This window comes from Etheostoma spectabile, chromosome 7, assembly GCF_008692095.1.
Source record: "Etheostoma spectabile isolate EspeVRDwgs_2016 chromosome 7, UIUC_Espe_1.0, whole genome shotgun sequence".
NCBI lineage: Eukaryota > Metazoa > Chordata > Actinopteri > Perciformes > Percidae > Etheostoma > Etheostoma spectabile.
Window position 1 is genome coordinate 29,690,078 of NC_045739.1, and position 263,256 is coordinate 29,953,333.

Here is a 263,256-nt window from a genome sequence, read left to right on the forward strand (position 1 = left end):
AAGAAGAAGAGTCACTGTCCGACAGACCTTTTGTGAAAAATAAAACATGATAATTGTGTAGGCGGAGCTAAATGAGGGGTCTGGTGTTTTTTTTTACTTGTAACTGAAATACTGCTTCAGACATTGGAAAAGCTTTAGTTTGTAGAACTAACCACTCTGCTGCTGCGCCTCACTTCCCCTTCACATATTATACTTTACAAAACATTGCACATGTAGAGAATATGCGTACATATTGCAATTATCTGTTCAGAAAACGTGTTTTTTTATTGCTTTCTCTTATAGTCAGTAGCTTAGCAACAGAGCATGAGTCAAAGTTCCTATAAGGTAATTTTTCTTTCTCTTGGTATTTAAATAAATTAGTAGGCATGCTACGGTTGCTGTTTCCACATATAATAGTACAATGCACCTGAATAGTTTGCCATATTTACTTCTGTATGGGTGTGTGCTATGGAGGCTGTACACTGTCAGAACTGCATCTTGTTTGATCTAAATAGCTGGGGTGGAGATGCCTAATAGCACCACAATAATGAGCTCGTAATTGTCAGTTTTCTATCCCTCCATTTCTCCTTTGCTTATCCTTTTTAAATTTCTTTCTCCCATGCTGTGCATGTTTCACCTTGTAAATAATGGGGATGGTGTAATTGTTGTCCTGCCGTCCTTGTTATTAGTAACCTCTTAGACTTCAAGGTGCCACATTATGGAAGCTTATGACTATAATGAGACATGTTCTGCCTCATGTTCTTGTAATGTGCATAATGTCCTCCTCTACGCAGGCACCGCCCCTTACCCCTCTGTAAGAATGCAGAGACAATGTCCTGTTGTTTAAAACGTGTAAAGGTTAGGACCGGATTCTCCTGACATTGTCCAGAGTTCATATGAGAAAATGGCTTGTGAGATCTACTGGACAAGACAATGCTACGATAGAGTGCTCTATTTTGGACTCTCCAGTGTGCTAAGGTCATCACTTAAACTGACCAAAAGCCGTATTGTTTTAGTCAGTTCAAGTGTCAAAGTTAACCAAATTTTAATTTGACGCGAAAAACAATTGTTTTACTTTGCCTCCCTAAGCAAATGTACTGGTTGTGGGAATCCTATTGAGATTAGTTGATTTTGTCCTTTTTAATTCTGGTGTGACTTGGTCTTTAGGAAGATTGAGTTGAAGGTGGAGCTCCATCTATTTTGAGATACTGGTGAGGCAGGCCAGGATCCACTTTGAGACGGGGGGGGTGGGGGTCATCCGTTGGGAACGTAGAGCTAGGTAGCAATGGTATCAAAAACCATGTGAGCAGATAATAGTACAAATATAAGGTGTGTATATTAAAAAGAGAAGGGTCTATGTATTGATCCTTGAGGTACCCCTTGTTAGACATGGGGCAATAATAGCTATAGAACCTGTAACTTTGGTGGTAGAGTTATTTTATTACATGCAGAGCTTATCATAGCATCAACAATTATAAAGACAATACAGAAACTTTCAACAGCCTCAAACAGTCAACAATCATTTATAAAAGCACACAAGTTGAAAGATACTGCACTATACAACTGACCCAGTACATAAAAAATACAATTTATAACAATAACAGCTGCACTTACCACTGCAATTACAGCACAAAATATTACCATATGACATCTACTGTAGTTGTCATTTCAGAGAGCAAAATACTGCACTACTGGCTTCAATGTGGCAATTCAGTCATTAAACATCACATAAACACCTGTGTTCATGCAGAAGAATTTATGCAACTCAGCCTGAGTGAAGGGAAATTAATAAATACCTGAGTAAAGCAACACTGTGATGGAATAAGAGAGAAAAATAAATACAGAAAGATGCCTTTAAAAGACCACACAGATTCAAGTCACAAAATAAAGAAAGGAAGAAGGGTACCTGCTGTATATTTAAGAGAAATAACCAATCCGTACCCGCAGTGATTAAACTGCAGCGAATACTACATTTTCTGCCAACTTTAAACCTTGGTGAGGCACTTGTGGTAAATGAGCTGTGAGCATGACAGAACTACTGTAGCAGGGCTCCTTCCTCTCTGAATCCCGGCGCAGCATACCCATAGTCCTCAGGAGTGGAATGCACCAGCTGTCAATAGATCCATTACTGAGTTGTTTGCACTGTCCCTCCTAAGTTGCGTTCAACAAGCTATTTCAAAACTAATGATTTACTAAATCGGGCAAGACCATTGAAACGTCGGAATGTCTCAAGTCTAGGGCTATTAGGCAATTTTGGCAATTTCTACGTTGATCACGTGACGCACACTGACACAAAAAGCATCGATCCCATGCACAATGAATGGAAAAAAAGAGCGTCCGGAAAACCCGGGTCAATTTTTTGAATTATTAGAACTTGTTGCAGTCTAGAAGAGTATGAAATATTTGATCATATTCATGTGTGCGAACAAATATCCAAAAGTCATAAGGCCCGGCCAGCAGAAGTCTCTGACATCTCATGTTACTATTAGTTGAGATCAAAATGAAGGCTGAGTTTGAAAAGGGGTGGGGTCTGTACATAGATGCCAGAAGTAGGGGGGTATAAATTAGGGAAGGGGCCATTGCCACCCCAACCCAACCCAACCCAACTCAATACTAACCCTAACCCAGTTACAAGGTGTTGTAACTGATCTTTACTAGTGCTGTCAGTTAAATGCATTATTAACAAGGGGGTAAGAGGGCGTAGCGTAGCTCCCAGGGCGCCATTTTAATGCTACAAAGCCATCACCCGCCGTTAGCATCCTATTGACTGCCATTCAGTTTGGCGCCACTTTGATAGCGAATAACTTTACATCTGAAGCGTTTCAGGACTCTATTTGTCCATTGTTCATTTCTGAAGAAACGCAACAATGTATAAAAGACTCCATTACCTTGTAGCTCACGTTATGGCTCTGTAGCAGACGTTTTTGTAAAACTAGGCTAACGATTGTGTCATAACCGTGACTTGCTGCCGCATAGTTGACAAAGCACCGTTATGTGTAAGCACGCAGAAAATTTCGACTTCCATTAGATGTTTAGGTTTGATTACTAATGTTAACTAGCATGTTAGTTAGCAGTAATTAGCCGGTGCCTATGTTAATGTTAACTAGCATTTTAGTTAGAAGTAATTAGCCTGTGCTTATGTTAATGTAAACTAGCATGTTTGTTAGCAATAATTAGCCTGTGCTTATGTCATCTCCTAACATATGCCTACGCTCTCCGTCTCTGCTGATCGGGAATGATTGAGATTTCTCTTGCACAGCTACCAGAAGACTTAAAACTTTCAGACAGGTTGCCCACGTCACATCTTTGTTGTCAAGCTCAGTTGGAGGCTGCGCAGTAACGCTCAGCCATCACCAGAAAAGAGCTTCTAATAGACTTCACTGGTCTCCGTCCACTTCTTTAACTGTCTATGGTTATAAACGGCCTTAACAAAAATCAATTATAACAGCGTCAATTTTTGTATCGTAAAAATAAAGTTTTTTTTGGGCCTAGCAAACTTAAAAGTGGTAGCTATTTTCACATGTTGTTACAACAACTAGTAACGTTAGAAAAACTACAACACCCACCGGATCTAGCTAGACCGGTAACAAAACAACAGGCACGTCGCACATACGCCGTTTGGGCTTGCGAGCTGGCCAAAGAGTAGTAACAGTAGGTTTTGAGTGAATGGCGCGCGCTACACGCTAAAATTGACTCCAATAAGATTCTGGATGGAAAGTTTCCTTTTAAAAGTTGCCAAATGTTCCATTGATGAGACCAAAATGATCTGTGTTACGATCTTTGGTCGTTGTGAACTGAGTGATCATCGCAGCACGGCCAGTCTGAAACCCCCCCCGTCTGAAATACCAATTGATGGCCAAGTACACAGCTGATGCCAGTTCACTTTTTCATGTTGATAAGAGCATTAAAATGAGAAAAAATAATGGGACAAAAAGAAAACAAGAGACATTTAGAATAGATAAAAATGTGCGATTAATTGCGAGTTTTGTGGTCCAACCTCATTTAAATTTGTGAGACGCAAATATCCATTTACATAGTAAACCCTTAGCTCATAACAAGGCTACTTTTATTTAAACCATCTGTTTGGTGCTACTGACTCCAGGTCTGCGTTAATATTTTTGAATCAAACAACAAATGCATGATCAAAACCTCTACTCTAAGACAGGTTTACTCAGATAAGTCAAACAATATAAACTGTATCATTAAATAATAAACAGCAAATAGCATGCTAGTGGGATACACTATCATAGATTCCCACCAAAGCTACATCTTTTATAAACAAATCTTAACACATATTTAAGTTTTCTTTAGATTTTTGCATATTTTTCTGTGTCTGCTTTAATGAAACCGCAGAAATGGCAAATATTAAGAACACTGTAATGGTAACAGGCATTAGAAAAGACACAGATCACTAACAAGTACCCAGATCAACAATAAAATCAATACAGAAAATGCTGTAAAGATGTAAAACAAGTGTGTCAATCTGTGGAATTGTTTTTTCTTACAATTGTTTTGCAGCATTCTCCCCATAACATCAATATGATGACAATAAGTGCATTTCTCAGATGTTGATGGTCAGTGGCCTAGCATGCTATTAATTTAACATTGACGTTCATGGCCATGAAACTCAAATCTGTGTCTAGATCCCACGGATCACGGATCCAGCTCCAGTATATAGGTAATAGCTTGCACCTGTGACATGTTTGGAGGAACAGCACACAAACAGAAGAAAATACACATTGTAGACTTCAGAGGACGAACTGCTTAACATAGAATAGTACAGCTCCGGGTAGCATAGTATCATATGGAATAGAGTACTTTCAGTGGTCTGTATTTTCAGCCTTGGATCAGCAGGCCTCAGACACTGTTAGGGTTGTAACAGAGCATGTTCAGTTGCAGGTTCTCATCCCAGTGTCTGATGATGATGAAGAGCTGGTTGGCAGCCGACTTGATGGAGGCTAAGTCTCGGCCTTCTGGGATTTCCTGCGCACTCAACCACATGCTGGCTTTGGCGGCTACCAGTTCCCACTCTATGAAATGACTGGCGGAGCTGTGCTCCAGCCAGGCAAGAGCCACCGCTGTGGCCCACACCATGCTCTCTGGATCCAGCATCCTCTTTAGCACACCGCTGGGCGATGATGTGTCTAAACCGCCTGACCCTGAGCCCCGTCCACCGTCCACCTGGGAGAGTTGGGAGAGCGGGGGCTCAGCACCGGTGGAAGGACTGCCTAATGAGGAAGGCCTTGCATCCGTCCAGGAACTCCTGGCCATATGAAAAGGGCTGTTGATGCCTACGGCGTGCTGATATGGTTCTGGTTCACCCAGGGATTTGTGTCCGTCATCGGCAGTCTCAGCACGGCGGCTGCTGGTGTGAGACAGGTTGCTGCGGTGGCTGCTGAAAGGGGACGTCCACTTGAGCTTGTCCATGGGCACGCTAATGACATCACACAGAGCTGTGTCCAGGGGAAATGCACCACTAGCCAACTGCAACAACACCTGTGCAGAAGGAAATAGTTAACAGCGTAACATAAATTAAGCTTATGTTATTTAATTTATTTTCCCACCTTTAATCAGCAGTAGGGTGGTACTTGTAAAGAAGGGAGGGTGCAGTTAAAAAAAAAATTTAATAGTGTAGTGCCCAATCAAGAAGTGCCTGGAATGGGCCGACTGCTTGGCACCATTATACCCTGAAATAGCTTTGGACACCAAAGAACTTAATATCCAACTATTCTACTCGCTTACGTTGCACTTGTACTTTAGAGGAAAATATTGTACTACGACCTGACAGAAACGTTATTGGTTACGTTGCAGATTCAGATTTTCACTCAAAGAATATCACAATTAAAATGTGGAGAAATCAAAGACATTTGCCCATAGAAATCAAATGGAGAATCCATGAAAAATTAAGACACATTTGCATACACACGCACACTCTAACACAGAGGTTTCTCGATTCATAGTCGGATGACAAACACAAAATAAGACGTGCGCTTGGACCTCAACTGATTGGAGTGCTTGCTGTTGTGAACTGCTCTGCATCTTGTTGCAACAGTCTGTGGTTCATTACTTCCTGCTCAAATCTGCAGCTGAGCGTGAGGTGCCTCGCAATAGGATACCTCAAAGGTCGTCGTTAAATGAAGGGGAAATCATTTTCTGGAGGGGGGCAGGCATTCTGATCATTTTTTGAAAGTGGTTTTCTTTCCTTTGAATTTGAAAAGTGATGAATAATACATGAACAAGGTGGTATGCACTGCACAATTAGAGCCTCCTTCCAGTGTGGTCTTACTCTAAACAGTAAGTAAGCCTAGACTTTAGGCCTCGCTAAGCAAATTACTGAGGATTGTTCCATGACTCGCAATTTATTTTGCTAGGCAGAAAAAGACCATGTTCAGGAGAACCGCATTTGAGTTTTGATTTACACCAAACTGCCAAATTGTTGCATGTTTTTCAGTTCACTTGACTAAGATTATACAACTCCTTCCTTAATCAGTCAATTATAGATCAAATTAATAGTGAAATTGTGATATCCAAACTACAATTCTAGATTCAGCGTGCTCACATGCCGCACACTTTATCAAATCAGCTTAGCACTGCTACTGCTTATTGTTCCATGCATTAACTGTCACACACTGCGACACATTCGTCTCTTCCGACACATCTACAGTCGGTTTGAATCAGTGCATTCACGTGTCATGGATCTGCGGCTCACCAGAGGAATGTAGTCTTTGTTCTCGTTGTCACTCTCTCCAATTGAATCCCCGGACTTGCTGTGAGATCGACACATGAATCCTTTAGCAGCCCGGGTCAGGAGACGAGTCCTGCTGAGGGCCAACCTTACAGAGATATTAGACATTAGATTGAGTCTTTTGCTTGTATATGGATAGGGGAGGCAATTGTCTATTTCCAGTATTCTGTAAATTTCCGATATAGACCGAGTATTTGCTAATTGTTTGATGGATTGGCATGACATCTGCGCATGCTTTCATGGTCTCCAGAGGATGAATCCTAATGACTTTGGTGAACATCTGACTTTTCCTTTAGCAGTATCGTCAATCAGATGTGATTGTCGGATGGTCAAATAGCTTCAGCACCCGATAAGGATGTTAAAAAAGAGAGCAGTTATATATGTACAGTATATGGCACCCCATGTCTGTGCATGCAATGGTACCAGATCTACAGCTCATTTATGTAGCCAGCCAATCTCCAATAACCCACCTGGCAGAAAAAAGGCTCTCCACCGATTTCTGGGATTGGTCGGAGGTCACAGATGGACTCCTTTGAGCGACTTGGAGACAGAGAGGCAGAGTTAGACAATGGGAGGAGAGAGAGAAAGCAGTAGTGGCATTTTCTGCCTCTTGTCTGTTTAGTTCTCAACATGAGTCTCACATAATAAAGAGATAAAACCCCCACTGAGATGCAACGGAGACAGCAGAGGACACATATTCCTGCTGTCTCTCCTCCACAGTTCTTCTTGTGCGAGTGTGTTTGTGCCTTCAGTGTGTGCTCGTTGGTTTGTTTGTCCAGACGGTGCTCGTCGATACAAGCCCCGGAATCACTTACAAGAATTGGGACTAAAATGTCAATCATCTCATGTTTCACATTTTGAACTACGCCACAGTTCGGCCCAGAAAAACACAAGAGACTGGCGGACGGTTTATGTCAAAGATCTCTGTGGAGGAAAACGGATGAGATGCTGCAAATTTCACTGACCGCTTGATGTGTTGCACGTACCCTCTGTGAAGCTACATCTCTCCCAGCCGGCGGAGGAGGGGGTGCTGCAGGGAGAGACACCATCCTCTCCATCTTAGACAATGATCAACAAAAAGGGAAATTAACTCTCAGCTGCCCTGTACTTAGTTTAATTCCTTTAACAAAAGCATGGCTTTTTTTTTCTCAAACCAGATGTTTTAAAAAAAGACCAGGCAGCATTACCAGGCAACACTAAAGCAACTCATTTGCATCGGTGCCCCCCCCCCCCCCCCCGTGCATGTCTTTCCTTGGCAGGTGCTCCAGCAGTGTGCTAGTCTTAGCGCCTGCTGTTGCCATGCCACCACTGAAAGCCAGTTTAACATTTTCTGTCCTTTTGCGGACGTTTTAGTAAGTATTTTTGATGTAAAGCGGCACAAAGCTTTCTCGAATGCTCAACGACTCCCAGTTACCGGTGCTGCCGATGCAAGACTGCAACCTTTCCAATTCCAATAAAGATAGATTTAAATAAATTTAAGAAAAATCAATCTTGAAAGATCTCATACCACCTTCACCTTCTATCTAGTGTATATTCACCATTGTATTTGCAATAAAAGATGCCTTTTATGAATGAATGCATGACTTGTGAGCTTTGAGTCCGTCCTGCCACCCTTTGCTGCGTGTCCCCCCCTCCCCCGTCTATCCACTATCACTCTCTAAGGAAGTAAAAAGCCCCAAAAAACATTATCTTTAAAAGAAAATGTATAAATAAATTGTGAGCCTACTGTTGGGTAGCAGGACATCTTCAGCTTCCTCTGACACGCCTCCAGACTGAGAGCGACCCAGTCCGATGGAGTAGCCTCGGCTCTTCCTGCTCCCTGAACGAGACCTGGAATGGGAGCCCCTCTTCAGACCTTCACCTGAAAACCAAATTCAATTGTTCAGTCTCTTTTTTTGAGTAGGCAGGCATATGTAGTACTTTGAAAGTGAGTCCGGGTTGATATAATCATGGATCTAGGCTGGCTTTAGACTGTACCACAATCACAGAGTGGTCTCAGTATGTGGACACAGGTGAGTGTGGAAAAGCCAATAGCTCTAAGTAACAATGCCAATTCAGTAATGCTGTTGGGAGAGACACAGGTTGCAACATTGACAGTTAAAGGAATAGTTATATTTTGGATAATGTGCCTATTTAGCTTTCTTGGCTGGGAGCAGTGAATTGAAGTCTCCACTGTTTTCCTAGCAACCTCAAAATGACGACAATGTCGCTGATGTTGGTTTCCTTCCTTCTAACCACTGGTGGATTTTTGAGGACTATGGTTACCTGGTCCTCAGGTCTCTGCAGGGTAAATCCAGACAGCTAGCTAGACTATCTGTCCAATCTGAGGACTTTGGTTACCTGGTCCTCAGGTCTCTGCAGGGTGAATCCAGACAGCTAGCTAGACTATCTGTCCAATCTGAGGACTATGGTTACCTGGTCCTCAGGTCTCTGCAGGGTAAATCCAGACAGCTAGCTAGACTATCTGTCCAATCTGAGGACTATGGTTACCTGGTCCTCAGATCTCTGCAGAGTAAATCCAGACAGCTAGCTAGACTATCGGTCCAATCGGAGTTTCCTGTTCCACGACTAAAAAAGAAAAAAAAACTACTTCCGAACGTACACATGTTCCACCAAAACAAGTTCCTTCCCGAGACTATTAGTGGCGCCCATGGCGATTGTGATTGGTTTAAAGAAATGCCAATAAACCAGAGCATGTTTTCATCCCGTCCCAGAATGCTGTGTGGTCTAGCCAGACCCTCCTCCACAGCTGCGCAGCCTGTGGAGGAGGGTCTGGCAAAGCAAGACTAGAGAATTTCAACACATTCAAAACTTCAAAGTAATTAATTTGAAGAAATAAAATCACTTAAAATTATATAAAACATAGGAAAGCATCAGCTTTTGAATTCTGTTAAGATTTGATTATTCAAATTCTTGTCAATCTTAATTGTTTAAACATTCCATGTGTTAAATTGAAAGTGCATACGAACTAATGCAATGTTGGATCTACTAGAATAACAAAGTAAACTAAAATAGAAAAGTAATATTGCACATGATATTAACCCTCGTGTTGTCCTCCCGCCTACTGTACAATTTTTTGTTTTCCTCGGTCCAAATTAAAAAGGCTTTTTTCCGTATTTTTTTTCCCCATTTCCCAATGTTTTTGTCACTTTTCTGCTCTTTTTTTGACATTTTTATGTTCCCCCCCCCCAAAGTTTTTTAAGCTTTTCCATCATTTTTGTCACCATTTTTTTTCAAATGCTATAAAATTTAATACAACATCCAAAAGTATTAAACTGATCATTTATAATTTACCAATTGCTTTTAAAGAGCGTCGTACGGAACCATCCGCGTTATTTTTTGGGGACAATTTGGTTGATAGAAACCCAGATTTCTAATATAGAAACGTTAAGAAAATGGGTCAAATTTGACCCGAAGACAGCAGGAAGGTTAAGAAAGTAATATTGCAGTATAAGTGAGATTTAAAGGGCCGGGTAGGCGCATTGTTTGTTACCATTGTACCGAGCCAGGCTAGCTGTGCACCTCTGTTTCTAGTCTTCATGCTAAGCTAAGCTAATGTAACTTTCTGCTCTCTAACTTTTGGCAAGCGAATAAGCCCATTTCCAAAAATGTCCTTTAATGAGAAAGAATACTTCATTATTTATTCATACCTCACATGCTTTATAACTTCTAAACTACTTAACTGAAAGAAGGTGTTCTGTTTGAGATGAACCTTCTGTTTAAACACGTGGAGAGGACTGAACGGTGGGTGGTGTGAAGACTTCATCACATTAATTATGACTTACTGCTGTTTATGTATTCGATGCACGTCTGCAAATACTCATTAGTGTCCAGGTCGATGGGAACCAGCGCTGTGTGTTTGCTCAGTATGTTGCAGGCCTTGCTGGTGTGAATAGCGTAGACCTGGTACTTTCGGCCAGAGCCTGCCAATTATAATAAGCATACAAGGATTATGTAGTATATCACAGGAGAACATAACATACAAAACTCATACATTAATCATATATTAAATGCAGCTGAAAGGAATAGTTTGACATGCTTTTTTAAATGTGCTTATTTGCTTTATTGTCAAGATTTAGATGAGTAGACACCACTCTCATATCTGTCTGTTAAATATATAGCTACAGCCAGGGGAAAACAGGCTAGCCTGGCTTGGTCCAAAGCAGTGTTGCCAACACTTTTTCACTAGATTCAACGACTTTTTCAGACCCCCTTAGCGAATTGTTTTCAAAAAAAAGCAACTAGCGACACGATTTTCTGTATAAGAGAGTCACCAATAGGCCACCACAGTCCCTTCTCTCTGTCTCTCCTGTCTGATACGTGACTGAGGAGCAGCAGCGAGTCTGTGGGCGCGTCATGTTGTACTGCAGATGGGGGCCGTGCAGGAGGAACAGTACAAATTATATTGCTTCTAATTTTCTGTCTGTGTGATCATTTTGCAATTAAAACACAGCCCAACTCACAGCCCAGCTGTCGTCTGTAACTTGTGTTTTTGGTGATTTTTGTCAGATGATGGTTATAAAAACAGGATCTCATCAGCTGGGAAACACCCGGGAAGTTACTACTGCTGGACTGGGGGTGGAAATGGGACATAGCACTCAGGGCCCAGACTTTAGAGGTGGGCCCAAAAAAATGCTAGAATAGATAGCTGTGAATATGGCGGAGGGTAGTCTTAATTGGCCATTTTTCATGTAGAAGCAAACGCACATAGGAGCGCACATAGGACGTGATGATATATTGAATTATAATAATTAGTACATGGCATCATCAAGCGACATTTAGTCACTTTTCGAGCGGGCTCCAGCTACTTTCCATCAAAAGTGCTTGGCGACACTGGTCCAAAGGTACAAATATCAACCTACTCCGTCTCTTTCTTTAATCCGGCTGATTTCCCATCTCATTTTATTTATTATCTATGTTTTATACCAAGAAAGCAAATAAGCATATTTCCTAAAATGTTGGATCTCTAAAAGGTCAACACCTATGTGAAATTAGATAAGAGAGTTAAGATGCATATATTTCAAATTTGAAATAGTCACAAGACCAATTCCTGATCTGTTTTATCTATTTTTATATCTACTGTATTGATCTATTTCTATATCTACTGTATCTATCTATTGTATATCTATCTCTATACCTATATCTACTGTATCTATATCTCTATATCTACAGTATCTATCTATTTCTATATCTACTGTATCTATCTTTATATCTGCTGTATCTACTGTATCTATCTCTCTCTATATCTGCTGTATCTACTGTATCTATCTATTTCTATATCTACTGTATCTATCTATTGTATATCTATCTCTATACCTATATCTACTGTATCTATCTATATATCTACTGTATCTATCTATATATCTATATCTACAGTATCTATCTATTTCTATATATACTGTATCTATCTATCTCTATATCTGCTGTATCTACTGTATCTATCTCTCTCTATATCTACTGTATCTATCTATTGTATAGCTATCTCTATACCTATATCTACTGTATCTATCTATATCTCTATATCTACAGTATCTATCTATTTCTATATCTACTGTATCTATCTATTTCTATATCTACTGTAGCTATCTATCTCTATATCTACTGTAACTACTGTATCTATCTATCTATTTCTATATCTACTGTATCTATCTAATTCTATATCTACTTTATCGTATCTATCTATTTCTATATCTATATCTACTGTATCTATCTATTTCTATATCTACTCTATCCATTTCTATATCTATCTCTATATCTATCTATCTCTATATCTATACAGTATATCTCTATATCCATCCATCCATCATATCTTCGAATCTTTCCGATAAATGTTAAAATCCCCAAAGAGCTCACCGTGCTCAATGTCACCCTCCTTATCCGCCATGTGCTCAAAGTCTCCTATGATGGAGTGTCCAGCCATGTGGTGGAAGGTCTCGTTCCACAGCTCCTCGTGAACCTTCTCCTCCCGCTCCCGGCCGTTCAGGAAGGGCTCGATATCGAAGACGACCTCCCACCTCGCCGGTTTCCCGCCCAGCAGTCCGGACACCACGGCCTTGCAGTCGCCTTTCAGCCGGCTGGCTGCACCCAGATCTGAAGTCTGGCTCTCCTGAGGGGTTTCTGCTTGACATAACTGATGTCCATAGCCATCTGAAATATCACAGGTTGGATTCCTGAATGTGCAATTTCCGTTTGAGACTCAACTTGTATTCAAATCCATCTGAAGTTTGTCACCAGCTGCTACTGCTCATTTGAGACTGGATTTGTGTTGGATTAACTCGTCACATATGTTTTCCAAAGCTCTCTGTGTTCAGCCAGCTTTAATGGATTTCAAATAACTGCTTTCGGAAATGCTCCCTCTTTTGTCCCTGATTAATTTTCTGTTTTGATCCCAAATTTAGAAAATAATTTCCTGTCCGGGTCACTTCTGTTCTTGACCATCTGTCATCACTTCTCCTCTTGGATTTGGGATGGATGTTGATGTTGTAATTTCATTAAATGTAAGACACTTGTCACATTAGACTGAGTTCTTGGCTTGAATTTAAAGGGCAGGTAATCATATTTCAAAATCAAACTTTGGGATTAGGATTTCTACCACGTTTAAGGAATAGTTCAATATTTTTGGGAAATATGCTAAATTGATTGAAACCACTCTCGTGTGTACATTCATTTTTACTAGACATACAGTATGTAAGAGTGGTCTAATTCCCAAAAACATTAAAAGTATTTAAAGGGACAATCATAATGTCTGTGTAGTTTCAGTCATAGCCCATTGCTACTAACATTTATGACAACTTTAAAATGTTTAATTGCTTTAAAGACGGGGTTGGTTACTATTTCCAATATAGTTTTTTTTTTTTTTATATCATGTTTGAAATGGTCTGTACACCCTGACAGCAATGCATAACTTCAGGGCTCTGATAAAGCAGCAGAAAAGATCCGTCACCTGTATCTGCTGAACTTCTGTAAAAACGCCCACCAATCACTGTCTCGCGGCCCACTTGGAAAGAACCAATGAAATGCCTCCTGGCCCCACTGCATGTACTTGACCCCCCTCCCGTGTACGGGAGTACAATGTTGAGATCTGAAATGTGGGTTTCTTTTTAACTAAATTACTATTAATAAAGGATGGATTCCATGCAACGCTCTTTGCAAATACAATTAATCACTTGGAAACTACTAGAACTGTTGGGTCCTTGTAAATTCGGGAGTGTGGTCTAGACCTGCTCTATCTGTAAAGTGTCTCGAGATAACTCTTGTTATGAATTGATACTGTAAATAAAATTGAATTGAATTGAAACTTGCATTGAATTTCGGGTGAAAATTGAAATGGTTTCAAATCAACATCCTGACCAAACTCATCCACTCAACATACCTCTTATCTTAACTGTTAAATAATTTCTGCTTCATTAGCTCAAATATTAGGTATAATTCTACACAAATGAGGGTTATTGACCATGGATTCCAAAAAGTAGTGTGAAACTAGTGGTAGTGAGGTGGTGGTAGTGAAATGAAAAAAGATGTAACGCGTTGAAAATGTCAAATGTAAAAAAAAAAAGGGTAAAGAAAAGAATAAGTGTTAATCTTTTTGACCCGGGAGGATTAAACATTCAGTATGATAATATTAGCTATTTGCTTTCCGGTGAATGAGACGTGAAGACAAATGTTGCTCCTGTCTCCACTCTGCTCTGAAACAGCAATACAGCTGTGCTTGTGCACATCTGTGTGTGGGCAGAGCCCCGAGGGCCCCAAGGAGATGCTACTTTCAGATCTCGCTTGCTTTTCAACATAACCAACTCTGTCTTTAAGATGTTATGACTGGTAACATTTGGTTTTATTTAATACATTATCTTGCATTAATTAAACGGACAGCTTGTGTCCTCACCTGTGTCTCCGACGCTGCCAACAGAAGGGCTGTCAGTGGACGATCTGGATCCATCTTCCCCAGTGGAGTTGTCCTGGGGCTGGGAATGGAAAGGAAGCCCTGAGTCGGCTTCTTGCTGTAGGGGGGGCTCCTGCTGAGGTAGGGACCTGGGACAGCTGGCAGGACGTCCTCTCGAAGACGAGGCACACAGGCTTGCCAGTTGTGGCTGAACACAAACATTTTTAATTACTCTGCAATCTAAGTTTAAGTCCAAGTAATTGTAATTCTGGCAGTGGTAGAAGAAGTATTCTGTTCCTTGACTTAAGTAAAAGTACTAATACCACATTGTACAAATACTCTATTACAAGTAAAAGTCCTGCATTGAAAATGTTAATTAAAGGTGCTCTAAGCCATGTTACATGGGTGATGTTACTTCTTGTTGACGTTCAAACAAAACGAGACTAGCTTGCCCCCTTCCTCCTCCTCATCCCGTCCCCTCCCCCTCCCTTCTGTGCTTCCACGTACTAACCCCCCACCCCCAAATCCTTCTTGTAGGTTATTGGCTGGAACACTGTGTGTGTATGCTTTGGGGTGCAGGTGGGCACAGTTTGGTTTTGTTGGCGTTTCTGGGCGTCACACACAGTGTTCCAGTCTGTAGACCCTGGGCTGTCTACAGAGACCGCGTTTTTTACAGTGTGTTCAGGGGACAGGCAGCTAGCAGATAGTGAGGAGATGTTTCTACAGTGTGTTCAGGGGACAGGCAGCTAGTAGATAGTGAGGAGATGTTTTTTACAGTGTGTTCAGGGGACAGGCAGCTAGCAGATAGTGAGGAGATGTTTTTTACAGTGTGTTCAGGGGACAGGCAGCTAGCAGATAGTGAGGAGATGTTTTTAACAGTGTGTTCAGGAGACAGGCAGCTAGCAGGTAGTGAGGAGATGTCTTTTACAGTGTGTGTTCTGGGGACAGGCAGCTAGCAGATAGTGAGGAGATGTGTGCTGCATGTGACAACAAATGTTCTACCCACTGTGACATCGCTTAGAGTACCTTTAAGTAGAATGTAAGTATCATCAGAAAAATGTACATAAAGTATTAACAGTAGAAGTACTAAATGCAGAAAAAACCTTTTAGAAATGAAATGATCCAAACAGTTCTGTCCATCAACTATATGTTTAATGGTCAAATAATTTCAGCTGGACTTGTGGGTCGTTATATTGTTAGATATATTTATTTATAATAAAACATTGTATAACTACATGTACTTTGTGTGAAAAATCCTAATCTGTAAAGTAAGCAGTAAAAAAAGCTGTCAGATGAATATAGTGGAGTAAAAAGTCCAATATTTCTCTCTGAAATGTAGCGGAGTAGAAGTAGAAAGTGGCAAGAAGTAAAGTACAAATACCTCAACATTTGTATTTAAGTACAGTTCTTAAGTAAATGTACTTAGTCACATTCCACCACTGAATTTTTGTCATTCCAGTGTGTGTATTCAAGTGTATTTCATTGTACTTTTAAGTAACGAGTGACTTACAGACTGATACTTGTACATACTTGTATGTATTCAATAGGAATATCACATAATCATTAAAAATGGTGCAAACAGGTGGAGACTTGTGATGCATTGTTTGATTAATCTCATGCTACTCATATAGTTCAAATATGGCTGCAACAAACAATTATTTTTTATTTTTGCGTCACGTGGGATCATTTTTATCCCATTAGGTTCATAAATTGTCAGAAAATAGTTTTTTGTAGGAAAAACTCATCTCAGTTTCCAAAATCCCAACATGGCGTAATCAATGTCTCTCATGTTGTGTGACCAAGAGACCAAAGCTCAAATATGCTCAAATATATTTAATTTCTTTATCCCATATGTTTTCTGCAGTTTAATAAAATCATTCAAAAGAATGATAAAAGTTAAAAGTGTGGCTGAGGGACACACAAACTTGTGATCATGTTTAGTGAATTTTTATATATCGTAAGACGTAAAACAGAGTTACTGCATTTTTAAAAATGTGGGTCAGTGCAATATAGGGTGGTGTTATATGGGTCAGTGCAATATAGGGTGGTGTTATATGGGTCAGTGCAATATAGGGTGGTGTTATATGGGTCAGTGCAATATAGGGTGGTGTTATATGGGTCAGTGCAATATAGGGTGGTGTTATATGGGTCAGTGCAATATCAGGTTAGACAGGGCATGTGCAAAATTGTGGTTTGTGTAATATAGTCGATGTTGTGTTTTTGTTTTTTGTTTTTTTTGTCTCTATATGTCCTTTGTTCTCATTCTTCTTGTTACTGTCTGTTCTGATGTGATCACTGTTCCTGTCCTTGTTTCTCTGTATTTAGCCTGTGTATAGTGTATTTGTATGCATTTATTATTTTACTGCCAGGGGGTCTGCAGATGGAAATTAGCCTAAGGCTACAATCTGGCATATTTACATTTGTGAAAATGTTCATTAATATGTATTGTCCCCTTTTAAGAAATAAATAAAAAAAATAAAAAAATAAAAATGAATGCAACCGCAAGACTGGCAATCCTGTTTTAAGTGTTTAACCCTCTTGCACAGGTTAAATTAATGATAATTTGGCTATACACGAACATAAATAGAAAGTTACTATATTAACACATAATCATTACACATAATTTAATCATGGCATGAGTGTAGTGAATAATCTGATTTACAAAGAGAAGATCTCTTCACAGCCCAGTGAACTCTGTTTAGTTCTACTGAGCTGCTCCCTGAGCAATACTCCAAACTAATCACCATTCATAAATGTTGCCCCTCATTACTGAACAGAGCACATTAGTCTGTTCGTCATTATGCTCAAGTCCCGATCAGGGTCAGATGGTTGTTTCACTTATCAACACAGTCTGAATACAAATATTGTTCCTTTTCCATATAATCACAATATGACTGTGTCATGATACAAAATGGGCTTCTCCTACCTTTATTATAACTGATTTATGATATTAATGATCATTAAAGAAAGGTTAGTTTGAGATCTGTGAGCTACTAAATTACTGAATATAAAAAGTACTGACCTACTTTACAACCCAAACCAGTCTTAAAAGCAATCATGTGACTGATAGATTTGACAGTCTGGGACCCCACCTGGTAGTCGCTCCTCCACTGGGCCTCGTGCTCAGGGCTCATCTGGCCTACCAGCTCCTGGACTTTGGCTCTCCTCAGTGGATTCTTAGTCACCACAGAGCTGGGATCACTTGGAGTGTAGACCTTTTTTGCCGGGTTGTAGTCAGAGATCTGGTTGGTGCTGTATGCGCGCCTCCTTGGAGACGTCGTGCTATCAAACCCTGATGTTTTGTTCAAAAATAGAAATAGTCCAAAACAGTTCAAAATAGCAAATCTGGACATACATGACATGCATAAAGTAGTTTTGGCTAGTCTGAATTGTGTGAGGGTTAACTCAAGATTGCTGACAAAGATGCCCATCTTTTCGTTTGGTCAGTGCTTTGCTGAATGGGGAAAATCCTCTCCCAAAGAGATTCATTTTTACATTTCCAAAAGCAACATTTTGATTGGAATAAATTGTTAATTGTCATGTCTAATGACGTCCACAGCTATGCTGAGCGTGTTTCTGTTGCCTAAAACCTGTGTTTCCTCAACCCTATGTCCAAACTCTAACCCTAATCCTAACCAATAAAAACAAGGTCACATATTCAAAACATAAAATATGACAGTTGGTGGGGCCGGTGTATGTGTGCTGAGGTAACATAGGACCTAATTTGATGGGGGGAATTTCATAGGGCTTAGGGGACATAGGGCTGAGGTAACATAGGGTTGAGGGGACATAGGGTTGAGGGGACATAGGGCTGAGGTAATATGGGGCTGAGGGGACATAGGGCTGAGGTAACATAGGGCTGAGGAGACATAGAGATGACCCCCAGCCATGCTGTGATGAGCTAAATGCTAACTTGAGCATGGTAACATGCTCACATTGACAATGCTAACATGTTAATATTTAGCAGGCCATTTTTTTCCATGTACACCATATTAGTTTAGCAATGTAGCATGCTAACTTTTACAAATAAGATAAGATAAGATAAGAAAAAACAGTATTTGTCCCACAGTGGGGAAATTGCGGTTTGCAACAGCAAAGATAAGAGCAAGATAGGTAAGTGTACAGAGAGAAATAAGTGTACAAAATAGAGAAAACTGCATTATACAATACATTACACATGGATTATTAAATTGCACAATTGCCCAAATGAAAAATTATGCACAGATGTAATGATAATGGCACATGGGATACAGGCTATATTGCACAGAGTGAACAGTGTTAGTTGTACAGTCTGACGGCCGTTGGAAGGAAAGATCTGCGGTATCTCTCCTTCACACAGCGGGGGTGGAGACGCCTGTCACTGAATAAGCACAGCTGGGGCAGATGGGAATGTCATTAGTTTCGCTAATATCTGGTCATGACCCAAACCATTGGACACATTTAAATTAGGATCCGATAAATCCAAATCTAATCTTACCTGTGAATCCTACCCCACCCGAGCAAAGAGACTCCTATCCCAGAATTTACAGTATGTGTGGGGTTGATAGACCTTACTCCACATCGCTGTGGAGACAGGTCTGGCAATGTGAGACTCAAAAAGACATGATCAGTCTTCAGTAATGTTGACTGAGACTGGCAGACAAGACACCTGTAATGAGCGATAGGATGCATGTGCTGTAGGTTCTTACCCATGGTGTCTTGCTCTGTGGTGGCAGGGTTGTCTTTCATAGAGTCCTGGTAGGAATCATACAGAGGTGCTTCCCTGTAGAACCCCTGACTGTCATTACTCGTCTTAACCAGGTCCTCCTCTTGAGAGTGGTAAAACACGGAGCTGGCTGACTCAATGGAGCGCATCATGCTGTATCGCCGCCTCTTGTCCTGTTGAGATTTTAAATAGGTGACGCATCCACTTCACAAGGTTTGATTAAAAAGCTTCTTCACCGTTAGCCCTGTTCAATCACACCACACAGGGATTTAAATGAAACAATTACAGGATTTATCAAACAGAGCCTTAACCCTCATGTTGTCCTCGGGTCAAATTGACCCGTTTTCCTATATCAGTGTTCTTTTTAATTACCCAAAATAACATGAGTGATCCCACACAACGCTCTTTGGCAAGTACAAATCTCTACTTTCATTCATTTTGGGGTGTCTCTTTAAATTTTATAGCATTTGGACAAAAAAAATTGAAGTGGTTTGGAAATAGTATTGAGTTAAAGTTGACATATTCCAGTCTGGGATTATCCATCAACATCCATTCCTTTAATTTTAGTTTAAATAATTCTTAATTTCTGCTTTTCTAACTCAAACATTAGGTATAATTTCCTATATATTTTTTTTAAATAACTGTAAAACTAAAGTTAACATGTCAAAAAAAGTGACAAACATTGAAAGAAGTGTTGAAAAAAGGGCCAAAAACATAAGTAAAAGTTGAAAAACATTGATTAAAAAGCATCAACCCCAAAAAACAAATCTACAACACATGAAGTCATCTTGCATACCGTCTTTTTCCTTCTCTTAGCTGATGTCTTGCACTTACAGATTTGGGGTTGGCATGGTAGCGGGTGGTGTCGCAGACCACACTGTAGCCAATCAGATTGTCCCCCGGAAACAGGAAGGTGTTGCCCACAGGGGACAGCAGCACTTCTTTGGTCTCAGGAAAGAGCCATTCGATGGAAATGTCACTGAGGACCGGAGACATGGTTTTCTTCAGGGACTTTATCATCTGTGGAGTAACAACAGGGCCGACTTAAATACACTTTCAGATACAAACCACAGGTTCTTCGTGACCAGTGCAGGAAGCGAATGGCGTCACTGAGATATCCAAATACAAATAATTGGTATCAGTGGCAGACCCTCGGCGCTTAGAAACCACAGCATGATGTCTCTCCAGAGGGCCTCAGAATAGCTGGCTGTCTTTAGGAGTGAAACACAAATCTGGAAATGAGTACCTTGGGCTGCAGCCTTTCTCCGTCAACCAGGAACTCTGCCGTTCCTTTGGAAACGGTCGCCAGTCCCCGCACCAGCCTCCTGCAAGCGCTCTGTCCTATGCCGAACGTAAAGCATCTGCACAAACACATTAAACACTGCAGCTCCATGGACAGATCGAGGGATACATGCACGATAACAGGTGTCTTCTCAGGATGCGCACACATTTCACAGGGGTTTACAGAGATGCTGTGCCGATAGAAACAATCTAATTTGTCAAACACCAGATCTGGAGCAAAGATAAAGATGAGCCAAACAGGAAATTATCTTTTTATGAAAGTTGAGACATGCCCGCTGCCCCTCAGAGTTCTCTGGGGAGTTTGGCTGACGCTCTATTTCACCACTTTTAAACTGAGGGATGAGCTGGGGGATTTCATTGCACCAGCCAGGTCCCTTTTTCATTTGACATCAAAGAAAGTGCAGATCAAAACGGAAATGTCACCTTCTAGCTAAAAACCTCACATGGATTTTTGGGACAGAGATTGATTGTCTTTTGGTCTCGTCTCTGACTGACTGCGCTGATTTGGAAGCATAGTGTGATAATGACCTAGGAAGTGTTCAATGAATTGGCCAAGCTCTTTGTACCTAATGCAATCGTCTGGGAGCAGTCCTCCGTTAAAAGAGGAAAGACAAAAGTCAATTATTTCCAGAGTGACTCAGTAGGGGGATTCACAGTGTGGGACTTAGATGCAGGCTGCAAAAGGAAATTATTTCCCAGTGTATTGCAGATCTATTGTGCCACCGGCGCTCACTCTCAGTTGACAGGTGGTGCTTGTATCCTTCAGGGAGCTTCGGTCTGGTCTTCGGGCTCCTTGGTCGCCACTAACGGTGCCTGGATTTCATTGGGGGGTTAGGATGGTTCTCTACTCCTATAAGCAAACTACTAGTATAACGATGGAGTTTAATCTCCAAAGACTTTGTACATTTAAGCCCTGGATGGGATTTCCTGTTAAATGTCAGCTGTGCCTTTGCTACAGTCTTTTTATAATGGGCAAAACAAAAGATGTTGACACAACATGCAGTCGCTTCTCTGCCAGTGCTGTAACATTCATGTCATGGGGTATGTACTGTGCTGTCTGCCCAGTGATACTTTAACCATAACAACTTTGGCAACACAGGTTTTTATTAGACTAATTATTGAGCTGTTTCCTTCATTCTTACATTCAATATATAGTTCAGTTATGAGCCTTAAAGCTATGGTGCGCCGTTTCTGTCTCCCCCATGAGGAATTCTAAGTAATGACAACAACATTGTTGTTGCATCTGCATGACGCAAGCCTTTCCGTGATCCTGCAACACCCCCACCCCTCCTCCATGCAGTTGCAAGTAGCCAAGGAGGACAAGGAGGATTAAAAAAAACATCATCTTCAGAAGAGGTCATTATCTTTACTCGAGTTTCTGCGTGTGAATATCGCCGGTCTACACCATTTTGTAAAACATACTGAGAAATAAAAATGCACCATTATTAATATAAAATAGTTGCGCACAATAGCGTTAACGGTGATACTTGCCTGATGTAACGTGCGTGGCTGCGGACCAGCTCGATTACTTTGCCTGTGTTGCTGACGGCCCCGTCAGTGAGCAAGAAGAGCAGGCGGGGGTGTCCGGTGAACTTCGGCTGCCTCAGGATCCACTTGAGCGGTGCTAGGATGTTGGTCCCCCCCATGTCGGCTCTGATCTTCCTAACATACTCACAGGCCAGGGCTAGTGCTTCCTGAGACGAAGCGGAGATAAAGATAAGTTGCAGTATCTCACGATTGGTTCAGAGTTGTTACACGTACACTAATTTTTTACTGAATTGCAGGGATGTATTACAGAACGGCTTTACCTCCTCGTACTTCTGGCTGGTTGGGAAGAGGGATTTGAATGTGGAGCCAAAGCTGATGATGTTAAAAAGGCAGCCTGGAACGAGGCTCTTGAGAATCACCACCATGGCATCCTGAGAGAGAGAGAGAGAGACCGAGGTCAGATTTACTTGATGTCCAGATAGTAGAACAGAACAAAAATCTTAAAGAAAACAAAAGGCAACACTCTTCTGCTCATTAGGTGCCTCATAGCGCGGCTGAGGCTCAGGTGGTAGAGCTGTCACCTGCCAATCAGAAGGTCAGTGGTTCAATCCCTGGCCCCGCAGCGCCATTCCAAATGTTCTTGGGCAAGACACTGAACCCTGAGTTGCCCCCGATGCTGCCCTATCAGTGTTTGTAAGTGTGTACCTGAGCAGGTGGCACCTTGTGTGGCAGCCTTGGCCACATTGATGAATGTGTGTGGATGGTTGCTGTACTGTGTAAAAGCGCTTTGAGTAATCTGTGGTTATTAATTGCAATTTTATCGAAATCAAAAAATGGACTAGTGCTATACCCAAATATATTGGGGGCGCAATATTTGTTAAAGGCAAATTATGTGTCAAACTATTCTGAATTAAGTATTGTGGTGCTGCAGAGACGTTCCAGCTAGTCTATATCCACCGGATGTCTTTAATTTTGGCCGGATGTCCGTCACTATCCGCTTCCTTTGTGTTGGCGTTCTGACCTCTGGCTGATTTCTGAGGACTATGGTTACCTGGTCCTCAGATCTCTGCAGGGTAAACCCAAACAGCTAGCTAGACTATCTGTCCAATCAGAGTTTTCTGTTAACAACTAAAACTACTTTGGAATGTAAACATGTTCCACCAAAACAAGTTCCTTCCTGAGACTATTTTACAGCGGCAATTGTAAATAAACCAGAGCATGTTTTTCTCCCATCCCAGAATGCTGTGTGGACTAGCCAGACCCTCATTCACTGTGCTGTGGAGGAAGATCTGGCAATGCGGGACTATGCCCCAGTCTACAAATTGTATCCTACAGGCTAAAGGAAAAGTCTTTGTTCGGTACAGATCCTCGCAAAAATTACTCTATTATCATTTAGATTTTCAATGAAAATGAAAATGATCTAAAAATGGTAATTTCCTCCAATGTCGTGAATAATATCGCACTATATATATATATATATATTCCTCATATTGTGCAGCACTAGAGTTAAGTCAAGAAATGTGCCATATAAATCCATTCAATGTGCTGTTGAACATTTTCACTGCAATACGCCAACTTCGGCTGATTGGTTGAATGAAAGCGCGGTGCTCTACACAGCTTCCAAAGCTGCACAGCTTCCAAAGCTGCACAGCTTCCAATGCTGCACAGCTTCCAATGCTGCACAGCACATTTTCTCAAGTACAGGGAGTGAGTGGAGAGTGGCATCCTGCAGTGTCATTTAACCCATCGCTGCTCTTTCTAGAACCCCACTTATCTCAACTGTCACTCAGGTGGAGAGCACAGCGATCACCGGACAACCCACAGCTAAGTAATTGTTCAGGTGTAGGGCTGCACAATTAATCAAAATTGTATCGAAATTGCAATATGGACTAGTGCAATATCCAAATTGCAGGAGAGCGCAATATTTGTTAATGGCAAAATATTAGGGCTCTAACGATACATTAAACTTTTCATTTTTGACCCATGATTCGATACAAACCTCAATGTTTTGGTTTTTTTTTTGGGGGGGGGGGGTTCGTAATACAACATTTTTTTTGCCACATGGCATCGTTTTGTCATTGATTACATCCCAGTTTGCAACAGTTCCCTTATTGATGAAAGTAAGAATAATGATACAAAAATGATTATTCCCTCCAATATCGAGAATCATATTGCAATCGCAATATCAGTCAAAAAAATCACAATTAGATATTTTCCTCATATCATGCCGCCCTATTCAGGTGCACAGAAAAATATGTAATCAATATGTAATGTTCAAGTTGTTAGAGATATTTTTAAAAGGTATAAGATTAGATGAGATTTATTTTCCACTCGTGGGATTTCTTTTTTAGCATCACAGACATGCTACACTTAAGCCGTCATCTACCATGGTTTAGAATAAGAATAACTAAAAAATAACTTCCAAAATAACTGGGCCAAACCACTGCAAACCATTAAAGTGCAAAAATTATAACACCTATTAAATATAGGTGTTATATAGGTGTATTAAATATAGGTGTATTAAATATAAATAAAAAACAAAACAGCAGCAGTCACTAATATCAAATAAAACAGCCTTTTTGATGAGTAAGATGACAGAGGATGGAATAAAAAAGCTCTTAAAGATGTTTGTCATCGCTGAGGGGAATTCTTAAAAGATCATTAAATCACTGGCCTTAAGCCCAGGCTCTGTAGTATCAGACACATTCGATAAAAGCCTCACAGTCTGAGTCACAAATGAACACCATTTAGTATCCCAGCATAGGGCAGGGTCACTACGTGCACAAGCAACCAAATAGTACATAACACATATAATCTAAAAAAAAATATCAGCCTTGAACAAGCTCTGTAGGTGTTGAAAAAAACGTCTTCGAATTCTAATAAGTCCTCCGAGACTTGCTGTCTAAAACCTGGGAGACATCTGGTGAATGACCTATTTGATCGATATCCTCGTGAACACGCCCTTTACACAGCTAGCTCACCACATAAAATCTCCAAAGACTATTCTAGAAAAAGCCATTATACTGCCTCTAATTACATGTCACATTTACTATGTTGTGAGGCGTTTCTTTTCCTTTGCATATCATTATTTTGTTGTTTTTGGTGTCAACTGTGACATATTTCAACAAGGAAAAAAAAACATGACGTGGGATATATACTACAGTTTATATGTAAAGCAGCATGTGCCTTAATGTATGTTTGCATTTGCATCTATGCAAGAAATTAAACACTGCACACCACACAGAGATTCAAGATACCATCACACGGCGGCCAATTGAAAATATGTCATACAAACAGGTTTTCCAGATTGGATGTTTGTACATTTGAAAATATGGGAGGTAGTTTAATTTTCTGGAGGGCTCCTGGGAGAGACGTGTATGATGTTTCATCCACGTTCAGCGTGGTTGGTGCCGTGCAATATGACGCAAACGTGGCCTGGGCGCCCTCCAAGATTTTTTTTTAAATGCGGATGCGGGTGCATAGACTGCGTTGCAATGACTGGCTACAGGAGAGAAGAAGCCCGTTCTTTGAGCTGCCCTGACCGCAATCAGCTTGGAAGACTAGGCGGTGCACAGCGAGCATGCGTGGCGAACACAAGAAGCATGAAACAGCTTTTATGGTCCTCTATATGCTTATGGAGCTATGTAAACACACGTTTTTTTGATTTATAGTTTGTTGTCTATTTTGTTATAATTGGTCGTAAATATTATAGTAAATGTGAAACTGTCAAAAATCTTTTTGGATTTAGTTCTGGGTGGATCGTAATCTATATCGGCTGTGGCTCAGTGGTACAGCGGTTGCCTGCCAATCGGAAGGTTGGTGGTTCGATCCCTTGCCTTGCAGTCCCATGTCGAAGTGTCCTTGGGCCAGACACTGAACCCCGAGTTGCTGTGCATCGGAGTGTGAATGTGTGTGAGTGTTTATCTGAGGCACCTTGTACGACAGCCTCGGCCACAGTGTATGAATGTGGGTGAATGTGGGTGAATGGTGAATGTTTCCTGGAGATGTAAAAGTGTGTTGGCGTTCTAACCTCTGGTGGATTTCTGAGGACTATGGTTACCTGGTGCTCAGATCTCTGCAGAATCCAGACAGCTAGCTAGACTATCTGTCCAATCAGACTTAAAATACACACCATCCATCATCTCATCCGGTATCAGGTCGCAGGGTGAGCAGCAGGGGGCCTCAAACTTCCCTTTCCAGAGCCACATTAACCAGCTCTGACTGGGGGATCCCGAGGCGTTCCCAGGCCAGGTTGGAGATATAATCCCTCCACCTAGTCCTGGGTCTTCCCCGACGCCTCCCCACAGCTGGACGTGCCTGGACCACCTCCCTAGGGAGGCGCCCAGGGGGCATCCTTACCAGACGCCCGAAAGGGCACAAGAACATACACATGTTCCACCAAAACAAGTTCCTTATTTAGGCTATTTAGCAGCGGCACCGTGGCTCCGTCCGGCGCTGTTTGCAGCCTAAAATGATTATGATTGGTTTAAAAAAAAAAAAGCCAATAAACCAGAGCCTATTTTTCTCCCACCCCAGAATGCTGCGTGGACTAGCCAGACCCTCCTCTGCGGTGCAGAAGAAGGTCTGACAATGCAAGACTAGGGTGGGTGGTGATGACAAAAGGGGGGGGGGTTAATTGGATGTTTTGTGTATTGCGTTAAAGTTATTCATAAAAAATAAACCCATACCTTCACACGGTTGATGTTGACACCGCTCATGCTGCCACTGCGGTCGATCATGAAGATGAACTCGCCGTGAACCTTCCTCAGGTCGGCGCTGATGGACTTGAGGTCCGGGCAGAAGTTCAACATGACCACGGGGTTGTGGAGGATGTCCTTGTGGAGTCGCCTGTGAATGACATCTACCTGTGAAGACAGAGGAATAGAAATCTAAAACTGAGATCTTCAGCAGGGGGGTCTTCAGAGTCACTGCGCCAAATAATTGTTTAACACTTTTTTGAAAGTTCCCCACCCCAAAATTAAAACACGTCTGAAAATATGTAGTATACGATTCCAACAATATTAGCAAAACTGGCCTATTTGTAAGTAACTACATCAACAATGATACACTTTCTGGCCTACAGGAAAGGTATCCACTATGGTTGTCATCCACAGACACTTCTGGCTTCATTGTACCTTCCACATGTGTGTTTGACATTATAACATAATGATATATGAATATGTAAAAGGGAATGTGTAACGGCCATAGGCCACCCAGCACATTATTGTAGGCCTAGTCTATTTTCACGACGTTCCGCTTCCGGGATTGATCCGTTGCCGGATTTCACTCATTTAGGCCAAATATCCGTTGCCTTGGGCTTCCTTTGTGTTGGCGCTCTAACCTGCGGCTGACTTCTGAGGACTATGGTTACCTGGTCCTCAGATCTCTGCAGGGTAAATCCAGACAGCTAGCTAGACTATCTGTCCAATCTGAGGACTATGGTTACCTGGTCCTCAGATCTCTTCAGGGTAAATCCAGACAGCTAGCTAGACTATCTGTCCAATCTGAGGACTATGGTTACCTGGTCCTCAGATCTCTGCAGGATAAATCCAGACAGCTAGCTAGACTATCTGTCCAATCTGAGGACTATGGTTACCTGGTCCTCAGATCTCTGCAGGGTAAGTCCAGACAGCTAGCTAGACTATCTGTCCAATCTGAGGACTATGGTTACCTGGTCCTCAGATCTCTGCAGGGTAAGTCCAGACAGCTAGCTAGACTATCTGTCCAATCTGAGTTTTCTAATTCAACCTCTGAACATACATGTTCCACCAAAACAAGTTCCTTTGTGAGGCCATTTTGCAGCGGCACCGTGGCTCCGTCCGGCGCTTATCGCCGCCATAGATGATTGTGATTGGTTTAAAGAAATGCCAATAAACCAGAGCACATTCTTTTTCCCGTTCCACAATGTTGTGGGGACTAGCCAGACCCTCCTTTGCAATGCTGTGGAGGAAGGTCTGGCAATGCGAGACTAATAAGCTCAGTTTATTGTGCAACTCAATTTCATACACTATAAATGTGTGTAGTACATTTATAGTACTATAGTATTATACTTTCTGGTAAGGGGTCTTTGGCGTAAAAGACGTTGACGACCCCTGATCTGAAGCATACATTTAACCCTCCTGTTGTCCTCAGGTCAAATTTGACCCCTTTAAAAAATGTCCATATCTGAAATATGGGTTTCTTTTTAACCCAAATTACCACAAAAATAGGATTGGATTCCATACAACGTTCTTTGCAAATACATTTGATCACTTTCATTCCTGACTAAACTCATCTGTACGTTCCTCTGATCTTAACTATTTGTCAAAATAATTCATAATTTCAGCTTTTTTAACTCAAATACTAGGTATAAGTCTATATAAAAGAGGGCAATTGACCATGAATTACAACAAATAGTTTAAAACTAGTAAGGTGGGGTTAGTGAAAAGTAAAAATAAGTCTGAAAAAGGGACGGAAATGTCAAATCTTTGTCAGTTTTTGACCCAGGAGGACAACATAAGGGTTAAATGGGCGGTTGGACCCCAAGAGATAAGTGGACTTTCAGGCTTGATTATAACACTTAAGGAAAACAAAAAATAGATTTGATCTGGTTGATAAGCAGAGCACATCAATTATTGTGGCTGTGCAGGAAAACTCCAGGTCGACTGTGGCGAGCCTTTGGAGTGTTTCCATAGAAACACATTTTTTATGGCTTTTCCTCTTTAGCTCCCCTGGTCTCTTAACAGCCTCACCATAGAAGAGAGGAGAATGGGCATGAAGCAGGTTGAAAAATAATAATTCTGAACTGATATAAACATGTATTTGCAGTGTTGGAATGTACAATTACACCTACTGAGGTACTTAACATAAGTATTTTCATTTTATGCTACTATATACATCTACTCCACTACATCTCAGAGGTAAATTAGCTCGGTTATGGGGAAAAAATCCTACTCACACATAATAATTTTGGTCAATTTTGAAGTCACGGTTTCACACGTTTAATCATTGACTTTTGGAAAGATGTTGCGTTTACTGAACTTAAAAAAACTGTGAAAACACCTTGAACTGTCAAATTTCCCCTAACGCTTTTCCTGTTATACAGGTGCTGGTCATATAATTAGAATTTCATGAAAAGGTTGATTAATTGCAGTAATTCCATTCAAAAAGTGAAATTTTCATGTTATATTCATTCCTCATACAGTGATATATTGCAAATGTTAATTTCTTTTAATTGTGATGATCATAACTGACAACTAATGAAACCCCCAAATTCAGTATCTCCGAAAATTAGAATTTTCCTTAAGACCAACACAAAAATTTTTTTTTAGAAATGTTGGCCAACTGAAAAGTATGAACATTAAAAAAGTGGCTCAGTGGTAGAGCGGTTGCCTGCCAATCGGAAGGTTGGTGGTTCGATCCCTGCAGTCCCATGTCGAAGTGGGAAGACACATGCGCATCGGAGTGTGAATGTGTGTGAGTGTTTATCTGATGAGCAGGTGGCACCTTGTACGGCAGCCTCGGCCACAGTGTGAATTGTGAATGTATCCTGTATGATGTAAAAGCGCATTGAGTAGTCGTTAAGACTAGAAATGTGGTATATAAATACAGCACATTTACACCAGAAGATGACATGGCATCCCAAACCATCACTGACTGTGAAAACTTTACAATGGACAATGGACTTCGTGGATTCTGTGCCTCTCTTCCTCCAGACTCTGGAACCATGGGCAAAGGAAATCAGAGAACATAACTTTGGACCACTCAGCAGCAGTCCAGTCCTTTTTGTCTTTAGCCCAGGCAAGACACAAGGAATGCAACAGCTGAAACCCATGTCTTGCATACGTCTGTACGTGGTGGTTCTTGAAGCACCGACTCCAGTCCACTCTTTGTGAATCTTCCCCACATTTTGGAATGGGTTTTGTTTCCCAATCCGGTTATCCCTATTGCTTGTACACTTTTTTTCTACCACATCTTTTCCTTCCCTTTGCCTCTCTATTAATGTGCTTGGACACAGAGCTCTGTGAACAGCCAGCCTCTTTAGCAATGACCTTTTGTTTCTTGCCTTCCTTGTGCAAGGTGTCAATGGTCGTCCTTTGGCCAGCTGTCAAGTCAGCAGTCTTCCCCCTGATTGTGCAGCCTACAGAACCAGACCGAGAGACCATTCAAAGGCCTTTGCAGCTGTTTTGAATTAATTAGCTGATTAGAGTGTGGAACTAGGTGTCTTCAATATTGAACCTTGTCACAATATTCAAAGTTTTTGAGATACTGAATTTGTTTTTGTTTTATTAGTTGTCAGTTATAATCATCCCAATTAAAAGAAATTAACATTTGAAATAAATCGCTCTGTGTGTGGTGAATGAATATAATATGCAAATTTCAATTTTTGAACGGAATTGCTGATTTAAATCAACTTTTTTTATGACGTTCTCATTATATGACAATAATTCCCCTTCAGAACACAATACAAAAAAAGCAGTTGACTTGCAAAATGTACCATGCAAAATAATCATTTCCCTCAATAACATTGTTTGTGTGGCCGTTAGGAGCTAATATTTCAAAATGGCAATTAAAATTAGATTAATTGCACAGCCCTGAGATAAATATTATACTTGTTCCGTTGCTTCACTTTAGATAATTTACAAATAACAGTCTTTCTTGTCAAGTGAAAACCACGTAACTCCAAAATTTGGTGACTTTATATGGAAAGTTTCTGATAATCTAGAGTATGAAGTGTTTCAAATTGTCGTAGTTCAAATGAGCACGACATTTAACATTAGTAGAAATGCAACACACACAATATTGCAGCAGTAATACTGATCCAAAAACATAATTTATAATAGTGAAACACTGACAGGGAAGTTTGTCTGCAGATTTTTACTCGATACTTTACATTTTACTGACAATACTTTTACTTGTAGAAAAGTATTTTCCCAGTGGGGTGTTAGTACTTTTACCTAAGTAAAGGATCTCTGAATGATATATCATTTCATCGCTGCAGCTTCACAAATATAATATCTGTGGCAGTACATTGTGCTGCTGTGAAGTCCTTACCACTCCCCTGGTGGTATAATCAGTTCAGGTACATGGTGCGGATGTTGTTGACACACTCACTTTTCTCTCGTTGCTGGAGTCCTTCTTGGTGGCCTTGATGAAATCGCTGCGGCCGTGAAGATACTCATCATACTCGTCCTGCGTCATGTCTCCGTTCTCAATCAGCACATGTGGCAGATGAGGCTCTAAAGGGACACAGTTGGCCAGGACAAAGACATTACATTCAAATATTATAAAGCAGATAGACATATTGATGTGAGACTGAAGAGGTGGTCGCCTATAAAAATGCTGTGCTGGGTCTCTAGACAACAAAATCAGCTATTATGGTTGAGAGAATACTGCAGATTTTCTTAAAAAGTCTTAAAAATCATAGATTTCAATTTTCGCATTAAAATTGCCTTCATGAAAAGGCTCTGTCCATTATCTGCTGCTTCTCCAGGTACAGGTCCATTTTTATGATTAATTCATGATATTACTGGGAATTGTTATATACTGCTGGACAGATATGGGATATACATGTCAATGAATGAATACATTTGGTGAATAGCTTTAGGCCTTATCATCCGGTTTTCATTAATATATCTTTCTTACCTTGGCTATGATATTGTCTATGTGGTATTGAATGTGTCTTACAATGTCTCAACTTGCAGAAAGCATGTCATTTATATGACAGAGTCTGTGTTTCTGGACCATTAATCAACCAAGATTATGATTAAAAAAAAGGAAAAAAAATGCTCCTCATTGAGGGTTTTGTTTTAAATATTAGGAGGCCTACAACACTGCCTGTAATGCAGTTCAGTTCCTCACTCTCTTTGCTCAAGCTTAGCATCCATGTTGTGATTGAAACTGCAGCAGCAGCTGGAGCTGAATTAAATTGCCTTGCAGTGACAGCAGGTCTGTTTGTGAACAAAACCTTCATAAGAGGACTATTGGATCAGCACGGCCGGGGCTCTTCCGGGCCTCTCCTGAGAGAAGGAGACGAGAGAGATCGGGGGGGGGAAAAAAAATAAAAAATAACCTGACACTGCACACCCACACAAGGCAGTCTGACTCCGCTGGCATGTCAGACAACAGGAGGACCACAAAGTGGGCAGGTGAATCACCTCGCACATTATCTGATTATAAAACTGTAAAAAAAAAAAAAGCTTGAGAAAAGGCTGGAATAAAGACTTGGGAGTATTGCCCTTGAGAGCAGAGACTAATTAATGACACTGTTGTGCTGTAAGTGAAGCTGTGAACCCACCGCTGGGGTAGATGAGGATTTGGACAGGACAGTCATACGTGTACTTGTCAGCCAGGGTGATGACGACGCTTGTGGCAGAGCGAGCCAGAGGGTCTGCATCGGCTCGGATAGCGTGAGACGGGCTCTCTACACCTACACAGAGAAACAGACACACAGCAGATGGAATAACCAGTGGCTCCCCCCCATCCCCACACCACCCCCAGTAATAACAGTAATAACAAACCAGCAGGTCCCATTGAAACTACCATCCCATTTATAAGTGCAAGACACTTCCAAAAGATTTGAAAAGCAAGATTACTTATGCACTGATGCCTTCAAGTGCTGTTGCAATTTGAGCAAACACAAATAATAAAATACCAGCCACTGCTGTATGAGTTATAATATGATTGGTTTGGGATTTGGTTTAGCTCAAACCATCAAGTTGTCAAGGTTTAAAGAATTTCTTTTTTGCTGCAAGGTTGATGAGAAGATGGATACCACTCTCATTTCTGAAATATTGATATTCTGAAGGAACTCACGTACAAGCAAGAAAGCAAATTAGCGTCTAGGACCCTAAGGGGGGTCCTCCAAGTTAATGCAGGGGGGCCACCAAAATGTTTAATAATTTTTAAAGAGAAAAAAATGTTGTAATATGTCTAAAAATATACATAAACATAAAGCCAACATCTTAAGCAAAAAGAAAATTGGCCTATTTGTGATTTTTATTTTATTTTACTTGAATAACATTGACAACAGGGTACTGGCCTGTAGGTAAGGTAGCCTTCCACAGATACATTTTAGGCATAAGGATTCATACATGTATTTTTAACATTAAAACATGATGCATAAATACATATTATTATTCCAATAGCTTAGTAAAAACGATAAGTCTTATTGTTGGCCCAGTTTAATGTAACTCAATTTCATATAATATGTAGTGTGTATGTGTGTGTGTGTGTGTGGGGGGGGGGGGGGGGGGTGTACCCTGCTCCGTCTCTCTGTCAGCTAAGTGGTCCTTGGTATTCAAACCACTGAAGACCCCTGCTTGAACATGTTTAGCGTTGCCCAATTATGTTCCCAATTGACATCTATATAAGAAGAGCATTCAGCACTGTGTGACATAAACACACACACTAACTGCGAACACACAAAAGGCTTCTTTTTTTTTTACGCCTTATCCCTACAGGATGTCACAATTACAGCTTCTTACTGGAGACATGAGAGCTTTCAAGAAACACTGAAATGCATTGCTTGATTACAGAATAGCTTGAGCGATCACACCTGATGTACCATTAAACCAAGTGGCAAAAACATTAATTCTAGATACAGCAGCTCATGGGTGTAATCACGCTTGACAAGTGGATTTTCCCAAAGAGAATACAGCTATCAAATATATTGGGTAATTGTCTAACCTGCGAGGAGATAGGGAGCCCGTATCTCCAGCTGGAAGTTAAACTCGTAGTCCATGGAGTTGATGGTCTCTTCCTCCAGCAGTGAAGACAACCACAGCTGGGGGGAGTTGGGAGTTTGATCGTGCGGACTTGAGGCACAACTATGCCTGTCCCGCCTAAAAGTAGCAAAGCATAAATGACTTCAAATGGAGCTACCCTAAATAAACATATAAAATGTTAGTATAGTCAGTTTCCATCCATACAAACCTAAAGTTCCAGTCCAATCTTAAGTAACATGTAACATTACCAAGACACTTGTATGTTGTTTTTATGAGGTTTTCCTTACGTTCTGGAGAAGTTTGGGGATAGTCCCTGCTCCTCGTTGATGGTCCTCTGTACCCGAGGAGTGCACACCGGTGGGGACGAGACCCTGATGCCGCCGTTGGGCAAGGTGGAGAGCTCAGCGGAGGTACTGACCAGAATATGGACCGTCTCCATAGGAGGGATGAGCCCCAGGTTAACCACTAACACTGTCCTCTCCAAATCCTCATCAATCAATATGTGTCCTGTAACAGCAGACTAGATTAGGGACCAACCATATTTCAAACAGTATATATATACATTAGCACGATTTCTATGACTCGCAAGGTGCCAAAGCTTATGCAAAGCTGTCCAGAAACTAAGTTATCTTTTATGCCCAAAACATATACACTGATATATACTACCTAAAAGGACACTGGGACATTTCATACAGTGCTATATTTAGTACTTAACCATTTCATTTCGTTACAGTGCAATATTTATTTATTATTAATACTTAACCACTTAATCTCATTACTGTGTAATATTTAATACTCAGGACTTTTGATCAACCAACATTTTTCCGTAATGTGTATACAAAACTATTTTATATATGTATATAGATGCTCTCAGGACTGTGCACCAGCCCACCCCCCCCTCTTTTTTTTCTGCACTACCTATATTTTTATATTTTATATTTTTGTATTTCGTGTTGACACTATGAAAGGGGTTGCTTCAATCTCGTTGCACAGGTACTACACTTGTGTATAATGACAATAAAGGCATTGTAGTCTATTCTACATTTTAATATTCAGATATAGAGAGCGATACAGGCTTCTTTGTTTAGGTGAAGTACCACAATATTATGTTATTATAATATCTTCACTTGTATCTATCTAAACCTAACCCATAATTCTGTCCATACATACTACCCATCTTACAGAAGACTTAAAGGTGAATTCTGGTTGATTTCAACATGTAGTTCTGTAGTTTGTAAATTTGGAGGTCTGTCAGTAGAGAGAAAAACTAACCAATCGGTGCTGCCTACACCGTGTTATCTTCCTGCTAGCGTTAGCACCCAACAGGCTTAAACAGGGCAAGTTTTAAATGTGTTTTTAGCCTCTAAATATGTTCAATATGTCCATCAAAGTGCCTATCCATGTGCAGTTATTCCTTCAGAGTGAACACAGTGAATCTGACTGCTGGTGATGTGACAGAAAGGCATACAAGTTGTGTTAATTCAGCTGTGTTAAGTTCCTGTGTTGAGAAGCAGTCAGAGAGCTTAGGGACCGTCTACAAACTACAACACAGAAAAGAGATCAAACTAAAATATGTAGGCTACCAATTTAATGATTAAATAACTTACCTCAATTATAACTTGTGTCCGGCTAGCTGTACTAAAGCACTTACTTTTAAAAAATATGCATATGCCTATTTTTGAAAATATGTATGTATCTCTTTTATTTGTTGCAGTTTGTAGACGGTCCCTAAGCACTACAACTGCCTCTCAACACAGGATCTAAACTATTAGCAGAACTTTCATGTATTTCTGTCACATCTCCAGCAGTCAGATTCACTGTGTTCACTCTAAATGAATCACTTCACATGGGGGGGGGCACTTTTAATGACATTTTGAACATCTTTAGAGGATAAAAACACATTTAAAACTTGCCCTGTTTGGGCCTGTTGGGTGCTAACTCTAGCAGGACAATAACACGATGTAGACAGCACCGATTGGTTAGTTTTTCTCTCTACTGACAGACCTCCACATTTAGAAACAACAGAGCTATGTCTTGGAATTGACCGTAATTCTCCTTTAAAGAAGTACTAACACCTACTTAGCATGCACTTCGATAAAGTTTGGGGACTTTGTAAGAGACAGATTTACTCTGTCCTGAGGGAAATATCTGGCTCTTTAGCTGCTAATTGCTCAACTATGTGGGCTGTATGTCATTTAACGGGTTTAGATGACTTTTTGGCTTTGAAAACAGCTGCCTGCTGCTGCTGGAAACAAGGTTTCACAAACAGTAATTTGATCAATTGCTAACATAACAATATTGATTAGAGCAGCTTTAATCTTACCGCTGCCACTCTGAAGGGCTCCGTTGGATGTGCTGCAGCAATCCTGATAACAGTCGTCAAGTTTTGCCTTGTCTTTGATTTGAAGTGTTATAATCTGACTGGATATCATAGACTCAAACCCCACAACAATAGTATTTTCCTCCAGTGGATAAATGAAGATCCCTAAAAGGAAGTTAGATTGATAAAAAAAAATTAAGGGCATGAACTAGAGGCAGCAAACAAGCAACTACACATCTTCAGTCAATACTTTTACAACAGTGTTTCAGAGCATAAGGTTGGTTGAAAGTGGCTAGCGTTCCTAATCTAGATGAAATAAACAACCCAATCTTCTGTTGGGTACATACTCACCCTCAATTGCATGGTCCTCAATATTTTCATAGGTCATAGAGGCTGTCATGGCCAGAGTATAACCCCTGACACAGGAAGTGATGTCAGAGACACTAAGGGGCAGAGCAGTCCGGTTCTCCTTGTTAATGAGTCCTGGCATGGTGCTGCTTTTAGGATTCTGGTTTGTTGCCACATGTCAGAAAAAAGACAAAATATCAGATAATCAAAAAAAAGCTGTCACAATGAAATAAATAACCATATGAATGAATTGTGGTATGATTTAAACAACAATTGAAGAAAGTATTTGAAACGCAACTCATTATTATGGCATGTTATTTCTTTATTTACTTACAAAGTTTTATTTAATATTTGTTACACAATCATTTCTCCACCCAACCTAATCCCAATGACATTCCCTACTACTTAATGTAGCCATTAGCTCATCTTAGTTAGAGAAACGACCATGTCAAAAGCAATTCTGAACCAACAGCTGTAGATACAGACAGACACTGATAGAAACTAACATCTTGTTTTATTTATTTAGCCTAAAAAAGCTGGTAATGTCATATCTGGTGACCGTGTGGCACCGAGGTAGAGCGGGTCATCCCTCCAACCACAAGATTAGCGGCATGTCATAGTGTCCTTGGGGGGGGGGGATAGTGGCCTAGTCAGTAGGGGGTTGGGTTGGGAACCGGAGGGTTGCAGGTTTAGGTTCACATACAGTACGGACTAAAGTATGGTGGTGGACTGGTTCACTTCCTGGGCACTGCCAAAGTGCTCTTGAGCAAGGCACCAAACCCCCAACTGCTCGGGGCGCCTTTCCATGTGCACACCCCCCCCCCCCCTCACTCTGACATCTCTCCATTTAGTGTAATTTAGTATAGGTACTGAGAATGTGTGTGTGTAGTTAAGGCCTATGTGTATTGTGTGTAAAATATTGTGGGATTAATAAAATATACATTATTATTATACATTATTATTGACACCGAAACCCAAGTTGCTCCCCCCACACGGTGTTATGTGGCTGTCCAATGGGTTAAATGGGTTAAATGCAGAGACTGAATTATACTATGTTGTACAGCACGGTTACAATTGGAAGTTTCTAGATAAGATTGGAGAGGACTTGTACCTTGCTGCTAACCAGCTAGGCTGTGAACTTGTGAGCTTATTCTGCGGGGAAGTATATATACATAGCCTGTGAGTCAGACTTCAGAGTTGTGTGTTTCTCTGAGGAACATCTTTAGAAACCGAACAAAGATGAGGTAACTCTGAATTAACTAGCTAATTTCAACTAGCTAGCTACAAACCCTGCATAGCTAGTTAGCCAGCTAGCTAGGATGCATACGCTGATCACATCAGTCCAATTCTGAAGTCTTTACACTGGCTTCCTGTGCCCCAAAGAATAGATTTCAAAATTCTTCTGCTGGTTTATAAATCGCTAAATGATTTATGGCCAAATTACCTGTTAGTTCTGCTATATTATGAACCGCAGAGGCCTCTAAGGTCATCAGGGACAGGTCTCCTCGCCATCCCCAGAACCAGAACAGAAAAGGGGGACGCGGCGTTCAGTTTCTATTCTACATATATCTGGAACAAATTCCCGATTTTCAATCTGGTTTTGATTAACCCTGATTAACCATGAACTTGTCCTTCCAGGTCAAAATTGAAAATGAATATTTTTTTGTTCTTTTCTGATGTTTTTGTTGCTTTTTCTGATTTATTTGTCACTTTTTCCATGCTATTGGCGTTTTTTTTAAAAACCTGAGCCGGTTTAATAATAGATTTCACACTTATTCTTGGAATTCATGGTCAACAAACCTCATTTACATCAAATTATACACAAGTTTTTAGTTAAAAAGGCAAAAATTATGAATTATTTTGACTAATAGTTAAGATCAGAGGATGTTGAGTGAATCACAGATATCTAGGTGTATGTCAAAGTTTACTCCGGATACTGTTTTGAAACCCTCAAAAAAAAGAATTAAAATGCTATAAGATTAAAGAAAACACCCCAAAAATTCAATGAAAGTAATCATTAATGTTACCTGAAGAACGTATGGAATCATACATGTTATTAATGGGCAATGTGGTTGAAAGAAATCCATATTTCTGATATAAAACACTTTGAAACAGGTCAATTTGACCTAAGGACAACACAAGGGTTAATTGTTTTAAACCTTGTATCACTTTTATTTATTGTTCTTAATTTTGTATTAATATGTACAACATTTTTTTTTAATTGAATTTAGACTCAAACAAGTACACCATACCGACTACAAAATCGGCATGTGACAATCAAGAAAAAAAAAGTACACTTTTTTTATTTAATTTTTAATAATTATGTGTTTGATGTTTTATGTAAAGCACTTTGAATTGCACTGCTGCAGAAAAGGGCGATACAAATAAAATTGCCTTGCCTTGCCTGGCATGTGCAGCCTCATTGAGCTAAATAATCAAAAGCGTGATATTTGGAGTCCGCATTTTTTAAGCAGCGGCTAGATAGTTGATTCAGAATAAGTTTGGCATTGTTGTTGCCCTAACTAAACCGTTAACTGCGCTAACTTGCTAAATGGTACAAGGATATTTTGACTTTTAATCATTTCTTAAATGATTTCACAAATGAGGGTTTCCTTTGCAGATTTTACACAGTTTCATCATGCAATGCTTTATTCTATAATTATGCATTTATTTCATATTTGGGGGCTCAATTGCAGAAAGACTTTCTTTTTTACCATGCTTGTTACTAAGCATTAAACACACAGCAGGGTCTCATTACTGCTGCTTTTCTCACCGAGATCTGTTTCCTGCCCAGGGACTACACACGTAAATCAGCATATAGCTATTGTCCTTATTGCATAAATAAATGACATACAGACTATTAAACTAGATGAAAGCAGATGTCAATTCATTTCAGCAGGTTTTATTGATATTCCAACCCTTATTAATCTCTAAGGGCATGATGCACTTAGTACTTGGAACATTTGAGATAAAGGCCAGAGCACTAAAAAAAATGCAGGGTGATATCATCATTGCAACACATCTGCAATGTAACAGAGGGGAAAAAAACAGTGTCATGTGAGGTGAAAAAAGAAACTTCAGATACATGAAGGAATATTTTAGGAGGAATGAAGAGCCACTAATTATGTAAGTCATACAATGCAATTGTGTGTTGCTTCAGGGCTGTGTCTCATTGTTAATGTCGTCTCCGCCACCGGCAATCTTCTGCTGTCAAGGGTCGGCATGCTGCATGAGCAGAGCCACGGCTTGATAGGAAGTGTTATGACGAAAGCAATTTCCATAGAGACAGCTCAGCTTGCTCGCTCGTTTAGCTGCAGACTGACCAGTAATATGCCTTTATTTATGATGCTGCGACTGGTTGCTATAAAAACACCACACAAAACACAAAAAATCCCATTCACTTTGAACATTCAAATAGGTTTGACTAATCTCCACAGGTACAACTTTTACACTCCGTGGCTAAACAAGAGCTCCTTCAAAGTCAATGAAAAATTCAATCAGCCTTTCTAAAAGTCAATCCCACTTTTTAGGCACCGCACGGTTATTTATGGCTAGGAAAAGATCATGCAGATGATATTACAGACTGGGTGTCTGTCTCAACAGTGCCATCATGTGTCCAGTCAACCACAGATTGAGACATCCCTTTGTCCCTCTATGTAAACAGTCTCCTCGTACAGGTGGATAAAAGTAAGACTTAATTCAGGTCTGCAAACTATCCCAATTCTGTCCTGTTGAAAGATGATAACAGAAGTGCTGAGATACAGCAATCCATAAATGTGAAATTAAAGATATAGTGCAGAAAAAAATGTGACTTGAAGTCACATTCTGAATAAGTTAACATTATGTGTTTAAAGGAAAGCTACATATCCCTGAGCTGCATGACAGGTGGTTTTCCGAGGCATCTCTTTCTTTACGGTCTTTGAGTTCATAGTAATTATTGTTAAAAGTAGCAGTCCCAGGATGATGTTTCCCTGGATGACTCAGTCACATGAATCACCCTGCCTCCCTCCTGGGTTTAAAAGACCACCAAACCATCAACTCTCAACATTTCCTATCAGCGTTGCCACACTCCTCTGCACTCATTAGTGTCAAAACAGAGAGCAGATGCCGTGGTAACCACCTGTTGACACACAGTGTCTTTTACATATATATGTCTGCACTGTAAATCAAGATCAAAAGTAGCAGTTTTACCCATCAGACATGGTTGACCTTTTTTCCTCATTTCAGACACAGGAATGTGTAATATATGCATCATCAGAGGGACACACTGCGGCATTAAAATGCATCAGGTATGATCACAGCATCAGCCTTATTGTCTTACCTTTCATTTGGTTCAACTGGGTATGCAGTGGGGATCTCTCTCTGTCAGAAGTCCACTTATCATGAAAGATATCCTCCTCCTCCCCGACCTCTATCAGCTCCCCTTTTTTGTTCTCTCTCTCTCTCTCTGTGGCGTAGAGAGAATAGGAGCGCTGCCACAGGTGGCAGAAACTACAGATGCAGTGGCTACAGTGTTAGTTGGACGTACAATGCCAAGGAAAGGTAGGCAGGAGCTGCAGCAACAGCAGTTCAATCAAGCTCAGCAACATGTGGTTGCAAAAACTGTTTCATTTAATCTCCATCCCTCCCTCCTCTTCCCTGTGGATGCTGGAGTTGATAGGCTTTGACAGAGAGAGAGAGAGAGACAGAGAAGGAAGGGGGAGGGGTGTGGGGTGGGGGGGGGGCGGCTGCTGAGACAGCGGGTCCAGTTCTTCCAATAAACATCCCCCTTCCAATCAGATGCGCATTCAAAGCATCAGCAGCACCCACTCACTCCAGCAACCCTCCCTGACACCGATGACAGGAACCATTCGGGTCTCCTTTATATTAGCCATGGGATCCCGGTGTATACATGTACTCTAACACCAGAGTGGACAGAAAAGGCTCAGAGGGACAGGGGTACGTGGCTCCCTCGAATCACCCGTGATCTCTCTCTCTCTGCCTTTCTCCGGTGTGACGGGAAAAACTCCTGATGGAGCTGCTTGGCTGTCTCTATGTTTCTGTGATCACTTGGTTTGATCCATGTGTTTTCTTTCGAGGTTACCATGACAATTAATATGTGTAATATCTGTCATGATTTTGGTAGCTGTGGAAATATACTGTAGATTGTGTGTGTGTGTGTGTGTGTGTGTGTGTGTGTGTGTGTGTGTGTGTGTGTGTGTGTGTGTGTGTGTGTGCAGGTTGGCTCAGCATCCGCCTCCAAATTGAATTAACTCGCAGCCAATAAAACCAGGTCTGCACACTACACGTCTATCTGTTTCTGGACCTCACAAACATGGTGTCACACACACACACACACACACACACACACACACACACACACACACACACACCACACACACACACACCACGGCTCATTACTTTCTCTCTCTCTCTCACAACAACCAAATAGTAGGATTAAAGGCCATACATTCCACTTAAATGTGCAGGTTATTGTATTGATAATAAATGGTGACATAAGAGACTTTGAGCTAGAGGCTGCGGTTTCATTATAGCTTATTTTTGTGATTATTTTTTCTATCATTTGTTAAAAATTCGTGACCAAGTGCCCGAAAACATTCTTAAAGCTCAAGGTGATGTAAGGAAATTGCTTGAGATGGCCCAGTTAGGCTGGTCCAATTCCCTCGCCATCAAACACAAAACAAAATTTGCATGAATAACAAATCAGGCCAGCAAGATAATAGGCTCCCCCCCCCCCCCCCCCCCCCCCCCCAAACCCCCCTAACAGGAAAACCACTATAATGACACAGGATCTCACCTTCACCAATCCTTTCAGTTACAAGGTCCCATTTGCAAAGAATAACATGTACAAAATCCTCCATTTCCACTTTCATAAGCACACTGAATATATATATGGCATCCAACAGGTCCACTCAGGCTTCTTCTTGCTTGATTTTTGCATTTTATATGTCTGAACTGTCAATGTTTGTGATATGTATCTTTATGTTCATGCACTGTATGTATCTAATGTAATTTGAGCCTGCCCTGTCAATCACTTTTTTTCTCATCTTATCTTATCTTAAATAAATTGATCGATTGCAGACAAAGAAAACAAGCAAATCCTCGTATTGGAGAAGCTGGAACCAGCGTATGTTATTGAATCACCCATCAGTCCGCTAATTGTCTCAGCTCTATGGTGAACGGTGAGTCCCATCCAACATGAGGCAATCAGGCACGTTCTCAATTAATGTGGTGAACAGCAAGTTCTGATGAACGTTTAATGTGTTTCAATCTTTTAATTCTCTTCCAATGTCAAGCACTGAGTCCATCAGCTGTGTAGCGGAGCTGAAACAATACGTCAATTGACAGAACATGTATCTGCAAGTTATTTTTCAAGCAAAAATGCCAAAAAACAAGCAATTTCAAGATGTCACCTGGGATTTTGTGATGGATATTTTAAAGACCAAACAATTAATCAACAAACAGACAAAACATCCAACATCAATAAAAATGCCTTTTGCCTTTAACCCTCCTATGTGGGAAATAATAATAATCCATAATCAAAAAAAATAACAGGCAGAATAATGGATAATGACAATAATCATTGGTTGTAGCCCTACTGTGAAAAATGCTGTGATAACCAAAATAAATATGTATAGACTTTTATAGACAAAAGGCCAACAAATCAACTTTAATATGAACTTGCAAACACTCTAACTCATACAGATCAATATAGAATCAAGTATACAAGTGGGAGTGAAATAAGGAAACTAAACATGAAAAAGAAATCAGATTTAAGATTCATTAAGATTTAGGGCATACAAAGCGAGTTTAAAATAGAAAAATAAAATAAATAAAAAACATATTATGAGCATGTAGTGTTTTTATAAAGATTAGAATGGTCAATTACCTCATCATGTTGTTGCTGTTGCATGTAGCTGTAATGGGTGTGTCAGCAGGTTCACTCAAACAGGATGGGAATACTACGGTGCCTTCACGTACACCTCATAAACTTTGTAAATATAATAACTCATGCATTTAGGTGTTTCTTTTTCGTTCTTAAAACAAATAAACATAGGCCTTTTGTTTTTCAGTTGAATAAAGAAGATCATGATAAAAATTCTGTACAGCTTATATCATTAGATTTTTTTAAATAGTCATTAAAGGGTAAACCAGTTGTGAATAGGGTGTTTCTTTACATTTCACCTCAAGCCATGCAACAATATTAATCTTAACATTAGCTGGCGTTAAAGTAACTAGTAGCGTGCTATTTCTCTGCAATTAGTCACTTTGATTGGTTGCTTCTAGACACAGGTCTTACTAATTGCGATATTTCCGATGCGTTTGAAGGCAGCATCAGTGGTGTGGTCCAGCGGGTCGCGGTTGGTCCAGGTCAGGAACAGCGGCACGTCGTCACTTCACTTTGACGCACATCATTCACGCTGACATCAAACTTTTGATAAAAAAAAATTGTTGTTTCTTTCGAATGAAACGCATAATTAATGTTTTAAAATGTCCGAAGACTCGTGGGCGGTTGCTGTCGATTTTCAAGAAGCCACAAATCCATCCACACAGGTAAGTTTAAAACCAAACATCTCCAAAATGTCCTATCAGACGCGAGCTAACTAAGCTAACTTGCTCGTCGTTCGTTAGCAAGTTAGCCAAATATGCTACTTATCTGCTCTAGTCACGCAGTTTTTAGAGCTAATAATGCATTTTCTCTCGACAGTTTGACTTCTCAAAGAAAGTTGAGCGAGTGCTTGGCCCTCGTGACATAAGAAGAGACATAAATGGTAACTGCTTTTTGTTATTAGAAACCTTTTAACCATTGTGTTGTCTAGAAATTTGACATTTTTGTCCCTTTTCAGACTCTTTTTTTTTTTTTTTTTTTTTTAAGTTTTCACTACCACCACCTAACTACCACTAGTTTTACACTACTTTTTGGAATTCATGGTCAATAGCCCTCATTTTTATAGAATTATACCTTCTATTTGAGTTAAAAAAGCAGAAATTATGAATTATTTTGACTAAGAGTTAAGCTCAGAAGAGTGAAAGTGATCAGTTGTATTTGCAAAGAGCGTTGAAAGAAATCCAATCCATTTTTTGTGGTAATTTGGGTTAAAAAGAAACCCATATTTCAGATATAGACATTTATTAAAGGGGTCAAATTTGACCTGAGGACAACAGGAGGGTTAACTAACGTTACCTAATAATTTGACCGTGTCATGTTAGTTGTGGTGGGTGACGTTGTGTTGGTGTTTCCACCTGTGCAGGTAACATATTGCCAGAGAAGACTGAAAATGGAGGTTCGAAAAGAGACGCGGAGAAAGTGGACCTGGCTGAACAGTCCCTGTTAAATAAGATGATCCGGCGCTTTCTGGTGCGGAACAGAAACCAGGTGGAGGTCCTGCAGCGGGACCCCACCTCTCCCCTTTACTCCGTCAAGACATTCGAAGAGCTGAGACTGTGAGTGGCCGCGGCATTGGCTTTAAAACACATGTAAGTTGTTGTGTTTTGGTTCCTCACACACTTTTGCTTCTTTGGCTTGATGATCAATAGGAAACCTGAGCTGCTGCAGGGTGTGTACCACCTGGGGTTCAACAGACCCTCCAGGATCCAGGAGAACGCCTTGCCCATGATGTTGGCACAGCCGTGAGTTCATCTTCATTTGGGAAATGAATTGTCAAAATTGTTGACAATGTGTGGCCAGGCTGGCTCAGTGGTAGAGCAAACACACACACACACACACACACACACACACACACACACACACACACACACACACACACACACACACACACACACACACACACTCACTAAGAGATTTATGCCTTGACGTAGAGGTCCAGGGTTTGAATCCGACTTGTGACGATTTCCTGCACTCTCTCCCCTTTCTCATGTAGCTGTCTTATAAAATAAAAGCGAAAAAGCCCAGAAAATAATCTTTAGAAAAAAATTGTTGACAATGCTTTTGGCAATTAACAAGTTTCTCAAGGAAAAATAGCAAATATTTGCTGGTTTGATTAAATGAGGAACTTAACAACATGACCTTGGATTCTAGGAAATTATTTGTCAGCCATTTTTATAATCAAGCAATTGTTAAAGTTGTTTTAACAAAGAAAAATACTGAATATTTTCTTATTCAAGCCTCTAAAATGTGAGGATTTGATAATGCTTATTTTTTTTTATTATTTTTTTTTAACACATTGAACTATTTTCATTTGTTAGATCCATGGTTTTGCCACTCTGGCAAACTGATTGTAAACTAGATTTGGAACTATAAAGTTGACAATAACAATAATGACAACATGGAAAAAATAATTGGCCATGAAGTAAATGTACTAGGGCTATAATTAAGCCAATTATATAATTTTTTTAATTGCTTGGTATGTAATAAATTACAAAACTGTGAAAAATGGCCATGAAAATATTCTTAGGTCTGAGGTGACATCCATAGACGTCTATAGTTTTCTGCATAATTAATGACCTAAAATGCTCATATTATGATTTTTGGCTTTATTCTTTCCTTTATTGTGTTACATAACTTTTGTGTGCATGTTATAGGGTTACAAAGTGAAAAAGCCCAAAGTCCTGACTGGCTAGTAGTCCTTACCTAGGTACTGTCAGGCCCTCATACTCTGCTTCTGACTGGCTAGTAGTCCTTACCTAGGTACTGTCAGGACCCTCATACTCTGCTCCTGACTGGCTAGTATTCCTTACCTAGGTACTGTCAGGGCCCTCATACTCTGCTCCTGACTGGCTAGTAGTCCTTACCTAGGTACTGTCAGGACCCTCATACTCTGCTTCTGACTAGCTAGTAGTCCTTACCTAGGTACTGTCAGGACCCTCATACTCTGCTTCTGACTGGCTAGTAGTCCTTACCTAGGTACTGTCAGGGCCCTCATACTCTGCTTCTGACTGGCTAGTAGTCCTTACCTAGCTACTGTCAGGGCACGCCCTCATACTCTGCTTCTGACTGGCTAGTAGTCCTTACCTAGGTACTGTCAGGGCACGCCCTCATACTCTGCTTCTGACTGGCTAGTAGTCCTTACCTACCTGCTACTGCACATGTGCAACCCCAACAAAGATGGAACAGAAGTGAGAGGCCTCACTCTGTAGCTAAAACAGAGAGCTCAACACACAGGGTGAAAAGAGGAGCTGCAGCAATGTGCTGTACAACAAAAATATGGTGTTCTTTGAAAATGTAACCATGTCAACCTATTCTGGTACAACATCTTAATACAATTACGAACCTGAAAATGAACAGAATATGAGCCCTTGTTGAAATATTTGGACTGCAACGCTTGTTCTTGCAGTAGTTACATGAAGGTTGTTGTCCTGTTTGTCAGTGGTTTACTCCCTTGTTTGTCTGTGTGTGTCTTTTCTCTGGTTGCAGACCTCAGAATCTGATCGCCCAGTCCCAGTCTGGCACGGGTAAAACCGCTGCTTTTTCTCTTGCCATGCTCAGCCATGTAAACCCGGACAACAAGTGGACCCAAGTAAGCATAAAATGTAATCTGCTGAGCAAGTTTCCACATTCTGCCGTTGACGCTGATATGCACTCACCATTTAAAAACTGTTTGCTTCTTTCAGTGCCTTTGCATCGCACCAACATATGAGCTCGCTCTGCAGATCGGCCAAGTAATCGAGCAGATGGGGGCATGCTGCCCTGATGTGAAACTGGCTTACGGCATTCGGGGCAACAGACGTAAGAACGCGACCCGAATTGTTTTGACATCTGATATAAATGGCGGCAAAATGGTATTTCAAGTTATTAGAGAGCCAGTGTTGGTTGTGTCACGACATGAAATTCTGCATTCCGTTCAGCGGAGCGAGGCGTCAAGTTGCAGGAGCAGATTGTCATTGGAACACCAGGCACAGTCCTCGACTGGTGCACCAAGTACAAGCTCATTGACCCCAAGAAGATTACCATGTTTGTGCTCGACGAGGCTGATGTGATGATCGCCACGCAAGGCCATCGGGACCAGAGCATTCGGATCCACAGGTGGGTTCCTCTCAGAGGCACCGGCCCACTTTAACACCTGTCTTTGTCGTGTCCAAAGGCCTAACAGTTATTACCCAATTATGTTACGTAATCATTATTTCTAATGTTCTAAGGGGTATGACTATTGATGGTAATGAGCATGGTTTACTTCATAGCCTGTGTTATTACATTATCTGACTCACATAAATAATATAACCAAGAGATGTATCTTGGGATTTATTCAAAACGTTATTTGTTTAACCCTTGTTGTCATTCGTCAAAATTGAACAAAAATTAAACTTTTGTTGGCGCTTTCTATTGATGTTTTTAACTTTTCCTTACGTTTTTCTCAAGACTTTTGACGCTTTTTTCATTGTTTGTCACTTTTTTTATGTTTAACCCTTCATAACACTAACTTATTAACTTTAGTTTTACGGTTATTTTTGGAATTTATGGTCAATAAACCTCATTTTTAGGAAATTATGCCTAATGTTTGAGTTAGTAAAGCAGAAATTAGGAATTATTGAGACTAAAATTAAAGGAATGGCTGTTGATGGATAATCACAGACTGGAATATGTCAACTTTTACTCAATACTATTTCAAAAACACTTCAATTCTTTTACTATAAAATTGAATAAGACACCCAAAATTTATGAAAGTAGAGATTTGTACTTGCCAAAGAGTGTTGTGTGGAATCAATCATGTTATTTTGGGTGATTACAATTGGGTAATTAAAAGAACAATGATAAAGGAAAACAGGTAAATTTGACCCGAGGACAACATGAGGGTTAAAAAAAGTAATGCATAACTATTTTTAAATTTGAGACAATTATATTGTTAATTGCAATTATTTCTGAGATAAAATGTGGAATTGTTTCAGCTCTGCATGCAAAAAGCATCTCTTGTGGCATTGTATCCCTCTTTCCTTCGTACCGACACAGACAGCTGACCAGGGACTGCCAGATGCTCCTTTTCTCTGCAACCTTTGAGGACTCCGTGTGGAGGTTTGCAGAGCAGGTGGTTCCCGATCCCAACATCATCAGGCTGAAGCGGGAAGAGGAGACACTGGACACAATCAAGCAGTTCTATGTGCTCTGTAGGGAGAAGGAGGACAAGTTCACAGCACTCTGTAATCTTTATGGGAGCCTTACCATTGCACAGGCCATGATCTTTTGCCATGTAAGTCAGAAAAAACTTCCCCTTCACGGTTTGACCCCATTTACACCTGGTGATGTGTGATCTGTGTTTGGATACATGATCTGGATCATGACATCCGAGCTGCAGGCCACCCCATCACACATGGTATTGTTGATTGTTCTTGTTATCCCCATTCTGCTTGCATTGTGATCTCATCTCAATATGCAAGTTCGTTAGGCAGGGCTGGAGGACTTGTTATGTCCCACATGGAGGCAAGCAGTGCTGCCGTTTGGGCTCTTCTTCTTTTTCCTGTAGAGAGTACTGTAAGTGTTTCAAAAATCATGTTTTGTGAGGCAAGACTTGCTAGCTACTGCTCCTACTCGTAGCTTTTGTTGGGCAGCTTAAGCTGGTACGAAGGGGCAGAATTAGATAGTTCGTTAGCAATGTTCCTATCCACTTCTGTATGGTCTTGTGGTTCATGCTTTTTCATATCTAGAGATAATTTTTCTAAATATACCTGCTGTTATTAGGGGTGTTTTTTCCTCCAACGCAATTACCTATAACTATGAGTAATGTATTATTCACTCCTCCATCTATTTACAGTACAGTTAAACGCACCTGCAGAACAGCCGCCCCATACCAAACACCCGCAACGTCTACATGTCATACTCACATTAGCGTGTCATTGTTCAGCGTCTGTGAGAAACATCCGATTTCACAGTCGAGGTAATAAAAAATGTACGTCCTGGTCACTCTTCAGTTACGGTACGGATCGCATTTCCACCTGGCTCAGGTCTGACCACAATGCAAACACAACCATCTCTAATGCAGTGACACTCTTCATTCATGTTTTTTTTCTTCTTTAAGATAGGATATACAGATTGCATGTTCATGCCAGTTGTAAATGGGGTCTTGAATTTTGATAAATTGACAGATGAGATCTTTTTGTCAGAACATTCTGCATAAGCGGTATCATGTGGATGCGCCAGCAGTGTTGTTGTCGTCTTTACTTAGATTTCCTTATGGGGGAGACAGAACATACTCACTATAGCTTTAAAGATGTTTTTTCCAATTCCAGGAAAATGTCCCCAAACTTGACAGGATGTAGAATGAGCAGTTGAGTTTAGCAGATTGTTTTTCTTCAGACTCGCAAGATGGCTGCTTGGCTGACCGCGAACCTGACCAACGAGGGCCACCAGGTGGCATTGCTGAGCGGGGAGTTGACCGTGGAGCAGAGGGCCGCCGTCATCGATCGCTTCAGGAACGGCAAGGAGAAGGTCCTGGTGACCACAAACGTGTGCTCCAGGGGTGAGGGGGAGATTTCAAATGAAAACGTCTTCATGGTGGTAGGGCAGTGTGTCTATATTTCCTACCCATCCGTGGTCCTGCTTATTACAGGTATCGATGTGGAACAAGTGTCTCTCGTGGTCAACTTTGACCTCCCTGTGGACATGGAAGGGAACGCCGACAACGAGACCTACCTGCACCGGATTGGCCGCACGGGACGCTTTGGCAAAAGAGGATTTGCCGTCAACATGGTTGACAGCAAACACAGCATGGGTGTCATCAACCAAATTGAGATGCATTTCAGTATGTTCCCATTTCTTTCAGTTTGATCATGTTAAAACATAAGGATTAGTTAACATAAGGATCCAAACAGGACTTTATCTCTCCGTCTTTCTCCCACAGACCGGAGAATCACGAAACTTGACACGAGCAATCTCGAAGAAATGGAAAGCCTGATCAGCTGAATGCTTCGCTACGACCACACACTGACGCCGTTAGTCGTGTTACCTCGTGTTTGACCTGAGTTCTTTCCAGGGTTTATTGTTTACAGAAGAAAGATGCATACTAATATTGACTTTGAAAACTTATTAACTATGCAGACTTATTTCATGGCAGTCATTTTTGCCAAAGTTCTTTAATTTGATGTCTGACTTTGATGCCTGAAGTCACCTTAAGCCTTTAAGCTGTCTCCCAGAGACTATCAACCAACCACGAGCTGTTAAAACGGCATTTAAGAAGAGTGGTGTTAATATTTGTTGGATTATCTGAAGTGAATTATTACTGTGGCATTGGTGGGATATTAGAACGTGTCTCATCTATAGATCAAGGTTGAGTTCAGATAAAATATCCTTTTGAGTGACTTGAAGCATTTTAAGGATTAAATGCCTATTTCAGCCGTAGGTGTAGAGCTGTTGCTCATTTTTGTGTGTTTAGAAAAATAAATATATTGTTGCATATTAAACCTGTTGAGTTACTTGCAGTTGGAATGCATGGCAGCTTCATCAAGCAAAACCATTCATATTTCTTAAAGAATGAACCAGTTGCTCAGAACCTTTTATTAAACATACGACAATGGAGATATATTTCTTCAGGGAACATGCAATATGTTCAAAAGCCCAAGAAAAAATCCAGGTTTGCTGCACTTTAGTGTCTGATTTTTCAATTTTTCCAGAGGAGTTGTGGAGTTTGATTAGTCATATTGTGGTACTTTCAGTCTTAAACCGCTCTGAGATACATTTTTGGCTCCATCAGTAGGCTTTGTTCATTATTATATTCTCATCTGTTCCTACTGCAACGCATCAAATTGTCTGTTCAGTGTGCATTAAACACCATTTATTAATGGTTTTACAGACTTGTATGTATTTTGTCACTAGTGCAGGGACGCACTAGTGACAAAATACATACAAGTCTGTATAACCAGTCCCAGGATTTAAGTAGAACTTTAATATTTGTGTTTACATGCTTTTGAAAGCAAGGCTTTTGAAAAGTCAAGATTAATTAACCACATAGTAGCCAATTCTGTGTTTCTGTGCCTCTGCATCCTAATGATAGACTTTATTTGGCATATGAGAACATCAACCAAAAAGAAAAGCTGTGGAAAATGGCAACAAATAAAGAATTTAGTACGAAATGCCAGATAAATTAATCAAGATAAAAATGAGCTGCTGTGTTGAATGAAGTCCAGTTTAACTGAAACAGAACTCGTGGTTACATACAGCCACACAGGATCCATTTTAGTGAGCATTCGGTGTAATAGTGCAGCAAAACGTGGTCCTGATTGGCCTTAATGTGCTGTAGTCAATAAAGATTACAATAAATAAACTTAAAAATTCCTATCCAGACATGTTTTATGTCAAAAAAGATAGTCCACTTTGACTAATAATTTGAATCTGATGTGTTTTTTCCCCACAAAAAAGTCAAATCATTCACATTGAATGCATCTTATGGAGCCCCCAAAAGTCTGAAAGATGCTTTTATCATGTTCAACTCCATACTGCTCCACAGGTGTTTGCATGAACATGTGTAGATGGTGTAAGGTGAGCACAGAGAACCTCTGAAAACAGCCTCCCACCCTTCTGCACAGTGGACCTCAAACAAAAAGCGAAACCCATTTTTTTTGAGGAGGAGGGATGTGAAGCTGCACCACGATACCGGTCTTCAACTGCAAAAAATTCAGTGAAGCTCACTCATGCCCCCCCACGCTGCCATTCTGAGAGATGCACAGCACCGATCTGTTCGGGACGCCACACTGAGCCAGGGTCATGTCCATGTCTGTGAAGGTCCTGCGTGGTAAATCCATGGTCTCGATGGAGGCCTCTCCATACTGGGCTCCGCACAGGACCTCTGCCCTGGTTCTCACCATCAGAAGAGTGTCCGTGGGCTCAAAGTGCTCCTGAAACCTCCTGCCGCATGGTGCTCGGACAGCTAGGAGCAACCTGCCAGCTTCTTTGGTAATGACTGATCCTGGATCAGGGGGCTTGGCCCTCTTATCCACCTCAGAGCTGCTGCTCTGGGTCACATCCTTCACTGTGGGGGGGTCTGACTGCCTTAGCTGATGGATCACATGGTCAGACAGACTGAGCTTGGAGATTTTTTTGTCCAGCCCAGTCCTGGGACTCACGTCTGACTGCCTCCCCGCTATGGATGGAAGAACCTTGTACTTGTTTAAGGACTGTGGTGGGGCAGGGGGGGCGTGTTGCAACGTCTGCAGAACCTCATCCTGGCTCAGCTGGCTGGACTGGGAGCGGAGGGTCCTGTCTGGTCTGCTGGACACGGGACAATCTGGAGACCCCGGTGGTCTCGGGAGGCTGCCGGGGACCCCTGAATACAGAGCCGCTCTGCTTCGCCCTTTGGAGGACTTCGGCCTGGTTAAATGCATCGAGGACGACCAGCTGGCGGTGAGTCCCGGTTGTTTCTCTTGGCTTCAGTTCTTTCCAAAAAAAGAGTCGAAGAAACGCATGCCCCGTTGTCTCAGGAGAACGGCTGCGTCCTAGTCAAGTTAAATTATCAGTTGAAAAACGTTGAAATCCCGTTTGGGTGCTATCCGTCCAGTTTCAGCAGGAAGTCCCTCTCTTTAAGCGTCAGCGAGGTTGTCATGACAGTATAGTTGCCGGGACGACGACTTGAGTTAGGGGGCGGGGCGACCCCTGGTGTTGGATGTGCGCAACCGCAGCTGGGTTCACCTTCCAGTTCTGGGGTATGGAAGCAAATAAGAGACAAAAGTAACTTTTGTCTCTTATTTGCTTCCATACCCCAGAAGAAGAGGGTGAACCCAGCTGCAGTTGCGCACTTCCAAAATAAAATATTTCAATATTAAGTACTTAATAATTAATTATTTTATTTTGAAAAAAATCTGAATTGATTTGTTCTGAATTCACCTCTTTGAAATTTAAATATGAACATTTTTGATTTCCATTTTAAAAACCTGAAGTTCCAAAAAAAAAATGTCAATGGTCACAAATTCAGATACAAAAAAAAAATCGATTTACAGAATTTCAGTTAAAATAGATTCAGGTTGATCAAATTTGATTGCTCAAACTCAGATTGAAAATATTTAAATATTCACCCAGTAACCCAGTCACATGACAGACAGGCCGTGCTCTGATTGGCCAGACGTCGGTTTGATTCTTCTCCCATCCTGGGGATGTTATTGTGTTAATATTCAACTTGAATTGTTCGATCCAAATTTTGTTGTAACTTGAAATTTGAGATCTGAATTTGAGCAATCCAATTTGATCAACCTTAATCTATTTTAAATCTTTTTTTTTTTCTGTATCTGAATTTGTGACCATTGAAAAACACATATCGATTTTCAGGTTTTTAAAATGGAAATCAAGAACCTTCAGATTTAAATTTCAAAGAGGTGAATTCAGAACAAATAAATTCATGAAACACGTTTTTCAAAATAAAATCCTCGGGTCTCTAAATTAACCCTCGTGTTGTCTTCCCATTGACCACATCTTTGTGTTTTTCCGGGTTGAAATTTCAACATTTTGCTGTTCTTTAACGTTTAGGTGAGTTTTTGTAGTATTTTTCAACATTTGTCACTTTTTTCAACGATCTTTTGTCACAGTTCTGATATAGAAAGTTTTTGTGAACGGGTCAAATGTGACCCGGGGACAACAGGAGGGTTAAAGAGTGGTCTAGACCTACTCTGTCTGTAGATAACGTCTGCTCTGAATTGACACTATAAATAAAATGTGACTTTTCTTACATTCATGAATTGCTTATAATTGATCATGATTTTGAACTGAAGTCCACCACAAAACATTACACATTAGCTCTGTTTAAGACCCCAGCCGGTGAAAGCAGAACTGGAAGAACATACATCTATTAAAGTAGACATACCATTGGCTAATAATACTCCTTTCAAATTAAAAGTCCCGGGTTCAAAATGTGATATTGTTAAAATTTCAGAAGTAGCCGATTATCATCAGAATGTGCTTAAACTATCAAAAAGAAAAAAGTTCTCATTATGCTGAATGGCTCCTCGCAGTTTTATATTAGAATATACTATAATTATAATATAGAATATTATATAATTCTGATTTCATGACTAACAAATGGGCCTACATGAGAGCAATTATTGGTGGTTCAACAATCTTCTTTTTTAAATACTTGGTATACTGGGTTAATTAATTGTTTAGTACTGCTTCATATGTATGTGTTTTATGTAAAAAGAACAATATTTCACTCTGAGTTGTAGTGGATTAGAAGCATAAAGAAGCATAACATGGAAATACACAAGTAACGTATGTGTAAATATTGTATATACAGTACTTAGGTACTGGTTATATTCCACCACTGTACTACTGAATAGATAAAGAAAATGCAAATGTAATAAGGAACTAGCATCATATTATATCAAAAGTACAAGTACTCATTTTGCAAAATGGACAATTTCAGAATAATGTATGTTATTGGATTATGATTATTGATGCATCAGTTAATATTGCAGCTCGTACTTTTATAGACTTTATTAATTAAGTTATGACCACTACACCGTATACTACACCATGAGGATATAAAATATGACACAATCAAAGTTTACCTACAGTATTTCACTATAGACAATATTCATAATCATCAACCAAGTCAAAAAGAATCTTTAAGCCACACTTTTTATAAATTCAGTTTGATTTATGCAGCTCAGTACATTCTTGTAAAACAGTACACCAAGAGAATATTAAGAATATTAGCATATGTAGTCATTTATACAATGAATAATACAACTGTACTGAGATCATATACAGAGATGTAAACAACTCCACTCTTAAAAACCTGTTTCATAAGTAACCAAATCTTTTCTAAAGTAAGGAAAAGCAAATAGTTTGGATTTTATTTTAATTTAAGTATCCACATTGTTCCACCCCCATCTGTCTCATAATGTTAGTTTTGATTTGAATCTTTCAGATGAATGTCGGCATGTGGCTGCTGCTGGTCTTCTATCTATATTTTCTGTATGTTTTTTACAAGTCTATAGTAATTTATGCAATATCTGGTGTCATCCAATATCAGATAATCTAGTATTAGATACACCTGTCAATATTTGAGTGCAATATGATATGAGAACATCAAAAACTTGACCCAATGGCCCTATTGTTGCACTATTATTTCATACAGGCATTTCTCTAGAGCATAACATCATGATTGGTATCAGTTCTAATTGTTTTCATGATCAATTTTCTTATCCAAATCTGTCAAAAAAACAAAAAATATTCTATTTATTATGACGTAAGACCAAGAAGAGCAGCACATTCTAGAACCTGAAACCATCAAATATTTAGTGTTTCTGCTTGAGATAATTTCTTGAATGATTGTCAAAATAGTTTCAGATTCATTTCATTTTGCTTTTTAGTAAATAAATAATTCATACAGCTACTGATGGAGCAAAGACTTCTGGGCCCAACTGTTCCCCTTCATCTACTTAAATTATAATCGAATACATCTTGAGAAAGTTGAATTTAATCAAAGTCCATTATACACACATATATAATAATTAACAGCACTTATATATATATATATATATCATATTTAATCGTGTGAAGTGGCATATGATTGCAGTTTTGTCTCTCTATGGTAGGTCGAGCAGGTTTTGTTGAGCGTAGAGTTCCTCTGTGATCTGGTACACCTCAGAGATGAGAGGCACAGCTTCCCCTAGCATGGCCACCACCCGCTCGGGGGGGCCCACATTCATCACCTCTAAGAAAGCAGGGCGCCCTGGGAGCACGCAGAAGGCCATGCCGGCAGCTTTGCGCACCACCCAAGGGTGGTGCTGGGAAAGAGACTCATTGTAGGCCTCGGAGCACATGACGGACGTCTTGCTGTCCTCGCCGCTGGTGCGCAGGCGCTCCAGGAAGAGCTCCAGCCACCTCAGTGCCCGGTGAAGCCTCAGCAAGGTCCGGCAGCCTGACTCTGGGTGACTGCCTCTCTTGGTCAGGTCCACCAGGTCGTTGTCCAGCTCGTATTTGACCATTGACTGGACGGTGACATACTGAGAGCCGTTCTCCCCGTGCAGGAGAGTGACCAGGATGTTGATCTTGTTGACAGCATCCTTGGAAATGAAGCCAAACACACTGCCCAAGCAGTTCAGGAACCTGTTAAAGGGAGCAACAAAAGAGCTCGTTAACACCTCAATGGGGTAGCAGTAGCTTAGTCAGTAGGGGGTTGGGAACCGGAAGGTCGCCGGTTCAATCCCAGTACGGAGCAAAGTATGGTGGTGGTATGCTAGCTAGCCTTTCCATGAGCAGCCAGCCCACTCTGACATCTCTCTATTAATACATGTATTGTTACTGAGCATGTGTTTGTTATTCAGGCCTGTGTGTAATAACAACAGAGTGTAAATTGTACCTTCCCCTTGCGGGACTAATAAAGTCTACATTATTATTAATGGCACTTTCTAGACTGTTACAGCCGAGTGTAGCATGAGCACAGTATACTTACTTTACAAGACCACGCCACCCAGCGACGTAGTGTTCAAGATAGATGTCTTTTTTCTCCGACAAGCACAACTTGAAAGTATCGAGCACCTCCTGTAAGCAGAATTTCTGGTCTTCTTGAGGACCAGCCATGGTTTCTATGCGGAAATGCTATCGGCAAAAGCAACAAATGAACGTGTAAATGTGGCTAACGGCTACCAACAAACAAGAGCTGGTACCAAATGTAAGAAATACGGTGTACACTAAAAGACTGAACACATTACCTGCGAGAAAAATGTAACAAAGATGCAAAATTGCTCTACATGTCAGTGGAACGACAGGTCATTCCTGTTCTGATCCGCCTCTACTGCGCAGACTCGAGCCGGGAAAAACACGGAAATTGGTGCCTTGGCCTCCACATTAAAAGCACGCAAGAATGGAGCATGATCAGACTGTATATATTGACGGTCGATGATGGAAATTAACCCCCACAAGTCATTACACCCGTTCATTTTGAGCTGCGTTACTTCATTACTTTGCTTGGTTACTTTTTTAACCAAGTTATGTCTATTTAATTTGTACATTTTATATGATTTGCTTGTTTTAAAAATGCCACAGTCGAAAATTATGCCGTAGTCTGTATTGTCTTATTTGATATTGTCCTGCAAATTCTAAAGCTTAATTCATGTGGGAGTTGTTTTTTGTTCCAGATATGTGGTCAAACAAACAACAACAAAGCACATTACCCTTAAGAAAGTCTTGTGACATGGATTGCAAAAATGGGTTTTATTTTGAATGCGCCGCCCGGAAGTGTTGATGTTTTACTGTGTAACTTGACACTGGTAAAAGAAACCTCGGAATTTGAAAGGACCCACATGTATACAAGTTAGACAATACACATTTCTTTGTAAACTAGGTGTTATTCATCGGAAACTAACCAACCTCCTGGATTAACTAGGTGTAATTCATCTACCTTCAAAAACAGGCTGATAAAACATGCCTGAAATAAAAGTAACACCACTGGGTGAGTAACGCTACAGCAGCTAGCTAGCTAGCTAGCATCTGCTACGCTAGTTCCGTCAACAATACATGTGTATAACGTTGCCGTTATCTATTCGCTAAGTGTTTGGCTCTCTTTGAGTAGCACGACCCTGTTTATTTTCTGTCATGGTGGTCAATACCAGCTTCTAAGCGTCCCTTTATTGTCAGCAGCCGTTGTTAGCTTGAGAAGCTAACGAAAGGGTCTTAGATGGTGCATTTACTGTGCGTTTGTTTTTAGAGTTGTCTCTTAACTTAACCGTTCTCTCTCCAAGGTGCTGGACAGGACGTCGGCCGCAGCTGCATCCTCGTCTCTATTGGAGGCAAAAACATAATGCTTGACTGCGGGATGCACATGGGATACAATGATGATGTAAGTAAACAAGCTTATTTTTCAAATAAGAAAAATAACTGTGTAAGATAACAGTGTGACACAGCACAGCTGTCCAAACATTCCCATATAATATAAGGGGAACAAACCCCAAAAGACCTAGCATATACCAAACCTAATGGAATGCATAGAACTGAAGGAAGACACAAAATAACAACGTTAAAACTTATTTTCATCACAGCCCCAAATCATAATACTGACAAAGATGGCTGTGTCTGAGCTGCATTACAGACTTACATGAAAGTTGTGGCATGCTGATTAAATTATAATAGACTATTTTATACTTTCACCCATCTTTCCTCTTTCCATTTTCTTTAATACAAAGTTGACACTTGCAGTTTCATCACCAGGTGGTTGCTGTAATACAGGGTTGTTGTTGGTCTGGCTAAGTAATGCCATCACTTTGAAATTGCATCTAAAGATTACGATTGGTTGGACAAAACAAGACGTTCAAAGCTATTTCACAATTTTATGACTTTTTATTGACTATTAGACAAAAGACAATTAATCAGGAAATGTCATATCGTGGGTTTCATATGTTTTGGAGCCCTTGTGAAGAAGATTACTGACGGTATAATCCCAATTGAGTGCAAGTCTGTGTTGTCATTGCAGAGGCGTTTCCCAGACTTTTCATATATAACCCAGAACGGGCGTCTGACAGAGTTTCTGGACTGTGTGATCATCAGGTTGGTTGTCCTATAATACTCTTAGCATTTAATAGATAAAACAATCCAGTGCTTTTTGTACATAGTTACCTGTTCATTTCTCAGCCATTTCCACCTGGACCACTGTGGCGCTCTGCCCTTCATGAGTGAGATGGTGGGCTACGATGGACCCATCTACATGACCCATCCCACAAAGGCAATCTGTCCCATTTTGCTGGAGGACTTTCGGAAGATCACCGTCGACAAAAAGGGAGAAACCAACTTCTTCACCTCGCAGATGATCAAGGACTGTATGAAGAAAGTGGTGCCTTTGAACCTCCACCAAACTGTCCAGGTGCAGTGCTCAGATAATTTTTGATGCTATCCATTTATTAATCATTTCTGCACCAGCTGCTCGTCTCTTTTGATGGCATATCGGGCTGTTTCTGTTGTGCTGCTGGCAGGTGGATGACGAGCTGGAGATCAAGGCATACTACGCAGGCCATGTCCTGGGAGCTGCCATGGTGCAGATCAAAGTGGGATCAGAGTCTGTAGTCTACACGGTGAGTGTAAACAAGTCTGCACTGTATCACAGTCAGTGAATTTGATGGCTAAGGTCTCAGAATATTGTCTTTTCCTTTTTTTTAGGGAGACTATAACATGACACCAGACAGGCATTTAGGGTAAGTGGCCTTTACTTAATGTATTCCCTATATGCTAGAGGTTATGTCTACACACTGCAGTCTCCTCATCTTCGTGTTTGTATATTTGCAGCGCTGCATGGATCGATAAGTGCCGTCCAGACATTCTCATCTCAGAGTCTACATATGCCACCACCATCCGTGACTCGAAGAGATGCAGAGAGAGGGACTTTTTAAAGAAAGTACACGAAAGTATAGAAAGAGGGGGAAAGGTAAGTTTTAGAGTCTGTGGAATTCTGTATATTGGGGTGTATTTTTTGCCCTTTTTTTATAGTGCGTAATGGAAAGAAAATGGAAGATTTTAAAAAATTGTGTTTTCTTATTGTCTTTTTAGGTTCTGATTCCCGTTTTTGCCCTCGGAAGAGCACAAGAGCTCTGCATCCTATTGGAAACATTTTGGTAGGTTTGTTCTTCCATTTTATTAATAAAAACCCCGGAGGCAAAATTCACATAAGCTTTCTTATATTTTCTTAAAGGTCCCATGACATGGTGCTCTTTGGATGCTTTTATATAGACCTTAGTGGTCCCCTAATACTGTATCTGAAGTCTCTTTTATATAGACCTTAGTGGTCCCCTAATACTGTATCTGAAGTCTCTTTTATATAGACCTTAGTGGTCCCCTAAAACTGTATCTGAAGTCTCTTTTATATAGACCTTAGTGGTCCCCTAATACTGTATCTGAAGTCTCTTTTATATAGACCTTAGTGGTCCCCTAATACTGTATCTGAAGTCTCTTTTATATAGACCTTAGTGGTCCCCTAATACTGTATCTGAAGTCTCTTTATATAGACCTTAGTGGTCCCCTAACACTGTATCTGAGTCTCTTTTATATAGACCTTAGTGGTCCCCTAATACTGTATCTGAAGTCTCTTTTATATAGACCTTAGTGGTCCCCTAATACTGTATCTGAAGTCTCTTTTATATAGACCTTAGTGGTCCCCTGATACTGTATCTGAAGTCTCTTTATATAGACCTTAGTGGTCCCCTGATACTGTATCTGAAGTCTCTTTATATAGACCTTAGTGGTCCCCTGAAATGTATCTGAAGTCTCTTTATATAGACCTTAGTGGTCCCTTAATACTGTATCTGAAGTCTCTTTCCGTTTTAAAGCCATGCTGTCTCTCTCTCATAGGGGGGGGGAATTCTCTGGGCGGGCAAAGCAGAGAAAGGGGAGGTAGCCTTGCTCCTTATGACATCACAAGGGGAATATTCCATATCAGCCCATCTGAGCTTTCATTTTCTCAAAGGCAGAGCAGGGTACCCAGGGCTCTGTTTACACCTAATCACCATTTCCAGCCACTCGGGGGTAAAAGGCAGGCTGGGGGGGGGGGGGGGGGGGCATATTAATGTAAAAAAAAAAAAGACTTCATGAAGTGACGTTTCCATTCGATGGGACCTTTTAAAAATCTTTATAGGTTTGTGAATGTTATCACATCTCTGTCAAAACTAGAAATAAGAGAGCAAAGATGGTGGAGAAAGTGAGGTGTGGAGATAACCGTTGTTCCCTGGCTGATTGATATCAGATAAAGGCAATTTTTGTGGCTCATAATTGTTGGTGATTCAAATTATATAGCAGGGCCTGTCAGTATGGACTAATTACACATAATTACTATACACACATGTCACACGGTGACTGGAATAAAAAGAAATAGCAGCTCCCTCAATTAGCTGTATTACTTTTATTTATTAGGCTTAATGGGGGATTAATGGTGGTATATGAATGTTTTCATATTAACTGGCGGCTCATTGACACTCCAATTAACTCCTTTCCCCAACCAGGGAGAGAATGAACCTAAAAGCCCCCATCTACTTCTCCACTGGGCTGACGGAGAAAGCCAATCATTATTACAAGCTTTTCATAACGTGGACCAACCAGAAGATTCGAAAAACCTTTGTGCAAAGAAACATGTTTGAATTTAAGCACATCAAGGCCTTCGACCGCTCCTACGCCGATAATCCTGGCCCCATGGTGAGTTTGTTTCTATGGAACTTTCTTTGAAATTGTACAAGTAGAGCTGGGAGATAGTGAGTGGCCCTTGACTGACTTTGACCTTTCTTCAACTGACGTTTTATGTCACTGAAACTAGAGACGGTGCGATACGGATACAGTTGTGCTCATAAGTTTACATACCCATGCTTAAGTTGACTAAAAAGAAGAATAAAAAAAATCATCTTTTGGAAATTGATCTTAATGCCTTAATTTAAAAAAAAGAGGAAAATTCCAACCTTTTAAGGACACCAATTTTCTTTGTGAATGAACAATGTATTGTAAATAAATAACTGTTCTTCCTTAAAATGCATGGTTTTATTTCAGTTAGCCTAATAGCTGGTTGGATTTGCATTGAGAGGTGATATCATGCAAAGCTGCCCATGCCAATCTCTATATATAATGAAGGGTATGTGATGATGTGTGGGGGGGGGCTATTTTAATTCCAAAGGCCAAGGGAACTTTATCAGGATGCATAGTATCTTGATCCATTTATTAACTGGCCTTTAATTATAAAAATATGCCTGCCTCTATGGGAATTTAACATAGGGGGGTGGATACTTAGGCCCCCTGTATTTTAAGGAAGAACATTTATTTATTTACAAAACATTATTCATTCACAAAGAAAATTGGTGTCCTTAAAAGGTTGGATTTTTCCTTTTTTCTTTTAAATTAAGGCATTAAGATCAATTTCCAAAAGATGATTTTTTTTATTCCTCTTTTTAGTCAACTTAAGCATGGGTATGTAAAACTTATGAGAGTATATTCTTGACCAAATACCCCAATGTCAATAAATATTGGTGCTTTCACAGAATATTTACACATTGAGATTTTTGATAAATAATCACCAATAATGTGGATACAATGACTAAGTGGGTAAAGGCAAATAATAAAACCGCTAGTAAGTCTGAAGAAGGCATCACTATACTGTACTAATGCATTTGAAACCAGGAAAACACCAAACTTGTGTCATATCACGAGATCAAGCCTCATATATCGATGTTGACATCATATCTAAATATTTCCCAGCCTTACTAGTATTTCATTTAGGATGCACATTCAAATGGAAATGCACTACAACAATATGTCCACTTTCAGGTGGTGTTTGCAACCCCAGGTATGCTGCATGCGGGTCAGTCTTTGCAGATCTTCAAGAAATGGGCTGGCAATGAGAAGAACATGGTGAGTCTCCTAAGGAAATAAAATGAAAGCTGTTTTTTTTTTTATAAAAATAACTACACTTAACAAACAACTGGTTGTGCTTATTTTTAGGTTATCATGCCTGGGTATTGTGTACAAGGAACAATCGGTCACAAGATCCTGAATGGGCAGAGGAAACTAGAGATGGAAGGGAGATCAACCGTAAGAGTTTTTCATTTACCCTTCCTCTGTGTCAGTTGTGACATCATACTGGATTTAATGGCTTGAGTTTTTGTTGTTGTTGTTGAGCTCTGCAGATAAAGTCACTTCATCATGTTATCCCTCATTTCTCTCATCTTCCTTGTGACTTTGGTCTGCTAATGCAACAGTGCATAAAAAATAGTTCAATATTTTGGGAAATTCCCTTTTTAGCAATCTTGGAGGGATTTATATCATAAATGCGGACATCAAAGACCAAGATGCTTAGTTTAGCATAAAGGCTATAGCACGGGGAAACAATAGCGGCCTACCAGCGACTCTAAAGTTAACTTACTAACACGGTTATGTGTGGGTTTATTTCATATCCATAACTCTCTATAACACCACAACATGTCACCTTTGCACTTTTATGTACAAATTGAACAAACAACTCATAACATGCTAATGAGAGAGCTTTAGACAGAGCCAATTTAGCTGTTTCCCTCTACTTACAGTCTTTATGCTAAGCTAAGCTAAGCTAACCATCTCCTGGCATTAGCTTCATATCTAATGAAACGGATATTAGAGTGATAATGATCTTCTCTTCTAACTCTAACCAAGAATTGTGATCCATGTGAAACACAACTTGGGCTGCACAATTAATCGCAATTATATCGAAATCGCAATATGATTTAGTGCGATTTCCAAATCGCAGGGGGGCACAAGTTAAATATATGTCAAACCCTATTAAAATAAAGTATCGTGGTGCTGCAGAGACATCACGGCCTACAAATCTAACCCTACGGACTAAAGAAAGAATCTTTGTTGGGTATAGATCCTTGCAAAAATTCAATATCATGAATCATATCACAATATCAGTCAAAATGATCACAATTAGATATTTTCCGGATATCCTGCAGCCCTAAACACAACACTGGCATAGTGATTTACTTCCAGTTTCTGTGGTTCCTACAGTTGGATGTGAAGCTCCAGGTGGAGTACATGTCCTTCAGTGCCCATGCCGATGCTAAGGGCATCATGCAGCTCATCCGCATGGCGGAGCCTCGCAACATGCTGCTGGTGCACGGCGAGGCGGTCAAAATGGAGTTCCTCAAGGGCAAGATTGAGCAGGAGTTCAGTAAGTGCATGGTCCAGCCACATCAAGCATGTTAGGCCCGTTATAGGGTGAACGTGTGCACGCTCACAGTAGGAGGGGGGGAGCCATTGTCAGTCCTGTGATTGTTGTTTTGAAATGGCAGGCATAGACTGCCACATGCCCGCCAACGGAGAGACCGCGACGGTGACGACAAACCCTAGCGTGCCCGTGGATATCTCACTCAACCTGCTCAAGAGGGAGATGGCTCTCGGAGGTATGCGTGTGTGTGTTGTAATAATTGCGGAGGTCGTCTGTGATCTTAACACTGTGCAAATCTGCCGCGTCTGTAATTTGTCCAATACCATATTTCACCAAACAGAGGCTGTGTGATACGCATTGAACAGACGTGGGGGGTTATTTCTAAATCCCTTGAGGTCCCCTGGTAAAGCTAATCCAGTATGACTAGAGATATTGGTTGTAGGCGGTAACAATGGTTTACAGTAGGTACTGTACAGGGCGGCCTACGCAGTTTCAGAATTCTGCTTGTTGCTGACATTGGATTAAAAGTGTTTTTTCAGCGTGGTTTAGACTAGTCGCTTTGTCCAATGCCACCTAAATGTCATGACCTGAATAGTGTCATAATGATAAATGTCATGAATGAGCGATGATTCTAGAATAATCAACAAGAGTCTTAAATCAGAGAAAGTGAGTAGCGCTGTGTATTAGGACAGTACAACAATGGTTACCCATACTCCTCCTTGGCTTTTTGTTATACTTAAGTTATCAAACATCACATTTTTTCATATTTTTTAATTGTATTATTATTGTTATTACAGTATTTTCAGACTTTGGTACAATTTCTGTGTCAGATGGGTGCAGGCATAGGTATAAAGTTGGTGTCTGGACAATTATCACAAAAACACCTCCAATTTTTATATATATAAAAAAAAAAATCAGTTGATTTGTTATATCCAGCAAATATGTTTTAAAGTGCTCATATTGTGGTTTTTGTCTTTACCCCTTTCCTTTATAGTGTTATATATCTTTTTCTGTATGTTATAGGGTTACAAAGTGAAAAAGTACCCCCCCCCCCCCCAAAAGAGACTTACCATAGTCCAGCCTTTACTTCAGACACAAACATAATGCTCACCTAGCTGCTAGCATGGCACGCCCTCATACTCTGCTTCTGACTGGCTAGTAGTCCTTACCTAGGTGCTGTCAGGACCCTCATACTCTGCTTCTGACTGGCTAGTAGTCCTTACCTAGGTACTGTCAGGGCCCTCATACTCTGCTTCTGACTGGCTAGTAGTCCTTACCTAGGTACTGTCAGGGCCCTCATACTCTGCTTCTGACTGGCTAGTAGTCCTTACCTAGGTACTGTCAGGGCCCTCATACTCTGCTTCTGACTGGCTAGTAGTCCTTACCTAGGTACTGTCAGGGCCCTCATACTCTGCTTCTGACTGGCTAGTAGTCCTTACCTAGGTACTGTCAGGGCACGCCTTCATACTCTTCTTCTTACTGGCTAGCAGTACTTACTGCGCATGTGCAAATAGAAGTGAGAGGTCTCACTCTGTACTAAAACAGAGAGCTCAACACAGGGTGAAAAAAGGAGCTGGAGCAATGGGCAGTAATCAACCTAGTCTGGTACAACCTCTAAATACAAACCTGAACCTGTAAATAAGCATAATATGAGCCCTTTAAATTCTACAATATTAGAAAAGTTTAAAGTATAATACTAACCTCTTCAATCTGCCGTTTAAATGACTGTAGTACAGAAGGTTGCCAGATCGGGTCGTCAGGTCAGGCATCCCCTGTTCCAAAGTTTATCATAATTGCCCTCTGAACCTTAAAACTATGTGTTATATACTGTAACTGGTATAGAAAAATCCTCACTCATACCCAAATCTACGCCTATATTTGTATATGATTATTTACTTGTTACTGTACTTGTTAATGTTGTTTACTTGTATTTATTCATTTATAAACCATTCTTGTGTTGAAGGCCCACTTCCTGATCCCAAAAAACCTCGCACCATGCATGGAACCCTGATCATGAAAGAAAACGTAAGTTGACACAGTGCAGGAGGAAGCCTTTCAAACATGCTTTTGTGACCTTTACGTGGAATCGCCCGCAGTCCAGTGACATTTGCTCGGTCACCGCGATCGACGGATGACGCCGTAACCCCTGCTTGTCTCTCCCTGAGCACAGAGTCTGAAGCTGGTGTCGTCGGAGCAGGCCCTGAAGGAGCTGGGCCTCAACGAGCATCAGTTGCGCTTCACCTGCCGCGTGCAGCTCCAGGACCCACACAGCGACCCCGACACACTTAACAGAATCTACACACACCTCAAGAGGTGAGGGGGGCTCTGCAGGAAGAGCAGGGTCACTGACCTTCTGCATCTACCTACTAATCTGCATCCACCTAAATCACCCACTTTCTCTATCTTCCCCCTGTTAACCCCATCACCCTTTTTGTCTTCTTTACAGGGTCTGGTGTCTATTTTCTTTGTAATTATTGTACTATATTTGGGATATACTTTAGGATACACAGTATGTGTCATTTCAGTTTTCTGAGACTTATGATTTTGCAGCTTATTTCCTTAATTCCTTGTTACATGTGCTGCGAGAGATGATTAACCTATGTATCCTATTTCTGTTGCATGATTTAACCCTTTTATGGTATTCCGGTCCAATTGACCCATTTCAAATTTTTACAAGAAGGAAAATGGTACAAGTTAAATTTCTTCTACCTGAAAATCAACGGCCTTACTTTATTTAGTGTAATAAACATGTATTCCTGACTCAGTTCAGTTTAACTCGAAAATTAAAATGATTCCAGATATGACCACTTGTGTTTTTTTCCATAGTGGATTTTAAACATGAATTATAACCTTATGGCAAAAAAACAAATCACACTTCCATTTTTAATTGTGTTCCAGTAGAGACCGATTCCATTACCTAAACATATTGTATATGTTATCTCAATTGTTTGAAATTGAGATAAAGGCAATATTTGTTAATAGATTATGAAGTAAAGTTTTATTTCAGAATTGTTTTTATAATCCAAAATAAGTCCCGGGTCAATCTGACCCGAGAAGCCAATACAAGGGTTAATTTCCGTTGCATTTTTAACATTTAAGATCTGTTTTTTTTTATTTATTTTTTGTGCATTTCTTTGCTTCAGCGTGTTAAAAGGTTACACCATCCAGCACCTCCCCGATGGCACAGTCATGGTGGAGTCCATCGTCATCAAAGTCTCCTCCTCCGCTGAAGACCCCAACACCAAGGTCCTGCTGCTTTCATGGAGTTATCAGGTAAAAACTGTTTTATTTTTACAATGGCATCAAAATGCTTTTTTTGAAATACCTTGCACATCACTGCTGTTTTGAGAGCAGTTCAGGTCTTCCAGCATGGCGGCATCAAATGAAAACACAATGACACCATTAAACAGTCCCACAGGTTTCTGTGGCAGGTGATAAATGTCTGGTTTTGACACCCTCTTATCTTTGATTTTTTTTTAAGTAGTAAAAGGCAGATTTTGAATTAAGGTCGGTAATGGTCGCTGTGTTTGCTGAGACTGGGCTCAGTGGTACAGCGGTTGCCTGCCAATTGAAAGGTTGGTGGTTCGATCCCTGGCCCTGCTGGCCCATGTTGAAGTTTCCTTTGGCAAGACACTGAACACCAAGTTTCCCCCGATGCCGCCCCATCGAAGTGTAAATGTGTGTGTGAGTGTGTATCTGATGAGCAGGTGGCACCTTGTACGGCAGCCTCGGCCACAGTGTATGGATGTGTGTGAATGGTGTGTAGTGTACACCTTTGAGTAGTCGTTAAGACTAGAAAAGCTCTATATAAGAACAGACCATTTACATTTATCTTTGCATTTTTTTAAGTAATAAAAGGCAGATTTTGAATAAAGGTCGGTAATGGTCGCTTTGTTCATGCATAATGTGTCTAAAGGGGTAGCAAAGAGAGGTTGAATAAAAAGTGGCCTTGATCTAAAAAACAGAACTTTAAAAAATAAATAAAAAAATAAACTATTTGTTGACTGTTCTGGAGACATACTCTCCTAAGTAGAAAAAAGTAGTTCCCATCATGCAGATATCCCACCCGTGATTCCAGTCTTTCTAATAAGAGTTTTTGTTCTGCAGTATTGAAGGCAGCACTGAGATCTAGAAGCACAAGAATCCTTTATGCTGAGAAAACTCTGACGGATTAAAACAGCTCAAAAAGGCCAAAAGCAGTAAGCCAATTGTAGAGTTGATCACCAACAAGCACCAAGGTATTTATTTGTCTCCGCAGTATCCGCTTTTGGCCCCTTTAAGCCTGTAAACAGAGGCTTCGATGAAGAGAAGGGAGAGCATTAAAACCTTTAATTTCACACAGTCTACGGTTAAAAGTCACAGAAGGAAGCAGTAGGGTTTGTAATGCATTCGGCTCATAAAATTAAATGAGAATTGAAGTCATAAAAAAAAAAAAAAAAATCCAAATTATTTACAAATGAAATTAAATGCAGGCCTAGTCTCCACTGTCCAGCCAACCTGAGGATTTATCGTGATGCAATACTAGCTATTGTCTTAGATTTTAGATATGATAATATGATGAAGTGTGGTCTCTTTGTAATGGTCTTAACTTAACAGACTGTTGTAACTTCACCCACTTATTCATTATAGCCACATTATTGATGATTATTTATCACAAATATCAAATAATGTAAATATAGTGGGAAAGCACCAATAGTCAGCCCTAATATTCTCACAATATCCGTATCAAGGTATTTGGTTAAAAAATATTGGGATATTTGATTTTTTTCCCATATCACCCCCAGTGTACACACCTTCTTTGTGTTTTTTGTCTTGCATTTTTTTTTCTTCCAATTTGCACATCAATACAACTCTTACAACCCTTACGACAACAAAAGGAACCCACACTGTTATGAGCTATGAACAATTATTTTCTGTAGCCTCTGAGTAAGTTACGTTGATGTTTATGTTAAGACATCTTATATTTAACTTACTTTTTTTACACATACTTGACACTTTAATTGATAAGAATGCCTGTCTGTTGTCTGGATATGTTGACGTAAATACAGGCTCCACTATACACTGTACACTATGCTATATGATATCTTTTTGGATCTGGCACACTTGGTTCCTCTTTTATGATTGAAACCATTCCCAGGCTATTTCCTGTCTGATGTCCTTTTCGCTACAGCACGTTTGGTTTGTTTGAAATCCAGTTTAAAGTGCACCGCAAAGGGGATATGAGTCATACAATCTCATGTCCTCAGGGGACTTTCTATCAGCCAAAGCAAGTGAAAAGCCTGGTGTGAGCGGACAGTTTGAGAGTTGGGGCTTTGGAGGTAAGACTTAAGTGAAAGTAGAAGGTGGGGAAACCTGCCCGTTGAACTTCAGGCACTGCGCAATGGAAGGAGAGCGGTTTCTGTGGCTTCATGTGCTCTGTGCAAAGCACACAGTGCAAGACAATAAAAGACATGATGTGTTTTTCTGCTTCTTTTTTGGATCTTTAATCTTCTCAAAACGGCGGCTTAGAGATTCAATTGATAGTTAATTTCCTGCTTTTTGACGGTGTATGTTAGATTATCAGGTGCATGTGTTGGAGATATAATCAGGTACTCGATAGGAACTTAAGTAATCATTTTTTTTGTCTTTTTTTTTTTTTATTGCAGATACCAAGTCAATAAAAACCACAGCTCATGAAATTCTGTGTAGATTTTTTTATTTCTATTGTGAATCTGAAAACACTTAATAGATTAAATAGAAAAGAAATTGACAGAAAATTCCTTGGCAACTATTTTGATAATCAATGAAGGATTCAAAGGTATATTTTTTTATCACGTATGTACAATTTAAAAAGTGCAGTTAAAAAACTGTAAGGATTAGTAAAAAGAAAAAGGGTGAAAAAGTATAAAGTCATTTTTTTGTTTAGGGTTAGCTTCAGCTAACGTTTATTGGTTAAATGTAATCTTCTGCTTTTCTGTCTGTTATGTAATTATAATCTCAATACCTTCGGGCGTTTGGACTGTTGGTCAGCAAAAAACACAAAATTATATCAATTTTTTCTTTTCATTAATATTTAAAGTTGCACTATGAGTTCCTGCATGGTCACTGTCGACGTTCCAAACTCGATTTGAGACAAAAATGAAATTGCACTGAAACCATGCAGGAACTCATACTGCATCTTTTAAGAAAGAATACTTTGAAGTGAAACACATACTTTGACATATGCAAAAAAGGAGGGGTCGCAAGTAACATATATAGTAACACTATAATATGCAAACACATATTATACATTTACAGGTAGTACTGAATATTGCTTTAAGTCAGTCCTCTGCGATTCCTCTATGCACTGATTCCAGATTTCGCGGTATCAGTGTGATGTTGTTAGCAGGTGTTAAAGTGTAAATATGGTGCTTTGTCTTTTCCTACAATGCTTTAACTTTGACTTTCTGTTGTGGTTTTCTTTCTCAGGACGAGGACCTGGGCAGCTTCCTTTCAACTCTGCTGAAAAAGGGGCTCCCATCTGGACTCTGCTAAAAAAAAAATATCTTTGGTTCCAAAACGACGAACATTTGAAGGAAAATTCCCACTAAAAAGAATGTCACTCCTTTGAGGCTTAACACCATCTCACCTGTATACTTTACCACAACATTAAGGCCTGATGTTGCAGACTCTCTCATGGACTCATTTATAGACTGAACTGCAAAAATAAGATCCTCAAATTCGGTCCCTTTTATTTTGATGTACAAAGCCAATTCGAATAAACACTTTTGTAGAAAAGTCTCATTTTTGCAATAGTGGTGTTACCATTAACAATGAAGCGTTTGAAGAGATTTAATTACAGTATGCATGTGCTGTTACCCTTCAGCTCACTGCAATGGTATAAACACCCCTCCTCCTCCTCCTCCTCGCAACTCTTCTGCACAGCCATGTCATCTTTAACCGCTTCCATTTGCAGTGGCTGGTGGTGACGTAGTAAAGCACGGGGTCCAGGCATGTGTTGAGGATGACGAGCGCCATGGTGACGCGCCTGGCGTTGTGGATGGCGTTGACGGAGGAGCAGCTCTGGATGACCTCCATGCGTCGGAGGAGGTGCAGCAGGTACACCACGTGGTTGGGCAGGAAGCACAGCAGCGTTATGGCCAGGATGGTGTAAATCACCCTCACGGCTTTTTGAGCTGTTTTAGTCCTTATCGTGGAAATGCGGCGTGCGGCCAGCGGGTAACACACCAGGATGATCACGGAGGGCAGCAGGGAGCCGACGGTCAGGCACAGCCCGCTGTACACCACCAAGCGCGAGCTCCACTCTTTCTGGGCGAAGTTCTCAAAGCAGCTGTGGCTTCCCGATTCGTCTACAAGTGTTTCCAGGGGGCCCATGAGGACAAAGATCAGCATGGCCACTAAAACTACACACCAGAGCACCGCGACCACAACCAGAGAGCACCAGGGGCTCCGCATCCTCAGATAGGTGTGAGGGTGTACGGTGGCCATGTAGCGATCCACACAGATACAAGTCATGAAACAGATGCTCATGTAGATGTTGGCGAAGAACAGCAGTCCGGTGACGCGGCAGGCGGCGTCCCCAAACACCCAGTTGTTCCTGTGGAGGTGGTAGTGGATCTTAAAGGGCAGAGTGCAGAGGATGACGATGTCTGCCAGAGCCAGATTGCTGATGTACACGCTGAAGCTCGTGCGGGGATTACACCTGAAGGTGAAGACGAAGAAGGCAGCCAGATTTCCTGGTAGACCTACGACTAAAGCTAAGATGTAGACCGCTGGGAACAAGTAGTACTGGTACTCTGCCGAAGGCATACTGCAGTTGCCGTCTGTCGCGTTCATCTTTGCAGATTTAGGGTTTTGTCAAATGAAATTGAGACGGCGTGGGTTGATTCTCCCCAACGCTGCCTGCTGCATCTGTAGCAACACAAACAAGTTTCCATTCAGTTTCCCCCCCCTTCTTTTACTTTCCACTCTGCCTTCGAAAACAAGTCATTCTTTTATTCTGCTTTTTTTAGCTTTTAACAAATGGGTTTGATTCCAGAAGCTGACTATACGATTCTGTATTCTGAAGAAACAAAAGGCAAAAGCAGATATTTTTATACATGGTACATTACACATTTACTTACACATTTAATTCCTACTTTATATTATTCTATAAAGATGAAGTGCAACAGACAAGGCAGGAACACTTTGACCACATAAAATACCAACAAAGTTACATTTACAGTTGCATTCCTGAGACAAATGTGGGTTATTAGTGGAAGGGTTTAGAGGACAATATTTTGCCCTAATCAGTTGATCGATGTTTAAAGACAGTTTTAGCAATTACAACTTTTCTCAAAAATGATTTAGATTTGTAAAATATGAACACAAACTAAACCTTAACTTTATACAGTTTGAATAAAACAAGACCCATTTAAGAAAGAAAAACACCTACCAAGTTGTTTAGGGACTCTTTAGTTGGATGTCCAGGTGAAAACACACAAGATAACAAATCTTGTAGCTTCACTTTATACGAGCAGCTCCTCTCAGAATACAGCGTGCATATACAATGCGGCTCTTTGCTCAGGCGTCTTAATTTCCTGTTTCAGTGAACTGTAGGTGTGGAGTTGGTTAGAAAACCATAGCATGACACTAGACTAGGCGGTCTGTTTTTATTACCCGCCCACTGCAGTATATTGAGATATATGAGTAGGAGAATCTCCCCTATATTTCTGCCAGGCTGCATGAGTGTATTTATAATTTACATAGTTTTATATTCACACTAAATGCACATAGAGGTAAAACTTGCACACATCCTCTTTTCTATTAGGCCTTAAAGGTTAACAAGTTTCGAAGTCATGCAGCACTAAATAGATAGATTGATTTCAGGGTTTCGGTGATGTGAATAATAAAGATATAAATCACAAGTCTTAACATAAGCATGTTAATATGGCTATATTTTGGGGTTAATAATGAACTAAATTAACTCTTTCTCATTGAAATAGTGGACATTGTGGGCATTGTGGACAGTATTGATTGCTTGCATGGCCTCAGGTTTGCTGTATGGTCCTTTAAAAATGGACTGTGCACCACAGTGTCAGCTGAAATATATACAGTAGACCTTAAAACTAGATTATGAAACATGGACCCTCCTCAAGATCAGACAATAAAAGTGGTTGAAGAAGTACTCAGATCTTTTACATAAACGTACTTCAGTGTAGAAACACTAAAACATATATAAAAGTTTTGTATAAATTAAAAGTACAAAGGTATTCACTTCAAAATGAACTTAAAGTTTCAAAAGTAAAAGTACTTATTATGCGAAATGGCCTATTTAAAAAAAATGTATTAAACGTTTGATTAAAATGAGTGATGCATTAATGTATACATCACTTTAATGTTGCTGATGGTAAATATGGGACTACTTTTATTAACTTTATATATAGCTCGGAAGCTTGTGAATTTAACCCCAGGGATCCATAAAGTCTAATCTAGAATGACATTTTGTATTATTACTGTGAATTAATCTGCAAAATAACGAATTTTGTCAAATAAATGGTATTGTATAATAATGGGTAATAAAGCAGGACCTAATTATGTCAGTTCATATTATGATTTAGTAGCAGGCCACATATTCCTAAATATTAACCAATTAATGAATTCATCCCCAGTGAAACTTTCTATTGCCCACTTTCACTGGTTGGCAATGTAGCATTGGTAATATTAGTAACATTTTAGCAACTCCGTTTAAAAGTTCAGCCTTTAAATTGTGTTTATGAAATTATGACTCATTACATTTTATGGTTAAGTCACTGTTACCGCTTTTATTTTGAAAGAATATGACCGGATGTTTTTTGTGTAGCGCGGAACATGAAATGTGCTAACAGTCAGCTATTTGAATGGGGATTACGACTATACCATGTTATATTTCCTGAACATAATATAATACAGTGTATGAATATATTGACATTATTCTCTGAAAAGGCTCCACTACACTATAGTGCTATCTAGCTACCTTTACGGATAAGCTAACGTTAGTTAGTTTGCTAGCTAGCTTAGCTAACTTGAACAATGTAACTGCAGTTAAAGTTAGCTAAGTCAGCTATCTAGCTAGCTTCTTGTGCTAACTAGCTAGCTAGCACAAGAAACCGACTAAAAGTCGAGTCATGTTTAGATTTTATTTTTGTCACAAAAGCCGTTAAGTCGTATGTAAATAGACGCTTTATTGTCCAATGCTATTTAAAATATGGACAAGTCTACCGTGTTGAACACAGCAGGTGGAGAGGGTGCAGATACGTGTTTTATCTGTCTGAGCCTCTTTGAAAAGCAAGCAGTGGCCTCTGTGGACAGCTGCCAGCATGTCTTCTGCCTTGAATGTATTCTGCAGTGGTCCCAGGTAAGATACACTTCACATGTTCCCTGTGTAGCAAATAATATGTCATGTCTTAACCACATGTATTGTAATTTTATCAGAATAATATCATATTCTGCCAATACGGTGTGACAAACCCACTTATGCTATGCCAGAAATGTGCAAGGTATCATGTAGCATAGTGTAAAGTGTAGAGTGGAGCCTATATTTTCATCAATATCACGAGACAAGGTTATATGTTGACATAAGTGTCATCTTTCCACCTTATTAAACATTGTAAACTTATCAATTAAAGTGTCAAGTGTGTGTAAAAAAAAAAAAGTAAGTTAAAAATAAGATGACGAACATAAACCATAAACATAAACATGTCAAGATCACTTATTCAGAGGCTACAGAAAATCATTGTTTATAGCTTATAACAGTGTGGGTTCATTTTTTTGTCATAAGGGTTGTATTGATTTGCAAATGTAATTCAACCAGAATAATTAAGGAAGGATTTAGAGAATCTTGCTTTATGTAGAATATGTATAATGTTTTTTAAGAGTTTAAAGACAGTAGTTGATGCAGTCACATGAACAAATATATTTATATAAAGTATATCACAAGTAACTAAGATTTGCTCCTTTTCTCTGTTTATTATTGCACATGAAATATATTTGGGTTTTGGACTGTTGATGTTGTTGACACAACAAGTAGTTAAAAAAATGTCACTTTGGGTTTTTTTGTCGTCAAGATGAAAATAATCAATATAGGAGCCCTACATGAGAAGCATGAGCCTCCTATATTATACAATACCTCGCCTTTTCTTTTCTATATACAGAATGTGAATTAATATGTAAAGCCCCATTATGTCTAAGCTGAGCTGCATAACCATCTAGGGACATATTTCTGTTGTTGAAATTGAAACATTTCGTTGCTCCGTCTTGAATCTCAGACAGCCAACACCTGCCCAGTGGACCGGAGCCGTTTTGCTTTCATCTACCACAGATGGTGTCCTGGAGGGGACATTCAAAAGAAGGTGATTTGAAGGAAGGAATCCAATTATTTGGGAAAGCATGGAAATATGCGGGCAGTGTTTGGGGGCTGAACTGTTTGTGGTGCTGCTGCAGATCAAAGTGAGGATGAAGAAAAAGGAGGATGATGATGATGAAGTGGAGGGGAGCAATGCTGTCATCTGTGAGGAATGTGGACGCAGCGACCGCAGGCACCGGCTGCTAGTGTGCATCCACTGTGATTCAGGGTAAGCCAGTGCTGGAGCATTTTACACAGTTTGATCTTAAATATTCAGTACCGAGCACCTGGATAGCTCACCTGGTAGAGCAAGCGGGCCCTAGGTACAGAGGCTCAGTGCCCTCCGCAGCGGCTGCAGGTTCAATTCCGACCTGCGGCCCTTTGCCGCATGTCGTACGTACTCTCTCTCCCCCTTCAAGTCTAAGTTGTCCTATCAAATAAAGCCAAAAAATGCAATTTAGTCATTGCAGTAGCATTATATATTGAGTACAATAGCAAGTTGCACTTACTTTGAGCATTCTTCCACTGACATTTGATATCACTGAAACCAGAGCTCGGCCATATGGAGAAAATCAAATATGACGATAGTTTTATCCAAATATCTCAATATTGATATTGTAGGGTAACAAAATATTTACAAAAAGAAAGAAATAATCATCAGTCATCTGCGTTCAATGACACTAATGTGGCTAAAGGCAAATAATAGAACAGCTAGAACAGTCTGGTAAGTTCAGAAAATGACATCACTTTACTGGAATAGAGCCTTTAAAACCAAAAAAAAGCCATATCACAATGTTATAATATCCAAAATCTAAGACAATATCTAGTCTCATATCACGATATCAATATAATATAATATCAATATATTGCCCAGATCTAACTTAAACATCTACAAGCTCTGTTGGAGCTACGGGGAATACATGTTAAAGGTACCTAATCCCAGAACTGTGATTTTCCTTATTGTTTCTAGGTGTCATGTGGAGTGCTTGACACCATCATTAAACACAGGCCCTGACGGTGGCTGGATGTGTGCTGAGTGTGCGCTCAGTCCTCAGCATACAGGTAATTAAAACCCGTCACCTAAAATACACGTTATCCTCATGTTACTATTTTTCACGATGATTTATTATGGGAATTGTAGCTTCTTCCTTCTTTAAAGGACCAGAATGGTGTTTATGCATATCCAATACAAATTAATACAAATTACAGCCAACCAGTTTCAAGCAATTATAGTACCTGATGGATGTGTCTTTTCTGTCTTCCTGATATCCAATATTCACAATAATGGTCCAGAGTTCTCTGTAAGTCAACGGTAACATTGTGACACATCCCCGTACAGACACCTCCGTGGTGGAGGGGGAGATCAGTGATGGAGAATTAACAGACCTCCTAGCTGAAGCAAACGAAACTGGATCTACCGGCGGTCGCCTTCGGCCCTCCACCGCAAATCGTCCCAGCGGCTCCCGCGAACGACGACACAGCCAGAGGATCCAGAGCAGGGCCAGCAGCAATCCTCATCCTCGCCCCCAAACCTCATGGGTCAGTTTAACGTTACAATTCATTTGTATTTATAGTATCAATTCATAACAAGAGTTATCTCAAGACACTGTACAGATAGAGTAGGTCTAGACCACACTCTGTAATTTACAAGGACTTAACAGTTCTAGTAATTCCCCTAAGAGCAACAGTGCGACAGTGGTAAGGAAAAACCTTTTAGGGAGAAAGCTGGGCCAGACCCAGGCTCTTGGTAGGGGGTCTCTGACAGGCCGGTTGGGGGTGTGATGAATAGTGGCAATAACAGTCGCAGTAAAATATACTGGAACACTGACTAGAAATAATAGTTTGGACACAGATATACAGTAGCATAGATACACCATCATCTGACAGCATAAGGTGAAAATGCAGAAGTATATGGGGGGCGGCTGTGGTTCAGTGGTAGAGCGGTTGCCTGCCAATCGGAAGGTTGGTGGTTCGATCCCTGCCCCTGCAGTCATTGTCGAAGTGTCCTTGGGCAAGACACTGAACCCCGAGTTGCCCCCGGTGCTGCGCATCGGAGTGTGAGTGTGTATGAATGTATATCTGATGAGCAGGTGGCACCTTGTACGGCAGCCCCGGCCACAGTGTATGAATGTGTGTGAATGGTGAATGTATCCTGTAAAAGCGCTTTGAGCAGTTGTTAAGACTGGAAAAGCGCTATATAAATGCAGCACATTTACAATTACATTTACATTTACAGAAGTCCCCACTCTAGATATGATGTAACTTGTTGTTGAAGCGTGATTTTATGCTTCTAAGGAGGCTCCATGCAGAGCTTTACCCATAGTCGACCAGGTACCAGGACCAGGTAACCATAGTCCTCAGATTGGACAGATAGTCTAGCTAGCGGTCTAGATTTACCCTGCAGAGATCTGAGGACCAGGTAACCATAGTCCTCAGATTGGACAGATAGTCTAGCTAGCTGTCTGGATTTACCCTGCAGAGACCTGAGGACCAGGTAACCATAGTCCTCAGATTGGACAGATAGTCTAGCTAGCTGTCTGGATTTACCCTGCAGAGACCTGAGGACCAGGTAACCATAGTCCTCAGATTGGACAGATAGTCTAGCTAGCTGTCTGGATTCACCCTGCAGAGATCTGAGGACCAGGTAACCATAGTCCTCAGAAATCAGCCAGAGTTTAAAATGCCAACACAAAGGAAGCCCATTGCAACTGATATCCGGTCGGAATGAGTGTAAACCAAAGAAATTTCCGTCGACAAAGGAGCAATCCCAGAAGTGGAACATCAAGGATATAGACTATATTGAGAGAAATGAAGTGTCTCCCCTGTTCTTTCTGACCACGGTGGGAAATCTGCAACAGGAAAAGTTAACCCCCTCCTTGATTTCATGTTGTTTATGGAGAAGGAGAACCAGGAAATGAGTCGGGGGGAAATGCAGCCCTAGCAAGCCATAGTCGAGTGACATGCGTCACCTCGACGACGTGTAGTTACATTTTTCAAGTGGAGAACGTCATGTTACAGCCTAGGGTCCGACCTGGGGTCCGGCCTAGGGTCCGGGCTGCTGTCCGACCTAGGGTCCGGCCTAGGGTCCAAGTCTCCACTTACATATGTTCGCCACCACAGACTAGATTTTAACGCAGAAGCATAAATCATTTTAAAGGTTGTGCATTTCAGGTGACAAGATGTGTACTTATCAATATTAGAGTTTATGTACAAACGGTACAAGAAGTACAGCGTGTCTCTAAATCAAACAGTTAAGGCCCAACCATATGACTGAAACATCCAAATATTTCACATATTGCCGGTAAGATTGCATATGACAAAAACAAAGTCATTTAACAACATCTAAAGTTGTTCTAAAAGTAATTCTCAACCCTCAGAGACTCTTCTAACCATCTAGATGACGGAATAATCTCTTAGCTGCATGAAAAAAAAGAAAGAATTTTGACCAGTTACTTAAGTTGCGACTTTATTGACGATCCAGGTCGGCAGAAATGATAAAAATATGAACCCACTGTTAATTTAAATTAATAGAAAGTAACACTGATACAGACAAATATTACTTATAATAAAACCTGTTCATTATACACATAGTGCCAGGGCATGCCATCTCTGGCTACCATCTCAGCCATCTACCATCTTCTTATCGTGCAGCACATGCTTACAAGAGTCTTTGGGGATTCTGAAAGTACCTCCAGAACAGCAGTACAAGCTTTTTTTTTTTTTTTTAAAAAGCTCTCAGAAAAACAGATGCTCACTTAAAACAGCAACCAATGAATCCACCTAGTTTTCTTCATTTAGATCAACCCTTAGGATTACTTCAGATTTATTGATCTAAATATTCTGTAAATCAACCAAGGTCAATCAAATCACAGTAAGTCAAATTCATAATTTAGAACATAGAGACTAAGCTGTGAGAAAATATTGGATAGTATGGGAGGTATTTGAATCCTCTTATCATTAAGATGTGTGAAACACAGAAACCTTAAACATGAAACAATGCAAGTATATCTTTTACCTTCCCGATGCTTGTTATTCCTCCAGTATGCCGCTAACATGTTCAAGCAAAGGGCAACGGAATATTCGGTTTCATTACTTTTACACACTGTGTGCAAGACAAACCTGTTACTGAACGGGCCCCGCTGTGGCATTTAACCACATTTTCTACACATGCACTGTTAGCACCTTTCCTCAGATCAGCTTACTGTCTGAAACTTCTCGGCCCTCCTTGGTTCAACTGTGTGGGTAACAGCTGCTCCTGCATGTATAGACACTGGTTAGTTGGGACTTACAGATTGAAATTACCTGGCCATCATTGCTTGCATTATCTTCTTCCATGCTCTAGTTTCTTTCTTTTAAGCTGCTAGAGTGCCGGCTTCAGCTGGCTTCTATTCCTCTTCCGTTGGCTAGGCGCCGGTGAACACTGTTGGAGCTAAATCCTGCTCCATCTCAGGGTTCATTCAATTAGTATCAAAATCAGTATTAGTATCATTTTATTACATAGGATATCCTAGAGACAAATACAGAGTCAACCTAACACGGCTCTCCCCCAAATTTGTCTGACTCTCTGCTCCTGGACCCCCTGGTCTCCCATTCACAAAGGGTGGGGTCTCCCGGCCACAGTGGTGTGTGTGTGTGTGTGTGTGCGTGCCTATTCGTTATCTTTCAATTGGAATGTGACTGTGGGTTTATGACCCTCAGAGCAGTAAAAGATCAGTGGGGGTGAAAGAGACTGAAACCAGACACAGGCAGCATCCCTATCAATCAAGTCCGCCTCCAACACATCTAGGAGAGCCGGATCACAACAAAATGTAACAGAACATCCCATATTACAAAACAGAATTATTGCAAAACATCCCAATGCAACAAACAAGAAACAACAAACTATACACCCACAACAACAAACTCAATGCACGACCAACATGTCCTCATCTATGCCGAAACAACGCTCCTACCTTTGCAGCTCGAAGGCATAAATGCAAATCACACACAATGTCCAAGCACATATAACACCCCAAATCCCAACAACACTTAGCAGAGACGGAGTACTCACTCAAGGACATCTGTTCGTGTGTTTTTCCTCTCATTAACAAAGACTTGAACTAATCTTTGTTGCTCAAGCACTTCCGCGGAGTCCACAAAAGGAAAGAAATGTCAAGATTAAAAGTGTAGTCCTTAAAAAGTCATAAATTTGCTAACATTTCTTCAAAAATTTGTGACAGGTCTTAATTTTCCTACGTCTACCTTGATGCTCATTGAAATGCTCCCGCAGCGCTTTGGAATGTCTAACTTTTCCACAGTGTTGTAGTTCTTTCTTTTGCTACTCCAATACAATTTGCTGTATTACGACTACAAATGTGACCAACTTAAATTGCAGCCAATCAGCTTTCGTTGTTATGGCGCCGGTCTGTTTCAGATTGTGCCACAGCCATAAAAAGATTGGATCCTACAGCTATGGGGAAGTGCAAGTTTAGCGGTACTTCGCTTAAATAACTGTATTCGGGGATTGGTTAAAGCCAGTTGCTTGCAGTGCATTTGAAGCCTAATCCTTTTGATGTTGTGAGGTAGGTCTGACATTTTATCCATAATGGTCTATAAAAGTTCTTAAAAAGTCTTAAATTTGACTTGGTGAAACCTGCAGAAACCTTTTCAGTGAATAAGTTTCCCTATATTTCCTTTCATAGGGAATTGTTATTCCCTATAACAATAAGAATAGGGATACGATGGTAAGAGGCAACTATTGTGTAATATTGAAATTAAGAGCTTTTATTGTATGTTCAACAAAACCTTTTCGTATGAACGAAAACATTTTGTTGAACATACAATAAAAGTTCCTTTTAAAATACATAATTCACATGATGTTGTGAATTTGGATATGTATTATCCATGGGAAGTTAATACATTTAAGGAATACAAAGACAAATGCAGTTGATTACAAAAATTCACACATTCACATGAATATACTAATAAATAAGACATCCAACCACATCATTAGGTGTTGCTTTGCATGTTTTGCTTCTGATGAAGAGACAACCTTTCATAACATTGGTGTTAATCTCCATAAATTAGAGATCTTCAACAGGGGGTCCGGGACCCCTAGGGGGTCCTCCCAAGTTACTGCAGGGGGGCCACTAAATTATTGTTGATTTTTTTTCCCTTTCTTAACATGATATCATGACGGTTGAGTTTATCCCGGGTGAACGTCCCGTGTTTTACCCATCCACCCCCCCCGACCTTCCTCCCTATGCAGATTTTCACCCTTTCATACTACTCGCTACGGTGTAAATTCACACACAACTGCAAGTTAATGTGAGTCAATGGAGCCAAACAGCGTTAATAAACACACTAAAAAGCCAGTATGCGTCTTGATAACACGCCAAAAATGACATATGAATTGCTGTGTCATACATACGCCATTTCATGAGATCAGTCTGTTATTAGCAAAAAGGAAATCAGCGTATTCGTGAAAAAATATTGGCTATATTACCTTAGTGGCCCATAGGTAAGGTAGCCATCTATACATAAATTTCATCTGTGTGCCACAACAATTATTATTTTAATAGCTTAGTATTCTATGCACCACAAAGGTGTGTACACTTTAGGCCGCCCTACATGTTATTGTAGGCCCAGTTTGAAATGCAACTTAATTTAATGCAAAGCATCTAGTAGTGGTTCCCTGATCCATCTCTCTCAGTTAAGGGGTCCTTGGCTAGTAAAATGTCGAAGACCCCTGCCGTAAATGATCAGTTTTTTTTGTTCTTGGTTCTCAGCATGTGCCTAAATACCTGTTAGGGGCATCAACGCCTGCAGTCACAACAGCGCTACATCCCAGTGAGACCAGCAGTGCGTCAGTCGGTGAGTTATCAGCCGTCAGTTCACTTCCCCCGTAGCTTCATGAGTCTGAAGATGATTTCATTAAACGTGATCTGTTTTTGTGTTTTTTTTTCCCCAGCATTAAAGAGGAGAAAAAGAAGGAAGCGTGCAACTTGAGCTCCTGAAGCTTCCGACGATGACCGCACGGGGGCAGCATTGTGTTAGCAGTCGGGTGATGAGTTCCAGCCACAAACATTGTGCCAAGGCACCTTTTGCTGTTGCTTTATATATTTTATTCTTTTACCATGATATTTTTGTTTTCCTTTGAAATAATAAGGCTGGCATTATTCTATAGTTTTCTTACTGTCAATAAATCCCATGAATAGACCAAACACAACAAAGCCCATTCCTACTAAAAACATACATTTTACAAAAGAATAGCTGTAATTTGTTGTAAATAAATACACAAACAGGAGTAAAAAGTGCTTTCTTTGGGATTATTTTGTCAGCAAGATTTATCCTCTGGGGAACATGAATGTTTCATAGCAACCCTTCAAATAGTCGTGAAGATCGTTCCGTCTGGACCAATGTGGACTGACCGACGTTCTGACAACAACGGAAAGTACATGATTATGTATCTGTTGTCTGAATCTTAGTAACCTTTTAAAATCATAGTTACTTTGGTACAGGTAGCATGGTGCGGGGTGGACATGGACAGTTAGACCCCGGCCAAAAGAAGTATGCGAGACAACAGGGGTGTCTGAGACTCCTCTGTTCGTCCGCGGGATTTCCTCGTCCCGCCTCCCTCAGTAGCACTGAGCCATCGCCTAGCAACACCAACCTCGGCCTCGTTTCTCAGGATCTCGTCCAGCCGCACCCGAGAGAGACGCTCTCAGGTCTGTTGTCATCTGATCATCTGATATTAAAGCCATCCTTTTTATGTTCAAAATCAATCATCATGTTGGATGAGACGCCTTGAATCAGAACTAGTCTGGGAGAGATTCAAGAAAGAAGATACCAAAATAGCCCCCTTGCTATTACAGTTAAGTTATTATAGCTTGTGTGTGTGTTGTGATTCAGTGGGCGGGTACTTAACAAGCCTGCAGCTCATCTTGCCCTACTTTTCCCCTCAAAACAACGTCCACAGAAAAACAAATGTTCACCTTCATCGACGAGACCCGTTTGCTGAGCAGGATCGTCGGAATGAACAAAAAAAACACAAGCGGAGACACTGGAAGGCGCGTCACACCAAGTGGACACAAGGAAGCACTCACAGTTTATCTTCCTTCAGCCAACCACCTTAGATCCTAAGAGAGCAGTTACTTGCATTATTAATAATCCCTACCGTCCACACTTTTTTGGGAAATATGCTTATTCTCACCACTCTAATGTCCGTTAAATATGAAGCTACAGCCAGAAGAGACTGTTAGCTTAGCTTAGCATAAAGACTAAGAAACAGCTAGATAAAAATAAAATCCGCACACCCCCACCTCTCACTAAATATGTTGCGTGTTTGTAAAAATGACAGTGTCTGGTTTTCCCGGTGCTTACCTATGAACAGAGCCAGGCTGTTTCCGCCTACATCCAGTCTTTATGCTAAGCTAGGCTAATAGAGGCCGGCAGGGATGATGTATTTTTGTATGCCAACCCGGAAGTTACCATCGTCCAGGTTCCCTTGACAAAAACACAATAAGATTTTGGATTATTGCCAAAAAAACAAGATCTGTGCCAAAAAAAAGGTGAAAAGTATGATTTATTATACACAGTTTTTTTTTATGACCACTACTTGACACTACTTATGATGTTTAAAGCGTAAATGCAATCCCGTAAAAAGCTAATGTTAGGCTAAAAATGGACTAGACCACAGTCACATGACTTCAACGTCAAGCTTCCAACTTGAAATTAGGTTGTGCACGCTCAAAAGTTTTCATCTTAGCGTGACCCGGTCCAGCTAGGAACATCTACAGGTTTGTAAAATTTGAGTTAAACTAGTTTACAAGAAGACTAGCATGTACACAACAAAGCTGTAAAGACGGACTCATGAGTAGACGACTTTCTGTGTTTGGCGTGAAGATCCAAATCATTTATTTTTCTGAAGATCTCAGCTGTTTTGCTACATCCTCCATGACCCTGCTTCCCATTCAATAAACTCTGCCATCCTCCCACCTGGTGGCAGCGATCGGATGGCCTTTCGGCATCTGAATATTTGATATAATTCTAGCTGACGCAGTGAAACCGACTTCCTGAGAAGTCCTTTCCTTTTGTTTCTGTTCCAGCTTTGACCCTCACCCTATCCACTCTTAATGGGATCCTGTCCCAGCTTCCCTCACAGGAATCATTGACAGGAACAGCATACTGCAGAGTGGATAAGGAGGCGGGCCAGCGCTGACGGCCTTTGGGCTGTAAAGCCTGCGACTCCTTAAGCAATTAGGCTTACCCCAACATGATTAACACACAAAGGAGCTAAGGTCAAAACTTCGAATGCCTCCTTGCTCCAGAGAGAGCCCGTTCAGCAGCGTGTTCTTCAAGATGAACATGCTAAGTGACCCGATAAGGTGCTAATGAGTGGCCCTAAATGTATTTTCTTCACGCGAAACTTTAAAAGGAATATGTGATGTCACAAATGAGGGTGGTATCGAGTTTGTCATCTCTCAGGAAGAAAGGTGTTTGGGAGTATTTCCCAAAAAATGTTGAACTAGTCCTTTAATTCCCTGAAGAAGTCTTTCTTTGGTTTTTCTATTGTAGACCTTTCAGGGGGTTTAATGGGTTCTGCATTCATGTAACATCTTTTACGTATTAGAGAACCATGAAAACATGTAGCAGAATTAAAAGCGCGGGGCCCCTCCACCTCAAGTTATTTAGCTGATGTAGTGGAACTGATGCTGGAAGGCGGAACGCTCCCAGGAGTGATGCTTAGAGCGGCAGAGGCAGGGAGGCACTTCGGCTAAGACATTAGCTATGTGGGCTAATGTGCATCGGTGGGGCTGCTAAATAAGTCAGCAGAGATGTTAGCATGACGGCAAACAGCTTCTGGCAATTGGGGGGGGGGGTTCAGTCTCAGAAAGGTCATTGTGTCAATGGCTTTTGGATGTGACCCAGTATGCAGAGCATCATTTATTAAAATGAGTATGATGATCACAACATGCAGTATCCCTTAGTTCAGTCGTCAACATATTTGCCCGGGACACAAGGTATGTCTACTTGTGATCCCTTATCACAGGTTCCTCTGTTTCCAGTCTTTGTGCTAAGCTAAGCTAAGCTAAGCTAAGCTCAGCAAAGCAAACCAGCTGCTGATACAGAAATAACAGTGGTTTCAGTCGTCTCATTCCAACTGTAGAGAAGTCTGCCGAGCTCTTTCAGAAGTACAAACAGTATGGGCGCCTGGGTAGCTCACCTTGTGAAAATTATCTTTAAAGTATAAACAGTACCACACAATTACTACAATACTAGAACAATGCCTGTACGTCTGTATATACTGCCATCTACTATGTATACTCAGCACACACACATATTGGCACTAGTGTGAGCGCAGCAGTCCTATTTCAAGATTAAAATGTGTTTAAAAAAAGATTAAGGAATGCATTTATAAGGAAGTTGTCGCTAAAAAGACATGCATGCCTAATACAGAAGATTCATCTGTACATGCCTCGTTGGTTGGGGCTTGTCGAGCCTCGCACCTGCAGTCAGAGGGGATATCGTTACAAGCTGTGTGCTCAGCAGTGCGCCTCTTAGCGCTCTGCAGCAGACCAAAGACGGGAGCAAAAGTAGGTCACCCTCCCAGAGACCCACACGTCTCTCCCTGTGATTCCACGCTGCAGCCGTGCTAGCGTCGGCCAAGAGAGGGCCTCTGATGGGAGCTCCCTTCCTCTCTGCACAGGGGCAGAAGAGTCTCGCCCCTGCTCCCTCCCCACAGGAAACAAAAGCGGCAAGAGATGAACAGTCCCCTACTGATATGATAGCTCTGCTGTAAATCATCTCGCTGTCTAGCACCCAATTCATTTCATCATGTGACTCAGACTCTGCCCCAAAAACCCCAATCCTAAAGGAATAGAACAACATTTTGGAAAATACACTTATGTGCTTTCTTGCTGGAATTTCATTGAGTAAGTTGATACCACACTATCAAATCTGTATATCTGCAGGGTTGCTTAGCTTAGCTTAGCATAAAGACCGGAAATGGGCGAACATACTTTACTGTATTTATGGTATAGTGTTGTACTGTAAAGTGTATGTATTGTATTTATGCTGTAGTTTTTATGGGTGTTACGGTGGGTATGAGCACTGTAATTCCCATTTTTATGGAGGAAATAAACTTGATTTGACTTGAACAGCTTGCCTAAAAGTATCAAAATCGGTAAGGCAAAAATTATTTTTTTGTTAGACATAAAGATGTACTTTAGTCATTGAATCACATTGCAGCAGTGTTTATTAAGAAGCCTATATTGTTAATAGGATATAGGACATACATTATGTAAAAGTTTGAGAACTCAGGCTAAGAAATGTAACAAGGTTTTAGTGCGGAAGCCAAAACTGTTGCATCCATCCCCCGGGCCCCCCTAATGTGCACCATGTCCACCTTCTTAGTTAAGTGTTAGCATGCTAACATTTGCGAATTTGCAAAAAAAAAAAAAAAAAAAAAAAAGTCCAGCTGGCTGATGGGAATGTCAGTTTGCAAGTATGCCTATATAGCAATAAGTCAAAGTACTGGATTGTTAAAGCCCGGATCGGAAGGAACAATGGCCCTCTATGGAAACCTGCTCGGTGACATCCCAAGCAGGCGCTCTTTCTCCAAGCTTTCCCATTTCCTGTGAATTAATAATAGCCTTGCTGGGGAAATGGATGCACTTAAGATGTCTTCATTCAACAGCTGCACGGGAGAGAAGATCGATAGAGCAACCCTAGGATGTGTTTAAAGTTTTAAGAAACCGAGCAATTAGTTTTAAAGTCCGGTTTCGACAGTCAATGGTTTTCACAGCTTGCGCAGCAGTAAAACATGACGATGTGAAATGAAAACATGCTGTATCAGAGGTGTGAAAAAGAAGAGAGGGATGCACGTGACCGTTGGGAGCGGGCATCAAGATATCGCGGGTGTCACTAGAGAGAGTACAATAGTCATTTTCAATGATTTGTTTATGAATGCACCAACCACCTAGATAATAAATCCTTTTCTAATTCTGATGGTGGTTATTATCACAGTAAATTGTATCATGGGGGGGGGGGGCAGTAGCCTAGTCAGTTGAGTTGAGTACGGACCAAAGCATGGTGGTGGACTGGTAGCTGGAGAGGTGCCAGTTCACCACCTGGCCACTGCCAAGGTGCTCTTGAGCAAGGCACCGAACCCCCAACTGCTTGGGGCACCATTCCAAGGGCAGCCCCCCCTCCCCCTCCCCTGACATCTCTCCATTAGTGCATGTATAGTTACTGAGCATGTGTGTGTAGTTCAGGCCTGTGTGTAATGTGTGTAATACCAACAGAGTCCATTGTAATTTCCCCTTGCAGGATTAATAAAGTATGCATTATTATTATTATTATTATTATTATTTTAAATGAAGAGGCAAAATAATTCATTTTTCATTGTTTTCTATTGAAACATTGTATTTTAAGTCACTACATGTAAAATATGTAGGCACACACCGAAAATGCAAGGACCATAAGAATAGTGATGGTGATTATTATTATTATTATTATTATTATTATTATTATTGTTATTATCATCACAGCAAACCAACATATTTTTGCTGTTTCAATAGAAAACAATAAAAAGTGACTTTATCTCAAGAGGACATTTCTTCCATGTACCTAGGCTAAATGGCATTATTCCACATGTTGTATTCATTCAAATGAGATGGAACGTGACGTCAGCGTGCTACTCATTCCTCATGCGGCGATTGCGCTCGTGTTGCCTTCAAGTCCTATCGGACATGTCAAAGTTGTCACCAGTTGTGTGCAGCTGTTAAATGACGGGATTTGCTTTGACTGGTGGAATGTATCCAAATACATTTACGCTTATTTAAGTAGTGTGCTGAAATCCAATCTTGGCTTACTTGTACTTTACTTGAAAATATTAATTTTATGATACTTCATACTACATTATGTCAGTGAAATATCCTTTTTACTCCACTACACTTATTTGACATTGGCCCACTCATGAGGTTAACAATTTACATACAAAACATGAAACAATTTTGTCTAATTAGCCTAACCTGAATCAGCTACAACATTAAAATGCTGCTTGTAATAATAATATATTGTAGGGAATATTATAACACTGACTGGGTCTGTTCTGCATACTGTGTAGACCTACTTTTACTTCTGATACTTAAAGTACATTTCGCTGTTAACAGTACATATGTAGCCTACAATTTGGAATGTAAGACCACCTTTAGAGACTGTAGGTTTGACTTACTGTTGACAATGCATTTCATTTTATATTCTCATGATAGGTTTTTTAAAATATTAATCCGCAGAGAAACTAGTAACTACAGCTGTTCATAGTGGTAACATTTATTTGCGTACTGTACAATTTTGAAGTTGGCCTACTTGTACTTTAATAAAGTATTTTAATTTTTTGCTACTTGTTACTTCTACTCCACTATATTTATTATCTTAGGTTACTATTCATATTAATAATAGAAAATAGGATCAACAAAGAAGATAGAACAAGCTGCCCAACAGTTTATAAAAAAATCAAAACCAGCCCCATCCTTTCCAGCTGCAACAATAAAGCAATGTACACATTAATGTATAAATAATTATAATCCAATCACATAACATATTAGTGTGAATATTTTCCATTATGTGCTTATGTACACTGGCTTATACATTTGTCCTTTTATGTTAGTAAAACTTTGAATGGTTGAAAGTATTTACACACATAGATTTTGTATTAATGTGTACACATTTGTATATAATTTTTAATAATAATGTGTTTGATGTTTTATGCAAAGCACTTTGAATTGCACTGCTGCCGAAAAGTGCTATACAAATATAATTGCCTTGCCTTACACTGATAATGCTATATTTACTTACAGTACAATATCTGAGTACGTCTACCACCACCACGTTACTCTGAAATGTAGTGTAAAATGTGTAATACTATAAAACTACCTCAAACTGAACTTTTAGAATATTTGTTACTTTTTACCACTTAAATAAGCTCATAAATCATATTACAGCAGGTTGCAAATCGTACATCGGACTTGGCCTCTTTTAATCTGAGTTTAGCAGGAACACGTGAACGCAGCACAGGCTCCAGTACTGAGTGAGGCAGCTCCGGAGCATCAGAGCGGGACTGAGTGAGGGACTGAACCGCTGCAGGAGCGCGAGACGCCGGAAAGGAACGGGTCGCTGTATCGGATAACTCCACATCTCTCTCACCCTTTACCGTTACTCTTCACCCAGCCAGGACATGAACTGTGTATTCTAACCCGGGTTAAACGTCGCTCTCTCCCGCCCAAGATGACGGTGGACTTTGAAGAATGTATTAAAGATTCACCCCGCTTTAGGTAAGAACACAACTCACTCACAATGGCTCGTTCGCTCGTTGGAACTGTTGAACGCCACACTTTTCACACCAGACTGATTGTCCGCTAGGCTATGTATTGGGGGGGGGGGTATTCACATTACTTGTCCCTGAATGCTGTGCGACCCTTTCCCTGCGTCTTCTCTGTGCTGTTGCATGTTGGACTTCCCAGTCTCAATGAGCCGATAAACGGTGTCTGGACTACAATTCCAGTTTTGGAACATCAGTGCGATGTGGGAGTCATTTCCATAGACTGTATAACGGTCTGTGGTCCTTTCACAGCCTCCATGCCAGTCATTTGTTACAGTAGGCATGGCGATGAGCGACGCAGCCATATGAGTTGTCACATGGGCTGGGTAGGACATCAATGTCCTATCTGTTGGTCGGATTGTTTCATTGCTTTCCCTCTGGTGCTGCCATCTTTTTTTTTTTAATTTTTTAAATTTTCATTTATCAGCATCCATTTGACAATTAAGATGGTGTCCAGGAGAGGACTGTAGCCTAACCCCAAAACCCATAGTCCTAATCTAGAGTAAATAAAGGGAAATAATGGATGTTTACTGTACCAGTTTCCTTTATGAATGATCTCCTGGAGCTGCAACTCTTAATTTAACTCTTTCGTCAGTTCATTGTCTGGTCTATAAATGTCATTAAAAGTGAAACATATACATATACAACATATACAAGGGGATGTATTCAAAAATCAGCAACTCCCCGATATTTAGAATCTGGAATTTATGATTATTTGGGATTTTGTGCTTTGAAACATGGATATGTCAACCCCATACAGTGGCTTGCATGAGTTTACACTCCTATACTAAAGTTGATTAAAATGAGGAATAAAAAATCATCTTTTGGAAATTGATCTTAATGCCGTAATTCAAAAAAATTTGGAAAATCCAACCTTTTAAGGACACCAATTTTCTTTGTGAATGAATAATGTATTGTAAATAAATAAATAAATATTCTTCCTTAAAATACAGGGGGCCTAAGTATACACCCCCTTTGTTAAAATACAGGGGGCCTAAGTATACACCCCCTATGTTAAAATACAGGGGGCCTAAGTATACACCCCCTATGTTAAATTCCCATAGAGGCAGGTACATTTTTATTAATAAAGGCCAGTTATTACATGGATCAGGATAATATGCATCCTGATAAAGTTCCCTTGGCCTTTAGAATTGAAATCCCCCCCCCCCCCCCCCCCCCCCCCACACACACACACATCATCACATACCCTTCACCATACCTTCACCATACCATACCCTTTTGCCCAATTAAGGCATTATTTCCAAAAGATGTTTTTTTATTCCTCTTTTTAATCAACTTTAGGATGGGGGTGTAAACTTATTTTAGCCACTGTAGGTGAAACAGTGTCACTCATGATTGGATCAGAGGAAACGGAAGGTTTCCCCACACAGCCGGCACCAAAGCCCCTGACCTGACCGCCGTGCACCAAAGGTTACATAAATAAAGCAGGAATTTCCTACACCCACATCTAAAGCTGGTCCTCTGGTCCCAGTGAGGCAAGAGCCTGTCACAGGGGGGGGGTTCTATACTCGCAGTAAAACTAAGTTAAAGTACCAATACAACAATGTAAAGATACTCCATTACAAGTTTAAGACCTGCATTCACCTAAATCAGAGGGCTGAAAAACACTCAGCGTGTTCCATTTATAACACATAACTTTATTTAAATATATCAAAAAGCTGGGAAAACCACTTTAAAGTGCGGGTCTCACAGTATCTAAAAATATGTCTGTAGGTCATACATTTATTAATGTTTTCAGTCATTTCCATTGGCATACGAACGGTTCACTTTCAATGAGGAAGACACAAAAGAGACTTACAATCACTTCAAATGTATTATCGGCTGGCTCTGTGTGTGTAAATAGTTTGTTTTTGACTGATTATTGCTAAAGATTTGGACATTTTTATAGTTGGCTGTGGATTTTTTATTGTATTATGGGTTCCTGGCAGCTTTATACTTTGTGAAATTGACAAAATGTCAATATCAAGTCATAACTACAGCTGCGTTTGGGCTGAAAAGAAAGGACGCCATGTAGGCCTGCATGATTAATCGTTATAAAATCGCAATCTCTTGATACGCCGATAAGCAATGTACTATAGGTGTCAAAAAAATCCATGTTGTCGTAAACCTTACACTTTTTGACAAAAAAAATCATGATATCAAAAATCTGGATTCATATTCTTCCCCAAATCGTGCTGGCCTAAACCATGTGGGGGTAAGGACAGGTCAAAAGGTTTTAAACAAAGACTAAATGCATGACTTAGTAATTTCCCATTTTATTGGGATCCATAAATATCTATCTATCTATCTATGGTAAGTCAGTGAAAATTAAGGAAAATGAAGCAGGACTCCAGTGGAAGTCTGAGACTGATATATTATTAAATATACATTATTAGATTGTTAAATCTGATAGTGATCATTTGTTAGCATTGTGTGTACAAAAATACATGTGAGGGTGTGGTAGAAATAAAAATAAAAACACAACCAATACGTGAATGTAGACGCACAAAATCCAATCACATTTTAAGTGTTAGTGTGCAAAAAATTCATAAAGATATAATAAAAATAAAATACCTGTAGAGTTCACAGTTAAAACAGTTAGGTAGTTAATAGAGCCTGATTTGTTTAGGATTTTTGAGGCCGATACCGATATGAATATTTGGTTGTTTTAACCCTTGTGTTGTCTTCCCCTCAGCCATGTTAAAAATTAGTTGTTTTTTTCAACACTATTATTATTATTATTATATTAACTAACTTTTTCAAAGTTGTGGGTGCTTTTTCTGATGTTTTTTCCAAAGTTATTTGATATTTCCGACGTTGACATGTTCAGCGCTTATTTCAAAGGCTCAGTTTTTGGGGATGAAAAAAAAACTTTAAAAAAAATCAGATATTCCGATACATCGGCCGACATTTATTAAATAAAAAAAATCAAAAAAATCCAGAAAGGCGTTCCAAAACATAAACAGATTTCCCTAACATGAGTTATTTCTAGTTATTTATGAGTTCTCACTAAAATAATATGGCAATAATTTGTTTTATTGTCACAACAGAACAGAGGAACATCAAAATATATTAAAGTTCTGATAACAAAAAAAAAAAATACAAACTTAAGATATGAAACTTTAAGTCCTTTGAATAAAAATCCATTAACAAAAAAAAATAATTTGCGTGTTGCCAACAGCGACGTTGTAGAGCGTTGTTGACCGTTGATCAGAATCATTTATTTGTCATTATAAATGATTCTGATGAATGAATATTTAACAAAAAAAAAAATTAAATGCCGATACCAATGGATCGGCTCTAATATCTAATATCGGGCTCTAGCAGTTAAGGGTCACAAGATAAATTTGAGGGGTCATGAGATGATTAGTCGTGCTTTAAGCGCGCTGGCGACCCACACAGCATTGTGGGATAGGATGAGAACATGCTCTGGTTTACTGGCATTTCTTTAAACCAATCACAATCGTCTTGGGCGGGGCTAAGCACCGGACGGAGCCACTGTTCCGCTGCAAAATAGTCTCGGGAAGGAACTTGTTTTGGTGGAACGTGTGTACATATAAAAGTAGTTTTAGTCGTCAACAGAAAACTCAGATTGGACAGATAGTCCAGCTAGCTGTCTGGATTTACCCTGCAGAGACCTGAGGACCAGGTAACCAGAGTCCTCAGATTGGACAGATAGTCTAGCTAGCTGTCTGGATTTACCCTGCAGAGACCTGAGGACCAGGTAACCAGAGTCCTCCGATTGGACAGATAGTCTAGCTAGCTGTCTGGATTTACCCTGCAGAGACCTGAGGACCAGGTAACCATAGTCCTCAGATTGGACAGATAGTCTAGCTAGCTGTCTGGATTTACCCTGCAGAGACCTGAGGACCAGGTAACCATAGTCCTCAGAAATTAGCCGCAGGTTAGAGCGCCAACACAAAGAAAGCCCAGGGCAACGAATATCCGGCCATAATGCATAAGATCCGGCTGCAACGCAGCAATCCTGAAAGTGGAACGTTCGGCTTGTCCTATCTTTTGTCGGGCATTTCCTTCGCTAGTTCCTGATGAATGAATTCAGAAAGTCTCTCGTCTCCGTGTCCGTCTACTTCCATCTGTCTTTGTTGACGCCCGCCATGTGTACCGACGGAGAGGAAATACTGGGGGAAATGAACTACAACTTCTTCTTCGTTTTGTGGCAGGTTGCAACCATAAAATGACTTAATCGCAAGTCATTATTTATTCAGCAAATAACATTTCCATCAGCGTTTATCACATAAGAGGAAACCAGATGAGACCGAATGTTTGTCCTTTGAGTCGATAGTCATGAAATTCCATCGAATTTTACAGTTTCCTTAAGGCATTTTTCTTTCAATATTACATAATTTGGATAAAAACATGTGGATGGAAACATAGCTATAGTTTATTTTTTTCTCTCCATGAATGGGTCGATAAATCTCTTATCTGACTGCAGCGGTGCATGTGGATCCTCCTCCTCATATCTATTGCACAGATCTTTCTCCCTGGGTTTTCTAAGTATTGTTATAACGTTGGTGAGTAAGTTACTCAAGTACTGTACTTGAGTACAAACGTTGCGGTACTTGTACTTGAGTCCTGTCTTTTCATGCCACCTTCTACTTCTCTTCCGCTATATTTCAGAGAGAAATATTCTACTTTTTACTCCACTACAATCACCAGGAAGCTTTAGCTTGTAGTTACTTTACAAATGAACTGTTTTGCACACAAAACAGTAGTTGTTAAAATATGATGTTTTATCATAAAATGAACTACCCAACAATTTGACAGCCTACAAGTCCAGCTGAGATGATTAGACCATTAAACACTTATATGTCTTTTCCACCACGGCTAACCAGGTGCTGGTTCTGGTTCTGGTGCTAATGCCAGTTCGGTGCTGGTTCTACTCGCCAATTATCTAAGAACCAGCTCGATTTTCCACGGCCTGAGAGCCAGAGCAGGGCTACGTCACAACGTGACTGCAAGTACCTCAGTTGTCATAGCAACGCGCCATGACAATCAACAATAATGGAGGACTACATACCGATACTTTTGCTTCTTGCTTTACAAATTCCCACTGGAATTCAAAGACGGGCCTTGACAGCTCTCCGTGACCGCTGTGGACAGAAGATGCGTTCAAGAAGAAACGGAATTATCTCGCATGATTTAACGTTTATTATAATCTTTTGCTGGCTTGCAATGGCAACATCAGTAGCGTCAAGCGCAACACTGTTAGGGTGTACAGACGTCCCGGTTTGAGCGGGACCCGCTCCCAGCACCTGACGTAACCGGTTCTTATCTCTAGACCAGCGCTACGTTGGTGCTGAGTTGGAACCGGTTTTCTTGGCCCAGAGCCAGGTTTATTTGTGTGGAAAAGCAAAGAACCGGTTCAATATTTGGCACTGAACCCGAACCAGCACCAGAACCGCCTTGGTGGAAAAGACATATGAGTTGATTGACAGTTTGGATCGTGTCCAGTTTCTAAAATGTGAGGATTTTTCTGCATTGAGTACTTTTACTTTTAATGCTTTAAGTTTTTCATTTTCACGAGGTCACTTGCATACTTTTACTCATGTAACATTTCCAATGCAGGGCCTTTGTATTTTTTTACAGTGTGGTATTAGTTAATTACTTAAGTAAAGGGTTTGAATACTTCTCCCACCACCCTTGAGGGGTGGCAGTAGCTCAGGGAGTCTGTAGGGAGGGTCGCCGGTTCAAGTCCCCATGTGGACCAAAGTACAGAGTTTGGATAGGTGGCTGGAGAGATGCCGCTTCACCTCCCACTTGAGCAAGGCACCATTCAGGTTCAGGTCACTGGTCCTGAGCATGTGTGTGTATTTCAGACCTATGTGTAGTGATTCTAACAAGTGTAAATTGTAAATTCTCCACAGGGGATCAATAAATAAGATTGCTTTATATCTCATGCTCCATGTTCAGGTAATGTGAATCACTTTTAAGAGTCTTTGAATCTGCTGCCCAGGATGTTTCAGTGACTAGAAGAGACACTAAAAGTGACAAAGTAAACGCGTGTTCTTGCAGCCCCTGAAACCTGGAACTGTGTTTTTCAGAGAGCATTCCAATAGTTTCCTTATTGGAGCTAAAAGCAGCACGGAGCTGCGTTATGTAACAACTCTGGAGGTGGATGGCTGGAGGGAAGAAGCAGGGAAATCAAGGCGTTTCACTGGGAGGATTGGCATGACTCTGCTTCCCACGCATGCAAAATCACACAGGACATCACTTCCTGCATGATTTTGCAATATCTCATATTATATAATATCTACATTAATTTCAAATTCATGTTGCTTTATTGGCATGACAAAGAAATCCATCTGTATTGCCAAAGCATGAGAACAAACATACATATAATGAGTAAATCCATCTGATATAATAATACAAGTAAACAGGATACTTATGATATAATTGTAGATACCAAACAAATTATGTACATATCCCTCAAAGGGTACTTTGAAAATAATAATATATAAAATTCTCTATTTATTTAGCCTTGTATTGTGGCAGGAGAAGACATATTTAGCTGCTTTTATCTTCCCCTAATAAAAAAGGAAGCTGTTTGTCCTCAGTCCTGAAGCCTGGTATATGTTTTTCAAATTTTTGGAAATATTTTGTTTTTTAAGTCTTCATATTTGGGACATATACATAAGAAATATAATTCTGTTTTGATATCGTGGTGGCAATGTGCACACTCTCTTGGTTTCCACACTTTTAAATGGCGACCTCTTTCAATTTCCAGCTCATGGTCACGGACTCTGTATTTTGATTTTTTTTGTTTTATTGATTTAATATCTACATCATCTCTCACATGCCGACCTTCTCTACTTTTACGCTCAAGCGTGAATTATTCAGCAATAACAGTATTCTGACCAAAAACAGAAATGAGGTTATTCTGTCTCCCCTCCCAACAACATGATGAATAATGGGCCCCGAGGTCTCTTGAACCAACTGGATGTGTTCTGTGTTTAGTCTCGCTGGATACTTGGCCTCGCCCAGATGTGAGCTTGCAGCCGGCGACGCTCCACATCTGTTTTTGAGAACGTCTCTGTGATTGGTACGCGGCCGCAGGAACTTGCGGTGTTTGTGTTTGCTCCGGCACAACAGTAGCGACACGCGACGTTTGAGCTGTTTTCTCCCCACCGACATGTTAATTTGGGGTCGCAGCAGCGTAGTGCTGGAGGAGAAATATGAGGCTTAGCAACATGTATCTTCTGTCATAGTTCATATTAGGGCTGCTTGGTTATGGAAAGGAATCATAATCACAATTATTGTGGTCATTCATGAAATAACTATTATTTACATTGTACATTTTTGGACAGATGTGACATTGGAGTGGCAGTATCTCAGTAGGGGGGGGTTGCTGGTTCAAGTCCCCATGTGACATTGGAGTGGCAGTAGCTCAGTAGGGGGGGGTTGCTGGTTCAAGTCCCCATGTGACATTGGGGTGGCAGTAGCTCAGTAGGGAGTTGGGTTTGAAACCAGAGGGTTGCTGGTTCAAGTCCCCATATGGACCAAAGTATGGTGGTGCCAGTTTACCTCCCGGGCACTGCCAAGGTGCTCTTGAGCAAGGCACTGAACCCCCACATGCTCGGGGAGCCTTTCCATGGGCAGCCCCCCCCCCCCCCCCCCCACTCTGACATCCCCTTATTTAGTGCATGTATAGGTACTGAGCATGTGTGTGTAATTCAGGCCTGTGTGTAATAACCGAGTGAAAACATTGTAATTTCCCCTTGCGGGATTAATAATTAATACATTATTATTAACATGTGACGCAGTTCAACACTACTACTTTTTTTTTAGGATTATTTTTTGCCATTTTCGGCCTTTATTTGTGCAGGAAGACATGAAAGGGGACCGTGAGTGGGAACGACATGCGGCAAAGGGGCGCAGGTCGGAGTCGAACCTGCGCCCGCTGCATCGGGGATCACACCTCCTATGTATGGGCGCGTGCTCTACAAGGTGATCTACACAGGTGCCCCCCCCCGGGTTGAGCTTTGTGACGTCCCCTTCAAAATAAGAGTTCACTTGCAAAACGTAATGTGAAAAATAATAATTTTTCTCAATTACATTGTTTTTGAAATCAAAATTCGATTAATTGCACCGCCCTAGAATGTTTTGTAATTACGTCCAAAACCACCATGAATGCCTCGAGTATTTCTGTGGAACTAGAGCTGGGCAATACATCAATATTATATCGATATTGTGATACGAGACTAGATATTGTCTTAGATTTTGGAAATCGTAATATGGTGATATGACATATAAGTGTTGTCATTTCCGTGTTTTAAAGGCTGCATTACAGTAAAGTGATGTCATTTTCTGAACCTACCAGACTGTTGGAGCTGTTCTATTATTTGCCTTTACCCCACTTAGGCATTACATCCACATAACAGATGGTTATTTATCTTAAGTGTGAAGATATTTTGTCAAAGCAACAGTTGTCAACACTACAACTTCGCCACAATATTGATATCGAGGTATTTGGTCAAGAATCGCGCGATATCGGATTTTCTCTAAATATTGGCCAGCCGTACTTGAGCCAACATTTCCTTAACGCCCTTTTTGCTGTTTGGCGGGCTTTGGTAGGCGTCCTCCTTGCTGCTCCGTTCATGTGTCGGAACAGAATACAACTATTGTCCAGAGATCTCCTCGGTTCCGCTGAGAGACTCTTTTCTCTGTGTATGAATGGCCCCGGGGGCAGACAGCCCAGATGATCCTCCCTCCCTTTCCATGTAAACAGCTGGGTGGGGGGGGGGGGGGGGGGTGTTTCATGGTGATGCCGTTTGTCATCGAGTCACGGAGCAGAGAGCCCTGACACAGACTGGAATCCAAGGCCAGTGACCTGTGGCGCTAACTGCCCCAGCGTCTCCCGCGTCTCCCGCGTCGTGAGAGAAGACTGGATGGATGGATTTGTGACACAAAGTCATATGACAGGGCGGCGGCGGGGGGGGGGGGGGGGGGGGGGGGGGGGGGGTGGTGTCAAATTCCCAGAGATGCCTGGTATGCAGAACATCTGTCTCGCTTTGTAAGAGATGAATTAACTATGCATATGTTTTCTTTTTCTTCTTTTGAGAACTACGCATATTTAGTGGGGGTTTAAGTAAAAGCAAGAAAAGAAATGAAGTTCTGCAGTCGTTAAATACTGTGTGCACAGCAAAAACACATGCAGAGTGAAACGTTGGAGTTGGGTGATATGGCTGAAAACACTACCACATTATGAGAATAAGGGTTTTGGATTATATTAGATTCAACTTTTTTGATTAACTTTATTGCATGAAGACAACAAAAGGCAGTTTTTCTGATATTGATGCAGTAGAATATAGTTATATAATTCATGCAACATCATGTGCATGGAACTAGGGCTGCGCGATATGAGGAAAATATCGAATTGTGATTATTTTTGACTGATATTGCGATATGATTCAGGATATTTAAGGAAATGATGAAGTTTGTATCATTATTCTCATTTTTAATATTAAATCTTAAAAAGTGGAAATTATGCAGAGGGCCCTTTGCTGCACGTCATCACCCTCTTTATAGCCCTCACTTCTTCAGCTGCCCTGTCATTAAAAGCCTAAATTGCCCCCAAAATAATCTTGAAATAAAAAAAAAAAATGTCAGCAATATTCCAAGCAAAAGATGTCAAACATTACCTGGCTCCAGCTTCTGAAATTGAAAAGATTTTCTGCTTTTTAATATCATTGTTTACTAAATATCTATAGGTTTTGGATTGTTGATTGGGAAAAAATGAATAATCTTTGAAATTTTGATATTAAATATAAAAAAAGTTTTTTCCATTATATAGACAAAACGGATAATGGAGTAGTCAAGAAAATAATCTGCATAGTAATCGATTTTGAAATGAGTCGTTAGACTCAATACCACGTTATTGATGATTCCACTCAACGCCCATTGATTATAACTCTATAGTTGCAACTAAAGATTTTTTTAAAATTATTATTATCGATAGAACTGCTGGTTGGATTCTTGATTAACCGTTTGGTCTATAAAATGTGAAAAAAATAGTAAAAAATGGCCATCACAATTTCCAAAAAACAAAACCAAGGTCACGTCTTCAAATTTGTTGTCCAACCGACCTTTATACCCCAAAATATTCCGTTTCATTATATAGGACACATAAATGCATCTTGACCCATATGGTCTTTGATACTTTTCTTGAAATGAACCCTTTAACGATGAACTGATTGTCAGAAGAGTTGCAGAGTAGTGTTCTGTGGCTCAGTGGTAGAGCAGAAGGTCGGTGGTTCGATCCCTGGCCCTCCATGCCGAAGTGTCCTTCGGCAAGACACTGAACCATCGTCTGCTTATCGGGGAGCGGCTCCAGCAGGGGACCCCAAACTTCCCTTTTCCCGATCCCGAGGCGTTCCCAGGCCAGGTTGGAGATATAATCCCTGCACCTGGTCCTGGGTCTTCCCCGGGGCCCCCTCCCAGTGTGTGAGTGTTTATCTGATGAGCATGTGTGTGTGGATGCTTCCTGTACTATGTACAGCAAAAGTGCTTTGAGTAGTCGTTAAGACTAGGAAATTGCCCTATACAAACGATCCACTTACATTTAAAAGCTCCGACATTGACCTCGTAATCAATAATGTAAAGAACAGATTTATGTAAAAGACTATGCTTTTGATATTGTTCATAATCTTTCTCTTGGTCCAACTGCTTTTGCGTTGCCCCCTTTGCATACTGTGCATTGTTGAGCGAACTGGAAAGTATGTAAATCCCTCTGCCTCTGGATTCTTTTTCCTATTTCCATGTTTCCTTCTGGGTTTTCACAGGAATCCACAGCTCATTATGGCTCATGAATTAATATTTAAATACATGTTTATGAAAGGAACTCGTTACGTAGGAGGGCCCTGACTTTATGTTGGAGTCTTTTAAAGAACTCAAATTAAATTCAGAATGGTACCAAGAGCATCCGAACTGACCCCTCCGATGCTCGGAGTCGTGTAGAATGCCAAGCCTCTGGTTCATCTTGGTTCCTCTGTGACTTGTGGGAGGTTGGAGGATGTTTCCTGTGTTTCTGGGGAGATCTGCATCTCCAGCTGCACGGAGCTGCGAGGGATTTTCTACGCACTGCGAGCCGATTCCTTGTTGCTTCTGCTCTATTTCAGACTGACCTCCTTCCATCTTGAATCTGTGTCAGTGGCCCTTCTGCTCAGCCAAGAGGGTTCCTCCCAACAACACTGTGACTTTGGCCAGTTAAGGGTGGAGTTGGGGGGGGGGGGGGGGGGGTGATATCCAGCTGTTCTCATCCATCTCCTCATGCAGCTGAAATCTTAATCATTCATAGACAAGCGTTCTGTTGCATATCTAGGGTACTTACTTATAAATCCTGTGTCCGGTTTGGCTTTAACTTAATGACCTCTGCTTGTGAATTCCCGCATTAGAAGCATTGAACTCTAATACCCCCCCACACACCCTTGTGAGTTCATTCTGCTATTTTAATTTTTTCTCCCACACACTTCATTTAATGAGCGAGGACAGCTCAGTGGCGCTGGCCCGTGGCATTTCCACCATCTTGTCAAGAGCATCAGTGAGCTTTATGCCCTGGAGCCATGGATGTGTTATAAGACCTTATAAAAGCCCCCTTCATTCCTATGAGAGTAGCTCAGGAGCAAATGAAGTCTTCATGGAGCTGCTTCCTCACTGTGCGGCCCATAGAGCAGGCGCACTAGAAACCTCAGCCGGCTCCGCTAACTTCAATGGGGGTTAAATTATTGAATCATGCGGTTCTTCTAGAATTTCCAAATATTATCGAACCAAATGGATCCGATAACATCGGATAACAAGTGAAATTAGTCAATCCCTCAAGTGAAATGAGGGGCTGTGACTAGAGCCCAACCAATATATTGGCGGGCTGATATTATCTGCCAATATTATCGATATTAGGCATTTACCGATCTATCGGTATCGTCATTTATAATGGCCAATCATATTCATTCATTAGAGTCATTTATAATGTCAAATAAAGGATTCTGATAAATAAATATTTAAATATAAAAAACGGACTGTCAACCATGTTATGAGCGTTGGTGTTGCATAGTCTGTCCACCAGAGGACGTTCTACTGCGTCCCCGTTAGTGATGGCGTTGCATAGTCTGTCCACCAGAGGACGTTCTACTGCGTCCCCGTTAGTGATGGCGTTGCATAGTCTGTCCACCAGAGGACACTCTACAACGTCCCTGTTAGTGATGGTGTTGCATAGTCTGTCCACCAGAGGACACTCTACAACGTCCCTGTTAGTGATGGTGTTGCATAGTTTGTCCACCAGAGGACGCTCTACAACGTCCCTGTTAGTGATGGTGTTGCATAGTCTGTCCACCAGAGGACGCTCTACAACGTCCCTGTTAGTGATGGTGTTGCATAGTCTGTCCACCAGAGGACGCTCTACAGCGTCCCTGTTAGTGATGGCGTTGCATAGTCTGTCCACCAGAGGACGCTCTACAACGTCCCTGTTAGTGATGGTGTTGCATAGTCTGTCCACCAAAGGACGCTCTACAACGTCCCTGTTAGTGATGGCGTTGCAAAGTCTGTCCACCAGAGGACGCTCTACAACGTCCCTGTTAGTGATGGTGTTGCATAGTCTGTCCACCAGAGGACGCTCTACAACGTCCCTGTTAGTGATGGCGTTGCAAACTCTGTCCACCAGAGGACGCTCTACAACGTCCCTGTTAGTGATGGCGTTGCATACTCTGTCCAGCAGAGGACGCTCTACAACGTCCTGTTAGTGATGGCGTTGTATAGTCTGTCCACCGGAGGACGCTCTACAACGTCCCTGTTAGTGATGGCGTTGCATATTCTGTCCACCAGAGGACGCTCTACAACGTCCCTGTTGGTGATGGTGTTGCATAGTCTGTCCACCAGAGGACGCTCTACAACGTCCCTGTTAGTGATGGCGTTGCAAAGTCTGTCCACCAGAGGACGCTCTACAACGTCCCTGTTAGTGATGGTGTTGCATAGTCTGTCCACCAGAGGACGCTCTACAACGTCCCTGTTAGTGATGGCGTTGCAAAGTCTGTCCACCAGAGGACGCTCTACAACGTCCCTGTTAGTGATGGTGTTGCAAAGTCTGTCCACCAGAGGACGCTCTACAACGTCCCTGTTAGTGTTGGCGTTGCATAGTCTGTCCACCAGAGGACGCTCTACAACGTCCCTGTTAGTGTTGGCGTTGCATAGTCTGTCCACCAGAGGACGCTCTACAACGTCCCTGTTAGTGATGGTGTTTCATAGTCTGTCCACCAAAGGACGCTCTACAAAGTGATGTGTTTTTGTGCAAAGGACTTTAAGTTTCATATCTTAAGTTTGTATTTGTATACTGTACATTTTATGTATCAGAACTTTAATATATTTTGATGTTCCTCTGTTCTGTTGTGGCAATAAAACAAATTAGTATCATATTATTTTAGTGAGAACTCCTAAATAACTTCAAATAACTCATGTTAGGGAAATCTGTTTACGTTTTATAATGCGTTTTTGGAATTCTTTTTAAACATATATCAGCCTTTATCTGTCGTTGTGACGCCCCAAAAAATGCATCCTGTGATTTACAGACGTCTCTTTCAGCATGTAAATCCATGGGGCATCGCGTGATGTTACATTTCCACCGTTATGTCAGCTATAAAGCCTGGTGCACATCCCTGGGGGCCCACTCAGGTAATGAAAGTGACAGGGATTACGGCAGCGGTGTGTAGTGTGATGGCCGTGCCTCTTTAATCAGGGATTGGCCCACATTCGCCGGCTCCATCTCTTCATACGGAAAGGTGTCACACCTGGAGGATTAACGCCCACTTCGGTGTCATCCTGATTTGAAGGACTGCAAACAGATCTGATGATACACAGGGCAATACCATTACTTCATCCCAGCGTTGTCACAGATATAAAGACAGCTTTTGCATTTGCAGCGCAGGGAGGTGGATTGAGATGGCGTGCCACAGGGTTTGGGCGTTATCTGTCTAATCTATATGTCTTTTGTATAAACAAAGCAGTTCTTGTAGGATTTGAGCTGTAAATTTGGACCCTACAGTCTATCAAGATCACCATGCAAGGTTAATATTATTACATAGATTTTCTCCTGCTCTTGTCAGTGCCTGCAGAGTTGTGTCTTGGGTCCAGGTGTTTAAGGGTCCAGGTGGCTAGTCCATAAGACATGTTGTCCCACCACAGAACATCCACACAAAAAAGCCAGCCGTCATAGAGAGGATGGAGATGCAATATTGTTAAAATTTGAGGATAAAGGTGCACATTTTCAGACAGTTTCTGCTAGAAGAAATGAATAGTGTTACACTCGTTTGTTCACATGAAAAGTGACAGAAATTGGTGTGTGTAGGATGAAAAGAGAGATAGGGAGGTAGGTTGTAGACATGGCGAAACACATGAGGCCATTTTTTTATACACTAAGGTATTATTCTTCTACATCCAGGAATTGATGATTTGTGTAAATGCAGATTAATCCCTGCCGAAATGCTTTGAGATGCAGAGATGATGTCATCCCTGAGTCTTTTGTACCGAAGAAGGGGTGGGGGGTGGGGGGGGTCGCCACATGAGCCCTCTCGTTTCATTTAAATGAACAGCAAGCCGTTTCACACACTGCTCACACAAAGAGCCACGGAAAGCAGGGCGCTGCACGCTGAACGCCGCTAATCGGCTTCTGTCGGACATCCTGAGCGCCGACAAAGACCTCGACCGGTCCTCCAAGAGTGGGAACACTTTATCAAGTGCGATGAAATCTAATAGCCAGGGCTCCGTTCCTCTCGTCTACTCTTTCTAATCAGCCATCCGGTGTTGCGCACGCTGTGGCCGAGACATTGAATCAGCACTATGGCAACATCCTGAGCCCTAAATGACGGATGAGTTGTAGCCAATATGCTTTAGTCAGTATTCCTATCACACAAACCATGGTGAATGAGACCAGCAATGACTAATGCGAGGCAGGGGAGTTCGAAAACAAGCCGGGCCAGTGAGTGAGTGAGTGCAGTATCACACACACACACTGGAACACACTGAGCAGATTTTTAACGCTGATAATCTAAGCCTTTTGGTCTTACTTCACAGTGCGGGTGAACAAAATCGCTCACAACTCGGCGTTTGTTTTCCCGAGCAGATTGGATTATGGTAATGGCGACCGGACATCTGATCTCAATTCTGCATGGTGGGAGATATCAGATGTCTCATACTATTTGGAGGAGAAAAATCCACTTTCCCTTGGCTTCATATAAGTGAAGGGCTCCAATTTGCCCCAGAGTCAGGCCTGATTCTGTGTTTTGTCAAGGCAGAAACATCTAGAAACATGAGGTAAAAGGAATCCTCACATTTTGATTAGGATCATCTGGGCACCTTTTACCCTTTCTGGCCCTAAACAGAGGGATTTAAGCCTCAGCTGCAATGTGACTGCGAGCTGGGCTGCCGTAATGTGAAATGGGTTATGATTCTGAGTTAATAGAAATACTCCACTTATGTTTCCTGGTGGATTATCCATACGGGACAGTGGAGGTGTAAGTACTGCGTGGAGGGCTGTCCTAATATGGCAGGACAGCAGTGCAGATCTCTTCCTCTTTACTCTAGTGAATGTGTTGCTTTCAAATCCGCTAATTGGCTCTCTGGTGGAGAGTGAGATGAGAAGATTGATCCAGATCCACAGAGTCTTCTTCTATTTTGTGTCATATTTTTTTTGTGTCATATTTTTTATTCCAAAGGCCAAGGGAACTTTATCAGGATGTATAGTATCCTGATCCATGAAATAACTGTCCTTTAATAATAAAAACCTGCCTGCCTCTATGGGAATTTAACATGGGGGGGGGGGGGTGTATACTTATGCCCCTGTATTTTAACATAGGGGGGGTGTATACTTATGCCCCTGTATTTTAACATAGGGGGGTGTATACTTATGCCCCCTGTATTTTAACATAGGGGGGTGTATACTTATGCCCCCTGTATTTTAACATAGGGGGGTGTATACTTATGCCCCTGTATTTAACATGGGGGGTGTATACTTATGCCCCCTGTATTTTAACATAGGGGGGTGTATACTTATGCCCCCTGTATTTTAACATAGGGGGGGTGTATACTTATGCCCCCTGTATTTTAACATAGGGGGGTGTATACTTATGCCGCCTGTATTTTAAGGAAGAACATTTATTTATTTACAATACATTATTCATTCACAAAGAAAATTGGTGTCCTTAAAAGGTTGGAATTTCCGAATTTTTTTAATTAAGATCAAATTCCAAAAGATGGTTTTTATTCCTCTTTTTAATCAACTTTATTATGGGGGTGTAAACTTATTCCAGGCACTTCATTAGACTTCATTAGATGCAAAGTTCTTTATGCATCGGCTCCATATAAGTACAGATAAACAACTGCAGAGGTCCTCAACATTCGTGATAGGACACTAATTTGAAAACATACAATTTCCTCAGCTCGTAGTGTCTGTAACTCGTGGCCCATCGCTCAGCTCTCTCCAGACATGCGAGGGGAAGTGTCCTCTGAGCGAGACGGCGGCTGGGCGGGTCTCTTTGGTCGCAGCTGTGCGTCATCCGTCAGCAGACTCACACAGACGGCAGGGACCTGCACTCCGTCTCACCACTGCACTCTTGCTAGATGAGATAACGCATTCTGTGCTCCACGGGAGAAATAGAAGAAGAAACCCAAAAAGTTACGACCAACAGATTTAACTGTTTGGTGTCACGTCTCTGAAACGTCCCCCCCTGATGACCAGGCTGGATCTCGAGTGTTGAAAGCGGCCGGGTAGTTTCCAGGTGTATCAACATTGGCCCACGCTACAAGTTTATTACCCCATGGGTCAGGAAAGAGGCTAAAAGTGGCAGTTTCAACCATACATGTGCGTGTTTGTCGTCACTTGGGGAATATAAAAACGACTGCGCGCCCAACACACATACTGGACGTGAAGAGGAGATAAAGGGAGAAATCACTGGGCTCTGTCTCGGCTCCGTTTTCAAATGCTGAATCACACGTGTACACGCATCTGCTTTTGATTTGTTCCGTCCCTTCTCACTCCCTGCCTCATACTCTCCCCTTTTTCTTCCCCTTTTCCGTCCTCCCTGCCTTCCTCTGTGTGCGGGGGCAGACTTCTGGTCGCGGCTGGGCCAGAACCGGGTCCAGGGACAGGCCAGGAAATGCGTCAGTCCGCTCAAATATTGAAAGCAGGTTCAGAGGAAAGGGCAAAACCCCCGGGGAGGTTCGCTGACTCGCCCCGTTATCACACCCAGACCTCAGTCCCCCTTAAACAACTAATAAAAATCAAATGATGGCTCACTTCACTTACTTAGGTATTTCTTTATTCTACCAATTAAAAAAAAAAAAAATCTTTCCAGGTTTTAAATTAGTGGAGGAAATGGAAGGATTTTCAGGTTTTCTGTCTTGTATGCATGCAAATTGAGTACTTCTGGTTAGGCCTGCACCATTTGGGGAAAAATATGAGTCATGATTTTTTAGCTTTGAATTAATATCACGATTCTCCGCCATGATTAATTTTCACAAAGTGTGATGTTGATTGCACACCTGAACCATGAGAAAACATGAAAGCCAGGAGAAAACTAGGAGTAGCTTTTGCGATGCAGTCGGCTCGTAAAATAAAATAAGAATCAAAGTCATAAAAAAAATATATATTGAAATGATTTAACAATTAAATAGTGAACGGGAGGAATCGTGCGGGTCTACTTCTGGTTGGAGCCACATCAAATAGTCAAAGAACCATAAGCTGATCTTCAGAAATATTTATAGCCAGCCATCATATCATATGACGACATTTCAACATATCAAAGCATTTGATGGTTCTGCTAAATGAATATTTGGGGTTTTGGACTGTTGACTAATCCACTCTCCAATCATATCCTGATTTTTATAACTACAGCTTCGGGCGATGCAAGCTGGGGGGGGGGGGGGGGGGTGTACGCACAGTAAGCGTGATCCGTCCGCATGCAGTATTGACAGAAATGAATATTAATTAACCTGTTATTTCTAACAGTTCATAATAAAAAAAAAAAAATACTTTAAGAGTCTGGTACAGCCTGACTCTCCTATTTAAGTCTGCTTGTTCCGTTGGCGTTTGATAAATAACTCTTAAAGGGATTCAGAGAGGATTTAAATTGCAATTTTTATTCTCAGTTTTTACCATTTGAGTGCTGGGGAATATCCTTTGGAGCTTACTAAATCCTCTTTGGGGGGGGGGGGGTATACCCTCTAGTATCACAATTGTGATTTTGATCAATTACCTTGGTGTGGATATTGAGTTTATTATTGGTGCCTTCACAAATACATAATAAATACATACATAAATACATAATGAATGCAAATAAATAATAAGAGAACAGCTAGAGCAGCCTGGTAAGAGTTCAGAAAAGTATATATATATATATATATATATATATATATATGTATATGTATCTATATATGTGTGTATATGAATTTATGTATGTGTGTGTATATATATGGACAGTATATGTGTAAATATGTATATGTGTATGAATGTATGGACAGTATATACATGTATGTATATGTGTATATATGTATGTATAAACAGTATGTATGTATATATGTGTATATATGTATATATACATATTTATATGTATACATATATTTGTATATAGTTTCATACATATACTGTTCTATATAGTTTCATATATAGATATGGATATACTATTGATATATTGCCCACCCCTAGACAGAATGTCACCTTTAGAGTGATGCTTTCACTGTCTGCAGACTCCTGGATTGTGGGACTCAAACTCGTGAGTTCTACTTTATTTATTTAACAAGAATTTGAAATAGAGTTGAAACGATTAGTCGACTAATCAGTTAGTCAATCGCTAACAAAAATGCCAGCTGTTACTAAGTTATTTACCCAATTTTAAAGACAAAACCTTCTAAACAGTTATCAACAGATTCACCGATAATGAAAATAATGGTTATTTACAGCTTCGATGTGGATCACATTCTTCCGTCATTTTCTCTGTTTCCTAAACACATCATATGATTTCTCATTGTTTTCTCACAGCTGTTAGGGGTGATGGGTTTTCTTGTGCCTCTCCCCGGGGAGTTTTGGGCGAACGGACCAATGAGCCGTGACCTGACTTCATTTCTTTCACACAAAACTGCAAAAATCTGCTTTTTTCTCTTCTCACTCTTGAGTCTGGTAGAACTCCTGGAGCTGGAGTTCTCCAGAGAGTCATCTTTCAGTGCCATGTTTCAGCTATCCCATGTTTCACTTCTGCACTCCCTGCCATTGGTTTGTGCACAAAATGTCACAGAATGGCTTTTTAAAGGTCCCAATCCCAGGTTGGGCAACAAAAATAGAACATCGAATGCCTTTATTGTCATTATACACAACGAGATTTTAAGCAACCCCTTCACAGTGTCGACACAAAATATAAAAATATAAAATATAAAGTATAGGTAGTGCAGAAAAAAGAGAGGGGGGGGACCTGGTCCACAGTCCTGAGAGCAACTATATACATACACATTGTGCAAAAAATATAGTTTGGTGTATCAAAAACGTATAGCTTTTGGGTCTCTGTTTTCCCAGTATCCTTCCTTGCTGATAGTCTGGGTCCGGTTAGCTCTCTGCTTGTTGACACAGGAGTCACGAGTCATGAACATTCAAGTCCATGACCTGATGGGAAGGGGTCGCAGGTCAACGGAGGAGGGTCAGAGACCAGAGGAAACACCTGGGGGGGGGGGGAAAGCCAGAAGGAAGTGACACCTCTTCCGTTGTTATCTTCCAGTCAGCTGAAACTGACCCGCCGACGCACACGTGACGTATGAACAAGCCCCAGCTCCACATGCTAATCCAAACCATGACTCGGCTGTTTGGGCTCTGCTGTCTCCCAAGTTAAGCTTTTGGAGTCTTCGTGTTCCGAGTGAAAGGGATATATCGGCGTTATTCATGTGGACGCTGTTCATGTGAGCAACCGTCTCTCAGGCTTTCAGACAGGAAAGAGCTGGATGCTTCACACGTCTGGTATGCCTTTCTAGTGCGAGCCAAGCTGCATGTTTAGCCCACAAAAATGCCGGGAAGACTCCCAGCTCAGCCCCACCGCATCACGCCTGTGTAGGGATTTTCACAGAGGGAATTCAGCTATTTTGCCAAAATGTCAGGGTGTTACAATGTTACACTCTATTCTATTGGCCGGTTTTAACCCTGGCAGCCTGGTATGCTGCCCAGAAAAAGGCCGCGAGGAGCTTCACGTCTGTAGGCTTTATTGTCTTCCTCCCTTCAATGGAACGTTGTCCAGGCCGGTTCTCACAGCCCAGGCCTCTTCTGAATCCTCTGTGCGTGTTTGTGTGTGTGTGTTCTCTCTTTTACGTCCCGAATGTCTTCATTGACATTTTTGTGCGTTGCCGTCATCTCGGACCACCCTGAGTTAATATAAACCTGCGCCGCTAGCCGAGACCTCTCACATCCCGACCTTCCTCCAGCCTTTTCTCCCGTTTGTCCCCACCGATCAGCAGCGTCCCTGTCCCCACCCAGCTCCGACAATGCTTGTTGTGACGTTGAACACATCCTCTCGCATCCTATGTAATAACAAACACACGAGTTGAGACCGTCCACTCAAGTCTGTTTCCCTTGTGATGGTGCACAGGAAGCTCTCGCAGACCACTCTCATTCAGTTCTGAGCGGAGGAGGGGTGTAAACGCTACCATTGTCGTGGTGAAAGGGTTAATCTATGTCACATTTCCTCGACATGACCGTCTTTGTTGGCTCCCTGTCTGAAGTGCTATTTCCCCATGGGCTATGGTGGCCTAATTGCGCAAGGTCCAGACCTCAGTCTAAGGTCCAGACCTCAGTCTAAGGTCCAGACCTCAGTCTAAGGTCTAGACCTCAGGTCCAGATTGGGTCAAAGTTCAATCCAAAAACAAGAAATGATCTGCAACTTGTAGAAGACTTTCACAAGGAGTATAGGATAGTTGAACTAGTTTTTTTTATTGAATTTGTTAGCGTAAGCAAAGTTGCTATATCAATTCAATTCAATTGTATTTATAGTATCAATTCATAACAAGAGTTATCTTGAGACACTTTACAGAAAGACTAAGTCTAGACCACTCTATAATTTACAGATACAACAGGGCTAGACCACTCTATAATGTACAGATAGAGCAGGTCTAGACCCCTCCTTAATGTACAGATAGAGCAGGTCTAGACCCCTCTATAATGTACAGAATAGAGCCCGGTCTAGACCCCCCTATAATTTACAGATAGAGCAGGTCTAGACCCCTCTGTAATGTACAGATAGGGGCAGTCTAGACCCCCCTATAATGTACAGATAGAGCAGGTCTAGACCCCTCCTTAATGTACAGATAGAGCAGGTCTAGACCCCTCTATAATGTACAGATAGAGCAGGTCTAGACCCCTCTATAATGTACAGATAGAGCAGGTCTAGACCCCTCTATAATGTACAGATAGAGCAGGTCTAGACCCCTCTATAATTTACAGATAGAGCAGGTCTAGACCCCTCTATAATTTACAGATAGAGCAGGTCTAGACCACTCTATAATTTACAGATAGAGTAGGTCTAGACCAGATAGAGCAGGTCTAGACCACCAAAAAAAGAAATAATGTGGCCCGGGGTGTTTCAGTGGGTAGAGCAGGCGCACATGTACTTCGAGGCTTATGCCTCGACGCAGAGGTCCAGGGTTCGAGTCCGACCTGTGACGATATCCTGCATGTCTCTCCCCTTTCTCACCTAGCTGTCCTGTCCATGAAAGCCCAAAAAATAATCTGAAAAGAAATAATAATTTGAATCTGACATTTGGCCTAGGTACAGCCTGTTGCATCGCGCCAGCGGTGGTTTTGGTTCGCACGGAGGATTTCTCCATTAAAAGAAGGGAGAGTGAAAGCAGGATCGTTGTTTCTTCCTGTGTTGTTCATGGGATTTCCAGAATGACTTCACCGCCAACAACGCAACGTTGCACAGGACCCAGTTGGCAGCGTTCCCATTCATTGTCTCTTTTTTTTTTCTATTTCTTTCCCCTCCGCCGCATTCCAGTTCAGCTTCCAAGAACTGTGCCGGCAGCAGGGAGTTCAGGAGGCCAAATCCACTGTAAATACTGGACATGTACAGCATGTATAGAAGGGTCCGTCCAGATAGTCGCAGCTCTTTGACTGGACCGTGTCCTCACTAAGTGATCTCTATAATCCCCTATATCTGGGGGTGTATTAGTAGCTAATAGAGCTCTAACCACAAAGCTCCCCCCCCCCCGAGGCTTTTAGAAAGATGAATGGTTGTGTGGAAACCTGCTAAAGTAACAAAGCACATCTTTTTTTTCAATGTATATACAGTTTAAGCAGAGTTTTTACAGTCGGCTGTCCAACGCCAGGCTGTTTGACTTCTTGACAGACATGAGACGTCCGTCAAAGTGTCCATGGTGAAAGTTAGAGCCCTGCGAGAACACATTTTCTCTTTTAAGGTGATTAAAAGTCTGACTGGATCTACCAGTGACCTTGTTACTCTCTACAGAGGTTTCATTTAAGAATGATTCTCATTATTTAACCCTTGTGTTGTCTTCCCGTCGACCAGGAAACGTGTTTTTCTGGGTCAAAATTGAAAATACAAGTTTTTTTTTCTACATTTTGGTCTTCTTTTTTTGACACGTTTCTCGCTTTTCCTGATGTTTTTGTCACTTTTCTCTACGTTTTTGGCGCTTTTTCCGACGTTTTTGTCACTTTTTTCCAATTTTTTGTCGCTATTTCTAAAAAACAAATGTGCACTTTTTGACGTTTTTGTCAGCGAACTAAAAAAGTCCACAGATATGTCTGATGTCTTCATATTGATCACTATAGCCTTCATACACAGATGTGTCTGATGTCTCCATATTGATCACTATATCCTTCATACACAGATATGTCTGATGTCTTCATATTGATCATAATACCCTTCATACACAGATATGTCTGATGTCTTCATATTGATCACTATACCCTTCATACACAGATGTGTCTGATGTCTCCATATTGATCATAATACCCTTCATACACAGATGTGTCTGATGTCTCTATATTGATCATAATATCCTTCATACACAGATTATATTGATCGTAATACCCTTCATACACAGATATGTCTGATGTCTTCATATTGATCACTATAGCCTTCATACACAGATGTGTCTGATGTCTTCATATTGATCATAATACCCTTCATACACAGATGTGTCTGATGTCTCCATATTGATCATAATACCCTTCATACACAGATGTGTCTGATGTCTCTATATTGATCATAACATCCTTCATACACAGATTATATTGATCGTAATACCCTTCATACACAGATGTGTCTGATGTCTCCATATTGATCATAATACCCTTCATACACAGATGTGTCTGATGTCTCCATATTGATCATAATACCCTTCATACACAGATGTGTCTGATGTCTCTATATTGATCATAACATCCTTCATACACAGATTATATTGATCGTAATACCCTTCATACACAGATGTGTCTGATGTCTTCATATTGAACATAATACCCTTCATACACAGATGTGTCTGATGTCTCCATATTGATCATAATACCCTTCAGACACAGATGTGTCTGATGTCTCCATATTGATCATAATACCCTTCATACACAGATGTGTCTGATGTCTCCATATTGATCATAATACCCTTCATACACAGATGTGTCTGATGTCTTCATATTGATCATAATACCCTTCATACAGTTAACAGACAAGTTGTGTGAGGGAGATGTTGCTTTTAGACCCTCTCTGAGTCTTTCATACGACTGTCCTCGGTTATTGACATCTGTCCAGCTGCCTGACTACACGATGAAAGGCGATACTGTGCAGAAGACGTCTGCTGACCAGTCAAGGCTTTGAAATATTAGTGGAAAGGCTGACACAGGAAAAGCGAACTCTCGCAGATCCAACTCGGACGTAGCGGGAGGAACGCTCTCCGCCACAGCACGGCTTTATAATTGTGGAGCTCGAGCATGTGCACGCAGAAAGAATCCTAATAACTCTGACATGTACCCTGAAATCAATCTGTCTGAGCAGAAGCTAAAATTAGATAATCCAGATGTTTTGCTATTTGTCTGCTGCACAGATCCCGCAACCAGACGAGTTATAAATGGAAACAACGTTATGTTCATTATTTTAGACATGAAAAGACCTCAGAGGACAACTGCAGTGAGAAGACAGCAGCAGCTTTTGTCCCTCTTGCATATTTTGTGCTTGAAAGAGCCCTTTATCATCGAGTCTTATCTTTTTACCCGTGTTCTTTAGTTGATTAATTCCATTGATATATATTAGATTAGTTTGTTATGACTCATGCATTCATGTTAAAGCAGGATTTTACTGTTGTTCTTTCAGGTGGAGCTTATTTTTAACCTTTTTTTTAATTTTTTTTTTAGAAAACTGCAACTAATCCGCTGATTGTCTTCTTGTTTAGGTTGCAAAAATTCCCAAAGTGACACCCTTCCCAATGCACATTTTTTCCCGACCAACAGTACAAAAATGAACATTATTTCAAATACATTATAATTAAAAAAAAAAAAAAGACCAAAAGGAAAGGTGCTACCATGAAATGTTATTGCGTTAAAAATGACTTCAAAGAGTTGCCTTTTGTTCGTTTCAGCGAAAGCTGGGCAATATATACACACTATATCGATATCGTGATATGAGACTAGATATCGTCTTAGATTTTGGATATGGTAATATGGTAATATGGCATAAGTGTTGTCTTTTCCTGGTTTTAAAGGCTGCATTACAGTAAAGTGACGTACTTTTTGGATCTTACCAGACTGTTGTAGCTGTTCTATTATTATCCTTTATTACCCACTTAGTCATTATATCCACATTACAGATGGTTATTAATCAAAAATCTCATTGTGTAAACATTTTCTGAATGCACCAATAGTCAACACTACAATATCGTTGTGGTATCGATATCGAGGTATTTGGTCAAGAAATATAATGATATTTGATTTTTCTCCACATCGCCCAGCCCTAGTTTCAGCTTGACTGAGTAGAATATGATGATATTTAATAAGCTCTCTGTATGTTTTGGGTGCAAAAGTCTTTTTCCTCTGAAATAGAGGTGAAATAGAAGGAAAAATACACCAGGAAAGTACAAGTAACTCAAATGTGTACTCAAGTGCAGTACAGCTAGAACCGTCTGCACGATGTTTTGGGGGATCTGTTAGCGCAGACTGCTCTGAATTTGAAAAGGCGGGGTGTAAAAAAAAAAAAAGGGCGGGAAAGGCCACTTCAGCTGTTGCTGTTGATCAGCGTCTCTCTCTCTCTCTCTCTCTCCTCTCTCTCTCTCTCTCTCTCTCTCTCTCTCTCTCAGGGTGAGACATGCTCCGTTTTTCTCTTCTGGCAGGCAAAGGCGTGCGATCAGAAGGTGTGGGTGTGTGTGGGGGGGGGGGGCTGAGGGGCAGCTGCTCGCCCCCCAGGGGTCGGGTCACTCTTACAGGGTATCTGCGGGGTCAGGGGTCAAAGGTCAGGGGTCAGGGGTCAGGCTTTGGCAGCCAGTATCTTCTAGATGCTTTTGTCCCGATTCAAATCTATCAAAATAAACGGGAGCCGCCAATTCAATTAGTATAGTGATCTTCATTTATTGTGATTGAATCATACACTTCCTGAGACATTATATCATGAGACATTTTTAAAAACGAATTGTTTTCTAAGAAGAACGCACGTCATCGACATTTGTATGTATTTGTATTTGTATTTCAGCAACAGGGCAATTCAACGTGCTTCACATAAAACAATTAAAATACATTGATACAAGTTACAGTGCAGTATAAGGAATGAAACATTAAAGAACAGTTAAAAATAATAAATATGAGATTTTATGGTGCTAGTATGGGACAATCCTTGCCGCTCTCACATAGTTTTCAGAGGCTAGTAAAGGCATATTCTTCTCTTTTTCAGGCTACTCTAAAAAGGAATCCTGACGTTATTCCAGCTTCATTCCAAGTCTGGTGGGGACATCACCTATCCAGTGTGTCTCTCACATAATTTCAGAGCATTCTGATGTACGGTTTTAAAATCAAGGCCTTAAAACCAAGGCTATATTGACACTTTTTCAGGCTAGTAAAGGCAAATTCTTCTCTTTTTCAGGCTACTCTAAATAGGAATCCTGACGTTATTCCAGCTTCATTCCAAGTCTGGAGGAGACATCACCTATCCAGTGTGTCTCTCACATAGTTTCAGAGCATTCTGATGTACGGCTTTAAAATGAAGGCCTTAAAACCACGGCTACATTAACACTTTTTCAGGCTAGTAAAGGCATATTCTTCTCTTTTATATGATGAAATTTAATAAGCTCTCTGTTCTCAGAACGGGCCACTCTCACCGGTCTTACCTTTTAATTTCTCTTTATATGCTTATATAGATGAGAAAATCATAACATGGATTTCCTCCGCTGACCGCAGTACCTTTATGGGAATTATGGTAAAAAGATAGGACCCCCCCCCCCCCCCCCCCCCCGTTTATAGTCTTTCTGCTAAGCTAAGCTAACCAGCTGCTTTCTGTGCTATCAATCTACTCGTCTAACTTTCAGCAAGAAAGCATATATGTGAATTCCCCCAAAATATCAAACTGTTGCTTGAGCATAGTTTTGATTGTAAATTGTGAAATGAAAAGTTGAAATGAAGACCAATTTTCGTTTTCAGCTGTTCTTGTTCACTTTACGTGTGAAGATGGGATTCATCTGCTCCGATTACAAAAGGGAACGTTATCCCCAGCTCAGGGAATGCCTGGCTGAAACCGGTGGACAGAACAAATGTCTCTCGCCAAGGGCGTGTTGTTCCATGTCCAACAGGACAGTTCACAGCCATGAGAAGACTGGATTTCACGTCAACCTGACTCTTTTTGTCTTTCTAAAGGCAACACAATACGTGATCAACTGTTTAAAAAGACACAAGTGTCCATGTCTTCCTTTATCTTCATGCAGTCAGTCCTTTTTTAAAGGGGCATTTCACCCATTTTACACCTTAAGATCACGAGGAGGAGTACCAAGCATGTGGAGACAGTTGTATAACGCCTTCTGAGGCTTTAGTCTGGCAATTGGAGTCTATTGGAGTCTGAAAATGCAATTGAGTTGCATTATGGGAAACGTAGGATCCAGTCAACTTTGGGTTTATATTGGGAACTAAAAGTCAGGATATTTTGGTCTCCGCTGCATCAGTTTTGGCCATTCATATCTGTCTGTTGACTCTTAGTCAGTCATAAATCAAGCAATCTGATTGGTTCATAGCCAAAATAAAGTAACCACACACAATGGCTATAATTCCTTTGCGCAACAAGTATCACTCCGCTTCTAAGAAAAGACTTTAGAAAAACTAACTGAAACCCTGGTTAAGGCAACATTTTTCATTGTTTGCCAATGTATCAGATCAACTTTGTCCCATTTATTAAATATGGGATATTATAAAATCATATGGACCCCTTTTGATATGATTGAGTTTTTTTATTTAACCACAGCTACATAAAATCAGTCAGAAAAACCAGCCATAAAATGTATTTTCTCCGTTTTTATTGTTGTTTTTCTTGACTTTTTAATTACTCTCGGTTTTCCTGGTCAGTTGGAACGTCTCTGTTGAAGATTTAAGTGTTATTTCAAAGCAGATAATTATGGGGGATTCAGTGAACATTTGTAATTTCTGGCATAGTAATGGTCATATATAAAGATATTTAACACTGGAATTAATCAGCCTTTGGTGTTAGTGTTCATAAACACACGATACACACAAATATGTTTTGCTTCTGTGTGTGGTTTCGGGGGGGGTTGTGTGTTTTTGTGTAGCTTTCTGGGGAGACACGTCAAAGATCTCGGTCTGCTCTTTCCTGTCAGGATTTGTGTGCTGTGGTCTGTGGCGTGCAGAGAAGCACCGCACAGCCAATCCATGAGCATGTAGGAGGGAGGGTTGGCACGGGTGTGGCCGGGGCCGGGGGGGGGGGGGCAGACAGGCAAAAGTTCACCATGCACAGCAGCAGACTCTAAGGTGAGCGCTCAACCTGCCGCCAGACTAGATATCTCCTCCAGACAGGAAAAACATCGGGGCTGTTGATTTTGGAGAGGTTGAGTCCAAGTTGGGGGGGGGGGGGGGATATGTATCATCAGCAGTGGTGGAATGCATCTAAGTACATTTACTCCAGTACTGTACAAACTTGAGGTACTTTTCTTTTTCCATGCCACTTTCTAATTCTACTCCGCTACATTGCAGACAGAAATACTGTATTTTTTTACCCCACTACATTCATCTGACAGCTTTAGTTACTAGTTACTTTACACATTAGGATTTTTGCACACAATACACGTGCCGTTTATGAAATACAAGGTTTTATTATAAATGATAGTAATCAATAGTAACAGGCCCACACGTCCAGCTGAAGTGATTACACCATTAAACACTGATCGCTGAGTACATTTTCCTAATGATACTGGCATACTTTTACTCAAGTAACATTCTCAACGCAGTACTTTTACTTGTAACTGAGTATTTTTACTGTGTTGTATTTGTACTTTTAATTAACCCTTGTGTTGTCTTCCTGCCAAAATTGAAAAAACAACAATTTTGTTGATGCTTTTTATCAACAACTTTTTCTTACGTTTGTGACCCTTTTTTCAACTTTTTTATGCTTTTTTCCAATGTTTGTCACTTTTTTTGACGTTTTCAACACTACGTAACACCAACTTATTAACTTTGGGTTCACAGTTATTTTTGGAATTTATGGTCAATAAAGCTCATTTATAGGAAATTATACCTAATGTTTGAGTTAGAAAAGCAGAAATTAGGAATTATTTCGACTAAAATTAAAGGAATGGATGTTGATGATAATAACAGACTGGAATATGTCAACTTTTACTCAACACTATTTCAAAACTACTTTTTCAAATGCTATAAAATTGAATAAGACGCCCCAAAATTACCCATTAAAATCACCCCAAAGAGCGTTGTGTGGAATCAATCATGTTATATTGGGCAGTTAAAAAAAACATGGATATAGGAAAACATGATTGTTATGTAAAGGATCGGAATACTTCTTCCACCACTGATCGTCACTCAGACTCCTTTTACCTTTGTCAGTCTCCTCACATATTTTTCCGGCCCGTTCTTTCCAGTCCAGACAACTCACTGGGTGAGTTTCTACCCACAAGCCATCTCTCTGATGAACAGCTGACTTCTGACCCACAGTGTCAGGTTCAGTTCTGGTCCATAACCCAGTACCACTGTCTCTACAGCACCTGGTCACTGGTTCCACTATTATTCCACTTATTTAGTATTATTCATCATTCTCCTTCTCATATCTCACTTAGTATTTACTATTTACTATTTACTCATCATTCCCATTCTGACATCTCTCTCTTATTTGTTATTCATTCATCATTCTCATTTTCTATTTCAGAACTGTCCATACTGTTCGTACTGTTCATATTGTAATATAATAACATAATACTATTTATCCCAGTACGCTTGCACTATGCTTTCGTCGAACTCTTTGTTCACTCGTGCCTCCTATGTTGTTTCTGTTTAGAGTATGTATACATTGTGTGTATATATTAGTGTGTGTATTTTTGTTTTGGTTGTTTTGTGTGTAAGCACAGTGTGAGCAACGACGCTCCAAAGAAAAAATCCTCGTATGTGTCCTCATACCTGGCAAAATAAAGCTGATTCTGATTCCGATGAGAGATGAGAGATGTTGGGATGTTCCAGTGAGCTCAGCTGGGCTCCTGTTTCTGACTATCCCATCCCAGTTCAGGCCAGGCAGCCTAAAGTCTATTTTTCCGCAACTTCAGCCTCATGCTTTCAGGTTTGGTGGCCTGACACCTTGTTGAGTCTGCCTTCATAAAAAGAATCCATGTACCGCACAGACTTGGCTGCCTATAGGCATGATGGGTACACTTGGCTCACCTGGTATGACAGCTGCAGTGTCACACGGTCTCCGTCTGAGAGGATGAGGAAACGATGAGAGATCATGATCCTGCAAACCCAGCGATGAAGGTGGCCTGTCTCACAAAACGAGATAAACTCTGGCTTTCTTTGGGCTAAATGGCATCAATTCTGGGTTTTCCTTCTTCTTCTTTTTTTTAGCTCTGGGCATCTTCATGTAAAAAAAATCAACAGAACCATGTCTGGTGGACATACAGTAATATGATATTTATTGAAACTGTAATACAGAGAAATGGGGGTTTGATTGCAGCAAGAAGAATGGACTTACTGCAAAGTGCTCACACAAATAGACCAAGAAGCTATAAAATATAAGGAATAAAATCCAAATATTAAATGTAAGGGTCTACATAATTGTCTACATCATATCATTTTTTACATGTCCAGAGGTATTCAAGTCAGTTCAAGTACATTTTATTATGGCTCACTATTACAAATCTGCCTCAGAGAGATTTCAAATCTGTACTGAGAGGAGAGAGAGAGAGAGAGAGAGAGAGAGAGAGAGAGAGAGAGAGAGAGAGAGTAGACAGTGATATGTCTTTTGTTGTCTTATAATGAACACACTTATTAAAATGCGATGCACTTTCAAAAATCTAAATTAACACGAGAACGACGAGATTCCTACAGCCAGAGCAGAAAAATGAGCTAATGCCTGATGAGGTCTACCTGACCGAAATGAATTGATGATTTCTTTCTAATAAATATCACAAGCTAATATATTCTTTATTGCCGTTACCATCACAACGTATAGCTTCATGTTATTCCCGGCTGCAGTGGGGGTATATAAGATGTTAAAATGCATGTAGAAAAACTGAATTAGTCCCAAAGATATCTTGGTAATCTCTATGTATTTAAAAACAATAGCACCCCAGTTAATACTTTTTTAATCATTTCCTGAAAACTTCCACTCTACGTTTGCAGCTTGATTGTTCAGTTTCCTGATATGTATGGACAAAAAATAATGAATATACATCACCATATAGTACAGTGGAAGTCTGCTTTTACAGTGAAGTGGAACGCTCGAGCGACCGAGATGCGGGTTAATTGCTGCTGAAAATGTAAAGCATGCACACACATATCTATTTTGAGACCCTGTCTCTGATCCAATTTGCATTTCAGAGGCTTCTAATCGCATGCAAGAACCAAACCGCGCAGAATTAGTTTAGTAGAATTCATTCGAAGCCTCTTGTGTTAGTCCAGGGGTCTTCAACGTTTTCCAGGCCAAGGACCCCCAAACTGATGGCGAGATGGAGCGGGGACCCCCTAATTATATATATTGTATCAAACTGGTCCTATAGTGCCATGTGTGCATTGATGACTGAAAGACATCTTCTGCCTCCATTTATCTGTTTACTACAGTGTGTTGAATTCAAGTTAATGTGGATTTAAAGACATTTCAATTAGTGGAAAAAATTGCAGGGGGGAATATAAAAAAAAGTCTAATCAACCAAAACTTTCGCGACCCCCATGCAGTACCTCCGCGGACCCCCTAGGGGTCGCGGACCCCCTGTTGAAGACCCCTGTGTTAGTCTATCTGAGTGTCTCTGACTGGGTCTCATACAGTGGGACTGTAGTTCTGTTGGGTAACTGTCCCCGAGCGTCTGTCGCTTGTCGTCTGTCCTGGGTACACGTGTGCCCTCCTGCTTAAATAGACCAAGTTGTTTGGGGGGGGGGGCTTTACCATGAGGACAAGCCGGGCCAGGTGGCCGTCGGGTCTCTCACTCTTGGTTTAGTTGCTGCTTCACTGAGAGCCTTCAGGGCAGTGAGGGCTTCGGCTTTCATCCTGGTGCATTAAGACGACATAACATCGGATCTTTAAGGATTTTTAAGGTAGATACCGATACAAATATTTGGTTATTTAGAAATCCGATATTCCGATATATATCGGCCGATATGCACTATATTTAACCCTCGTGTCGTCTTCCCGTCAAAATTGAAATCAACACTTTTGTTGATGCTTTTTATCGATGTTTTTAACTTTTTCTTACGTTTTTTTTCTCTCCCTTTTTTCAACACTTGACTTTTTTTTTTCAATGTTTGTCACTTTTTTGGCGTTTTCAACACTACTTAACACTAACTTATTAACTTTGGGTTCACAGTTATGTTTTGAATTTTTGGTCAACAAACCCCATTTATAGGAAATTATACCTAATGTTTGAGTTAAAAAAGCAGAAATTAGGAATTATTTCGACTAAAATTAAAGGAATGGATGTTGATGATAATAACAGACTGGAATATGTCAACTTTTACTCAACACTGTTTCAAAAACACTTCAATTTGTTTTTCAAATGCTATAAAATTGAATACAACGCCCCAAAATTAATGAAAGTAGAGATTTGTACTTGGCAAAGAGCGTTGTGTGGAATCAATCATGTTATTTTGGGGAATTAAAAAGAACATTGATATAGGGAAATGGGTCAGTTCAAACAGATTTCCCTAACATTACTAATTTGTAGTTATTTATGAGTACTCACTAAAATAATATGATAATAATTTATTTTATTGTCACAACAAAACATCAAAATATATTAAAATTCTGATAAATAAAATGTAAAAAAATACAAACTTAAGATATGAAACTTAAGGTCCTTCGAACAAAAACTCATTAACAACAAATAATACAACAGGGACGTTGTAGAGCGTCCTCTGGTGGACAGACTATGCAACGCTAACACTAACAGGGACGTTTTAGAGCGCCCTCTGGTGGACAGACTTTGCAACGCCATCACTAACAGGGACGTTGTAGAGCGTCCTCTGGTGGACAGACTATGCAACGCCATCACTAACAGGGACGTTGTAGAGCGTCCTCTGGTGGACAGACTATGCAACGGCAACACTAACAGGGACGTTGTAGAGCGTCCTCTGGTGGACAGACTATGCAACGCCATCACTAACAGGGACGTTGTAGAGCGTCCTCTGTTAGACAGACTATGCACGCCATCACTAACAGGGACGTTGTAGAGCGTCCTCTGGTGGACAGACTATGCAACGGCAACACTAACAGGGACGTTGTAGAGCGTCCTCTGGTGGACAGACTATGCAACGCCAACATTAACAGGGACGTTGTAGAGCGTCCTCTGGTGGACAGACTATGCAACGCCAACATTAACAGGACGTTGTAGAGCGTCCTCTGGTGGACAGACTATGCAACGGCATCACTAACAGGACGTTGTAGAGCGTCCTCTGGGGACAGACTATGCATCGTCGTCGCTAACGGGGACGTTGTAGAGCGTCCTCTGGTGGACAGACTATGCAACGCCATCACTAACAGGGACGTTGTAGAGCGTCCTCTGGTGGACAGACTATGCAACGCCATCACTAACAGGGACGTTGTAGAGCGTCCTCTGGTGGACAGACTATGCAACGGCAACACTAACAGGGACGTTGTAGAGCGTCCTCTGGTGGACAGACTATGCAACGCCATCACTAACAGGGACGTTGTAGAGCGTCCTCTGGTGGACAGACTATGCAACGCCAACATTAACAGGGACGTTGTAGAGCGTCCTCTGGTGGACAGACTATGCAACGGCATCACTAACAGGGACGTTGTAGAGCGTCCTCTGGGGGACAGACTATGCATCGTCGTCGCTAACGGGGACGTTGTAGAGCGTCCTCTGGTGGACAGACTATGCAACGCCATCACTAACAGGGACGTTGTAGAGCGTCCTCTGGTGGACAGACTATGCAACGCCATCACTAACAGGGACGTTGTAGAGCGTCCTCTGGTGGACAGACTATGCAACGGCATTCATTGTTAAAATTAAAATGTCAAAATTTCCCAGGACCCAAGGTCACACCTTGTAAATACATTTTTTCCAACTGACTTCATAATTAATAAGCTGGAATCAATGAATGTTTGGCATTTATATGTGATAACTGACTTCACATGATCACGTCGCAATCAATTACTTTTCTGTAGATTGATTTACTTCAACACTAATGTGACCCCCAAAAGGTTCAAAGGTCCTGTCTGCTCCTGAACTCAACACCAGACGGTGCCTTCACTGACTTGGCAGAGATCAGACACACGAGGCCCCTGTGTGGAAATAGCTTGATGCGGAGTGTTGGTGGTCTTTGTATTGAGTCCCCTTAATGAATGAGTGGGTGGGCTGGGGTGGGGGGGTCCTGTCTACGGGGGTGGATGAATGTTGCCGTAGAAACTGGGCTTGGTGAATGGCTGCCCCTCAGCTGTTTTGGCTACATACAACTATTTGGCACATCCAAGGGGGTGTGGGGTGTGTGTGTGTGTGGGGGGGGGGGGGGTACCCACTTTTTCTGTCTCCTCAGGGGGCGTGGCCTCATTTGAAGGTGTAGTGAATGTCGTGTGGATGGAGAAAAACATGTTTGTATAATGTATTGTTTCTGTCAGGTCCATTAAGTCAAGCACACACAACCATAAAAATGATTTAGGACATTTTTATTGAATGCAATTCAATTTGATAAGATTCAGAATGAAATCTTTGGCGGTATGGCTGTGTTCAGGGAGTCCTCTGACCTCTCACGAGCACGAGACGTCGTTGGCCAATAGCGTTAGCGGCGTCTTGACTACCTAGCCTACCAGAACCGACGCTGCCACTCAATTGTATTGATTTTATTATTAATTCGATATTTACACAGCTAAAATATTTAGCATTCCAAAAATTAGTCAAAGACGTTCCCGAACGTTAGTTGTGGATGTCAGATCTCGCGAGAGTTTGTAGCTGAGACAAACGGCCTCGTAGAAAGTGAATTTTCTCTTGATGTGTCTGAAAAATCTAAATTTAGAGTGTGAATGTTTGGGAGATATGTAGCTTGTATGAAATGTGAAAATGGGTCCGATATTTACTTTGGTGACTATGGGGCAAATGAATTGCTCCTAATCTGTGTTGAACTTGACTTCTCCCATTGGAACCAATACACTCAGGATCCGCCGCTAGTCTCCTAAAGAGGCGTGGCACAGGAGAAAGTCACGTGACACAGACCGGGCATTAATATTTATACTGACATATGTGATGTGATAACCCGTCCTGAGACATATATGTTAACCCCGTGGTGGACAGCAACCATCCAGTACACGCAGCTAAATCTAAAGGCTTAATGCCTCCGGCATGTTGTAATCGAGGCATAGATGAGCAAATATAGCTGCGGCCGACTTGTCACTTCTGTGAAGCCATTAGTACGGATGTGTGCCGTTGAAGAGGCTTTCAGGTTAATTCCTGCACTCCGTACAGTCTGGAGCAGAAATGTGAGCTCTCTCCTCTCTAAGCACAGAAAGCAGGCCTGTCTTCAGTATGAGGAATGCATCTAAGCTGTCAAGTGGAAACAAAAGCCTGGGCTTATGAAACAACAGTCAGGGCTTTGAACACATGTCGGGGAGGGTATTACCTGAGACATCTGAACTCCCTTTGCACTTTAAATGCATTAGGATTGGGTTTCAACAGATTATTGGGCGATGTAATTCTTAAATTATTAGGATGACGATGGGAATGTGTAATTTCTTTGGAGTTTATAGTGTCATAAGGATGGCAAAATGGGCTGTTGTTGCAGTAATTGACTAATTGCTAACCCCCCCCCACACACACACACACACACGTTAGATACTGTTGCTCTGCCTGACGAGCTTTCGGTTGTCACTTGCCACATTAAGCAGTTTACAATGATAACAATGACAGATTTACCTACAATTCTTAGTAACTTTGTCTTTTGAAACAATGGGTGCTTGATTTCAGACAACGGCAGACAAACGCAGACTTCTAATTTCCTCCTTGCAACCATTGATTTTGCTGTCTGAAATAACCAGTGTCAAAATTGTTTTTTAAGCTATAGCTAGCTAGCTAACTAATTGAGCTAACCCTAGTGTCATGAGTTGAAAATGCTGTCTCAGGCTGACTTTTTAGAGTTTATAGCACACTTTTATGATAACAAAAATCCTGTAAAAGGCGTTTTAAATGTGCATTTAATGACTACATGACATGTGCTTAAAGACTGAGGCTAAAGCTCTACCTCACCAGCTAATGCCTTCAACCCAATAAATAGCAGGACAGAGCCGCTAACGTTAGCCTAAACTCTGTAGTAGCATTCAAGCTCTGCATCTAAAGTTGAAAAATACAACAATGTGGGGGGGGGGGGTAATCATTAACAGGATGTCACCTCGCAAACTAATGTCGTTGTGTGCCAGAAATAACGTTACTACTGTAAGATAGTTAGCCGTACATGCTAACAACGCAGATTAATAACAGTCTGTTTAATCCGTTCTTTACACATTCACACTTTTTACTAAAACTACTTCTGAACGTACACATGTTCCACCAAAACAAGTTCCTTCCTGAGACTATTTTACAGCGGCACCGTGGCTCCGTCCGGCGCTTAGCCCCCCCCCCTAGACGATTGTGATTGGTTTAAAGAAATGCCAATGAACCAGAACACATTTTTCTCCCATCCCACAGCGCTGTGGAGGAGGGTCTGACAAAGCAGAACTACGACTACTACCTAACACCGTCCAAACTCTTTTAATGTATAGTATCATCCAAAATATGACAGAGTCCAAAGCTTGACAGGCCTGCTTTGCGTAGTAACGGTTGCTAAGCTATGATTGGACGGTTGTTATACTGGGTAGGATTTTATTTAGTGCTAGGCACTGCATAGCCAGAGGGTGCCTCCTTGACCCTGCATTAGTTCATGTTGTGGTCTGGAGAAGGGGCGGGGAGGAGGTTGGATGCAGGGCGGGGGGGGGGGCATTAGGAGCCATGCAGCTAAGAATAACCCGAGCTGCTGTTCAACGGAGCTGAAGAGAATATGCTCAGGGATCCCAACCCCCTCCAGTCAGCCATCCAGCCTCAAAACACTAAAGCAATCAATAATATAACAAAATGCTGCAGCCAGGAAGTGCCATTATCACAATGGGGCCCTTAGACAGACGGGGCCGACCCCGTCTCCCACCCCTCCAGCCTCCACCTCCAGTCCCCTCTGTAGCCTCCCAACCCCCCCCCCCCCCCACGGATGAAGCCTTCTGTGGCAGGTTCTGAATTAAGATTAAAGATGCTTAAGAGGATACAGCAGCTTCATTCATTCATTCATTCATTCATTCATTCGTTCATATTTATTATACAGGAAAGTAACATTACATTACAGTATAAATGGGCCTGACTCAGTTTAATCCTTGTTTCCGTCAAAATTGAAATCAACACTTTTGTTGATGCTTTTTATCGATGTTTTTAACTTTTTCTTACGTTTTTTTTCTCTCCCATTTTTCAACACTTTTGATGTTTTTTTTTCAATGTTTGTCACTTTTTTTGGCGTTTTCAACACTACATAACACTAACTTATTAACTTTGGGTTCACAGTTATTTTTTGAATTTTTGGTCAATAAAACTCATTTATAGGAAATTTTACCTAATGTTTGAGTTAGAAAAGCAGAAATTAGGAATTATTTTGACTAAAATTGAAAGGAATGGATGTTGATGGATAATCACAGACTGGAATATGTCAACTTTTACTCAATGCTGTTTCAAAACCACTTCAAATGCGATAAAATGCCCCAAAATGAATGAAAGTAGAGATTTGTACTTGCCAAAGAGCGTTGTGTGGAATCAATCATGTTATTTTGAGGAATTAAAGAGAACATTGATATAGGACAACGGGTCAATTTGACTCGAGGACAACATGAGAGTTAAAAACTGTTTTTTCCTCTCGAATTTGTCGCTGCGGTGTGCTCTCTTGCATCACACAGTGGCGAGTATGCGCCCTCGACGTTTGCAACACAGCTAGCGTTAGCGAGCTAACCAACCAGCAGACTTATAAATAAATACATTTTAGTTATCCTGACACTTTTAACAGTCCAACTGAAACACTGGCGGTGAGCTCCAGGTCCTGCAGCCGCGGACCATCAGTGGGTACAATTGTTTTATTGTTACCTTCTGGCAGACGTTATAGGAGCCTGAAAGCCAGAACATCCAGACTTAAAAACAGTTTTTATCCACAGGCCGTCAGGCTGTTGAAGGACTCAGTCTACTGACATTTTTACTCGCAGTCTAATCACTGTTTGCACCACACTGTGAATGTTTGCATTTGTTCAATGCATATGCTTTTATAAGTGTTTTTAATGTCTTGCTGCTGCATGCAATTTTATACCTGAATCTTTTAAATATATTGTGTATATTGTGTACATTTTTATATTGTGGGAAACATTGCAAACTTAAGAATTTCATTGCATGGTGTAAAATCTGTGCATATGACAAATAATATCTTGAATCTTGAATCTATAACGCGTGCCTTTTAAATTAAAATGTATTTGGCTGGTTGGTTAGTTTGCTAACGCTAGCTTGCTGTAGCTCTCCGTGTCCCGATCAGAGGTCGGCAGCGGAGCTTTCTAGCAATGTTTCCATGCTGGCCCCCCCCACTGACGGCGGCCCGTCCGCGGCTCCAGGACCTGGAGCTCACCACCAATGTTTCAGTTGTAATGTTAAAAGTGTTGAGATAATTAAAAGGCATTCACAGTATTTAGAAGCGGGCTGGCTGCTAGTTAGCTAACGCTAGCTTTCATGCAACATAAATAAGCCGGACAGAGTTGTCCCTCATCTGGCGATAGAAACCCTGCTGTCCCCGGCCGTCCTGTTGGCTCAGAGCTCCACAGACTAAGTCCACAGGTACAACTTAGTTTTGCACCAAATGTATCGCAAGAAGAGTTTTAAAAGCCGAGGACGCAGACTCGCCGCTGTGTGATGCGAGAGAGCACGCTGCGGCGACAGATTCCAGAGCTTGGAATCACCGAGTTGTGGTTGTACTGGAAAAGTGACAGATATGTGCTCACAGCGTATCTACGCGCTCTCACGTTTGCACCATATTTACCTTCATAATGTACTTGCTATCAAGCAGTGTGCTGATTGCTAAGGACCACTTGAAGCTCTCCAGCTGTTCTCATCTGTCTGCTGGCAGAAAGACGAGAGCGCGCTGACATCGCTGCATCACTGCATCACTCATTGGCAGATTTGCTCCCCCCAGAGGGCCGTGTGCAGCAGCTGGCGGGTTGGTTGGGTGGGCCACAACTGTATTTTAGGGGTCACTACCTAGACCCCCGTGGTGGCTCCCTCCTTAGCATCCCACCTGCTCGTTCCCCCATTCAGACCACCAGGCTGCTCTGCTGCGGTTCACCCTCCAAAACACAACCCTCTGGATCTCTCTGGGGGCATCCGGCTCACACACAGCAGCCAAGCCACAAGTACTGGACCCGGGTACACATTTAAGACCACCACTGAACCTTAACCCCTTCCACTTCACTTGAGTACTTCCAGTCTATGCTTCTTCATAGTTCTGCTCCACTGCATATCAGGGAATAATTTTATATTTTCACTCCACTTGCATTTATTTGACAGCTTTGGTTACTGGTTACTTTACAGATTCATATTTTACATACAAAACATCAGTGATGGGAATAACGGCTGATAAATAATCGGCATTATAAATAATCGCTTTCTATCTTAATAACGCCACTACCGTTAGTGCTGACAAAAATGCGTTGCGTTACTATATTGAAGGGTCTTTTTCATCAGACCAACTAGACTCTCCTTGGTCAGTGGCTTTCACGAACAACGCATAACTTGACGCATTCGGCTTAAAATGTCTGTCAAGCTCATCAGAGTGTTGTCGCTGCTTTCGGAAATTTTAGCTATCGGCACAACTTGATTGACAACACAAGATCATACATACAAACTAGTGAAGGAATGGCGTAATTATCGGCAAAATCAACGCTTTCTGCTAAAGACTACCATGCGCAGCGGGTTCATGAAAAACCAAACTAGACTCTTCTTGGTGTGGGGGGCACGTTGTTTCTCTCACTATGTCTCGGGTGTGGCTACTCGCTCAGAAGCTAATCACTGTCACTCTCTCACTTCTCCCTCGCTCTATCACCCACCCACCCACACACACACACACACACACACACACACACGCACGCCGGCTTGACGCACACACCAGCGCACAAGTTTACACATCAGGCCACTTATGATATTTGCACTACAAAGCGTGCATGTATTTGTTATTTATTTTTGCTATAGTGCTTAACAAGCATTTAATTTTGCCCAGTTGTGGCCTGTTGAGGGGCAATAAATATCAAAAGGTTCCATCTATGCTGTTATTAGTATGGATCCAGTAGACATAATATCTACATACATGGCTTCTGATTGGAGGCTAGTCTCACTTTGTCCCACAGCAACATTAACATTGTTTCTGTTAATAATGTATTACATTAAGTGTCCATTTCATTGTAATATTCATCATAAATTATTGAACATGCAAATGTATTTTATGTTCCTGGTCACATTTGAGCATTTAAAAATGTACTTGAAAGTAACACATTAGTAACTTTCTGAAGTAACTAGTTACTTTTTTTAATTTGTAGTATGTTAATTAGTTACTTTTTGGAAGAAGTAACTAGCAACTGTAACTAATTACTTTTTAAAAGTAACTTGCCCAACACTGCAAAACATATAATAAGGCTTTAGTTTGACCAACTACACCAGGGCTATTGTTCTGTATTATAAGTACATTTAGTACATTTATATATTTTTACTTGAGTAACACTTTCACAGACTTGTGAAAATAACTCACTGTAATTGAGTATTTTTACAAAGTGACATTGCTACTTTTCCTTAAGTAAAGGATCTGAATACTTCTTTCCACCCATGCCCACTGGACTAATGGAAACATCTGTCTCTGAGCTGAAGTCTGCAGAACCTCTGAAAGTAAAAAATGTTGGAAACATGTTGTTCATTATACTGTTTGAAAAGGCTTTAAGCATCATGTGAAACAAGTTAAGACGTGCAGCGGTTCAGAAATGAAAGAGAAACGGAGGTAAACGGCACCTCAGACGGTCCTCTGGACGCCGAGTCAGCATGTAGAAACCACCGGAGCTGCTGCTTACTCAGCACAATCTCCCTGTCAATTGGGTTTTTACACTGCTGCTTAACTGCTCCAAGTCACATAAGTTACCCCAGGCTAATTCTGGACACAAACCGGGGCACGTAGGCCAAACCTCCATCCGTCCCGACAGTACAAAGTAGCTGCATAACTGTCTCCTGATGAGGTTTTAATGGTGTGAGGATGGTCACGTCTTGTCAAAGTAGCCGTGTTGGGTGTCATGTTATTATGTACCCCCCCACGCGGCGTGAATAATGGTCACCTCCCAAGCACATCGGGGATCTCTCCGGCCCACTTAGGAGATGGTTGCTGTGGCTACGGGCCTGGGGGAAACTGTGTTCATCCATTATGGGAGGCATGTGCAGTGAGACAGGGCAGTGGGGGGTTATAGCCTGTGGGTGGGGGGGGGGAGGCGTTCAGCGGGAGCAGCTGAGCCAAAGTTCGGCACATCTGGGCTGTCACTATGTTGAGCCACACTCGTTCTGCTGCATTTGTAGTGACTTCCTTTTTGAAATTTTGCCTTTTCTTTACCATTAAATCTTCAGTGTTTGTCTCACACTGCTGTATTTGGAGAGATGTAAAAGCCATTGGAACATGATTTACGCAGTATTTTTTGAACCCCAAACACATAAAGCTCTCTTTGGTGGGTTTAATGCAGGGTTATGAAGCACCGGGCGCCCACGTGGCTCAGTTGGTAGAGTGGCCGCCCATGTATAGAGTCTACTCCTCGACCCAGCGGACCTGGGTTTGACTCCGACCCGCGGCCCTTTGCTGCATGTCCTTCCCCATTTCATGTTTTCATCTGGTCTGTCAAAATAAAGGCCAAAAATGCACATAAAATAATCTTTAAAAAATAAATAAATAAAGCACCAAGCTACTGGTTCCCAAGTTATTTAGTTATGGTTATCAACTGTGAGCAGGTTAACCTAAAGAGCGATGTTTTCTTGTCATATCGTCAGAAGTTTAACGCGGTAAACTCTCCATTGTTTCACAAATGTTTTGCCTTATTCTTTCCTACCTCGTCATGTAAATGTGCTGTATTTTATATAGCACTTTTACACATTTCTAGTCTTAACGACTGCTCAAATCGCTTTTACATAGTACTGGAACCATTTACCGTTCATACACTGGGGCCGAGGCTGCCGTACAAGGTGCCACCTGCTCATCAGATACACACTCACACACACATTCGCGCTACGATGGCGCAGCATCGGGGGTCTTGCCCAAGGACACTTCGACATGGGACTGCAGGGCCGGGGATTGAACCCCAACCTTCCAGTTGGCAGGCAACCGCTGTACCACTGAGCCACAGCCGCCCCTGTTGTGACAGGACACATACGGTTTAGTGTATTTTGTGACCCCTTAGGGGGGTCTCGGCCTCCATGTTGGGAACCACTGCTCTAAACGGTTTTGCAAGTCAGCTGTCAAAAGCCTCAAAAAAACTTAGAAGACCAATTACCTAAGACACTCTGTAGATTCTACTAGGGACTAGGAAATAAAGGCTTGATACAGAGAGGATGGTGTAACTATTACTATGTTAAAACATGCAAAGCAACCAGTAAGGTCCATTGAATAAAGCTTTTTTATTTCTTCATAAACATAATATTAAATGCAGAATATAATTCCTTTTCAAGTTTTGCATTGCGGGACCTTTGACAGTGTCTGTATATCTGTGTTTGCCTACTTTAAATGGGCCATTCATGAACTTTCTTGGGTATCTGTAGACATTTAAACTTTAATAAAATGTCAAAATGACGTTTCAAGATCAGTCTGGCGGCTACTGAAAGGCGTGAGGGGGAGAGCTCGAGCTTTGTCAGCATTCTCACATTAAAAAGGGCCGTTTCCAAAATGACATCAGCAATGAAAACAGCGACATTATCCCTGGGTGTGTCTGGCTGAAGGAGATCAGCTGAGGTTACAACAACACACGTCCACATGTGGAATAATATGGGATTGATTATTTTAGTAATGCATGTTTCCGTTCTGCATGAGTCATATCTTTTGACAGATATTTCCTCCCTGGAGTAATGATCTGCCCCCCCACACACACACACACACCTGCGTGCATCTGCAGAATCACGGCATGAAGCATGGTAACTATTAACAAAGATGGCTGTAGACCCAAAATACTTTAACCCTCATGTTTTGTTTTTCTGAGTCCAAATTTAAAATGACAAACCTTTTTATCAAGGTTATGATCATCTTTTTCCACCCTTTTGTGCCCCCCCCCCCCTCCCCCCCATGATTTTGTCAGTTTTTCAACATTTGTCAAGTTTTTCTGAGCTTTTTAAGATTTTTCCCCAATTTTTTTTTAGCTTTTTTTTTAACTTTTTGACATTTTTGTCACTTCATTTGACATTTGTTCACATTTTAGTGTATTTTATTGACATTTTTCTCTCTTTTTTTACACTTACAAGATCTTTTACCAATTGTTTTTTTCTCCATATGCTATAAAATTGACAAAAAACACCCAAATTCAATGAAAGTAGTGAACTGATTATTTATTTAACTTGCGTGGAGCATTGTTGGGAACCATCCACGCTACTTTTTTGGGAAAATTTGTTTGAAGGAAACCCAAATTTCTGATATAGAAACTTTTTGGATAGGGGTCAAAATATAAGGAGGGTTAAAACCCATGAAAATGAAAAGCATGACAAAAGTGAGACTCAAATTTGACTGATGAAAACTAGACCAAACTAGACCGTGTTAGCATGCTGACGTTTTCTAAGTAGCCCTAAACACAAAGTACAATTGATGCTAACGGGAATCCATTAGTTATGCATGAACATGGTTGTAAACCAGATTCAAAAGATCTGCAAAGCTGTCCCAGGTTATCCTCTGGGCACCATACAAGTCTGTACCAAATGGCATGGGAGACTTTTTACTAAAAGCCCAAACCTGTCAACACGATGGGGCATTAGATGAAAAGTCAGAGGGTCACCAAAGTCGGAGAAAGAGAAAGAGATATGGTAGATGATATATGGTTATGTGCTGTATATATTTGTTCCCCTTCTATTTTACTACTATATTTGATTACAATGTTACACAGCTCTGTTTACACCATGCTAGTAGATCTGTTTTTTAAGCATCTGTTTCCCATGCCAATAAAGCCTCTTTGAATTAAATTGTGATCAGCTGTTTCTAGAGAGAGAGAGAGAGAAAGAGAGAGAGATTTTATTGTTTGCACATGCACATCATTTATTTAGTATCTACACTTATATCATACGAATCCTGTTTACTTGTATCATCATATCAGATGTATTTATGGATATTTTGTGATGACAATAAAGCAACATGAAATTGAAATGGCGAGAGAGAGAGAGAGAGAGAGAGAGAGAAAGGTGCAACAATCAGCCGTTTTTCCGCGAATGGATAGTTGGCATTCGGCTCCTTAGAGGGACTATTGTCTTGCCTTTGTTTTGGTAGCTGTGGCGTGGGGAACATGGATGCCTGGAGAAAATGTGCGGCAATTAATGCAACAGTTGTCGGGATATTTCGGTCCGGACCAAAGTGGTCACTGACCGCACTTCCATCCCTTGAGCCACAGTGCTGGTGTGGCTATAAATGTGACAGTTGAGGTCTGCAGAGCTGTGGCTGGCTATTGATGATATTTATACTATATGTAATTATATATATATACTCCAATGAATCCACAAAGTCCCACTGGGCAGCAGCATGCACATAAGGTCAGGATGAGCAGCAGGCAATGAAGGCATTGATCTGTTTATTATGCACATTCCTTATTTTATGGGGGGGGGGGGGGGGGGGTCAAAATCTATTCACTTAAATATTTTGTGGTTATACGGTACAGCCAATGGCAACTACATCTATCAGTTTTCTGACCAAAAGCAGAAAAAGTGATACTTTGCAAATGAAATAAACGTCACACTGACATGTGATGTGCATTCTTCTAGAAAACACTCATTTGTTAGAAATGTCTCATGATATATTGTCTCTAGAAGTGTATTATTCTGTATTATTTTTGTTAAAGAAGGACAAGAAAATAGCAATACTCAATACTATCAAATTGCAGTAAATGAAAATCCCAGTACATATGGAATTGTCCTTATTGACATCATTGTGTAGAGAAGCCGCGGGGTGGTGCGTTCAGGGGCTACGTCAAGCAGCTGTGAGCCTCTGGCTGTAAATCACACCTCTCCCTGTGCTGGTGGTGTTGACAGTAACAGTAGGTGGATTGGGGGTCGGGATGGGCCAGACAGCCGTGTCCCCCCCACCCCCCACCCTCACCGTTGCAAGACTTCCTCTGTCACTTTGTTTTGACAGAGCGGAACTGCTCCCGGGATGGCGTCTCGTTCACTTAAACCCCACCCAAACCCTCGCCTGTTGATGCTCAAACACGTCTGGCTTTGGCTCAATGAAAAAACTGCTTTCTGAGAGCGTGGGAAATCACACGCAGATTTTTCAACGGCTGTTTTCCACATGATTTTGAATGGAATTTCTTTCTGTCAGCCAGTAACACATTACCACTCGGCTTTAAACAGCTTCTCTTGCTTCTGCTTTTCAGGGCAAATATTGATGAGGTGGAGACAGAGGTGGTGGAGATCGAGGCGAAACTGGATAAGGTAAGACATTTGGTATTGTCACTGCTAATGCACTGGTCCTGTAAAGCTGTTTAAATACTCTATGGGGGAAAACTTTCAAGTGTGTCACTCTTCCCAATCACTGATATCAAAGCTGATGTTTGTATCCTTGCATGCCACATAGAAGGGGGGAGGGTTAGGAGCAGCTATGATACTGAATTCCTATCAGCTTATAATCAAAATGTCTCTTAAAAAGTCAAATCAGAGCACATTTTTTAAGAGTGTCTCAAAACCCATTTATGTTTTTGTCTTTACTTTATGTCTTTTATTTTGTAGGTTTTGCTATTTTCTTCTTCCTGTGAAGCACTTTGTAACTTCCTTTTTGAAAGGTGGTATATAAATTAACTCCTCAGATACATATATATCAGACAGGATAGCATATTATATAATGTTTCGTTGAGGGCCAACATTTAAAGTCTGTACAACAACTCTGCCATTTGTATTCAGCCATGTAGTTAACACAGCGATCCCACAACTATAAAGTAATACCATACTAGGTGAAAAATGACAAAAAAGGAGAAATGGTGGTATGTTGTTCTCCACATTCAGTCACAGTATATTTTGTTGCAACAGACGCAGCTTGCCCATTACGATCAGCTGCTTGCTCCCAGCGTCATGATGCTCTGCAGTGCAAATCCCACAGCGCTAACATTGCTAGCCTCCTCTGACGGCATAATGGGACATAATGTCGCTCAGTCCTGTTGAAGTTCACCTGAGGTTAGGTGGCGCACACAATAGCTTTCAAAGCCGCCAGGTGTAATAACGCAGCCAGGTGTTTTGCCTGGGATGCTCGTGTCATTGTTCCATCTGCTTCTTTTTTGACATTGAATTACACTAAGTGTCTGAGAGTCAGGATTAGTCTGTTCTTTGCTGACATCAGTGTTGAAAAACTCATCTAGAGTTTATATTATCTATCTATCTATTTATCTATCTCTGCTCTTGTCTTTGCTGTTGCAAACCACAATTTCTCCACTGTGGGACAAGTAAAGTTATCGTATCGTATCGTATCGTATCGTATCGTGTAGTATCGTGTCGTATCGTATCGTGTAGTATCGTATCTTATCGTATCGTATCGCATTGTATCGTATCGTATCGTATCGTGTCTTGTCTTATATTATCTTATCTTATCTTATCTTATCGTGTAGTATCGTATTACGTATCGTATCGTACGTGTCTTGTCTTATATTATCTTATCTTATCGTATCGTATCGATCGTATCGTATCGTTCGTGTAGTATCTTATCTTATCGTATCGTATCGTATCGTGTAGTATCTTATCTTATCGTATCGTATCGTATCGTGTAGTATCTTATCTTATCGTATCGTGTCGTATCGTATCGTGTCTTGTCTTATATTATCTTATCTTATCTTTAATTCCAGTCAGAATGGGTCATCGTCACTTCCCATTTAAATACTCATCCCTTAGTCAAAGTGTATTTGGCTTCTTATATCCATGACAAAAACATAACTTACTTTGGTAAATCCACCAAAGGCACACATTGAAATGCATTGTGGGGCGTTCAAAATTGCTCACTCCCACTATTCTTTTAAATCGTGCGAGGATGTCAGCGAACTTTTCAGCGTCATGTTTCCTCACGGTCAGTTAGCAGCCACGTTTGTGTGTGGGGAACGTAAGTGTGCGTACTTATGTCATTTTGCATCAGCTCCTTATTTTAAACAGCTTGCTTTGGAGACAGTAGCTACACAGAGTCATGGATATTTGCCAAATAATTTGCCAAAAAGTATTGGTTTAAATGTGAATGAACCCTGACAGTAACACAAACTAACTGATCAAGGCAGTGGTAGATCAGCAACTTGTGGTTTTGCAAGTGTAAAATTACTGTTTTTGTCAAAGAAGTCTGGTGGCTTTGCAGAGATGGATGGGACAGCTTCAGTTCCCTGTCAGGCTATCTGATGGCAACATGAAGCAATGAACACGCAGAAAACAGAAACAGATTCCCTAACATGAGTTATTATTTGAGTTCTCACTAAAATATGATAGTTATTTGTTTTATTGTCACAACAGAACAGAGGAACATCAAAATATATTAAAGTTTCGATAATTAAAATGTATAAAAATACAAACTTAAGATATGAAACTTAAAGTCCTTTGAACAAAAACACATTAACAAAAAAAAATCTGAGTGTTGCCAACAGGGACGTTGTAGAGCGTCCTCTGGTGGACAGACAATGCAACACCATCACTAACAGGGACGTTGTAGAGCGTCCTCTGGTGGACAGACTATACAACGGCCTCACTAACAGGGACGTTGTAGAGCGTCCTCTGGTGGACAGACAATGCAACACCATCACTAACAGGGACGTTGTAGAGCGTCCTCTGGTGGACAGACTATACAACGGCCTCACTAACAGGGACGTTGTAGAGCGTCCTCTGGTGGACAGACTATGCAACACCAACACTAACAGGGACGTTGTAGAGCGTCCTCTGGTGGACAGACTATGCAACGCCATCCCTAACATTGACGTTGTAGAGCGTCCTCTGGTGGACAGACTATGCAACACCAACACTAACATTGACGTTGTAGAGCGTCCTCTGGTGGACAGACTATGCAACACCAACACTCATAGCATGGTTGACAGTCCGTTTTTATTTTTTAAATATTCATTTATCCGAATCATGTATTTGTGATTATAAATGATTCTGATAAATGAATGTTTGTAAATGAATATATGAAGATTTAAAAGTTGTTGTTTTTTTAATCGGCCATTATAAATGCCGATACAGATATATCGGGAAATGCCTAATATCGGCCGATAATAACTCTAGCTCTAGTTTTTAGTTGTTGAATGTAAACTTATTAATAACTTAAGTTATTAAAGGTCCCAGAAAGAAAACCGAGACCATGTTCTCGGTGTTAACGATAACCAGGGCCCTGCTAGTGTCATCCTGACGTCTGTGTGGTGAAATTAATTTATCCCCTCCAACGTGTCTTTCTGCTCCTCAGCTGGTGAAGCTATGCAGTGGAATGATTGAAGCGGGGAAGGCGTACGTTAGCGCCAACAAGCTCTTCGTCAACGGCGTCCGGGATTTGTCCCAGCAGTGCAAGAAGGATGAGACCATCTCGGTGAGCTTCTGAGGAGTCCAAGTCTTAGAACCATCGTAGCCTTTATTGGGCTTTTATATGTCATATTTATATACACATACATATTTTTTCTGTCGTTTAGTAGATAGGACTGTTGAAATAAGTGACTCCTGGGATTGTGTGTGTGTGTGTGTGTGTGTGTGTGTGTGTGTGTGTGTGTGTGTGTGTGTGTGTGTGTGTGTGTGTGTGTGTGTGTGTGTGTGAGAGGTCTTGTTTAACTATGTGCGTGCATGCATTCGTGAGGTCTTGTTTAACTACATTCGTTGGGTCCAAAACCCGGGAGTCCCGTATACTTGTAGGGTCCCGACAGCTTTGGGGGGCCAAATGCTGGACCCCACAACTTTAAAGGGCTGTTTGAGGGGTAAACTTGGTTTTAGGATTATGGTTAGAATTAGGTTACGGTTAGGGGGAGGGTAAGGGTTAAGGTTAGGCATTTAGTTGTGATGGTTAAGGTTAGGGTAAGGGGCTAGGGAATGCATTAGGTCAATGACAGGTCCCCACAAAGATACTGTGTGTGTGTGTGTGTGTGTGGTGTGTGTGTGGTGTGAACCTGATTACTAACAGATTAGTAAGCAAGCATCAGCTGTGGTCTGGAAATTTACTTCTGGCTCAGCACGCAGGACCAGCATCTTGGACTATTTCCATTGCTGCTATTAAAAGCCGTCTTGGCTTCAACCGTAAGACTAATTGAGAGTTTCTTACTAAAGTCTTGTTCGTATTTGTAGTTTCCATTGTAAAAAGGAAAAGAAGAAAAAAAAGAAACTGAAGCAGGCTTGCAATTATAGCTTCTTTTCCTGTACAATGTTCAAGAGAAGATCTCCTCAAGTGGACCGGTTAATTTGCTTCTTTTACTCTCAGATGCAAACACAGCAGCAATTCTGAGTGGATTATCTAGGTAAAGAATGATGTTATTTTTTTCTTTGCAGGAGTGCCTGGAGAAGTGCGGTGAAAGCCTCCAGGAAATCATCAACTACCACATGGTAAGTCAGCCTGCTCTCCACACTGTCCCCAAATGCCCACATGCTCCAAATACATCGGCATAACAACATCGTCCAACATGAAGTGCCATTGAAGGCCTCACAAGGGTCCTGGATTCTCTTTTGGAACAATTTGAAGGTTTGAGTTTGAACTGATTCCACGTGGATTACTTTTTCACATGTCAATCAGTCTGTTGCTGTGGAACTGTCAGTACTATCAGTCAGAGCTGTCCCACAGAGGGCAACAATGGCAAAAAAAGACCCTGACTCTGTCTTTCTAGTGTTCTATATTAGTAAAGTACTTACTAAAAAGGCACCCTTTAGAAAGTGCCCATAATTGCTTAGTTGATGGTTAATAAACGCTTTTTTTAAAGATTATTTTTGGGGTATACGATGCAGATGAAGACAGATGAAGACATGGGAGGGGGGGGGGGGGTGACATGCAGTAAAGGGCCTCAGGTTGGAGTCGAACCCGCGGCCGCTGTGTCGTGGTGTAAATGAAGGCGTATCCTTCTGTATCAATCAAAATGTATAAAGACATATGCAAACAAATGCAGGGTTGCCAGGTTGTGAAAACCCCCGTTGGCAGGTGTTTATCATATCTTTTTTAGTTAATATTACAGGCATAAGTGTTGGTAATCCATTAATAAACACTCTCTTACTTGCTTATAAGAAATCACTTCCAAACCAAGTGTTAATATGTCATTAATTAAGGGTTTTAACCGTCCTGTTGGAAGTTGTAACTGTTCTCAACAATAATTGCTCCAAACAATAAGTTAATTATAAATATATATTGTTTTCTGTAAATACTTATACCCCACCACTACTTCTCATTTATAAGCAGTATATGTATAGTATGTAATAAATAGTTTATAACAGTATAATGAAGCTATTAGCCCATACAATTAACATTTTAAGTGTTTATTATTGTACAGTATTTTCAATAATTATCCTATGAAGACAGATTAGTTACACTGAATAAACGGTGCCTTAAGAGAATGGGAGAGTAAAGCCTATTTGTGGAATTTTCTGTTTTCAAAGCAGTTATCTACAAGTATTTTAGCCATGTCCACTCCTCTGAAGGCTCCCCTGATAAAGATTCCTGAGAATCTCAACCCTGAATAGCAATAACATTAAGGTGAAAGTTCCCTTTCCCCATCTTTGTTTCAGTATTTTATTATTAATTTACATCTTTCCCCCGACATTAAACAGCTCCTCTGCTTTACTGCTGTCGTTTCCCCTTCCTGCCTCTGCCCCCCCCCCCCCCCCCCCCCCCCCCCTCCAAGGGCCTTTGAAGTCCATTAACTTCAACCCGTTGCGTGTGTGTGTGTGCGCTTGTGTGTGTCATTGCAAATCGGCCACTCCCTCCCGGTGTGCAGGCAAAGAGAGAGAGGTCAGCTTTACAGATGGGGGGGGGGGTTAATGGAGCCAGGGTCACTCAGCCAGGCGTGGATTAGCTTTAGCCGCTGGACAGTAGTAACCTTGAGTGTGTCAGGCATGTGTACAGTATGCATGTGTGTCAATAGCATTTTGCCATGTCTGGTATATGTGTGTGTGTGTTTGTGTGTTTGTGGGGGGGGGCGGCAACACTGTGAGCGTGTAGTAAAGGTTGTAATAGCCAATGAAAAGGAAAACTTTGTCATGCTCTACTGCTCCAAAGCCGAGAGAGACAGCTAATTAAGATTCTACAATACCTAATAAATCCCAATGATTACACTTAAAACTGACTAAAACTAAAATAAAACATTCTAAAATCCAATGAATGAATGAATAGTATGTACATAAATACAGGCGGCAGAATAATTTTGCGCAAATTGTGCCATTTTTTTGTACACCTTAAGCCTAGATCAAAGATATATACAGAGATAAAAGGTGGCCAGACAAGCTATTAATATGGATAATAATGTTGCTTCTGAACTGCTGGATATGTAAACATTCAACTTCCCCATATCGATTTAATAATGTAACAATGTTCTGTTGAAAGCTTGTTTCTCCTGCACTGAAGTGGTAAAAAAAAAATGCTTTTTTTTTTTTTTTCAAGATTATTTTTGGGCTTTTCCGCCTTTAATTTTTGACAGGACAGTTAAGTGAGAAAAAGGGGATGGGGGGGGGGGGGGAGGAGAGAGAGAGAGTTTATGCCTCTGCATCGAGGCATAAACCTGATGTGCGCCCGTTTTTTTTACAATTATTATACGATGAAATACTCCAAAATACATTGAAACTAAAGAACAAAAACCTTTTTACAGGCCCAAGCATTTGTTTTACAAATAAAAGTACTGTATAAGCGTTTTTCAGATCAGCACCCCCCTCCCCGCCCCACCGCGACCAGAGTCATTGGATTAGAACGGGAGAAAATGAAAACGATTATTAAAAAAACACAAAGCAGGCTACAGTAGGAAAACTAGTGCCTCCCGTGTATTTCACGGCTCTTCTGACTGAGCCGCTGCATCCTGACTCCGCTCTAGCGTTTTTTTCTTCTAAAGCCCGCGGTGCAGGGGTGTTTTTTCGAGAGAAGAACATAGTTATCGGTAGTTGTTGTCGCTCTTCTTTCTTCTGGGCAGAAATCCGTGAAGCAGCAAGACCGTGAAAGGTGAACCGCGATATATAGCGAGGGTTCACTGGATATTAGAAATAGTAACCAGGCCTGCCTTTAACACAGTTAACACTTTTATTAACCTCTGCTGTTGACATATTTTACATGTTCCTGTCAGGGTAATCAGGACAGACACCCCATGCATTTAACTGTGCAGCGCTCCTCCTGCACCAGCAGTGCTCCAATGAATAAGATATTAAGACGGTTATATCTGCTGCTTGGGACGGATCTCCCGCTGCGTGCATGCTTCTGCCGCGCAGCTGCCACTGAATATGAAATGGCATCGTGCAAACGGGGGCCGCTGAGTGCCAACGGCCCTTGTTGCAGCTTTGCTCGGATGCCTTTTGAAACGCATGAAATAAACACACACAGGGGCGCGAGCGCAGACAAGCGAGCACGCGGACCCAAGAAAAGTAGAAAAGAGTCTTGGCCCCCGCTTCCCCCCATTTCCTGATAGCTTGGCGCTCTCGTTTGCCAGTTCTGCACCACACAACAGAACAATCAAGCTCTGTTTTGATGAAGGCCAAGCCAAGTGTAGCTCTTTTTTATTTTACTTTAGCTCCGAGACTGTGCGTCTTCCAAACATTTGACAAGGAACAAGGCCACGAATTCTCTGTTTAATTCAAGCATGAAACTCCATATGAATACTTAATAAATTATTGACTTATGTTTGACTCCCTGAGCATCCATTAGAAATGAGGGGAAGACCGACACAGTGATGCAAAGAGAGACTAACATCTGAGCTCCAGGATTAGATGTGTAGGATTATACTTACACTAGATAGAGAGAATCGATGGATGGATTGAGGAATTAAGGTTATTGCATTTTCAGTTACAATTTCCCTGATTGAATGTATCTGAATACAATAAGTATGCAGAAGGCTGAGTGAGTTCCCATGCGGGATGCCAACGCTAGTCTCTCACAGGTTATATTTGGAAACTATAAAACAAAGCAAGACACAGCAGGAAGGCCTTTCTGTCTCCGACTGCAGTCCTTCACATTCCTTACAAACTACAACTGCATCCTTTGTTTGGAAGTAAAACTACGTCCAAATGTGTCTTCACAGTGGAAACCGATACTTAACTAAAACTCCCTTTTCTGCCAGAACACTTTGCTGTTATTGTCTTCCTTAAAATACTTCATTTTGGAATTTTGAGCTCCATTTTTTGAAGGACAGGGAGATCCATAAATAATAAAGGCATTACATGCGATAGGTTCCCAAGTTATTCCAGTGTTACACTGCCTTTTCCCATTGCATTTCCCCTCAGTGGCCACTTGAAAAAAGTTTATAAAGTTCACTTTTTGTTGAGATTGTTGTAGATGTACTTGCGTGTTTGGTGTTGAGGTTATATTTAAATATATTTAAAGGTGGTGTTGTACTGGACAGCGTTACATTAAGAGGCAGGAGATCATTGTTGTTTAATCTGTCGATTATTATCTTGATTAATCGCAAAAAATTCCCGTGTTTCCCAAAGCCCAAGGTGACGAATGAAGATGACAGCTGTTTGGTTTACTCACAGCTCAAAGATATTCAGTTTACTGTCACAGAGAAGCGAAGAAACTAGAAAATATTCACATTTAATTAATTTTAATCTGTTTATTAATCCCCAATGGGGAAATTACAATTTACACTCTGTGTCCACACTTGTTAGTAGTCACACACACTACATACACACACACACACACGTTTAGGATCTATACATGCACTAATGGAGAGATGTCAGAGTGAGTGGGCTGCCAGCCGAACCAGCGCCCTGAGCGGGTGGGGGGGGTATGGTGCCTTGCTCAACAGCACCTGGCAGTGCCCAGGAGGTGAAGTGGCATCTCTCCAGCCACCAATCCACACTCCCTTCTTTTTGGTCCATACGGGGACTTGAACCAGTGACCCTCCGGTTCCCAACCTAACTCCCTATGGACTGAGCAACTGCCAGGTGGCTGGAATCAGAGAACCTTTTTTTTTTCATTGTCTTATTTAATACTTGATTTATCTTCGCAGCACTAATGAAGTAGACACTGAGAGTATACAGCACTTCAGAGTACTCTCTGTACCGTGGACGGCACACTTTGTCTCTGTGGCGTCGCTGTTACCGCCATTCATCAACGTTGTTTTTTAACTTTAAAGGATAAAATCTTCAAAATAAAGGGCCATGCGACTCATCTATTGAAAGCTTAGCATCTCATGATTCAATTAAGCCCACACACAAAGCATAAGATGATTAATAGCAGTTATACAACTGTTAAAACAGACCAAGTAGCAGATAGATAGATAAATAGATAGAAACTGTATTCATTCCAAAGGAAAATTTAGGCATCCAGTAGCCAGACAACCATAACACAACAAACACATATACACATATATATCACATGTCCCTAAAAATGAATATAAAATTCAGTCTTGGATGATAAAGATTCTGGCTTCTTTGTGACCGGAGGATCATCACTAATTTAAGTCTCTGATGCAACACCCAGTCCCAGAAGCCCTTGTGCAAGCAGAGTAAGCGCTACAACCAAAAGACGCCCAGCGGCGACAGCAGGAGACGGTTGGAACCGTTAACGCGAAGCCGGGTTGTTCAGGTTGGATCTGTCAAACTTCCTGGATAAAGTCGAAAAACAACCACGCTTTGAGATCTGATTTGACGGTCGTTGCCTACTCTTGTGCATGGGTAACCAATTTGGCTAAAGGTAATTGCTTTGCCTCGTTGCATTAGATCGGTCTGTGTCCCGACACGTCCGTGGAATGGGAGTGGAACTGGTAGTCTCTACAGTGGTCCATTGTGAGGACGTTTGTATCTGTCTCGTTCCTCATTCCTTTGATATTGGCTCATGGAAGATGTCCCAGATATTTCGAACTTATTTACTTACATGTTTGAAAGTGTTTTCTTTGTTCAGCCACATTCCAACTCCTCTGAGATGATGATAGTTATCAGCTGCTGACAAGATTTCAAATCCAAACAGAAAGGGAGCTCATTCATAACTCTACAGCTTCCTGTTCCAGCTCTGCTTAACCCTCCTGTTGTCCTCGGGGTCAAACTTTTAAAAAAAGTTTTTAAATCCAAAATTTGGGTTTCAAACGTCCCTCACACTTTAAATAACTGATCAGCTCCCTATTTTCATTGAATTTGGGTGTTTTATTCAATTTCATAGCATTTGAAGAAAAAAAGATTTAAGAACACTGAAAAAAGTGACAGAAATATAGGGAAAACAACAAAAATGGCCCAAAAAACGCAGAAATATTCGACAAAGACAATGTAAAAAGTGAGAAAGAACTTCGGGAAAAGTTAGAAAAACGTCAAAAAGTGCCAACAAATGTCGTAGAAAGCTTCAAAAACTTCAAAACGACAACAACATGTCCAAGAACTTTGGTAAAAGTGACAAAAGTTGGTCTACGGGAAGACAACCCGAGGGTTAAGGAGACTTGAAATCTAAGATGCGATTTGGACGTGTTCTGTGAACTGATGTTGATCTGTTGATTTTCATTAGGAATCAACCTCTGGCAACCATGATATCCTAATTATATGGCAATACATCCAATATTTACTAGGATGCATTCAATATTTGCTAAGATATTTCACAAAATTACAAAAAAAGTCCCAAAACGCAGGAATAATCGTCAAAGACATTGGAAAAAGTGAGAAAGAACTTCAGGAAAAATTAGAAAAACGTCAAAAAGTGACATCAAATGTTGGAGAAAGCTTCAAAAACTTCAAAACAACAGCAAAATGAATATACTAATTTCATGGCATACTGCATATACGTCATACTGCAACAAATCTATACCAAATTGGATCCTCATACACACTCTTAGCTTAGCATTCGGTGTGTCCTCTGTGTTTAAGTAAAGGTTAATCAACACAGTCTATATGTTTAGCATGCAATAATTGGCCATCACGTGGACATATGGAATTAAAATGCCCCAAAGATGATCTTTAAAATGATAAATAAAAACAACTAGCAACTGTCGCTCGGCGTCACGGAGCTCGTAGCCAGCCAGGCGGTCTCCTAATTTCGTAGCATGTCATAAGTTTTCTTACAGCATTCAATATTTGCTAAGATATTTCACAAAAAAGAAAATTGGACAGACCATCAGATCAAGACCCCCACCCATACACTCAGGAATGCTACAGGCTGCACTACCCCCACAGCCAGGAAGTCTCGCAGCAGTTTTCCCGCCACCACTCTCACACACTCCCAACCATGGATGTGTGTTTGTTGACAGGACTACTTTTACAGATCGTGGTTTACATCGAGCCTCCATACACCTCAGTCCTGCACTGTGCCCGGTCTAGTTTTTAAAAAAATCAATCAGACAGCTGCAGCTGATTCAGAACGCCGCTGCTCGAGTCCTCACTAAGACCAGGAGACTGGATCACATCACTCCAGTTCTGAAATCTTTCCACTGGCTTCCTGTGTCTCAATGAATTGATTTCAAAGTACTCTTGCTAGTTTATGAATCCCTTAACGGTTTAGGTCCAAAATACATTTCTGATCTGCTACTACACTATGACCCCCCCAGACCTCTCAGGTCACCTGGGACAGGTCTACTTTCTGTCCCCAGAGTCAGAACTAAACAGGGTGAAGCAGCTTTCAGTTTCTATGCTCCTCATATCTGGAATAAACTCCCAGAAACCTGTAGATCCGCTGCTACTCTCAGTTCTTTTAAATCAAGGCTGAAGACCTTTCTTTTTGATGCTGCCTTTCTTTAAATGAATGCTCAGTTCTTTAAATTTCTTATGCTGCACTGTAACTTTTATTCTTGTGTTTTATGTGTCTATTTTTTAACTGTCTATTCATGTGTTTTACCGGTTTTTAATGCTTATGATTTTTAACTGTTATTACTTGTGTTTTATCTGTTTAACGGATTTTATGTAAAGCACTTTGAATTGCCCTGTTGCTGAAATGTGCTCTACAAATAAAGCTGCCTTGCCTTGCCTTACACCCGGGTGTTTATGACCGCCGCACACCGCTGCCCTGCTGATTCTGTCTGCGGGACTCCTCAATGGCACCAGACTCAAGGGTTGGGGGGGGGGGGGTCGATACAGCATAATATCACGATATTTTCTCTGGCAAAACTGTATCGATACACAGGCACCGAGAATGCATTTTGCATTACATATGTGTTGGTCAGTTTGTGTGCTTGACAAATCCCACTTTGCAGCAAGACAATTAAAGTGAGATGAGCAGAGAACAGAAATGTTTCTTTTTTGGTAAAATATGTTGATAAAGTTTCTATTTGGGGACGTCATTTGAAATTGGGAAACATTTTTTGGTTGGAAATAGGTAATGAATTGCAGTATATTGCAGAATATTGCAAAGTATCATGATGATGTTGTATCATGAGTCCTCTGGTGATCCCCCCCCCCCCCCCCCCCCCCACACACACACACACACAAAATCTTAACCCTTGTGTCGTCTTCCCGTCAAAATTGAAAATCAACACTTTTGTTGATGCCTTGTAAGAAACGTTTTTAACTTTGTCTTACGTTTTTGATTCTTTTTCAACACTTTTGTCACTTTTTGAACACTACGTAACACTAACCTATTAACTAGTTTTACAGTTATCTTTGGAATTTATGGTCAATAAACCTCATTTATAGGAAATTATACCGAATGTTTAAGGTTAGAAAAGCAGAAATTAGGAATTATTGAGACTAGAATGAAAGGAATGGATGTTGATGGATAATCACAGACTGGAATATGTCAACTTATACTCAGTACTATTTCAAAACCATTTTTTTTTTTCAAATGCTATAAAATTGAATAAGACGCCCCAAAATTAATGAAAGTAGAGATGTGTACTTGCCAAAGAGCGTTGTGTGGAATCAATCATGTAATTTTGGAGAATTCAAAAGAACACTGAAATAGGACAACAGGTCAATTTGACCTGAGGACAACATGAGGGTTAATAAAAGCTCTGTGATTGGCTGTTTCTTGCCAAAATGCATTCTTTTTTTTAAAGATCATTTTGTGGGCTTTTTACCTTGAATTAATAGGAAAGTGTAGACAGGGAAGTGGGGGGAGAGAGGGGAGACGACATGCAGCAAAGGACAGGAGGACACTGGACAAACTGCTGGACATTATTGACAATACCAGCCCCCCCCCCCGCACACCGTCATCAGCACCCAGAGGAGCCTGTTCAGTGGAAGGCCGCTTCTTCCCAGGTGTAGGACCAGCAGACTCAAGGACTCCTTTGTCCCTCATGCCAACTCGGGGGGACGAGGAAATAGGGCAGAGAGGACAATACACACCCACACACACCTGGACTCACATAAATACCTGGACACTTTAACACTTGACTCGACACTGACACTTTCTGGTAAATGTCTTTTAATGTCTTTTTTATAGCCAAATGTTTTTATTTTATTGTTTTTTATTGTTACTATTATATCATTACGGTTATCTTTATACTATCTTCCTCTTTTTCTCTCTGTACGGTATTCTTGCTGCTGTTAGGGTTAGAGTTAGGGTTATGGGTTAGGGTTACCCCCTAACCCCCTAAATGCTGGAAATTTCCTTGCGGGAGTCATCCCAAAAGGATTAATAAAGAGAAGTATAGGTCTGAGCCCTGGTACATGGGGCGCACGCTCAACCAGGTGAGCTACAAAGGTAACCCTTTCAGTCAAACCCTGGTGATTGGCAGTCCAACAGGGTGGCCTTTGAACGGGAAGTTGTGCCAGAAGCCATTAAAACCACTTTATTTCCTTGACTATAAAGGTTGGCTCACCTGTTACTAACTTGCTGGCCAGTGGGTTAAGACGGACCCTGGTGCAGCATTGAGGGAATTCCTTTGCTCGCTGATTGTGTACAGTGAAGTGGATGCTTTCTCATGTGATGCAGCATCACTTACATGGTCCCAGTGAGTTTATAGAGTAGTAAAATGCCATCCACCATCCAACCAAACTCATCTCTTTTAGAGTTAGTGGGAGGAATACAATGACCACTTCCATCTCAGCCACACTTTTATTTTCAAGTCCAATCAAACTCATCAAAATGTATTTTTATTCCAGTCGGTGGCTCCGTCTTAAAACAACCTACAGCGGCGACCATATCAAAGTGTCTTACTCATCATCAGCGGCTGTAATCCCCAAGTTAAAACGCCCATTTATAGTTTTATAGGGCCTTGAAAATCATCTGATCCACACACACACACACACACACACACACACACACACACACACACACACACACACACACACACTGTATATCCAATTATTCAGGCAGAATGAGGATGCAAACGCTGAGTTCTGGTGATAGCACATGTGCTCTGACAGTTTGTCTGAGTGGGTTTGCGCCGTGCGTTGGATGCAGACTCTGCAGTGTCACATTGTTACAAAAGCCTCCTCTCCTCCCTCTCTCGCTTCCTCCCTCCCTCTCTGCCCGAGTGACCTATTTAGCAGCAGCAGCAGCAGCCGAATGGCAGCAGTGATCACAGACGATGTCCTCAGACGTTGAATAAGAGAGGAGGAGTGTCCTGAATGGGAAACACATCTAAAAGAAGGCAGCGCGTTATTGTGTCACAGCGAGTGGATTCTGAGTCCGAGTGGCATTCCTTCACCATTCATTCCAACAGGCTTTAATGGCGCATTTGCATGCATCATGGGGAAAAAAAGCTACGTGATGTCGCCCTCTGTTGGTGAGAAATCCACTGGAGGTGGTTTGACTGTAGCACACTGTTGTTTTCCCTCCAAATATCTTAATACTTTGAATGAGAAATGCCGGAATGTGGAGAAAATGTGCACCAGTTTTCAGTTTTTCTGTACAGTAATAACAATCAATGTCTTTATTGGTAACTTAACTACTGTGTCAACTTTAACTAGCACCAATGGTGTGTTTTGACCCAGTGTTAGTGTTTTTTTTTATAGTATAGTTGGTTGGTCATTGGTTGAAGTAGTATTTAGATATTTTACTAAAGTAAAAGTACCTGTACATTGATGTAAAAATACTCCACTGCAAGTAAAACTCCTGCATTCAACATAAGTAAAAGTATAGAAGTATTATCAGCAGAATGTCTTTGAGTATCAAGTACTACTTATACGACTGATATATCCAGTTTGATATTTTAGTCCACAAGTTGTCTGTAGGGGTCGGTGTCATCCAAAGCGTTATAAATCTAACAATAATAATAGATACATCTGAGAGCTCGTGAGATGATTGATGGGGTAGGAAACAATAGAGTTGGGCGATATGGAGAAAATCAAATATTACAATCATTTTGACCAAATACGTCGAGATCGATACCGCAACGATATTGTGGTGTTTTTGTTAGATATTTTGGTGCTTTCAAAAAATATTTACACAATGAGAATTTTGATAAATCATCATCTGTAATGTGGATAAAATGACTAAGTGGGTAAAGGTAAATAATAGAGCAGCCTGGAAAGTTCAGGAAATGCGACGTTACGAAATCCAAAATCTAAGATTGAATCTTTATCACGATATCGATATATAATCTTGATATATTGCCCAGGTCTAGGAAACAGGACTTTTATGTATTCATTCATTAGATTTTTTTTGTCAAATATTGGATAATTTGACCATTTTGAGCCTCATGCATGTATTTTAAAAGAGATCAGCTGCAAAATTAAGAGAAACATATCTTTGGTGGGAGTGCTACACTCACCGAGCTTTTAATGTGACATGGGACCCTGAGTAAAACAAGGTTTAATCTTTAGCTATGAGTTGTAGTATGTATTTCTTTTATATGAAATTGTAATGTGAAGGGTCCAGGATCTACAGCTGTTAAATAAATGTAGTTTTACAATCTATTCTGTCTGGCTCGCAACTTTAACCAGTGTAAAATGCGGCTGCTCCACACTCTACATGGGCTCCCTGGGAGTTTTAGAATCCATTTTAAAATGTTTTTGTTTGTATATATTTATTGTATTGCCTTAAATGGTCTGGCCCCGGAGTATTTGTGTGAGATTTTAACCCTGCGTGAGCACAACAATCTTCAAATCAAGTCCCAAGGTCCAGGTATAAACGCTGGGTGGGGGGTTGGGGGGGGGTATGGGGGTCAGGCTTTTGCAGTTGTGGCCCCGAGACTTTGGAACAAGTCCCCCCCTGATATTCACACTATCACAGATGTAGCTCTATTTTAGAATGGCTTTTAATACATAGTGGGGGTGCGACAAGTTCCCTCTCTTCCTCCGGTTTCTATGTAATCTTTTCTGATTTTACTCTTTTCTATGTTTCATTCTTTTTATTGTGTGATATGTTGTTTTATTCTTGGTTTCTGATGTGAAGCTCTCTGGATACCCGCTGGTTGCTGTAAAGTGCTGTATAAATACATGTTGTTTGATGGATGGGTTGATTGATGAATTGAAAATAGAGCGTTTTTTTATCTGGATCGCTTGTCTGTTATTGTGTTTTGGGATTCATTTAATAATTAGTTTCTTCATTATATGTCAGAAAATTGTGGAAAAAATAACTTTAGAACTAAAGCCAAAGATACCTTCAAATAGCTTGTTTTGTTTTGGACCAACAGTAAAAAGCCCAAAGATATTTATATTTTAACATCTAAAGCAGCCAATTCTTAAATTTGACAAGCTGGAGCTACATCATATCTGGCATTTAAAGTAAAAATTACTTAAAAACTTCATAATCTATTATCAGAACAGTTGAGAAGACATTTTCGTGGTGATTGACATGTTCGTAACACTTCTACACAAGCAATAAAGTGAAAACTTTGGCCATGCCAAAAACATAATCGAGACCTGCTAATCTCTTCTTTTGGTCTGTTTCAGATCCTGTTTGATCAAGCTCAGCGGTCCGTAAAGCAACAGTTGCACAACTTTGTGAAAGAGTGAGTAACCCTGCAGAACTTTTAAGATGTATCAACCATTCAACACAGCCAGAAAAAGCCAGAAAGTCCTGAACCTTTAAAGAGCCAACGTACCCTTGTTAGCCCCTGAAAACCTTTTTGGTGTGTTGAAATATTAACCAGAGTACAACCTTTTGCTGCCCAGATATCGGGTCTCAGAGGTATCATGAACAATTCAGCTGAAGTAGATTTCCTGTAACAGCACGTTGACTTTGTGTTGGCTCTAAATACCCAAAGATCTTTAACTCTTGAGATCTCCTCCCCTGAACTTTGGGTTCTTTTGTGATCCAGTTGGAAGTTACTGGCGTCTCACCACTTCTCTGTGTTCTTGTAGCGACGTTCGCAAGTTCAAGGAGACCAAGAAGCACTTTGACAGGGTGCGGGAGGATTTGGAAATAGCGCAGGTGAAGAACGCTCAGGCGCCGAGGAACAAGCCTCACGAGGTGGAAGAAGCCGCCGGGACGTTAAGCCTCGCTCGCAAGTGCTTCCGACACCTCGCTCTGGACTACGTGTTGCAGGTTAGACACATGACTGAATCCTTGTTACAGAATGTACAGTGTGTTCCATTTATGAATTCAACAATATTGGATTTTCCTTCATACGCACATGAATGAAGACAGAGACATCTAGAGCTGAAGTCTTCAACGTTTTCAAAGCAAAGGACCCCTTAACTGATTGGATTGGGGACCTGCTATTAAAAATATTATATATATTAACTTAATGTATAAAATTAAGTTGCGTATTATACTCGGCCTACAATAACTTGTCCATAGTGTTGCATTGCCTGTCGATCCACCCGCTGCAGAGCGGGGGAGGGTCTATCTATCTAAGTAAGTAAGTAAGTAAGTAAAAGTTTATTTATATAGCACCTTTCACAGGCATAGGGCCACAAAGTGCTTCACAACAAAACATGATTATCAATAAAATACACACAATAAAAGCATAGACAATACATGATCATAACAACCCACAAATAGCTAATTGAAAGCCTGAACAAATAAATGCGTCTTCAGTCTGCATTTGAAGACATCAACAGAATCAGAAAAACGTATAGACGGTGGAAGGTCATTCCACAACCTGGGGGCAACAGCCTGAAAACATCGGTCACCTCTAGTGCGGTAGCGAGTGCGCGGAACCGTCAGCAGGTTCTGATCCACAGACCTCAAAGCACGCACAGGGGTGTACCGCTGAATCAAGTCACTAATATAGAGGGGAGCCTGGCCATGTAAAGCTCTAAAAACTAAAACCAAAATTTTAAAATGTATCCTATAAGACACTGGTAGCCAATGAAGTTCTTTTAGGATTGGGGATATGTGAGACCTCCTGTTAGTACGGGTTAAAATTCTGGCTGCAGAGTTTTGTACTAATTGCAGTCGAGAGAGCTCCTTTTTGTTTAAGCATAAAAATAAACTATTACAATAGTCTAACCGCAAAGACACAAAGGCATGAATGATAAGCTCATTATCATTTCTTGAGACTAGATTTCTAAGTTTAGACTCTATCTAGTCCATAACGCATTCTGGGATGGGAGAAGAACGTGCTCTGGTTTATTGGCATTTCTTTAAACCAATCCCAATCATCATGGGCGGGTCTTAGCAGCACTCATAGCCGCTGTAAAATACACCCGCGAGAGAAAACTCCGATTGGACAGATAGTCTAGCTAAAGTGTTGATCTCTGTTTCAAAGAGACACACACGAAGGTGGAGTGAAAAGCTGGCACGTCATCGAGAGGAAGGAGACGTGACATCATGTAAATACGTGGACACCAGGACACGTTTTTAGACAGTCTGTCCTGGATTAAAGCCCGACCGATAAAGGATTTTTAAGGCCGATACTGATTCAAATGTTAAGTTATTTAAAAATCCGATATGCTGATATATCGGCCGATATATACTGCATAATTTTTTTTAAATCCAGAAACGAGTTATTTGTAGTTATTTATGAGTTCTCACTAAAATAATATGATAATAATTTGTTTTATTGTCACAACAGAACAGAGGAACATTAAAACATATTAAAGCTCTGATAAATAAAATGTATAAAAATCCAAACTTAATTACTTTAACACATAAAAAAAAAACGTTGTAGAGCGTCCTCTGGTGGACAGACTATGCAACGCCATCACTAACAGTGACGTTGTAGAGCGTCCTCTGGTGGACAGACTATGCAACGCCATCACTAACAGGGACGTTGTAGAGCGTCCTCTGGTGGACAGACTATGCAACGCCATCACTAACAGGGACGTTGTAGAGCGTCCTCTGGTGGACAGACTATGCAACGCCATCACTAACAGGGACGTTGTAGAGCGTCCTCTGGTGGACAGACTATGCAACGCCATCACTAACAGGGACGTTGTCGAGCGTCCTCTGGTGGACAGACTATGCAACGCCAACACTCATAACATGATTGACAGTTTGTATTTTTTTTTTTATATTCACTAATCATTTTTAAATAATCATTTACGATTCTGATAAATGAATATTTATGATATTTCGGGAAATATCACCAACGACAGCGTGGACGCTGTTGGAATCCGTCCAGAGGGCATTATAATGCAGTCACATGTGTTTTCATTCCCAGTACAACCGGGGAATGACCGTGACGTGTCCCTCTTACCCTGCAGCGATGTCCGCGTCCGTCCCTCTTCCTGTTTGACACATCCTCCTCTCTGTTCATATGCAGCATGCAGTTCATTTTGCCCACAAGTTGTAACCTCGTACCCACGTCCGCCTGCCGGGAACAGAGACCCTGATTCATTATGATCGCTGCGATGATGGCCGTGCCCTCTTTTCCATTCTTCCCTCTGTCTGCTGGCAGCTTTTTCTCTCTCGCTGCTCCCAGACACGTTATCCTTTGAGTCTTAATTGAAAGTGTCTCAAGGCAGAAAAGGTCAAAGCTGGAGGGAGATGCGCTATATTTATAAGTGACCTCTTAAATGTAGCACAAAATGTTATTTAGCGTTGCATCGGTTGCGATGTACAATGCAAAGGGAGTGCCTCAGGGACGCAGCTACTGTCCACCCGTAATGGGACATATAGAGTACAAGTACTAGGGCTGGGTTAAAGTAATCAATTCGCCAATAAAAGTCAATCTTTCTGAAATTAATAAATTAAATCAATCTTCCACTATATGCCTTTCAAACATGGGGGATCAATTCTTAATGTAAACATTAAGTTGTTGCATTATGAAAAGTATTTGAGGGTTACATATTGCTTGTAAAATTTACAGCATAAGTCCCATGAGAAGCAAAAGCAAAGCAAAATTGGTATTGTAAATGATTTTCCAAGAAAACACTATTAATGTTTTCTCATGGAACACATTAATAGTGTTGCATTGAGTTGTTGACATGAAAAGTGACAGAGCAGGGAGCCCCTGATACATGTACTGTATAAAATGTAGTTGCATAAAACTGATTAAACTGGGCCTACAGCAACATGTAGGGTGGCCTAAATCCTTTATACATAATGTTTTACTTACTACTAAGCTAATAACTGCTGCCATGGTTTTTATGAATAATGTTTTAATGTTAGATGTAGTAAATCTTTTGGTAGAACTGGATCTGTGGATGGCCTGAGTGTCTTCCTTACCTACAGGCCAGTAACCAGTGGGGAATTATAATAATATGTCTAATATGGATTCATATTAAGATGTTTTAATTCTCGAAAAAACTTTCAAAAATGAACAATAATTTGGAGCCCCCCCCCCCCCCCTGCATTGACTCTGAGGACCCCCTAGGGCCCCCTAGACCCCTGTTGAAGATTTCTGGTCTAGCTGGAGTTATCTCAACAGCCTGTAGGTTTCAAATATGCTGTGTTTATTTATTCTTAACACAGTTTTTTAATTCAATTATCATTGCAGTTACAATTTACACAACACCCCCCCCCCCTTGGAGGTATCACAGTTGCAGCTCCCCATGTCTTCTTTTTTTACAAACCGCCTCCAGATTTTCTCATACACCCCCTATTTGCCCCTCAATATATATACAGTACTTACCAAATATGGTGTATTTTTGCGAATATCATTGAAAACCATAATCAGTACTCCAGACTAGTCTAATTTCTGATTCACATTTAGAAACACGTCTGTCTGTCTTTCTGCAGATCAACGTCCTCCAGGCGAAGAAGAAATTTGAGATCCTAGATGCTGTGAGTCAACGCAGACACCAACCCACACCTGCTTCTTCATACGTTATATTCCACAGACATCCGCAGGGTCGTAGCACTTCCTCATGTGTCCTCTGTCCCCCCCCCCCCCCCCCCCCAGATGCTGTCCTTCATGCACGCCCAGTACTCGCTGTTCCAGCAGGGCTACAACCTGCTGGATGAGATCAACCCCTACATGAAGAAACTGGCTGCTGAGGTGAGCAGAGAGATCTTGAGCACAGCTCATAGCATATTTATTTGTTTATTTCTTTTCATTTAATTCAGCTACAGTTCAATATTCAATGTGTGACAGATATGTCATGGAGCATTACAACATGAAACCCCATCAGAATGGCTCTATATTCTTATTCAAGGATGAGAACATGGATATTCCATGGAAGTTCCAGTAATTAGATTCTGATGGTATGATAACCTTCAGTAAAAAAATCATGGTGTCACAGTGTTGCGGTATTGCAAGTACAGCATTAAAATGTATTATTTTGAAATATCTGGGTAAAAATACTACTTTTTCCCTCATCAAACACAATGTATTTTATAATTTACCTGCACTTTCTGTCCTTGATGACTCATAAAAAACAGAATAAACAGAAAATTGTAGTGGTTTTGAACCTCTGCTTTTTCAATCTGCGGTATACCTTGAAACCGGTAACTGGCCCATGCAAAAAGTCAGGCAATAAGTGTTTTTTTCTTTTAATAAGCATGAAACATTGCACAGTCAAACATAGAACATTCATCTCAAAACGTAAAGTTATAATGATGAAAATAACAATTCCAATAAAAAATATCAGTGCCTTCCTTTAAACGGACATGTCTGATTGGCCTCGTCATATTGCAACTTCTACCATCATGTTAAATAAAGTACTGCAAAATAAATGAAAAATCCACTGAAAATGGACATTTCTGTAAACAATCTGTGATATGGAACATTATTCCAGTATATATCTTATGAAAAAAACAGTACATATAAAAATAAAAAGAGAAATAAAAGAATTATGTGCATTATATAACAAATATACTTGAGGGTTGCTTCTTGCTTGTATTAAAGGTCCCTTGGCATGAAAATATGGCTTTATGAGGTTTTTTTAAACATTAATAAAAGAGACCTCAGATACAGTATTAGGGACCACTAAGGTCTATAAAAAGAGATTCAGATACAGTATTAGGGGACCACTAAGGTCTATATAAAGAGACTTCAGATACAGTATTAGGGACCACTAAGGTCTATATAAAAGAGACTTCAGATACAGTATTAGGGACCACTAAGGCCTATATAAAAGAGACTTCAGATACAGTATTAGGGACCACTAAGGTCTATATAAAAAGACTTCAGATACAGTATTAGGGGACCACTAAGGTTTTAAAAAAAGAGACTCAGTAATTTTAGGGGACCACTAAGGTCAAAAAAAAGGGGATTCAATACATATTGGGGGGGACCCTGGCTTAAAAAAGAGATTTAAAACATATTGGGGGCCAAAAGGGTCATATAAAAAGCTCAATACAGTTTGGGGGACCACAAGGTCTATATAAAAGGACTTCAATACATTTTGGGGGACCCTAAGTCAAAAAAAGAATTCGATACGTATTAGGGACCCTAGGTCTAATAAAGAGACTTCAGATCAGTTTGGGGGACCCTAATCTTATAAAAGGATTCAGTACGTTTGGGGGACCCTAAGGTCTAAAAAAGAGATTCAATACGTATTGGGGCCCTAAGGCTTTAAAAAAGATTTAGATACTTTTTGGGGGACCCCAAAGGGGTCTATATAAAGAATTTCGTACAGTATTAGGGGACCACTAAGGTCTTATAAAAGAGACTCAGAACTATTGGGGGACCACAAGGTCTATAAAAAAGAACTTCAGATCCCTTTAGGGACCACAAGTCATATAAAAGACTTCAATAAAATTTGGGGGACCCAAAGGTCTAAAAAAAGAACTTCAGATAAAAGGATGGGGACCACAAAGGTCTAATAAAGAATTAAATACCGTAGGGGGGAACAAAATCTTATAAAAAGACTTCAGATACGTATTAGGGAAAATTTAAAAAAATTTAATACGGGGGACCACAGGTCTATTAAAGAGATAGTCATTTTAGGGCCCACTAAGATATAAAAGAGACTTCAGATACGTTTAGGGGACCACTAAGGTCTATAAAAAAGGGAACTTCAATACAGTATTAGGGCCACAAAGGTCTATATAAAAGAGCTTCAGATCGTATTAGGGGACCACAAGGTCTATAAAAAAGAGACTTCAAACCCGTATTAGGGCCCCACAAGGTTTTAAAAAAGAGACTAAATCATATAGGGACACAAGGGCTGTCAGGACTTAACTTTGTTGCATAAGTTATCTGAAAATCTTTTTTAAATCCAACAAAATTTGTTTTTTGAAACAAAAATTTCCCCAAAAACAAAGATATGAAAAAATCGAAAATTTGAATAGATTTAAAATCATTGGCCCCCCGCCCGGACAAGGTGTTCTTGCATCTTTAGATTTCCGCGTTGATTTATTCGCGGGAATAAATTTTGGTTTTGAGTGTATTATATCTGTTTAAGCCTTCTCTCCCCATGAAATAAAAGCTCCTTAAAATTTCAAACCCTTTTGGGGTGTAGACAAATGTTCATCCAGGGAGGTCGCCTCTGAAAGGGGAATAAATGCTCCGTTCCCCACACAGGGCCCCAAACGTGACCTACGGTGCCTTTACTCAATGCCCAAGGGGGTTGAAGACCCCTGCAAAGGGAGGTTTTTACGGATGCACTTTTGACTAAAACGTAAAACTTTTTTTTTAATTTTCTACTTTCGCGGTCGCTGGTGATTGATTCCCGGGAGAAGGGGGAAAGGGAGAAAAAAACATGCAACCATCCAGCAGAGGGTGAGTTCCTATTCATTGTAATACCAAATACACATTGTAATGAATTCTATCAAAAATTGGCAGGGTTATGTTTTAAGAGTTTAGTTTCCTCAACCAAAAGGCCCTAGAAGTTCCTAAATGCATCAAACTATATTTTTGCATAATGTGTATACAAACCCTTTATCTTTCTAACTATACTGTATATAGTTGCTTTTAGGAACTGTGCACCACGATCCCCCCTCTCTTTTTTTTCTTCTTCTTCTGCACTATTCTTCTTCAGCACATTTTATATTTTTAATATTTTTATATTTTGTGTTACACTGTAAAGGGGTTGCTTCAATCTCATTGCACAGGTAATAACAATAGGACTAATAATAATAGGACATTAAAGGCATTTTATTCCATTCTATTCTAAATCTGATTCAATATACTGTTATAGGCCGTCACGTTAGTTATAAAAGGTTTTTGTATATGATTCTGTGCTTGACACCTACACCTGTAAACTAAAAGAGTTTCTAGGTGTAGGTGGATTGCGCTGCAGGAGTGTGTTTGATCCTTTTCAGCGACATCAGATCTGCAGGTCTTTGGTCTCTAGGTTTGCTTTTAACAATGCAATTGTGTTAAAAAGGTCTTCATTTGTATTGGAGAGTCCTGCAGAAAAACTGATATGGCTTCAGTGTTTTCTTTCTCCTCGGAAAACATGAGTTAAAAACACATTGAGAGGATGTACAGTCCACTTTTTCCATAAATGGCAACCCTTCATTCCCTATTTCTCTAATTTAGAAGTACTACCCAATTGAATGTGTGCCTGTTTTTGTTGTTACTTTATTTTGCATAAATAACCGGTAATATGTGTGTTGGTCGTGGTGAGCTGAGTGGGGGGTTGCTCATTGTATGTTACTCTATAATTTAATTGAAATATTTTCTCCGACACTGTCATTTATTTTTTTGATTGTTTTTGTTTTTTATGTGTGTATATGTATTGGTGTACATATGCATATATGTTTAAAAAAACTGGAAGTATTGTATTGTATATTTCCCCCAAAAATATTTTGGGAAAAAAAAGTAGAGGAGGCTCTTCAGATGTGCAAAGATTAAAAGAAATGTGAAAAAAATGAACTTTTCAGACCTAGGGCCATTGACAGGACAACTTCAACTTCAACAACCTCTATTTTTTTTTTTCTTCGTCAGTGTGCAGGCGTTCTTTTTTTATTTTTTTTAATCTGACACTTTGATAACCTTGGGTTCAAGAGTGCAGACCCTTTCATGGATTTTTCTGCAAGGAAGGATTCAGACCGTTGGGGTGGTTTTAAAGTTCTACACACACACACGGGTGTTTGACCCTGAAGAATCTTCCTTTTGTCTGTTGATACTGAGCTGTGAGAATGTGCACACACACACATCTCACCTCTAAGATCCAGTCTGCCCAGTGTTGGCCCAGTGCATCTGTTGTGACTGGGGTGGAGGGGGGGGGGGGGATTAGACCTGGGCTGCTGGGAAGTGTTTGAGTAATCCTTCTAACAAAGTCCAGGCATTGGTTTACGCATTAAATCAGGTGGAATTAAGTGTTTTTAAGATAGATTAATCCCACTGTTGTCTGCTGTAGAAGGTCAGCACATTAGTTTGTGCTGAGCCTCACTGGGCTCTTAGTCCAGTAAAGTGCTGACCGGCGTCTTTAGCCACACTAGTGCCACGGTCCAGACTTTGGTCCAGACTGAAATATCTCCATAACTATCAGGGTTCAACGTTAATTTTTTTTTTTTTTTTTACTTTTAGTAAAAAATAATTCGAATTGCCCAAAGTACATTTTTCTGGCCCCTATACACAAAGTTATTTTTATATCAGAGATATTACAAAGACTTTAGTAAATTGATATATTTGACCTGATCTGATAGCCAGACTATTAGTGTCCAACTTATGTAAAAGAGCCAGCAAGGTGGGGGGGCATTGAGAGGCTTCAGCATTTGTTTTCTGAATGAAGACGTTCCTTTGAAAAATGATCTAGTCTTATTTGCTTTGGACTTGTACTTGGGGCAAACTTTGCAAAACCTTGTCGAGCGATAGAGAACGATAATTTATAATACAATGATGATCTGAGAAAATTATTGAAACTATGTTGGTTGTTACGTCCATCGGGCAACCCTGACTATTAATTGTATTGATATGGAATTTGGACCCCCATGCCTTTACATTTGTCATTGTAGTGGAATATCTCAAATAATGGATGGATTCAAATTGGCTCCATGTCTGCCATGTTGTCGTTAAATAATTCAGAAAGCCGTGTTTCCAGCGGGCCGGCGTGCGGCTCCTCCGGAGCCCAGGATCAGTGACCATCTGTCAGACGCTGTCCCTCCAGGCGCTGCGCTCTGTGCTGTGGGTAGAGCCCTGGGGACGGGCTGGATCACATGCGGGGCTGGTTATTGATCCGTTTTTTTTTTTTTTTTTTCTGCCAGAGCTGTTAGACACTAAGCTTAATGCACCGTGGGACATGCACTGGTCTGTAGGAGTAAATGAACAAGGTCAGGTCAGGGAGTTTAGATTAGATTAGATTAGATTCAACTTTATTGTCATTACACATGTACAGGTACAAGGTAACGAAATGCAGTTTGGGTCTAACCTGAAGTGCATAGCAGTAAGTGCAGGATATATATAATGGTTTCATAAGTGCAGGATGGATATGTACTGAATAAATATAGAAATGAATACTATTATAAACAGAATTTTACAGATAGATTTGTCCTATGAATATAATATACAGATAACAAGTATTTTGAACAAGATTTACAGGTGAATATGTGCTATGATATATATACAGATAGCTATTAATACAAACAGAATTTTTACATATATACAATATATATATATATATATATATATAATACGTTAGGCTAAAATGAGCAGTATAACAATGGATTTAAAGGTAGTACAAATAAAGATTGGCAGAAGCTATCTAAATTAAAGTGCAGTGGAAAGCAATTGCATATTACAGTTAAAATACGGTATTGCATATATATGTAGAGTCCCTGACAAAAGTCTTGTCGCTTGTGTGCAAATTGACCTGAAGTGCCACTGAAATATATTTCTAATCAAGATTTATTTACAAGAAATGGCTCATTTTAATCCCAACAGCTTTTGTAATAATGTTTCAGTGCAAAAAGAAAATGTCAAAAAGTATTCTGATATTCACAGCTTGGTAAAGCCCATTGAGTCAATTTTTGCAAAGACATAAGTGTTGTCGCCTTGTCATATGAGCTTCACCTGGGACTAATAATGGATCAATCAGGTCTCAGGTGTGTATAAAAACAATCCCAGTACACTAGACCTTCACATCAACTGCAACTAGACCTCTGCAAACATGCCTAAGATTCACCCTGAGACTAAAGTTTTGATTATCAAGAGGCTGAAGACCAGATCCACTGCTGATGTGGCAGACACCTTCAATGTGTCTCAGCGTCAAGTACAGAGGATTAAAAAAACATCTGAAGACACTGGAGACGTTTTTGACAAGCCCAGGTCAGGCAGACCCCGCAAGACAACTGCTCGAGAGGACCGTTTGTTGGCTCGAAATTCCAAGGCCAGCCCATTTTCCACTGCAGCAGAGCTCCACGAGACCTGGTCCCCTGAAGTCCCTGTGTCAACCAGAACGGTTTGTCGGATTCTGTCTCGAAATGGCCTCCATGGTCGAATCAGTGCCCAGAAGCCAGCACTAAACAAAAGACAATTGAAAAACCGTGTGGCATGTGCCAAGGCCCACAGCCTGCTAAAAGTATGGACGCTGGAGAAGTGGAAGAAAGTGGATTTTTCAGATGAATCTTCTGTTGAATTACACCACAGTCAATGCAAATATTGCAGGAGACCTACTGGAGCCCGCATGGATCCAAGATTCACCCAGAAAACAGTGAAGTTTGGTCTGGGGTTACATCCAGTATGGGGGTGTGCGAGAGATCTGCAGGGTGGAAGGCAACATCAATAGTCCTCAAATACCAAGAAATCTTAGCTACCTCTTATATTCCCAACCATAAAAGAGCCAAATTCTCCAGCAGGATGGTGCTCCATCGCATACTTCCATCTCCACTTCAAAGTTCCTCAAGCCGAAGAAGATCAAGATGGTCCAGGATTGGCCGGCCCAGTCACCAGACATGAACATCATGGAGCATATGTGGGTAGGATGAAAGAGGAAGCATGGAAGCCCAAAACCAAAGACTATTGATGAACTCTGGGAGGCAGCAGACTGCTTTCCTAGCTATTCCTGATGACTTCATCAACACATGGTCTGAATCCTCCCAACACCGCATGGTCCAGTCCTTCAAGCTCATGGAAGTCATACAAGATATTACTTTGGATCTCACAGCACCACTATTTAATTTGCTGACATATTTAAGTATTTGCAGTAAATTTGTTCAATTTATGTATAGGCGACAAGACTTTTGTCTTGCCAAAATTTGACCTTTCTGTCTTGTTTAAATTATAAATCTTTTTCCAGTGAAACTAATTTATTTCAGTGCAATGAACATCATTTGGGAGGGTTTTAGCTTTTCATATGAGCTATTTCTTACACCAATTGATTAATTAAAAGTCAGGTCAATAGCAGGTGTTTCTACAAAATAGATAAGCGACAAGACTTTTGTCAGGGACCGTATATGTAAACAATTGGTACTGTGGATGAACAGTCGGCAGTGCAAATTGAAATACCAGTCAAGGTAAGTAGTGCGAGTTGAAACCACGTTCAAATCCGCACATTTCAAATATTGTGGTAGTCAGTGTGGGATGTTCGTTGCTGGAAGATTAGTGGACAAGGACAAGAGTATCATATAATCATCACCTAAACTAGTCTGGGGTGTCTAACGCTGTGTTTTCTTTCCTTCTGCTCCTATGCTCCTAACGCCACCGTCTCCCCTCAGACCCTCATGCAGGTGAGTACTCCTACTTTTGTTTTCTCATCTGAATTTTCATCTTTACACTGCGTGTGTGTGTGTGTGTGTGTGTGTGTGTGTGTGTGTGTTAGGGCTGCACAACATATCGTTTTTTTCGCGAAAGGCGATGCACACTTTTTGAGATTTTTTGTGTAAGATGAAAGAGAATATCCGTAGAACAGTGGTGCCATTTATATTCAATTCAATGTTCAATTTGTTTAATGAAATAATGTTGGAAATAATTTCCTTTCATTTGTTTTAGATTCAACAAGCAAGTTGGTATTTTAGCAGAAGGCTGAAAGCTGCAGAACTGAGCACACAGTATCTGTTGATTTATCGCAAGTAAAATAGTTAACGCGACATTTAACAACATCATGTCGTCATATCGTGCAGCCTGTGTGTGTGTGTGTGTGCGTGTGTGTGTGTGTGTGTGCGAGTGTGTGTGTGTGTGTTTGCGAGTGTGTGTGTGTGTGTGTATGTGTGAGTCGAGTCTGAGTCACCACAGAAGAGTACAGAGTATTTTTTAACTGTGGCACTGCTACTTTTACTTCCGTGCAAGATGCCTACTGCAGAGTCCAGATGAAGTACTCTTCTCATTCTGACTCTGAAACATTTAAAATATCAGATTTATTCACGCCAGAAATTGTAGCCTGTATTTTGTAATCCTTTTGAAAAACACGCCCTACTTTTTTTCCTTTTTCCTTTTTTTAAAAACGGGTATTGCCCCCCAAAGTTTCTGTTTTTTAAAATCCCCATTTGAGCATGGGGGAACCAAGCCTTTGGGGTTTTTCTTACACCCCGGGGGGAAAGGAGGGGCGGTCTTTACTCAGCACAAGGCAAAAAGAACCAGGAGAGCAGAATAGGGAGTTAAAGTGCTTCATCTGTCACTATTATTGGCTGCGAGCACCATGTAGTGGAAAGCATCTAAATTCCAGAGCCATTCATTTTTAACGGCAGATTTAATGGAGGAGTCCTTTTTTAAAGGGATCGGCCCCCTCCCGCTTTTTCCCCTTTTACATCTGCCCGTATTTTGCATTACCCAATTGACCTCATGTTTTTTCTTGATTTTTTTATGAAAAAAGTCTTTTTAATTTCCAAAAAAGGGTGTATTTAAACTTTTTGGTTTTTTTCAGCCAAAAGTCCCAAAAAAAGATTGGCAATTTTTTCCCGAAAAAAACTAAGCGAATGAATCAATTATCCAAATAGCTGCATTTTTGCATTTGTCGATCATTGCAGCTCAGATAAAATGATATCATGGCAGATAAAAACTTTCCATGGAATTCCTTGCTGTAAGCAAAAGCAAAAGAGGGCCCCAGAACTCTCTTTTGTTTCACTATTCTCCCCCCAAAAAAAATGAGGTGCAGCAGTTTGCTACGGTTTTGTAACGGGAAAAAACACGTGTTCAGCCCCGGGGCCTTTTTTTAATGAGGTTTTATCAGAAAAAGAAACGTCATTTAGAAAAGGAAAAAAACAGTCTCGAGTGCTGTTTGAGTCTTCTCTCTTACAAACCCCTTTTTCCCCTAACCCCCTCATTAGAGGCCTATTTAAATTCTAAGGGGTGTGTTCAGGTGACATTTTTTTCCCGGGCCCTGCTGGTCCCTTTAAAAGGGGGTGTGTTCGGGGGCATTCCGGGGGCGCTGGTATACAGGGGGGTTTCCCGGTGCATTCCCCGGGGGGGTGGTTCTTACAGGGAGGGGTTTTTCAAAAATGCATTTTGGGGCGTGGGCTTAAAGGGAGGGGTGTTTCCCCCGGTTTATTCGGGGTGCTGGGCTTTCAGGGGGGGGTTCCCGGGGGATTCCGGGGCCCTGCTGGGTTTTTCGGGGGGGTGTGTTTTAGGGGGCCCCTTTTGGGGTGCTGGTTTTTCAGGGAGGGTTTCAGGGCTTTGGGGGGGTTTTAAAGGGGGGGGTTTCAGGGCATTTTGGGGTGGTCTTACGGGAGGGGGTTCGGTGCTTTGGGCGTGGGTTTTAAGGGGGGGTGTTCAGGGCTTTCCCGGGGGCTGGTTTCAGGGGGGTGTTCTGCTTTTGGGGTGGTTTTACAGGGAGGGTGTTCAGGGTTTTTGGCGTGCGGGTTTAAAGGGGGGGGGTTTTCGGGGGTTTTTCGGGGCGTGCTGGTTTACAGGGAGGTGTGTTCAGGTGTTCGGGCGTCGGTTTTACAGGGAGGGGTTCCGGTGCATTCGGCGTCGGGGTTTAAAAGGTGGTTCCCGTGTTCTGGGCGTGCTGGTCTACACAGAGGGTGTCGGGGGAACCTCGTTTGGGTTACATAAAAACCCCGTGGTTTAAAGGAAAGACACCAACACAACCCTTAAGACCATGCGCCCCGGCCCCCGCCCTTTTTTTTCCCCGTCACTAGCAAAAGGATTGGACACCCCTAAAGCCCCGTGCCCTTACACTTTAAAAAAGGGGTTGTAGTGAAAGCAACCAGAAAAATCCGCGTGGGGCGACCTCTGCCGGGTTTTCGACTGACCCGCTGACCTTCTCTCCTTTCCCGGGGTCTTAAGCGTCATAATTTAAAAGAGGCAGAAAAGCCCAAAACAACTCTTTTAAAAAACAACAACAACACACCCACAATTTAAGCGTTGTGGAGTAAGGTCGGCTACCCACCAAAAAATTCTGGTTGTTTGATTTTTTTAAACCAAGGGCTCCCATGTGGGGCCCCCCTGACCAAGTGTGGGCCGTTTTTTTTGGGTTTTTTCCCCCCCCGAATTTCTACTCACTATTTTCCCTTATTTTTTAAAATAAGACCCGAAAAGTCCGTTAAAAGAGTCGAGTTTAACGGGGAAACAAAGCAAAGCTAAACTCCCCATTTTAAAAATAAAAAAGTATATTTATTAGCCACAGCAGGTTCGGCCTTGCCAAAAGCACTTTGCATGCCAGAGGTGAACTATCCCTCCCCGCTACCATCCACCACCAACTTTGGTCGTTTGGCAGGGGGCCCAAACCCCAAATCCATATGGAAATATGCAGCCCACAAATAAGGCTCATGGGGATTTTAACCCAGGGCCTCGGCACCCAAAGCTAGAAACATGCCCCAGCCAACGAACCCAGTTTTTACAGTAGTATGGTTTTTTGGTCGGGGGAGAAGGGAAGATTTTGGGGCTTCCCAAAAATCAACTTTTTTTTTCCCGTTGCCTTCCCAAGCATTTTTGCCTTTATTAAAAGAATTTTGGGCACCTCTGTTTTGAAGAAACGAACAGAATCCTTTTTTTTGCCCGGTATAGACCATACGGGAATTTGTTTTGGAGCACGTTTCTCAACTTTCTTAACATACATATCAAACCCAAAAAAAATAAACACTAATATAAAATATACAACTCAAAAAGAAAAAAATTTGAGGCTGGGCAAGAAAAAGATCAATACAATTATTAAAAGGGAGTGCAAGGGTACTGGTAAAACGATTAGGTATTATATTACAGTAGAAAAGTATGAAAATTGAACAGTTCTAAAAAAAGGAAAAAAAGATGAATAAAAATTAAAAAAAATAATTTAGATGTGAGAGTGGGAATGATGAGTAATACTAAATACGTGGAATAATACAGGTGCTGTATAGACAGTGTTACAGTGTTATTGACCAGAACTGACCCTGACACTGTGGGTCAGAAGTCAGCTGGTCATCAGAGAGATGGCTTGGTCCGGGGCGGCGCTAACCTCCAGGACGCAGTGATGGCGTCTCTGCTGAATAGTCTCGGGAAGGAACTTGTTTTGGTGGAACAATATTAAATGAGGTTTACTGTCCAATCGGTACTAAAACGTCCCAGTTGGAGAGTAAATGCTGTAAACATATTCATTGTAAATCTTTATAATCATTCCCCCCGTTGCACGATCACAATTGTCTTCAAAACTCGCCATATTAGGCATGTAGCTCGACGTTTGAGTCAGACAGTGGCAACACACATTGCCGGAACATCCTGGAAATAAATCATCATTGATTTAAACTATGCAGATAAACACGTGACAGCAGACCGAGTTATCAGTGCTACCGACCGGGCTCACCGTGTGGCATGTGTAGCCTGTCGGTGGACCTACGTCCAGCAGCAGCAGGTGGACGGAGCATCAGGACATCAGCCAGTGTTTCTGCTCCTTCACAGCAATTTTGCTCACTCGCTTCCAAACATACGGGAAGTCTCTGTTTCCCAGCTCGTTCAATAATTCACTCGTGTTCGGCTTCTGCGTGTGACGTTGCGTTATTAAAAATAGATGCTCTTTGTTGTAGGCTTGAGAGATTGCAGAGTGCCGCGCGGTGCACATCTTGTTTCAGCGTTGCCTCGCGTGTTTGTGATGTTTCCCAAAAAGAATCTGACTGACAACTGAAGGTAAGCTGCATTGACTTCCTACAGAGTGTAGTCGCTAAATCAGAACAGAGTGATTCAGTCACTATTGTAAAGAACCGTAAAAAATAAAAAATAAAAGAAACAGGCGATACTACTAAAAGTCACTTTTTTTTCGTGAGATGTGACAAAACAAGTGTAGCGGTATGATCGTTTGATGTGTCACTTCTTTGATAAAAACTGAAAAAGTTACTCAAGTGTGCACTTTTAGTAGTATTTTTATCATTAAATCAAGCCCTGAGTAGTGTTTGTTGGGTGATCTGGGAAGCCTGCCAGATGGATTCCCTCTGGGTCAACAGAAGGATCGAAACCCCCCCCCCCCCCCTTCTTCAGAGAGGGAGGTGTGTTTAGGGAGCTGTAAAAACTGAAGCAGACTCCAAAGTGCCAAAGCAGCCTGTGTTTGGGTCGAGAGCAGCTACAGTACGGCGTGGTGTAGTCCACTATTCTTCCACAGCAGCCTGCATACATTGGCAGCTGTATGGTAATGAGTCCTAATCCCGAGGCTCACAGGGCGGTGGGCAGGTGGCTGTAGCGGGGGGGGCACACATGTCAGTGTTGGAATTAGGCACCGCACTGCACTGCAGCGGCACGATGCGTTAACCTCCGCTGTGAGAAACGCGTCTACTCTAAGAGACCTGTTTTTCAAGAGTCGAGTTTGTTTAATTTTTTTTTCATTTGGTCTTTTTTGGGGCTTTTCAATGTTGTTGGAACACACAAAACGTTTGAAAATGAAGATCCTCTGCCGTTGGGACCAGAGTTTGGTGGGTTGATTTGCATTCCAATTTTATCTTTGTTATTTTAGTGGATATTGTCATTTGGTTATCATAGTATTCAACTTTATTTTAAGAGTGATTATCCTGGTTTCATTATCGTTGACATGACTTTAGTTGTACTGCTGCAACTCACTGTTAAAGGCTTCTATCACAACCGACGTACTCTCTTTTTTTTTCTCTCTCTCTCTCTCCCTCATTAAAATAGGAAAACGTGTGGAGTTCCCATGTGTAATGCTCAATGCGAAATATTTACATGTTTAAATAAGTGTTATCTGATTCACACTGGTAGGAAAATGCAATCATGTGGAATAAAAGGTGGAATTCTTGCATATTTTGCGTAGTATTAGACTAAAACAGCGAGTCGTTCTGTTATTCGAACATGCAATAAGTAGTTAACGGTGTGTTGGGAGCTGCTGCATGGACACACACCCTGTTACGAAACAGGAGAGCGAGTAAAGATCGTTATGTGGGTCAGTCCTGCAGACATTTTCATGTATTCTCGGGTACTCAATTGAGTCCGGGAAGACAGGAGTCTGGTCTATTCTCAGGACTGCATGCATGTGATGTTGAAATTCAATTTTGGATAAGTTAATGTTCTGTCCCTGCTGCATATTATATTACCTCTGAAATGTAGCTAATTTGAAGTCTCAGGACATACTGTGTCATACTTTCCTTCCTTCACATAAAACAGGCATGACGTTTTCGTACTTCCTAAAAACCTTTAATCAGAAAAATCTAAATAGGAAGAGGGTTTATTGCCAAATAAGGACTTTGCATTGGCAGTCAGTGCATACATAAACAAACATATTGAACATTAATATGAAATAGACAATAAATACAGAAACAAGTATGTACAAAATAGCTGTTCAACATAGTAAAAAAGTGGCTGAATGTGCAAAAATATATAATATGGACAAGTGTATAGTCCAGGATGTAGGTTAATGCAAAGAATTAGTATTGACTCTACACCAACCTCTAAACACATGTTTACCACTTTCTGTAGTTTAGCATTAAAGGGCTACGTGTCTGGTTTTAAGTCATGAAAAGGTTGCAGGCTAATTTCAATTGACTCACACTCGGTTTATGTAATAATCTGCGTCACACTCGCATCTGTTGAGTTACGAAATGGCTCAGTGTGCCAGGCGGAAAGATGGCATGCAACCCACACGTGATCCTTTCTGCATGGTTGCACAGTGTACAGTATGAATATTTGGTTGGTTAACGGAGTGTATTTACAGTGCAGTGCACATTGAATGCTACTGGTATTCCAGGAACAGCGCACATGCAACCTCTTCTCTATAAAAAATGGGCTTTTTTCTCTCTCTTTTTTCTCTTGTTTGTATGAAAGCCAGGATTCATTTGGGGTCTCTCTTTGTCTTCTCTTTCAGGACTTTTCATATGACGACTCCAAGGTGGAGTTCAACGTGGATGCTCCTAATGGTGTGGTGATGGAGGGCTACTTGTTCAAGAGGGCCAGCAATGCCTTTAAGACCTGGAACAGGTAAAACATTTTTATATACTGTAATATATCACATTAGTATACACAGTGACTGATGGGACAAACACTTGTCACATAAGTGACTTTAAATAGAGGGATTTACTCGCACAATACACAGTATTGTGCTGATAAAAATAAGAGTAGACTTTATTGAATGAAATAGATAATTAAATCTAGCTATATATATATATATATATATATATATATATATATCTATACAGTATACATAACAAAATCTTAAATAATTTAAGTGAAATGTGTACATATACTGGTCGTTTAAGTATGTGGGTAAAGGAAAATAAGTAACATTTAGTTTGTTATAAGTGTTGTTAGTAACATTTAGTGTGTTAAATATATTTGTTATATATAGGGTAACTCAGGTATCATTGTTAATAAATGTCTATAAATCCACTTAGAAATGATAGGGCGCTCTTTATGAGTCCAGAACTTGCCTGAGAATCATCAAGTTTTTAAGTTTTCTTCAGTGTTAAAATGTAAAAGTAGTCCAGTGGTGTTTGTCTGCAGTGTTATCATAGATGTACAAATATAAACTAATAATAGCAAATTCAGTATAGTTTAAATGGTGCCAATTTCTCTAAAATGGTACAGTAGCCTACAGCTAACTCACTGACTCCATAGTAACATATATTTACACTTACAGTAATAGAAATGGAAGAAAATGCCAGCATACAATATATAATAGAATAGTATTTAAAATGAAGATACTAGTGATTAGTGAGGCTGCGATGTTAAGTAACGTAATAAATAGTAATGTAATAAATTAACCTCACATGGTCACAATATTGAATTGCCAAGAGCGAAACCCATTTCACTCAACGCTTCCTTGAGAAATGGAAGCATATCCTTCTAAAATAAGTTATTTATCCCCCCCTCTCTTTCTCTCCCTAGACGTTGGTTCTCCATTCAGAACAGTCAGCTGGTCTATCAGAAGAAGCTCAAGGCAAGTCCATAAAGCTAGGAGCTATCATCTCTCCCTGGGGGTAAAGTGGGCTCTAAGAGGTTGAGTGCAACTTTAATGGAGAGGGGACATTAAATGTCTCTCAACATTATAGTAATCTTCCCTGAAATCCATCATCACTAACCTGACTGCATGTTTGTGAGTACAGAGATCTCTGCTGATATCTGAATACTTAATCTGGAGCCGCCTTAGGTTTTTTTTTCCTCTGAAGTGTGTGTGTGTGTGTGTGTGTGTGTGTGTGTGTGTGTGTGTGTGTGTGTTTGTTCTCGTTTAACTGTATTTGTGGGGTCCCGGCCGCCTGCTGTTAGAGGGGTAAACTTGGTTTTAGGATTATGGTTAAAATGAGGTTATGGTTAAGGGAAGGGTAAGGGTTAAAGTTAGGCATTTAGTTGTGATGGTTAAGTTAGGTTAAGGGGCTAGGGAATGCATTATGTCAATGACAGGTCCCCACAAAGATAGTGTGTGTGTGTTTGTGTTGTGTTTAGGGGTCTTTTTGATTAGCAGAGGAATGCTTAGTGAGTTGTTTTTGTGTTAGTAGGATTCTCTGACGGTGGTGGTGGAGGACCTCCGGCTGTGCTCTGTTAAACCGTGTGAGGACATCGAGAGGAGGTTCTGCTTCGAGGTCGTCTCCCCCTCCAAGTAAGACTTAGCTGTTGGATGGGTTAACATGCAATTTGGTTAATAGTTTCATGTCTCCCCAGAGGGTGCATCGTCTTCACCTTTCATCCGAGGCCATCATCAGATCAAAGTTTTAATTTGTCTGGCAAATATGGTGAACATGGCAAATATTATACCTGCTGAACATCAGCATGTTAGCATTCTGACGTTAGCATTTAGCTCAAATCTACGATGTGCCCATGTACAGCCTCATAGGGGTTCATCCCAAAGCAGAGAAAGGGGAGGTAACCTTGCTCCTTATGACCTCATAAGGGGCAAGATTCCAGATCGGCCCATCTGAGCTTTCATTTTCTCAAAGGCAGAGCCGGATACCCAGGACTCGGTTTACACCTATCACCATTTCTAGCCACTGGGGGACTATAGGCAGTTAATGTTAAAAAGCCTCATAAAGTGACATTTTCATGCCATGGGACCTTTAATATATGCAGAAGAAAACTTTCCTTTTTACACACAGTTTTTGTATAGAATTTCACTAGATTACGCGGATCTGTACGAGAGGACCATGATTCGTGATGGTTATACCACTTTGTCTGTTTTACAGGAGCTGCATGCTTCAGGCGGAGTCTGAGAAGCTAAGACAGGCGTGGATTCAGGCAGTTCAAGCTAGCATTGCCTCGGCCTACCGAGAGAGCCCAGACACCTACTACATAGAGGTAAGGCCCGGGTCGGGCTCATAGAGCACATACAGACATGTTAAAAAGCTTCTTTATAAAGTTGTATTGCATTGGTGCAGTGTTGGAAAGTAAAGCACACGAATCAAGTGCTGTACTCGATATTAAATCAAAAAGGTCGGGGATTGCCTCCAAACAGCTCTCACAGACCGTTCCCCAAATCGTCAAATGCCGACACTTTGTGATGACCCTCATCGCCTGAAACCGACGCTCAAGGCACTCACATGCACTAACGTGCACGCACGGCCAGACCGGCTATCAAAACACAAAGCAGAAGAAGTGAAGCTGACTTCATTTTCTTCACATTTCTTCATACTGTTTGCTGCTATCTTAATGTTCTGAATGTCAAGTACAGCCCTCTTTATGTATAATTATGAGGTACTTATACTTTATGTAAATATTTGTTTCGCAGTTATGTGCAAGCATTACGTGGTGCAATAATCTATTAGCTACATGTGTAAAAGCCTGACGTGTTTCAGCTGGTTGTTCACTGCTGCTGCTCATGTTCACACTGTACTTTATTTACGTTCTATAGAATTTGTATAATCCATTGTGTAACGAAAATATCTTCTCTTTCTTTACTTTTGCATAACACTTTTTTTTCTTACTCTTATTTTGACTTAAATTTGACAGAGTAACTGCAATTTAACAATTTCCCTGAGGGGATAAGTTACATACTCTGATCCTGAAATACACGAGGAGTTTATAAAATATGCAGGAGACAGCTAGCCCGGCCCTGTTCAACGGTGAAAAGAAATCTGGCAGCACGTCTAAAGCTCACTAATAGACATGTTATATCTCATTGATGTTCAATCTGTAAAAAGAACAAATAAAAATGGCAATTTGTGGGCTTAAAAATTTGGCAGGGCTTTTATTTTGAAACCTCCTGTTGCCCCAACGTAAAATTTGACCCATTTTCAAAAAGCTTCTAATCAGAAATTGGGGGTTTTCTTTCAAAAAAAAAAAAAAAAAACTTGGATGGTTCCCTACAACGCTCTTCACAAGTAAAGTAATGAGCAGTTCACTACTTTCAACATTAAAAAAGTGACAAAAATGTTGGAGGAAAAAAAACGTCAAAAAATCCAGAAAAACAACAACAAAAGGGGAAAAAAGTGGAGAAAAACTTCAAAAACATCCGGAAAAATGACAAAAGTGTTAAAAAAACAAAAATAAAACACTGAATAAAAAGTTGGTATTTTAAATTTTGACCCAGAAAAAGTCGACGGGAAGACAACACAAGGGTCCATGGATAATTTGTGATAAGGTGGTATTAATAAGGCATTTTTGAAACCTTAAAGAATGTCTTATTTTGTGCGTTTACGTTTAGCATTTGGACAGAACCGCCTCACCGTCCACTAGCAGCATCGATTCGGCCAGCGAGCCGCGGGAGCGCAGCGGGCGCGGGGGGGAGAGCATCCTGCAGCGGATCCAGTGCCTCCCGGGGAACCAGCAGTGCTGTGACTGCGGCCAGGCCGACCCGCGCTGGGCCTCCATCAACCTGGGCATCCTGCTGTGTATCGAGTGCTCCGGCATCCACAGGTAGAGTCCAAGAAAATCATTTGTGTCGTTCGGATGAATCTAAAAGAAAATGCAACAGAATGAGCTACCCTACTTTTAACTGTATTTATACAGTAGGTAGGCCATTCTGATATTTACCACCTGACAGAATGAGGCAACTAATTCAGTCCTTCAGTTATCAAACAGACATGCATGTGCACAGTGAAGCTCCGACATTAAAGTAACTATTAGCTACACCAGAGTGTGTGTGTGGGGGGGGGGGATTTAAGGAAAAGATCTGAATACTTCTTCCACCACTGGCAATGTTGCTCTGTGGCTACTGGCACTGAAGACAGGAAGTGGTGCCAACTGTCTCTTACAGGGTGCTGTTAAAGGCACAGAGTACGTTCTGACTCTCTCACACACACACACACACACAAATTGTGTGGTCCAGCATTTTGGCCCCACAAAGCTGTCGGGACCCCACAAGTATACTGAACTCCCTGTTTTTGGACCCTACGAATGTAATTAAACGAGAACACACAAACACACACACACAGACAAATACACACTAATTGTGTGGGCCAGCATTTTGGCCCCACAAAACTTTTGGGACCCTACAAGTATACTAAACTCCCTGTTTTTGGACCCCACAAATGTAGTTAAACGAGAACCCCCCCCCCACACACACACACACACAAACACACACACAAATACACACTAATTGTGGGGTCCAGCATTTTGGCCCCACAAAGCTGTTGGGACCCCACAAGTATACTGAACTCCTTGTTTTTGGACCCCACAAATGTAGTTAAATGAGAACACATACACACAAACACACACACACACACACAAATTGTGGGGTCCAGCATTTTGGCCCCACAAATCTGTCGGGACCCCACAAGTATACTGAACTCCTTGTTTTTGGACCCCACAAATGTAGTAAACAAGAACACACACACACATACACATACAGCGGTGGAATGTAACCAGGTTACATTTAATTTAATTTAATTAATTTAATCTGTTCTATTAATCCCCAATGGGGAAATTACACTTTACAATAATTTACTTCCCTCGAGTACAAATTGTAGGTATTCAAGTGAGGTACTTGTACTTTACTTTAGTTTTTTCTTTTCTCTACTGCAGTAATCTGACAGCTTTAGTTACTAGTTACTTTACAAATTGGGAGTTTTGCACACAAACCACATGTCGTATTATAAAATACCATGTTTTTATTTTTTTTTAAATTGCCAACAATATAACAGCCTACAAGTCCAGCTGAGATGATTAGACCATCAAACACTTAGTTGATTGACAGTTTGGATCGTTTCCAGTTTCTAAAATGTGAGAAGTTATCTGCATTGAGTACTCTTACTTTTAATGCTTCAATATATGATGGTACCTGATGATCTTACATATTTTTACTTAAGTAACAATTTCAATGCAGCACTTTTACTTGTAACATAGTATTTCTACAGTTTGATATAGTACTGTTACTTAAGTAAAGGATCTGAATACCTCTTCCACCACTGCGCTCCCACGCACGCACACACACACACACACAACACACACACACACACACACACAACACCTTTAAAGGGAGTGACGTGTGGTACATTGCTTATTGAATCAGGCTTTGATTGAGAGTTTTCATTGAGGGAGGTGAAGTGAGACGATGAAGAAGCTGAGACACACACAGTGAAGCCATTGAACGCTTTAATTCAGCGTCAGATCTCGGTGAACATCCTCATCCAAATGTCACATGAACACACTCATCAAAGCTCCCGCTTTAAAAAAAAAAAAATGTCCCCGACTTTGTGTGTGGCATTGTGAAGTTGCATTTGTCCCTGTGTGTTTCCACCTGTTGAATATTCATGTTCCCTGTCGGAGCTCGTCCTCTCGCAGTGAGATCACACATCTTCTTTCAATGCAGTCAACAAAGAGGAGCGACACAGTATCGGTGTGTAGTTTTTTTTCCTAGTGTGCCACTGTTGCTTGGATACCAGACAGCTACATCGGTGGAACGTAGTGATTTGCATGACATTAGGAGCTCTTCTCATTTCCCTCACGATAAAACTCTTGGGTTGTTACAGACCAGGTCACCTTAGTGTATGAGTTATTTGGTCAACGTTCATATCAACAACTACAAAAAACACTCAATTCAATTTTATTTATAGTGTTAAATCATAACAGGAGTTATCTCAGGATACTTTACCGATAGAGTGTAGGTCTAGACCAGAGATCTTCAACGGGGGGTCCAGGGCCCCTATGGGGTCCTCAAAGTTACTGCAGGGGGGCCCCCAAATTATTGTTAATTTTTTAGTGCAGAAAATTACTTTGCGCATCTCTAACATGAGGCAGATGCGTCGGAGGGAGATAAATAAGTCAAAAGTTGCAAACATTGAATTTATGAAGGAAGTTAATTTGCAGCTTTTGAATTTAAAAAATATCTTAACATGAAGCCAATATATTATTAGCGAGTGAAAATCAGCCCATATGCAAAACAAACACACTGATGATAGGCCTGCTGTCCTATGCAGGGATAAAATGGTAAGATGGCTACCTTATCCCATTTAACATTTAAACATGATTTATAAAATACTAGAAGCAATAATTTTAATAGCTTAGTATCATATGCACTACGAAGGTATGTATGAAGACTTTTGGCCAGCCCACGTTTGAATTTAAAATGATACGTAGCAGGGGTCCCTGCTCCGTCTCTCTCTCTCAGATAATCCTTGGTCACCCCTGGTCTAGACCCCAATCTATAATTTACAGAGACCCAACAATTCCTAGCATTTGGTGGGACAGTGGCGAGGAAAAACCTTAAAACAGACAGAAACCTAGGACAGACCCAGGCTCTGCTGCTGCCGGTTGGGACACAAAGACACTGAGACAGAAATGTAGCTCTTTTTAGGTCCAAACTCAAAACATATCTGTTCAATCTGGCTTTTAATACGTAGCAGTGGTGTGACAATTTCATTCTTTTGTTCCTTGTAACCTTTTCTGATTTTACTGTTTTCTATGTTTACTCTTTGTATTGTATGTTGTGATTTTACTCATATGGTTAAGCACTTTGGATACCTGCTGGTAGTTGCAAAGTGCTATATAAATAAATTTTGATTGATTGATTTTGATAATAATTATAGCACTGTTCATCATGCCAGCACAGTGGCAATTATAGTAACAATAAAGATAATTGAACGATGACCAGAAAAATATATGGTCCCATCAAAGTTATTTCACCTTCACCTCTTAAAACCTTTAGGACATATTTCTTTACTTAAAATGTGTTTTTTTGTTGTTGCAGGAGTCTCGGAGTTCACTGTTCGAAGGTTCGCTCACTCACGCTAGACTCATGGGAACCAGAATTATTAAAGGTACGGTTTGTCTCAGCAGTGTCCTTACTCGAAGCTTGAGCCGGGAGACGCTTAGCCTAGCATAGCATGCAGACTGGAAGCAGTGTGAAACAGCAAGCCCCGCTCTTTAGAAAAGGAAATAATCTGTTTGTGTTTTTGCTTTGTAGTTAATGTGTGAGCTTGGAAACAGTGTCCTCAACCACATCTATGAAGGCTCATACCAAGAACAAGGTCTGAAGAAACCATTACCGTCCAGTTCAAGGTAGGAATTCTTTACATATACGTACATATTCTTTACTTTTTTACATATAGTGTTGAAATCTGTTACTGTTGAGCACCACAAGATCCTCATACGCTGCGTGGTCCGTTGCAGGCAGGAAAGGAGGCTTGGATTAAAGCGAAGTACGTGGAGAAGAGATTCCTGAAGAAGCTGGGCTCCACAGAGATACTCATCAATGGAGAGAGGAAGTCGGAGCGGCGGTGGAGCGTGAAGAAGTGTCGGAGGCACAACAGCGCCACCACGGTACCCAAAACACGGCGAAGATACCGCCAGGAGCCTGGCAGCACGTCGCCGTCCACCCTCTCCTCAGGTACTGGACTCGGGTCTGTTAGGAATGCCGCTTTTAGCTCCATTTGGGTTTTTTTTAACCCTCGTGTTGTCCTGGGGTCCAATTTGACCCGTTTACAAATTTTTTTTTATATCAGATGTATTGGAGGTCGAAAATGTCAACAAGGTGACAAAACATCGGGGGGAAAAGCATAAAAAATATTGGAAAAACTGACAAAAAGTACGGAAAAAAAAACCACTGGAAGTAAGCGTCAAAATCTTTGGAAAAAACGGCAAAAATGTTGAAAAAGTGACAAAACGTCAACAAAAGGGACAAAGACATTGGGGGAAAAAAAATTATAAAAATGTTGAAAACCCCCCACCCCCACCCCCCCCCACAAAAACATAATATTTTTTTTTTGAAAAGCAACAAAACGTTGAGATAGGGACATCAAAATGTTTTTTTGTGTCGAGGGAAAGACAACACAAGGGTTAAGAGGGGTTTTGTAGGATTACATTTTGAGAGTATTTTTTTCAAACTGATAGCAAAAAATATATATATTTGAGAGTTTAAAAGAGTATTTTGAGAGATGTAAATGTTTTCTCTCAAATATTTTTTTTTTCTCTCAGGAAATGTTTTTGCTATCATTATGAAAACTTTTTCTCTCAGATCTTTTTTTTTCTTCTCATGTAATAAAGAAACGATTCTAGCTCCATATTTACGGTAATACAGTAATACCTTAATTTAGCCTATGCAAAGAAGAAAAACACAGATGTATTTAATAAAATATTATGGAAAGTATGTTGTTGCGTTTCATTGAGCCTTTTTAAGAGGGTGTATGCGGCAGGCCTGTACACTGCGTATACCTGCGTAACATGTAGCCCACACCGAATAATTGATAGTAGTCCATTATAGTAGACAACAGATTTTCTTTGGTGTCCTAACCAGGTCCTTGTTTCTGTGCTCACAGCAGCTAGGATAGTTTCAACGGGACTCCTGTTTTGTCCTGAATACTGGACTCTCTCTTCTCCTCTGTTACACCGGATCTGACCTCGAATGTAGTACCATATGGGAAACTATGGATTATTTTATCCAAAGGCCAAGGGAACTTATCATGATGACATAGAGTTTTGATCCATGAATAACTGGGTTTAATAATAAAATGTGCCTGCCCTTGGATTTAAAAACGGGGGGTGTATACTTATGCCCCTGTATTTTAACATAGGGGGGTATACTTATGCCCCTGTATTTTAACATAGGGGGTGTATACTTATGCCCCCTGTATTTTAAGGAAGAACATTTATTTATTACAATACATTATTCATTCATAAAGAAATTGGTGTCCTTAAAGGTTGGATTTTTTTTAATTAAAGCATTAAGATCAATTTCCAAAAGATGCTTTTTTATTCTTCTTTTTAATTAACTTTAGCATAAACTTATTTAAACCACTGTATGCTACTTTCAGTCTTCTGCTAAAATACAACAAATAGCTTGTACAATTTAAGGAAAGGAAATCATTTCCAACATTCTTTTATTAAACATCGATTGGATTGGATTAAACATAAAATGCACCACTCACACAAAAAAAAAATCTCTGAGTGTGTGTCGCAAGATAAATTGTGCAGCCCCAGTTCTGTTGTTTTTACGCAATACTGACGAGCCAGAAAAGAGACAGCGGTGACTAATGTGTCCATGTTGTGGCGTCTCCCGGTCCGGCAGGCCTGAGCAGTGACAGCGGCTTGGGGGGCAGCACAGACGGCAGCACAGACATCCTGGTCTTCGGCTCCGTGGTGGACAGCGTCACCGAGGGTGAGTCCACAGACGGTCCACAGTGTGTAATTAATGTCACATGCAGTGTTGTACTGTCCAAGTGCTTCGTGTCTGTACTTTATTTATAAAGTGGGACGTTGAAATAAGCTGAAAATGTCAACATTAAAAATATCAAAAAACACTTAAAACATCAAAAAAGCACCCACAACATTGAAAAAGTGACAAAAATGTCAAAAAAAAGCGATAATAACGTTGAAAGAAAGTGACCATGGGTTTCGGGGGGGGAAAAACAAGGGTTAAGAAGGTGGAAAAAAATGGGGTTTGTTTAATAAAAAATTTGTTTTACTTCTAAACTTAAAAAAACATTTAAAATTTAAAAAAGAAAATAATTTTTTTTCTTTTGTACAAACAGAAATATCACATCTTTAAGTTTACTCAGGTTTTTTAAATTTCGGTGACTTTTAACTTTTACCCAAAATTTTTGGTAAGAAAAATTGTTCTTTTACAAAATGAGGTTCCGATACCAATAAATATCGAAAAACCCCAATACTGGTAAGATGGGGATTGGAAAGATGCGGAAAATACACAAACCAAACCACGTTTTAGCCTCGTGAAGATTTCTATAAAGGAGTTTATTTTGTTTGTTCCTTAGACGAGAAAAAAAATGTAGAAAAACTATCAAAAACCCCCATGCAGGAGTAGTATATTTTTGGGTAAAAATAGTAAAATATTGTATTTTTAAAATTGTACCGCCTCCCGTACCGGGATTCCCCCATAACAAGTTTTGGTATGTAATAGTATAAGTACTTTGCACCAGAATGGTCCCCGGAGTATGGCGTCGGTCCCTGTTTAGAGGTGAGGTTTTCGGAGGGGCCGGTGGGGAAGTGAGTGGGGCGGGCCGGAACGTCGGACCCCCCCGGGGGACATGAGGGACCTTATCCGGGGCCCCCCGCTCTGAAAAGGCCTCCCAAAGGCCCGCAACCTGCCCCTAAAGGTGAAGCCTGGCCCCCCGGGGCCGGGGCAATTGGTCAACGGGGGGGAAAAAGAAGGAAAGGCTCTCATACAGGCCGGGGGTGGGGGTATCAGTCAGGGCCCGGGGGGGGGAAAGAGTCCCCCTAGGAAGCATAGTTCAGTTTTGGACGGAACAAAAACACGTGAAGCCGCGAGATCAGTTTGAGCTCTTTAACCTGTGGAAACAGGGTGTTTAAAGTCCTGGGTTGCAAAATTTGGGGGGAAAATAACCCCCCGGATGTCATCCGGGCTGTGTTATTAGAATGTTTTTTTGCAATTTCAATTTGGCTTTCCCAATGATCCAAAAACAGGTAATTTTTTAAGAAAAGCAAATTATTGACATTTTTCGGTTTGCAAAAAAAATCAACAGATTTTTTTTGGTTTTTTTTAAAGTTCCCTAATACGGGAGGGAAATTCTTTTTTAAAAGAACTTTGTGGGCCCCCAAACTGTATTGAAATTTTTTATATAGACCCCTTTGTGGTCCCCCAATACTGTATTGAAGTTTTTTTTATAGAACCTTAATGGTCCCCCAAAACTGTATCTGAAGTCTTTTATATAGACCTTAGTGGTCCCCTAATACTGTATCTGAAGTCTCTTTTATATAGACCTTAGTGGTCCCCTAATACTGTATCTGAAGTCTCTTTTATATAGACCTTAGTGGTCCCCTAATACTGTATCTGAAGTCTCTTTTTAAGAGGAAGAAGAGATTTTTGTAGTCCATTTTAGACGCCGATAATACTTTTTAAACGTGTGAGAGAGCAGCAAGCAGAAAATCTGTTGTGGTGACATTTTGCAGTATTCAGTGGATGATAAGTTAACATTAACCATGTTGCTGTAAACTAATTATCATTACATTATTGACTGTGCAAAGATCAATTCCCTCCAAACCACATCAAAACAGCACGTCAGCAGCTGGAAATGTGAATATCCATCTTTAAGTACCGTTCACTGCTCATATGAATACCAATATTTCATTGTCAGTCTTGCAAACTGGTGTTGTTGCTTTACTTTAGGGTTCACTGATCGCCTGCGAGTTCCTGCTCCAGAACGCTGCTGACGTCAACCAAAGGGACGCGAGAGGGAGGGGCCCCCTACACCATGCCACATATCTGGGACACACGGGGTGAGTCACGGGGCTGGGAGTCGCTGTTTACTCCAGGCTGCATTAGGAGCGCTTGTCACCGCAACTCACTTAGTTTCAATTTCAATAAAACATGCTTTGTTGAACATGCAAGATCCACTCGTTTGGTACAAAGTGGTTTCATTCACCAAGGTTCTCATTCCTAACATTTCCTCTTACGTATAAACGGAAATTCACAAGTGGGCCATGAGTCATGAACAGTTAGTCTGCCTCTTCACAGGAGGAAGACACTTAACTTAACAATCAGAATGCCTTCAGTTGTACACTGTTACACAGGGCTGTGGTCAAGGCCACTTTTGTTGAGTACAAGACCAGGACTAGTCGAGACCGAGTCAAGACCCAGTGCAAAGAGGTTCAAGTACAAGTCAAGACCCCAGGCCAAATATGAGACAGTCGAGACCAGGTCAAGACCCAGTGCAAAGAGGTTCAAGTACAAGTAAAAACCCCAGTCCAAATGAGAGACAGTCGAGACCGGGTCAAGACCCAGTGCAAAGAAGTTTGAGTACAAGTCAAGACCCCAGTCCAAATGAGAGACAGTCGAGACCAGGTCAAGACCCAGTGCAAAGAGGTTAGAGTACAAGTCAAGACCCCAGTCCAAATGAGAGACAGTCGAGACTGAGTCAAGACCCAGTGCAAAGAGGTTCGAGTACAAGTCAAAACCCCTGTCCAAATGAGAGACAGTCAATACCGAGACACGGAAAAAAGGCAATTTATTAATATATATTGCTATCGAGATATGAGACTAGTCATCGTCTTTAATTTGGGATGTCAGAATATGGATAATGTTTTCTTTTCCTGGTTTTAAAGGCTGCATAACAGTAAAGTGATGTCATTCTCTGAACTGTTCTTGCCGTTCTATTATTTCCCTTAACCCACTTAGTCACTATGGCCACATTACTGATGATTATTTATGAAAAATGTCATTGTAAAGATATTTTGTGAAAGCACCTATAGTCATTTAAAATGAACTTTTGCAGTTATACGGTAGTTGTTGGAAAACTCTGTCCGCTGCCTCTGTGTCTTTTATGAACGTCTCTGTCTGTTGCACCTGAGAGTGTAGCATCACTAACTGTAAGCTATAATATTATCTTGTCTAATATCGCATATAAGTCTTTGCTTTGGAAAGACGTTTTGTAGCCTCTAATGTCAAATGTCAAACCATTCCGTCTTTATGTCCATCAAACGACATCTTAGTAGCTGTAGCTTATTCATGACATTGTTTCATTATTGTGAGTCGTATTATACGGATTATGTTTGTTTATGTTGTGCCCCCCCGTGGGGAAATTAGGTCACCGCAGAAATCAGAAGGCATTTTTTACAACATAAAATCAACAACAAAAAGACATGGTGTCAGACCCGACTGGCAGAATAACCCAAACGCAGACAAGGAGAAGTTCAATGAAAGTTTATTGAAACTAATCCGTGAACCAGATGACCAACCCAGGAAGCAGAGGAAAAAGCTGTGACGGCAGGGGAGTGAAGACAATCCGGAGGTGTAGAGTGTTGATGGTCCGTAGCAGGATTACTGGATGTGCAGACAGAGAGACAGACGTTACCAAATACGAATACAGACGTGAAGCAAACAAACCAACCAGCAAAAGTCAGATGAGGCGCCAAACACATCTAGGTAGACTAACGATCCGACAGGGACTGGATGTCAGGTCACGGTATAAGACTGGTGGTGATGATGATGAGACACAGGTGGGGGCTGGTGATTAGGCTGAGCAGGAACAGGTGATGGTGATTAGGCTGAGCAGGAACGGGTGATGAGTGAAGGAGGCCACACCTCCCCAGGTTGCATGGCAACAGGAACCATGATGCACCAACCGAGACAACAAACATACAGACAGACAACAGGATCAGAGCGGGGGATGCCTGACACATAGGCCAGGGCACTCATGCATGGAGGGAAGTGGAGGGGTCCGGACCAGCTGGGAAAACCAAAGAGAAAAAAACTTGCCCACAAACTGAGAAGATCAGGCTTATCTGTCACTTTTAGCAGCGTAGATTATGCTCAGGATCAAATCTCACAAACATAACCCTCAACGGGTGACATTCATCAGGCTGACACTAGTGATTTTCAACCAGTTTATGCAGTTAAGAGACATTTAGGATAAGAGTACTTTATGAAACTTCTCTTGCATTAGGTCCATTGTCTGCAGCTGCCTGTTTGAATCACAGTTGTGAAGAAGTATTCAGATCCATCACTTCTGTAAAAGTACTAATACCACACTGTTAAAATACTCTGTTACTCTGTTAAGTAAAAGTCCTGCAGTGAAAATGTTACTTACTTAGAAGTATGTAAGTATCGTAGGATCTGGAAAATTAACTTAAAAGTATTAAAAGTAAAAGAACTCAATGTAGATTGAGTTTCAGCTGGACTTGTTATATTGTTGGGCATTTTCATTTATGATAAAACATTATATTTTATAAACTCCTATTTTGTGTGCAAAATTCCTAATTTCTAAAGTAACTAGTAACTAAAGTAACTAGTACCAAAAGTAACTAAAGCTGTCAGATGAATGTAGTGGAGTAACTAAAGTAACTAGTAACTAAAGCTGTCAGATGAATGTAGTGGAGTAACTAAAGTAACTAGTAACTAAAGCTGTCAGATGAATGCAGTGAAAAGTAGAATATTTCTCTCTGAAATGTAGCGCAGTAGAAGTAGAAAGTAAAATGAAAAGAAAAGACTCAAGTAAAGTAGAAGTACCTCAACATTTGTACTTCAGTACAGTACTTGAGTAAATGTACTTAGTTATACTCCAGCCCTGTCGCAGTAATTTTGTTACTTGTTTTAGATCAGTGATGGAGACGTTTGTGACACAGACCTCTGAACATGACGATGTGCGTTGGCTGGGATTGATCTGATTGGATGTGTGTTGGCTGGGATTGATCTGATTGGATGTGCGTTGGCTGGGATTGATCTGATTGGCTGTGATTTATCTGATTGGATGTGTGTTGGCAGGGATTGATCTGATTAGATGTGCGTTGGCTAGGATTGATCTGATTGGATGTGCGTTGGCTGGGATTGATCTGATTGGCTGTGATTTATCTGATTAGATGTGCGTTGGCTAGGATTGATCTGATTGGATGTGTGTTGGCCGGGATTGATCTGATTGGATATGTGTTGGCTGGGATTGATCTGATTGGATGTGTGTTGGCTGTGATTGATCTGATTGGATGTGTGTTGGCTGTGATTTATCTGATTGGATGTGTGTTGGCTGTGATTGATCTGATTGGATGTGTGTTGGCTGTGATTTATCTGATTGGATGTGTGTTGGCTGTGATTGATCTGATTGGATGTGCGTTGGCTGTGATTGATCTGATTGGATGTGCGTTGGCTGTGATTGATCTGATTGGATGTGTGTTGGCTGTGATTGATCTGATTGGATGTGTGTTGGCTGTGATTGATCTGATTGGATGTTTCTCTGGTATTTTCAGGCAGGTGTGTTTATTCCTAAAACGGGGAGCGACGCAGAACGACGGCGACGAGGACGGCCAGGACCCTTTGAGTATCGCTGTACAGCAAGCCAACGCAGATATAGTCACACTGTAGGTTCACATATATACATATACATATTAGGGCTGCTCGATTATGGGAAAAATTATAATCACAATTATTTTGTGCAATATTGGAATCAGGATTATTTAACACAATTACTCATTGACTTTTGGAAAGAAGTTGCAATTTTTTTTTTTATTCAAAAACAACAAAACAGTTAAATCAACAGTGAAAACACAGGGAGCTGTGAAACTTCCCTTAATACTTTTCCTGTTTTTTCCTGCGTAAAATAATCGTTTTTTTTCCTCCATTTTGATTGTTTGTGAATCAAAATCTTGATTCAAATTCAATTAATTGCACAGCCCTAATACCATAACGTTCCATAAAGTTTTTTGTTGTTGTTGTTGTTGAATTCTCCAGCGTTGATGATTTGAAACAGCTTTTCCTTCTTCCCTCCAGGCTGCGTCTGGCCAGGATGAACGAGGAGATGCGGGAGTCGGAGGGACCCTTCGGACAGCCAGGTCAATACCCTACCAGCAGCCCCACCGAGCAACAGTATAAGAGATGCATTCAGGAGTTTATCTGTCTCAACATAGCCCAGTGCTAGACTCAAGTCCAGTCAGGGTTAGACTACAGTGTGTACAGTGCAGGGGGTGCCAGTAAACACGGGACTGACTGAGAGAGACCAGCTTGTTTTTCTCACCACCGGATTAACGTCTTCTCCTCCGTCAGATATATCCAAATTGTTTGAGTGTTCCTCTTCTCTAGACCACAGCAGTCAGCTCGTCACTCCTCACCTCAGGATCACACAGGAACTCCGTATTAACCTCATATTAATGATGTCACATTTGACTCAACTTTGTCTGACGGTTGCCAAAACCACACTGCCAGGGAAGGGTTAGCCACTTAAAAAAAAAAAGAAAAAAAAAGGCACTGTTGTGAAGAAATCCATAGGCCACCGATAAAGTCATCAGCAGTGTATTCAGGAACATCGTTGCTCTTTTATTTGGAGGTTTTTGAGGGGACAGGGTGCTCTAAACCAAAGACCTGCCACAGCTCATTTGTCCCAATAATTCTACATTTTGATTTCATCGATGTCACTGAGTTGTTAGCGTAGTGGAAAAGTGGAAAAGCCCTATTTCGGGCGCACCTTGTCATGGAAGTGAACGTCCCATTCATGTTCCCCATAGACAATGTTGGGGGACCACTGCTACGGCGTCATTAAAACATGAAAAATATCTGGTTCTGGGGCGTCCTGGTAGTCACCCAGTACCGAGGCTCAGTCCTTACCCCACCACAGCGGTCTGGGATTCGATTCCAACCTGTGGTCCTTCGCGGTATGTCGTCGTCCCCCTCTCTCCCCCCACCTGTCCTATCATTTAAAGGCACTAAAGCCCAAAAACTCATCTTAAAAAAATGATAATAATCTGGTTCTTTGATAAGAAGCTAAAGATACAAGCATATGTGTAAAAAAACACTTTACTTGCAGGTATCTACATAAGAGTGATGTAACACTGTCATGACACATGAACCCTAACCATGACTTGTCATGACAAAAACTGAATGACACTTACTAAAAGAAGCATTATGTCATACACATTTAGGACTTGTTTACAATATTTATGACACGTTCATGTCACTCTTATGGAGATACCTTCAAGTAAAGTGTAACCAAAAAACGTTGTGGGTCAAAGTTTACGCACTCCCAAGAAGCGTCCAATCAGAGAGCTTTGGTTCAGATTTTGCAATTTGCAAGCTGACTTTTAATTTCCAGGTCACTTTAATGTCTTTTCCACCATGTCTAACCAGGTGCTGGATCTGGTTCTGGTGCTATTGCCAGTTCGGTGCTGGTTCTACTCTAATTATCTAAGAGCCAGCAGACCGTTGGTTTCCTCCACAGACCACGGTGGTTCTGGTTTCCCATCCATGTCCAAAGCTAACATCAACAGCTCTGTATGGTTAACAGCTGACGGTGTTTTAAAAATGGCGGCCAGACGTTTTTGTTTTCAAACGTCATGATAACCCCGCCCCCACCACCTGACTTAACCGGTTCTTATCGCTAGACCAGTTGGTGCTGAGGTGGAACCCGTTTTCTTGGCCCAGAGCCAGGTTTAATTGTGTGGAAAAGCAATGAACCGGTTCGATATTTGGCACTGACTCCGAACCAGCACCAGAACCGCCTCGGTGGAAAAGACATGTTGTGGATGAGTTCAGCAGCTCCGGCGCCGTCTTTGGTTCCTTAGAACAAAACCAGAATGGGAGAGATGACTTCCTGAAGCAGCAGCTTCCACTTGATAACTCTACACACGATTGGGGGGGGGAATACCGCCAAATAGTCTCGTACAGGGGGGTGCGGGCGATTGAACTTGTCTGCTCATGGTGCACTAGGGTGAAGATAACTGTGACTAAATCATTTTGATCAAGGAATGCTTTTATGTTCAATTAAAAGCAAAATGATGCACTTTTTCTTACCAACAGTGATTTCAATTTACTTTTCGAACGCTTTTGTTTTAATTTGTGACCAATCCAGAGCAATAGTGCAATGATAATTCCGGTACAGATAATCTGTATTTTTTTGTATTACGTTGAACAACAATGCAGATGGTATTTTTTTAAGCTGGATATATTTTGTTAGATTATAATTTTGCTGAGCACTCACACACATAGCGCCAGTATTATATTCTCATGATGAGAAAGCGAGCCAATACACACAGTTTCATAATCTATCATCTCTTGGAGTAAACTGCAGTGGAAGATGGACATTGTTTTGATAAATAAATATAGTATTTGTATGTTAAAATGTGTGTTTATGGTATTCTGATGCATCCCAACCGTAGGCCGATATAAGATTTGTCCTTTGTTTATAGTGCATGGGTGGCTGTTGCCCAGGTCTTCCTCAGTCTGTTGCTTTTCTTGACTCCTGTGCCCGGTTTATGTGAATATTTGACTTATAGTATTGTTGAATAATGTTGATATCCATATTATATACTGCCAAATCATGACAAACAGTGCATGGGATGACATTCATGACACAAATGGATGCAAACCGACTAAAGATCCCTCTCTCACGGTCTTCCATTGGCTGATTAGCGCAAAAAGCTTTATGACAATGAACATGGCAGCCTGCCGAAAAACTGTATTCAACGATCCCGTTTACGCTCTAAAATGATGTCAGGTCTGTCGAGTGCTTTTTGTTTGACTCCCTTGGTAGCTCACAGTGAATTGCAGTGATCCAGAAACTGTTGGTTGAAGCATTGAAAAGCCTCGTATGAGACTGAGCTCTGCGGTTCTTCACCGTGTTATTTGAAGCAAAATTGGCTTAAAGAATGATATTATCCCAAAGATGCTGCTTGTTTTTGACAGATGCTTATGGACTGTTGGGGTTTAGTTCGAATCAAATAGACCACAGACAGTTTTTCAGAGTGCCAGCAAGTGTTGTTTTAATTTATTTTTACCATTTTCTTTGTCATGGTAAGCCGTGAATCCAAAGGGACTGTACGGAAATTATTCAGATGGGGCATTAAACCTTATGTTTGACTAAAAAAATAAAAACCCTACCCGGGGCTATTAATATTTCATTTGGACCTTCTCCTTCACTTAGCCCATGAAAATCTTGTTTTCCCCCATCTCCAGTGGTGTAACTGCTTCTTTTGCTGCAGTGAAGTGTATTTCGGGTGTGGTTATGGGTGCAGCGGAACACATTTCTGACCCTGAGGCTGGTAAGATTATAGTCACCATAATATTGTTTGCTTCACCTAGAACAGGTTGGATTGGGCTGCAAATGCATTATATTACAGGTTACCGTTCTGTTATAATGCTATCATGAATTATTTTCTGTTACAACAAAGGGACTGTTGGCTAGTGGAAATGGCGTGCCCTTTAGTGAGGTAATGTTCTTTGCCAACTTCTCAGATCCACATTTACAGTTTCTCATTTTTATGTAACTATTCATCTTTTTATTTCTCACAAAAATTATGAAATAAAGGCCAAAACGTAGCACGGCAAAAATCATTTGTGTTGTAATACTTGATACGAGAAGCTTCTGTTGTACCTACAAAACTTGTTGATTGACTCCCGCAGCTAGACAGCTAACCGCTAACATGCTAGCTAGCCAGAAACAGCAGCAGGCAGTTGGTCCCAATAGCTCCTCAAGCTTCTTTCTGTTGTTGCTTAACTAAAATTAAAAGACCAAAAGTATAAACTGTCACCAAAAGTCTAACTGTCACTTTGCAAAAGACAACTAATTGCTACCTATCACTTAGCAAAAGAAAACTGTTTTGCTAAATATCAGTTAGCAAAAGACAACTCTTTTGCTAACTTTTAGTAAAAAACAACTGTTTTGCTAACTATCACTTAGCAAAAGAAAACTCTTTTGCTATCTGTCACTTAGGAAAAGACAACTCTTTTGCTAACTGTCACTTAGCCGGCTTGTTAACGCTGTTGCTAATGAAACAATAAGTTCAAACAGTTTATGCAAAAGACATATCTGTACAATAGATACTTGTCTCATAACTGTCTCCAGCCACATCTTTTTAACGGAGCAGTTAATACTCCCAACAGAGGAGGTCAAATACGACGCAGCTAATAAGCTTTGAGCTCTGTTCCCTCCCTCTTTTCTAACTCAAACATTAGGAATAATTTCCCATAAATGAGGTTTATTGACAATAAATTCCAAAAATAATTGTAACTCTAAAGTTAATAAGGTAGTGTTACGTAGTGTTGAAAATGTCAAAAAAGTGACAAACTTTGAAAAAAAAGCATCAAAAGTGTTGAAAACAGGGACAAAAACGTAAGAAAAAAGTTTAAAACAGTGATAAAAAAGCCTCGACAAAAGATATATTTCAAATTTTGATGGGAAGACAACACAATGTTTAACGTAAAGGGAAGATATTTGCCCCTGATGAAGTGAATCCACTGAACTCGGTGATTACATTCAAAATAAATTTTCACCATTTGAAATTACATTTTAAATAAATGTCCGACCAGCAAAATGAAAAAAAATACATAACCTTTTTTTTGTCACCCATCCATCCTTCCATCTTCGTCCCCTTATCCGGTATTGGGTCGCCGGGGCCAGCAGCTCCAGCAGGGGACCCCAAACTTCCCTTTCCCAAGGCGCATTAACCAGCGCCAACTGGGGGAACCCGAGGCGTTCCCAGGCCAGGTTGGAGATATAATCCCTCCACCTAGTCCTGGGTCTTCTCTGAGGCCTCCTCCCAGCTGGACGTGCCTGGGCCACCTCCCTAGGGAGGCCCCCAGGGGGCATCCTTACCAAATGCCCGAACCACCTCAACTGGCTCCATTTGACGCAAAGGAGCAGCGGCTTTTTTTCACCCCACCTTTCCTACTAATTTCCATACAGTCCCTAACTTGAGTTTGCCAAATCACACACAGGCCGGAGTCCTTTAGCAGTGAATTATTTATTTTTTTTGTAAATTGCGTGGCGTCAGAAAGACCGAAAGAGCAGCTCACTCTCCTTTCTTGCTTGTCAGTGATAGGTTCAAAGCACTTTGAAAAAATGCCGCCTTTTCTTATTGCGTGCAGTACTTAGTGTCGTAGCTTCCAAAAGTGAACGGAAAGCAGACTTTCCTAGATGATGTCATCACTGACCAAACAATGATTTGCATCAAGCCATGGATGGATTATGTGTCGTACAGTACCATGTGTCTGTTGACTGTTGTGTATATAAACTGAAAACTATTAACATTTGATCTGCTTGCTTCTAAGATGCAAATCTTTTCTTGTGTTTCTTTTCTGTCTCTGACTGTTATCTGTACAATTTTCTTTAAATAGTGTAAGAGATTGTGAACATCTCTGAATATGCCTGTGTAAATTAACACTAACTGCTACCTATGTTTCCCTTTTTTTTGTTCAATAACTCCTCCCGGTGTCTTCTAAAATGGAAATAAATGGAAGATGTGACTAAAATCTAACCTCTCCCCTAGCTTCTTTCTTCTTTGCTTTGACACTACTTCTAACATTATTAACACACGTCTAACATCATGCGCTGCTGGTGCACTAAGAATGCATCAAATATCTCTGATTTTCACAGCATGACATATAATATTTATTGTGTGAACTAGAATATGACTGACATGTTTCAATATGCATGCAGAGAGATTAGCATTTGGGTTTCCTTTTAGCAGTTAAAAGCAGTATATACAGTCTAATAATACAGTACTTGTCAACACTTAAAACTCTTGTGAATTATGTATCACTATTTGATATTTTATAGGCAAAACGATTATTGGAGAAAATTAAATTGGCGGATTAATCATTACTTGTAGACCTAAATTAGCTACAACAGCTGTTAGATAAATGTAGGGGAGTAATAATTACAGTATTTGACTCTAAGTGGAGTAGAATAACATTAAATGGACAAATAAAGTAAAAGACATGTACTTCAACACTGTGAATGCACTTTATAGTAGTGGAAAGTCACTAAACAAATTGTACTCAAGTACTGTACTTAAGTACATTTTCAAAGTACTTGCACTTTGAGTATTTCCATTATATGCTACTTTAGATTTCTACGCCACTACATATCAGAAGCAAATACTTTTTACTCCACTTCAAATATTTGATCATTTCAAATTTGACGGAGAAATATCAGAAAACACAATTTACAAATACATTAGAATGTTATGTTATAGATCAAGATAACACTTTATTGATCCCTGTTCCGGTGGGAAATGCACACATTAATTCAACAATAATAATAATCTTATACTGTTATATACATTATTCAGATGCTAATACTTTTGTACTTTTACTGAAGTACAAATTTGAATACATGACTTTTCTGTCAGTGTATTTCTACACTGTGGTATTGCTATTGAGAAAATATGAGTACTTGTTCTACCACTGGTCCATGGGAACTTTCGAGTCCGGACTCAAGACCGTTTTTCTATGGTCTCGGACTTGTCTTGGACTCGCTGGTATTTGACTTGGACTTGTCTCGGTCTCGGCCAATGGTCTTGCCAAATATGGCTTTTGGTCTCGACCGAGTCCAGGTGTCTTTATTATGTTTATTTATACATATTTATGTCTTTTCTACACTACGTCTGGAGCAAAGATACTGTATATTGTCATTAGGATTTACAGATCCTGGGTGTTGGGACACTGGTTTTGCTTTTATATCAACAAATAAATTATGCATAAGACTTTTTTTTTCAGTCTTGTCTTGGACTCGGACCTCTTTAGACTCGGCCTTGACTTGGACTCGACTAGTGCTGGTCTTGGACTTGTCTTGGACTCGACAAAAGGTGGTCTTGACTAAAGCCCTGGATGTTTCACAGGAAGCTCTATAGATGACAAAAACATTATTTTACACTTAAATCGGCTCACAACACAATATAATATGTTATATGAATTGTTTTTGTTTTTTAATGGAGGGTTAAAATAAAGCAGGAAGACATATGTCCTCAGTGATCCCTCCTTCTCTTTCTCACACTCACACATCACACAAACAGGGAAAGCCAGGAATGTCCGTTCTCCCTTTTTTTAATTAGCCAAGCCCGGGCGCTCTCATGGGACACAAAAGAGTTTCAACTGCTCTTGTTACGCCTGTGGATTCAGCGGTTACCATGGCTACAGGACGAGTAAAGGCCCAGAATTTGTTGAAAGAGGGACGCTTCAGGGTGCCTCAGCGTCCAGTCACGTCAGAACTCGGCTTTCTCTTCCCCTCATTTCTTGTATCCCCAACTTTCAGATAGAAAGGATGTTTTGACTGTTCACAGGGCACAAGCAAGTGGCATCCTTTTTTTCATTGTTCTTTTTTCTGTTGTTCTCTCCATCAGGAGACGCCACATACCTAGACATCTTCCGAGAGTTCTCCCACATGGCGTCCCACAACCCGGAGAAGCTGAAACGAAGGAGTGTGCACTTCCGACACTCCTTCAGGTAGTCCGCCGACGAGCGTCCGCAGCCGCAAAAACATGTACTTGAAAAGTGCAACAGCCCCTTTCCATATACTTAACTGGGGTGGGTTGTATCATAACAAGTATACCTGATTAGAAAACGATCATGTTTTCTTATAATAAGTTACCCAGTCTGTTTTATTCCACAGATGAATCTACCTTTCATGCAGTTTTTCATTGTCATTACATTTTTACAGTCCCTGCATTATATCTGCAATATTCCAATGCCGTTCATAGATCAACCTTTTATTTTGAAATGAGGATTTGCTGGTCTTTTCCTCTTGATTGCTTTTTTACAATATAAATAAATGTATTATTGCTTTTGTACATTGTCAGATGAAACTTTTTTGGATAAAATGCCAAGCACTTGTTTTGTTTTCGTTTTGTAGTTTGCCGCGCAAGTTTCACTATTTCGAATATCGAAGGAATACTTTACATAAACACATTTTTTTCTTGTGTGTGTAATGCATGCGTTTGCTCCAGTTATATTTCTAAACTTGAATTCAGCTGTTGCATGGATAAAGAGTGTCATGTCGTCAGTTTTCACCGTCAACCATCTTGAAGTCGCAATATTATTTCTCTTGATGAGTTTATTTTGTCATAAAAATGTGTTTTTTCTTGCATCGACTATGCTGGTGTAGTCCTGGGAATTTTTGGTTTTAATGTACTTTGCAGTACCACTACGAAATGCAGTGCTTATGTTACTGTATACATGCTGTAGAAGTAAAAATGCTAATATATCTGAATGAACAGGGATGCAGATGAAAGATGGAAGAAAAATAATAAATGGTCTGTGTTTACACACATGCAGTAAGAGATCTCTGTCAAGTACAATGCAGCTAAGACAACATCGCCCCCTTGTGTCAAAATGTGACATCAGCGAGTCAAAAACATGCCAGCCTGCATAAAAAGTGGAAGAAGAAGAAGAAGATTTACTATTTATACCCCCCACTTACACCCTCACCCTATTATTTTCTACTTCTCGTGGCGATTATCATATTATTTAACAGCCATACACAGATAATCTAATATAGGAGGGACCTTTCTTTATCCAGAGGGACATTGTTGTCCATCAGTTGTATTCAAAGTAGGAAAATGTGCAGATATAGAAAATAAAATCGACAGGAAGCAAGTCCAAAATATACATAATGTTCTATATAGACATGTACTATATGAGAATAGACATTTAGCTTTTTATGTACAATTTTAAATCCTAAGTAGGCCCACAGGTACGTGTTTATGGTTAATTTGAACTTTTTCAATGGTTATGTCCATGGTATTGCAGGCAATGTTTCATAAATCAGAGTGTTGTATGATGTCATCCAAACACTCTCTCTTATGTCTGCTGGATGAAGTATTTGGAGTAAAAAGTACATTTCCCCTGAAGTTAACTACATTTACTCAAGTAGGCCTACTGTTACAATTTTTAGGCACTTTGTAGTTTATTTGACTTTTTCCATTTTTTAATACTTTCTCCTTCTGCTTGTACTTCACTGTGTTTTGGAGGCAAATATTGCACATTTTACTCCACATTATAATATATTCTAGGCTAAGCTATCAGTAGGCTATATAAGTAATGCAGTAGGTATTTAAAATGAGTCCCACCTTTAGCTGAAGCAACATTAAAATGCCCATAATATGACAAAATATCACGTGAAATGAGACATTCTCCTTAATGACTTCTTTTACTGTTGATATAGCCTATATTTGGATGCTACTACTTTTGTACTAGGTAAGTACTTTGAATGCTTTCCTTCTAACGGAGTGCTTCTTTACTGTACAGTAGTAGCCCTCTGATCTGTAGTGGAGTGAAAGTGTAAAGTAGCGTAACTCAATTACAAGTATACTATTATAAAATGTTAATATTGCAGTATTACGAACTGTGTTTTTGACGTGTTTCCCTGGTAAACATGTTGTATTGCAGTTTTTCTCCATTGTATACCCACACACAAATGGTAGCCTACTACATGCACAGAATTCTGACAAGTTGAATCAACAACAAGGCTGCAGACTAAAGGTCCCATGGCATGAAAATGTCACTTTATGAGGTTTTTTAACATTAATATGCGCCCCCCCACCCAGCCTGCCTATGGTCCCCCCAGTGGCTAGGAATGGTGATAGGTGTAAACCGAGCCCTGGGTATCCTGCTCTGCCTTTGTGAAAATGAAAGCTCAGATGGGCCGATCTGGAATCTTGCCCCTTATGACCTCATAAGAGGTAAGGTTACCTCCCCTTTCTCTGCTTTGCCCACCCAGAGAATTTGACCCATCATCGTGGCTTTAAAACGGAAAGAGACTTCAGATACAGTATTAGGGGACCACTAAGGCCTATATAAAAGAGACTTCAGATACAGTATTAGGGGACCACTAAGGTCTATATAAAAGAGACTTCAGATATAGTATTAGGGGACCACTAAGGTCTATATAAAAGAGACTTTGGATCCAGTATTAGGGGACCACTAAGGTCTAAATAAAGAGACTTCAGATACAGTATTAGGGGACCACTAAGGCCTATATAAAAGAGACTTCAGATCCAGTATTAGGGGACCACTAAGGTCTAAATAAAGAGACTTCAGATCCAGTATTAGGGGACCACAAAGGTCTATATAAAAGTGACTTCAGATACAGTATTAGGGACCACTAAGGTCTATATAAAAGAGACTTCAGATCCAGTATTAGGGGACCACTAAGGTCTAAATAAAGAGACTTTGGATCCAGAATTAGGGGACCACTAAGGTCTATATAAAAGAGACTTCAGATACAGTATTAGGGGACCACTAAGGTCTATATAAAAGAGACTTCAGATACAGTATTAGGGACCACTAAGGTCTATATAAAAGAGACTTCAGATACAGTATTAGGGGACCACTAAGGTCTATATAAAAGAGACTTCAGATACAGTATTAGGGACCACTAAGGTCTATATAAAGAGACTTAGATACGTATTAGGGGACCACTAAGGTCTAAATAAAAGAGACTTCAGATACAGTATTAGGGACCACTAAGGTCTATATAAAAGAGACTTCAGATACAGTATTAGGGACCACTAAGGTCTATATAAAAGAGACTTCAGATACAGTATTAGGGACCACTAAGGTCTATATAAAGAGACTTAGATACAGTATTAGGGGACCACTAAGGTCTATATAAAGAGACTTCAGATACAGTATTAGGGACCACTAAGGTCTATATAAAAGAGACTTCAGATACAGTATTAGGGACCACTAAGGTCTATATAAAAGAGACTTCAGATACAGTATTAGGGACCACTAAGGTCTATATAAAAGAGACTTTAGATACAGTATTAGGGGACCACTAAGGTCTATATAAAAGAGACTTCAGATACAGTATTAGGGACCACTAAGGTCTGTATAAAAGCGTCCAAAGAGTGCCATGTCATGGGACCTTTAATCATTTGATTTACATGGTGTGGAGTTGTTGAAGAGCTTCAACTTTTCAGAATTGTGTGCGTAGTTTTAAAACAGTTGTGTGAGAAAAACTGTAATACAGTTGGTAATACTGCAAATATAAATATTGCAATACTTCATCAGTGGGCCATAAGCTCAATAACCATTGTGTAACCTCCTTTATAGTTAGCCTACTCAACAGAACTGAAACTCTTCAAGATGACAGCTTTAAGTACAGTACTTGTAGTAACTGTAATTGGTGACTTATAACGGCTTCTTCTTCTGATTCAGCAGCACTTACACTGATTCACGGTTTTTTGATGTAAACGGTGGTCCGGTGTTGAAGAAATTAGCAAAAAATAGTGAATCATAGACGATCTTTGGCTCCATCCCTGCAGCCGTTGACGTCCGTCACGTATCGTCGTTACGTCGTCTCGTTAGAAACGACGTTTCACTGTCTATGCGTCCAGCCGTACGGTGATGATGGAGCTCTCTGTCTAGTCGACAGTGCTCAATATGCTCCTATTTGAAATTTCCACTGACATTATGCACATGTCGCTCGTTTCACACGCGATGTGACTGCGGATTTGAGTCAGATAACGTTATGACTCGACTGCTCGCGTGCCCTCATCCTTCCCGCTACAGTCCGCGAGCTCCAGCAGGCGGCTAGCAGCTCCAGCTGGTCCGCCGCAGCAGCACACACAGCCCGGCGAGGAGATGACGAGGAGGAGGCCTTGAATGGCAGTTCGGCGTCATCTTACAGGTAGCCTACTGTCATTCGTAAAAAAAAATATTAAAAACAAATAGGCGCAACCCAGGTACTGTCAGACAGCACCTTTTAAAGCAGTGGCGTTCACAAAACTTGACGGGGGCAGGGGCCAAAAACCAAGACCCTGACCCTTATGTGTGATCCAGGTGGCGTCATGGATGCATAGCAGGTAGCTAGACATTATGATGGGAGCATATATATTAATTAACTGTCACAGGTGTGTTATGTTGTGTCTTTCCGGCTCAAAGTATACAAGTCATAGTCTAGAGCTGAGACAATTCCTCAATAAAATTAATCTCTTAATGAGTTAATTGGCAATAAATTAAAATCTTTTTAAAGGGATGAGACCATACAGCAGGACCTGGATTCGAACCCAGAGTCTTCTTACTGGGAGCCCACACTGCTAACCATTTGACCACCTGCTAATTCAATACATATTTGATCGTATAGTTTATTTATTTCCACGCAAAATAGTAGGTTCTCTTTTTCTTCTGTGCCATAGATGATCGAAAAGTATTTCAATCACATCCATAAGTCACACTGTTGAAGTTGTCAGGGGGTTAAAATGTATGTTAGTTATATTAATGGATTAAAATATTTAACAGGATTAATGGCATGATTGTAGAAATGAAACATTTATTTTCAGATTTCTCGTTCTGTTCTAAATGTACTTTAAAAGGTAATTTTTTTCAGGTTTTTAAAGCTCTTATCAACATGGGAACAGACATATATGCTGGATTTATGCAAATATGTATTATTATTATTTTATCAACAATAAAAAATGACAAATACTGACATAAACTCAAGAGCCTATGTTGAAAATAATTTTGTTGTTGCTGTGGCCAGGTTGGCTTTGTGGTAGATCAGGTGCACATGTTATGCCTTGATGAAGAGGTCGAGGGTTCACCTAGCTGTACTATCAACAATAAAGGTGGAAAAGCCCAAAAATAATCTTTAAAAAAAAAAGAAGAAGAAGAAATTCTGTGTTGCAGTTGCTCAAATAGTATAAATATCAAGTGGAAATATAAATAAAGAAATTTAAAGAGTGTTGATATGTAAGGTATTTACATAGTTACATAGGAATGTTATGATACAGTATTTACATAATTAAGGCGTTGTAATGGTGTATTACTAATAATTATAATAAGAAGAAGAATAAAAATAATAAAAATGGTAGCAGTAGAGTATTGCACACATTTCAAGACAATGTTATTGCACAAAACAGATAATATTGTCCAGTTTCAACCTCACTAAGTGTGTGTGTGTCAGACACTTAGAGGGAGGAGTTTGATGGCCACAGGCAGGAATGACTTCCTGTGGCACTCTGTGGTGCATTTTGGGAGAATGAGTCTTTTACTGAAATAAATATATACATACATACATATATATATATATATATATATATATATATATATATATATATATATATATATGCATGCTGAAAGAATAATATGGCAAACTTCTCCATTCCATCAAGTAACAATACACTGACCTGAATGAAACATTACATAATACTAATACAATGTAGTGTCCCAGTTTACACTTGTAAAGGTTAAGTAATCATCCCATCCCCCCCCAAAAAATTACAGGGGAAACTCTGAATTTCCCATTTGTTTGCACCGTCATCATCATCATCATCAGTTAAAGGCAAACTCTCAAGTCCACCCATGTCAACATCTTGTCTCTGGGGTTTTTAGATTTAATCCCGTTGGCGGACATGGCGTCGCAGCTCCAGGTGTTCTCCTCTCCCTCCGTGTCCTCCAGTGCCTACTCTCGCTCAAAGAGGCTCAAAGTTGAGAACCCTGCCTGGGATGTCTCCAGTCAGCTGGGAGATAATGGTTACTACCAGCAGAGCCCCACCCAGGGAGCTGCACCCTCCACATCTGGCTCCAACTTCAACCCCGTGTACACCTCCAACCAGGTGCCCCCGCCTACAGCCGGCTCCCGGGAGCAGACGGTGGTGCGGGCGGCAGACAGCACAGGGAGCGTTCGCGGCCCTCCCTCCTCCTCTTCCTCCTCGTCGTCCTCCAGCCGCCGTGTGAAGGACGCAGGGTCCTCGTCGCAGCCTTGCGACGTCTACCACAAGCAGTACAGCTTGAAGCGGAAGAGCGAGGAGGTGGACAGCAGCGACAGCGTCCAGATACTGGAGGAGCTCTCGGCCCCCGTGGTGTCAAACCGCATCGCTGCTGGTGGTGGTGGTGGGGGGGGCACCACCACCGCCCAGTCCATAGCACATTCCACTTCTACCACCAAGAGCAGCAACTCCCACAGCGAGGGCGACTACCAGCTGGTCCAGCACGAGATCCTGTGCTCTATGTCCAACAGCTACGAGGTGCTGGAGTTCCTGGGACGGGGCACCTTCGGCCAGGTGGCAAAGTGCTGGAAGCGGGGCACAAACGAGATAGTGGCAATTAAGATCTTGAAGAACCATCCCTCTTATGCTCGGCAAGGGCAAATTGAAGTGAGTATTTTTGAAAAGAAAATAAACTCCAGGTAATCTCCAGGTAACACAGTAAGCTGTCCAGTCTTTAACCCTTAGCGGTTGATGAACATGAAAGTTTGCCAAAAAAAATAAAGAAATATATACAGTGGCTTGCATAAGTTTACACACCCATGCTTTAGTTGATTAAAAAGAGGAATAAAAAAAAGATCTTTTGGAAATTGATCTTAATGCCTTAATTCAAACAATTTAGGAAAATCCAACCTATTTCAGTTAGCCTAATAGCTGGTTTGATTTGCATTGAGAGATGATCTTATGGAAAGTTCCCCATGCCAATCTGCCAATCTCTATGTATTGGGAAGGGTATGCGATGTTGTGGGGGGGCTATTTTAATTCCAAAGCCCAAGACAACTTTATCAGGATGCAAAGTATCCTGATCCATGAAATAAGTGGCCTTTAATAATAAAAACCTGCCTGCCTCTATGGGAATTTAACATAGGGGTGTGTATACTTATGCCGCCTGTATTTTAAGGAAGAACATTTATTTATTTACAATATATTATTCATTCACAAAGAAAATTGGTGTCCTTAAAAGGTTGGATTTTCCTAAATGTTTTTAATTAAGGCATTAAGATCAATTTCCAAAATAATGCTGCAAGCTTATTGGCTCACTGACTCTGATGAGATGAACACCTTATGTATTGAACGGGGGTATGGAATGACGAGGCACTTAAAGAAGGCACTTCGGTCAGTGCCTAAAAAGTATTGAATTTGGTACCCAGGCCTAGTTATATCTCCCTCCCCCTCTCCCTGTAGGTGAGCATCCTCAGCAGGCTGAGCACAGAGAACGCTGATGAGTTCAACTTTGTGCGCTCATACGAGTGTTTCCAGCACAAGAACCACACATGCCTTGTGTTTGAGATGCTGGAGCAGAACCTCTACGACTTCCTAAAGCACAGCAAGTTCAGCCCTCTGCTGCTCAAGTGTATCCGGCCGATTCTGCAGCAGGTCGCCACGGCCCTGATGAAGCTGAAGAGCCTGGGGCTGATCCACGCCGACCTGAAGCCTGAAAACATCATGTTAGTGGACCCTCTGAGGCAGCCGTACAGAGTGAAAGTCATTGATTTTGGCTCGGCCAGCCACGTGTCCAAAGCGGTTTGTTCCACCTACCTGCAGTCCCGGTACTACAGGTGAGTACGTCAGCCTGGACCGTAAAGTAAGAACTCTGACTATTAGGTCAATTACCTGCTCTGATTGTGTGATTTGTCAATGTTTATGTGCTTGCAGAGCTCCGGAGATCATTCTGGGCCTTCCTTTCTGTGAAGCCATCGACATGTGGTCATTGGGATGCGTCATTGCTGAGCTGTTCTTGGGATGGCCGCTTTATCCCGGCGCCTCAGAGTATGATCAGGTCAGCTGCACCACCCTTATATACCATAGGGGGCTTTCACACCGGTTTAGATGAAATGAAAACAAACCAAGGGGAAAAACGCTAAAGTTAAAGATGAAGTTTATCAACAACTGATTTGGACCAGAGATTAGAACAGAAAACCGTGATAAAGAGTTTGACTTTCTTCCCAAGAGTTAAATAAAAAGATGGATTCCTCTCTCATGGTGTCTGCTCCGTATGAAGCTTCAACCAACAGCTTGTTAGCATAGCTTAGCATAAAGACTAGAAACAGGGGGAAACAGCTAGCCTGGCTCTGTCCAAGAGTTAAAAATAATACATGTAAAGTGGGGTTTTACAGGAGGTCATGTGCCGGCCTTTCTTTCTGTGTCTTTCAATGTTGACATTGACATATCCTCTGACAAAGGGAATCTAGAAGTGGGTAAAACAAATCAACTTTAACCCTTGTGTTTTCTTACCGTCGACCAAGCAACTTTGTGTTTTTCTGGGTTGAAATTTCAACAATTTCCTCATGTTCTTTGTCTACACTTTTCCCTACATTTTTGTCAATTTTATTCAAATGTTTTGTCACTTTTTTGACGTTTTATTAATTATGTCAATTTTTTAACTTGAGTAATTGTTAATTGTTTTTGTCGCTTTTTCCAATGTTTTGGATGTTTTTTTTTAGTAATTTTTCAGATTTTTTGTCACTTTTTCAGCATTTAAAAAAAGAATGTTTTTGTTGATTTTTTTTCCCCCTGTGTTTTTATAGTTTTTTTTCCCAACAAATGTCACTTTTTTCAATGTTCTTTTGTCATAGTTCTGATATAGAAAGTTTTTTGTAAACGGGTCAAATTGACCCGAGGACAACAAGAACAGCTCTGATTTATATGATAATTGCTTAAAGCATTTTCAAAAAGTTTTGTGTTAGAGTGTGTAACATTCCAAAATCTTAATTTTGACTTAAAGATTTTTATTTCACTGTAAATGCATATCAGTGTCAAATACTGGTTCCATTAACTACTAATTATCGGCATCAGCCTTTAAAACCCAGACTCGGTCGATCCCTAATGCTAAGCTAACTAGCGGCTGGCTCTCTTTTTCTCCGTGTATAATGTGTACAACTTGTTGTTGGTTGTTCAGTAGCATCTTTGTCAGGGTGGGAGAGGAAAATGTGTTTGGATTTAAATACTTTTACCAGTTAATAATTGAACAGTCTCAAAAGATGTTTGTGGACGTGACAGTTAACTTTGAATAATAACCAAATTATTCGCACAACTTTTGCATGTTTTTTTGTGTGTAGCTGAAGAAGACCTCCTTCAGAAATTGACACGACCAGCCCTGGGGTGATGATAACTGTATAAACTGTTTTTGAGAACACATATAGGTCCCAAGATGCATTTTTTGGGCATTTCAGACCTTTATTTGACAAGACAGATGAAGACATGAAAGCGGGGGAATGACATGCAGCAAAGGGCCGCAAGTCAGAGTTGAACTCAGGGACGCTGTGACGAAGAGTAAACCCCCATATATGGGCACCCGCTCTACCAACTGAGCTATCTGGGCGCCCCCAAGGTTCATATTTGACTCACGCTGGCAATTGCTTCTTTGTCCAACTGTCTCTCTCAGATTCGATACATTTCCCAGACCCAGGGCCTTCCCGCAGAGTACCTGCTAAGTGCAGGGACCAAGACCAGCCGCTTTTTTAACAGAGGCCCCGACTCCAGCTACCCCCTCTGGAGACTCAAAGTAAGTGACTCCGCAGAGGTATCTGAGACACATTCCATCATCAAGCATATGTACAGTACATACACTGAGGTGTTGCTGCGTTATTGTTGTGAAGACCCCTGCAGAGCACGAGGCGGAGATGGGCATCAAGTCCAAGGAGGCCAGGAAATACATCTTCAACTGTCTGGATGATATGATGCAGGTGAGGAAAGAGCCGTCTAATTTCACATAAGCTCTTCCAGTTAATGGTATTTATTACCGGCGGAACTGGTTCTGGAACTGGTTATGTTTTCAATGTCGTTGGGTGGAACAGGATGCGGTTTGACAAACCCAGGTTCCTGTCTCTGCAGGTGAACATGACCAACCTGGAGGGGACGGACATCTTGGCAGAGAAGGCCGACAGGCGGGAGTTCATAGACCTGCTGAAGAAGATGCTGACGCTAGACGCAGACAAACGGATCACGCCCATGAAGACGCTGAACCACCCCTTTGTTACCATGACACACCTGCTGCACTTCCCTCACAGCTCTCAGTACGTGTAGGACTGGGACAGGGATGAGTGGGTTGGCTGGGAATCAGGATTCCCTCTTTGTTCCTGTTTGACCTTTTTTCTGTTTTATTAAACAGTGTGAAGTCCTGCTTCCAAAATATGGACATTTGCAAACGCAGATGCAGCGCCTTTGAGAATGGAAAAAATCTGTTTGCGAGCAACAATACCCCGAGTGCAGCCACCAACCTCACTGTCACCTTCAGTAGCCAACTCAACCAGCACAATCAGGTGAGAACGTTATCTCTGATGACTCCGGCTCATTGGCTTCTTCACAAAAAAAAAATGTCATAATGAATGCATTAATAACAAGGGGGTGAACCGGTCTCACGGATATAATATATCCATGAACAGGAGTGGATGGATAAAGAATGGCAAGTTGAGTTTCCAAGCCCTTCCAGATGGTTCTCTCCACAAGATTAACGTCATTTGCATGTACTGGTAATGTCAACTGGGTTACCGGCGGCGTAGTCAAGTCTTAAATATCACTTGAGAAATTTTTTTAAAGTACATTTAAAGTAGTGCTGTCAAATAAACGCGCTATTAACGGCGTTAGTGCAAACCCATTTTAACGCCGTCAATGTTTTTATCGTGAGATTAACGTTCTTTTTGGCCTAGCAAACTTTGTTTGATTTGATCACCAAAGTGATCTGTGTGTTTGGCTAGTCTGAAATACACCCCCCCCCCCCCCCCCCAGTCTGAAATACCACTTGATGGCCAAGCATAACTGATGCCAAATACTGTAGGGTCTTGAACACTACAGTAGGCTATATGCCAATTATGTTTTTGCACAAAGCGAGCTGATCCACTTTTCCATGTTGATTGCAATGCATTAAAATGAGAAAAAAATAATGGGAAAAAAGGAAATCAAGGGACATTTAGAATAGATAAAAATGTGCGATTAATTGCAAGTTAACTATGACATTAATGTGATTAATTGCAATTAAATGTCTTTAATCGTTTGGCCGCACTAATTTAAAGCAATGTGTGATTCATTGCCAGTAAACTATGACACTCATGCCATTAATTGCAAAGTAAATATGAAATCCATTGACAGCCCTAAAATGTTTTTTGTTGATCCAGTTTTCACTTGTTGCAGTTTAGAACAGTAGCTTTGTAAAGGCCTCATTTAGTAACTATGTGTATGCACAGCATTGTGCTTGAACCTCATTTCTATGCAAATATTTTGAATTATCAGTTTGCTAGCGAGTGTGAGTGCTCAAAGACGTGCATTCCCATTTTTAGAAGTTACAACATGAGTAACTCTTGTTTCTCTAGTACTGCTGCATTTGAAAATTCCAGAGGATTCAATAAGATCTGTTAAATCTGTTTAAGTGCACCGATTTCCAGTAAAACCAATTCCTAAGTGCATTGCAATGGTACTGCGATTCTTAATTTGACCATCTGTCAATCATCTGTCCCCATACTTTATCTTCAATTATTCATCTTTGTACACTGAGTTTATTAGGTAACAGGCGTAACCTTGTTTCATTGAACATGTTTTTTTGTATTTAGGAAGATCTTGCCCCATCACTCGCGTTCCAACTGAACAAAATGTATCACCATTAACAGGAACACACGAAATGAGACTTTTGTCCATATGTCTGTGTCTTCAGCGTAAGGTAGTGAAACTTTCCCACGTCTTTTTTCTGTGATGTTTTTTCGTATCTTGATCTGGATGCTACTTTTTGTAACTTCACATCAAGGCTATGGGAACTTGTGGTTGACCATATATGGCATTCAACGGGCACGTCTGTATGTAAATGAGCTTCTGAATGCCAGTCAGACAGTCAGTCAAAACCATGGTTACAAGGAGCTGTAACATCAATATACATTAATAAAAGACAGGAGGAAACAGTCAGACCAAAAGCCAACATTAATGTAATAAAACCTAGGAAATAAAAGGCAATAAAACTATGAAAAACCACCCACACACATTACTGGACAAAGTGCATATGAAACAAAAGGGTTTTTAAAACCATCAACTGAATCTGCATTTTTCATAACCTAGGGAAGACTGTGTTATTTTTCATAACGCAGGTGGATGTAGAACATTGTTTATCATGTTGAGGCTCCGTGGACTTTGTTGCTGAACTCCGCTCGTCTTTTCAGGCGTTGAACACAGGCGGCCAGTCCCTGTCCCTCAGCAGCAACGTCCCGCTGCTCAACTACCAGCCTGGCCTCTACCAGCAGGCGACCATAAACATCCCGGGCCTGACCCAGCAGGGCGTGCCCCTGCAGACCAGACCCACCCAGCTCTGCGCCCAGACGGAGCCCTTCCAGCAAACACTCATAGTTTGCCCCCCCACCATCCAGGGTGAGAAGCAAGATGTTTGTTCACTCAACCTTTATTCATTTGGGGGGGGGGGGAATCTCTTGCTACCTCTCAATTCCAATTCAGAGGCCAACGCATCACGATGCAACGATTTTTAACCCTTGTGTTGTCCTCGGGTCAAACTGACCCGTTTCAAAGTGTTTTAAATCAGAAATATGGATTTCTAACAACCAAATTGCCCAAAGATAACATGGATGTTTCCATACATTCTTCAAGTAACATTAATGATTACTTTCATTGGATTTTTGGGTGTTTTATTTAATCTTATAGAATTTGAATTCTTTTTTTTTCATGGTTTCAAAACAGTATCCGGAGAAAACTTTGACATAACATCAACATCCTGTGATTTGTTAAAATAATTCATCATTTCTGCCTTTTTAACTAAAATCGCATGTATAATTTGATACAAATGAGGGTCGTTGACCAGGAATTCCAAGAATAAGTGTAAAACCTATTAAACCAGCTCAAGTTTTACAAAGAAATGTGCCAAAAGCATGGAAAAAGTGACAAGTAAATCAGAAAAAGCAGCAAAAACATTGGAAAATCACAAAAAAAGGAAGGACAAGTTCATGGTTAACGGGACGACAACACAAAGGTTAAAAGAATATTGTTATAGGAAAAGGGGTCAGTTTGACCCAAGGACAACATAAGGGTTAATGTACATTTCCACGCGTGATTTAAAAAAATGTACATATAAATCTGAGTTTGTTAGATTTTGACATATACAGTATTTATACTGTATATATAAGTTTTAATGACATTTTTAATGAAAGGTTTTTATTTTGTAGTCATTCCATAGCCTTAAGCCGTGCTTGATCTTCCATGGCAGAGGCTCAGTCATGTTTAAAGGCGGAGAATTGGCTTCTTAGAACATGAAACACGAGGTGGTCACATGTAATGTGACGAAGTAGATTTGGCCATTTGTAACGTTACACCTCCGTTAGCGTGACCGGTGCCCCCCCTCCCCTTCACTTTATGCCGTCTGTACAGTTAGCTAAATTTACCAGACAAAACAGGAATATGGCACCAAAAGGACTACTAGTAATTTACAGATATGGTAGCACTGGATCTGGACGAGAAGGAAGTCTCGCGATTCCGGTTTAATTTTGCATATCGTTACAGGCCTACTGTTTTCTGATTTGTACATTTCTGGAGACAGTAACTTTTAAATAAAATCACAGTTTTTTTTAAAAAAATAATCGATTAGTAACTTCTCAGAATCGAGCATCGGATCTAGAGAGTATCGCGACGCATCTAAGGATCGATTAGTTTTCCCACCCCTATTATTCATACCGTGGCGATCACTGAGGCAAATTAAAAATTACGAAGACCAAAACAAAGCAACAGAAAAGAAGCCACGCCATCATAAGTCTGTAGGATTCCATTTGTAGGCCGTGATGTCTCTGCAGCAACACAATACTTTATTTTGGAATGGTTTGCACATATTTTGCGCCCTCCTGTGATTTGGATATTGCACTGGTCCATATTGTCATTTCACAATTACCTTGACAAAATGTAGAAATTAAAATAATTTGACCAACCAGCAACAAAAGGACAAAACCTTTATGGATATTTTGCATTTTTGCTGCTACCTTCATAATGCCTACATTTCTTATATTCTACATTTAGTATCTTTTTTTTTTATTTTTTTAAATGTATTGACATTATCTTTTCCTTCCAGGTCTTCAAACCTCCAATAAGCCCTCTGGTTACCCAGTGAGGATGGACAACTCTGTACCCTTAGTCCCTCAGAACCAGTCGTCCCAGTCTCTTCACATCCAGCCCGGCGTGCTGGCACAGGTAGGACCCAGTGCATCCCTGCTACGCTCCACTTTGATGGGTTGTATTGAATCTAATTCCAGTATGGAATCCACTCTCTTATATAAAATCCACTACAGCAGCGGTGCAATGTACAGCTAAATAAATATAACGGTATTTTTGACCAAATACATCGACATGGGCATTGCGTATTGTAGGGTTGGCTATTGGTGCTTTCACAAAAATATTTTCTAAATTAGATTTTTGGTAAATAATCAGCAATAATGTGGATAAATGACTAAAGGTTAAAGGCAAATAATTTAAGTAAGTTCCGAAAATGACTTCACTATGAATTAGAGAAAACTACTTACCCCATGAATCATGTCACGATAGTTCTGCCCTTGATCAGTTACCACAGCTTTTATTGGAGATAAAATACTATTTTATTTTCACTTTTGATAAGAGGACACATCTGCCATTTTGCACAGTTAATATAAATAAAGGAATTTTTGCAGCGATTTCAGCGATTTCATTCTGTTAAAAAAAGTCGCGAGAAAATTGTATCGTGAACTTAAAATTGTGAATTGTATGGAATCGGGTCCAATGGCCTTTTGAACGGGAGAGCTAGGGACACTACTATGATAGCATCAAAATCGCTAGTTTGAAAACACTAAGAAGCTCAACACAACATGAGACTTTGGTCCAAGTCTCACCAGGGGCTCCACACATGAACTCAGCACTGAGAACATTGTTTGTGTTCAGAGTTTAATAAAAAGAAAAGGTTTTAACAACTCACTGTAAATAGTCGAGGGGGGATAGTAGAGAGGGAAAGCTCCTAAAGCTTAGTTCTATGTAAATGCACGGATAATTTGTTGTTTTGTCGTTAGTGAAAACCAATATTGACCGAATATGTAGTTAAACAGGAGCTTCATATAAGAATGACATCTCCTCCGATGGAGTCAGTTCATCTGCATTTGGAGATTGACTCTTTTTGACTTTTTTTTTTAACCTGTGGTCAAATTGTCCCGTTTTCCTATAGCAATGTTCTTTTTAATTCCCCAAAATACCATGATTGATTCCACCCAACGCTCTTTGCCAAGTACAAATCTCTACTTTCATTAGTTGTGGGGCGTCTTATTCAATTTTGTAGCATTTGAAAAACAAATTGAAGTGTTTTTGAAATAGCATTGAGTAAAAGTTGACACATTCCAGTCTGTGATTATCCATCAACATCCATTCCTTTCATTTTAGTCGAAAAAAATCCTAATTTCTGCTTTTCTAACTCAAACATTAGGTATAATTTCCTATAAATGAGGTTTATTGACCATACATTTTCTAAAATAACTGTAAAACTAAAGTTAATAAGTTAGTGTTAAACGTCAAAAAAAGTGACAAAAAATAAAAAAAAAAGCATCAAAAGTGTTGGAAAAAGGGACAAAATTGCAAGAAAAGTTAAAAACATGGATAGAAAGCGTCAACAAAAGTCTTACATTTTTCAATTTTGATGGGAAGACAACACAAGGGTTATTAAAAGCTGTATAACAAATGTCAAGAGACACTTTCACCCCCCCCCCCTTTCTCTGGCTCAGACTAACATTCCTTTAACTTTCAGGGTGGCTGTCTCGTTTCGGAACCTTCTCTGTTTCACAGCTTGTATTCTTTCGGCATCAGATCCTGAGTCAACTGGGTCTTTAAGCTTGGTTATTTTCTGCTTATTACATCTGTTTTAACACATTTCCTTCTCTACAGCAATACATGCAGCTCTCTCTGCACAGGAGTAAGTCTGGAAACCGGATGCCGAGGTTGGAGTTTTGTCCAGCTGCCAGTGTGTCAGGGTCTTGGTGTGCCACAGGGCTGAACTAAACTGATATTTCACTTATATTTCACTGGGATTCTCTAAGAAAATGTCTCCGACTCCTACGCTACTTTGGTAGACACACTGCACTTTGTTCTCTTCTTAAAGTGTCACTGTTGACGTTTCAGGTTTTTGAACGTATTTTGAGGTTTTTGAGGTATTTGAACATGGGTTTAATGTGAACACACAGCAGGGCTGGCCGGCAGGCACACAGCAGATCCTCATCCCTTCCACATGGCAGCAGATGCCAGGCATGGCCATCCACAATCCTGGGCAGGCCGTGGTGCCCGACTCACCCATGGGAGCCCCGATCTCTGACAGTCAACAAGCTTCTGGCTGGAGGTGAGTGGAGTCGGGACCCTGTGTCCTCAGGCTGCGTTTAAAAGCACAGCTTCAGCTTCTAATATTAAAACATAATAGACAGTAGGGTTGGGATCATATGCTTTTTGTCCCGAATGATTCTTTTACAATATATGGGTGCCGGTTTGAAGTATGGATTATTGGGATTTTCTTTTCCTTCTTTAACAAAACTAAAAGTAGAATAAGACACTTCTAGAGACAGTATATATTGTGAGACATTCCTGTTTAGTTTTTTTTAAAGATTGAACATCACATGTGAGTCAGTCTGACATTCCTTTTATTTGTAAAGAAGAATATAACATGTATTTTCTGTATTTTCTGCTTTGCTCTGTTTAGCTGGAAACTGATATTATGTAGAGAATAAACACTGATTAATTCGATCATTGACATAATCACCATCTTGGATTTCTTGCTTTTGTTTTATCTCCCAACACAATGGTTCAGCTCGGTAGGCGGTACCGTTGAACCATTATAAATCATTAGTAAAAACATAACAAATATTGATCCTAGGGGAAAAAATTGATTTTAAAAACGTTCGCAAAAGAACACAATTGGAATGGACCGTTTAGCAAATGTGGTCAGTCAGTCAGTCATACAGACGTGATGCAGTCTAAAATAAGTCAAATGTGTTCTTCCTTTTCAAAGGGGTCGTCATGGAAACCAATATGACGGCGTCGGCCAGCAGGACTCTGGTGCTGGTCGTCACGCTGTCTCCCAAAGCCACAACTCAGGGGCCAGGTCCCAACAGGGCAAGAGGTCCAAGGCTCGGCATGTAGAGAGCAGAACCAGGTATCCTGTCATACAGTTACATCATCTGCATAACCTGTAAAGTTTTTAAAGCCCCAGACAGTGTAGGGAAGTTGGAAAGCATTGAGAGGCGGACTAACAAATGTCAGTTTTAGTCTTCTCATGGTTTTTTGACAATAATTAAAATAGATACTACCACCAGCCTTATCCTTATGCTGTTTGTCCAACCAGAAGACCAAAACCCCAAATATTGAATTGTCTATCATACGAGCTGCTAATCTTCAAAATTGAGAAACTGAATTTAGCAAAGGTTTATGATTTTTAGCTTGAAAATGAACTTGAATGATAAATCCATTATCAAACTTGTTGTGAAGTTTTCATTTTAGCTCTATACCACACTGAACACCCACATTTAATGTGTTTACTTTGGAATAGCATCTGCTATCGATGCAATATTTGATCCTTTTACTTGCTGTTGTGTACTTTATTTTATAAGGATGTAAAAATGTATGAATATTAAAAAAAATTATAAAAGCTGGAAATGAAAGGCAACAACTCTGCTGTCTTAAATATTGATGGAGATGAAGTATTTGCAATAAGCCAGTGAGGGAGCATCTTGTCCCCCCCTGCAGGACTGTGTCGTCATCGGCAACCACTGTGCTCCACAACACTAATGCTTTGGCTGGCGACCAGTCTCAGCCCATCGTCATCTCAGACACCCCCAGTCCAGCTGTCAGCATCATCACCATCCACAGCGACTCCGACGACGACGATGACAGGAAGTTCCCCCCTGCCTTGTGAGCTCATTTCCTGTCTGCACAATTTGAATTTTCACACTTTGGAGTAGGGCTGGGTACCTATTTCATACTTTTTAGGCACCGACAGAATTGCCTCCCTAGCAGATGCGGGAAGGTGTTTTCGTCAGGGGGTGTGGGGGGGTCCACGTAGAGTCTAAAGATACTATGTTACCATGCAAATGGACGGTGCGTCTCGCTAGTACTCGGGTGTTTGGGGTTGGGCGATTGGAAAAAAATACCTAAATTCTCTTTTGAATCATTGCTAAGTAGATAGATAGATATAGTGGCCGTCATTTTGGCCGATCTGACATGCTCAGTCAGGAGGAGGGCACTGCCGGCAGTCGGATTCAAATGACCAATCTGATTGGTGGAGTGCTAACCCGGAAATGACGAGCGGGATGAGCCTCTCAAAATCTGAAAATCGTTTGAACTGACCTTTGTCGATCTGAAATGAAGATTTCTTTACAGCCGATTTCTCCTTAAAATGTTTTCAGAGTCACGTTTTGCTGAACTGTCTTAGTAAAATATGAGATGATATTCTGAACAAGCCGCCATGACAGTCCGGCTTTGAACTTCCGGTGAAACCAGACCCATGTGACGCGTTCGTCCAATCAGCTGCCGTTGACAGTGTGTTCCGAGGCTCTTTCTTTGGCCAACTCGGGGAGGCTGACTCAGTCTGACTGACAGTTCTGCCAGCAGTCAGCCATCGGGTTGAAAATAAATTTTGTGTAATATGTATTGTTAAGTATTGTTTAGGAACCATATCAAAGTCGCGGTGTTGGTTCCGGTACTGGTATGGAAGATATTTGACGATACCTAGCCTTACTTTTAAGTGACATTTTCAGAGATTTATTTTAAATGGTTATCTTACTTTCCTCTCCTGCAGCTCTGGAACAAGTCAGAGGACCAACGTGATCAGCTGTGTGACGGTGCACGACTCCCATGACTCTGACTCGTCCACCAGCAGCCCCCTGAGCACCAAGACCACCTCGCAGCCCGCCAAGTCTTTGGCCGTGATCACGCCCTCTGTGAAGAGCCAGCCGAGGGACAGCACAACCCACAAAGCTCCCGCAGCTCCAGGTCCTCTTGTCTTCAAACATCATTATTATATAGTCTTCATATTAGGGGTGTCACGATTCAATTTAATTTTTTGTTTAAAAATAAATTTCCCACAAGGTGATTTCAGGGCAGCAGGAGGAGGTAGTTTGCAGTATGCAAACAAAAGCAAACACTCCTACTCCATATAAGTATATACATTATATTTTAGGTAACAAGCTGTGTTTGCATTTTAGGCACAGTACTTATCATCTCCGCTCGTAGATTCACAGGTTAAACTGATCCTTTTTACTTCAAGCAGCTGGAACGTATTCTCTTCTTAGTGCTCACGGTACTGTGTCTGGTTCTGCCCGGTTAGATCCAGCTACAAGTGGCACCGGAAAATCCAAGAAAGGGTCGACTCAGCAGTCCAGTCGGCCAGGAGATTCCAACAGTGACCGGCATCAACGGGCTGCATCCAGCAGATCTCAGCCTCTCAACCTGAGTCAGGTAACGCTACGGAACTGATGTCTGCTCAACAAGGAGCAACCATGACCATCTACCAATCATCTGCTCATAAGGAATAAAAACATGAAGCAGTCATACAGCATCACAGGTACAATCAGTAAAACGCACATTCAGGAGGTGAGAGAATAATGCAATTGAACAGTTATTGAGTTATCTAGACACATCTGGCACATCTGGTGTTTTTATGTGATATTCTGATCAGTCTAATGAAGAAGTACATATATTAGATAATGTAATTAACTGTGGAGTTTCTGCCATAAATGTGTACTGTAACCCGTGTTACTACAGACTAAAACCATGGGTGAAACACACTGATGCTAACAACATGGGGGCTTTCTACTGATCAGAGCCAGCCCCAGCAGGGCAGACACTAGCTGTAACTACACTACTCTGGCCATTACATGCTGGGCTTACAGATACCCTGGAGCGCCGCTAGTTTATTGGGGCGTCGTGATATTAAATTGAAAAAGTAGGCATGTATTTTACTTGACTAACAAAGTGATGTTACCTCACTAAAGCACTAACCATTCGGTTTGTTGAATATCAATAATAATCATAATGTATACTTTATTAATCCTGCAAGGGGAAATTACAATTTACACTCTGTTGTTATTACACACAGGCCTGAATTACTCACACATGCTCAGTACCTACACATGCACTAAACAGAGAGATGTCAGAGTGTGGGGGGGGGGGGGGGGGGGGCCTTGCTCAAGAGCACCTTGGCAGTGCCCAGGAGGTGAACTGGCACCTCTAAAGCTACCAGCTCACCGCCATACTTGGGTCCATATGGGGACTTGAACCAGCGACCCTCCGGTTCCCAACCCAACTCCCCTACTGACAGAGCTACTGTGACATTTTTGGCAATAATAATTGTGGGAAACAGTTTTTGCCACGATTATTAATTTAATATCGGTTTGTCCCTCATTTGGATATTAATGCTATTCACGCTGAATCCAACCTGTCAAAAACTTTTACGTCTTCATTTCTGTTCTTTCTGTTAAAGGACCAACCCAGAAGAAGAGCATGCTCAGGCTTGCTAACAGCATCTCTTCTGACTCCATGAACGTTTTGAACTATGAATACCAACTTTTGCCTTCTAACAGGCACTTTAGAGTAGTGATGTTTAATTCAGCTTGAATATTATTCATGTCCAAACACTATAGGGTTATTACCATGTGTCCCACTGAGCTCTGTATTTAAGCACCATCCACCAGCCAAATACTGAGAAAATGCAAGCGGCTGGTAGATTTGTACTCGCCTTCTTGCTAACCGGCTAGTGAATGTTCAATATTTCCCAAACACTCGGTAGATTACCATTGTTTTTTTGGCATATCTACCAGCATTTGGCTGGTGGATGGTGCTAATTTTGAACTCTTCCCCTCAATAAGTGGCTATCTTTGACCATCTCCCTGTTGTTTCAGGTACAGCAGTCTGTGATGTCATCAACCAGTGACCAAACAGGAAGCAGTGGCTCCCTGAGGCGGCAGCCCACCTATCCCCCCCCCGCCTCGTCCCATTCATCCTACCTTCATGAGAACACCCTGTTCAGCTCGACCCCGAACCTGTACGCGTACCCAGCGTCCGCCGCCCTGGCCTCCGTGTCCCAGGCTGTGGACCAGATGCAAGGGGGCTCATCCCGCCACGGCAGGGCCAGCGGAGCTTACCCTTCCCTGGCACTGCTCCAGAAGAACGGCAGCCTGGCCCTGGGCGGCTCGGCTCCGGGACACTACAGCAACCCCCACCCCCAACAGCAGCAGCAGCAGCAGCAGCAGCAGCAGCAGCAGCAGCTGGGGGGGCAGCCGTTCCACCACGCCAGCGCTACTTACCAGCGAAAAGTCAACCAGTACCCCTACCTGTGAAGACTGACAGGCCGTTTACACGCTTTCAACTATTAGGGCAAAATTATTTTCACGTTCTGGCTGTTTGTTTACACGGCAACAGTTGGGGGGGGGGGGAGGGGGGGGGGGGAGGGTGGGGGGCTGCCAAAGAAAACTTTTAAAACTGGGTTCCAGAGTGAATCTAATAGGGCTGCTTGATTATCAGAGAAATCATAACCCCAATTAATTTGGTCAATATTGAAATCACGATTACATGATTACTCGTTTTCTTTTGGAAAGATTATTTGAATTACAATTGTTGAATTTAAAAAACAGTAAGACCCCTACCAACAGTAAGCGTTCCCCCAGTACTTTTACCATTTGAACTTTTCTTTTCGTCTTTCAGACAAAAAGAGAGTTTGCACTGCAAAACGTGACGTGCAAAACACAAGTTTACCGCGTTTAGCGTGAGCGTTGCCGTGTCAACGTAGCCTGAAGCGCCGCGTGCAGACCAAATGGAGACCGAGACCAGAGACGAGCACAAGCTCATCACGGGTGGCTGTGATTACACTTTTAACTTTCCTTTACCATCCAGTCCTTATTTCTTTTTTTACCGCTTTCTCTGATTATTTCACATCAAATCATCATGAAAGGTATTTATGTTTGAATCCCGGTCAGTTTCATTTAAAAATGAGTAGAAATTGTAGCCCTTTTTTTATACTAAGTCCCAAATGGAAGGGGCCGCACATCAAGATGAAACTTCCATTACTACTTACAGACTGCGATGTTAAGTTGATTTTTAACATATTAAGCCCCAAATTTATTTCATTTAATTGGGAAAATGAGTGTTGAAGAGAACTTAACCGAACGCTGCTCTCTAACTATTAATATTGTCATCATTGTGTGTGTGTCTGTGTGTGTGTGTGTGTTACACTTGTGTTCTACAGAAATAAGAGAAATCTACATACTGTATAACGCTATGTCACTGTGTTCTTCAAATGTCTTCAGGTTAATTGACTTGATTATATTTATATGTTTAGTATGTTGAATGATGCAGTACAATTCAGGGTAGAATGGAGTATTTAGAGGGGATAGTCGTGTATTTTACAGTTTAGAAGTTATTCTTAAGGTGGCATGTGTGTGACACGGAGTAGCCTTCAGGACAGGCTCGTAAAATACTGCGGCTGATTTTCTGTGTTGACAGATCATTTATGTTGTGTTTAATTTGTACAACAAGGATTTTGGGAAAATGTAAAAGCTCTTTGTCTTGTGAAGTGGTGTCTGTGAAGTAAAAGTGCGCACGTAAAAATCTGATTAACTATCACACTACAGTATCATGTCAAAGCCATTTAGATTACAACTGTAATAATATTCACAGTACAGTAACGCATTTGAACTGTGAATAATCCAATCTGACAAATCATTTATGAAGATCGATGTCGAGTATGTAACCGCTTCTAAACAAATGAAATGCTGGTTGTTCTCCCAATCCTGCTGTGTTACACACAGTGAACCTTAACCCGCATATCCGCAATAAAGTCTTCTCAAAACAGAATGTAGGACTCGGATGATTACAACTGGAGAATCTTTTTTTTTTTTAAATTAACAACCTCATATACATCCAAATTAATTTCAGGATCAAAATGAGTATTCACATTCAGGTCTGCACCTAACGACCGTTTTCATTTTAGTTTCTGGTGAGAAAACTGTTCTGAGTCCAAGCTGTCGTCAACAAATATGTTCTGTCCATCAGTCCAAAACACAAAAGTTCTTAGTGCTATAAAACAGAATACTTTGAGAAGCTACAACCAGAGAGGGTTAGCTATTGTTGGCTTGGAAAATTACCTAAATGATTGAATATCAAAATATTTGCCAATGAATTCTTTTGTCAACTAATCAGAGCAGCTCTAATTCACAGAATTAAACTTGGTTCTTAAAAGCACAGATGACAAAGGGCTGATAGATATACAGTATATACTATATAGAGTGTATATATATAAACGTAACATTAGTATGAATACGAATGTGTAAGGGGAGATAAGTTACGGAATTGCCCTTTTCAGCCTTGACCTTGACTGGAAGGGAAAGTGAGGAGACAAATGAGACATCTGTGAGTTCACGGAGGGGAAAGAAACTAAGAAAGGACGCATGGAGGACATCACTAAACATTACTTTTGTTACTTTAAAGCTTTAGGGCGTAACTCCTTTATATTAATAAAAGTCCGTTACATTTAAGCTGTTTTCAAATGAGTTGCTCCAAAGCTAATGAAGACCATCAGCTCCACTCAACTCTCTCTGGATTTCTCAGCATGGCGATGTTCAGAAAACGATGTAGTCTGGCCAACTTCACACGCAGAAACTCGAGGAAAGAGGATTACATCTTCTGATGAGTCAATTAGGTTTTTTTTCATTCCTCCGTGCCCTCTTTGTCTAGTAATAAGTACCTGCATAGGAGGTGGGGGTGCGCGATCAAGGGAGGCTTGCCGACAGTTTATAATGTGGTATTAACTACTTTAACTTTAGTAAAAGATCTGATTACTTTGGGTTTCGGACCTCTCTGTGGGGGTCATTTTTTGGTTTGGGTTATTTCCTGACATTTGTTGCATTGATCTGCAATGATAAATGGACTGCACTGATATAGCCCTAATCTTAAATATCTACTCAAAGCTCTTTACACGCTCCAGGGACCACTCACACACCACTCATTGGGGGCCGAGGCTGCCACACAAGGTGCCACCTGCTCATCAGATACACAATCCTGCACATTTACACACTGATGGCGCAGCATCGGGGGCAACTCGGGGTTCAGTGTCTTGCCCAAGGACACTTGACACAGATTGCAGGGGCCAGGGGTTGAACCACCGACCTTCTAACTTAAAGACAATCACTCTTTCACTTGGGCCACAGCCGAAAAAATGAAAAGAAGAAATCATTCCTTGCAGCCCTAAAGAATAACCAAGCACTAAAGAAAGCCAGGCGTACCTTAATTGATAAGAAATCTTTATTGTTGTTGAATTTGCAATACATTTTTTTTAAAGCTGTGTCACATTCTGTCACCATGAACCTTATCTTACAATCCAAACAGGACCGAGGACAGAGAAACCTGTGGCAGGATCCAAACCTTCAACAAAATGGTCGCCCATGCATTTAAATACAAGGTACAAGTGCAGTTGTATTGATTAACCAAAAACATTCAGACTTTAGTCGACAGGTAAATATGATGAAGAGTGAGCTATCCACCTTTGTGACAACACAAGGACACAAAGACCAGCCTCCACGAGTAAGGCAGAAACAGGAACAAAGCAGGGACATGGTCTAAGATTACACTGGTCAAATAAATAACTTCATCTTTATCCACATCTTAACAGGAGCATGAATTAGATTGCTTTAAGTCAAGAACTAAACAATAGACCTTTACGTACAGGAGACATTTTGACCCCCCCCCCTCATGTTGTCCTCGGATCAAATTGACCCATTTTCCTATATCAATGTTCTTTTTAATTTCCCAAAATAGCATCATTGATTCCACACAACGCTCATTTTATAACATTTGAAAAACAATTTAAAGTGTTTTTGAAATAGTATGGAGTAAAAGTTGACATATTCCAGTCTGGGATTATCCGTCAACATCGATTCCTTTAATTTTAGTCAAAATAATTCCTAATTTCTGCTTTTCTAACTCAAACATTAGGTATAATTTCCTATAAATGAGGTTTATTGACCATAAATTCCAAAAATAAATGTAAAACTAAAGTTAATAAGTTAGTATTACGTAAAAAGCGTCAAAAGTTTTGATTTTCTATTGTAACGGGAAGACAACACGAGGGTTAACGTTATCAGTGACACCTGTGCTTTACTTTCAATTAGTCAAAATGTCTGCTGGGGAAAAGGCACATTGTTCTTATATATTACTCTGACAAGAACTTGTTAATGAAAGTCTGCTAAGAAAGATCACTTCTTGTTTGTATAAGTGACCTCCATTTTGTTTTACCCTGTTTAGAAGTAGGACGGATTACTGACATCTATAATGCAGACTAGTGGTATTGAACAACGTTAATGCCAATCTGCTTTGGAATTAGGGAAGATTCCAGTAATTAGCTCTTTATAATAATATATCTCTATAAGGGGTTTTCCCTTGAAGCAGCATTATATTTATTTTTCAGCTTTTCCCTATGACTGAGGCATTTGTACTGTACATGATTAATATTTACACATTAGGACGACACATCCCGCAGAACAAATGGTGATATCGCCTAGTCTCTCTCGCCACTGCACCAGGAATGGGAAATATCTACACACACCACACCACAACACACACACACACACACACACACACACACACACACACACACACACACACACACACACACACACACACACACACACACACACACACACACACACACACACACACACACAACACACAACACACACACACACACAAACACACACACACACACACACACACACCACACAACAACACACACACACACACACCACCACACACCATGTTAGGTGTGATGGCTGGCAGACAGTCCAGGGCTGAAGGGAGGATGTATTAGTTGGACTCAGCAGTGAAAGAGGCCGTGAATTGCACGCTAGAACATCCAATCATTAGCTCGCCCCACCTTGGCTGGCTTGTCCCTGAAGCAGATGGAGGATGTCGCCCTGCTGTGCTGGGCGGACCGAGAGAGGAGAAGTCGCTCTTCAGAACTCCTCGTGAACGTTCCGGGCGTAATCCATCAGCTTGCTGCCCGTGAAGTATTCGCTATACTTGAGAATCTCGTCCAGCTCCAAATTATGATTCTGGTTTTCATCTGCGACGGCAATCATCTGCTTGGCCTCGTTCAAGGCGTTGTGCTCGTTCATCGGGTCCATGTACTCCTGTACGCCACGCAAGGAGGATGAGGAACATAACGGTCATTGGTAATCAAGAAGGATGGGGAACATAACAGTCACTGGTAATCAAGGATGGGGAACATAACGGTCATTGGTAATCAAGGAGGATGGGGAACATAACGGTCACTGGTAATCAAGGATGGGGAACATAACGGTCATTGTTAATCAAGGAGGATGGGAACATAACGGTCATTGATAATCAAGAAGGATGGGGAACATAACGGTCACTGTAATCAAGAAGGATGGGGAACATAACGGTCATTGGTAATCAAGGATGGGGAACATAACGGTCACTGGTAATCAAGAAGGATGGGGAACATAACGGTCATTGTAATCAAGAAGGATGGGGAACATAACGGTCATTGATAATCAAGAAGGATGGGGAACATAACGGTCATTGGTAATCAAGAAGGATGGGGAACATAACGGTCATTGATAATCAAGAAGGATGGGGAACATAACGGTCATTGATAATCAAGAAGGATGGGGAACATAACGGTCATGGTAATCAAGGATGGGGAAAACGGTCATTTGGATAATCAAAAAGGATGGGGAACAAACGGTCACTGGTAATCAAGGTGGGGAACATAACGGTCCTGGTAATCAAGAAGGGGGGAACAAAACGGTCATTGATAATCAAAAAGGAGGGGAACATAACGGTCATTGATATCAAGAAGGATGGGGAACATAAGGGTTTCTTGGTAATCAAGGAGGACGGGGAACATAACGGTCATTGGTAATCAAGTGTCCATTCAATGAAAAAAAAATAAACCTTCATTAGCATTTTTGAAGAAAAATGGTTGAAACTGGTGTTCTATGAGTCCTTGGTGACCATCTCAAAATAATTTAGTAGTAGGAATGGGTACCAAACTCAGAACCTTTTATGTATAGACCAAATTGCCTCCTTACTATCAAAAAATGCATCATTGTTCCCTATGGAGTAAATCGTATCAGTGTCAGTGAGCTGAGAAGGTCTGTGATTGGCTATCTAAAGTAACATGTCATAGAGACAGGCAGAAAGAAGTCTACCTTACACACAGAGACGGGGCTCCGTAGTAGGAGCTAAAAAATAGATTTGTGTCATATGAAAAAAAATTGGTATTGTGTCAAACCGGTATGGAAGTTATTTTTTTTGCAATCTCCCTGCGTCAACCCCAATTAGAATATGACCAAAAAACTTAAAAAGACCCAAAAAAAAAAAAAAAAAATCAAACGAGTTTTTAACTTTTTTTTTTTCCTCCCTCCATTTCCCCGGTTCGATGCCGTTGCGGTCCGAGCGAGAGGGCCTCGAAACCCTTTTTCCTCCCGGGCCCCAGTCGTCGTGTGCCGGGCCCCCGGGGTTCTCCACGGTCCCCACGGAGGGAGATGAACCGGACAGGGCCTTTTATCACCGTCCTGGTTCAAGCCAGCAAAACAAACAGGGGAGGGAAAATACTCTTCATAATAGAGCAGGGTTTTTAAAAATAAAATAGGTTTTAATGCAAGTAAAAATAAAATATACCCCCATATATATTTTTACTAAACAATGAGCCTTTCAAATGAAAAAGTAAGAAAAGGTTTTTCACCATGTTTTGTGGAAAGTAAAATAATGGGCTTATTTGGAACGTGAAATATGATAAATGTAACGTTGCCATTCAGTTAGTCTATCTCTTTAAAAACAAAAAAAAGGTCGAGGCCGTGTACCCAGACCAGACCTCGAGCTGATATAATTATGGATAAAACGGTAAAAATCTTTTTTGAGGGAAAGCCAAAAAATTGCGGGTTTACCTGAAGATTGAAGATTTTGGGTTTTTTTTGGGTTTTTCTTTTTTGCGTGAACTTGGGGTTTCGGGGGGTTTGCGGTGTTTACAAAAAATTGAAATTTAAAGAGCCCCTTTGAGTTTGGGAACATTTCTTTTTTTAAATTTCATAACTCAGACAACTGATCAAGTCATTTGAAGTCCAGCAGATTAATCATATCAATATCTAATTGTCCAAAAACCCATATGTTTCGATGTTCTGCCCATGGGGATGTCTTTTTTGTGCCATCTGAGGCAAAAAGCGCACCACTTATCACTTTTTTTTAAAAAATGAGGGGACCCGAATACTGGGTTTTTCACATGCACGGGAAAAAAACCCGGTACCTCATGAGCTTAACAACAGTATTGTTCCTGAATGTAAACACACGGATGTTTATGTCAGGTTTATTCAATCCCAACCCATTGTAATTAAAGCGCTATGGACCAAAACACTACATGCAAGGTTTTTTGGGAAAAGCTATTTTTTGTTTGCTCCATCAGATTATTCCGCAGCAGCCCCTCGCTTTCAGCAAAAGGTCTAAAACCCCCCCTGTGCCTTCCCGTTGGTCCATAGAAAGTTGAGCCCAGATGGAACATTTTGAGGAATTTACGCTTTAAGAGCCAGAAAATTTTTCCCGAGGAATTTTGGAAACGAAAAAAAGGAGCAAAGGCCTGTCAATCTTGAACATTTATCACCGGCCAGGAGATCTGAAGCTAAAGTTGCGTTATGTAATTTGGGCGGCAAATGGTGCTGTTTGCTAAATTCCCCTGTCAACTTAAAGGAATGTGCGAGGTGTTCCGCCTTAAAGTGGTTGGGTATCCTTTGGGTTTTTTCCAATACCGGTGATAAAATGATCCTATATACAATTGTAATGCTAACCATCAACACATGCAGCGATGCTTCTGTTGGTTCGGAGCTGCAGGGTAGGCATTTTAGTGACACTGGTGCCAAATTAGCATCGGGTTTCGGTACCCAACCCTTCCCACAAGTATCTAAAAAAAAATAGTTGACACAGGTTCAAGACAATTATTCAGGTAAAGAAGGTCAAATGTACCCAGGTCGCGTACGATCTCCTTGACCATGTATTTGAGCATGCCTCTGCTGTGCTCCGGGTGGAGGAACGACAGGAACTCCTGCTCATTCAGCAGCTGGTCAGCGGGGGGGTTGTCCGCCTGAAACCAGCGGTCCTTCAGGCTTTCCAAGACCTCCTGAGCTGCAGCCATGACGGAGAGAAAATTCAGCTCAATTATATTCTTACTTTGATATCTGCAGCACATACGCAGTCACCATTTTTCAAATAGTTCTATACTTACTTTCCTCATCCAGTTTCAGATCCTGATTATTCTTTATTTTCTCAGCAATTTCCTTTTCATTGAAACCTTTGCTGGCCAGAAATTTGACTCTGTATTCATCCCATGTCACGTGACCTATGGACAAGGAACGAATTGAGCATTTTGGTTTTGACTGAACAGTAAAAATATTCATTTGTTTACAACCCATGTGGCAACATGGCGGTGGTCTGTGCTTTGAACTAGAAGCGGATTTGATGTTTTCGCACGCTCCGGGTCTCTCTCACCATCACCGTCGGGGTCGACGGCACGGAAACTGTTCTTGTTCTCCTCCATGGCCTCCTGGAAGTGCTCCTCCGTCTTCACCATAATCCAGCGCTGCATCTCCTTGGCGCTAACACTCCGGTCCTTGTTGAAGTCAACCCTGAGGATAGAAATAAAAATGGAAAATGAGAGGCTGATTTAACTTGAGTTGATGAACATGAACCCAGTCCTCAAACTACTACGTGTATATGCTATGAGCTGTAATGAGCCATATGATCTGACCTAGTGTATGCAATCTGGTGCTTTTGGTTAAACTGAACATGCACTAATACCCGTAAACATTGACATTTAAGATGGTAAAGAAATAAGGGTTTAGGGGATGGGAAATTTGTAAAGTCATGGGAAAGGATTAGTTCTTTTTCAGCTCAAGTGCATTCTTTCTTTCAATACAGCTACTCGGATGTATTGCCTTGTGTGTTTTCTTAAGAGAGAGTGTTGTTTCATATCTGGATTTTGAGGAAATTTACCCTAGTTAAAAAAACACGGCGGTTACACAACACTATTCATTTCATCATTCTGTGTGTTTTGCAATATTGTGTTGTAACACACACCCAGCTTCTCATAACAGTGTATAAGTATACTTATCAGAGCATGTGGGATCATTTTCCTAAGGCTTACACTAGGGCTGGGCAATATCGATATTATACAGACATCAATATGAGGCCAGATATGGTCTTAAATTTTGGATATTATGATATGACACATAAGTGTTGTGTCTCCTGGTTTAAAGGCTGCATTACAGTGAAGCGATGACATTTTTAATTATTTGCCTTTACCCATCACCTTAATGGAGATTGTTTATCAACAGTTTTATCGTGTTAATAATTTGTGAAAGCACCAATAGTCAACCCTACAATATTGCCGCAATATTGACATCAACGTATTTGGTAAAAACATATTGTGATATTTGATTTTTTTTTTTTTCTCTCCCATATTGCCCAGCTCTAGCCTACACCTCTATCTGCTAGTCTCCGGACTGGAACTTGAAGCTGGCGACTTCTGAAGAACCGGATCAGCAGCTTTAGCTCAGCCTCCCAGTTCAGGAATGCTGTAATTCAAATGACGACAAGCATGCCGCTTACTTGGTGAAAATGTCAATCAGCTTCTTCCGGTTCCTCCTCGGCTCCGAGTCCTCCTCAAACTCCTCGATCTCCTTACCCAGGAAAACCTCCTGGTGGAAGTCCTTATTTAGGTGGCCGTCCATCTCCATCTTCACCCCATTCAGGTGGTCCGGTGGGAGAATCTCGTTGTCGTCCTTGCTGGCTGGAGCCTTTTCTTTAGCGGCCGACATGTTGGCTGGCCGGGCGTGCACGTGGAGGGTGTGGAGCAGGACGGAGAAAAGCAGAGACACTGCCAGGAGGTTTCTGCGCCACAGTTTTCTCCAAACAGCCATGGTTGCCTACAGAGGGGGGAAAGTAAAGTTTGTAGGGCTGTCCTCGGCTAAAGAAATTCTTAGTTGACTAACATTTACATGGTTTTGTCGACTAATCGATTAGTTGATTTAATCGACAGAGCTTTGAGATGTGGTTAAGGCTAGAAAAGCATAATATAAATGTAGTTAATTAGCCATCTGTAAAACTGAGTTTCTACACAATTAATCCTGCAAAAGCACCACTTTAAATCTTGTGATTGCCAGAAATGTGCTCATAAGTTTCTTGGAAATGAGTAAGCATGACTAAGCGTAAAAGATGACTTAACTAAAGAAATCTTAGTCGAGTAATACCAAAACCACAGATTAGTTGACTAAAAGGGGAAAAATAAAAAGATATCAAGCCAAGTTAGCTAAGACAAGACAATAAGCTCGATCAGATGCGCTGAATACATCACCACATATAGATTTGTGTCCCACTCACCGACTGCAAGGCCCAGGCGGACCAGGGCATGCTGGGTAATGCCTGCCTCTTGGCTGATCTAACACCTCATTGGTTCAGAATCGATTCAACATGACGTTTTATGTAAACTTTTTCATGATTTTGAATCAGAGGAATTTGAATAGATATTTGGCATCATAAAAAGGCTTATTCTGTACAGACCACATGTGTCAGAGAGACTAAAACTTGTTAATTCAAATCAGCAACAGATCGCATGTAGAGCATTTTGACAGCTACTCTGTCAAAATAAAGGCAACTAGCGAGTGTGTCCAAGCTAATATATGGGTCTGATAACATAACGATAATAATGATAACATGACATTATGTCCACAGCAAGAGTAAAATCCTGCGCAAGAAATTGCATCGAGAGCAAAGACTTTTTTTAGTAATTTTTTGTTCACACTAAAATCTCAAAATATTTTTTAAACTCTCCTATATATAGAGTTTAAAAACATATTTTGAGATTTTAGTGTGAACAAAAGCTCAAAATATTTTTTTCTCATAATTCATTTTTAAAATTTCCAATATATTATTTAAACTTTTTAGTCTCAAATATTATTTTTTGCTATTGATATGAAAACTTTTTCTCTCAAACATTCAAGCACAAGATCTTAGCTTTCACGCCGCGTTCAGGACACGTCGGATTTTCCACACTTGCTTAATGCCCACAGGAAAATCCCATTAGAGTCAACGTCATAGGCATATTTATGTGGAGGACTCAGGGAATTGTTTTTTTGGAAATTCTCACCAGCTAGAGTGACACAAAAATCAAGAAGTCCACACTAACCTAGATATGGAAAGGCAGCTTTGAGCCATCATAAATCGTCTGACAGGATTACGTTTCACAGAAACTGTATTTCACGACACAATTACAATCGATAAAGTGATTAATCACGGTTTAAAGCCTAAAGCGGCGACGCACCCATTATGTACGGAGATGTGAAACGTATTCTGAATCGTAGATGTGCTCTGAACACAACACAAGATTACAACGATAACGTTTAATTTAGCTAACAGTCGAGCCTTCACATCGTTCACCTCGTCAATGTTCACGGTATCCACTTTAATTTAACAGCACGGAATTACAAGCTCATAAAGCAACTGACGGTTCCTTAACGTCAAAAACGGTTAACGTTAGCTCTGGAATTTAGCCTCGTCGCGTCATTGGACTTATTTTATACCGCGGTTAGCGTTAACTGTGTTAACATTAGCTAGCTAGCTGCGTGGCTAACACAGGCAGGGTAGTAAACATAGCTAGTAACTAACAAGTGTAGCTAGCTTAACGCTAGCTGGAATACGTAAACAGTATACAAAGACACTATAACCAACCTGTTAACACGATGACTAAAAACGGCACTGCGGGGAAGTTCAAACGACTTCGGGTATTGAGAGTTGCCCAGCTGGCTAATGTTAGCTGGACTTCCTAGTCAAACGGACCTAACGTTCCAGTGCAAGTGCAAGTCTTCTTTTTTTTACCCAGGATGGCAAAGGCGTGTGCCGCACTTCTCTGCTTCTTATTGGTTTACCCTGACATTCTACTCTAACCAATCCCACTCCTGATGACTAATTATAACAAACGAAGGCAACGAGAACTGGCCAATCAGAGGGAGAGTAGGAGGGTCATGCCTTCGCCATCCTTGGGGAAAAAGAAGCTTCCAGTCAGGTAAGTTTTCGGACTACAGTTCCTGTACACGTGGCTTTACCACGACGTCCCCATTCCAAAATGTGGGACGGCTATATAAGTTCCACTGAAGATATACTGTTCGACTGTTAAAGTCCTTTATAATGTTCCAGTTAGTGTTATTTTATCCAAGCTGTCACTTGAACTGGGTCCTGGCTAGCTGCTAACAGTGCTAGGATTTTGGTAAGCTATTCAGATACACAAGTATAATTTCCGGGCGGCAATTTCAAATTAAAAGCCATGCCGAGAAGTTTTGTTTATAAAGGACACTTATGCAGATGCCATTGGGTACGTATAAATACCAATGTTTAAAATGGTTGACATATAGTTAGCTAAGTAATTGATACATGGTTAAAAAAAGTTAACTGTATAGATACACAGTTGTAGGAGTATTGGATAAATTGTCGAAATAGTTAAAAAATAATTGATACAAGTAAAATTGTCAGGGTAAATTATTAGTTACATTGTTAAAATATAGATAATGGTAACGGATCTATGTTTAAAGTAGTAAGTAATGGATATACCTGTGCATTGTATTGTATAAATTGTTGACAATAAAAATAGCTAATGTTCAAAAAGTTGAAATAGTTTAAAACTATTGAAAGGCTACATGTTTAAAATAGAAAGGGTTATTTGTTCAAATGGGTAAAAGATGAAACAAATCGATATATAGTGAAATATAAAACAGTAATGAACAAAATAGTAAAAAATAAATACAGTGATAGGGTATGTGTAGTTAGTTAAAATGGCAAAGTAGCCAAAATAGTTAGCTAATAGATTGAATACATGTTTGAAATAGTTAGCTAGTAATAAATGGTGAAACACTGACTAGAGACAAACTGAGATGCACAATAAAAAAAACACTTGCGCTGTAAAAGCAAACATGCAATCTTGTTGTATGGAGGAATCTTTTATTTTATTATATTTTATTGTAACGCATTTTGTTATTTTAATTTGAAGGCCAACCTACCAACTACCGGTTTTGTTGTGCTTGCCTGTGGTGAGCTTGACGCTGATTGGCTGCTGCTACCTGCTGCGGTACTGCCAGCGGACACAGGAACTAGGATGGAGCCCTACTGGAAGGGGAGTTTTTTTTACTCTGTGCTGCAGGCTGCTGCCTCTGGGTGGCACTGTGCTAAAATTTTATAATATCAAGAAAAGAAAAAAAGAAATCAAGTAAAAAAAGTGTTAAAGTTGTGAAGTAGCCTAAAATATATGTCTGGTAGCTAACATGTTATTTATTCTAATAAGAGTATGAGAGGGCTGGATTCCCTTTAGACAATGAGCTGTTGCAGCGATACCTAGACCATGTTATTGACTGAAACCTGCAATTTACACTACTTGAAATACAAGTACTTCATTTAATTATTTTCCTGTTAAAGCATTCAGAAAAGTACGACATCGTTCCCGACCGTCAACGCAGAATAAACCAAAACAGGGATGCGTGCACGGTTGTGTACCTAGGGCACAGTCAGGGTCCTTTGGAAGGTTTTCAAGCAGCAAAATTACGCAAGATAATTCCTCGAGGTCACAAAAAAAAGCACATTTCTATTTCGTGCTTGGATGTAAACACAGGGCTCTGGAGTAGGCTAATATTGAGCCAAAATGACAGACAGACAGGACAGACAGACAGACAGACAGACACGACAGAGACACACACACACACACACACACACACACACACACACACACACACACACACACACAACAGCCGCACACCTTCTCTGCCAAGAACTTCTTCAGCTTGAACATTTCATCTATGAGATGAAACCGAGCTGAATAAGCTAGTAAGGTTGCCAATAGAGGCAAGGGAGAGAAGTTGTGTGTGTGTGTGTGTGTGTGTGTGTGTGTGTGTGTGTGTGTGTGTGAGAGAGAGCGAGAGAGAGACACACACACAGAGAGGGAGTGGGAGAGGGAGGAAGAAGCAGGGGGGGGAAAAGGCAATGATAAAACTCCAGTGCGAGTCCTCCTGTGAGCTCATTCGGAGCAACTGGGACGAGGGACAGGGAGTGCAACGCAAAAAGGGGACAAATCACTGCTCCCTGACTGGGCCTTGGACTTGTTGGGGGGTGTTAGTGGGGGACACACCTGGGTTGTGTCGACAGAAGCGGAAAATCTACCTGCTACCTGTGGGGGTGTGTGTTTCGTGATAGCGGCGAGGAGAGAAGATCCAAACTTGACCTCATCCATCTCCTCCTGGAACTTTGTTCACTCTGCATCCCCCCCCCACCCCGGGGTGCATGGTGTGCTGGACAGACAGATTGATTTGACCTGCGTCTTCTGATGAAAGCCCAAAGTTTGCGGATTTCGCAGCTTTTCCAGCGACCACGCGACTTTGCCGGCGACTGGATCCACTTCTCCGCGTGAGAAACAGCGGGAGAGAGCCGGGGGGGGGGGGGGGGGGGGGGGGGGGTGGTAGGAAGGAGGAGGAGGAGGAGGAGGAGGAGGGGGTTCGAGAAAGAACATTGCCATCCATCTCTTAGCCCTCACAGCCCACCCTCAGCTTCGGACGCCCCCCCCTCTCTGCCTCTTCTTTTGCCCCCCACCCCTGTATCCCCCTCCCTCCCACCCTTCTCGGCACCGCACCCCCCAACTGAGCAGAAAGCGTGAAAAATCTCACTAATGGGTTTATTTGCTGTCAGATCTGCAGCGATCTGTCACTCCCGTGGACCATTCTGCTTGACACATTTCATAGTTGAGTAAGCCCCTGCGTCGTCAAGAGGGGAGCAACGGCGGGAGCAGACAGTCTCTTGGACAGGGAGTCCCTGAAGCTGCATTCCTCCAGTCTCCTTCCCACCCCAACCCCCCAACCCCCCACCCCCCCATTGGGACTTTGTGTTTGGGAGCCTTGTGGGCATCCTCAGCTTCTGCCTAATCACACGGCCGAGTCCTCCACAGAAGATCCAGGCGGTTTCTGCACGGATTCTGTCGCGGATCGACAACCGGCGTGACTATGCGGTGCGGGGCCGGGCCTCTGGCCGTGGTGGCTGCGGTGTTTTGGACTCAGTGTGTTCTTCTGGACGGGGTGGATGCCAAGAAGGAGAGAAAAAGGCCAAAGGAGGCCACCCCGCAACACACAGAGACCTACAACGCTACGATCTCCAACAGCGAAGAGGTCGGCGGGAGCATCAAGGTAAAACTCTCTGAATTTTAACATTATTTTGAAATTTTAAGTATTTTAACAAGCTATTTCTTTATGATGATATTGCATATAGAAAAACAGTTTGATGTCAACCTGCAGAGATGTAAGATGTGTGCAGATTTCTTGTCAGCGTGGACGATATGCACGGCCAAGGTAAAAGCTAGGACAGGACAGGTGTGCTCCGCCAGGTCAAGCTTCAGACGGTGAGATAGGCCAAAATGTGTGAAAACACTAAATGGAGGACTTCCGGAGGTATGCCAGGAATTTGAACCTCTAAGGGCTGATCAATGCATCAATTAGTGCACGCTGGGGGTGTCTGACACCAATTTTCCAACCTAAGTGAACAAATCAGGATGTATTAAAGTGTAGTCAAATGTATCAGGCAGAAGGAGATGAGATAATCTAATATTACATACAATAAGTTGAGATAAGACCCTTCTAAATGCATCTGTGAAGCAGGAAATGTAGTCGTAAACACAATAACTGGACAAATAAAACATTTAGAGTTGCTATTTTCTAAAAAAAGTTGTTGGAAAAAGCCATTTGTGTAACTAAAGACCAATGTTAGCATTAGAATTGACTCCTTTTAAAAAACAAAAAAAAAAAAAAAACTGCATTACAGTTTTCAAAAGCAACAGTTGGCCCATGAGTCTGTTATTTTTATAATCTTTTTTCAAGATATTTTTTGGGGGATTTCCCCTTTATTTCAGAGTGACAGTGGATAGACAGGAAAGGAGGGAGAGAGACGGGGGATGACACGCAGGTCGGATTCGAACCCGGGCCGCTTCAAAGGCCTCAGCCTACACGGCCCCCCCCCGACTCTGTTGTTTATTGCTGGTGTTGCATATTTGCGAATGATTTCCACCCGGCTATTTGTTTTGCTTTCAGCCCACCCATTATGTTGGCATTCTCATAACTCTCACTGCCCTATATACCAGCCTTCAGCTCTTACCAGCCGCCAGTCTCTGGAATCCTAACCGTAACCTTCGCTGCCCCCCCGCCTTGAGGTCTCTTTTGTATCTTTAAGAACACACTGTAGGTGGTTGTGTCCTGGTGGTGTTTATTTGACTTGGTTTCCCCTGTTAAAGCAGAGCCTATGAAGGATGACCCTGTGTCAACCGTAAAGCCTGCTAAGGAGTGCACAACGCTGGGATTTCACTCCTCCAGACTTGCCCCCCCCCCCCCCAGGGAGCCGGGTGTCTTCACAAACACTGTTTCCCCTGAGAACCCACTGTAGCAACCCACCATATTCCCGCCGCATGATGTAACTCCTGGGAAAGTTAGGTGGGCAGATATTTAAAGACCTACGGCGATGTAGTTCCCAGCCCATTGACTCTGTCATTCACAGGCCTGGTCTGACTCCGCTGTGTCTGGGACATCCGATAGGGGCGGTGCGGCCCCGAAAAACAGGGGCAGCATGCCGTGTAAGCCCCTCACAAAGCCCCATAGAAAGGGTCCTGAAAGAGAACACCTCGGTGAGGATTAGCCCCCTGTGCCTCCCTCTCCAACATTCTTTTCATCTCATCTCCCTCAATCAGAGGGTAATGACATAATCACTTTTAAGACGCAGTGTTATGCCAGATAGTGTCTTGGCCAAACATTGTCACCTCTGATGAGAACCTGAGCTTTAAGCTTGACATCTGTGGAAGTGGTTGTATTCAAGGTTGCGTTTGCTAGTGCCACCCTATCCGGGTTTCTGCTTGAGAAGAAGAAGGAGGGGGGAAAAAACGTGCCACACACCGTGAAAAAAGCGGTAAACTTGCTTTCCTTGGGTAGTTTGTAAGTTTATCCTATTACGCATCTGTTAGGTCTCAGAGAAAACAACACGTCCATTGGAGCTGTCTTGGCAAGGAATTTGTGTTCTCAACAAGCCAAACATTTACACTCCACATTTACATGTTTTTCCCTTGTGCCCAGTGGAAACAGTTCCTATGATGGCATTCGCCTTCTATCTGACCAATCCCGTGTGTGTGTGTGTGGGCCGCTGGCAGCGTGCGGTCGTACACTGCATTCCTCGGGAGATTTTTCCATTTGAAAGTGATCACAACAGTGAGGTGTGGAGTTGTGCTTGCGAGTGGAATTTTATTTTTTAATGAGATGATAAGTGGAGTACATTCCAAACAACTGTGATCTCTGTGAACCGTCACCCTGTACAATTTAAAGCAATACGTCAAAGGTGCATGTGTGTGAGCCTTATTGCTCCGCTCTCTAAAGATGAGCGGAATCTGTCATTGTTGGGAGCAGTGAGGGATCTGGGATGTCTGTAATTGAGGGAGTCAAGTCAAACATCACGCCTGGCGTGTTGAGTAATGGCTGGGTTTAGCCCGGGGCGAGGGTTTTTGTTTCCTCTCTGTCATCCCCAGTGATGATTAATGAAGCGTGTGTGGGGGACCTTTTTTGGATCAACCTATACATAAAGACACAAGACCAAGTCCCACAGGAAAACGGCACCACTGTAAAATACTCCAAACAATACTTACAAAGAACCTATGAGCAGTCTATTATCAGACAGGCACCGGACATAGTGTCTGATCCAACTCTCATTCTCCACACAGCTTCTTCCCTCTGGTAAAAGATTCAGGGTCTCCTGCGATGGAGTACTCGAGTCGCTATTCTCTGGACTCGACCTGGACTCTCGCACTAATGACTTGGACTTAGACCCGTACTCGAGGATTTATGACATCGCACTTGAGCGCTCATGAAATAGAACTCGGAAGTTGGATGAAGTTTTGGACTATTTTTATGTGCATTAGGCAGTGATGGACCTGGATTTGGACTCGAGTCCGACTCTAGTCTTTATTGTCTGGACTTGTGACTCGACTCAAACTCAGGTATTGTGGCTCAACTCTGACTCGACTCTGACTCTCCTTTGGTGACTGGAGACTTAACTGGAAATCGCCAGTTGGTGACTCGGACTTGACTACAACACTGAACAGGCTGAACCATTAGATAGATAGATAGATAGATAGATAGATAGATATTGATCCAATAAAATGGGAAATTACAGGGTTACAGCAGCAAAATCAGTCACACAGCACAGAATATAAATGAAATACTAGGATACAATATACATACTGTACGTAATAATAGGGATGAAATACAAGAACAAATGTTTGAATATATACAAGTTGGGAATCCAAAAATGTGCATAAATAAACACGTAGATAAACCTATTGTGCAGGTTGCACTTAGTGCAGTATTGTGAACATATGCCCATGAGGATTCTCAACGCTTATAGGTCATGTATGATGTCGGGTTGGCCATTGTCCGAAGGCAGGTACGTGCACATTTTTACATAATGTGTTGTTGAGATGTTTTATGACTATGTAGCATGTATAATTCTTATCTTCTGTGGAACTGAAGGACGGATTCCAGAACAAACAACGTTAAAGCATCCGTGAGAGAGCATAAATAGATAGATAGATAGATAGATAGAGAGCCTTAATTATTATACTCACGGCCCATAAAAACATACACTCATACACTACCGATGGTGTGTTGCATGATAGCGAACTCCACTAAAAAGGTCATTTAACATTCAAATTGGCTAATGAAGTCATCCGAGAGAGCGAATAAATACAAATGATAAGCTCTCTTTGTCATCACATCTCATATCTGCAAGTAAAATAAACCGCCCAGTGTTATGTTTTCACCACGCGGACGTAGAGCGGCTGTTTGATTTGGATTTAGTTTCATTTATAATGGCTTCAGATTGATGCCAGATTTATAGAAATCCCTTAATCTCGCCTGATTCTCATCATGTGCCGGTCATGTTCTTGAAACCATGTTTTTCAGAATGATCGCTCGCGCTTAACAGTACATTGGTCTACTATTGCTGCAGGTAAAAACTACTGGAGTGCTGGAAACAGTGCAAACAGCTAGAAAATGTGTGGTTTTTTCACACTTTGGATTAAGGAATCTTAAAAATAACCAAACAAGAGGGTCTAATGACCTTGTTACCTGAAATGTTCTGCCCACAGTCAGGCCATGGGGCAGACCAGTGTTCCTGAGATGAATCAGGATCTCTGGTGCTTTTCATCAGCTCACTTTACCTACCACAGGGAAAAAAGGCCCATTCCCAAGCTATAATTCATACACACAGCGTTCAAAGTCTCTCTCAGCTTACATTGCCTTTATAACTAGAGCAAGCCAAGATTGTCTCTGGTTATCGCTTGAATATAAACACAAATTTATTCACTTTCTCTCACACGTAAAATACAACAACACAATAAATGTATACACACCGTTGTTGGGACAACAGTGATGGAAAAAATTAGGCCATTTTATAAGAAGCATGCTTTGGAAAAAACCTATACTACACTTTTACCAAGTTTGTTGAGCTAATAACAGCGTCCCCATAGTGCGATGGAGTAATTATGTTTTGCACACGGTGCTTGCCAATTGCAAAAACCCAGTGAGAAGAGAGCAGAGTCAACATTGCATGCCTAACTGTATTTAGCTCGAGGGCGATAAATCCTCGAGGCAATCTGTTTCTGTGAGGTGCAGCGGTGGGGAACGCGGGGGCGGACGCGTGACGGCCCGGGATGCACGCAGGTTAGCCAGGATCCCCTCGTCCCCCACAGCCCGGGGATCCCTGCCTCTCGGGGTGGGATGGGCCCAGCGGTAGGCCCGTCCACCCATGCATGGATGGCTGCACAGGGAGCAGCACGGGGATGTAAAAACAAGGGATTAAAGAAGGCTCTCGATCAACTTTAAACCTGCCCGTGCAACATTTTTCACCAGCAGCAAAAGAAAGTTTCATGTCGTATTATTGTGTGCAAACAGATAACGCTTAACTGTACACACGGGCGAATTCAGGAGCTGCCTGCAACGGGGTAGAGTTTCAGGATCTGGTTGCGGGCCCCAGAGACATGTTTTAACAGTTGTGTTTGTGTTTTTGGTGGCATGCTGCCCCAGGGAAATATTTTCCATTTTATTGCTTCAAATAAATTCAACCCAATCCCCCCCCCCCCCTGCCAAACTACATGACAAACACACTTAAAGCAGTGCACGTAAAAGAATCATCCAGGCAAACCTGAAGTTGTTCTTTTCGGGGTAATAAAATCTCATAAAGCCTCTGAATGGCCAAAAATGATTAACACGGATTCAGTAATTGATCCAATTGTGTGCCCGTGTACTCAGGTACATGTATATTTACTTAAGTACAAATGTGTACTTTTTCTATTCTATGCTACTTTATACCTTAACACCTCTACATTTTACAGGCAGTAAATATAGTACTTCCTTCTCAGCTATGTTTATTTGACAGGTACAGGTACTTTTTAGTAATAGTTACTTTCTATTTTACACAGACTATGTATAATCAGCTTCTAAAATACAATGCACTGTTAAAGTTAATGGCTCCTTGTCATGTTTAAGTTGTCTTTGAGCTTTTGGGTTCCACCATTTTTCCTCTGAACTTCTCAGATGGTTTTATTTTAATATCTGTTCAAGGCCCAAATAGGTCATTTTTACAATACTCCACAAAAAACAAGGATTAGAAAGAAGTCCAAACCATCTTTACGTGTTTGTGTTGCAAAACCTTTTCTTTTCTTTTCCCCTCCCCCCTTCATCATCTCATCGTAATTACTTTGTGACCCTGAAGTTAGGGGCCACAGAAGTTTTGGGAAATTTTAGAGAGTTCAATGAAAATAAAGATACCACTCTAATATTTCTCCGTTCATTGTAAGCCTACAGCTAGCAGTTAGCTTAGCTTCACTTAAAGACCTAGAGTGGGGAAACAGCTAGCCTGGCTTTATCCAACAATAACACCATCAGCCTGCCAACACCTCTCTGAAGCTCACTAATTAACACGTCATATTTTACGAGGGGTTATGTGATGGACTGCCTGGCAACCTGTCAGAGGATTTTGTAACTGTTGAACAGAACCAGGCTAGCTCTTTTCCCCCCTGTTTGCCAGTCTTTGTGCTAAGCTAAGCTAACCGACTGCTGGCATCAACCTTTCTCGTATAACCTGGCCACAGATTGAATAAGTGGGTATCCCAAAAATGTTAAACTATTCCTTTTAAAATGCTGCTTACACAATGTCAGTTTTTTACTTTAAGTACATTTTGCTGAAAAAGCTAACGTTGCATGCTGGGTTTTTACTTGGAACGGGGCTTCTGTACACTGTTGTGTTGATGCAGGATGTGAAGACGTCCTCCGAACCCTGGACACAAAGCGTCTCATTCTTAAGCCCTGAATCCTCCAGTAGTGTGTCATGATTTAGAGCCCCATCAACGAGAATAAACACCGTCTAGAAGACTTTGGGAGTTTCTCACCCTTCGACAGAGTCCCTGACACGTTCTCTCGGCCCGTGCTGGAGAGGCGTGCGCTCACACCTGCTGACAGACGAAGCCACTTTGAGGCACTCACACATCAGCGGTGATCAAAGCCAGAGCCCTGGTGTTCTTCACCAGCTCTCAGACTGATACCTTGGATCCGCTCCCGCCGCACTTTGTTCACCAGTTGTACGTGCTGATGCGAGGGAATCCGCGGTTTACTTTACGCCACACTCAATTGCAGCGAGTGAGAGATTGAACGCTCCTGACAGATCTTTCTGTGTCATCAAGCAATATGGTTTTCCATGGTCTGCGTGTGTGGAGTCTTTTGATGTTCTCGGTCGAGACAGAGACTCACCTGCTAACAATGAATCAGATTTTCTTTTGGCAAGTAGAGCGAGCCATCCCAGCTGTCACTATGTAGTCTATGTTACGCTCTTTGTCAGTGCACATGCTTAAAATAAAAATCGGCTCAATGGAAAGAGTTGAGCTTTCCTAAAGTTGATGATTGGATTATTTATACAGTGATTTGCTGTTATTTCTTCGCTGTGAAATGAAGGTAATAATTACCTTTTCTTCTTTGAGCACAGAATATCCTTGAGGGCAAGGCTTTAATGGTTTAATTACAATGGCGTGTGTTAAAGAGCATAACAAGCTCAGAGTATGGCTGATTTCCTGGCAATGATATGCTGTCTTTTTTTATTATGATTATGTAGATGGCTGAGATGTGTAATTATAAATCACATGGGTTGGCCAACATGCGCTGGTTCATATCTCTGAAAATGCAAGACGATGACCTCTGGTATAAACTCAAGAGCAAATGTGGAGTTATGAGGTTTTTCTTAGAATTAGCGCCCACTGGCTCTCATAATTGTGTGTCTTTTTTTATTTTTAACTGAGCTGTCTGACATGATGATTCCCAGTTTTACAATCAATCCCAGTGGAAATATACTCAAACTGCCACAGGCAGGCAATACGAGTACACCCCCCTCACCCCCGCAACCCCCGGTCGTCAACATGTTAATATTTGTTCAAGCGTACAGGACTGGTATGTTAAAGGAATAGTGTGACATTTGGAAAATTCCATGCCAAAGCTACAGCCAGCAGTCGTTTAGCTTAGCTTAGCATTAAGACAGCTAACCTGACTCTGTCCAAAAGTGACAACATGAATCAACCAGCACTTCTAAAAATCACTAAGTAATATCTTGTTTGTTTAATCTGCACAAAAACCAAACTGTAAAAACATGTTTTTATATAACTGGAGAAACTGTTCCCGCTTCGGTCCCCCTACAGGTTGGACGTGGAATTGTCCCATTATGTCTCATTGGAACTACAGATCCCCTACCCGATCTGGCAACCTTGCGTAGCGCGGCTTTCCCATACCAACTCGTTTCTGCTGCTCATAAGTCACCAAATAATAACAATAACCATGCTTTATTGCAGGTTTCAGTGTTTCCCAAAAATTCGAACTATTCCTTTAACCTTCATGTTGTCCTCGGGTCAAATTTGACCTAGTTTTAGTGTTTTCTTGACAAAAAATGGGCCTTCGAAATAAGCTGAAAATGTCAACGTTGTGAAATAACTTTGAAAAAACCCATCAAAAAAAGCACCCACAACATTGAAAAAGTGACAAAAATGTCAGAAAAAGGCGATAACAATGTTGAAAAAAACCTTTTGTTAATGGTCGACAGGAAGACAACACAAGGGTTAATGTCGACAGAACTGGTATTTTAATAAATATGAAACCTTATTGACACATCAAAGGAAAAAGCAGTTTATACAACAGGCTCCCAGTATCGAGTAGTGTGAAAGTGTTCATGTCTTGACCAAATCAGTCTTGCTTTTATCTGCCTCCAAAACTTCAAAATCACAACAGAAACACGGACCGATCCGACACGCAGCCGGCGCAGCGCCTGTTAAGTTGTTTATTTTGTCTGCTGTCAGAGAGAAGAGAAAGTCACAGAGAGAAAGAGGGGGGGGGGGGGGGGGGGGGGTAAGAGAGATAGAGAGGCTGCTAATATATGGAAAAGACAACCAAGGACTAACTTTGTTGTGGTGAAGCTAGAAGTCTTTTAAGAGTGGAGAAAGAGTCCTGTTGGTTTTGTAGATAAGTGATCCGCGTCCCGCCGCCAACCCTAAACAAATTCCATTTCGGGCGGCTCACCTCCGTGGCTCGTCTTTATCTCCTCTTCTATCTCTCAGAGCAAGATTCGAGCTGGAATCCTTTCTGCTTCACATTCGACCGAAATGAAAACACACCAGTTGTAGCACTGTGCATAAAAAAAATGCTGCTTCCCGAGGTCTTCATGGAGTGTGTTTCTTATCTCCCTAACAGATCCCAGTCTCCTCTACGGTCATTTATTATAAAAGTTCAGATAAGAAGATCCAGCATTTAACAATCTTAAATCATAACTCGCCCTGGTACACATACTGTGCTGTAAATAGCTCTGTTATCTCGTTTATTACATTTTCCATCATTACACTACTCAAACAAGCAGTATTAATAAGACAATACTAGTATGTCTTGTGTGATGGAGAAAGCGTTGGCTGTTTTGACATGTTATAAACTGCAGTAATTGAGGTCTGCAATCCACAGAATCTACATCGCATGTACACGGGGCACTGGCAGACTCGTTTTTCACCAGAGTGCTCATGGAAATTTTCATGTGCAGAGAGAGAGAGAGAGAGAAAAAAAAAAAAAAAAAATCAAGGTTTGTTTACATTCATCCGAGCGCATTGGGCAAATAAGAACTGACGTGGCACCTGAGTGAATTATCTGGAATGAAAAAGTAAGCACAAGGTGAAGCTGTCGGAGAAGAATTGGGGCTAAACTTGGATGGCATATTGAGAGAAAAAAGCCTATTTTTGAGGAATTGCAGTGGACTGGGAAGAAGAGACAGAAGGAAAGAGGTTTCCCTGTGCGACCTTCCTTGGTGTCTGGCACTATTTAATTGTATCTTTGGGCAAGATTTTCCTAAGATGAGTTTAAAGTAAGAAATAATGACTCATTGGAGTTAGCTTCGTAGGTACGGCCCTGTGCATCATGCCTCAATTGGGCAAAATAATTTAGAAATAAAACTGGTAAATGGCACTTTTTTTAAAGGCTGTAATTACTGAATGAGAACAAAGTGTGGTGGCTGCCGAGTACAGTCTGCATCTGTGAATAATTTTGCTTCTCATTGAATCTTACTTTCCTAAATGTTTTATTTTCCTGCCTTATTTATCTTATGAATCAATCTGTAAATAAGGTTGAACCGCCCTGTATGAAATGTGCCAAGTGAACAAAATACCAAAACTACGGGCTCAATTTTTATGAAGCTTCGGGGCGGATACACAAATTATGTTTTATTTGACAACATTGGAAATTGGGGTTTGTGCTCCATTCAAGTGTTTTTTTGATAATGGGAAAAAGGAGTCCCAGACTGGGACGACTCACACTGCATTAACATTGTGAGATACTGCATGCCTTGGCAGTGGTCTGCACTCTGAACTAGTCCATAATTTATTTTATGTCTGTGTTTTCCTTTCTGCTGCAGATTTCTGACAACCAGCGAGTGGATCCGCTGGGATCATGGATGGACTTTGTCAAAAGACCGGTTGGCAACTTCCCTGGAAAGTGTCGCAAACGCAAGCGACCCTTGGTAAACCCAGTAGATAGACTGTGTGTCTGGCCGTTTTTGTACTTGTACTTGATTGATGATGATTGGTGAATTTTTTCATGTACTGCAGTAAATTATTAATAAAACAAACTTGCATAATATTCAAGTCAAATGGACGCATGACAATATATTGTACATCTTTCCTCCACTAGCCGGGCCCACCTGGTCCCCCCGGACCTCCCGGCCCGCAGGGACCCCCTGGCTCTCCTGGAGCCGAAGTGACCCAGGAAGTTCTTCTCCAGGAGTTCAAAGACATGATTAAAGGTAGAAACATGTTGATTAGCCAGCCCACCCACATTTCAGCTCCCCATTTAATCATTTTGCATAGATAGCCTACAGTTAAACATATGGATATACACAGTTTTATAACCTCAATGTTCCATTTTATCACAATATCATGAAATAATACTTTGAAAATCGACGTTAACTCAAATTGCACTGTAGTAACTACGCCTTTGCAGTTGCAAAACTAATTTTGCTTGGATATAAAAGGGATTCTACAATTGTTCCGTCTAACCTGGTGCATTAGTGTTTACATTAAGAATTTACCCCAAAGCAGTTTTATTAAAGTGCATTTTGTTCATCATGAACACACAGTAACGTGCAGCTCTACACACTCTGCAGTCACGGAGTATTGAGAGACATTTCATTCAGATGTCTGGAGGTGAAAGAGGGGCCCCTTTGAAAATGACCATGCCAGTTTGGAGCCTTTTTTGTTTAATCCTCGTGTTGTCCATCCGGGTCAAAAAGATTACTACTTATTTTTTTAATCCTTTTTTCAACATTTGACATTTTCAACGCATTATTATTATTTTTTATTGCACTACCACCACCTTACTACCACTAGTTTACATTACTTTTTTGAAATCATGGTCAATATCCCTCATTTGTATAGAATTATACCTAATATTTGAGCTAATGAAGCAGAAGTTATGAATTATTTTGACTAATAGTTAAGATCAGAGGTATGTTAAGTGGATAAGTTTGGTCAGGATGCTGATTTGAAACCCTTTCAATTTTCACCTGAAATTCAATGAAACTGATTAATTGTATTTGCAAAGAGCGTTGCATGGAATCCATCCTTTTTTGTGGTAATTTGGTTAAAAAGAATGCCATATTTGTGATATAGACGTTGTTAAAAGGGGTCAAATTTGATCCGAGGACAACAGGAGGGTTAGAACCCCCGTCACGACAAGCTAGCATGACATAGTTGGTACCAATGGACTTAGGTCTTTTAGTTCCATATGATACAAAGCTCAAATCTGGATTTTATGACCCAATAGTTGATTAATTAATTATTTATTTTTTAAATCCAGCCCTAGTAATAACGCTGATGTGTTTCTGTCAGAGGCCACAGAGAGGAGAGCAGCAGCGTTGGACAGACAAACTAGCCCCAGCCAGCTACCTACGGCCCTCCTCACCCTGGAGGGGATGACCTCCTACCGGCGGATAGAGGAGGCTTTCCACTGCAAGCTCAAGGGACCTGTGGTGGTCGACAAGAAGACTCTGGTGGAGCTCCAGAACTTTCAGACAGTATGTTTGTTCTCAACCAACTAAATGTTTATGGACTGGTTCAGCTTCGCTCCGTGTGCATGGCTGAAAAAGTAAAAAGTTTTGGCTAATCCTCCCCTCTGCACGCTTTCTTTCGGACCCATTTGGTTCTCTGTCTTAACTGTGTTTGAAATAGCGAGTGTTTGGTAATCATTGCTTAGTTTGCATGTGGGGGAATTAGGAGAGGATCATCCCCTCACTGGTAACTGGCACTGGCAAAGCATGCGCTGCCACTCTGAGACTCACACTGGCTCTTTGGTCAAAAATAACTCCTTTTTCAATTCTACACATCACTCTCTGGGCGGCATACAAAAGGCACTCTGTCTCTGACTTGGAATAAAGTGTGGGGAGGACAAAAATAGACACGGTTTGAAACAGTATGCTGTAGTGGAAGAACTATGCCCTGTTGCGATGGGCTGACAAGGCTGGAGGAGGGAGGATTAAGCTTTGACGAAATATTTAAGATTCTAACTCAGCACTGTGTTACTCTGAAAACGGCTTGAAAACACGGTCACACCAGGAAGTAGAATAGTGAATTTCATCCGCACATCTTCACAAAATATCTGTTTCTATAAGCTTGGTGACATAGTGCCAACTCGCAGGGCTTGTTGTTCAACTGTTACTGGCGAGCTAACTGCTAACATGCTAGCCAGCCCAGCTTGCCCTTGTTGGCCGAGGTTCTTTCTATATTCATGTACCGTTTACTGACATTTTGTTCTAGTGTTTTTACATCATTTCATTAAATACTTAAGGGGAAAGGAAGCTCTCCAAGCTAGCAAACTTGCTAATTGTCAGTTAGCAGTCTAGTTAATTTGGTCGCTAATGGGGTAGCTCATTCAAAAGACGTATTTAATACCATAGCAGTCTCATAAGTGGTTCTTTGTGGAGAGATTTACACTATGAGAGAGGAGGGTAAAAATTTGAAGTATATGGAACGACACAGGTAGTATGTTAGGATTTTTGGGACTTGATTTTTTTTGGGACTACGATTTTTGGCATTTGGGATTCTCCGGCTAACCATTACCTCAACTTGCTATTAAACAAAGGAACAAATTCAGGTGACTGGGCCGTTAGGAGTGTCTGCTAAAGTGCCCTTGAGCAAGACACTGCTCACTGCTCTGTAGTCAAGCCAATTTGTTCTAAGGTCCCAGAGGTGGGTTGTTATGTTGGGACCAATGCATTATCGCTCTGAAATGAAAACGTATTTACTCCAACGTTTCTGTGCTTTCAGCCACCAGCTAAAGGAGCCTTCCTCAGGGGGTCGGGAATGGACCAGTCCACCGGAAGATTCACAGCTCCCATCACTGGGATCTACCAGTTCTCTGCTAACGTCCACATTGGTAAATCACAGTCACTGTCTTATATGGGATGTTACAGTACATATAGCAAGGCCTTAATCCTTGTGTTGGCTTCCCGTCAAAATTGAAAATCAACACTTTGGTTGACGCTTTTTATCAATGTTTTTAACTTTTTCTTAGGTTTATGTCATTTTTTTCCAACACTTTTTGTTCAATGTTTGTCACTTTTTTTGACGTTTTCCACGCTACGTAACACTAACTTATTAACTTTTACAGTTATTTTTGGAATTTATGGTCAATAAACCTCATTTTTAGGAAATTAAACTTAATGTTTGAGTTAGAAAAGCAGAAATTAGGAATTATTTTGACTAAACTTAAGGGAATGGATGTTGATGGATAATCACAGACTGGAATATGTCAAGTTTAACTCAATAGTATTTGGAAACCACTTCAATTTGTTTTTCAAAGGCTATAAAATTGAATAAGACGCCCCAAAATTAATGAAAGTTGCCAAAGAGCGTTGAGTGGAATCAATCATGTTATTTTGGGCAGTTACAATTGGGTAGTTAAAAAGAACATTGATATAGGAAAACGGGTCAAATTGACCCGTTTCAAAGTGTTTTATATCAGAAATATGGATTTCTTTCAACCAAATTTGAAAAATCTTTCATTTTGAAATGTGTCAACTGGGAACGTCAGCTGGAGACGGCGCTTTCAATCAAATCATGGCGATAAAGTTAGCTTAATTAGCTAGCTAGCCACAACTGATAAAACGGAATGCTTTACAGGCGTAGCAACAGAAACTAAGTAGTCAATGAATTAGCAGAATCAGGATTGTTCCTTGACTGTTTAAGACCAGTCGTTCTCAAACTTATTTCAATAATGTAGCCCTTTTTGAAATATAGTTTCAGCCAAGTACCCGCTCAACAACAACCTTGTAACTGAAAAACGACAAAATGCTAGCACACATTTCAAATGTTTAGAAGCAATCACTAAATTCATTGTATAATTATTGTAAGGAATTATGCATTAGATAATCTCACAAACCCCCTACGGTACTACCCCTAGGCGTACTAGTAACCCCATTTGAGAAACACTGTTTTAGACTCTTAAACAGTAGCTCTTTTTATTACAGCTTCAGGATGCGGAGAAATGCCGGCTTAACAGGCCTGTTGTGTCTAGTTACTGGGTTTGGATAATCACTGTTTAGGGCTTTTAGTGACTGGTCACTTCAAGGGGAATATATTTTTGTGATCAATGCGTGAGCCATTATCTTCAAGTGATTGTGAACGTTTTCCCTCCCTACAGACCACAATGAGGTGAAGAGGAGCAAGAGCCAGCTAAAGGCCAGGGATAATGTTCGGGTGCTGATCTGCATTGAATCACTCTGCCACAGATACACGTAGGTATCCTTCACCATTGAGTGCTCTAACATGTGCACCAGTATCCCACTCTTGAGACTTATCCTGGGTCTGATCTTCTGGATTCGATCTTTACATGGAACACAAGAAACCTGGTTATTCCTGAAACAGGATCAGGTTTCAATCATCTGTGTGCAATTCTGTCTTGACTCCTTGACATCTAATGTGCTGGACCAACAGAGCATGATCCCAAACCCTGGACAAGGTGTTTACATGCCACAGGTTTCTATTGGGGGACTAAATGTAGCATATTCAGGTTCTGAAATCCTGGAAAACCTTAACCAGGTTTCTGAAACATGACCGGGAAACTTGAAAAAGCCAATCATAACCGGAATACTAGTGAGCATGTAACACCTTCATTGCTAAATATGCTGGAGAACTCATACCTTGAATCAGATATACTCTACCCAAAGCTTCTGTTATACTCTCACTTGACATTGTGGTACAGGCCTCCATAGATGGCGTGCACGCTACGAGCATTGTTTCTCCAAAACGTAACAAGAAGAAGACGAGAGCGGAAGTTAAGGAGAGCAGGCTGCCTGGCAACAGTCCACATATAATCATGTTCAACACCGACGTACCGCCAAACATTACATTTATGTAATGATAAAGTTACTGATGCCTATGTCTGCCTCTCGAGGCCACGAACACACTCACCATGAGGCCGTTTTTTTAACTTTCACAAAGCGACTTCTCACATTTTCCCACACTTTTCAGCAAAATGCTGAAAAGAAATGCTGCTTTTTTTCAAGTGTGGTTACACATATATTTAAGGCCATTTGACTTTCTGCGGTAGGTACATGAAGAATCATACAGAGGTTTGTACAGGCGAATCTGGGCGGCCAGACTTCTCAACAGACCATGTTGAAAAGGAAAGTGGAGCGTGCGCCGAGTCAGATTCAGAGATGCACAACCATGTGTCACAACAACCGGCGGAGCATTTGTACTGAAAAATCGCAGACTTGGAACACCACGGTGACCATAAACCTATCATAACACTGCTTTGTTACCTCAATAGATCATGTCAATGTGGTTTTCATTTGTTATGGCTATGATACGTGGCCCAGTGATACCACCTATAATAAATCTTTGATCTTCTCTCTATACTTTATTGATCAAGTAAAGACATTTTTCACTCTGTTGCTATTACACGTTGGCCCGAAATACACACATGCAAAAACAGGACCTATTCATGCAATGATCGTGCCCTGCGCAGTTGGGGGTTCATTGGCTTGCTCAAATGGACCTCAGCAGTACCCAGAAGGTCAACACGCAGTACTTGGTCCATACGAGGACTTGAACCAGAAATCCTCCATTCCCCAAGCCAAGTCCCTACTGCTTCCCCTATTAACTGATCTTAGGAAGTAGGACTACAACAACCACATTTTGCATTCTTGTTTTTGACAAATTGTGCAACAGTGATATTTTATTGGGGTTTAATGCGGCCTTAACTGTCACCAGTATTTATGGCCTGTTAAAGGTTTTGTCTGTTACCGTTTGTGTGGAACCAGATTGGCATTTCCTGTATGAAGCAGAGCAGGTCTTTAAGGGGAATGTCCTCACACTTAGAGCCCACGTCCCTGTCGCCTTACTAATCTTTATAGACTCACCTTTGACACTTCAGGCAGCCTGTTACATTCAGCAGCACAGTAGTTAAATACCCTTGTTTGGAATGTGGGAGACAGATAATGACGTTAGTATCTGATACAGTGTTTCTACATGGTGTAAAAATTACAAATCCAGTTGGGGAAGGTTCTGAGTTCTTTCCAGTGTTTCAAAATTTCTATTTACATAAAGTCAGGGAAAATTGCAGAAATGATTGCTCCCTAAAGTCTCTTCCAGACTGCGCAGGGCTCCACAGCCTCCCTTCTAGCTTGATACAATGAGGGGAATGTATAAATAATATTATTATGATGGGTTACCTAACCCAAAAGAGTCCTTGGCTTTTTCTTTTTTTCGAGCCAAAGCCCCAGCCAGTCTCGCCCTCCCACACATGAAAATGCAGAGAATGTGAAATGAGGCTCATTGTGATGGCAGTTGGAGTGAAGACAAAGATGATTGATTTGCCATAAATATGTAGCATTTTCCACTTAACAGGAGCCTTTGCTCTCACTGTGTGGTTAAAGCCTGCAGCGATGTTACAACCATCTCTGCAGACTCTGAGGGCAAGGAGTTGTTAAAGGGACAGTTCACCCCTAAAATCCAAAAATACATATTTTTCCTCTTAACTAGTGCTATTTATCAATCTGGATTGTTCTGGTGTGAGTTGCGTTGGAGATATTTCCTGTAGAGATGTCTGCCTTCTCTCAGATATAATGAAATAAGATGGCACTGGGCTTGTGAAGGAAGTGTACCCATGGACCAGAGGCTCGTCGGCTGAGCTGTAGCGTCTGCTAGCTCAGTAGAGCTAGCATTGTCGGTTAGCTGTAGCTACAGCTCAGACAAGGAGGACCTCTCGCCCCTCTAAAGCGTGATTTAGGCTTAAATCTACGTGGTGGCTACGTTTGTAGATACATGGCAACAGGGAACTTACGTCGTACCCTAAGAAAAATGTAATTTGTACATCCAAGCAACTCATGGCTTGCTAGCGTTGCATTTCCCCCGACTCATTGCCTGGTTCTCCTTCTCCATAAACATGAAATCAAGGAGAGGGTTAACTTCTCCTGCTGCAGATTTCCCACCGTGGTCAGAAAGCACAGGGGAGACTCTTTGTTTCTCCCACCATGTCTCTATTTTTGGTACTCGCTCCGAAGCTAATCGCCGTCATTCTCGCCGTCTACCACACACTCCCCATGCACACACACGTGCCAACCCTGCTATTTCTTTTAACCCTCACGTTGTCCTCAGGCCAAATTGACCCGTTTTCCTATATCAATGTTCTTTTTAACTACCCAATTGTAAGTAACCAAAATAACATGAAAGACTCCAATAGTATTGAGTAAAAGTTGACATGTTCCAGTCTGTGATTATCCATCAACACACATTCCTTTAATTTTAGTCTAAATGATTCCTAATTTCTGCTTTCTAACTTGAACATTCGGTATAATTTCCTAAAAATGAGGTTTATCGGCCATAGCCTACATTTAAAAAATAACTTTAAAACTTATAAGTTAGTGTTATATAATGTTGAAAATGTCATAAAAAGTGACAAAAGTGTTGAAAAAAGGGACAAAAGCGTAAGAAAAAGTTAAAAACATTGATAAAAAGCGTCAACAAAATTGTTGATTTAAAATTTTGACGGGAAGGCAACACAAGGGTTCAATAGATCGACAATAGATCTCTTTGCCTGAAACAACAGCTGATAGCAAAGGGAGAAACCGATATTAAGCAGGGTTGGGACTCTGTGATTGGCCCTTGCCATTTGTATACGATTCTGATTGGTTTAGCAGGAAGGGGAACGCCTCCAACAGCTGATTGGAGTTAGGTAGAGCGTTGATTAAGAGTGAGGTCTTCCTGAAGGGATTTACACTGAGATACATATCAATCAGGAGAGGCTGGTTGCAGATATGCATTTATTAGGATAATAGCTGAATTGATTTAGGAGAGCATCAATTAATAGTTAGATCTTCCTGAAAGAATTTGGTACTTGGTTCACAAGGTCTGGAAGATTCCACATTTGCCACAAATTGTTGAAAACACAACATTAAATCTGAAATGTCCTTTTTTTTTTTTTAAATGTGATTGCAGCTCACTGGAGATGATTGTTGGATTAGAAAGTAACAGCAAGATATTCTCTGTCAGCGTGCAGGGGCTGCTGGAGCTACAGGTGAGCAGACCACTTAGAAACACATCCAATATCTGGGTTTGTGCAAATCCTACCTTTTATGAATGTTGCGTATTTTTCCTCTGCAGGCTGGCCAGTACACCTCCATATTTGTGGACAACGCAGCAGGTGCCTCCATCACGGTACAAAACGGTTCGGATTTCATGGGCATGCTGCTCGGTGTGTAGTCTCACAACAGGAGCAGGGCGTCATCCAAGCCATCCACTGCTGCCCTTCATTGTCTTGTGTTTTTATTTTATTATAATATTTTTTTGCAATGGACTGCTTATGAGCACCATCACACAGTACCAAACCACAGGAGAGGTTTGAAGGACGGAAGTGAGGCTGACATGGACTTGGTGAAAGGACAGTGTAAAGAAGTCAAGGACTTTGTTTTTCACAGTGCACTGCGCCCACTTCCCTGAGGAACACCAATAAAATAACCTGAAAATTGAACAGTGAGTACGCCTGTTACAGTTTATGGTTTTTCTTTCCCTGAAGACCTTTACAGAAAACCAAATATCAATGTTTTTAATGTTCTCTGGATAGATTTTGAAGAGCTAGGGAACACGAGAAAGTACTATTTGTAGTATTTGTGTGTTTAATATATACTGAATTGTTTTTTGTCTACATGATCTATTATGTACACAAACTATAGTTATTTTGTATCATGGATTAAATCTCACATTTATATTTGTTATATGGTGCATGGACTTTGAGTACACTGGACAATGGAAACATGCTCAATAGACAGAATAGGGCTTCACAAAATCTTGTCCCAAATATGTAATAACTTGTTTTGTAACAGAAATGTTACTACATGTTAAGCCACGTAGCGGCGTGGCATTGTTGGTCATTTGTTCCACCATTTTGGTTCAGTCCAAATTATCTCAACAACTATTTGATATATTACCATGACATTTTGCACAGACATGATGGTCCCAAGGGACTACATCCTACTGGCTATGGTGGTCCACTAACTTTTGGGGTTTTGAGCAAAATATCGCAACAATATTGGATGCATTGCTTTTCAATTTGACACAGACGTCCAATGTTAGATGCACACTAAACTAAGATGGTAAACATTATACCTGCTAAGTACAGCCTCATAGAGCTGCCAACCTGTCTGCAGACTATTATGGCGTATTCATATCAACGGAAAAATGCATTGTGCGTTGGTTCAGCACGGTATTTACCACTCCGTGACACCAAGTGGCGCTGTACCAAACGACACCACCTTAGCTACAATGCCAGTGTCGCAAGCTGTGCAGATTGCTACATTTCATATACTCAAATGGTGTTTTAATGCACGTTCTCATGAACGGGTTTGTACCATAGTACTCAGTCAGTTTTGTCTGTTTTCACTGGGAAGTGAACACCGCTCCCCAACTTGATAGCTCTGTGTTTTAAGACCCTCTCATCCACTCCGACCTCCTCCGTACTCGGTCCAAATCATTCTTATTCAGCAGCAGTCACAGCTGAAAATATCCAGATTACAGTGCATTCTTATTATTTTTTTTGTAGCTATGCTGTATGTACGAGTGGTTCATGAGAACAGCCTGTTTTATAACAAACCTGCTAGCTGCAGCTGATTGCTGATAGAATTTAGCCGGGCAAATATTCTTTTTTACTAGATATGAAGCCAGTTATGTTATTTTACACTTGTGGAAATTCAGACACAAGTAATTCCGTCTCTCAGTTTAAGCATGGTCAACAGCGATTGGTTGTGCGCACAAAGGTCAGTGGTCATCAAAATTGAACTTCCTGCACATCCCTGCTCCGCTCCTGCAGGTAGATCCTAAATCAGGATCTTTTGCATTGGCACTCAAGGTCTGCACGGTGCTTAGCCCCGCCCAATACAATTATTATTGGTTTAAAGAAATGCCAATAAACCAGATCATGTTTTTTTTTCCATCCAGGAATGCCGTGTGGACTAGCCAGACCCTCCTCCAGACCCTCTTTTGCAGTGCTGTGGAGGAAGGTCTGGCCATGCGAGACTAGGGTTAGGGTAAGAATAACAATAAGCCAATCAGAAGCAGAGAAGGGCTGAATACGATTGGCCACGAGGTACGTCCTTTGGCGCGGACACTTCTAGCGGATCCAATCTAGCATCTGCCCCCCTGTGCACCACGGACATCCTCCCAGAGCTGTCCCAACACACCACACACACACAATAAAAGCTGTTACCGTGACAACGTGAATACGCCTTTAGTGTCAATCAAATCGAGATTCACCTTTTGACCAAAACCGCTGTAAGATATCTTCTTTTTTTTAACCCTAAGATTATTATCACAGTGTATTTTTTGTTATCATTTATCATCCGTTTATTTGTTACTGTATTTTTATTCTTTTCTTGAAATATACAGTACATGTTTGTAATTTATAATAGCTAATACGACAGTAACATTGAAAAGCCTTGGATATGGTATTTATGTTTGAGGAAATGTATCAATCACTTGTTGATTGACACTCTGGTGGACTCTTGAAACCACAGATTCTTGCAAAAATCAAATTATATCTTTATGCTATTTTTTTATTACCCATACCATGCTGTAATTTGAAATTAAACTTTTTTTCAAATGTTGCCATTTGGTGTCTCAACATGATGATGATGATGATGGTAATATCTTCTTATTATGAGTACTTCAGGGGAGTCAATAACTGTAACTTTACATCTAAATATTAAATTGCTATCAGAATCTTTTTTTTTTTTCTTTTTTCAGTATCTCAGATTTATTCATGACAACGTCCTCTGAATTCTTCCAAAATGATCTCTGCGGCATCATCGGAGTCGTAAAATACCCAGAATGCCTCAGATGCCTGTGGAAACGCTGGCAGACCGCCAGGCGAGTTCGTGACTGCATGTAAAATATTACTAAAACACCTCGGGGTTGGACGTGAGACCCTCTGCACGTCACGCACGGAACTCAATCTAATGGCTTTTTTTTACCTTGGGTCCTGGTGTTTTTTTCATGAATTTTTATATTTCTCAAGTTTCCAGTTTTAATTAAAACTGAATAGCTGTTGTCCATCACTACATACTGCTGTCCAGCAAATGGGACTTTATTGCTACATCTTTAATATCACTATATTGTTTCTTGGGTGGTCTCACATAGCAATAATAAGGACTTTATTGCACAAATGCTTGTCCAGCCAGTAAAATGAGCTTGTTAGCATCATTGCATGAATGCCTTCTAAAAGAGGCTTCTCATGGAAGCATTGCTGGGATGCCAAGTGTCACATACTGTACCCGAGAACCACCCACAGGAACGTTGCACCCATGTGCTATTTCAGCCACGTACTGTAGCACACATTTCAGACAGGAATGGGCTGCTTTCTGAAAAGTCCAAATCTGGAAAACAAACTTTTTATTTTTATTTATTATTGTGTTGTCCTCGGGTCAAATTCGACCCATTTTCAGTTTTTTCCTCACGTAAAATGGACCTTCGAAATAAGCTGAAAATGTCATCAATAGAAATGTCAAACATCTTTGGAAAAAACATCAAAAAAAAGGACCCACTACATTGAAAAAGTGACAAAAATGTCAAAAAATGCCATACCTTTTTTTCCATGGAAGACCACACAAGGGTTAAAAAAAAAACAAGCATTTTACCAGTTCATGTGTTCTTATTTCCTTGTAACTTTGCTTTCACATAAACGTCCAGTCAAGAGAAATGACAAACGAAAATAAAGAAAAGCAGCTCAGCTAGAATGTGTAGTGTGCTTTAGGTGAGTGGGATTGCTAAAGCATGTTCACTTTTCCTTTTGTTTTTTCCACAAGCTGAAGTCTTTCAACACGTTTAACAGTGCGGGGGGGGACGACAGACGTTATAGGTTTACATAAGATTTGCCTTTTCATTGCTCGAGAAGCAGGAGCATGGCACACACTTGTGAGTTTTGATTGTCTAAGGCTTTTTTTTTTTTTTTTTTTTTTTTTTCTTTTTTCCAAAATGTGTTTAATGACAGCTATGCGAGCATGCCGTAACGCATTCGCTGCCCTGCAGTGGAACACAGAGCCTGCCAAAGTGGTTGCGAAACCGCCCTGCACCACGACTCTGACAGGAATTTCCCATCGCCCCCATTATCAGCATCAGACAAGCTGAGTGATTGCAATTACATCTGCCCAAATGCTAAGAGCAACTGCCTTTTCTCTTTTCCTGCAGAGAAGTGAGCTATCATGAATGGCCCCATTGTGAATCTGTGAGCTTTCTGTCTGCCTAGTAAACCAACATAGTTGTGCTGTGTAGCTTTAATGAGTCCTTAATTATGAGATTCCTCTACCTTAGTGACTTACTCATTGGGTGACGGCTTTAAGCAAATCCCCCTGTGTGCACCCCTCCCTAATGTAAAGGGGAACTAGAGCCAAACGAGACACTTTATTAATATCTTACGCTTTATTTACTGACTCAAAATGAATAGGTAAGTTGAGCCCAAAGCACTGCTCTTTATTATTAAAAGTGCTTCAGTTTACTCCAAACACACACAATCAAGCGTGGTTATGAGAGGTGACCATAGTTGGAGCCCAAATATAAGGGAGGACGTGACATTTTGGCGAGGGGCCAGCCGCCGGCCCCGACCCCATGCATTCTGTCTTTCTTCTCTGTTCGTCAGCACTTCCAAACATGGCTACCTGCAGAGAGGAACAGACAGCGAGACTCTCTCTTAGGGATGCCAGGCTCCTGTATATTATGTTTTTAGCGTGCCTTGGATTTTGTAACAGCAGCCTAAGTTACTCCAAACAGAGCCGAGCAGTCCGGGTCCCGCTGATACTGACACGGCCCAAAACAAACCTGTTGCCGTGATACCGTCCCAAGTGGAGAAGAAGATTAAAGGAAAATGCCATGCACTTGGTTTAATTGCTGTTCTCAGAATAAGAGTACATATTTTTGTGTAGGCTATTTGGGTTTATCCGCTACAATTAACAACCTTATGAATGTGAAATCAATAGCTGTTGTACGCCATTCTTAAAAGCAGCTTTTTGTGGGAAATCCTCCTCCAGCATGATACTTTGTCTTTTGCTTTAAGCTTCTGAGACCTAGGGCCATTTTTACAGTTTATTGTCCGTCTGGATTTATTTTCTAAAAAAGCTTGTAAAACATCAACCCTGTTGTCTACAGTCAAGATATGATCATCTTTTCTTAGGACAAACTGGGTTATTAGAATATTTGGGTTGCAGTGAGGTCACTTGCATGTTAAAAATGGTTATAGGGCCTTAAAGACAAATAAATAAATAAAACGGAACATGAATCTTCCAGATATGTATTGATATCACAGACATATAAGTAATACATAAGCCATTTTCCTTTCTAAAACACTTCTCATAGGGAGTCACACTGTGAAGAAATAATCATTATAACTTATACAGTTGACAAAATACATGCATTTTTTCAAAGAAAGACATGACATGACATTTACTTATGCCAATAATCAACATAATAATGTCATATTTATTGATATTACACCCACAGCAATGCTACGCAAGCAAATGTGCGTCAAAAACATGCCCCTCTTGGCCTTCCATACAACCCATTGGCCTTTTTGTCCCCTCTGGCCTTCCATACAAGATGGCGACGTTGTCTCCCATATATGGGCATAATGGGGCCTGTATTTCCCTAAACAACAGAGAGTAGCGACGGAGCCGCGAGCCAGCGGCAGAAATGAGCCAAAACGCGATGAATTATGGACATAAAATGGATTAATCTTGGATGTACCGGTTTGGATTTAAAGCCCAACAACTCCGAAAGAGGCTGGAAGTTCCAGGCTGGATAGAAAATCACCTGTAGAGGCTAGAAAGACCCGGAAGAGACCTCTGTAACCACTAACTCGTTACCTTTCAGACACAACCGTTGGTAAGTCGCTGGCTTGTATGGTTGATAAATTATTAAACTATGAATCAGAGGTGCTATTTTTACGCGTGGGCGAGTGTCTCGGGCTCAGAGGTTAACCGATATTCACCCCCTCAAAAGGAAGTCATGTTTTCCATTTGTTTGTCTGTTTGAGCGTTAGCGGGATTGCGAAAAAAACGACTGGCCCCATGATCATTAAATATGGTGGAAGGGTGTAGCATCTGAATCACGGGTGGAAAACTGAAATTACTTTTTAATTTCACTACCTTTCGCGAAATAAGGCACATGGCCTTGGCTTGGATAGCCATTAACTTTCATGTTGGATAATGGATCACATGAGTTCATAGTGCCCTGCTCTGCAGTGCCCTGCTTCACTCTGCTATGCCACGCACTACTACAAACTACCATTTCTAGTCACTGTTCGATTATCTTTATTGTGACTGTTATTGCCACTATTCATCCCACCCCCATCGGCCCCATCAGACCTGCCAAAAGCCTGGGTCTGTCCCAGGTGTCTCCCTAAAAGGGAGTTTTTTCTTTCTGTCGCACTTTGCTCTTAGGGGAAATACTAGAATTGTTGGGTCTTTGCAAATAATAGAGCGGTCTAGAGCTACTCTACCTGTAAATTATAGAGTGGGACCTGTTGTATCTGTAAATTATAGAGGGGTCTAGACCTGCTCTATCTGTAAATTATAGAGGGGTCTAGACCTGCTCTATCTGTACATTATAGAGTGGTCTAGACCTGCTCTATCTGTACATTATAGAGGGGTCTAGACCTGCTCTATCTGTAAATTATGAGTGTGGTCTAGACCTGTTGTATCTGTACATTATAGAGGGGTCTAGACCTGCTCTATCTGTAAATTATGAGTGTGGTCTAGACCTGTTATATCTGTACATTATAGAGTGGTCTAGACCTACTCTATCTGTAAATTATGAGTGTGGTCTAGACCTGTTGTATCTGTACATTATAGAGGGGTCTAGACCTGTTGTATCTGTACATTATAGAGAGGTCTAGACCTGTTGTATCTGTACATTTTAGAGGGGTCTAGACCTGTTGTATCTGTAAAATATAGAGTGGTCTAGACCTGCTCTATCTCTAAATTATGGAGTGGTCTAGACCTGCTCTATCTGTAAACTATAGAATGGTCTAGACCTGCTCTATCTGTAAATTATAGAGTGGTCTAGACCTACTCTATCTGTAAATTATAGAGTGGTCTAGACCTGCTCTATCTGTAAATTATAGAGTGGTCTAGACCTGCTCTATCTGTAAATTATGAGTGTGGTTTAGACCTTCTCTATCTGTAAAGTGTCCTAAGATAACTCTTATGAATTGATACTACATAAAATTGAATTGAATTGAACCTGTCACCTTCAGTATGAATGAGCTCCATCGGCTTTAAGGTTATTTTATTAATGTATTTATTAATTTGCAGCTCAGGCTAGCTTCACAAAGAAACAGTTATCATGATCCCAGTCTTTGAAAAAGAGATAGCTATGTAAGTAGTATTTTGAATGCAGGACCAATACTAGTAATTTCTACACGTGTTATTGCTATTTTTTACTTTTACGACCAATGGTGAATGATGCACGCTGTATGTCCTTGCTCAGCTGTCATTTCATTGATTTTCCACTTGGCTTTAAATTGGTGGAGACAGATTTTAAATTCACATTTATTTGTTACTGGGTTTTGTTTCGGCATCTCATGACTTGTCGTTGGGCTCAGCATTTTCATTATTGCCCAGAAGGAGAAGAGAGACAAACACAGACCATGTCATCAAATACCTATGCTAATTGCCAATTTCTGCAGCCCATGCAAACTGAATGTGTCATATCTACCTCTAAATAATCTGTCTGGGCGGTTTCAAAATCCGACAGCAGCTATGTAAGTATTTTCAGCAATTTAGTTCTCAAATTGCGGCTGTCAAGTGCAATTGAGGCTTCCCTCAGTCATGCTTGGCCCCCAAAAAGGTTTTTCCCTCATGTCTCTGTCATGTCTACATCTCTGCACCTTTACAGGTTCACTCAGCAACCTCTGGCGCAATTACACAAAAAGTTATACGAGGGCAGGGACACATTAGAATCACTGTTTCAGCTTGACATTCACGCACGCACGCACACACAAACTCACACACACACACACACACACCACACACACACACACACACACACACACACACACACACACCACCACACACACACACACACACACACACACACCTCATAGCGTGGACAGGCAGAAGGAAAGAGTCTGGTGCAGTTGGAGTGGAGACGGTGGGTTTTAATGACACAGTATCTCCCAGAACGCTGTTCCCATAATTACGCTCTGTCTGACATGGATCTGTCATTGGCATTGATTGTTTGTCCTGATGCCCACCTCCTTGAGGCGAAAAGTGTGTGAGTGTAGTGGGGAGGGAGGGTTAGGGTGGATGTTTGGGTCCCCTAGAGCTGGACAGGTTGCATTCAGGAGCCCATGGGAGGCCCAAACTGGAGCCATTGGTGAGATTGGTATCGTGTTAATGGCTCCACAGGCTCCAAGATACATAGCAGCAAAACCATAAGAGGCACTGGAATGTGGAGCTCCCTTGAATCATTGTCATAATTATGGACAATTGCACACGCAGACCCGAGACCTATTGTGCTCATTTGGAACCTGTTTTGTCTGACTTCTTGTATCTGTGTGTGTTTGACATGTTGGGAAATCTGATGTTGAATATTCTTTCCCGACAGTCAGATAAGAAAATTGATACCACTCTAACCTTTGTGTTTGATATGAGACTACAGCTTAGCTTAGCTTAGTTTAGCATGAAGACTTGAAACCCGTGGATACATCTGGCCTAGCTCTGTCCCACTGTTCTTGACACAACAGTTCCCATAATGCTTTAGGGGATGTAATCAGGAAGCATAATTGCTGCAATGTACTCAGTGAGATGATGTGGGCTACATCTTGAGCCCCAATTCTTTTGTATGTATAGTATTTGTCTATATTTTGGCAAATTGGCACCATTGAAAGTATGCCAAACTAGCTATTAGCAGTTACTGTTGGATTTACAGTCAATCACCACTGGATTATTGTGATACAAAAGAAAAATATGGTCATTTTCAGGCAAGTTCTGGACTCATAAGGAGCACGGAGGGAGAGTTCACAGACAGACATCCCAGATAATGATATCATCACACTTACTTTAAAGATATGTGTATCATGTATGCGTGTTGACTGAGTTGTGAGTCCGAGAAGAAGACGGACATTATTAAGATGAATTGCCTTCATCCATGAGCTGCTGCCAGTGCTGCTGCAACAACGAGCCAAAACTTCCACGGCAGCGTTGACTGAGCGAGAGCTCTGATGGACGTACACGATCAACACTTTCTTTGCGTAAGAACAGTCAGCAACTACGAGAACACAGCTAAAAACTCCCAAAAAGACAAAATAGTCCATCCCTAAGCAATATGTCAACAGTAAATGGTGAGCTAGTGTAACAAGTAGTCCCTAACAGGTGTTTCCAGAACACCTGCATGCACCTGTACCTTTAACCATGTAGTGTCTTTCTTTCTTCGTATATCAGTTTAAACTTGCTATTCTTCAAGCCTCCAGTTACATCAGTATAGTCTCAGTCTTACAGATGCTACAGGTACACTAATCTCAGTTGTTATTCTGTATTTGTATTTGTGTGTGTGTGTGTGTGTGTTTGTGTGTGTGTCCCTCTCTTTTCCAGGTTGTCTGGTGAAAACATGTCCGACATGAAAACATGCCTCTCCATATGACAGATAATTAGGCCTTAGATAGCACTATTGACACTAATAAGGGCAAATATCCCTCATTATCTTTCCCCCGAGTGATACCAGAGGATAGAGCGGGCCGGTGCAGGTGAGGCGACTCAGGCGTGGGGGCTGCTGGGAATAAAAACCAGCAGATCTGGTCATGTCCTGGCTCGGTAGCTCATGTCTGAGAGTGGATGGTGTGGATTAGATAAGGCCCAGCAGTGATAAAGGTCCAGAGTAGGGTAGGCTGGGGGGGCCCCGGAGTGAGGAAGCAGGCAGTATGATTGGCATCACAACTTAAGGTCTAGACCAACATTACATTACTGCAAAATTGACAGGTGCTATGTTTCTTGCTTGAACTAAAACACCTGATCTAATCGACATTATCTTCTCAACGATTTTATTTTAGTCACCTGTCTAGATCTGCTTTGCTTTGATTTCTTTCATTTTTAATAATGTTCAAAACAGAAATCGGTGTCTTCTGTTAAATGGAAGTAAATCCAATTTAGGTAATATGGAGAATCTATCGCTGTTATTTACTACATTCATAAACAATGTCCGGTCACTCTGCTCGTCTTTGAGTAGATTACACAATTATTTACATAGAAACATTTAATGTTCATTACGGCATTACTTAGGTAAATTGATCTTATTATTTTTATGTTTCTCGATCTACCGGGCAATTTTCGTTCCTACCCTCACCTAGGGTCATGAAGGCTGGGTCATGACCGAAAGAACGAGATCCAGGGTACAAGCGGCCGAAATGGGTTTCCTCAGGAGGGGGGCTGGTGTCTCCCTTAGAGATAGGGTGAGAAGCTCAGTCATCCGAGAGGAGCTCGGAGTAGAGCCGCTGCTCCTTTGCGTCGAAAGGAGCCAGTTGAGGTGGTTCGGGCATCTGGTAAGGATGCCTCCTGGGCGCCTCCCTAGGGAGGTGTTCCAGGCACGTCCAGCTGGGAGGAGGCCCCGGGGAAGACCCAGGACTAGGTGGAGAGATTATATCTCCAACCTGGCCTGGGAACGCCTCGGGATCCCCCAGTTGGAGCTGGTTGATGTGGCTCAGGAAAGGGAAGTTTGGGGTCCCCTACTGGAGCTGCTGCCCCCGCGACCCGATAAAGCGGATGAAGATGGATGGATGGATGGATTTTTATGTTTTTTATGCAAAAATCTTAATTTTTGAAGTAACTTCCCTTTGAAACATATAGTGGAGTCAAAGTAGAATATGAGCCAGCAAGAAAACACTCAGTTCAATTACCTCAAATAACTTCAGTTAATGTGCTTTGTTACATTCCACTATACTGGGTGTAACCGCTCTTTAAGTGTAAAATATAAACTTGCAGAGGCACAAGCTACATAAAGAGAGGAAATTATAACTCAAAAAATGTATGAAAGCAGCAAAAATGGGCACTGTCTATTGGCTCCTATTGTTCTTTTATTGTGTTAATGCTGTGGTTCCCAAACCCTTTAATATGATGGACCCCGACATTGGAACCAATCAGATTGTGGACCCCCATTTGACAATACTTCGTCCCAGGTTCCCTCATAACTTTTAGATGTTTTATAGTCTCACATTGCTAGACCCTCCTAAACAGCGCTGTGGAGGAGGGTCTGGCGAGTCCACACAGCATTCCGGGCTGGGAGAAAAACGTGCTCTGGTTTATTGGCATTTCTATAAACCAATCACAATCCTCTTGGGCGGAGCTAAGCAGCGGACAGAGCCACGGTGCCTCTGCACAATAGCCTCCGGAAGGAACTTGTTTTGGTGGAACATGTAGGTTGTTTTAGTTGTCAGCAGAAACTCCGATTGGACAGATAGTCTAGCTAGCTGTCTGGATTTACCCTGCAGAGATCTGAGGACCAGGTAACCATAGTCCTCTGATTGGACAGATAGTCTAGCTAGCTGTCTGGATTTACCCTGCAGAGATCTGAGGACCAGGTAACCATAGTCCTCAGAAATCCACCGGAGGTTAGAACGTCAACACAGAGACAGAGAACGGGGACGGACATCCCAAAACGGACATCTGAATTTTTTTTCCTGCAGAACGAGAGCAACACCAGAAGTGGAACGTGTTGGCTATAGACTAGATGTTTTATTACAGAAAATATATGGAACCCATGACCAAAATAGTCATACATTCTGTATTTGTGTTACTTAATGGATGGAATTATAGTTTTCTGGGGACCCCCTGGCTCTAGGGCTGCACAATATGAGGAAAATATGCAATATGCGGTCACGTTGTTGAACATGGTGATCACAAAAATCAATATTAAAGTGTGTTACTCAAAAAAATTCATTTCCACCATTCTTTTAATGAACAAATTGAACAGTGAAAGGAATAGAAACAGTTCCATTTTAAAGTGCAGATTCCTGCTGATATTCTCTTTTAACTGACTCAAAAAACTCTTGTCTTTACGATGTGGTGATTGCGCGATCTATATATCTATATCGCGTTACGATATATTGTGCAGCCATACTTGGAACTAGAGATGGTCTGATACCTGAATTTGCCATTACAGAGTATTGATCCGATACCAATGTGACATATTTTTTATTATGTTTTACCAGCTGTCTTCTACTATCTCTGTATGGATGTGATATGATTTCTATCTTTGTTGTTTCTCAGGTTCAACTTTTTGTATGATTGCCTTAGAACTTTCCAGTTTCCAGTTTGACCGTCACTCATAACAAAAAAGAACATAAATAACTAATTTTAAAGGTTTTCTTCAGGGATAAATTAGATGTTAGGGGATCAAGATTCTAAAATTTCAAAAGTTCACATCTTAAAAGAATACAGCACAGAAACAATTAACCCTCATGTTGTCCTCGGGTCAAATATCCCATATCAATGTTGTTTTTAATTCCCCAAAATAACATGATTGATTCCACACAACGCTCTTTGGCAAGTACACATCTCTACTTTCATTACTTTAATCTTTAGTCTTATTCAATTTTATAGCATTTGAAAACAAATTGAAGTGTTTTTGAAATAGTATTGGGATTATCCATCAACATCCATTCCTTCAATTTTAGTCGAAATAATTCCAAATTTCTGCTTTTCTAATTGAAACATTAGGTATACTTTCCTATAAATGAGGTTTTTTGACCATAAATTCCAAAAATAACTGTAAAACTAAAGTCAATAAGTCAAAAAAGTGGCAAACATTGAAAAAAAGAGGACAAAAACTTAAGATAAAGTTACAAAACATTGTTAAAAGTGTCAACAAAAGTGTTGATTTTTAATTTTGACAAGACAAGACAGCACAAGGGTTAAAAACACCGTGGAAAAGTAGAGTTATTATTTATATGAATTAAAATAATTAAATCCTTAAATGCTTATCTGGGTGTGCAGAGCATGTAGAGTGATAAATTTAAATATATAACGTCTAAAGAAACTAAAAAATGTAAATATCTAGATACTAGATGCATACAGTTGGGAAAGAGTATAAAGTATAAATATCTGTATTTAAAGTGAAACCGTGTGGTAGAGAATAAGGTGCATTCCACACAGATTTTTTTGGACATGAATAGTCAGATTGAGGCTCGGTGCATTAACTCCAGTACTTTCCTGTACTGCATTTTTGGCAATATTGGAAAATCTCTACCTGGATCCCCCTCAAGGATCCCACTTTGGAAACCTTAGACTGGGGCACACCGTGCCTCGCTTCCACCCACCACGGTGCCATCCATTCGTCATCAGTCTCTCAGGCTCTGATGGTGTTTCTGCCTTTGGTTCAAACCTCCACCCCTGCCCTCCTCCCTCTCTGAAACACCTCCGTCAGTGTCAGACCGGCCCTTTCTCACTCTGCAGGGGGAGGATTACTCAAATCAAGACTGTCAAACGCTTGTGTATATCCTGGAGGGGACTGATCCAGTAGGCTCATAAATGCCCTGGCGTCTGCCATCTATTTGTTCACATGTGTGATCTCATATATCACACTTGTCACTCCTGGGCAGCTGTAATCTCCCAGAAGCTTTTAGTAGAAATCCCGCTGACAGTGTTATTTGAAATGCCTTGTGATTATTCATTATAAAGTTTACACATTTGTGGGGAAAGTTGGCGATAACGACAAAAATAACTCGTAAATTCTAACAGGGAAAAGGGCTTCGCCTTTCCTGGGACTGTTGTCTTAAACGCTGGTGTAATGCCACCTTAAGACGCAGGGAAATAATGACACGGCTTGTGGGATGAGGCGCTCGGTATGAAAGGGTAAACACAAAACACCAGTGTACTTTCACACAGTTCACAGTCTGCAAACTGTAATCTTCCAAATCCTATCCAAATCCCAGGGATGTATGTTTCACTTGTAAATATACACGCTCAGTGTATGTACCTTCTGTCTCCCACTGCTGTGTGATTAGGTGCAATGAGAAAGAGCATCTCTAGATGTTTTGGCAGGCCAATAAAAAACTTTAAAAAAAAGTAATATTTGTGGACATAACTCTTCTGGCTTGAGACAGGTTTACAGTCTCGTGCTGGCAGGATGGATTCCTGGAATAAACTTTCCAGACCCGGGGAGTGAAACAACTCCCTTTCTTTTGTGAAGGAGACGAGGCTCAGCCCGATATTCATCAGTGGGGATAACCTTTGACCCCAGAATCATATGACGCTGAGTGCTGGAGATCCTGGTGCAGCCAGACAGTCTGTCTGAAGACGCCATCTCTCTCTCTCTCTCTCTCTCTCTCCCCAACACTTTTTCCTCCCTCTCTTTCTCCCTGTCTCTCACTCTTTCCTCTTTCCTCACCTTTTCTGCTATCTTAGGGACTGTATGAGTGTGGCGGCGATGCTGAGACTCCACAGAGTTGTTAGTAATATTTTCTTTGGACCCTGCCCTTGTCTTCCTCCCCCCCCAAAAAAACTGCAATACCCTCCCCCAACAGACGTCAAAATAATGCAACAGTAATGAATTGGTTCAACTCATTCCAGTTCACAACAAAGAATTTAATGTCACCCAACCTTTCAAACATCTAAATGCATAAATACATGCATCACCAATACTCTCTTCTGAAGAAATATGTCCATCTCAATAGCTCAGTCTCAACAGGTCTCATCTCTGCAGACACAATTAGAACACCCTCTCTTTAGCAAAAAAAGAAGAAGAAAATGTTCATAACCCTTTTCTTTTGTTGTCATTGTTCAGTTATTTTTCCCAGGGACAGTGCATATTACAAGAAATATTACTCTAAATATGCCAGAATAAGCCACGAGGGCTAGTTTTCATCTGTAGAAGTGAAGTTAAAGAATAAAATCAGTCTTAAATCTAGAAACAAGTTTAACCCTCATGTTGTCTTTGGGTCAAATTTGATCTTTATATATATTGGATTTTTATATATCCAAATAAAGGAAGTCAATATGTATGGGTGAAAAATCTGGCAAAATCAAGAAAGAAAAAAAGCTTCATAAAAAAACTTTGTTAAAAGCCACAAAAACGTTGCAACAAGGGGAAAAATGTTTTTCATTGTCTATGGGAAGACAACACAAGGGTTAAAACAATAATCGTTAATTATGATGTAAAGCATATCAGGTACAGTAAGAGTAAAACACAGATAGACATAAGCAGAACACACACATCAATACACAAACAGCAATGCAAGCAAGAGTAAAATGCGGTTTAACAAAGCAAAAACAAGTAATTACAGATATCCACCACCCACCTTACCTCCATCTTACCTCCACCCTGATAATGCCAACACGTCCTCACACCTGAATGACGAGTAGGCAGATTTCCAATGACTCTCAAAGTGACATCTGACCCTTCTGCGTTCTGCTGCATGGTGGCTTTTTAAAGTTTAAAACATGTAGTTAACACTGTGAAAAAGAACTACTTCAACTTAGGCAACACAAATACTTTAGGGGTAGGAAAATGCCGTGTGAAGCAACTCGATTGGTTGGGGTTAGGCATTGACCTGGATGGTTAGGATAGCAGATTGGTTAGGGGATAGCACCTGCACA

At 41.0% G+C, this 263,256-nt stretch overlaps 11 protein-coding genes and 3 long non-coding RNA genes across 15 annotated transcripts; 6 read left to right on the forward strand and 8 right to left on the reverse strand.

Moving 5' to 3' along the window:
• Positions 1 to 4,406: 4,406 nt before the first annotated feature.
• Positions 4,407 to 41,104, reverse strand: vwa5b1 (von Willebrand factor A domain containing 5B1). The gene is made up of 22 exons (XM_032519942.1): positions 40,793 to 41,104; positions 36,475 to 36,631; positions 36,127 to 36,288; positions 34,091 to 34,310; positions 33,766 to 33,920; positions 32,375 to 32,506; positions 31,192 to 31,316; positions 26,787 to 26,963; positions 22,419 to 22,529; positions 22,102 to 22,304; positions 20,555 to 20,669; positions 20,143 to 20,328; positions 19,292 to 19,481; positions 17,696 to 17,895; positions 14,607 to 14,811; positions 12,578 to 12,871; positions 10,510 to 10,647; positions 8,451 to 8,585; positions 7,711 to 7,782; positions 7,195 to 7,264; positions 6,689 to 6,812; positions 4,407 to 5,475 (listed from the first exon to the last, which is right to left on the reverse strand). Exons 2-22 carry the CDS (start codon positions 36,611 to 36,613, stop codon positions 4,837 to 4,839), a joined length of 3,792 nt encoding a protein of 1,263 aa, XP_032375833.1. The 5' UTR covers positions 36,614 to 36,631; positions 40,793 to 41,104; the 3' UTR covers positions 4,407 to 4,836.
• Positions 41,105 to 43,797: 2,693 nt separating this feature from the next.
• On the forward strand, positions 43,798 to 50,784 carry ddx19a (DEAD-box helicase 19a). The gene is made up of 11 exons (XM_032519937.1): positions 43,798 to 44,025; positions 44,180 to 44,243; positions 44,724 to 44,916; positions 45,010 to 45,102; positions 46,847 to 46,949; positions 47,044 to 47,158; positions 47,278 to 47,455; positions 48,377 to 48,614; positions 49,718 to 49,880; positions 49,971 to 50,162; positions 50,262 to 50,784. The coding sequence occupies exons 1-11, from the start codon at positions 43,963 to 43,965 to the stop codon at positions 50,321 to 50,323; spliced, it is 1,464 nt and encodes a 487-aa protein (XP_032375828.1). The 5' UTR covers positions 43,798 to 43,962; the 3' UTR covers positions 50,324 to 50,784.
• Positions 50,785 to 51,999: 1,215 nt separating this feature from the next.
• ubxn10 (UBX domain protein 10) lies at positions 52,000 to 52,963 on the reverse strand. Its single transcript, XM_032519939.1, has one exon. It carries the CDS (start codon positions 52,735 to 52,737, stop codon positions 52,042 to 52,044), a length of 696 nt encoding a protein of 231 aa, XP_032375830.1. The 5' UTR covers positions 52,738 to 52,963; the 3' UTR covers positions 52,000 to 52,041.
• A 1,349-nt stretch (positions 52,964 to 54,312) lies between these two features.
• LOC116691996 (uncharacterized) lies at positions 54,313 to 63,594 on the reverse strand. Its single transcript, XR_004332610.1, has 3 exons — positions 63,522 to 63,594; positions 61,179 to 61,183; positions 54,313 to 54,327 (listed from the first exon to the last, which is right to left on the reverse strand). It is a non-coding gene; the product is annotated as an uncharacterized LOC116691996 (long non-coding RNA).
• Positions 55,204 to 57,193, reverse strand: cptp (ceramide-1-phosphate transfer protein). Of its 2 annotated transcripts, XM_032519941.1 has the most exons (3): positions 57,061 to 57,193; positions 56,802 to 56,947; positions 55,204 to 56,455 (listed from the first exon to the last, which is right to left on the reverse strand). In XM_032519941.1, exons 2-3 carry the CDS (start codon positions 56,927 to 56,929, stop codon positions 55,933 to 55,935), a joined length of 651 nt encoding a protein of 216 aa, XP_032375832.1. In that variant the 5' UTR covers positions 56,930 to 56,947; positions 57,061 to 57,193; the 3' UTR covers positions 55,204 to 55,932. The 2 variants fall into 2 exon arrangements, with proteins under 2 accessions (XP_032375832.1, XP_032375831.1); XM_032519940.1 differs by having other exon boundaries at positions 56,802 to 57,177.
• Positions 57,576 to 70,770, forward strand: ints11 (integrator complex subunit 11). Its single transcript, XM_032519935.1, has 17 exons — positions 57,576 to 57,800; positions 58,090 to 58,187; positions 58,818 to 58,891; positions 58,976 to 59,204; positions 59,314 to 59,412; positions 59,498 to 59,532; positions 59,624 to 59,762; positions 59,885 to 59,949; positions 61,330 to 61,519; positions 62,636 to 62,719; positions 62,810 to 62,899; positions 63,851 to 64,013; positions 64,135 to 64,245; positions 65,974 to 66,035; positions 66,181 to 66,323; positions 67,154 to 67,283; positions 70,458 to 70,770. Exons 1-17 carry the CDS (start codon positions 57,773 to 57,775, stop codon positions 70,521 to 70,523), a joined length of 1,806 nt encoding a protein of 601 aa, XP_032375826.1. The 5' UTR covers positions 57,576 to 57,772; the 3' UTR covers positions 70,524 to 70,770.
• Positions 70,540 to 72,635, reverse strand: LOC116691991 (lysophosphatidic acid receptor 6). The gene is made up of 2 exons (XM_032519938.1): positions 72,424 to 72,635; positions 70,540 to 71,900 (listed from the first exon to the last, which is right to left on the reverse strand). The coding sequence occupies exon 2, from the start codon at positions 71,823 to 71,825 to the stop codon at positions 70,851 to 70,853; it is 975 nt and encodes a 324-aa protein (XP_032375829.1). The 5' UTR covers positions 71,826 to 71,900; positions 72,424 to 72,635; the 3' UTR covers positions 70,540 to 70,850.
• Positions 72,636 to 73,655: 1,020 nt separating this feature from the next.
• LOC116691997 (PHD and RING finger domain-containing protein 1) lies at positions 73,656 to 82,613 on the forward strand. The gene is made up of 7 exons (XM_032519943.1): positions 73,656 to 74,364; positions 75,275 to 75,358; positions 75,450 to 75,580; positions 76,322 to 76,413; positions 76,691 to 76,890; positions 82,119 to 82,203; positions 82,301 to 82,613. The coding sequence occupies exons 1-7, from the start codon at positions 74,215 to 74,217 to the stop codon at positions 82,336 to 82,338; spliced, it is 780 nt and encodes a 259-aa protein (XP_032375834.1). The 5' UTR covers positions 73,656 to 74,214; the 3' UTR covers positions 82,339 to 82,613.
• A 6,805-nt stretch (positions 82,614 to 89,418) lies between these two features.
• On the forward strand, positions 89,419 to 194,043 carry acap3a (ArfGAP with coiled-coil, ankyrin repeat and PH domains 3a). The gene is given in 23 exon segments (XM_032521871.1): positions 89,419 to 89,666; positions 135,076 to 135,133; positions 138,117 to 138,236; positions 139,181 to 139,234; positions 151,565 to 151,623; positions 151,976 to 152,159; positions 155,742 to 155,786; positions 155,905 to 156,043; positions 158,636 to 158,667; positions 163,548 to 163,559; positions 170,045 to 170,157; positions 171,064 to 171,115; positions 171,672 to 171,772; positions 172,353 to 172,464; positions 173,810 to 174,021; positions 177,293 to 177,362; positions 177,509 to 177,609; positions 177,720 to 177,931; positions 179,573 to 179,698; positions 181,653 to 181,794; positions 185,254 to 185,364; positions 185,774 to 185,835; positions 193,114 to 194,043. Coding segments are annotated over 23 exon segments (2,271 nt in total). The 5' UTR covers positions 89,419 to 89,619; the 3' UTR covers positions 193,221 to 194,043.
• On the reverse strand, positions 98,177 to 114,708 carry LOC116691998 (uncharacterized). Its single transcript, XR_004332611.1, has 3 exons — positions 114,695 to 114,708; positions 110,999 to 111,002; positions 98,177 to 98,232 (listed from the first exon to the last, which is right to left on the reverse strand). It is a non-coding gene; the product is annotated as an uncharacterized LOC116691998 (long non-coding RNA).
• A 3,043-nt stretch (positions 194,044 to 197,086) lies between the features above and the next one.
• On the forward strand, positions 197,087 to 216,300 carry hipk1a (homeodomain interacting protein kinase 1a). Its single transcript, XM_032520804.1, has 16 exons — positions 197,087 to 197,402; positions 199,106 to 199,869; positions 200,665 to 201,038; positions 201,136 to 201,259; positions 202,865 to 202,984; positions 203,079 to 203,165; positions 203,314 to 203,495; positions 203,591 to 203,741; positions 205,623 to 205,827; positions 207,527 to 207,645; positions 209,649 to 209,800; positions 210,464 to 210,607; positions 211,198 to 211,362; positions 212,249 to 212,442; positions 212,777 to 212,907; positions 214,350 to 216,300. Exons 1-16 carry the CDS (start codon positions 197,378 to 197,380, stop codon positions 214,785 to 214,787), a joined length of 3,375 nt encoding a protein of 1,124 aa, XP_032376695.1. The 5' UTR covers positions 197,087 to 197,377; the 3' UTR covers positions 214,788 to 216,300.
• Positions 216,301 to 217,965: 1,665 nt separating this feature from the next.
• Positions 217,966 to 241,596, reverse strand: LOC116692480 (uncharacterized). The gene is made up of 3 exons (XR_004332706.1): positions 241,586 to 241,596; positions 227,896 to 227,906; positions 217,966 to 218,702 (listed from the first exon to the last, which is right to left on the reverse strand). It is a non-coding gene; the product is annotated as an uncharacterized LOC116692480 (long non-coding RNA).
• sdf4 (stromal cell derived factor 4) lies at positions 219,269 to 226,475 on the reverse strand. Its single transcript, XM_032520806.1, is given in 8 exon segments — positions 219,269 to 219,629; positions 220,886 to 221,001; positions 221,004 to 221,044; positions 222,478 to 222,636; positions 222,737 to 222,850; positions 223,000 to 223,136; positions 224,119 to 224,435; positions 226,237 to 226,475. Coding segments are annotated over 7 exon segments (897 nt in total). The 5' UTR covers positions 224,430 to 224,435; positions 226,237 to 226,475; the 3' UTR covers positions 219,269 to 219,610.
• On the forward strand, positions 226,430 to 250,291 carry c1qtnf12 (C1q and TNF related 12). Its single transcript, XM_032520805.1, has 9 exons — positions 226,430 to 226,570; positions 227,549 to 229,721; positions 239,548 to 239,652; positions 239,823 to 239,934; positions 241,019 to 241,203; positions 242,453 to 242,561; positions 243,828 to 243,921; positions 247,628 to 247,706; positions 247,793 to 250,291. Exons 2-9 carry the CDS (start codon positions 229,542 to 229,544, stop codon positions 247,889 to 247,891), a joined length of 963 nt encoding a protein of 320 aa, XP_032376696.1. The 5' UTR covers positions 226,430 to 226,570; positions 227,549 to 229,541; the 3' UTR covers positions 247,892 to 250,291.
• The last annotated feature ends 12,965 nt before the right edge of the window (positions 250,292 to 263,256 follow it).

Coding starts and splice junctions, on each gene's coding strand:
- LOC116691991 (XM_032519938.1), bottom strand. CDS start 71,825: ATGAACGCGACAGACGGCAACTGCAGTATGCCTTCGGCAGAGTACCAG.
- LOC116691997 (XM_032519943.1), top strand. CDS start 74,215: ATGGACAAGTCTACCGTGTTGAACACAGCAGGTGGAGAGGGTGCAGAT. Junction 74,365..75,274: donor GTATTCTGCAGTGGTCCCAG/GTAAGATACACT, acceptor CTTGAATCTCAG/ACAGCCAACACCTGCCCAGT. Junction 75,359..75,449: donor GAGGGGACATTCAAAAGAAG/GTGATTTGAAGG, acceptor GTGCTGCTGCAG/ATCAAAGTGAGGATGAAGAA.
- ubxn10 (XM_032519939.1), bottom strand. CDS start 52,737: ATGCATTTAACCAGGCCGAAGTCCTCCAAAGGGCGAAGCAGAGCGGCT.
- hipk1a (XM_032520804.1), top strand. CDS start 197,378: ATGGCAGTTCGGCGTCATCTTACAG. Junction 210,608..211,197: donor CATGTAGAGAGCAGAACCAG/GTATCCTGTCAT, acceptor CCCCCCCTGCAG/GACTGTGTCGTCATCGGCAA. Junction 212,908..214,349: donor AGCCTCTCAACCTGAGTCAG/GTAACGCTACGG, acceptor CTGTTGTTTCAG/GTACAGCAGTCTGTGATGTC.
- cptp (XM_032519941.1), bottom strand. CDS start 56,929: ATGGCTGGTCCTCAAGAAGACCAGAAATTCTGCTTACAGGAGGTGCTC. Junction 56,456..56,801: donor GGGTGGCGTGGTCTTGTAAA/GTAAGTATACTG, acceptor TCCCTTTAACAG/GTTCCTGAACTGCTTGGGCA.
- ints11 (XM_032519935.1), top strand. CDS start 57,773: ATGCCTGAAATAAAAGTAACACCACTGG. Junction 59,413..59,497: donor CAGAGTCTGTAGTCTACACG/GTGAGTGTAAAC, acceptor CCTTTTTTTTAG/GGAGACTATAACATGACACC. Junction 64,246..65,973: donor GAGGGAGATGGCTCTCGGAG/GTATGCGTGTGT, acceptor CTTGTGTTGAAG/GCCCACTTCCTGATCCCAAA.
- c1qtnf12 (XM_032520805.1), top strand. CDS start 229,542: ATGCGGTGCGGGGCCGGGCCTCTGGCCGTGGTGGCTGCGGTGTTTTGG. Junction 239,935..241,018: donor GTTCAAAGACATGATTAAAG/GTAGAAACATGT, acceptor TGTTTCTGTCAG/AGGCCACAGAGAGGAGAGCA. Junction 243,922..247,627: donor TCACTCTGCCACAGATACAC/GTAGGTATCCTT, acceptor ATGTGATTGCAG/CTCACTGGAGATGATTGTTG.
- vwa5b1 (XM_032519942.1), bottom strand. CDS start 36,613: ATGCCAGGACTCATTAACAAGGAGAACCGGACTGCTCTGCCCCTTAGT. Junction 31,317..32,374: donor AATCCTCATCTACCCCAGCG/GTGGGTTCACAG, acceptor GTGTCCCTTTAG/AGCCTCATCTGCCACATGTG. Junction 17,896..19,291: donor CACAGAGCAAGACACCATGG/GTAAGAACCTAC, acceptor ACAAAACATCAG/GGTTTGATAGCACGACGTCT.
- ddx19a (XM_032519937.1), top strand. CDS start 43,963: ATGTCCGAAGACTCGTGGGCGGTTGCTGTCGATTTTCAAGAAGCCACA. Junction 44,244..44,723: donor CATAAGAAGAGACATAAATG/GTAACTGCTTTT, acceptor CCACCTGTGCAG/GTAACATATTGCCAGAGAAG. Junction 45,103..46,846: donor CCCATGATGTTGGCACAGCC/GTGAGTTCATCT, acceptor CTCTGGTTGCAG/ACCTCAGAATCTGATCGCCC.